At 41.4% G+C, this 288,358-nt stretch overlaps 4 protein-coding genes, 3 non-coding genes and 1 pseudogene across 15 annotated transcripts; 4 read left to right on the top strand and 4 right to left on the bottom strand.

Annotated features, from left to right (window-relative positions):
- The first annotated feature begins 13,642 nt into the window (after window positions 1–13,642).
- Window positions 13,643–13,715, top strand: Trnav-uac (transfer RNA valine (anticodon UAC)). The gene has a single exon. It is a non-coding gene; the product is annotated as a tRNA-Val (tRNA).
- A 44,860-nt stretch (window positions 13,716–58,575) lies between these two features.
- Abhd2 (abhydrolase domain containing 2, acylglycerol lipase) lies at window positions 58,576–155,206 on the top strand. Its single transcript, XM_047540380.1, has 11 exons — window positions 58,576–58,701; window positions 80,807–80,906; window positions 83,109–83,308; window positions 117,594–117,769; window positions 121,510–121,677; window positions 135,245–135,428; window positions 143,965–144,057; window positions 146,685–146,795; window positions 149,116–149,185; window positions 151,786–151,870; window positions 153,823–155,206. Exons 3-11 carry the CDS (start codon window positions 83,115–83,117, stop codon window positions 154,017–154,019), a joined length of 1,278 nt encoding a protein of 425 aa, XP_047396336.1. The 5' UTR covers window positions 58,576–58,701; window positions 80,807–80,906; window positions 83,109–83,114; the 3' UTR covers window positions 154,020–155,206.
- On the bottom strand, window positions 62,148–62,219 carry Trnaa-agc (transfer RNA alanine (anticodon AGC)). Its single transcript has one exon. It is a non-coding gene; the product is annotated as a tRNA-Ala (tRNA).
- Window positions 155,207–167,688: 12,482 nt separating the features above from the next.
- Window positions 167,689–178,462, bottom strand: Rlbp1 (retinaldehyde binding protein 1). Of its 3 annotated transcripts, none has more exons than XM_047541320.1 (9): window positions 178,330–178,462; window positions 176,630–176,647; window positions 175,801–175,891; window positions 175,438–175,566; window positions 173,872–174,076; window positions 171,827–172,005; window positions 170,375–170,533; window positions 168,935–169,045; window positions 167,689–168,638 (listed from the first exon to the last, which is right to left on the bottom strand). In XM_047541320.1, the coding sequence occupies exons 3-9, from the start codon at window positions 175,810–175,812 to the stop codon at window positions 168,480–168,482; spliced, it is 954 nt and encodes a 317-aa protein (XP_047397276.1). In that variant the 5' UTR covers window positions 175,813–175,891; window positions 176,630–176,647; window positions 178,330–178,462; the 3' UTR covers window positions 167,689–168,479. The 3 variants fall into 3 exon arrangements, with proteins under 3 accessions (XP_047397276.1, XP_047397279.1, XP_047397277.1); XM_047541323.1 differs by having other exon boundaries at window positions 168,935–169,000; XM_047541321.1 differs by lacking the exon at window positions 176,630–176,647 and having other exon boundaries at window positions 178,330–178,458.
- An 8,651-nt stretch (window positions 178,463–187,113) lies between these two features.
- Window positions 187,114–261,516, top strand: Fanci (FA complementation group I). Of its 4 annotated transcripts, none has more exons than XM_047538672.1 (38): window positions 187,114–187,159; window positions 188,432–188,534; window positions 200,562–200,634; window positions 203,758–203,888; window positions 204,573–204,729; window positions 204,821–204,878; window positions 206,791–206,832; window positions 207,362–207,485; window positions 208,030–208,115; window positions 209,752–209,878; window positions 213,355–213,444; window positions 214,043–214,179; window positions 214,963–215,143; window positions 216,805–216,892; window positions 232,165–232,295; window positions 232,748–232,818; window positions 234,225–234,339; window positions 235,742–235,864; window positions 240,256–240,324; window positions 242,030–242,131; window positions 243,249–243,419; window positions 243,500–243,621; window positions 244,142–244,306; window positions 244,852–245,031; window positions 249,786–249,952; window positions 250,274–250,359; window positions 251,200–251,316; window positions 252,849–252,900; window positions 253,686–253,813; window positions 253,912–253,980; window positions 254,172–254,265; window positions 254,575–254,762; window positions 255,600–255,653; window positions 255,733–255,792; window positions 258,164–258,235; window positions 259,122–259,217; window positions 259,639–259,746; window positions 260,906–261,516. In XM_047538672.1, the coding sequence occupies exons 2-38, from the start codon at window positions 188,451–188,453 to the stop codon at window positions 260,963–260,965; spliced, it is 3,978 nt and encodes a 1,325-aa protein (XP_047394628.1). In that variant the 5' UTR covers window positions 187,114–187,159; window positions 188,432–188,450; the 3' UTR covers window positions 260,966–261,516. The 4 variants fall into 4 exon arrangements, with proteins under 4 accessions (XP_047394628.1, XP_047394629.1, XP_047394627.1 ...); XM_047538673.1 differs by lacking the exon at window positions 187,114–187,159 and adding an exon at window positions 187,223–187,357 and having other exon boundaries at window positions 254,578–254,762; XM_047538671.1 differs by lacking the exon at window positions 187,114–187,159 and adding an exon at window positions 187,223–187,357.
- Window positions 222,381–222,886, bottom strand: LOC124976057 (ras-related protein Rab-2B-like; annotated as a pseudogene).
- Polg (DNA polymerase gamma, catalytic subunit) lies at window positions 260,828–278,548 on the bottom strand. Of its 4 annotated transcripts, none has more exons than XM_047538676.1 (24): window positions 278,397–278,548; window positions 276,920–277,696; window positions 273,964–274,159; window positions 272,699–272,863; window positions 272,441–272,587; window positions 272,211–272,290; window positions 271,260–271,442; window positions 271,025–271,167; window positions 270,736–270,865; window positions 269,606–269,842; window positions 268,456–268,576; window positions 268,184–268,270; window positions 267,795–267,902; window positions 267,135–267,295; window positions 266,433–266,486; window positions 266,216–266,333; window positions 265,622–265,757; window positions 265,281–265,527; window positions 263,745–263,867; window positions 263,452–263,620; window positions 263,074–263,282; window positions 261,996–262,103; window positions 261,767–261,867; window positions 260,828–261,306 (listed from the first exon to the last, which is right to left on the bottom strand). In XM_047538676.1, the coding sequence occupies exons 2-24, from the start codon at window positions 277,534–277,536 to the stop codon at window positions 261,230–261,232; spliced, it is 3,717 nt and encodes a 1,238-aa protein (XP_047394632.1). In that variant the 5' UTR covers window positions 277,537–277,696; window positions 278,397–278,548; the 3' UTR covers window positions 260,828–261,229. The 4 variants fall into 4 exon arrangements, 3 of the variants coding, with proteins under 3 accessions (XP_047394632.1, XP_047394633.1, XP_047394634.1); XR_007106971.1 differs by having other exon boundaries at window positions 261,168–261,306; window positions 261,996–262,095; XM_047538677.1 differs by lacking the exon at window positions 261,996–262,103 and having other exon boundaries at window positions 261,767–261,927.
- A 234-nt stretch (window positions 278,549–278,782) lies between these two features.
- Window positions 278,783–278,855, top strand: Trnar-ucg (transfer RNA arginine (anticodon UCG)). The gene has a single exon. It is a non-coding gene; the product is annotated as a tRNA-Arg (tRNA).
- The last annotated feature ends 9,503 nt before the right edge of the window (window positions 278,856–288,358 follow it).

Raw genomic sequence — 288,358 nt, 5'->3', positions numbered from 1 at the left:
AGGAAGATACACATTTTCTGATTCTAAACTTATTACAAATATACTACAATCAAAACTATAAGATACCAGGTTAAGTCCAGACGTATAGATCAAGAAACAGAACAGAGTCTAGAGGTGAACAGAGAATCTAGAAGAAAACCCTCATATTTATGGGAAATTAATATTTTTGAAATTTATTTTTGACAAAAGGACAAAACCCAGTCAATGAAGTGAAGAAATATCTTTCTGAAAAATGGTGCCAAATAGTGTTGAGTATCTACCATCATGGTAGCTTACAGAATAAGTTCACCAGCCCAAGGATCCCCTTCTTCAGATATTCACTTTTCCCATTTTCCCTGAATCTCTAGCAATCATTAACGTTTTCATGGTCTGTTGTTTTGCCTTTTTTCATGGAGTCATATAGTTGGAGTCACAGTGATGTGGCATTTTAGATCAGTTGTTTCCCTGAGCAATATATTTATGTGCTTACCTGGTTATTAGCCCATTTTTTTTTATTGCTATCTGATATTTCATGGTATGGATGTAAAACAAGTTTATAGATCATAGTAAGAAAATACTTATCATGGGTTCTCTTGGTTGCTTCCTGTTCTTGGCAATTATTAATAGGAGGCTAGCAACATTTATATGCAGGTTTCTGTGTGGACATAAGTTTTCCATTCTATCAGGGAAACAGCTAGGAATGTGATTTCTGGATCATGTGGAAGACTGGGTTTAGTTTTATAAGCAAGCATCAAACTGTCTCCCAGAGTGGTTATACAAGTTTGTGATCCACCAGGAATGAATGAGGATTCTTCTTTTCCCCAACAGTTGGTATTCTCAGGTGTTAGGATTTAAGCTTTTTGAAGTTGTTTTTAATTGCAGTTCTCTACGACAGGTTGTGTTGATCACCTAGTCCTTTTCCTCTGCTTATTGTCATCTGCATATCTTCTTTGTTGAGGTGTCTGTTTAGGTCTTTCATTTATTTTCAAAGTCATTTTTTTTTTTTTTGAAGTAAAACTGGTGTACAAAAAACCACACACACTAAAGATACAGATTGTGAAATTTTGATGTGCATGTACATCACCACAGTGAAGACGGTGAACGCTGGTACCTACCCAACAGATTCATGGTGCCCCTTGATGATTTCTCCCTCTGTGGTCATCCTCTATCCAGAAAAAAATCACTGGCTAGCTTTTTATCATTATAGATTGAAGAGCAGTTTAGAATTCAGGCAAATTTGTAGGTGCCCCTGGACAAATTGATTTGTCTCCCAACCTCAGTTTACTCCTCTGTAAATCATGATTCCTCAACCAGGCCTTAAGACCATGGAGAAGATTAGGAACAAAGTCTATGAAGGATCTGGAAGAGGGCGTGACAACTAGTAGGCTCCCAATCCCCAGAAGCCCACCCAACCGCACTTTGGGTTGGTTTTCCAGAGCACATGGGAACAACACGTGCTTTTCTGTCACCTAGAGCTGGTATTCCCTGAAACTGAACAGACTCCCCATGTTTTCAGTGTGTTTTTTTTTTTTTTTCTTTAGGTTAAGTTTTCATACTAGTGACCATTTAAAAATGTGTGATTTAGTGACATATACAATGTTGTGGTGTCTTAATCACCTTTATCGTACTTCAATCTTACAACCACCACAAAAGAAAACCACTCTCCTGTCCTCCCAGCCCTGCCGACCACCATTCCACTTTCTATCCATGGTTTTACGTATTCTGGATATCCCACATGAATGAAATATAATATGTAATTTTTGTGCCTTTGGAAAACAAAGAAAGAAAAAAAAAAGAAAAATGGTGCTGAATCAACTAAATATCTACATGCAAAAAAACCAAAATGAAGTTGAACCTTGGATCACATACAAAAATTAACTCAAGGGCTGGGGGTATAGCTCAGTTGGTAGAGTGCTTGCCTCGCAAGCACAAGGCCCTGGGTTCAATCCCCAGCACTGCAAAAACAAAACAAAACAAAACAAAACAAAAATTAACTCAAAAGGGATCAAAACCTAAATGTAAGAGCTAAAATCATAAAACTCTCAGAAGACAACATAGGGATGAATATTTGTGTACATGGCTTCAGCAATGATTTCTTCAATAAGATACTTAAAGCACAAGCAACAAAATAACAAGTAGATAAGTTGGAATTTATTAAAACTAACAACTTTTGGGCTGGGGGTATGGTTCAGTGGTACAGTGCATGCCTAGCATGTGCAAGGACCTGGGTTCCAGCCCAAGAATAAAAGAAACAAACTAACTAACTAACTAAAAGTTTTTGTACTAAATAAATATAAAAATAAAGCAAAGGTATTGTGTATATCTACAACTAAATTTTAAAAAATGAGAGAAAATATTTTCAAATCATATGTCTAATAATGGATTCAGATTATAACAAAAGGACAGATTAACAACAAAAGGACAACTCAATTTAAAAATGGGAAAAAGTCAGGTGTGGTGGCACATGGCTGTAATCCCAATGACTCTGGAGGTTGAGGAAAGAGGATCGTGAGTTCAAAGACAGGCTTAGCAACTTAGAGAGTCCCTAAGCTACTCAGTAAGGGTCTTACTCAGTAAGACCCTGTCACAAAATAAAATACAAAAGGGATTGGGGATGTGGCTCAGTGACTAAGTGCCCCTGGGTTCAATCCCTGGTACCAGTAAATAAATAAATAAATAAATAGGCAAAGGATTTGAACAGTTATGCCTTCAAAAAAGATTACAAATGGCCACTAAGTACACAAAATGATGCTCAACATTGATCACTGGAGAAATCCAAGTCAAAATAACCATTAAGTCTTCGTATCCACCATATGGCTATAAGCAAAAAGAGATAATAAAAAATGTCCATGAGGATAGAGAAGTAGAAATAGAAAATGATGGAAATAGAAAATGGTGCAGCCATGTTGGAAAACAGTGAGGCAGTTTCTCAAAAGATTAAACATAAGATTACCATGAGACCCAGCAATCCCACTCCTATGTGTACTAAGAGAAATAAAGATGTGTATCCACATAAAAATTATACAGAAGTGCAGTGCTGTGGCACATGCCCATAATCCCAGTGACTCAGGAGGCTTAGACAGGAGGATCACCAAGCTTGATCACCTCAGCAACTTAGTGAGACTCTGTGTCAAAATTAAAAATAAAAAGGAGTGGGGATGTGACTCTGTGGTACAGTATTCCTGGATTCAATTCTCAGTACCAGAAGAAGAGAAAAAAAAAAAAAAGAGGGAAAAAAAGAAAAAAAAATCTTATATACAAAAGCAATATTTATAGATTTATAATAGCCAAAAGGGGAAATAATCCAAATATTCATCAGTTGATGAATTAATAAACATTGTGGTAAATACTTACAATAGAATGAAAAGGAATGAAGTGCTAATACATGAATGAGCCTTAAAAACATATTAAAAGAGACAGCAGCAGTCACAAAAGGCCATATATCATATGATTACATTTATATGAATTATGCAGAATAAGAACTCCGTAGAGATAGAAAATAGATAAGTGATTTCCTGGAGATGGGGGTGGGGAAAATAAGAAAGGATTGCTCATAGGTAGAGGGTGTTTTGGGGGTGAAGAAAATGTTCTGGAATTAGGTAGTAGTGATTGTTGTGCAATACTGTAAATATACTAAAAGCTTCTCAGTTGTATGTGTATATGTGTGTGTGTGTGTGTATAATTTTTTTTTTTTTTTTTTTTTTTTTTTTTTTTTTTTTTTTGTACTAGGGATTGAACCCAGGGATGCTCCATCACTGAGCTACATTCCCAGCCCTTTTGATTTTGAGACAGGATCTCACTAAGTTGTCCAGGCTGGCCTTGAACTTGTGATCCGCTAGTCGCTGCGGTTGCAGGCATGCACCACTGTGCCAGGCTGAACTGTACACTTCAAGGGATGAATTTTTTTTAAAAAAGGGATGAATTTTATGGTATGTGAAAAAGGGAAGAAGGAAGGCAAGAAAGGAGAGAAAAATATACACATTGTAAATTTTTGAGGGAGAATGGAAAGAAACTAAAGGAACTAATTTGGTCTTTCACTTCTCAGTGAAGCAATCATTCACTCCACAGACCTGCTCCATCATGAGTGGAACACTTAATAAATACTTCTTGACTAGCTGAGAGTCAATAGCTGCTCATTTAATAAGGAGGCAAAGGGTTCTGCTGATTAAAAGGGGTTGAGGGGTTCAGAATTTAAAGGGGAGAGCCTCTACCACCCCTCCTAAGTGCAGGGAAGCACCCCTGGTGTGTCAACTATCCTGTCCATGGTCTGCTGGCTAAAAGGCTTAAGGGATGGGAATCCTTTTCTTGGCTGCTGCAGTTAGTCCCCTTGCCAGTTACAACATCAGGGCAGCACTGGAAAAAGACATACTTTTTAGTTCTTGGGTAAAATATCTCTATGGTCTTGGCAAATAAGTTCTTTTGCCATTTGCCCAATAAGTGACTCATTGTCCTGGAGGCAACTCTGTGGGCACTCCCTGGACACCCACTCACCTGGAAAATCTGAGGGTGCTCCTGCCCCAAAGGAATGTCCCTCTTCTGCCTGCTGAGAGGACAAGCCAGCTATAGGCAGAAATAGTCACCTTTAGAAATACTGCAGGATCTCACTTAGACGCAGGGTCTCATAGAAGCAGAGAGTAGAACAGTGTGCTTCCAGCAGCTGGCGGGTGGGAACTGATTGCAGAAGTTAATGATCAAAAGTTACAACATGTCAGAATAAAGAATAAGTTCCAGAGAGGTATTGTACAACATGGAGACTACAATTAATCACAATGTATTTTATACCTGAAAATTGCCAAGAGTAGATTTTAAGTGTTCCCATGAGAAATAAACATGTTGATTCATGCATATGGTAATCAGCATGTTTTAACCAAGCCACAGTGTATTTTTTCAAAACATCATGTAATACACCATAAGTACCTACAAACTTTGTCAATTTAAAGGTTGGTGTTTGTTCGTTTGTTTGCTTTTAAGGCAAAAAGAAATGGTTGCATTCTCTACCCTCACTTCACTGCCTAGGGGACCCCTCCTCAGTGCCTGAGTGGGCCAGAAGGTTACAGATTTGTCCCAGAGGCTGGAGACCCAGCCAGGACCTCCAATTTGGCTCGGAAGCTGAGAGTCCTCCCTTGGACTGCGGAAGCTTTACCATAGAGGCGGAACTTCCCTGGTCTTTCCTGGAAGCGGAAGTCATGGAATATCCCAAGCACAAGTCTGGCTCCCAGGCAATCACTGCTGGCCACATGCCTTGGCTCAGTGCATGAAAGGCCCTGACCTCTGGCCTTTGCTGCTTGGGACTGAAGGTTTGTGGCACCCGCCCCTCCTTGCGATCTTCTGCTCCACAGCGCCCTCTCGTGGTTAACTGGACAGAGGCTTTCTCGCCTCCCCTCAACCATCTAAATTGTGGGTCTCCACCAAGGTTGATTTAATTAGTCTGGATGCTGTTTGCGCATCGAGATTTTAAAAAGTCCACAGGTGATTACACCGTGCTGGGGCAGTCGAGGCGTGAAACCACCGATTTACCTCTGCCCCTCTTCTAAGGGTCCTGAGTTTGACTGAAGAATGAATATCTCTTAGCACAGTCCATCTGCTTTTTAATAAGAAGGATCTCTTTCTCTCTCTCTCTCTCTCTCCTCCTCCCGGCCTCGTGGGGAGGGAAGATGCTGGAGATTGAACTCGGGGCCTCTCATATGCTGGGCAAGGGTTCTACCATTCAGCAACATCCCCAGCCCCATTTGTTTTATTTTATTTTGAGACAGGTCTCACAAAGGTGACCAAGCTGGCCTTGAACTTGCAGTTCTCTTACCTCAGCCTCTTGGTAGCTGGGATTACAGTCCTGCACCAATGCACCTGGCAGTAAATGTGCTTTAATACTCATTGCAGTTACATAAATGATAAAGCATATCATTTGTGTGATGTGCTGACAGCATCATGGGTATGTGTGCATGTGTGCATGTGTGTGTTGAGTGTGTGCCTAGCTCCCTTGCTATAATTTCACGGCTTTCTTCCCAGAGCCTCAGATCCAAGATTTGCTCACAAGGCCAGGTCACCTCAGCTCTAATGAAAACAGATCATGGCTCTGGCCACTTCCGGCAGTGTCAAGGCCTTCACTATGCAGGGCTCTGTTCATTGTGCAGGAAGTTTTAGAGTTGCCGTCCTCTTTAACCAGGGTTGACTGAAATTCCTGGAGGTGTCTGTGGGGAGTCACATGTACAGCTTTTTTGCTGGACCCTAAGATTCCTGGGAAGTATTTCCACTGCCATGTGACCTGTCACTTATTTGATTCACAGTCTCTCCGTGATGCCCAGATTCATGGTATGCTTGGTGTTTTTTGTTTGTTTTACTTTGTTTTTATTTTTTATTTAAAGCACTGGGGATTTACCCTGGGGCACCCCACCACTGAGCTACATCCCAGTTCTTTTTATTTTATATTTTGAGACAGGATCTCAATAAGTTGCTGAAACTGGTTTTGAACTTGCAAACCTCCTGCCTCAGCCTCCCATGTCGCTGAGGCCTGGGAGGTGTGCACCATGGTATCTGGTCCATGGCATGTTTAAGAATGCTACAGTGCACCAGGTTGATTGGCTATCATCACAATCACCAGCGATTTTTTTTTTTTTTTTTTTTTTTTTTTGGTACTGGGAATTAAACCCAGGAGTGCTTAGCCACTGAGCCATATCCCCGGCTCCTTTTTAACTATTTTATTTAGAAACCAGGTCTCACTAAGTTGCTTAGGGACTTGCCAAGCTCCTGAGGTTGGCTTTGAACTTGCAATCCTCCTGCCTCAGCTTCCAGAGCGGCTGGGATTACAGGCGTGCGCCACCGCGCCCATCTAACGGGCATTTTCGAGCTCCTCCCATGAGCACAGTACTTTTCAGGAACTTTATTTTATTATTTTCAGGACTGGGGATGAAACCCAGGGCATGACACATGCTCAGCAAGTGCCCTACCACTGAGCTACAACCCTAGCCCCGTTAAGAAACATTTAAACACTACAAAACAGTGTCCTTGTCCTTCAAAACGTATAGTCCCACCAGAGAGGGGGTGGTAACAGGAATATATATTAGATAATAAAATTCTACTCAATTTCATTAAAATCAATTGAGAACATGTATAACGAGACAGTAAGACGTTTTAAAGACATCTTAAAATAACTTAGAATCTTGTGAGAACAATGAGGAATGAGGACAAGGAATGAGACAGTATTAAAATATACATGTCAGTGATACAAAGTGGAGTAAGTTGGTGCCTCTACCACTCAGGCCTCATTCTGCTGCAGATTTCAGTCAGCAGATTAAAATTCACACAAACAACAACAAAAAGGAATTTTTAGTTCATTGAAGCAAATGATAGAAAGGATAGGTTGGAGCTGACTAGCTTCAGGCACGGCTGGATCCAGGACTGCAATACCAGGAGACATTTCCTGACCATTCTCCTTCACCTCCACCTGCACCCCAGTTTTTGGTTTTAATCTTCCTGTGGTCTTCCTTCTCTTCTGCACAAAAGGACATTCTCTGCATAGCAGGAAATAGGGCCTTAGGCAGTTCTGGATTTCAACCTTTGGCTCTCTGCCAAAAGGGGGAAAAAAAAGTCTTCCTGTTCCATTTAAAAGAAGAAAAACAAACAAAACACAAGTGGATTTGAAGTGTTTCCCCCTTCCTGGTAGGATGAGATGAGACATTTGTATTGATAATTCATCCAGAGCCAAATAGTCTGAGTTGGGGAGGAGTGTACCCCAAAAGGACGACCCGGTGATCTAGCCAGTAAAGCCATGTGACCAATCTTATTTTTCTGAAATGAGGATCCATAATTTCTAACCATTGTCAAAGGGATCCTTAACCCAAAAGCTTCATCCTGGAAGAACATCAGTGACCATCTGTTCAACTCCTTCACTTTCCAACAGAGAACACAGAGACACAGAGCTTGGAGTTTTGCCTGAGACGACACAACTAAGATGGGACTCCATATTTTAGTTTGAATGTAGGCTGGGGAAAAGGATGCGTTTTAAGGGAAGAGTCACAACCTGATTTGAAGTTTAGACTCAATGCAAACATTTAAAACATGATAGAGTAGTTAGTGAGACATCGTCTCAAAAAAGGGAAGGGAGGCTAGGGATGTGGCTCAGTGGTACAGCCCCTGGGTTCAAAAAACAAAACAAATAAATGACAGAGTACCATAAGAGCAGGTCATTCTGAGCAGAGAAGGGGGTGAAGTGGTTTAAAAAAAAAAAAAAAGGCAGGTGGGAGAGAAAAAAGTCAACAAAGACTGTGCTTTGGTGAAGTTCCAAGGCCCGTTGGTGTTTGTAATCTTGGAGGAATTCTGAAGAATGGGTGAGGCTGCACCTGACTGGAAATGGGCAAATATTGTTCTGATTTTCTAAAACAGGAACAAACAGATTCCAAGAACTGTAGGCCATGAACTGTGAAGACTCTAGTGCAGATTTATTAAGGAGAGGGTGTGCCGAACAGACGTTGCTTCTGTTTTCGAGAACGTTCTTAGCCTGGCAAATTCCTCTGGGAAATAGACTAGCTACACTCCGAGGCTTCTGGCTGGTTAAATCTGAAAGGAACCTGTAGGGACTAAAAAACCAGGGATGCCAGGGACAGGGATCTAGCTCGTAATAAGGAACATGCTTAGCATTCTCAAGGCTCTGGGTTCAAGCCCTGGAACCAACCCAACCAAAGCAAACCCCAGGGATGGCACACTGGGGGCCCTCAGCTGAATTCAACCCTCAGACATTTCTAAGACATGAGGAAGATTCCCATCAGATCTGCTTTTCTGGGTTCATCATGACCTTTGACTTCATTTCTGGGTAGAGATGGGTGGTTAGTACCCCCTAGAAACCAAACAATGAACATGCACGCCCAGTTCACCTCAGGCCCCATCATTCCCTATTGCTTATCCCTTGGCTGTTCATCATTGTAACCTATCCAGTCTCTGGCATTTGAGTGTGACCCTTGATCTAACCCTCAGCACCCAGTATTTGATACAGACTCAGAAGAAATGGAGGTGAGGAAGCTTCTGATACCTCACAAGATGGCAAGCTACTGTGAACTCAATACCAGTTCCTGTCCACAATATCTAACATTATGTACAAAGGATGAAAACCAATGGATTCAATACCTAAAATTAAAATTAAAAGTAATGAAGCTCACCCCAGTTAGAATGGCGATTATCAAGAATACAAGCAACAACAGGTGTTGGCGAGGATGTGGGGAGAAAGGTACACTCATACATTGCTGGTGGGGCTGCAAATTAGTGCAGCCACTCTGGAAAGCAGTGTGGAGACTCCTTAGAAAACTTGGAATGGAACCACCATTTGACCCAGCTATCCCACTCCTTGGCCTATACCCAAAGGACTTAAAATCAGCATATTACAGAGATACAGCCACATCAATGTTCATAGCTGCTCAGTTCACAATAGCCAGATTGTGGAACCAACCTAGATGTCCTTCAACTGATGAATGGACAAAGAAAATGTGGTATATATATATATATACAATGGAATATTACTCAGCCATAAAGAATGATAAAATTATGGCATTGGCAGGCAAATGGATGAAACTGGAGAATATCATGCTAAGTGAGATAAGCCAATCTCAAAAAACCAAAGGAAGAATGATATCGCTAATAAGTGGATGAGGACACATAATGGGGGGTGGGAGGGGTTAGTGTTAGGGTTAGAGTTAGGTTTAGGGAGGGGGGCAAGAATGGAGGAAGGAAGGACTGTATAGAGGGAAAAGAGGGGTGGGAGGGGTGGGGGGAAGGGAAAAAAATAACAGAATGAATCAAACAACATTACCCTATGTAAATTTATGATTACACAAATGGTATACCTTTACGCCATGTACAAAAAGAGAAACAACATGTATCCCATTTGTTTACAATAAAAAAAAAGAATATATACTATAGCATTATTTATTAAAGTTAAAAACAGACCTCAGTCTAAATGTCTATTAGAGAATGGATAAATATTTTATATGTGAAAGAATACTATGTAGCAATTAAATAAATGGATGAATTTGGATCACTTAATGTGGAGTCAGAAAACAATTTACAACATAATGGGGGGTGGGAGGGGGCAAGAATGGAGGAAGGAGGGACTGTGTAGAGGGAAAAGAGGTGGGAGGGGTGGGGGGAAGGAAAAATAACAGAATGAATCAAACATCATTACCCTATGTAAATGTATGATTATGCAAATGGTATTCTGTTACTCCATGTACAAACAGAAACAACATGTATCCCATTTGTTTACAATAAAATTTAAAAAAAATAATAATAATTTGGCAATGAAAAAAAAAAACAAGTACCCAAGAAGCCCAGGGACTGCTTTGTTAAGGAGCAAGGTCGGCATAGATGTACACTTGCATAGATAAAAGCTGTGTAGGCATTTCTGACTCTGACATAGCATGAACTGAAGTGTAGTGGTTGAATGATCTCTTAGCTTGAGAGGCAACATTGAGTCTGGTAGAAAGGAGCATTTGTTGTTAGGAAACTGAATGCAATGTTGTCAAAGCTCAAGGAGGATCCTGAATTAAAGGATGGAATATGTATATTGTATAAAAGACCTGGTTCATTTTATAGGTGATAATTTTAAAAATATGTAACTGAACAAATATTCAGAAGACATTCTTGAGAGTTTCATATATTCCCAAGAAAGGTCAAAAGAGATTGTTATCTTCCTAAAGCAGGCTTTTTGGGGGGAAAGTTAAATGATGCTTTTTTCTAAAACTTGTGTACTTTGATGTTTCACAGTGATTAAAGTTCAGAATTATATAAAAAAAAAGTAATGAAGCATATCATATAGAAGAACACAAGTATAAATTTCTTTTCAGGTTTTAAACCTTTATTTGTATATTAAAAATTGTGCATTTAACTGGATTTGAGTAGTGCATGCCTATAATCCCAGTGACTCTGGAGGCTGAAGCAGGAGGATCACAAGTTGAAGGCCAGCCTGGGACATTAGTGAGACCCTGTCTCAAAAAAAAAGAAGGTCTGGGGATATGGCTCAGTGGTAGAGCGCCCTTGGGTTAAATCCCCAATACCAAAAGGAAATAAATGGCAAAAGTTATAAATAGGTCATTCATAGAAATTTAAACCCAGAAATCTAGCAAACATTTAAATGCTCAAACTTATTAGTCGTTACATACATCATTTGCACACCTATCAAAAGGGCAAAAATTAGAAAGTTGGATGGTGTTTAGGAATGGGAGAGAGATGGAGGGAGAAGGACCTTCATTCACTGTCAACAAGAGTGCAGACTGGGGCATGAGGACCAGCCTGGTACTCCTTGAATAGTGTCTATACTCTATAACCCAGCAATTCTTTTCCTAGATTCATTTCCCAAAGAATTTATTTTATAAGCTCCATACAGGTACATATAAAAGAATATTCAGGAGAGCATTGCAATAATAAAGAGAAGTAATCTAGGTGTCCATCACTGGGGGAGTAGGTAAATAAAATGCAACTGCTAGAAGTAACAGATCAGATGCACATTTAGCAAAATGGATGGATATTTAAAATCAGTGTTGAGTGAAAAAATAAATATAATAAGGCCTATAGTACAACACATCCACATAAATCAAAAACACTTGCCCATAAAACAACACTATACATTTTGCAAGAAAAATGCAAATAAAAGGATATACATCAAATACATGAGAAAAGCTGTTTATGGGGAGGAAGAAGCAGCCTGGGAGTGATGAAGGGAGATGGGAGCAAATGCCATGGAGACTTCTAAGGTTTACCCTTTGGTTTTTCTTTCCTCCCAAAGGAAGGATCATACCTCTCTGACCTCCTTTACTCCATAGTTGGGTAAGGTCATGGAATTACTTCTGTCCAAAGAATTGTGGGTGGAAATCATTTGTGCTAATTGTAGACCAGAGCATTTAATCTGTGGTGGGAGATCATCCAATGCTGTGGTTCACTACTGCACATGATTATGAAGACAAGAGTTGAGAGAAAACTTCCATCCACCTGGATCTCTAGAATGAATACAAGGAAATTTCCCCCAACCTCCCCGCTGCAAACCTACATTGGACAGGTAATTTGGGGAAGAAATAAACTTGTTATTTTAATCTCGTGGAATTTGGGGGTAAGTGTTACTACAGCATAATCCTAACCTATTCTGATTAATATAGGGAATATCAATTAAATAAAACAAGAGGAGTCTTCAGGGACCAGTGATACTGAGCAGTATGATTAATTTCAACTTAACTGCCTCCTGCCCCACCCCAAATGAGACATGGCCACTGCCTAAGGTTACACAGCCTTCAACTAGGGCATGACAAAGCCCTCAAAAGGAGGAACTAGAATAAACCCTGTGCCTGCCTAGATTTCAGCAAGGTCTGAACAATGTTCCCGGTTGTTTCTGTGGACAGGAGAGAGACTTGTAGGCTGAGGAGAATGGCTACTGGCTTTCTTGTTGACAGAAGTCCATCCTGCTCTATAAGGACTGACATGTCAGCCTGAAGCTTCTTGCAGCAAAGTTGGGTCCTCAGTCTCCTCGATCCAGCCTTCTGTCGATGGTTTAGATGAAGATATAGAAAACAGGCTTGGAGAGACAGCTATCACAGGAGGACGGCATCAGGAGTCAGAAGGATTTCCACAGGCTGGCTGATGGTTCTCAGACGAATGACATTAGCATCACCTGAGAACTTGCTAGAAGTGCTAATTCATAGGCCCCACCTCAGATTTACTCAATCAGAAATTCCCAGAGTAGAATCCAGAAAACTGTTTTAACAATCCCCCAGGTTATCTCTGGTTAGCACTAGAGTTTGAGAACCAAAGTTTTAGATCAATGACTTGACACCAGTAGCAATTCTATCTAACAGGAAAACATGTCAATCTTCTCTGTTCCTCGTACCCATGGAAAGAAAAAAAAAAAAAAAACTTTAAAGATCAGGAGCATAAGTAATTTTAAAGTATTGTGCTTACAAGTTTTAGAGATTTTTGTTTTCTTTTTCTTTTTGCAATGGCCTGTAAATGAACTATTGATGAAGCCTTCCAAAGAGCGAACTCCCTCCCTCTTGTGCTCTCTCTCTCTCTCTCTCTGCTCTCTCTCTCTCTCGCTCTGTGTGTGTGTGTGTGTGTGTGTATGTGTGTGTGTATATATATATATATATATATATATATATTTATATTCCCCCCCATGCTGGGGAATCAAACCCATGATGAGAGCAGGCATGCTAGGCAAGTACTATACCATTGAGCTATTCCCCAGTCCAGCCCCCTAAAAAGTCCTACTCAAGCTATCCTGTTTTGGGGGGCTTTGCTTTTTGTTTTTTGTTTTTTAAAGAAATGGGGATTGAATTCAAGGAAAATTTACCACTGAGCTGATTTACCACAGAATGGCAGTTATGAAGAATACAAGCAATAATAAGTGTTGGTGAGGATGTGGGGGAAAAGGTACACTCATACATTGCTGGCGGGACTGAAGATTGGTGCAACTACTTTGGAAAACTGTATGGAGATTCCTCAGAAAACTTGGAATGGAACCACCATTTGACCCAGCTATCCCACTCCTAGGTTTATACCCAAAGGACTTAAAATCAGTATACTACAGTGACAGCCACATCACTGTTTATAGCAACTCAACTCATAATAACTAAACTATGGAACCAACCTAGATGCCCTTCAACAGATGAACAGTTAAAGAAAATGTGGGGCTGGGGAGATAGCTCAGTTGGTAGAGTGCTTGCCTTACAAGCACAAGGCCCTGGGTTCGATCCCCAGCACCACCAAAAAAAAAAAAAAAAAAAAAAAAAAAAAAAAAAAAGTGGTGTGTATACACAATGAAATACTACTCAGCCTTAAAGAAGAAAGAAATTATGACATTTGCAGGTAGATGGGTGGAACTGAAGACCATCATGCTAAGTGAAATAAGCCAATCCCAAAAAACCAAAGGCCAAATGTTCTCTCTAAGTGGATGCTGATTAGTGGGGGGTGGGTAGGGAAGAATTGAAGGAACTTTGGATTATGCAGAGGGGAGTGAGGGGAGGGGTGGGGCAGTGGGGATGGGAAGGACAGTAGAATGAGACAGACATTATTATCCTATATATATATATGAATAAAATAAAAAGTAAAATGAATGGGGATTGAATTCAAGGCTGATTTACCACTGAGCTACATCCCCTTATTTATTTAATAAAAAAATTTTTTAAAAGAAAGAAAGAAATTGTGGTCCTCCTGCCTCAGCCTCCGAGGTACTGAGTCGAGAGGTGTGCACCACCAGGCCCAACTGTAGTGATCTCTAAGATACACTCTCCCTCCACACCCCCCAGGATTTTAGCATCCCTGAAAGCAGGTTGTGTCTTATAATCCTTGTCAGCCAGGTGGCTCTCTTTTTTTTATTTTTTATTTTTTATTTTTTATTTTTGGGGGGTGTACCAGGGATTGAACTCAGGGGCACTCTGCCACTGAGCCACACCCCCAGCCCTTTTTTGTATTTTATTTAGAGTCAGGGTCTCACGGAGTTGCTTAGTGCCTTGCTTTTGCTGAGGCTGGCTTTGAACTCTTGATCCTCCTGCCTCAGCCTCCTGGTCTGCTGGGGTTACAGGAGTGCACCACTGGGCCCGGCCAGGTGGCTCTCATCACATTGATGTGATTGCCTACACATGTGCAAGCCTGGTTATAGTTTTTGTATTGTCACCGCTTCAAATGATTTATGTGCATCATCCATACACATAATGCACATAATGGCCATGTGCTGATATGGCCATTTAAAATGTCTTCAAAAAGATTCTAGTATGATTCCACATTGAAATGAAAGGATGCTGATGGGCTGGGGCTGTAGCTCAGTGACAGAGCACTTTGTGAGGCACTGGGTTCAATCCTCAGCAGTATCATATAAAAATAAATAAATAAAATAAAAGTATTCTGCCCATCAACAACAACAAAAAATTTTTTAAAGGATACTGAAAGTCACGGAAACAACAATGAGGTGCTAAGTTGATACTAATGACACAAGAAAATGTGTTATTGGAGAAATGACACAAATTCTGGATTTTTGTCAGGGGTGCTCTACCACTGAGCTACATTCCTAGCCCTTTTTATTTTTTATTTTGAGTCAGGGTCTTGCTAAGTTGCCCAGGCTGGCCTCAAACTTACGATCCTCCTGCCTCAGCCTCCTAAGTTGCTGGGACTTCAGGCATGTGCCACCACATCCCGCTCAAGTTTATATTGTATTTTCTTTTTTATTTTTTTAGTTGTAGATGAACACAATACCTTTATTAAGTTATTTATTTTTACGTGGTGCTGAGGATCGAACCCAGTGCCCCACGTGTGCTAGGCAAGTGCTCTGCCACTGAGCTCCGACCCCAGGCCCAAGTTTGTATTTTCTTGCAGGGCAACTGTTAAGCATTTTTCAGCAACAGGGCTTTTCTGGATGTAATGTGGACACAGGCCCCCTGATATCTGAATAAAATTCAGAATCTGACTAAGTCTGACATGGGTCCAGGATTCGGCAGCTCTCACAAGCCTCTGGTATTATTGTCTGTGCCAGGTCTGTGCCTGGCCTGCTTTGAGAACCCAGAGAGTAGAAGATACCCGGAGTAGATGAGATGTTGCACACTGAAATTCATGCCAGAGGCTCGCCTATATCATGCCAGACAAAGCAACTTAAGGCTGGGGAAATGGCCAGCTCTCACGAAATAGGTGAGAGAAGTTTCAAAGCGGCAAAGGGCTGGTGTGACTAATTCTGTGCAGGACTGTCAAATAGTGTCATGTGATATAATTAATTGTCAGGTCAAAAAAAAAATAGACTACTTTTTTTTCAGAGCCACTTTTAGGTTCCAGAAGAATTGAGAGGTATACAGAGTTCCCATATATCACCACTGCCACCACTCAAGCACAGTCGCCCCCACTGTCAACATCCCCCACTGGAGTGGCCCATTTGTTACAACTGGAGAACCTGCCTGGCCACAGCATTATCACCCAAGGTCCTTTTCTTGTTAGCATCGTCTGAATATACCTAGTTTACGCGTCAGTTCACATACTGAAGGATATCTTGGCAAATACACAAATGTATTATTTTTCCCTCAGTTTCTTTTATTTTTGGAAAACAATAATTTGTTGCTTTTCCTTTTAAACCTTTGTGAATTCACACACACACACACACACACACACACACACACACACACAAAACAGTAGCACCTATAGTTTCCTTAGGTCAGACTAAGACTGCAAAAAGTGGGTACCTGTGCCACCGGTGCCAGCGGATATGCACTGATGTTTAAAACAGGCTCCCTCCCATTTGTGTCACAACCTTCAGAGAGTCTGTGGCCTTCACGCTCCATCTCAGATGACGCACACTTGGGTCATCAGTCAAGTCCCTGGAATGTTACAAATGTGTTTTGGCTTTTCTTTTTGTCTCAGGGTATTTTTGTGTTTGTTTATTGTGTGTTTCCTTTTTATCCCCTCTTCCTTTCTTCCTTCCTTTCTTTGCCTGTCTTCTACAAAAAAAACGAAATTTTCAATTAATTTCTGAAATAATTTGGTCAATAAATTCACTTTGTTTTGTGTTCATGGTCAACCCCATATCTTCCCAGCAGCATTTTCTTTTTGTCAATTAATGCGTGAGGCTGCTGCTCTTGGGTTTCTCTCTGCTTTGCTATGGATGCGGGAGCATTCTGAGCACCTGTGGCCTTCATCTTCTCCTTTAAGTCTGTTGCTTCTAAAAGTTGGTCCACAAGCTCCATTGAACACCGCTCTTTTCCACAGCTGGCAGATGTCATCACAAAGTCCTTGCACCTTTCCTTGAGCCCTGTGGTCTGCTAGGTAATCTCTGGGTCCAATACTGCAGCTTCTTCACCTCATCAAAATGCCGCCCTGCTTTAGCTGGACATGGTGACGCATGCCGGTAGTCCCAGCAACTCAGAGGGCTGAGGGAGGAGGATTGCAAGTTCAAGGCCAGCCTGGACAACCTGGCAAGACTCTGTCTCAGAAAAAAATTTAAAAAGGGCTGGGGATATGGCTCAGTGGTTAAGTGCCCCTGGGTTCAATCCCTGGTACCAAAATGAAATGAAATGAAATGAAATAAAATAAAATAAAAAGGACTGGGAAATGTAGCCCAGTGGTGAAGCACTCCTGGGTTCCATACTCAGTATTGCAAAACTACCTACCTAACTAACTAACTAAACAAATAAATAAATAAAAGCATTCCTGCTTCTTCTTCCAGGATGCTCTTGGTCATTGCTATTTCCCTTCCAGATTCTTTAGAGAAGAGCAAAACTCTGAAAGGAGAGGGTCAGGAAAGAATAGTGTCGGGTTGCTGTTCCAGGCATCCTTCATCCTATACCCCTCAAGGCCCGTGCGGCACTGCAAGGCGTTCCCGCATACAGATAAATGAAGCTTGGTGCCTTCCCTATGGAAGCATGAAATTTGACGGCTGGCAACATAGCAGTTGCATGCTGCAGCCCAGGCTGAGGTCCACAGGCAGCACCTGCCTCCACTGCTGCCACCAATACCAGGCCTCCTTAAGTTTATTTAATTAAATCAATCAACTCTATTTATTATTATTGGCATCATCTTATTATTTTGGCACTATTGGGGATTGAACCCAGGTACACTCTACCAACTGAACTGTACCCCCAGCCCTTTTTATTTTGAGACAGGGTTTCACTAAGTAGCTGAGGCTGGTCTTGAAGTTGAAGATCCTCCTGCTTTCAGCCTCCTGAGTTGCTGAGATTACAGGTGTGAACCGGCATCCCAGGCCTATACATTTATTTTAACATCTCTATTGTTGGATAAATTTTAAGATGCTTTAAGAGAAGGTGAGAGTGTAAATGGGAATGCCTGCCCCCTGATGGTGCCCAGAGGAATTTTTCCCTATCAAGAATGGTAACTTTTTTTCTTTCTTTTTTTTTTTTATTGTAAACAAATGGGATACATGTTGTTTCTCTGTTTGTACATGGAGTCAAGGCATACCATTTGTGTAATCATAAATTTACATAGGGTAATGTTTGATTCATTCTGTTATTTTTTCCCTTCCCTCCCACCCCTCCCACCCCTCTTTTCCCTCTATACAGTCCTTCCTTCCTCCATTCTTGCCCCCCTCCCTAAACCTAACTCTAACCCTAACACTAACCCCTCCCACCCCCCATTATGTGTCCTCATCCATTTATTAGCGATATCATTCTTCCTTTGGTTTTTTGAGATTGGCTTATCTCACTTAGCATGATATTCTCCAGTTTCATCCATTTGCCTGCAAATGCCATAATTTTATCATTCTTTATGGCAGAGTAATATTCCATTGTATATATATACCACATTTTCTTTATCCATTCATCAATTGAAGGACATCTAGGTTGGTTCCACAATCTGGCTATTGTGAACTGAGCAGCTATGAACATTGATGTGGCTGTATCTCTGTAATATACTGATTTTAAGTCCTTTGGGTATAGGCCAAGGAGTGGGATAGCTGGGTCAAATGGTGGTTCCATTCCAAGTTTTCTAAGGAGTCTCCATACTGCTTTCCAGAGTGGCTGCACTAATTTGCAGCCCCACCAGCAATGTATGAGTGTACCTTTCTCCCCACATCCTCGCCAACACCTGTTGTTGCTTGTATTCTTGATAATTGCCATTCTAATTGGGGTGAGATGGAATCTTAGGGTGGTTTTGATTTGCATTTCTCTTATTACTAGAGATGTTGAACATTTTTCCATATGTTTGTTGATTGCTTGTAGATCTTCTTCTGTGAAGTGTCTATTCATTTCCTTAGCCCATTTGTCGACTGGATTATTTGCATTCTTGGTGTAGAGTTTTTTGAGTTCTTTATAGATTCTGGAGATTAGTGCTCTATCTGAAGTATGATTGGCAAAGATTTTCTCCCACTCTGTAGGCTCTTTCTTCGCATTGCTGATAGTTTCCTTTGCTGAGAGAAAGCTTTTTAGTTTGAATCTATCCCAGTTATTAATTCTTGCTTTTATTTCTTGTGCTATGGGAGTCCTGTTGAGGAAGTCTGGTCCTAAGCCGACATGTTGAAGCTCTGGACCTACTTTTTCTTCTATAAGATGCAAGGTCTCTGGTCTGATTCCGAGGTCCTTAATCCATTTTGAGTTCAGTTTCGTGCATGGTGAGAGATATGGGTTTAGTTTCATTCTGTTGCATATGGATTTCCAATTCTCCCAGCACCATTTGTTGAAGAGGCTATCTTTTCTCCATTGCATATTGTTGGCACCTTTGTCTAGTATGAGAAAATTGTATTTATTTGGGTTTGTGTCCGTGTCCTCTATTCTGTATCATTGATCCACCTTTCTATTTTGGTACCAATACCATGCCGTTTTTGTTACTATTGCTTTGTAGTGGAGTTGAAGATCTGGTATTGCGATACCCCCTGCTTCACTCTTACTGCCAAGGATTGCTTTAGCTATTCTGGGTTTTTTATTCTTCCAGATGAATTTCATAATTTCTTGCTCTATTTCTGTAAGGTACATCGTTGGGATTTTAATTGGAATTGCATTGAATCTGTATAGCACTTTTGGTAGTATGGCAATTTTGACAATATTAATTCTTCCTATCCAAGAACATGGGAGATCTTTCCATCTTCTAAGGTTTTCTTTAATTTCTTTCTTTAGTGTTCTGTAGTTCTCATTGTAGAGGTCTTTCACCTCTTTTGTGAGATTGATTCCCAAGTATTTTATTTTTTTCAAAGCTATTGTGAATGGGGTAGTTTTCCTAATTTCTCTTTCTGAAGATTCATCGCTTATGTATAAGAATGCCTTAGATTTATGTGCATTGATCTTATATCCCACTACTTTACTGAATTCACCTATGAGATCTAAAAGTTTTCTGGTGGAATTTCCTGGTTCCTCTAAGTATACAATCATATCATCAGCAAATAGGGATAGTTTGAGTTCTTCTTTTCCTATTCGTATCCCTCTAATTTCTTTGGTCTGTCTAATTGCTCTGGCTAGAGTTTCAAGGACGATATTGAATAGAAGTGGTGAAAGAGGGCATCCCTGCCTTGTTCCAGTTTTTAGAGGGAATGTTTTCAGTTTTTCACCATTTAGAATAATATTAGCCATGGGTTTAGCGTAGATGGCCTTTACAATGTTAAGGAATGTTCCCACTATCCCTATTTTTTCTAGTGTTTTGAGCATGAAGGGTGCTGTATTTTATCAAATGCTTTTTCTGCATCTATCGAAATAATCATGTGATTCTTGACTTTAAGTCTATTGATATGGTGAATGACATTTATCGATTTCCTGATGTTGAACCAACCTTGCATCCCTGGGATGAAACCCACTTGATCATGGTGCACTATCTTTTTAATATGTTTTTGTATGCGATTTGCTAAAATTTTGTTGAGAATTTTTGCGTCGATGTTCATTAAGGATATTGGTCTGAAATTTTCTTTCCTCGATGTGTCTCTGTCTGGTTTAGGTATCAGGGTAATATTGGCTTCATAGAATGAGTTTGGGAGGGTTCCCTCCTCTTCTATTTTCTGGAATACTTTGAGAAGTATTGGAATGAGCTCTTCTTTAAAAGTTTTGTAGAACTCGGCTGAGAACCCATCTGGTCCTGGACTTTTCTTTGTTGGTAGGCTTTTGATGACTTCTTCTATTTCATTACTTGAAATTGGTCTATTTAAATTGTGTATGTCCTCCTCGTTGAGTTTAGGCAATTCATATGTCTCTAGAAACCTGTTGATGTCTTCGAAATTTTCTATTTTGTTGGAGTATAGATTTTCAAAATAGCTTCTAATTATGTTTTGTATTTCAGTCGTGTCTGTTGTGATATTTCCTTGTTCATTCCGAATTTTAGTGATTTGGGTTTTCTCTCGTCTTCTCTTTGTTAGTGTGGCTAAAGGTTTATCAATTTTGTTTATTTTTTCGAAGAACCAACTATTTATTTTGTCAATTTTTTGTATTGTTTCTTTCGTTTCAATTTCGTTGATTTCAGTTCTGAGTTTAACTATTTCCTGTCTTCTACTACTTTTGGTATTGGTCTGTTCTTTTTCTAGGGCTTTGAGTTGTAGTGTTAGGTCGTTTATTTTTTGAGTTTTACTTCTTTTATTAAATGCGCTCCATGAAATAAATCTTCCTCTAAGTACTGCTTTCATAGTGTCCCAGAGATTTTGATGTGATGTTTCTTTGTTCTCGTTTACCTCTAAGAATTTTTTAATTTCCTTCCTAATATCTTCTGTTATCCATTCATCATATAATAGCATATTGTTTAATCTCCAGGTGTTGGAGTAGTTTCTGTTTTTTACTCTTTCATTTATTTCTAACTTCAATCCATTATGATCTGATAGAATACAAGGTAGTGTCTCTATCTTCTTGTATTTGCTAATATTAGCTTTGTGGCATAATATATGGTCTATTTTAGAGAAGGATCCATGTGCTGCTGAGAAGAAAGTGTATTCGCTCTTGGTTGGATGGTATATTCTATAAATGTCTGTTAAGTCTAAATTATTGATTGTGTTATTGAGATCTGTGGTTTCTTTGTCCAATTTTTGTTTGGAAGATCTGTCCAGTGGTGAGAGAGGCGTGTTAAAATCACCTAGTATTATTGTGTTATGGTCTATTTGGTTTCTAAAATTGAGAAGGATTTGTTTAACATACATGGATGAGCCACTGTTTGGGGCATTGATAGTTATGATTGTTATATCTTGCTGATTTATGCTTCCCTTAAGCAGTATGAAATGTCCTACCTTATCCCTTCTGACTAACATTGGCTTGAAGTCCACATTATCTGAAATGAGGATGGATACTCCAGCTTTTTTGCTGAGTCCATGTGCATGGTATGTTTTTCCCCATCCTTTCACCTTTACTCTATGGGCATCTCTTTCTATGAGGTGAGTCTCTTGCAGGCAACATATTGTTGGATCTTTCTTTTTAATCCAATCTGCCAGTCTATGTCTTTTGATTGATGAATTCAGGCCATTAACATTCAGGGTTATTATTGAGATATGATTTGTATTCCCAGTCATTTGGTTCATATTTAAAATTTTATTTATTTATTTATTTTTTGACACATCTTGGTTCCTCCTTTATTTGACAGTTCCTTTAGGATAATTCCTCCCTTTGCTGATTTGCTTCTTTGTTTTTTATCTCTTCCTCATGAAATATTTTGCTGAGAATGTTCTGTAATGCTGGCTTTCTTTTTGTAAATTCTTTTAGCTTTTGTTTATCATGGAAAGATTTTATTTCATCGTCAAATTTGAAGGTAAGTTTTGCTGGGTATAAGATTCTTGGTTGGCATCCATTTTCTTTCAGAGCTTGAAAAATGTTGTTCCAGGCCCTTCTAGCTTTTAGGGTCTGGATTGAAAAATCTGCTGATATCCGTATTGGTTTCCCCCTGAATGTAATTTGGTTCTTTTCTCTCACAGCCTTTAAAATTCTGTCTTTATTTTGTATGTTAGGTATTTTCATTATAATGTGCCTTGGTGTGAGTCTGTTGTAATTTTGTGTATTTGGAGTCCTATAAGCCTCTTGGACTTGATTTTCCATTTCATTCTTCAAATTTGGGAAATTTTCTGATATTATTTCATTGAATAGATTGTTCATTCCTTTGGTTTGTTTTTCTAAGCCTTCCTCAATCCCAATAATTCTCAAATTTGGCCTTTTCATGATATCCCATAGTTCTTGCAGATTCTGTTCATGATTTCTTACCATCTTCTCTGTTTGTTCAACTTTGTTTTCGAGGTTAAATATTTTGTCTTCAATATCTGAAGTTCTGTCTTCCAGGTGTTCTATCCTATTGGTTATGCTTTCTATGGAGTTCTTAATTTGGTTTATTGTTTCCTTCATTTCAAGGATTTCTGTTTTTTTTTTTTTCAATATCTCTAACTCTTTATTGAAATGATCTTTTGCTTCCTGAATTTGCTCTGTTAACTGTCGATTGGTGTGATCATTCAATGCCTGCATTTGCTCTTTCATCTCATCGTTTGCTTCCCTAATTATTTTAATTATGTACATTCTGAACTCCCTTTCTGTCATTTCTTCTGCCGTGCTGTCATTGGATTCTATTGATGTAACATCTAGATTTGTTTGGGGCATTTTCTTCCCTTGTTTTCTCATAATGTTCAGGAATCAGTGGGTCATTAAGATATTGCAGATTTCCTCTATCGACTTACAATGTCCCTGAAGATTGCTAGTATATCCCCTCTTATCCTTCAGTAGCCTGAAGTCTTGGAGGAAGTTGATAATGCGGAGCTCCATGAAGAAGCTGCCTCTCTAGGGGTGGTGACCCTCAGGTGGGGTATATTCCCTGCTAGTGGGCAGAGGTGCCTCCACTTGTTGACCAATGGTCATCCAATGGGGAACTAGACTGCGGGCTGAGGCAAGGCCTGTTTGTGCCTGTGTCTCTGGTTTTACCGTCCCTGTGGGAAAACCTCTCCCGGCAGGGAAGACTCACTCGGTGGGGACGTCTCGCTGGTCAGTTCCCCTCCTAGAGGTTCCCCTCAATCTACAACTACCGCCTGGGCTGGGCTGTCTTCCTCTGCAACGTTCCCAGGGGCCCGGACCTACCTCCTGGGTCTGGGAGCCTCACCCTCCGCAGGCGAGTCTCCTTATGCTGCCTCTCCCAGAGAATCTGCCCGCAGTCCTGGAAACTTCGCTCCGCCCCTAGGCATGTCTCTGTGCGGCTCTTCCAGCAAGAAGCCACCTAGCTCCTGGGACCCTGCTCTGCACCTAATCACCTGGCTATGCGGCCCCTCCTCTGAGCCGCCACCTGGAGCCCTGTACAATAGCTCCGAGACCCAGAGACCCGCCACACACCTCCTCCTCTGGACAGCCGCCCGGTTTCCAACGCAGTTACTAGGAGTCCAAGCAACTCACTTCGCGTCTCCTCCTCCCGACAACCGCCCATAGCCCTAGGCAGTCACTCCAAGCCCAAGTGACCCGCCCTGTTCCTCCTCCTCCTCCTCAGGGTAGCCCCCCGGGTGTTCAGGAGCGGTGGCTCCGAGACCAAGCGACCCACAGTGCTCCAGGCAGGCCACCGGTGTTCAGGAGCGGTCGCTTTGAGTGCAATCAACTCACCACTCGCCTCCTCCTCTGGCGACCGCCTGTGGCTCTGATGCAGTCACTCCTAGATCAAGCGACCCGCCGTGCTTCTCCTCTTCCTCCGGGCAACCCCCCGGTGTTCAGAAGCGGTCCCTCTGAGTCTAAACAGCTCACCACGCAGCTCCTCCTCAGGCAGCCGCCCGGAGCCCCAGTGGTTGCTCCGAGTCCAAGCGCTGTGCTGAGCCGCCTCCTCCATAACTTTTTTTCTTTTGTGCACTTTTTTCTTTTGCACACTTGCTATGTTCAAACACCTGAAGACAGAATTCCAGACTCTGTTAAGCTTAAAATTTAGTAGGAGATTCTGTTTGATTTGTACTCTACCAGAAGTTTATACCAACCCCTGCTAGAGCATAAATAAAGAAGTGAGGGGCTGGGGATATAGCTCAGTTGGTAGAGTGCTTGCCTCACATGCACAAGGCTGTGGGTTCAATCCCCAGCACCCAAAAAAAAAAAAAAAAAAAAAAAAAGAAGTGATTAATCCTTCCCAGGGATAGGGGTCAGGGTAGGAGATTCAGGGTGAGTGTTGTTGGCTGAGGTCTTAAAATATAACTGGGGTATACCTAATGGAGAAAGCAGGAAAGGGGATTGCAAGCCAAGGGAGCAGTATGGCCAAAATATTCAAGTGGAAAATGTCAAAGGACCTATCATAGCCAGGCATGGTGGTGCATACTTGTAATCTCAGCGGCTTGGGAGGCTGAGGCAGGAGGATCAAGAGTTCAAAGCCAGTCTCAGCAAAAACGAGGTGCTAAGCAACTCAGTGAGATCCTGTTTCTAAGTAAAATACAGAATAGGGTTGGGGATGTGGCTCAGTTTTCAGGTATTCCTGAGTTCAATCCCTAGTACCAAAAAAAAAAAAAAAATGCCCATCATGAGCTCAAAAAGTGGTAGTGCTGTTAAGAGTTGCAATTTCAATGTTTCTTTGAAATGATCATTTGATACATAATTGTCTTCTCTACCACACTGTAAGACTTTGCTTTGTTTTGGTTTTGTTTTCATTTTTTGTTTTGGTGCTGGGGATTGAAACCAGGACCTCATGCATGCTCGGCACAATCTCTACCACTGAACTACACACCCAGCCTGACTGTAAATTTGATGAGAGCCAGGGCTGAGTCTGTATTTGACCATACATATCCCTAGTGTTGGGCATATGACATTCAATAAATATCAGTTGGGTGGGTGAATGGGTAGAGTTTCTCTATTAAGGTAGGTAAAAATTTTGGCAAATTTATCCAAAACAATTTTGAATATGAATGTTTTCTTCACAAAACAGAAGCAGGGCTGGGAGAAGCTGTTTGGGGGTGCTGTACCAAGTGGGTCTGTTGGCTGGAAGAAGGGATTCAATGAAGATTGAGCAATGGCCAAGGGGAGAAATAGGGAGATGGATGGAACAAGATTTCAGAGGAAGCTGGAAGCAAAGGTGTCAAGAGCACAAAGAGTGACCCTTAGGAAAAAGAAATTGAGACAGCCTAGTACTTTGGTGGCACCCAATAAGCTATGGCTCCCAGCATTTATTTTGTGTGCAGTCCCCGCCCACACTGATTCTGGGCTTGACCAGGTGACAAGCTTTGGCCATTGGGGCATTAATAAGAAGGTCCGGGGTTTGGGGTTGTGGCTCAGTGGTAGAGTGCTTGCCTAGCATGTGTGAGGCACTGGATTCGATCCTCAGCATCACATAAAAAAATAAAGGTATTGTGTCCATCTATAACAACAACAACAACAAAAAGGAAGTTCCCAGCAGAGGCTTGAAAAGTACCTACACTGGGCCTCTCCTCTTGGGCTGCTGCTTCCTGAGCCTCCACCCGCTGGGAACCCAGCTCTTGTGCTACAGAAGTCCACAGAAGGCTAGAGTGGGATGTTCTGGTTGAGCTCCCAGGCAACTGCCAGCATGAACTTGAGCCCCGAGGGTGCACAGGACCCTCCAGCTTCAGTGGAGTGGCCCCAGCAGTGCCATGTGGAATGGAGATGAGTTATCCCTGACAAGCCCTGCTTGTGTTGTAGAATCTTGAGCAAATGTGGATTTTGTAGTTTTAAGCCACTAATTTTTGGGGTGGTTTGTGATGGAACAGAAGGGATTGCTTCCTTCTGATTTTTGGCTTGAATTCAGCTTTATTATAACTTATTATGTTTTCATAACTATGCTGTCTCAGCCATCAGCATTTACCTCCCTAAGAGCACTGAGGTGTCAGGACTCCTGGAGCCCTCCTTGATGTCTGGGTCTGTGGTTGTACCTTTTGTTTATTTATTTATTTATGTATTTATCTATCTATTTATTTATTGGCACTGGGGATCGAGTCCAGGGGTGTTTTGCCACTAAGCTACATCCTCAACTCTTTTTACTTTGAGACAGACAGTAAGTTCATGAGGCTCTTGCTAAATTGCTGAGGCTGGCCTTGAACTTGCGATCCTCCTGCCTCAGCCTCTGGAGTCACTGGGATTATAGGCATGTGCCACTGAGCCCTGCTTGGCCACCTTCTTTATAGCCTAGTCATCTTGATTTTACTCTACTCCTTCAAACATCTTTTTATCAAGTCAACACTTCAGTTTAATAATTGATTAGCCTTGGGAACTGGAAGTGTAGCTCAGTTGTAGAGTGCTTGCCTAGCATGTAAGAGGCCCTGGGTCCATCCCCAGTACCAAATAAGACAAAATTTAAAAAAAAAACCCTCTGCTTTTGAAGCTCATGCCCACCAGTGGGACCCCTCCTGCCTCCGTCTCCTGAAAATACAGTCCTTCTTCTTCTTCTTCTTCTTTTAAAATAGTACTAGGGATTAAATCCAGGGGATGCTCTTCTGCTGAGCTACATTCCCAGTTCATTTTATTTATTTATTATTATTATTTAATTGTTGATGGACCTTTATTTAATTCATTTATTTATATGCAGTGCTAAGAATCAAACCCAGTGCCTCACACATGCTATGCAAGTGCTCTGCCACTGAACCACAACCCCAGCCCTTATTTTTATTTTGAGACAGGATAAGTTGCTGAGGCTGGCTTTGAATTTGCAGTCCTCCTGCCTCAGCCTCCTGAGTTGCTGGGAATACAGATGTGTGCCACCGTGCCTGGCAATGCTTCTTTCTGAATTTGTCCTGTGTATTGGTTAGCACCACTCATTCCAGAGCTTGCTATAGTCTGCCCTTGTGCCTATGCTAGCCATTGGGATGAGCCCCTTGAGCCCTCTGGTGAATGCTCTCTCAGTGCTATTATGGTGACTAAGAAGGGTGAGCAACATGACTCGTGGGGAAGACAGACAGCAGGAAGATGTGGAATTCCTCAGAAACAGGCAGCCCATCCTGCCAGAGCTTTCCTCGCACCCTAAACGAGGCAAGTCTGCTCTGGGCATAAGAGCTGGGGCCAAAAGTACTCTATGAGGCATGCATGGTTGGGAGAAACGCTTTGATATATTCTTTTATGAGTTTTCCCCTCCTCATATTGTTCTCTTTTCTGTCCCCCCAAATGGGCTTGTGCTCATTGTTCTCAGGCAGGCCTGTATCAAGGGCAGAAAATACAAGTTGCCCATAAAATGCTAGCTGTCTTCCTGGACTACATTTCAATGGGTTTGTCTCATGGCTCCAGGGGGAGAGGATTTCCTGAGGAGACAAAATGACTTGGAGTAGGGTGAAGGGACCCTGGCACTCCTTCTCTGGGGCTGAGAGCGGGAAGAAACCATGGGTCCCAGAGCAGATCAGGCATGGCCTGGTGGACCCCGATAGTCACACATGACCCCAGAGAGAGATGGCAGCAGAGTGTGTAGGTGTAGGGGGAGGCTAACATAGATGGAGTTTGCAGTTTCTAGGCTTGAGAGCCATGGAACAGGGATTATAGATGTCTCAGAAGTGACCACGTGGACAATCGTCCCATGATGAAATGACTGGGAACACACCAGGACTCAAGAACTAGAACACAATGCAGAGTTGGGAGCAGGTAAGAGTAGGGGAAGTATCTCCAAAAACTGGAGTTAATTAGCACCCCAGCTTAGTGGACAGGTTGACTTATCAAAAAACAACATTAAACCTCACGTGCACCTGAACTTGGGGACCGAGATTTCAACCCACTGTACATGTGCTCACATGGTGAGTCCTAGGCATCCAATCTGTTCCCACTCTTGTTAGAGCAGGGGAGCCAGCGAATTCACTGGGTCCCATCTGCTGGGAAGAGAGGCAGGGAGGAGGTTCTGGCTGTCTCTCAGACACCAGATGACTGTTCCCTAGGTTGCTAGTCCTGTCAGCTTCCCAGACCCTTCAGCCCTGAGGGAGGTGAGGGCAGCTTAAATGACATCCATGATGCAGGGAACTTGGAAGAGCATGCATGAGTAGCCAGGAGACTCAGAAAGGAAGTGCATGAAGGATGTCAAAGAACGGGATTGGAAATCAACTGAAGAGCAGCTCCTATGTGCCAGGTCCTGGACTAGATGCTGCAGGACTTTATTAATTTTTTTTAAATAAACAAGAAAGCACCGTTTCAGAGTTCAGAAAATAGTATGTGCTTCATAAATGCTAGACACCTCCACTCTTTCTGGAAGGATACAAAGATGTGGAAAACACAATTTTGCCCTCAAGTATTTTAAGACCCTGTAAGAAGGTCAAAACCTTCATGCACAGCTCTCTGCAATCCAGCTAAAGCAGGGTAAGCACTGAAGCCCAGGTCCAAAGATCCAAGGAGCTCAAGGGAGGGGAGAGGACATCTGAGGCTTCATAGTTGAGGCACATGTGGAGATGGAGTGGGTATACAGGAGAGGTGGGAAATGAGAAGGGTGACAAGGGACAGGATTTGTGGAAAGCTACCTAAAGACTGAGCTATAAGTAAACACTGCATCCAGAGTGGACATTTGCAGGCTGTGTGGAATTTGGAATGCATATTCCCATGGAAATAATACCATAAATGGAGATTGGTTTCTTAGACCAGAGGAGGGAAACAGATTTTCCCCACATTATTCAACTAAATTACTCATAGTCATTCCTTAGTTCAGGGCTCAGAGAGACGGGAGCTGCATGGCATGACTCATTCTTGGGGGGCCAGGTCTACCAAAGGCCAAGGTCTTTCTGAGTGAGTGTGGTATGGTTTAGGAGGGAATTAAATTCAAGAAATCTTAAGACTGATTTTAAGTGTATTTAATAACAAAGCTATCAGCTGATATACATTCATAATTACATATTAGAGTATTCCGTTTACAGAAGGTAGTGGTGAAATAAATTCCAAATTACTACCAAATCACCAAACAGGCTAGTCTTAGGATTTTGTAGTAGCCAAAGCAGTACTGTTTGATGTAAAATGTCTCTTAATCCCCTAGCCAATATGCCTGGAGTCTGTATAAAAAGGGGAAATCTGGATACAGAGACAGGCATACATGGGGCCAAGGCCATGTGAAGATCTCTGGATTGGGGTAATGTTTCTATAATCCAAGGATCCCCAGTGATTGCCAGCAGACTACCCATGGGGGAGAGGCATGGAATAGATTTGCTCTTACAGATCTCGGAAGGAGCCAATCCTGCTGACACCTTGATCTCAGACTTGCCACCTCCAGAACTAAAAAACATCATATATTTATTGTTGAAGCCCCCTGGTCTGTGGTACTTTGTTACTTTGCAGCCCTAGCAAACTATGAAGGCATCGCAGTGGTAGCAATAGGTGAGTAACATACAACATAATCCTACCACCCTGGCCCAGGGATCTTGAACAGAACCAGAGGCGGCCATCTGCAGGCTGGTCAGTGCCCTCGGATGTGACCTGGTGCTAGAGCTAGGCCAACAGCTGCTCCCCAGTATGGTTCACACAGTCAGACCATCTTTCTTGGGGGGCATGAAGACAGTGCAAGACCCTCAGAGAAGGGGGACTTAGGAGGGGGGAGTTGAAACAAGAGAACCGGAGAAAGGAGGCAATAAACAGAACCCCTGGAGGAGCCATGCATGCAAAGAGGAGAGAGGAAACTGGCTTTGAGGAGAGTGAAAGGCAAAATGGGCCAAGACATGCTTGGGCCGGACCCTTCCGACCGAGAGTATTCCCACAGTCCTTGAACCATGAGGACTTATTCACCCCACTGCTGGTGAGTGCCAAAACCACCTTTATCAGAATAATGTGCCAGTGTGACACCTGTCATCCTCACTCCCCATGGAGGCCAAAAATAACCCCACCCTGCCAGGTGAGCAACCTGAGCCAATTTCTGAGACTTGAAACCCCAAAGAGCATAATGCATTGCTACATAGCTGTGTATGATCCCCATAGAAAATTTAGAAAATACAGACAAGGCAAAATAAGAAAATGAAAGCTACCTGTAACCCTATTACTCAGAAATAGTCAATGTTAATATCTCAGTGTTTATTCTCTCCCCAAGTTTTTATTCTGTGCATATATTTTTTTACAAAAAAAGGCAGTACTATTTATGCTGTTTTATAACATGCCTTTTATCTGAACTGCTTCCAATAAACATTTTTCTAAATTAATAAAAGTTATTATTTGTAGAGGGTGTTCACTGTGTGGGATGTGCTTAATCACTCTCCTTTTGTTGGAAATTTGTGTCCAATTTTAGTGTGCATATCCTTCAATCTAACAATCCTGCTTTTAGGAATATATCCCTAAAAAAAAGTAAAGCACTGGTTCCCAAGAACAGAGATGTTTATTGCAATACCATTTATCGGTAATAGCAAAAATCACTAGAAATAACCTAGATGTCCACCAATAGGGGAGTGGTTGAAAAATCTGTGGTACATTTGTACCATGACATTTTGGGGGGGCACTAGGGATTGAACCCAGGGGTGCTATACTGCTGACCTATATCCCCAGTCCCTTTTATTTTTGATTTTGAGACAAAGTCTTGCTGAGTTTCCCAGGCTGGCCTTGAACTTTCAATCCTCCTGCCTCAGCCTGGGATTGAGTCACTGGGATTAGATGTGTGTGCCACCATGCCTAGCTATACCAGGACATTTTGAACTGCTATTAGGAGATCAGTATTATTTTTAAACATGATCATGATATATTAAAAGATAAAATAGGGGCACAAACTAATACATACCATGATGTTTGCTTTCAATTAAATTTTTGTAAATGGAGAGGGGGGATCCATCTATGTGTTTTTACAAATTTGTGACATTTGCTATCTCTGTAGGGTAAATAATAAGGAAAAAACTCTCACAAAACTGTTCATATTGTTTACCTCAAGAGAGTATTGGAAAAAATTTGACTAGTTACAATAAATACATAGAAAATACATATTGATTTTGCAACTTGGATAATGTAATAAGAAGACATTTTTAAGAAGTAGCAGAAAAAGAAAAAAAAAAAAAAAAGGATTGTGGCAGGAATTTTGATGCTTATTCCCTTCAGAGACACTTGCAGAAGACAGAATAGTGCACTGAAAATAACTGGATAGACCCTGCAGTGCTCCTTATTACTGAGTGACCTTGAGCAAGTCACTGGACCGCCCTATGCCTTGGTTTCCTTCTCTGTAAAATGGAGAGAATAACAACCTCTACCTGTCAGGGTTGAAATGCAGACAATGCCAGGCATTAAAATGAGTGTACATTAAATTTTTTTCACACCGTTAATCCAATTTAATCTGTAAGTGGTGTCATTTGAAATGTTAAGTGAAAGGGGAAAGAATCCTTTTAACCCAAGAACTGCAAGTGTGCAAGTTCTGCTTGAGAGTCTGCTCCCAGGTCAGCTCTTCCAAGGTGCTTGCACCTAGTTCCTTCCCTTCCTTCTTTTCTAAATAAATTGGGTGCCTGGCATGTTGGTGAGGGTTTCTGAAGATGTAAAGGAGGTGGGGGGGGTAGTTTACAAAGGAGCCACCGGGAACTTATGGACCCGATTCTTCAGGAGCTTGGAGGACTGATTTTCACCGTCTATGAGGAAAATACCATTTTTGGTAAGATTAAAAAGTAGCACCTCTAAAGAAGCGTTGGCGGTGGAATCACGGAGCTGGCCTGACAGGGCCCTTTGGAGTTACTCCCCAGTTCCTGCTGCCATTCCCGCTCTGGCCTCAGGGTGGCGCTGCTCCCTCTCCCATGGCGGCCAATTACCGCCGCCCTGCTGCTTCTGTTGTGAAATAGCTGGAACTTTCCTACTGGACTGTCCTAAAAGCAAGGAATAACAAAAAGAAAATAGATTTAGAGGACTCCCTGAGTTAGAACTCTAGATCACTGAACCTGACCTGTCCTCTGCAGCTCATAGGCCTCAGGGGTCCCAGGACTAGGACACACTAGACCCCAACTTCCAGATTACAGGCCTAGCAACATGAACGCAGCTCTAGGGCAACTTACAAATGGAGGCTCAGTTACTCTTTTTCTAAATATTTTTAAGTTATTAAGTCAAGCGAAGTGACTAAATGAAGTACATTCCATTCTTTCACTTTGACATGCATACTTTATAACCACTAGCAGACCAGGTTAAGATTGAGAATTTTCAGACTCCTTGGAGATCCATGCCCCAGCCCTCCATTTCTGGTCCTTGGCTTATCCCCATCCTCTCAGATTGTAAAGAGCTCCAGAGGTACACATATGGATATTTCAGCTCATGCATCCAAACTTGATTGATACCCGCAGCTGCTACAGCCCTGAAAACAGTCATTCCTTGGCCACTCCAAGGTCCTAGGGTTTGAACACTCGTCGTGAGGTCCACTTTGAGAAGAGAGATCCAGAGAAGATGGCTTGGCAGGCTCTGGAAGAGGGCTTGCTGCCTTTTGGGCTAGAATTCGGGGGTTACCTGAAGCCCAGTCTGTGCTGGGTTTATGTACTCCTTACCTTGTGGGAAGGAACGTGACCCAACCAGGCACAGAGCATGAGGGCAGGGAGCGATGGCATTCTTAACCCCCTCCCCCCACACCCATCACTCAGGATTGACCCTGATATCTGGACTCCTGGAAATTTGGATCATAAGAGACTACATCCCCTCTCAGTTCCTCATTTCTGCTTGTTGCTGTCCCCTCGTGTCCAATGGTTGTCACCAGGAAAGACCTCACCCATCAGATAAGACAACAACTGTCCTGAAAACCCTTTCTCTCTCAGTCCTCAACAAAAATCTCAATAAAAAACAGCAACCCAAAGTTCAACAGAGGCCTACAGTGTATAGTGGCAGAGAAGGAGGTGTCCTTTCAAGAGCACAGAGTGCCATTTCTCTCTCAGGGGACAGATAATTCCGGCCTTAATGCAGCCCTTCATCAGTCCAGTCTCCAGCTGATGGGAAAGCAGATCTCCGAAGCAGCCCCAGTAAGAGATAAGGGCTCTTTGCCTGAAATGAAAAATTCATGAAGAAAGACTAGAGATGGGGCAGTTAGCTGCCAAGTTGCTGTACTCTGGGGGCATGACAAGAAACTCTGAAAGCCAAATGGAAAATTCCCCTCCTCTCCAGCACATCCCACCATGCTCCCTGTCCATGTTTGGGGCTCCCTTCTCTGCTGTACCTTCCCATACCTCTTCAGTTTTACCAATACCCATCTGCCAGTGTGTTCAAGAAGAGTACTCTGCCCACTCAGACCAGGCGCATGGCACCCACCCAACATCCTCAACCAAATGCACATTGTTTCTGATCAAGCTGGCATGATTCTGACCACCTGCCACCCTAGACCTGGAAGAAACCCAAGCTGGCAATTATTTTCCCCCTGCATGGATACCTGTGTATTACTACTTGTTCCAATTTCCTGACCAACAAATCTGATCAAAATTCATGTGGTTGGTCAGGTAGTCATAACGCATAAGTTGGGAAAGAAGCTTTGAATTTCTTGTCACCATACTTGGAAAACGGGCTTCAATGGAGTAAAAGGTACAAGTAAGAACTGGCACGTTTAACTCTCACAAGGGGATGGACTTGAGAAGCACGACCTACTAGCCAGTGTTATACAAAATGTCACGTGGTTGCAGTCACCATTCTAAAGATGGTAAGCACCAGGACAGGGGTGGAGTTTTACTGTCATCATAGAGAACCCTGTCACAAACAAAGTTTGCCAGACTCTACTCTCAGAGGGACAAAGGAAGCTAGAGGCTACTGTTGCATGTGTCACATGGCCCAGCTTAGAGGAAAACCTCACTCCACTGTGCCCCACTGCAGGCCAGCTGGCACCCTCAAGTAAGCACAGCATCTTCCATAAGATTGGGGTCCCCTTAAAGTCCCCAATGCCTTGGTTCTCAGCTTCCAGTTCTTTCAGGCATTTTACAATCTTTTCATCTAGAGAGGGACCTGGGTTCAGAAAGTGGCTACTCAGTGAAGTCTGTCCCTTCATCCAGTCCCTGAGAACAACCCAAGGACCTTTTTTAAACATCGACTTCCTAATACAAAGGATTGTTCCCTGCTTCCTTCATGTTAGAGCCCCACCAGGAAGAGAAGAGCATGGTACCAAACACCTGGCAGTGTACCTGTCCACCCTGTAGGAACAGGAACCTTTCATATTACAGAGACAGAACACAGGGTTCTCAAAGGACCCCCTGTGGACACAGCAGCCTAGTGGTTAAGTAGGGTGCCAAGTTCAAGTATAATCTAAGTGTTCCTTCTTTCATGTATGCAAAGTCTTTTGAAGTTCCTGCCTCTAGATCATAAAAGTGATTTGTACTAACTGTGGAGCACTTGAAATATACAAGTACGAAGGCAAACAGAGGGTGGGAGGGGTATCCACAATCTCACTTCCTGTAGGCAGACTTAATATTTTGACATATTTCTTTCTTATTATTGTTCTATGCCTTTTTATTTTATTTTATTTTACTTTTTGCAGTACTGGGGAGTTTACCCAGGGGTGCTCTATCACTGAGCTATATCCCCAACGCTTTTTTATTTTATTTTGAGATAGGGTCTTACTAAGTGACCCAGGCTGGTCTCAAACTTGCCGTCTTCTTGCCTCAGTCTCCTGAGTTGCTGGGCTTACAGGGGTACGCCACCATGCCTGACTTGTTCTATGCCTTTTAAAATTTCACTTGAAATCATGCTGTATATATTGTTTTGATTAAGAGTAGTTTCTCATGGTATTGACGGTACTTCAGAAACATTTTAGTGGCCACCTAATTATAGCAGAGCCATAATGTGCACGTGTTATGGTTTGCCTGACCAGACCTCTACTCTGAGACACCTAGATGGCTTCTGTTGTTTGGTTAATTTAAATTGTGTCATTAATATTTCTCCATGAATTTCTGTCCATCAGTTTAGAGTATTTCCTAAAGACAGAGCCCTAGAAATGGAATGATAAGGCCAAGACTTCAAAGAGTGTGACCCTTTTCAGAACTTTAACTCACATGGCCCAATGGCATTCCTGCAGGATGGTACACACCAGTAGGGTATAAAAGTGCCATGTCCACAAGACTCAGCTCTAAGCTCCACCCAGTCATGAGACCAAAGTTACCCCAATAAGGTGTGACAGAGCTTGGGTGAGGAAACAGACCCAGTTAGGTCAGGCAGAGGTAGTGAGGGCTAAGCCAAGAACACCAGAAACTGAAGACATTTGTAAGACATAAGTTCTGGAGGCTACTGCATACAAGTAAAAGGAGAGAAGCCCTTTGGACCCCAGGTCTAAAGGAAAGATAGCTGGAGTCCTGAGATCCAAACAAAGACACATGTGTGAAGGAGGGAGTGTGAGGCCCCAGTGCTACCATCCTCCCAGGAATGTGAAGGTTGTTGGGCATTCAGGCAGAGTGTGTAGTCTGGAGGAAGTTTGGGATGGATATTTTTTGGGGGGGCGGGGGTACCAGGGATTGAACTTGGGGGCACTTAGCCACTGAGCCACATCCCCAGCCCTATTTTGCATTTTATGTAGAGACAGGGTCTCACTGAGTTGCTTAGCGCCTCACTTTTGCTGAGGCTGGCTTTGAACTCCTGATCCTCCTGCTTCAGCCTCCTGTGCCACTGGGATTACAGGCATGCACCATTGCACCTGGTGGGATGGATATTTTATTGTTGTATTTCAATATTGGGGATTTAATCCCAGGGTGATATGCTATTGAGCTATATCCACAGTTCCTTTAATTTTTAAAAAACTTTTATTTATTGATTTTTTATGTTAGCTCTTTTTTGATAGTGATAAATATTTAAACAAATTTTTTTCATACATGTATATAGGGTATTAATGTCTGTCTCAATCTACCATCCTTCCCATCCCCACCTACACCACCCCTCCCTTCACTCCCCTCTGTACAATCCAAAGTTCCTTCAATTCCTCTCTACTCACCCCCCCACTATGGATCAGCACCTGCTTATCAGAGAAAACATTTGGCCTTTGGTTATTTGGGGATTGTTTTATTTCACTTAGCATGATCTTTTCCAGTTCCAACCATTTACTTGCAAATGCTATAATTTCATTCTTCTTTAAGACTGAGTAATATTCCATTGTGTATATATACCACATTTTTCTTTATCCATTCATCTGTCCATTCATAGGTTGGTTCCATAGTTTAGCTATTGTGAATTGAGTTGCTATAAACATTGATGTGGCTGTCACTGTAGTATACTGATTTTATGTCCTTTGGGTATAAACTGAGGAATGGGATAGCTGGGTCAAATGGTGGTTCCATTCCAAGTTTTCTTAGGAATCTCCATACTGCTTCCCAAAATGGTTGCACCAATCTACAGTCCCACCAACAATGTATGAGTGTACCTTTTGCCCCACATCCTTGCCAACACTTACTTGTATTTTTGATAATTGCCATTCTGACAGGTGATGAAATCTTAGAGCAGTTTTGATTTGCATTACTCTAATTGCAAGAGATGATGAACTTTTTTTCATATGTTTGTTGATCGATTGTATTTCTTCTTCTGTGAAATATCTGTTCAGTTCCTTAGTCCATTTATTCATTGGTTTGTTTGTTTTTTTGGTGTTAAGTTTTTTGAGTTCTTTATATATCTTGGAGATTAGTGCTCTATCTGAGGTGCATGTGGTAAAGATTTTCTCCCATTCTGTAGGCTCTCTCTTCACATTATTGATTGTTTCCTTTGCTAAGAAGCTTTCTAGTTTGAATCCATCCCATTTATTGATTCTTAATTTTACTTCTGGTGCTTTAGGAGTCTTGTTAAGGAAGTCAGTTCCTAAGCAGACATGATGAAGATTTGGATCTACTCTTTTCTTCTATTAGGTGCAGGGTCTCTGTTTTAGTGCCTAAGTCTTCGATCCACTTTGAATTGATTTTTGTGCAGGGTGAGAGATAGAGGTTTAATTTTATTTTACTGCAGATGGATTTCCAGTTTTCCCAGCACCATTTGTTGAATAGGCTATCTTTTCTCCAACGTATATTTTTGGTACCTTTGTCTAGTATGAGATAACCATATTTATGTGGGTTTGTCTCTGTGTCTTCTATTTTGTACCATTGGTCTATATGTCTATTTTGGTGTCAATACCATGCCGTTCCTTTTATTTTTTATTTTGAGGCACAGTGTCACTCAGTGGCCCACATTGGCTTTGAACTTGCAATCTTCCTGCCTCAGCCTCCTGAATTGCTGAGGTTATAAGTATGCACCACTGAGCTCAGCCTAAAATGGATCATTTTAAAAAATCCCTTTAGGAAGGAATTAGGAATGGTTCCCAGCAGGGAAGAAAACAGGGGTGGTTTCAGAAGACAATTGTGATGTGAGCATGAGTATGTAAAAGAAGAAATGCTAAAGCTGGCCTTTCTTGCCTTATTGATTTCTGGTGCTTATTGAATACATTATTATTATTATTATTATTATTATTATTAGGATTGAACCAAGTGTGTTCTACAACTAAGTTATGTCTTTCTTATTTTATTTTTTTGGGACAGGATCTCATTAAGTGGCCCAGACGGTCCTTGAACTTCTCCTGCTTTAGTGATTCTCCTGCTTTGTGATTCTCCTGCTTTAGTCTTCCAAGCAGCTGAGATTACAGGAATGCATCACCACACCCAGCCACATTATTTTATTTTATTTTTTGGCAGTACTGGGGATTGAACCTAGGGAATATTATTATTATTATTATTTTCTGGGGGGAATATTATTATTTTTTATGGACTATTTAGAATTTTGCTAAACAGATATTCTAAGCTAATCAACCAGATTGTTAATAATGAACCCTTGATTATTTACAAAGTTTTACTTAATAAACTTTTCAGTGATGAACAAGCTTTATAAATTTTTGAGAAACAAATCACATATGAGCAGATACAATGTATATGTAAAGTTTAGAGGATGATAAAAAATGTTCACTTCTATGCCCCAATCCATGATGAAAAAAGAATATAATCAGATCCTTGAGGACCTTGTGGGTTCTGCCGCATTGCATCCTCCAGAGGGACCACTGTCCTGAACTTCGTGCTAATTATTCCCTGCTTTTTCTCTATAATTTTATCATATGGGTAAGATGTATCCTCCTCCCCTCAAAACAAGATCCTAAATATGAATCTACAGGACAATAGGAAACACAACGGTGCAGTAGACATCCCAGTTCCTGGCCTTTCTTTCCAAACAGTGTGTCCTGTTCTTGCCAGCTGAGGCCCTCTGCCACCACTGGTATGACTTTTCACCTTCTCCTCCAGGTTGGTACCATTTTAGAATCCCTCCATCTTTCCCTCCAACCCCATCCAACCATTAGGGCAAACACATTTGGAACAGTAATTGTCCACAGAACCTTTTTCAGAAATGTGAACGAGGGAGGGATCTAGAATGGCACCATGTCGGGAAAATCAGCCAGGGTGGACCCTGCTGTTCTACTCTCCCTACTCTGGAGGCCCCTCCTCTGGATGTTATATCCCAGGTTTTTTTGTTTGTTTGTTTTGTTTTGTTTTCCTGACAACCTTTAGGTAACTCTTGAATGAGTGAAATAAAGGGCAGTAGGTGCAGCTCAGTGGTAAATACTTGCCAAGCACATGAAAGGCCCTGGGTTCAATCTCCAGCATTACAAAAAGAAATAAAAAAATAAAACTGGGTGGAGTGGCACACACTTGTAATCCCAACCTCTCAGGAAGTTGAGGCAGGAGGATTGAAAGCTGGAGGCTAGCCAGGGTGACTTAGAGAGACACGGTCTCAAAAAATTTTTTTTTAATTTTTTAAAGGGTTGGAGATATAACTCAGAAGTAGAGAACTTGCCCAAATTCAATCCCCAGTAACACACACACTTTCTTTATTTTTAATTGTTTTTTTTTTTTTTTTGCAGAATGATATATAGATCTTTTTGTAAAAAACCCAAACTATACATTTTATTTCCTGTAGCTATATGATGAGACTGAAGATAGTTGCCAAAAAAGAAGTCTGATTTAAAAAAAAAAAAAATTTAATTGTAGATGACACAATACCTTTCTTTTCCTTCCTTCCTTCCTTCCTTCCTTCCTTCCTTTAATGTGGTGCTAAGGATGTGCTTGCCTCACATGTGCTAGCAAGTACTCTACCACTAAGCCACAACCCCAACCCTTGTCAGATATATTTAAAAATTTTTTTTGTAGTTGGGAATCATGCCTTTATTTTCTCTATTTTTATGTGGTGCTAGGGATCGAACCGAGTGCCTCATATGTGCTAGACAAGTGCTCTGCCACTGAGCTACAGCCTCAGTCCCCTGTCTGATAATTTTGCAAGTAAAATATAGTCATTTATCATGCACACACACATTTTAAAATAGAATAAATATGTAAACTTTATTAAGGACAATGATCTCAGCCATTATATTGTTTACATGCACATTAAATGAGCATATTTGATTGAGATTTCTTTTAACCCAAATGAATACAGACTTTTTCATGATTTTACAGAGAAATTTGCCTCACTCCCCTATGCAGATTACAGCTTTACTTAATCTCAAGCACCTGGTAGCCCTTCCTTCAAAAGCCTTTCCCCCTAAATAAAATAGAACCTCATCTTGCTACTTCTGTCCTAATGCAGAATCCCATGAAAAAAGAAAGCTGCCTTGGTATTTGTAGAGAATGGAGTCTGAGGCTAGTATACTCATATTAGCTACCCGCTAGTTAATATTAGCATGTTCCTGGTATTTTGTATATATTGTCTAAGAAATAAATGTTACTACTTTTGCATATTAAAAAACTCAAGTTTAATCATACATTCAAAGGCTCAGCTAATGAATGATCAATTCAGTTTGGATCAGCTGTGTGTAGCATTTAATGTGTACATGTGACCATTATACTTTATACTCTTTCTCTGAAAGAATTTAAAACTGCAACATTGGGAATTTTTTTTTTTTTTTTTTTCTGGAAGTATCAGTTTCCCAGGGTTGCCATACGTACCACAAACCTGGTGGGTGAAAGCAATAGAAGTATATTCTCTGGTATATCTAGAGGCTCAGTGTCAAAAATCAAAGTTTTGGCAGGATTGGTCTCCCTGAGGGTTGAGAGGGAAAAATCTCTTCCACACAGCTATAGTTTGGAATTTGAAAGTCCATGTGCTAAAGGATTGGATTCCAAGGTGACACTATGGGGAGATGGTGGAGCCTTTAAAAGGTGGGGTCTTAGTGGGAGGTCTGTAGGTCACTGGGGCATGCACTTGAAAGAGATTGTGGGATCCCAGCCCCTGCTTCACTCTGCACTTTCTGGCTACAAGGTGAGCAGTTTTGCTCCACCATGTGCTCCTACCATGATGTGCTGCCTTGCCACAGCCCAAAGCAACAGGGCCAATTGATCATGGACTGGAGCCATTAAAGCTGTGAGCCAAAATAAACCTTTTCTCTTTGTAAACTGATTATCCCAGGTATTTTATTATAGTGATGACAAGTTGACCTTTTCCTTTTTGTGGTTGCTGGCAGTCCTTAGCATTCCTCAAAGTTGTAGATTCATCCTCCAATCTCTGTTGCCATCATTACATGGTCTTTTTCCCTGTGATTCTGTGTCTCTATATTCAGATATCTCCCTACATTTTGTTATAAAGACACCAGTTACTGGATTTAGGGGCCACCTTGACCCAATATGACCTCATCTTAACTTGATTATAATTGAAAAGATATGATTTCCAAATCAGGTTACATTCACAGATACCAGGAGCTAGGACTTGAACATATATTTTTGTGGGACACAATCCAACTCATTAACCTGGGCATCCCTGTCACCAAGTTATTCTCCTGCCCTAGCTACTTCCTGAAACAGAAAGGAAAACTGCTCTTTGTTCAGACAAGCAAACAGAAGTCAATGGACATGTTAACTTAGTCAAATCCCAGCAGTAGGGCTGGGCATAAATTGTGTGCTGAGCAAAATAGCATTTCAGAGAAAGGAGACTCAAGGTGGCAAGGCCAAGTAAGTCACTGGCCAGGAGAGCAGGCAAGGCAGCCTGTGGAGAGGCAGTGCCCTTTGGTGTCCTCAGTTGAGCCCCTAAGCACAGTGACATGGCCCAACCAGGTTAGTTGACTCTTCTCCAGATGTCACACCATTTGGAAAATGTGGCTGGATTCATATGAAGTCATTGTGCTTTGGGAATGTAGGATCCAAATAAACAAAGAGGCAAAAGGTTTTGAGATTCACTCTAGATTCTGTCGAGTTGAGAATGGAAGTTTGAGTTGTCTGTGAGGTTCACAGCACCTTAAGCCTAACACCTATTCTAATATCACTCAGGGTGAATGCCCTTCACTTCCCCTCTGGGCTCCAAGGGACCAAACCTTGAGGTAGGGACCAAGACATCACATCCTGGCACTTTGTAGGTGATGGGCAATTGTTTGATAAATGAAAGAATTCTTCAATAAACAAATATATGAATGAGTGCATGAAAGAAACATTCAGTGGGATTCTCTACCCACAAATACTGGATAACTTTTCTTTTTTTTCCTCAAAGATCACAGGCCTAGACCTTAGGATCTTTTTTTGTAATAGTGGTTTTAGCAGGGTATTAAATGTATTTTTTATGATATTTGACTGAATGCTAGGTTTATCACAGCATAAGAAGCATCTGTGTGTTTGTATTTATGCAGTTGAAGTTATCTGCTTAACAAAATACCCAAAATTTAAAGTGACATAAAACAATGATTTCATTATGCTGGCTGATAGACTCTTGGTCAGGAACTAGCAGAGGCAGATCGTCTCTGCTTCCTGGTATCTGGAACCTTAGCTGGAAAGACTTGAAAACTGAGGGTGATGCAATAGTGGGGGTTGCAGTCCTCTGGAGGTGTCTTCATCCACATGTCTCATGGTTTGACTGGAACCTTAGCATGACTGTCAGCCCAAACACCTACTCGGGGTCTCTGCATGTGGTCTCTCCATGTGGGCTAGTCTGATTTGGTTTCCCTAATACAACTTACAACATTCCCCAAGGTCACAAATATTTGTTTCCCTCTTTTCTACAAATAAACTCACTTCCTCTCACAGAGTGAGACAATTCAAATTCCCATGTAACTACAGCATCAGACTTCAATCCGGGGTTTTCATGATAGTTCCTACCTCAGGTGTGGGTACAGTTTCTCTGAATCTGGAGATCAGGAACTAAGAAGACATGTTATTAGCCCTCCACACACCCAATGGATGACAGAAGAAAAGGAATGGGTAGGATGGAAAGAGTGGAAGACAGAGTAGTTTCTGGTCAATGGAGATCTTGATCCTCCATTGGGCTGACATGGCAAGAGATACCTTATTCTAGGGCTGAGGAAAGCATTTTTTTTTTTTTTTTTTTTTTTTGGCGGTGCTAAGGATTGAACCCAGGGCCTTGTGCTTGCAAGATAAGCACTCTACCAACTGAGCTATCTCCCCAGCCCTGGGGAAAGCTTCTTGAGCAGGTCTCAGGTCTCTTGAACTTGTGATCCTCCTGCCACAGCTTTCCAAGTAGCTGGATCTATGGGCATGTTCCACAGCGTCCAGCACGTTCAGTCATGCTCCTAGGGGAAAGGGTTCCCGCAAGCTATTGCCCCTCATGGCTCTTGGCTCTGCCATTTAGGAGGTCCTTCCGTGTCTATTTTCTTCCTAAACCCTCCTGGGGCCTGTGAGGTTTTCCCACTTGCCATCTCTAATGATTGTGTTATTACTCAAAATATCCATTGTCCCTTTCTATGGGACAATCCTCACTACTGGAGGATTGATGATAAGCATTCACCCCATTCATCAGTGGCAAATTGGGTCCTGTAACTGTTTGGGCCAATGGAATGTGAATGCAAGTGTTGTGTGCCACACTTGAAGGTAGTGTGAGACACTTTAGTGTGAGACACTTTAATGCACATATGAAGCACCTTGGGATTTTGTCGAATCAGCAGATCTGGGGTGGGGCCTGAGGTTCTGCATTTCCAACATCCTGATGTCAATACTACAGATTTATAGATCACACTGAGTAGCAAGATTACAGGGCAGTGGCTTTCAAACTGGACCACCTGGAGAGACTTGTTAATGCCTGGGCCCGTCCCAGCTTTCTGACTCGGTCAGCACATATTTTTTTCTCTTTCTTTCTTTCTTTCTTTCTTTCTTTCTTTTTTTTTAAGTAGAAGGATTCCAGGTGTTTCTGATGCTGCTCAGGTACCTCACTTTGAGAACCACAGTGCTAAGAGGCTAAGTATAGGCACTGGAATCAGCAAAACTGAGTTAAATTACATCTTAGCAAGAGGACGGCCTGGGACAATTTTTTTACATGGGTTCTCCACTCTGACTGTATATTAGAATCACCTGAAGAACGTGCTGGACGCTGTGGAACATGCCCATAGATCCAGCTACTTGGCAAACTGCGACAGGAGGATCACAAGTTGAAGGCCAGCCTGGGCAATTTAGTGAGACCCTCTTTCAAAGTTAAAAAATAAAAAGGACTGGGGATGTAGTTCAGTGGTAGAGTACTTGCCTAGCAGGTGCAATGCCCTGGGGTCAATCCTCAGTACTGCCCCAAAACAAAAACCCTCAGCAGACCTGGGTCTTTCATCTTACTCCCAGCTTTTCTGATTTGATTTGGTCTAGGCAAGAACACAGGCATCTTAATTTTGTTTGTTTTTATATCCCCAGTCCTTTTTATTTTGAGACAGGATCTCCCTCAGCTGCCCAAGTTGGTTTTGAACTATTGACTCTCACTGCCTCAGCCTCCCTAGTCTCTGGCATTACAGTCGTGCACCACTGAGCCTGGCCAGGTTTGCTGTTTAACAAGTTCCTAGGTAATTCTAAGGTGTAGCCAGGTGGAAAACCACTGAAACACTTTGACCCAATCCTTCCGTGAAAATGGCTGTCTGAACATTAAAATATAAATGTTTTAAAGAATCTTGCATGAGGCAGGCCAAGTAGCTGCTCTTGTTACTCCACTTTTTAAAAACTGACATACTACATTTATACTTATTTATGATGCATGGTATTATCATTTAATACATGTATATAATAGATAACAATCAAATCAGGGTAATAAACACTTCCATATTTTCAAATATTATCATTTCTGTGTACTGGGGACACTTACATTCTTTTTACAGGGAAGTACTAGGGATTGAACCTAGGGATGCTCTACCTCTGAGCTACATCCCCCATCCCTTTTTATTTTTTATTTTGAAATAGGGTCTAAATTGCCGAGATTGGCTCAAATTTGTGATCCTCCTGAGAAGCTGGGAGCACAGGTGTGCATCATTGCGCCTGGCAAACTTCAAACTCTTCTCTAGTTTTTTGAAAAGTACAATTAATAGCTGTGCACTACAGTGACCCTACTCTGCTACAGCTCATTGGAACTGCTCCTCGCCAACTGTATTCCATTACCCACCCTCTTTCTACTTGGTCCCCTCCCCTTACTATCCTCTAGTGACCTCTATACCACTTCCTACTATGATGTGGTCAACTATTTTAGCTTCCACAAATAAGTGAGAACATGCAGTATTTGTCTTTGTTTAATTTATTTCCCTTAACATAAGGTCCTCCAGGCTTATCCATATTGCCACAGATGACAGGATGACATTCTTTCCTATTCCATTGTGTGTCCATTCATCTATCATGGATATCTCAGTCAATTCCACTTGATGACTACTGTGAATGACACTGCAATGAACATGGGCGCATGTATCTCTTTGATATAATGATTTCATTTCCTTTGGGTGTATACCCAGGAGAGGGATTTCCAGGTCATATGGTCAATTCATTTTCTGTTTTCAGAGGAACCTCCATACTGTTTCCCATAATGGCTATACTAACTATACTGTTGGTGACATTTCCACCAACAGTGCATGAATATTCCTTTCTCTCCACATCCTTGCCAGCATTTGTTTTTTGTCTGTTCAATAACAGCTATTCTAACAGGAGTGAGTACTGTAGCTCTGCCTTCTATCCTTCCCTTCCACCTTAGAGGAAGAGTTGTCCCTAAGCCTGTACAAGGCTCACCTACCCCACCCCTGCCTCCCTTCACCGAGTCTTAAGTCTGTTGCCCACTTGTCTGTCTTTTAAAATACCCTGATCACCACCCCTGCACAATCACTCACCTGTTTCCACTTGCTCTCCTGCCTCTGCTCACTGAGAACATTGCTCAAACAAGTGGCCTATAACTGCCAATTCCTAGGTTCTTCTTAACCCTCCAGAGAAAAAGCCTCTTCCCTCCACCCTGACCCTTAACTTTACCAGGTAGAAGTTAAAGATTGTCAAGGGGGTGTTTGAATGGCTAAACCTAAATGTTCTTCTCAGTAATTAGTTTCCTTTAATTCAATTGAACAGAGCTGTTTTAATGTCTACCATCACTGGGGTCCAAAGATGAATCATTCACTACTCTTGGACCCATGAGTAGGGTTCAGAAACATATTATGTAAACAAATCAGTACTGTTGATAAGATAGGAACTATGGTGTAAAGTGTGAATTATGTGGATTTTGCCCTTGGCAATCAGCCTTAGCACAGGGCCTCCCATATGAATAATTTTTGAATGAACAAATGAATGAATGATTGAATGAATGTGTGAATAACAAAGGAAGATAAAGAAAGGCTTTGCAGATGGGGTGACCGCATAGCAGAGTCCTGAAGGATGAGTAGGGTTTCCCAGGAGGAGGAGTGTGTGGGTGGGTAGGTATTCCAGACGGAGTCAAAGGTATGGGAAGAAGAGACAGCATGGCACATTCCAGAAATGTTGATAACGTAACTGGTTGATGTGCAGGCTGTGAAGGGGAAGGGGAGGGAGGGGAGGTAGGAGAAGGAAGGTAGAAAGGAGGCAGAGGTACAGAGATGGCACCTCTTGTGCATCTAATAAGAGTCAGGATGTTATCATTTGGGCAATGGAAAGTTATTCATGGGTCTTAACAAGGGAATCCCCTGCTCAGAATGGTGTTTTATAAAGAGGATAGAACTGCTTGGGGAGAGGGTGTGGGGGAGAAGAACAGAGGGCTGAGAACAGAACCCAGAGCTGAAGAGTCAACCACAGGAAGAGGAGCTCACAAAGTCGGGAGGGGAACCCCAGGGGTGCCTTGCAAGCAGGAGGGCCTGGCCACCAGCATATCAGGCCACCAAGAAGTGAAGTAAGGGGGACTGAAAACCAATATGGGATGTGACAGTGAGGGGGTACAGTGACCTTTGCCAGACCACTCCGGTGGAGCAATGGGGGCAGAATAAAACCACAGCAGTGGGCACACAAACCTCAGCCCTCCTGGTCACATTCCCTCTGTCCTTGAGTCCATGGTTCATGTGTCTGCTCCCTTCTCTGTCTCTCTCAAAGAAAAATCAAATTTAAAACCATGAATTCACAGGAATCAACTCCTTTGGCCACACACTGAAGGCTACTTTTCTCCTCCTCCTATTTTCATTTTTAAAAAGAATATTCTCGATTAATAAAATGTTCAAACATAAACACTAACAGCAGTACAATGAAACCCAGGTAACCATCATACGCTTTAAAAAATAATCTTTCAATTTTTAAAAAAATTTAATTTTTACAGACTGCATTTTGATTTATTATACACAAATGGGGTACAACTTTTAATTTCTATGGTTGTACATGATGTAGATTCACACCATTCATGTAACTGTACATGTACATAAGGTAATAATGTCTTTCTCAGTTCATTATTTTTCCTTCCTTCACCCCTCCTACACCATTAGCCTCTACACAATCCACAGTTCCTCCATTTTTCTCTTGTCCCCATCTGCCCCCCACCACCCCTCACTCCCCATCATTTTTTTTTTTTTTTTTTTTTTTTTTTAATTTTGAGACAGAGCCTCACTAGGTTGCTGAGGCTGGTTGCAATCCTCCTGAGCCACTGGGATCACAGGTGCCTGGCTCCATCATACACTTTTTTTTAAAAAAAAAAAACTATATATTTTTCTAGTTGCTGATGGATACAATACGTTTATTTATTTATTTTTATGTGGTGGTGAGAATCAACCCAGTGCCTCACATGTGCTAGCCAAGTGCTCTACCACTGAGCCACAACCCCAGTCCCTTCATACAATTTTAACAATGGCCAACTCATGGTCATTTTTTTCCCCAATACTTGGATTGAAACCAGGAGTGCTCTATCACTGAGCTATACTCCCAGCACTTTTTTTTTTTTTTAACAGGGTCTCACTAAGTTGGTGAGATTGGTCTAAAACCTGTAATCCTCTTGCCTCAGCCTCCTGAGTTGCTGAGATTATAGGCACTTGCTCCTGTGCCCAACTCCTTTTGCCTCTTTTTGAACTTTATATAAATAGAACCATCATCTCTTTTGTGACTGGTTTCTTTTGCTCAACATTTTGTCCATGTTGTGCCTACAGCAGTGGTTTGTACTCAATGCCATATAATATTCCACTGAATATGAATATACCACAATTTAGTATCCATTCTAGTATTAATGGACGTTTGGGCTGTTTGCAGTCTGAGGCTGTTACAGACAGTACTTCCGTGAATACTGTCATACATGGCTTTCTTTGGGCAAGTACTTGAGAGGGCAAGTTACGCATGCTCGCAGTTGCCTAAGGTTTTATTCTTGACTTTACTGCATACTACTTGTGTAAGCACATTATTTCCCTTACCTGGCCTTAGTTTCTTGATCTGTAAAATGAGGACAATAATACCCACCCCTCTGGAGTTATATTGAGGATTCCATAAAGTTCTTAGAACAGTGCTGGATCTTAGTTAGGGTTTGATAAATACTAGCTATGATTATTCTTATCTTTCTTATGGTCATTTCTCAATCTCCTTCACTGTTTTCTCCCCCTGCCTCCTAAATGTTTTCTTCTTCCAAATTCAAATTATCCTGATCTACTTTCTCTCTTTCTCTCTCTCTCTCTCTCTCTTCCTCCTTCCCTCCCTCCATCTCTTTCCCTCAAACTTATCAACTCCCATAATGCCCACTCTCTTTATGGGAGCAGGTACATGGATGATTTTGCAGAGTGTTACATGAAAAACAATGATTCCGAATCTCTAGATCTATAAAACTCACCAATCCTGCCTTTCTGGTGAGGTTGTACTCTTTGCCCTTTCCTAGAACCTGTGTGTTTCCATAATCTCTCTCACCAGCTCCAAACCAGACTTGTGTGTCTCTTCCTTGGAATTTTTTTGAAACCACCGTGGAATCAACTCTGACCCTTCCTCTCCCTGGTACCATATTGAATCTGCAGGTGAGTTCATTTTAATCTTTCTGCACTTGAATTCTTCTTTTCTTCTATGTTCCTTTTTGCAACATTGTCTAGTTCAGGACTGATCACTTTATACCTAAATTAATCTAATGGCCTATTTGCTCTCCTTCCCGTCCACAGTTTTTCTACTCTATTTACTCTGAACACTGCCTCCAGGTGAACCTCACCACAAAACTGCTTCATGATAAATAATCCTGACAAGGGCATATGACTTCTGGAATGGTGACGTGAGGAACTAACCCTGTGAATTCTCTCCCCAGAGAAACAACAACCATTACTGGTGGAAATTGTTTGAAATTCAAAACCACAGCAATTAAAACCCTTTGGAAATTATCCTAAGGGCATATAGCAAATCAATAAATTTTTATTCAAGAATATCTACGACATTGCAGGAAGAACACTGAGAGTTGATGATTTTTGAACTACAATCCACTTTCTTCTTCCCATTTTATTCCAGGCAGTGGAGGCCAAAAACACAGTCTACCTTTGTCCCCAGCTCTCCTTGAGGAGAGGCAGGTTGCTCTTCAGGTTCATGTTCCAAAAGCTCTACTCCCGACAAGATTGGCGAGATTGGTCTGAGGCTCACTTCTGACACCCAACCCTCACTTGCAGGTAGAAGCTCTATTTCAGGCTGAGAATACTGAAGCCTTAATCACTTTGGTCCCTGCTTGCTTATAGAACAGAGATTTTATTTTGGGAGAGACTAGCTAAGATAACCCCTGTCCTACATCCTGCTCATTAGGCAAGTCTGTCACTCTGAGATAAGAGGGCCACTGTCCCTGTCAGTTTCCCCAAGCTCCAGAGCGGTGTGCAGAAATTTTACCCAGCGGGGAGAAAATAACCATAAGAACAGGGTTCCAAAGCTATCATAAGAACATATGAATATTGTTCCAAAGCTACATAAGAACATTGTTCCAAAGTTATCAAGAAAACACCTTATTTAGAACACAATGTGGGGAAGTTCAAGTGTAAGGGTGCTCTCAGAAGCAATGGAGATTTTGTTGGGAATTCATTAAGAGGAGTCTGGGAGCTCTGTTAGAGCAATGAGCTAAACTGTTGACCAGTATACCAAAGAGAACCAGTTCAGAATAGCCTTCTGGGGATTGGAAAAAGCCTCAAAGACTGATCTGAAAGACTACCTCTGTAAAGGGGATCAAATTTAATTGAACAAGACTGAAGCAATTGATATCCCAGAACATTGTCAAACCCAGTAGAAAAATCAGTTGGCAATTGATAGAGGCTGACAGGATGTGATACCAGAGCAAGATAACAGTTTAATAAAGGTCAGGTAGAAAGGTAAAGAGAGCCTTTTAAGACCAGTGACATTCCAAGGTGACTATGTTCATGCCCATGGCTGCACACTCTGAGGGGTGGCAGGAGAATCCACACACTGTGGAGGAACCAGACTTCACTAGAATAGTCCAGTCAAGTCATCATACAACTAAAAAAGCAAATGCAATGGCAACAAACCCCAGAGGGGAAAGGGATCAAGATCCAAAGTTGCTATAATTTATTACCTAAAGTTTCAACAAAAAATCATGATACATACAAAGAAACAGGAATGTGTGATCTATACACAAGGAAAAAACCAGACATCAGAATCTCTTTGAGAGTTCCCAGATGTCAAACTTAGTAAAGACTCCAAGGCAATTGTTACAAATATTTTCAAAGAACTAAAGAAATTATGCTTAAAGAAGTAAAGGAGAGCAGGGTATGGGGGTGCATACCTACAATCCCAGCAATTCCAGAGGCCGAGGGAGGAGGATTGCAAGTGAGGGAGGAGGATTGCAAGTTTAAGGCCAGACTCAGCAACTTAGTGAGTCCCTGATTCAAAATGAAAACAAATAAGGACTGGGAATATAGGTCAGTGGTAGAGGACCCCTGGGTTCAATCCCTAGTACCACAAAAGGAAGGGAAGAAGGAAAAAAGGAAGAAAGGCAGGCAAGCAATATCTCAATTACTAGAGAATCAGCAAAGGGATAAAAAAAAAAATTGGGGGGAGAAAAAAAACGTAGAAATCCTTGAGTCAAAGAGGTATAATAACTAAAATGAAGAAGTCTTTAGAAGACCTAGAATAGTCAAAACCACCCTGTAAAAGAAGAATGAAGTTGAAGGATTGACACATCCCAATTTTAAAACTTAATACAAAATTACAGTAATCCAACAGTGTGATATGCATAAGGGTAGACATATAGATCAGTGGAACAGAATTGGGAGTCCAGAAAGAGACTCATGCATCTCAGGTTAACTGATATTTGATAAGAGTGCTATTCAATGGGAAGAAGAATAGTATTTTTCAACAAATGGTGCTGGGACAACTGAATACTCAAAGGCAAAAGGATGAAGTGGGATATTTTCCTCACACCATACACAAAAATTAACTAAAAAATGAATTGTAAACCTACATGTAAGAGCTAAAACTATAAAACTCTTAGAAGAAAATACAGGAGTAAATCTCTATGATTTTGGGTTAGGTAGAGAATTCTTATGACACTGAAAGCATAGCAAGAGTAGATACATCAGGCTTCATCCCATTTAAGAGCTTCAAAGGATTTCATCAAGAATATGAAATGACAACTCACAGATGGGATCTAATTTTCATACATCATATATTTGATAGGGGATGTGACTCTAGAATATATAAAGAACTCTTATGACTCAGTAGTAAAAAGAAGTGACAAAACATGCTGCAGTGGAGATGGACCTTGAAAACATGATGTTAAGTGAAAGAAGATAATGACAAAGGTCACAGAGCATATTATTCCATTTAGATGACATGTCCAGAACAGCCGAATTCATAGTGACAGAAAGTAGACTTCGTGATTGGCAGGGTGAGAAGGGGATGTTCCAGGAAAATACGGAGTAACTGCTAAAGAGCAAGAAGATTTTTTTAGGATAATGAAAATGTCCTAACTTTGACTGTGGTTATGGTTGCACACTCTATGAATATGCAATAAATCATTGAATTGTATACTTTAGGTGAACTGCATGGTATATGAATCATATCTCAATGAAGCATTAAAAATAATCATGATAAAAACAGTGACTATCACTTACAGAGCATGTACTATAGAGTGGGCATTGTATTAAATATTTCACAAGGGGCTGGGGAGATAGCTCAGTGGGTAAAGTGCTTGCCTTGCAAGCACAAGGCCATGGGTCCAATTCCCAGCATCACACACACACACAAAAATTTAAATATTTCACAAGCATTATTTCACTTTTCATCGTTATGAGATGGGCATTATTTTCTCTGTGTTATCAATGAAGAAACTAAGACTCATTAAAGCCTTAGATCATTTGCCCATGAAAACACAACTAATAAATACAGCAGTCTAGACAGATCAGATAGAATTCAGATAGATCCTTTGCTTCTAAAGTGCCTGTTATTCACGTGTTTTTCATGTATTAGAAGAAGATAAATCTAATTCCTTTCAGTTTATTCATAGACATTATTAACAATCAGTGACAAGGTAGGCCTTATGTTTCCCACAATGGATGAGGTGTGTCAAAGGTGCTTAAATTCCTCTTGAGAAAAAAATGTACCTCTTTTTTCTTTTTGGTACCGGGGATTGAACCTAGAGGTGCTTTAGCACTGAGTAATATCCCCAGCCCTTTTTACTTTTTATTTTGACTTGGGGGTCTCCATAAGATGCTGAGGGCCTTGCTAAATTGCCGAGGCCGGTCTCGAACTTGTGATCCTCCTGTCTCAGGCTCTTGAACTGCTTGGATTACAGGTGTACGTCACTGCACCCAGCAAAATTTACCCTCTTCACCACTTGTAAATGTGCAGCTCACTGGTATTAAGTACATCACATTGGTGTGCACTGGTGTGCAATCACTATTATGTCATTTTCAGAACTTCATCTTCCAAAACTGAAAATCTGTATGCATTAACCACTAGTTCCCCCATTACCTCCTTCCTCTAGTCCTATTCGTTCTATTTTTGAATTTCACTATTCTGGGTACCCCAAGTGGAATCATACAATATTTGTCCTTTAATGATTGGTTTATTTCACTTAGCATAATGTTCTCAAGGATATAACAGGTGCTAACCTGTTAGATTATCATTCCTTTTCAAGGCAGAATAATATTCTACTACATGTATATACCACATTTTACTTATCCATTACTCCATCAACAGACATTTGGGTTGTCTCCTCCTTTTTGCAATTGTGAATAATCTCGATGAATGTTGGTATACCACTATCTATTTAAATCAAATTTAACTTTTTAGGTGCCATGTGCGCATTGTGGATGGCATAAGAGATGATTTTAGGGTAGCATATGGAAGAACATGTTAAAATTTAATAGTTAGGACATGATTTCAGTGTAATTAGAATAATCAGAAGCAGTACACCAAGCCTGCAATGTCACAGATATGGCTTCAGTCCACAGGATTTCTCAACCTCAGTCCACAGGATTTCTCAATCTCAACACTATTGACATTTGAGGTCAGGTAACTTGGTGTCGTGAGGTGCCGCACCCTTAGGATGGCTAACAGCATCCCAGCCTCTACCCACTGGATGTCAGCAGCACCTCTCCAGTTGTGACAACCAAAAAAATATCTCTAGACATTATTAAATGTTACCTTGGGGGACAAAATTGCCCTCAGTTGAGAACCACTAATTTAGAATGAGACTGAAGAAGATATTCCATTTTAAAAGTGAGACCATTTAAGGAAATAGGTAAATCATAGAGGAAAAAGTACACTACAGAGTCAAAATTATGGAGAGGATATGCATATGCCTGGAGTTTGGGATATAGGCTCTACGCTGTGCTAGGATATCCAAATATCAAGTGGTCGAGATGAGGCCACTAAGACAAAGGCATTAACTGGCCTCGGCCATTGGTCCTATCCACCTGCTCATCATGCCTACTGATTTTTTACTTTGGTTTTGCTCTGGACAAACTATTTTGTATTCTTCAACTAAGAGACCTCTGTTCCTGGAACGCCACCACCCCACTCACATTCAGCCCCATGGACCTTCAAGTACCAGCTAAAGTCTTCATGAATTCAAATCAGAAGAAATTGTTCTCTACTTTGAAAAATGATTTATGACACTGATTGTACTGTATTGCTTATTGCTTGGTCCTTTGAACTCTCTCTTCAAGTATTTCCCCTTTGTCTTATAACTCCCACCTATGCAGGGATGGGACTTTGTTTTATGGTTTTGTCTAGCTTTCTAGTACTATATGTCTCCTCCATTAAAAACATTTATTATCTTGTTAATTTAAATGTAAGGTAAAACAATATAAGAGTCTCTAAAAGGATATAAACAGCTTTAAAATAGTTCAATAACATGAATTTATGCAAGAAAGGGTGTGTGATGCACTTATTTGATGCACAAGTTTTATTGACTCCTTTGGAATTAATAGGATGAAGAAGTCAATTTTTATTGCTGTAATTAAGGGTGACATCAAGAAGAAGAATGCATGGTGACTAAGAAGTCACCTTTAGCCAAGCATTTGTCTGACTCTATCTAATTATAAGATTGGAACACCTTTCTATGTGCATGTGTGTGTGTTTCATGAGCATTTGCAGTGCTGGGTTTTATGTATGTAACAATCACCATAAAAATTTGTCATCCATATTGGGAGGATTCTGAGGATTACTCCAACAGGGGGCACTATTAAAATTCTGCCCGGCTGCTCCTTTTCGTGATTTTATTATAGATAACCTCACATATAATTTTGAGGAAGCAGCCCAAATCATAGACAATGTTGTTTTCATCATTATTTTCACTGACCAGCTGGAAGCTTTTTCCAATAACAAAAGAAGCCAAACCCCTGAATTTCATCATAGTTTGTCCTCGTGGAACTATTGCAAACTGGGATTTGGAACTTCTAAACAAACTTAGTCTTCATTATCAATAGAAATCTGGCCAGGAGGCCTGAACACAGGGCATTCTGAACCCACTGCCTGAGCTACCCACAAGTAGTACTGGGTGTGACAATAGATTCCTCAGTCTGAGTCATGTTGGGCATCAGGGGAATCCAGGGCAGGACACTGGGGCTACAGCTTTTAGCATTCTCTCAGCCTCATCCATTCCCATTTCCTTCACCACAATTTTGTTAATGAGGTCTAAACTCAAAATCTTAACTTGATCCTCTGAAGTTGTTTTTTTTTTGTTTTTTTTTTTTTTTTTGCGGTGCTAGGGATCGAACCCAGGGCCTTGTGCATGCAAGGCAAGCACTCTACCGACTGAGCTATCTCCCCAGCCCCTTTTTAATTTTTTTAATAAAGAAAATACAAAGGAAAAAGTTTCAATCACCAGGTGGTAAATTTTGCTAGTTTAAAAAAATTCTGCATATGTTGGGGTAGGGTGTGTATAGGAGCCTATACTGTGTACTTTGCTCAGTTTCCTTATAAACCTAAAACTGCTTTAAAAAATAAAGCTCCATATTTAAAATCTCATGATCACCACTTCTGAGGGATAAAACTTAGAAAATGGGTTAAAACCTTAAAGGAAGGTTTTGTTTTGCAGTGCTAGGGATGGAACCTAGTGCCTTACACGTGAGGCAAGTGCCCTGCCACTGAGCCACATCCCTAGCCATGTAGAAGTTTCTTAGGTGAGTTCCTATCATAACTACATTTATTAAGAACTAGCTCTGGGCTGGGGTGATAGCTCAGTGGTAGAGCGCTTGCCTGACATGTTTGAGGCGCTAGGTTCAATTCTCAGCACCACATATAAATAAATTATATAAATAAATTAGTTAATTAAATAAAGGTCTACCCATGACTAAAAATAAAAATTTAAAAAGTCTCATTTCCTTAAAAAAAAAAAAAAAAAAACTAACTCTATGGCAGGCACTGTTTGATGCACTTCACATCTATTAACTCATTTGCTTATTCACAGGACCCCATGAAGGAAGCCTATTACTGTCACCTGCATTTTACAGAAGAAAGCAGAGCACAGAGAGAGACTGCACCTACCCAAGGCCTCAAGGATAAGGAGGGTAGAACAAGGATATGAGCCTCAGTGGCAGAGAGGTTCCAAAGCTGGTGTTCTCAACAATTCCCCAAGGATAAAGAATAACTAACAAACAAGTGAATTGCCGGTTTTGCCAGAAGAGAATAAACAGCATATTATCTGTCCTGGCCATGGCTCCCTGCTGTCTCCCAGGGTAATTTGAGGACTTTCTCAGGTTAGGAAATTCTGCTGAGAGTCCCCCTCCCCCACATCCATTGAGTTAGTGCCAATTCTACTTCAATAAAGTCCTGGAGCTTTAGCCAACCCAGAATGTGAGTAGGAGCTCGCCTTCTCTCTTCCCTTTATAACAAGGAACTCTCATGCTTTTGGAAATTTACTTCACAGCCACAACCCAGTACCTGGCTTTCTCAGGCCAAAGTTCACCAAATCCTCAATCATGAAAAACTACTAAACATGAAAGCAAAAATAAGTCCATTTTGTCTCTTAAATAGCTTCCCACTGAAATATTTTGTAGACAGCCAGGTGTGGTGGTGCATGCCTGTGTTCCCAGTGACTAAGGAGGCAGAAGCAGGAGGCTTGCAAGTTCCAGGCCAGTCTTAGCAATTTAGTGAGGCCCTAAGTAACTTATTGAGACCCTGTCTCAAAATAAAAAATAAAAAGGGCTGAGCATGTGGCTCAGTGGTAGAGCACCTCTGGGTTGATCCCCAATTCCAGAAAGAAAGAAAGAAAAAAAATGCTTTGTAGAATGAAATAATGTGATTAAACAGAATATGGCAAGAGTCACAGTCACCAGAAACAAATAATAGTTTTGTGTGTTGGGAAATGATGATAGATCATTCATTAAGCCACCAGAGCTACAGTGAAGATACACATATCATTTCACTCTCCTTCCCCCCTGCCTGGCCTCAGTTTGCACCTCTTTTTGAGCCTCTGGGATGCAACTGTGTTTTTGAATTCCTGAACTGGACAAACATCCTTTCTAGAACTCTTGGCTGAACCTATGTTCCTGAGATGGAAGGAAAAATCCATTTGCACAATGGCAAGCCCATCTGTAATTCACTCCAAACAGCTGCTTTGTGTGGCTCTGAATCAAGCTGGAGAAATCATCCCAAATCTCAAGAACCATTTCTTGCTTTTTAGAGTCTAACAAGACATCTCAGTCTTCCTCAGCAAACACAGGAGGAACAAAACCTGTACTGGGCTTGGCCAGTTACCTAGCAGCTCTATTTAAGGACAAGAACCAGGAAACTGTGGATCAGAACCAAACATGCCCATGCATGCACACCCACAGACATCCCTGACTAGTAATAAAACTATTCTTCAATTATTTTTTAAAATTTTCATTGACAAAAATTGTATATATTAAGGGTGTATAACATGACATTTTGATATATATAAACATTGTGGAATGTCATCAAACTAGATAACACATGCATTGCCTCATGTACTTATCTGGTGACAAACCTAAAGGTCTTTTCTGGAAGTCTAAACAGTTTTAACACCAAGAGTCAGGAGCATGGAGTGAGGTGGTGAGGGGTCTCTCACTAAAATTCCTTGCCTCAAAAGTCTGGGTTTTTCTTTTCCAAGATGAAAGAGAATGTTGAAGAATAAATAAATGTTGAGATGAAATTTTATTTTAGGTCACACGATAATTGGATTAAAGATACAACAATGAGCCAAGCATGGGGATGCATGCCTGTAATCCCAGAGACTAGGGAGACTGAGGCATAAGGATCACAAGTTTGAGGCTACTGTCAGCAACTCAGTGAGACCCTAAGCAACTTAGTGAGACACTGTCTCAAAATAAAAAATAAAAGGGCTGTTGAAGGCTCCTGGGTTCAATTCCCAGTACCAAAAAAATATACAGTAATGGCAAAGGATTCTTTCTCCTCCTTCACTCTAATGTACCATGGGTGTGGGTTCTTTCAAAGGTGAACACAAAATATCTGGGGCTCAATTCAGCCTAAAGAGACTATTTCTGTTCGTACTCTCAGATGTCTACACGTTAAGAATGGGGAATGTGCTTCAGGGAAATGACAGATGTATTTCCAGCAGTGATTTTTGGTCCAGAACCGAGCAGTCATTGAAGGATGTTATTTGGTCACCCTCCATGAAACCTAAGCCAGCCCACTTCCTTGTCACAATCCTGAAATATACTGGAAAAAATTTAGCATTCACTCAAATACTACTTCCATATTCTGGCTATTTGGCTCTTCCCATTTCATCCCGTCTTTCTCTTATAGCCCCACTGTGTCTTGGTAATGTGTCCCTGTCTGCCCCACGGGAGTTACATTTCAAGTCCCTCAAGTGTTCTATTCTTAGTAAACACATGCATTGCAAAAGCAGTTTCAGGCTCATAGAATTTTAGAATTGGGCCTACTTCCATGGACGGATGGGGTAAGTGAGTGAAGAATCAGTCCTGATGAATGCCTAGTGAATGCGAGGCACTGTTAATGTTTACCAGAGTTGGTTAATCCTGTCATCAACTACTAGTGCTACCCCCACTTGCCAAATGAAGAAATCAGGGAGAACGCAGAAAGGTTAAGTGACTTGCCCAAGCCCACACTCTAGTACCACTTCAATTCTCTATCAGACCTTAAAGGCTACATTCTTCCAAGAGGCCTCCTACTGGCAAGGGGTTGGTTAAGGTGTGAAAGGATAACTGAGGTCCAAACCGGTCCCTCAGATTCCTGTCCCCATCCCCTATCCCCAGAGGACTCTGCCTCCACATCCTTTCATCTCCTTCTGGTTGGGCGACTCATTGCCTTCCCTCCTCTCTCCTGGGTTATGATTCCAAATTTCGACCCCTGAATTCTGGGTTACAGGTGATTAGTCGGTCTGCCTGGTCCCACCAGTCCCCGTAGCTGAGCTACCAGCCGACCTTTCTCCTCTCATCCTCAGATGACACTAGACCTTACCTAGACTCCCAAACTAGCTTGCGGTCACAATCGCCCCCTCTCTTCACCCCACCCTAATCAACATCAAACACCACCCATCTTCTAGCCGAGCTCTCTTTTCCAAGCCCCCTCGGGGCGGGCCTTACCCAGCAGCGTCTTGGCCCACGGGCCAAAGACGTCAAAAGTAACCAATAGTCAAAGAGCTCCACTAAGGACCCCCGCCTCCTCTCTGAGAAGCAGCTCCATTGACCAACGGGTTGCCAATCAGGAGCAATGAGCGCGTTGGGCAAGTAGAGTAGCAGCTGAGCTACCCAATGAATAGGCGGACTCCTGCAGCTGGAGGCGTGGCAGAGGCGGTAGTCAGGGGCGTGGCGGCAGTTGCTTGGGCGGGGCCGGTAGCGGCGGGAGCTGCACTGGCCAGGGGTTCCGGCTGCATTTCCATGAGCGCAGCCGGTAGCGGCGGAGCTGCGGGAGCCGGACTCGGGGCGAGCTGGGCCGCCGTAGTCAACCTCGCGCAGGTAAAGCCACAACCTAGCGAGCTTCGCGGAGCCGGGATCGCGCCCTGGTGCCGTCGGGCCAACATCCCCGGCCCCGCGGTTCCCAGTGTGGCTCGGCCCTTCGCGCCGCAGCCTGAGCGCCCCGGATCCTCGGGGATCCTCGCGGTCCTGTCATTTAGCGCCGCAGGGGTCCCGCCATCTGGCACCGCGGCGGTCCCCAGGGCCGGCTTTCCCAGTGGCGGAGACAACCAGGACCACGGAGGGATACGCCTTCCGGAAGGTCCTTTGTCCCCTCCAGCTCGGAGAACCGAGGCTGGGGACAACTCCGACCGCGGCCTCCTGGCTGCCGTCCCATCGATGCGCACTCTTGGGGCCTGAGGGAGATGGAGAAGGGTTTGCTGTCCACACTTGGTGAAGAAGGTCCCGGATCCAAACCTGGAAGGAGAGAACCGGGGGGCCTGTTTACAGCCACTGATATTCGAGGGGGCCTCTGCATTTGGGTATCGCGGGGCGCACCCAGGACCAATGGGTTCAAGTTCTAGAGAGACAGTTTTTGACCCACTTGGAGGTGCACTTATTGAGCGTGACCCCACGCGGGTCTCTGTTCTAGGCTTTTCGTGGTTTTTCCCCACAATGAGAGCTGTCCAGCAGCGATGGAGGCAGCCTGCCAGACCAGGCAACCAGCGCCTCGACCTTGGAAGTGTCCAGGCAGAGGCCGGATGACAGCCACCTGTCAGGGATGTTTAGGAAGGACTCCCGAGGGAGCATTGCATGATCCATCTGTAAGGACTCTCTCCATCCACAGATGCACTATGGCTGACATTTAATGCCTAGATTGAGGATATTTCTGGGTGTCCAGTAGGATCAAAGTGGGTGTTGAATTTACCCATAATGAATTTTGAGGTTTCAGCTCTCAAGTGTTGATATAAGCAAAGAGAATGGATTATATGAAGAGATTTACCCAAAGATAAATAACCAAATGGTTTATTTTTCCACTATGAAACTCCTTAATTTGAACTATTATGAATTTAGTCTCTCTTTTGGTTGCTCCACCTCCAGTTTGTCAGTTTCACCTGCATTCCAGTAACCAAATCCAGAGGCAGCTTCCAAGAACCGGCTTAGGAGAGGGACCTGGAGATTGCAGGTCTGGCAGAGTCAACATGATCTGTTCCCAGAGCTTTTCATGGGCCATTTGGTTATAACCATATTAAGCAGAGTCTAAAAGACAAACCATCTATTTTGTCCCTTTACTACCTTCTGTCAGTTGCCTGAATAGAGAGGATATAATCATCTGAAGGTCAAGAGACAGAGGAAGAATCTTATAAAACTTGCTCCTGTTTGAGAATGAATTTGGTTGAATAGCCAACCAAAAAATACATTAGTCCACATATTGCTGATTATCAGCATGAACTTGATGTTTTAGAGCTGAAGGCTCCTAAGAGCTCATCTAATTCAGTCTCCTCAGTGTGCTGATGAGGAAACTGAGTCCTGAGGCAGGCACCTGGCTGGCTGGTCATCACAGAGCCATGACTAAGGGTTGATCTATTGACCCTGGCTAGTGCATGACTTGCATTTCATTCCTAGCCTAGTTCTCTCATTCTCTGTTTGGGGAGACCAGAGAGATTAGGAGCACAGATCTGGTGGCTGAGTGCCTGGGCTTGAATCTTAGCCTTGCCTCTTAGTAGCTGTGTGACTTTGTTCCTTAACCTCTCTGTGCCTGTTTCCTCACCTGCGAAACAAGAAGATAATGGTGCTTAGGTTAGAAGATTGTTTTTTTTTTCATTGCAGGGTCTTTTTTTTTTTTTTTTTTTTGTGGTGCTGGGGATTTAGAACCCAGGGCCTTGTGCTTGTAAGGCAAGCACTCTACCAACTGAGCTATATCCCCAGCCCAGAAGATTGTTTTTAAAAGTGCATGACTTATATATTGGAAACATTTAGAACAGTGCCTGGCACATAGTAGGTACTATAGATTTGCTAAATAGAATGTTTTGATGTCCCTTTGTACAATTTTTCTGCATATCTACCACCAAATATTTTCTATCAGGAGCTAATTCCAACTCCCCCACCCTTGATTCATTAAATATATTCCAAATTTCATTTTAGCATAGACATCTGCAGGGGTTTCCAAGTCCCATTGCATTTTTATCTTACTTGTTTTTCTTTCATTGAATCAGATAAGTCAGTTTTTCTCATGTAATTACACTCTTCTTAGGTGCCAAATTTTATTATCTTTAAAGGGGGTGGGAGGGAATCTCTCAAAGTGGTAAACAAAGTCCCTGATGATTCCAATCTCCAGGGTGTCCTTCCACATATGTATTCCCTCTGTTCAGCCTTCCTCCCTGGCTGTCGGTGTGATGCAGCTTGATTATAAATGGATGAACATTTTTAGATTAAGATTTCATGAGCCACTGTATTAAGTGCTTTTCAGAAGTTCAGGGATCATGTGTCAATGCATTTAAGCAAGTTCCTTAGTCATTTGAGTAGGGGGAGCAGCAGCAGCACCCGTGTGGCCTGGCAGAGACAGAAGTATGTGACTGAATCTTGCTGGTAATGTAACTTGTTCACTGGTTTATCTGCATTTTTCCTGTTCTTTTCAAGGACTTGAAATTAACCAGAGGGCAAATTCAATCAGTGGTCTTTTCACTCTTATTTCAGTCCCTTTTTACTTTCACTTTCATTTTCTCTGTCTTCATGGTTTTGACAGATGGGGACACTCAGTTTGCCAGCCCATTTACTTTTAAAGGAAAGATATCTGTCATCTTGTTTCTAAATTTTTTTTCCCCAGAAATCCATTCCCCTTTGGTTTTTGTCTTCTCTGTTTTGACAAAACCCATTGATTAGCACTTTCTTTTCCTTTCTTTTCTTGAGCTTTGGTTTTTTGTTTAAGTGAAATAGGTGCCACTATATGGGCACTTTCTATCTTGTTCTTTTCTCAGGACATTGCTGTGGAAGGGCTTCTCATTCACCTTATTCCTTGATTCATTCACTAATACCTTTCTCCTAATGATCTTTGGCAGACTCACACACACTACAGTGGGCTCCCACCGCTCTTGCCCAGAACTCCTTTCTGCCCAGAGTACAGGACAATTTCCTATGGAAGACAGGAAGAATCTCTCTTAGTGTTTGGCCTAAAATCCCACTGTGTGAAAAGCCCTGGCAAGAGAGACACTTCCGATATAATGGAATTCCATGTGGCAAAATTCTCGCTTACAATATTCTTATTTTTATCGGATGGTGGGTTTTGAACCCTCCTTGACCAGTTTAAGAATGTAGATGACATGGACATGAGGTGTTCTAGCCTTCCTGTTTCATGTTGGACTGAGCTGTCCCCAGGAACAGAGCACTAGAAGTGCAAAGTCTCTTGATGTGGTTTGGTGTTGATTTTACAACAGCTTTTCATGGTCCAGCATTTTTGACCAGTGCATGATTAAGGTCATTTTTAACCCCTGTGCTTCCATTTTTTTTTTTGGTGGTGCTGGGGATTGAACCCAGGACCTCATGCATGCTGGGCAAGCACTCTATCACTGAGCCACATCCCCAGGCCCCAATTCTGTATTGATAGCATATAGATGGTGATATTATTTCCCTTAAGGATCATTTTATATCTGCACATGTATACTTTTGTTGTCTTGGTTCCATGGCATTATTTGGGGAATTAAATATTTTCTGTTTATAAAATGGCTGGTGTGGACAGATGAGGAGCCCTGCTGTTACCCAGGACGTGTGGACCCAGGTGGGTGAAGGGCTTATTCCACATGGACCCATTCTCTGTTCTTTTGAGTAGTTAAGTAGCTGACAGGTAAAGAGTTGATTAGAGAATTGGAACATGGATGACCCTGGGTTTGCCAGGTTTCTGATTCTTTTGTTGTCTTTAAGTGGCAGTTCATTAAGTTCAACAAGTTGAGCATCTGGTGTGGGACAAGAAAGTTAACCAGATTAAAGGGAGTATTTGCTTTGTTGCAAAAAGACTATTTCATTCTTAAATTGATTTTATTTAAATTTAAAACAATTTTTAATGTTTTTAATTCAACTTTTGTGTTTTAAAAAATAGGTATATGATGAAAAAAATATTTGAAAGGCACAAAAAGTTGTATAGTAAATATGTCTCAGTCCACCCTGATCCCTGCCATGTGGTTTTATTCTTCAGAGGAAACCAGTAGTACTGATTTCTTCATCCTCCAGAGATAGTCCATGCACATCTAATATATTTTATACATCTAGTGCAAGTTCACTTTGGATATTCCAAACACCCCATTCTTTTTACACAAATGGTAGTGCACTACATGCTTGCTATTTGGAGCCCTGCTTTTGTTCACTTAATATTTCTGGGCAGAATGAAAAGAGCTTCCACGTCGCCTTTTTATGAAGGCTGTTTATTTGAGATGTCTGTTTTCTGCTTCTGAGGATGCTAAGAACCCATCTTATTTTGGTCGCAGCTTCCTCTGGAGATCTTAAAGCATTTCGTGATGAGTTGGGGGCAAATATTTTTCTTCTCTATGTTCTGTAGCCCTAAGCCTAAGAATAGGCAGGGTGAGGTAGAAGACTTCTCCTCAAGGTCACCCCGTGAAGGGGGAACTGGGGTGTTGGAGAAAGAGGAATGCATTAGACCTTGAGGCCTCCACCTTGATCTCTGGGCAGAATGTACTGGAATTGCCAGGGGAAGTTTTGTTTTCTCTCTGGTCTCCAGAGAAGTCCCTTGGCCTCCCTAACGCACATGTCCAGCCTCTCTGCTGTGTCTGATCCTGTATCCTGCACTGCAGCATTCACAGTGTTTGTCTTCACCTTTGGGTGTCAGAAAGGAACCTTGCCCTTCATCACAGGACTTCCCGTTTGGGGAGTGTTATTAAGTGCCCAGGTAAATTACCAGCTCTTGCACCTGCTCCTCTGTGAAGCGTCTTTCCCAAATCCGTATCTGATTTTTGTTGTCCTCCTTGGCAATATTTTCAAAGATCTCCAAATCACTTGACCACTTCCAAGGTCTAACCTGAACCAGCTTTGCTAGCAAAGTCTTTCACTGGTACTGAATCTAAGAAGTGAGTTTTCAGTTCTTCATATTTGAATTTTCTGTAGTTATGTTTGTTTTAAATAACCACACTGATTTAAATATGGCCTTGTAGTCTTCTGTGGTTTCCAGATTTTGCCTTTTGTTTTCTCTTTTCTTTGAAAGTACCTTAACTTTTATCTTGCTTTTATTTACCTCCAAGTCTGATTTAGAATCACCTTGCAATTGAATGTTCAAGATGTTAGTCAGCCAGGCTAATCTAGAGACTTTATTTCCTGGTCTTTGCTCATTGGCGTCCATGTTATCCTTCAGTTGTTCTGCAGATACTGTGTTATGTAGTGTGAGAAGAGGGAGGGAGTGTTATCAGTTAAACATTTTCCAGTCTTGCCTGGATAAAAGAGATAGATAAAGCTTTAAAAAGTTGCTACATCTGTGTACAATCACTGTAGGCATGGATTTAAGTTTACTTCACAGGCAGTGAAGAACAAAAATCAGGAAGTCCAACTAGAGGATTGCCAAAATTTTCATTTTTTTACAAATATGGCAATACAAAGACCCTGACATCTCTGTTCATCACCATTTCACTTAGAAAGAAGTATTTTTGCCTCAAAAATGTCAGAAGAGCTGGGTACCTGGCACATATCTGTAATCCCAGAGACTCAGGAGGCTGAGAGAGGAGGATTGCAAGTTTGAGGCCAGCCTCCGCAATTTAGTAAGGCCCTGTCTCAAAATAAAAAAGGGTTGGGGATGTAGCTCAGTGATAAAGTATCCCTGGGTTAGACCTCCAGTAACCATCCCCCACCACAAAAAAATATCAGGAGGTCACTATCTTAGGATAAAGAGCACCTTCAAAACAGACCACAGTAGCTTAATAAAAAATTTGAGTTGATGGCCATTGAATTGTGGCATTTGGGAAGGCCTGAAGTAGAAGATTTTATTCAAGGAGCAGTTCTGGTTTTTCAGTTTCCTTAATGCCTGCTAGTGTCTTGCTAGGAAGTCAACCCACTCATTTAGTCCAGCCGACCCACCTGGGGCATACATCATGCAGTGGGGGTTTTGTCTAATGTTTTGGGTGGTGCAGACCCTACAATGTTGATATGCAGTTATAGCATCTCATATTGATATGAACTAATATTGGGATTGTTCTGGTCGTTCATGTGTGAAGAGTCATGTTGTAGGACTAAGGAGTGGGAGGAGGCTGAGGAGGGACCTCAGCAACTCACTGGAATTAAGTAAGGCCCTTCAGCCATGTTTACAGGTTGGTTCTTTTGAAGCAAGTAAAAACCAATTAAACTTATGATTTAGCATGTCAGGTGATGGTGCAGATTCTTTCTGAGATTAAGTGTGACTTCTCATCCAGGTCCCTGGCACTGTGTGCTCTTCCTCTAATGCTGTCACCTCCTGTAGCTCACTCATTTTGTGTTAAGAATTCCCCAAACCAGAGCCCAGAATATGGTTTGTGTTTTATTTTTAAAATTTTTTTTGCTTTTTGTGTTTTTTATTACCAGGAATTGAACCCCAAGGGTACTTGACCACTGAGCCACATCCCCAGCTCTTTTATATTTTTATTTTGAGACAAGGTCTCACTAAGTTACTGGGGCTGGTTTCAAACTTGTGATCCTCCTGCCTCAGCCTCCGGATTCACTGGGATTACATGCATGTGCCACCACACCCAGCTCCATGATATGTTCTTGAGGTTCCTTGAGTTCCCATTAGATGAAGACTTTTGGTTTCATGTTAATGATAATTGGACATATTTTCAAGGCCTATCCTAGAAAATTGGAATATCTAATTATATTAGTCCACCCTCACAGCCTCAGTGCCCCGCATTTGTATATGAATTCCTGATGAATTGGAGCCATGTAAACCCTAGTATAGAGAAAGATCCAGAGATGGACTTAGTAAAGAAAAGAGGCAATAGCATTCAGTGAAGCTGATGATAGCTCAGAGCACTGTTGGGATGAAGGCCGCAGCAGCTGTACCAGCTGAGAAAGGTGACATGAGAATGGAGTCGTCACACCTGTGTCAGGTGTAGTGTAGGCTCTCCTAGGACCTGCCCAGGAGCAGGTGGGACCACACTGACACTGGATAATGTTGGCAGGCATTTCAGGCCTGAAAAATGGTGTCAGTTTCATTGCATTAATGTATTTCATCTGAATTTTACTGCTCGAGTCATTTTAGTTATTTGTGAATGTACTCTGGTCTCCATAATCCTAAAAGTACTAAAAGAAGTTTATGTTGTGTTTTAGGCTCATACAGTTTAAGAAATAATGTGATAAATAATAATTGGATGAAAATAATTCAATTTAAATTTAAGAATCAAATACAGGGCTGGGGCTGTGACTCAGTGATCCTTAGAGGGTATGAGGCACTGTTTTTGATTCTCAGCACCGCATATAAATAAATAAATAAAATAAAGGTCCATCAACAACTTGAAAAAATGCCCATTTTAAAAAAAGAATCAAATACAAAGTAATTTAATAAAGAAGTTTTGACAAGGTTAGTTTTTCCCCTTAGCAGGGGCCACTTAGTACCTAAGTTTGGAAGACCCCAGTGCAGGAATCTAAGCTCTGTGAAGAGGACACAAGTCTTATTTGCATCATGCATGGCTCCTTTCCATGTGTTGAACAATGTAGAAATATGCATTGAATTGAAATGAAGAATCGGTTGACATCATTAGGTTTTTGCCTTAGTGAGATCTTGTTCGCTCAGACTTTGAAAGTGGTAAAGTGATTTGGAAAATTTGGGAAACACTCCCAAGGAGAGCAGCACAGATTATGTATAGGTTTGGGGAAGATGCTTTACAAGAGAGCAGGTACAAGTTGTCACACCTCTGTATGTATGCAGCCAGCATTTATTGTTCACACTAATGAAAAGGAACCCTTCCCAAAGTAATTCCTTTGGTTCTTATCATATATTTATTTTTGAAGTGAATGATAAAGTTCTCTTATTGATATTTGCATGACCTAAACGCATATTAGAATGAGAGTTGACAGTTGCCCAAAGCTTATTTGCCACAAGTGACTCATAACTCAGGGACAGTTGTGACTTGACTGCAGTCAAAAGTTAGGGTGAGGGCTGGGGATATAGCTCAGTTGGTATAGTGCTTGCCTTGCAAGCACAAGGCCCTGGGTTCAATCCCCAGCACCACAAAAAAAAAAAAAAAAAAAAAAAGTTAAGGTGAGCTTGGACCTCAGTGGCTACCAGGTCTATTTATCCTGTTGTTAAATAATCATCCACTCACTTATTATGAAGATTTTTTTTTTTTTTTTTTGTACTAGGGATTGAACCCAGGAGCACCTAACCACTGAGCCACATCCATCCCCCTTATTTTGTTTTTTGAAACAGGGTCTTGCTAAATTGCTGAGGCTGGCCTTGAACTTGTAGTCCTCCTGCCTCAGCATCCTGAGCTGCTGGGATTACAGGTGTGTGACACTGCACTTAGCTTATTGTGAGAATTTTAAAATTATACAGAAGACTGAATTAAACAGTGAGCCCCCGTGCCCCTTTTGCCCATCATCAGCTTTAATTCATGACCAGTTGAGTTTCCTCTATTCTCTTAGCCACATCCGTCAACCCACATTTATTTTGCAGTAGATCCTAAACATGGTATAGTTGCATGTATAAATATTTCCATGGCATCTCTTAAAGATTACAGACTCCTTTATGAAACATCTGTTATTACACTTTTAAAATTAACAAATTCCTTTATCATCCAGTATTTAAATCACTTAAAATTTTCAGTTGTCTAAAAATGTTGTAAGTGTTTATCTTAAGTTTAATTTTTTTGAATCAGGATTCAGATAAGAATCACACATTGTGTGTGTAAACTACAGGTCCCCTTCCTTTGCTTTTCTCCACTCTACCATCAGTAATTTTTAAAAAAATTATTTATTTATTTATTTTTTTAGTTGTCGACAGACCTTTATTTTATATATTTATATGCAGGGCTAAGGATCAAACCCAGTGCCTCACACCTGCTAGGCAAGTGCTCTTCCACTGAACCACAACCCCAACCCAGCCATCAGTAATTTATTGGAAGAAACTGAGTATTTTGTCTTGTAGAGAGATTTATTTACTTTTGAACAGGCAATACATTCACATGACATAATAATCAACTGATAACACCTGGTAAGGAGGGTGAAATCTTTTTCCCCAGAAGTAATCAATGTCACTAGTGCTTTGTATATTTTTTTCTGGAAGTATTTTATGCATAGCCCCTCAAATGTGTGTGTTTGCATATATATCCTTTTTCTTTCTGTTTTTTTATATAACTAGTAGCATATTGCACGTTTTTCTGCTCCCTTTTTTATTTCATTAATGTGGAATGACGTATCTTAGCAAATCTCTACATGTGTGATTTGGCATCCTTTTTAAACTTTGGTCATGTATCCAATTATGAAATACTTTCTAAAAGTTGAGGAAACCACAATATTCCTAGTATGATGTGATTGCACTAGAGTCTTCAGAGCTGGACAATGCTGATTATTTTCATTTGTTTTGCAAAGATTTACAGAGCCCTTTCTCTGCTGGATAGTGCACTAGGCCTCAGCTTTCAAGATCTTCACTGGGACCTGGACACCTTATGCCCCACCATCGGCCACACTTGGACCATGGAGGCTTTCTTTGAATGAATGCTAAGCTCCCTGTGTGACCAGCATCACACTGTAGACTTTAGCCTCTCAGATTCCAAATTCCCTAGCTTCAATTCCTTCCTCTATTCTGATCATGTAAATAAAGTGCTCACTCATTCTTGTCAATGACATTGAAAAACATATCCTTCTAAATGGTGAGATGATGGAAAATGCCCAGTAAATTATAGCCAGGGATGTTTTTTCCAATTTAGAAAACAATCCCTTTCCCTCAGTCTATCGTGAATATCATCCATCAGTGATTATTATTGACTCTACATAGCAAACTGGACATTGCATTGAAATTGCAAGAGACATCTTAACTTTGTCACCAGAGAGCTTCTAAGAGGAGTATATATATATATATATTTTTCTCTCTGTTGGGAGAGGGCTTACAGAGCTTCTGATGAGGGGGCTGAAGTGGTGAGATCCATCTGGCTCTCCAAAAGTTCTCTGACATGGATAGGTATCTTCCCCTCTCTGTTTGTAGAGGCTTATTCAGGGACTGGCACAGGGAGTACCTCTGGCCTCAGTTTCCTTGTTTACATTCACAATAATTCACAAGGCTGTTGTGAGTACCAAATGAGGTAATGTCTGAGGAAACACTTTGTAAGTAGTAAATTATGTACTTGGTCTCCACTGTCAACACAAATTCATTTTGTGACATGTCTGAGGAGTAAGTGAGGTAATGCTTTAAAATCACTTGATAAGCTGTAGAATGACATAAATAGGAGATTTTATCACCATCTAGTTCTGTCTCTTTATTTAAAGATATGGCAAGTTAAAAATAATGATGTCAGAGCCAAACAACAATACTAGACCCCAGGATAAGTCTTTGATCCCTGAACTTGGGGTGCTGAGAGTGGCTAATAGTCTGGAATGGGGGAAGGAATATGTACATGCATGGTCCAGATGTTACCTGTAGAAGATGGTTAAGTTGGGGTTGGTAGTGTCTGCTCAGAGGCAGGATGGAGACCAGACTGCCCAGATATCTGGCTCTGGACTGGGATCTTCCATCTTTGGTGAATGGAGTGAGCCCTTTCATCTTCCTTGGCAAGCACACCACTACCAAATTCGCATCGTCTTTGTGTTTTTAATTTTTATGTAATAGCAGGATGCTCTGGTGTAGCGTGCTTGACCTACTCTACCTCATTTGTGCCTCACAGTGACTCTTCAAGGAAGGTCTTATTATCCCCACTGAATGAGTAAGGAAAGAGAGGTACCAGGGTTAAGGAATTTGCCCAGTTACACAACTAGTATGTAGTATAGCTGCAGCGTGGGCCAGATTGTGTGCCCCTGCAAGGAACCTCTGAACCCTGCCATTAGAGGAAGCCTTTCAATAAAGCACGAGTCTTTGTGACACCAGTTGACTTCTTTACATAAGTTTGTTTTCAGAATACCAAAGACATTTGACAAAGGATTTTTCTGTTTCCCTTAGGTGTTAAGAAGGAACCCTACTTTTATAATTCATAGCATCTTGGTCTAGGGTAACCTAGGATTTATGCTGTTCAAATTTATATTTTCTGGACCAAATAAGCTCATGTCAGTTGGGAAATACCCTAGGCAATTTTGTTGCATTACTTGTTTGGACTGAGTAGCCAAAATCATGTGTCTTCTAATGGTATTTATCTGAATGCCAATAACCAAAGGATAGGTTTCTGTCTCTCGTCCCTTTTGGGGCCTTTCCTTCCTTCTGCTATCTAGAACAACCTATTGTTGCTTTCTTTTTTCTTTATTTGTAAGACAGTAGTTTCTGAAGTAGATTTATAATTTTCAGCCTGGTAAGATATTTATTAGACAAACAGAAAAGTATGGAAGCAACATGGTGCTGGACAGTAGCTCCTCTGAGTGATGGAAAGTGGAAAACTTTCATTTTGGATGGAAAATTATCTTCTTGAACTTCAAGATTGTTCTTTAAAATACCAAAGACTTCTGATGGCGTGGGTCACCTTGCCCTGTTCTGTCAGTGCACAGTGGTTTGGCAGTTACTCCTAAAGGCCTGCACCTCTCGGCCTAATGGAATAATCTGGTAAGGAAGTTCTGTTGCAGGAATCATGATGGTGATGCTTTAGGCTTATGCCTTCCCCACAAACTCAGTCAACCTGTAAATATTTACAGATGTCCATCATGTGCTCAACCCCTCCAAATTTCAATTTGTGTAGAATTTAAACATGGAGATTGAATTAGCAGGGTATCAGTGAGAATCCCCAGTAGAGATTAAAGAAATGGGAATCATCACTTTTAGGTAGAGATGAGACTGGCAAATTTTCTAGTTGTGATAGAGTATTTAAAAAATGTGAAGATGATTTTAGTGGCTAGAGGAAATAAGCCCCAATAAAAGTTCCTGTATTGTTTCAGTGGGTTGCAAAAACTAGTTGAATGCCATAAAGGGCTTGTGATGTCGCTCTAGTGGTGAATGACAGTGGTTGTCCTGCATAGTCATGGGTATGTTTACATGTACCCAAGTAAATGCTTCTTACACCCACAAGTTTACATTAGCCCCTCACATGTACAACATTGCACATACAACCCAGCACACACACCACAGTGGCAGATGTGTGGCACCATTTCCAGGCCGACATCTGGAATTCCCCTCCTAAGCAAAGCACCGAAGCTTCAATCCACAATGACTCATTGTTCCTGCTCCCAGACCCATCCCTCTTGCCCTGCCTGCCTGTCTTCTGAATGCCCAGCATTCTGCTTTGGCTCAGCTGTGAGCCCTGCCTGATGTCTACACCCACCCCTCCTCTCACCTTCTCTTCTATTCTATCTTTTCCTGTGGTCCCCCAATTGTGACCTCCCTCTTTCTGCCTCCTTATTTTGAATTTCTCTAGTATTTGTAGTTGGTACTAAAGGACTTAGTTTTTTGGGGGGGGGTTTGTACTAGGAATTTCACCCAGGGGTGCTTAACCACTGAGCCACATCCCCAGTCCTTTTTTGTATTTTATTTAGAGACAAGGTCTCACTGAGTTGCTTAGGGCCTCTCTAAGTTGCTGAGGCTGGCTTTGAAGTCACGATCCTCCTGCCTCAGCCTCCTAAGCCACTGGGATTACAGGTGTGCACCACATTATGTTGTGGAGACCTTGTATTATACTTTTATAGCCCAAACAGAAGTTAGAATGCAGGGAGTGCCTTTGGTACCTGTGGGGAGCAAGGTGGAATGTCAGAAGGGGAAGGGTGTAGTTTGCTAAACATCTTCCCCAGTGGTATTAACACTTTTCCTGGTGGATTTGTCCTTTTCATTTGCAAACCACTGCTTTCTCCATGAAGGTGCTCCCAATTTAGGCAGGTGAGTTAATTTTTGGTTAATGGCACCATTTTCTTTTTGAGTTGTAGAGAAGCATCTGCCCTGCTTCTGATGAAACCATCTTTCTTGATGGCCACTCCCTCACCTCCCAGGAAACTAATGAGGCAGCAATATTTATGCACTGGGAAAGCCCAGAGAGGAAGCTCTTGGGATGGGACAAGAGCAGAGTGGCTGAGCATCTGCTTTCTGTAGTGTGCCTGCTCTATGTTGCGTCTTACTTCATGGAGGCAGACAGGGGTGGGCTTGGAGCACAGCCTGCCTGTTACAGGCAAAGTTTGGAAAAAAAACAAAGGAGGAAGGCTGCTGGTAGGCTAGGGTGGCAGTGGACTTGCCCTCAGGCTTTAAAGAAGGCTGAGGAAATTTGTTTACAGAGTGGGAGGCAGGAGGGAGTGAGGCCCAGAACAACAGTGGAGTGTTTGTATTGGACGATGGGGAGACAGGAACACTTAAGGGTGTGGACTTCTGTCTCTTTACTTGCTTCTTTAAATGGAAAAGCAACCCATTTAGTGCAAACCCTAAATTATATCAACCCGAAGAGCTTCCTCTTGAATTTCTATTTTTCTAGATTGTTCAGTATCCTCAGTGCAGAAAGCTAATGAAGCCAAGCTCAGGACTGCCTGGAGACCAATTCCCATCCTCCTCTGTGTTAAAATGCTCTAGCAGTTGCTTTAAAACTAACAATTTTTTCCCTAATCTTAAAATATTTACTAAGGCAGCTTTCCTCTGAAGTGTTCAAAACATTTTACAAATCAAAACATTTTTTAACCCACATAATTTCATCAACTTTCCATCAGTAACCTGTAATGGAACTTCCCCTCTCCCATTTTTAGAAGAAAACATAAAATTTCTTGAAGTTCGGATGATTCCCAAGATTAGTTGGCAGAACCAGGATTCAAACCTAGGTCCTCTGTTTCTAAAGCTTGTATTCCAATTAAACCACATGGGGTCTTAGGCTAAGCTTCAAAATTCCCAGAGAGGGCAAGTAACCAGAGCTACACACAGCATGCTCAGAGAATAATCCTAGACGTCATTGGAAGCAAGTAGTGCGGAAACACACATGGGATCCCCTCCTTCCTCTGACCTCCAGAATCTAGCACTTCTGGGTCCTTCCACTTGGTTTGTGTCCTGAAATTTGGGTTGAGACTCTTTCAGCTCTCCAAATCAATAGGAGTGATAGCAGAGGTTGGATGGGGACTCCCTGGAAGTCCAGCGTTGGGGCTGGCTTGATCAGCACCAGGTGGGTGGCTCTCCTACCCTTTCCTTCATGTTTAGCCCAAAGACCTGAGCACAAATCAGTCCTCCATATTTATCTGCCTTTGCTGGTAAGCGTTTGTTTTCTAAGACTTGGTCACAGTGGAATCCATGTGACCTCCAAGCCTGCTGCTCCAAACTGGCAGGAGATCCTGTTTCTACTCATAGCATCCGAGGTATTTATAAAACAGGAATAAGTAAAGAATGCCTAAAATGCTGTGCACACTGTATGCTCTTGCCCCCAGAACTTCCTTTCAGTCTTGGAAGGAGGAGGAGGCTAGAACTTTTCCTCTGTCTAGCCTTTTGTTAGAGGACTTGGTGGTTGATCTCTGAGGGGAGCTGTTGCTCTCACAGCCGGCAGAATTCCTCTCCAGAGAGCCCCTGAGCTGGGAGAGGAAGTGAACTCAGGCCTGCCCCACCTGGGGGAGTGGACAGAGTAGGAGGTCTGGGGCAGAGACTATAGTGTAATGCAAGGTCATCTGCATTATAATAGGCGGCACGTGTTCATGCTTCCATTAGAGGCCTAAAAGTATTTACATTAGACAATTTCTGTGGTGATCTGGCACTGGGGGACTGGGAAACCAGAATGCTCCGGAATGGGGACACCTCATTTTTATTTTATCTTTAACTGAAGGTAGCTATAAGATCTGGGTGAAACTTTTTTTGCCTGCCTTCCTGAGGTCCTGGGAGTCTCGTAGTCCTTCAGTCAAGTGCTGTACCAGGCACTGGGGTCCTGCTCTCCCACCCACTCGATGTTTCCTCCTCCTAGAAGCTCCTTTGCAGACACAGAAGAGCCAAGGATCTGGGCTGTTCCTTGGACATACCCTGGAGGTTTCTTTTGTGCATGTAGATGCACTTTTCTTTGGTTGTACCCATCTTTTAAAATTCCAGTAAACTAGATTCTTGAGTTCACTGGGTTCTGGTAAACTGAGAGTTTGCTTTTGATATTCCTGAATTCAATTACAGTATAGGTTTTTGTTTTTTTTTTTTAACAATATTTAGAGCTGTTGGATTTCTCTATTTAGGTATGTGTCCTCTTAGAAAATCCTAGACTTTCAGAGGAAACACCTGCTTATGTTCTTTTTTGTTTATTCTTATGATGGATTGGTTTCTCAGTGGTAGAGAACACAGTTCTGCTTGAGATTTCCTAAGAACCTTCCTTGTTCATTTTTAGTCGTAGGTACTATTCTTTCTCAAGTTTCTTTGGGAGTGGGAGAGGCTGGCTTCTCTGTTGTACTTGATTAAGGGCATGTAAAGTGTTCAATTAAATGTGCATGTTGAACTGGTGACTCAGGCTTCAGATATTTTTAGTGAGTTTCTTTTGTGCAAACTCCTGGATTAGTAGCCATTCCTGACATTTCAATGTGAAGTTCACATTTTCTTGCTTTGGGTAGCTTTTCTTTCACTAGGAACTTGTAGGCTATTTTCTGGAATGTCAGCAGGGTGATTGTGTGTGACCTTATGATTTTGTGGAAGAACATGGTTAAGTAAAGCTGTTATCACCTAAGTGAGTTTGCACCAACAAGGCAATTTCAAGCTCTTAATTTTGAACCAAACGGAGCAACATTAACATAAGTGTATTTAATTGTCAGTTCCTCTGCTTCTCTGTTACCAAATTGTGTGTAACTTTGGACAATCTCTTCACCTCATAGCACCTGATTTGTAAGAGATGTGGAATGAGATGGGAGGGGAGTGCTTCTCTATTCTTGTTGCTTTCAACCTCCATATCCCAACTGCCTCACACCTTCCAGGTGTTCTTGAGAGTTGGCAGTGTTGAAGGAAAGCAGCTAAGTACTCACTGCCTAGTGTTCAAAAATTAATGTCTCAGCTGGGTGCGATGGCAGACACCTGTAATGACTCTGGAGGCTGAGGCAGGAGGATTGCAATTTAGTAAGACCCTGTCTCAAACTAAAAAATAAAAAGGACTGGGGATATAGCTCAGTGGTAGAGCACTTGCCTAACATGCATGAGACCCTGGATTTGATCCCCAGCACTGCAGAAATAAATAAGCAAATGTCTCTTGACATCTCTTGAAAATAGTATTGGCCTTATGTTGTCAGAATTTTCCTACCATTTTGGGTTTGAGGTGGTGGTGGTGGTAGGAGGAGGATTTTTCTTTCCCAGAAAGATCCCTGGAAGGAGGATCTTTCAAAACCCAGAGTACTTGAGCACCCTGAACATTCTTACCCACAGAACTCTGTGGGAGGACACTCAGACGTAGACCAACATGGATGTTTTAAGAGGTGATTTTTGTGAACTGTTGGCCCCAATGCCCACCAATCCAGTGACATTAAACTTCACCAGAAGTGGGAACAGGACCCGAGTCTTCAGCTTGCAGAGCTCTCACTAGAGGAGGCCATATCTCAAAACTGGCAGTCCCTCTGAGACTCTTCTGTTCTATGGCAGTGAGTGACTTCAAGGGCGCATGTTTTGGGAGGGGTGCTGGGCTTTCTCCTAGAATTCTGGTTTTTTGCTTATCTCCTTGCCCCAAGGCTTTTGTTTTTCCATGGCAGCTCTGACTTCTTTAGTTAAATTGCAGACAAATGGGAGAAGCTGGCCCTCTTCCTGTCTGCTTTCTCCTCAGAGGTATCTTATTACCTACCTTAGGGTTAAGCTGTTTTTGGCTGCCAAAAAGACCAAAAAGGATAATGTGGGGTGGAAACAGATCATGTTTTTATGCTGGTGTTGTGGTCCTCTGTTGTCCTCCTCACTCTCAAGGGGCAATTTTAAGGAATGAAGCTGGCCAAAGTCTCTAGTGCTGACCCTAGGGGTTTATGTGGAGTGTGGAGAAGGAGAGCCAGGCCAGGTCAGAGGGGATTTACCTGCAGGAGAAGGTGCAGGTGAGGGGCAGGCTTTTCACGGGCAGGAGAAATACCTCAGCAGGAGAGTTGTGTGTGTGTGTGTGTGTGTGTGTGTGTGTGTGTGTGTGTGTGGAGGAGGGGGAGCCCATTCGTGCACTCTAAGGACCCCTTTTAGCACAGAAAGAGGAACAACATGTCTTGAAACTATTAGGGGACTTAAGGATCACCATCTACTATCCAGTGATTTTTTTTTTTTTTTTTCCTTCCCTGCAGTACTCAGGATAGAACCCAGGGCCTTGGATATGCTAGTCAAGTGCTCTACCACTGAGCTACATGGCCAGTCCTTCTTATTTTTTATTTTGAGATAAGACCTCGCTAAGTTGCCCAGGTGGCCCTCAAACTTGCCATTCTCCTGCCTCAGCCTCCAGAGTAACTGTGCCACAGTGCCTGGCTTTTCCAGTGATTCATTAGATCTGACGTGGCTCTTCTTCAGAAGAATCAAGAAGAGTATGTTTTGAGATTAATTTTAAACTTGGTGGAGGACGTCAAAGAAGTCAGTCAACTAGTTTTTTCCCTGTTGACAAGGTCTTCATTCTGGTCAGAAAAGTGTATCTTTTGTTGTAATTTCTGTCAGATGAGATAATTTACTGAGGCAAAATGGAGGAGAATTTAGTATTGGTGATGGTAATAGCTAATATTTTGAGGCACTTACTGAATTAATATGATGGAATTATTGGCATAAAGGACACAGCTGAAATATATAATTGTTTAATTTATTTGAAGAAAGAGCAGAGGCCCTTAGGGTTGTTCATTCTTATGAATTTTATTTTATGTGATCCAAAAGAAATAGGCTGCAAATCAGGGACTGTGTTCTGTTACAAAGTACAGAGATAATTTTTGCCTGTGCTCTTTAGCTGAGAACTGTAGTTCTGTCCCCAGAATCTCAGACATTTTGAACTGAAAGAGGATCTGGCATCATCTATGTCAAATCTGGTCTTCTCATTTTGAAGATAAGGTCTTTGGGGCCTGAAAGGTTAAGTGATTTGTCAAAGATCACCAGGCATCAGGACAAAGCAGCACTAGGACCCAGGTCTCAGAACCCCCAAACTGGAGCTTCTCCCAGCACAGTGGAAAAACTACCTCTCCTGTCCCTGTGCCTCTATCTTAAAATGGTGCTTTTGGCCTCAGGAGAGCAGTGAGAAATGTGGGAGGCACAGTCCTAGCCTTTACCAGTGTGGAAATACCAGTCAAGTATGTCTTAGAGACAAAGGGCAATACTGAAAGCTCTTTTAATGACCAGTTATTGGACACTTGGCAGTACCTTGAATTCCTTTGTTATTGTATAGACTACAGATGGAATTAATTATCAGCTATAGCACCTAAATCCCACTCATATGGAGGTGGAGGTGGGGCCAGGGAGAAAGGATTGATATAGGTACACAGGAAGCCCAGCCCATCACAGAGATGGAGACAGTGTGAGGTGTGGGTGTGTTTCCTTTCCACATTCACATACGCAGCCCTTCTGTCCTTCTGTGACTTTTTTTCCTCATGTTCATTTCATCTTCTAGGTAGATTTCACCTACCTAGAAAAGAGGGAGCGAAATACAATACAGTGAAATTTTGAGTTTGTTGTAACATCTAGAACAAATTCAGAATATTAATATTTAGTGGCAGGAGTTTTGTTTTATAAAATTACCTGTTAATTCCTGGTTTAATACATAGATAGTAGAAATGCCTTGTACACACACACACACACACACACACACACACAGGTGCATATACATACTTCTACACTTTATACACCAAGGCCCAGTTCTATATCCAGCTTCTGTATAAATCCTTCCCTGCTTAGTTTTTTCCTGGACTAATTATTCTCAACTCCAAATTTCTAAATTACATATATTCTTAACATAAACTTAATTTCTCCCCAGCTAAAATGCAGACTCTACTTAATTGTGGTCCTGTACAATGCTAGGCACACAGTAGGTAGCCAGGTACTTAAGCCCACTGAAATTCAAGGGAGGTGGCCCTAGGGACATGTAAAAGAACAGACCTGCTCCTCAGCTCAAGTCTTGGATCAAGACTGCATATATGGACCACAAAAACCATAAATTGCTCATTGGATTGCCTCCCCCAAATTGAAGTTTTAAACCTTGGCATTATTCAAGGATTGCAAAAATTAATTCTCTGCTGCATTTGCTATTAAAAAAAAAGGTTGTAGGAGGACACCGTCTATCACATCACTCAAGGTCCTTTTATGTAAAGTCCCACAGATTTAAAAAAAATAATAATAATTCTGTGCCAGAAAAGCTCTGTTTCCATTGAATTTGTGTTATGCATTTGCGGGTAAGAGCATCTATGTTAGCTCTCTTTCCATTTTGGGAAACCATTAGCTTGACTGGTTTCTCTCATCCCACTGACAGTCAGAAAGCTCAGAGATCATCTAAGCTGGATCACATACATATTGTTGCATATGTTGACATGTGCGTTTTCCTTGTTTTAATTTTACTTAAATTTTGTTGTCTTTTAAAGCTTTTTTTGGTGCTGAGGATTGATAAGGACATAGCAAGGTCTCATGCATGGTAAATGCCAGCTATATCACCAGCCCTTATAGCTTTTTTTCTACTAACAAAAACATTTTAAGTCATTGTGAATTTTGGAAAATAGGAAAAAAAAGAAATATTTCCAATACTCCTTTAACTAGCAATTCTACCATCATGAAGATTTAGGTATATAGTATTTCCTTATGTGTCATTGGAAGCTGCAGAGTAAAACCATCTAGAACTAACAGTGGTGTAAACTGTTCTCTCATGTAAAAAAATCTACTGAGGCAGGCAGTCTAGGTCTAATAGGGTGGCTCCACTAAAACATCAGGGACCTAGACATCAGTCTTTTTAATCTGCTGTCCTCTTAATGGGGCTCCTGGAGTGACATCAAAGTCACTTCATGGCCCAGTTTGGGTGTTGGAATTACGGCCATACTCTGTATTCCAGGGAGGCAGGAGGGGAAAAGGATAGGTTAACTTCCTGCCTTTTAAGGAGCCTTCCCAGAAATCAGACCAATCCTTCCAGAATGGACCAGAATTTAGTCACATGACTCAACTAGCTGCAGGGGAGTCTGGGGATATGGCATTTTTCTCAGCAAGGTGCAGTACTAGGTTCTGTTACTAAGGATAAAGGAGAGATTTACTCTTGGGAAGCAATCAGAAGCCTGCCACATTTCCAAGTCATTCTCTATGCATATCTGTTCAGTAAAGGTGTTTCATTGAAGCCATCTCTAATAGTTTATGGAAAGAGTTAGATGTAAATAGACTTCAATCAGTCAATAAATATCAATCAATAAAAGGTGCTGTATTTTGTTATCCTATAAGCTTTGACACTGCCTTTCCATACTTTTTCCTATGAATTTGTCACTTGCACATACTGATAAAATGTTTTTTGAATAGTCAGTATAGACTTACCCTGGGCTAGAAGGGATGTCAGTTTTCTCTGTGGTTCACATATGCTGATGTTTATAGGGATCATTCAGGAACCAGAAATGGTTAAAGTGGGCCAGGAGTGATAATAGGAGTAGTGGAGTCAGTGTTGAGGACCAGGAAGAGAGCTTGTCTTGTTCGAAGGGGGCAGTTACCACTCAGCCCCATTCACTGTTGCCTTTTGAAAATGCTGGCTGCATATTACCAAATACTCTGATTTTTTTTTTTTTTTTTTTTTTTTTTAAGTAGCCAGAAGTCTAGCTTTTTATCTGAACTCTTCTGGAGTTTTTAAAAATACCAGGCAAATGCAAGACCAATCCATGGGCTGCCTATAGAGGCTCTTAGGTCTGCTGTCTTGTTCTTCAGTTGGCAGCTGAGCTTGGTGGGATCAGGTGGCTGTGATGTGGCTGCAAACTCTGCAGTACCACCTCACCACAGCTTGTCCTTGGTGGCTAATTTGTCTCAGAATGTGAAGAGATCATAAAGATTTGAAGTTAAGCAAGACCACAGTGAAGGTTAATTGAATCTCACTTTCAACTGGCTTTTATTTTCTTCTTCAGTCATTTTATTGTGATGGAATCAGAAAAAAAAACAATGGGGTTTGAATCCCAACTCAACTCCTACAGCTGTGACTCTGGGCAAGCCTCTGGTATCTCATTTGCGCCCTGTACAATTCATTTTCATGCTTGCTTCTCTTTCTCTGTCTTTACTGCTTTCAAGTAGCACAGGATGGTGAAAGGTCCCTGGGGCCAGAGATGAATCCTGTCTTCTACTGATCTGCTATGTCACCTACCTTGGGGAAGTTACATAAACTTTCTAGGCCTCATTTTCTCATCTGTAAAATGGGATAATAATGGTATCTACCTCAGAGATAGATGGGAAGGATTAAATGAGTTAGTGTACACAAAGCATGAAGAACAGAGCTTGCTGCATAGATTGCACTGCTTAAACATGGGCTGTTTCCCCTATTCTTGTTTTGGTTTCCTCTGCTGCTTTGGAATCCATAGATCTTTTAGCACATTCTCACAGGGGGCATGGGGCTCTGGCCCTCCATCTCATGATGAGCACTTGTAGTACCTGCTGCCACTTTGCAGCCAGCCTCAGGGACCCCTGTCCAGACACAGACCTGGCTGATGCTGTAGCCCCCTCACCAATGCCTTGAGCTCTTTCTGTTTCTAGTACCTTGTTTTTGAGCCCATCTGTACCCTTTTACTTTTCTCAGCTCACGTTTTTCCTTTCACTGTGATATGTCTGAGAAGGAATGAGTCAACCAACTGGCTGTGCTGTCCTGATCACATTATTTCATTGATCACATGGAGTTGACACCTGTTCTATGAGGTATTGCTGAAGGTCATGTTGTGAGATAAAGGGTTGAAACAGTGTGACGGTGCTTTAACCAGAATGCGGAGCACAGCAGATCATTTGTTCCAGCAGCCATAGGGAGCTGGCTAATCTTGGTGGATTTGCACTGGCTTCCCCCAGCAGGTGGGTGAAAATGGCTAAGTGTCTAAGAGTATGGCACATGTGTTAATTAAAGAAATTGTCTTTCTTTTCTCCTAAATACTTTAAATGCAGAGAAAGTTTGACTTGATTTCATGGTTATGTTTCAATTAAATAGTTTCTCATTCTGTAAAACCTCACCATCCAATCTTTTTTCAGTTTTTAGGTTAATTCGAATAAGAGATCTGACCTGATTGGCTCAACTCTACAACTCTTGGAGGAAAGTTAATACTCACAGTGAGAGGAATAAGTGACATAGGTATGTACTTCAAGGACTCTTCTGTTTGTGTGTCATTTCCACCTCCCCATTTGTTAGTGGGCAGTGAATAAAAGTGGAAAGGGAAGGATTTGTTTTATTTATTTATTTTTTATTCAATAAGAATTGCAGGGGTTGGGGAGATAGCTCAGTCGGTAGAGTGCTTGCCTTGCAAGCACAAGGCCCTGGGTTCGATCCCCAGCACCCCCCCAAAAAAAAAAAAAAAAAAAAAGAATTGCTACCTTAGATCAACTGGGAGACTGGTGAAACCATCCGTTGTGTTTGATCTCTCCAACAAAAGCAATAAGGAAGAACTTTCATTTCAGTTCCATATTATCAGCACACAGTCAGGGAAACTGCAATTTCTGATAGGTTTTGTTTTCAGGCCTTCCGCTTACTAGGCTTAAAAGTCTGTATTAACAAACTACCTCATCTTGGATATTAGTAGAGCACTGGTCTGACCAGCATAGGTGGCAGAACTTCAGCAAGGTGAGGGCTGAGAGCTGCAGGTTCAGCTCATTCAGCTCATTCAGCGCAGTGCTGTGTTCTTTTTAAGGTTGCAGACCCTTCTGAGAATCTGAGCTCCAAACTCTTTCCCTAGAAAATCACATGTATGCATAAGCTTTCACATATGATTTCAGGGATTCCTCAACCCTAAAGTTCCCTATGAACCCACAGACCTCAAGTTAAGAATCTTTGTTGTAGGAATCTATGGGAAGTCCCTAGGGGACATGACCCCCCATCCCTAGGAGTAGGAGACAAATCATCAACTATAAATTTTAAGAAAACTGCTCATAATAGGCCAAAGGCGGATGCAGCTGAAAACATCTTGAGGTCTTGCCTTAATGCAAAATTTTGACAGGGTAAGTTTTAAAAAATTCCTTTCTTGCCCTGAAGGCTAGTGAAGGAGCTGTGCCCTTTGATTTCCTTTCGTCACTCAGTTGAGAAACCCCCTACCAGAGGTTGTCTCCACTGTCTTTTGGTCCTGTATTTGCCAAGTCACCTTGATTAGAAAAGCCCTCCTTGGACTTACTTAGGTCTCAGGAGAGCTGAGTTAGTTACACCTCAAACATTTTTTGGAGATTGTTTTGCCTGTCTATTTTGTCTCCATGGTTGGCTACCAGAGTTCTCAAGATGACTGTTTTTAGCAGAGGCTACTTAAAACCCTTCCAGGGGAAGCAGTTGCCATAGCTACCTGGGCTGTGAGAATTACCATTTTCTCTTTTTTGTTAGCTTGTGTTATCCCTAATTCTTAAGGTAACAACTGATATTCTGTTATTCTGCTGAGTAGCAAGGAAAATACTGGATTTTTGTTGGTGTTGCATTTGTTGTGTTGTTGATGTTTGGTTTTATGCATTTTGACATGGGTATGTGTGTGTGTGTGTGTGTGTGTGTGTGTGTGTGTTTTGTACATAAGGCAAAACTACCACAAAAGACAAAATATTAGGCAAGCTTGGGAAAAATCAAATGTGCATATATATTTTCTATACTGCAATTTAAAATTTTGGTCAAGTGGTTGAATCTGGTTCACCTTTCTTCCTAATTTTGAACTAATGGCTACAATCTAGTGCGTTCTGTAGGAAAAAACAATTGGCAAGCTCCATTTCACACTATCTGAAAACCCCAGAAGCCAAGATCCTTGTGGCCCAGTCTGAGTCTGAACTAGACTCCAGTACCAGGGCCTCTGTGAACAGAGGGCTAGCTCAGACTGAGGTTTCTATATCTCTACCTGCTCTGAATAAAGAGAGGTGGGATCAGCAGGCAGTTAAGTACAGCCATACCTGGTGACACGAGCAGTCTTACTCATGTTTCCATCCAAGGCTGTAAACACAACGCTGAAAGCACACCTGGTGCTCCAGGTGTAGATTAAGTCTACAGGGACATTTAAGGTGGTCTGGAAACAAATCAAAGTACTACCACCAGTCCTCTCTTGCCTTTCTGACTAGTCTTAGTTTTCCCACTCTCAAAAAGAACTCTATTCTCAGTATTTTCCAATTTGCTTATCTTGGAAATTGTCATGAGATTAAAGGAAGAACAGAATGCCCTCCTCAGTCCGCCCGTACTCAGGACTGTGTGTTTGCAATTGGGGCTGTGGCCAGTGCATTGGCATTACAAGGCACTGATGGTTCAGCTTGGGTGCACCTTGGGGACGTGCCTCTGTGGTGGGATAGACTCTAGCCTTGACACCTGTGCTCTATCCCCCAGGTCAAAATGAATGCCATGCTGGAGACCCCTGAGCTCCCTGCCGTGTTTGATGGGGTGAAGCTGGCCGCGGTAGCTGCGGTGCTATATGTGATTGTCCGATGTTTGAACTTGAAGAGCCCCACAGCCCCACCTGACCTCTACTTCCAGGATTCGGGGCTCTCACGCTTTCTACTCAAGTCCTGTCCTCTTCTGACCAAAGAGTGAGTAGACTGCATGCCCTCCGTGTGCCCAACCTGCTGATCTCTTTGGTTTTGTGTAATGTTCAAATAAGAACCTCATATTATATCTTTAAGGCATCAGTGGAAAAATGAACCCACTGGTGTTAAAACAGCCACAGTCTTCAAAGCAATCTAGTGTTTAAATCCTGGAAGGTGGAAGAAAGAATCTGATCTTTATTGCCTGGGATCATCCTGTACTCCATTATAGTGTCATCATCCATGACAAGGACTTTGCAGAAAACAGTAGTCAATTGTTAGGTAGATATGGAAAACTTGGACTAGTTCTTTAGCAAATGCCCTGTTGCCAATCGCAGGACAGAGAAATCATCCTTACCCAAAATAACTGATAAGCAAAAAGGCACAGATCTTTTATTTGGGTACTCTCCATCACCATATTGAAAAATATCCCAGGGTTAGCTAAGAGAATGCACTTAAAGAGAGTGGCTTCATTCCTAGTGTGCCAAGTTTCCCTGAATTTTGAAAGCAGCAGAGATGGGCACTACTTCTGATAGAGGAAACCATAATTGTAAAACCCAGGGCATCTGCGTTTTAGCTCACACACTGTTTTCAAGCATAGTAGTGTTAATTTTCCCTTGCAGCTGTCTTCTGATAATTGTGTCTTGCTTTGGGCTGAGCCAAGCCTCATGCCTGGGGCATGCCACGCCCTCCCCATCAATCTGAATTCCTTACTTCTTAGAATTGGTGCTTTCCTCTGTCTTCCAGCTGATCCCATTCTGCTTGCTGGGCCTGGTAGGACTGCAGCTGCTTACAGAGCTGTCTTTCTCAAACCACTTCCCTTTACTACTTGAGTAACAAAATTTGGAACGCTCGATGGATAGTAAATAGAAGCTTTTCTCTCCGTTGTCTTTTGGGGATTGGTAACCCTGGGTGAGTGTTTATCTTCTAAGAGCAGACAAATGGGTAACAGAGACATCTGAGAGTTCATCTTCCTGCTTTGTCCAGTTTAGTCATCTAGTTGATTTTCACAGGCTGTTGGCCAAGAGTGACGGCCTTCCATTGTGGGCTTCCGGTGCTTGGGGTGCTCATAGGCAATTTCCTCATAGTTGTGTCAGTGGTGCCATGACCTCGAGTCAAGAGAGATGTTGCTTAGTACTGGTGGAGGGCTGTGCACAACAGAAATGTCATCATGTGAGGGACTTTACCGTAGTCTCCATAACCAGGCATCAGACTAAGGATGTGGTGTTCTTATGTCATGCTGGGTTTGTAGTAAAAAAAAATCTGCTCTACAGTGGATGTGCACAGTAACTGTGTATTTTGAAGTTTGTCCTGTATTTTCATACTTTTATTTTGAATGTTTCTCCAATACTTAATTTAGATAATTCACTAATTTGGCCTGGCTGGTGACATTTGCACCCACTTTCAGGTTGAGTGGGACTGCTAGACCCAGTTCCTTGGTCATCTAGTTTTAGGAGATCTTTTGAAAACCAATTCATTTAAAAGGCTTCAAGTTTATTTGCAGATGAATATAAATTTGCATCCAGCTTTGATACCTGAGTAATTAGAGGGAGGAAGCCTTGGGAAAACTGCTGTTGCCCAGGCGCCAGAAAACCATCATGTAAATCTTGATTCGGTACTAATCAGTCAAAGTGTAAATAAAAGCTAATTATGTTAGTTTTTTTATGTTTTTCATATTTTTCTTTCTTTATTGCTGTTGTTGTTTTTGTTTTTTAATATATTTTTTATTTTAAAATTTTATTAGTTGTTGTTGTTCCCATATTTTCCTTTTAAAAATAACCCAGAGACACGAAATCCTACAGTCTCCCTTCGCCTTTTTCCTCCCTGGTACTGGTGCCTCTTGAGATTGCCCCACCCACCTCCTGATTTAGAAGAATGTCCCTGCTCCAGGCTGTGGTTAGAAAGTAAGTGTCAACCTGAGCCAGCAGCATTGACTTCTGATTATTGGCCAAGTGCCAGGCTCTCTCCCAGGAAGTCTGGATTAAGAGTGACCAGGTTGAAGGCAGAGCTGATGTTTGTTTAGAAATTAGCTATAATTTGAAGGTGTTTGTGAAAAAACAGGTCCCTAGAAACAGTTTACTTCCAAGACCTGTTTTGATTATGGGACCAGCCCTCCTATACCATGTTGGAACATTAGTTAAGCCCTCTGACTTGAACATGACAAATGGTTAAAGGACAAAAGGATTCTTTTTCCTCTACTTTTCAATAACCTCTTTTTTTCTGATTTGAGTTCTAATTTTAGGAACAGCTATACCCTGTGTTCATGTAGCATATCAGGAAAATGTTTTTAGATTCCTCTTTTGTCTGTGTTACTGCATTTGAAATTTGAGTCCCACCCATGGAGATTCTGCTATTTAATCCTCTTAATGACTTGGGGGTCGGATTCATTTTTCCTGTCATTTAAGTAGGAGACTGGGAGTAGCAGAGAGGGAAACTGAATCCAAACTGTGACTCCAAAGTTAATTCCCTTCTTATCCAGGGGGATGTGGAGAGGGAGTTTTGTTAGGGTGCAGGTGAGGGAACTGAGACATGGAGCAGGAAGAGGTCAGCCTACAAGGGGAGTCAGCAGTAGGACTGTCCCCGTGTGGCCTTTGATCCCTGCATGACCTCTTTTTCTTCCCCCATCACCCTGGTGGAACCCACTATCCTCTGATGTTCTTTCTCTGTGTCATATTTCCAAAACAGCCTCTTGTGTATTTGAAGCTGTAGGCAGGAAATGTCTGTTGGGGGTAAAAGTCCTCCCTCCTCCTGGAACTTTGAAGATTTTTTTTTTTTTTTTTTTTTTTTGTTAAATGAGGAAGCCTGTCTGCAGCTTTCACAAGCACTTGCCTAGGCTGGAAAGTTGGGTTAACTCATTTACAGTGAACTTTTGGTATTACTCAGTAGCCCTGTCTCCAGGCACTCCTTATTATGACTTAATGCAAATCGGAACATATCCTCTTGCTGCTCTGGGGCAGGAAACGCGTTGAGGAAAGGTGGACATTCAAAGCATGCTGTAAGAGTAGGGATTTTTATCTTTCTCTCAGCATTGAAGTCAATTTTAAACTCTATTTTAAGATAATTGTCCCAAAGATACAGCATAAATGAAACTTCTAGGTCTGGAGGAAGACCTTTGCTTTGGTGGAACGATGTGGCCCTTGTTCACTTAGCAACAGATCAATATTTACCTAGTGATTCATTTTTTTGTTCTCAAGAAGTGTTTGCTTTTAGTGAAACAAGCAGACCAAAGCTCAGTTATAACTATGAGGAAAATCTAGGTGGTGATACAAATCTCCATTTTTTTCAAGAATAAAAAATGTAATGCATATTCATTTTTTTAAAAATAGAAAATAAAGCACACAAAAATCAGCTGTAATTCTTTCATCCAGAGATAGCATACCATTGCTATTTTAATAGTCATCTCTGTGGCCTTTTCTTCTGAATATACGTGCCTTCCAGAAAACAGGATGGTATAATTTGTGTTTTGGGGTTGGTTTATTTGTTTCTTTCTCTTTTCCTTTTTGGAGTGTGGTGCTGGGGATTAAACCCAGGACTTTGAGCATGCTTGGTAAGCACTATACCACTGAGCCACATACATCCCCAGCCCCAGGATAATGCATATTACCTGGTAACCTGTTTAAACACTTGGTATGATATGAACATTTGCCCACACTGCTGTGTCTTCAGCATTTGATTTTTAACAGCTTTAGAATTCTATCATTCATTCAAATTTCCTATAGTTTGACAGCAGTGATGGAGAGAAGCTTGGACTAGGATGCAAACCTAGATCTTCCACCTCCAAACTAGCCAGGGAACCTTTGATACAGTGTAATCCCTCTGGTCCTCAGTTTCCTTCTTTGTAAAATGAAGGAGTCTAGTCAGGTATATTGCCCTTTGATACTAGTATCCTCTGATTCTAACACCCTTGGTTTGCCAGTAAGCATCAGAGAAATCCTCCAAGAGGGACTTGATATCAGGCAAGGAAAGAAGCTAAAGAGAAGGATTTTCTTATGTGTCTGTCCTCTCCTGACCATTCCCATCCCCCATATTCTGGGGACAGGCTGGCACTGTTTCCCTTGAGCTTTTTTTTTTTTTTTTTTTTTTTAATATTTTTTTCAACTAACATTTACATATAGCAAAATGCACAGATCTTAAGTATACAGTTCAGGATCTCTTAGCTATGTATTCAGCTATGTAACCACCACTTCCTTGGGCTTTCGTAGGAGCATATCCAGTCTCCTCCCTGCCTCTGACCCAATCATCTGTCATAATGCCACTTGAGTTAGCTTCCTCGAGCAGGCTAGTACTTCAGGCATTCTGCAATATGACCCCCCAACCTACCTGTCCAGCCTCATAACTCACTCATGACATTCTCCTATTGCCAGGAAGGGCCTGTCCCCTGGGCTCTTGTCCTCTGGCTACTCCAGATTCTCTTCTCTCTCCACCCAAATACCTCTTACCCTGCAAGAAAAACTTCAGTAGCATCGATTCTGAGGAACTTTCCCTGACTTGTCCCACTTCTCTTCAGCCTGAAAGAGTTCCTCTTGTGTTTTTGTACCATGTTTCCCCAGCATGGAACTTCTGAGTCTATTTAGCATGTTCCATCTGGTTTTGTGAGAATTTGTGTTTCACTTCCCCATCACTGGAGTACACGTACCAGGATCAAGAGCCGCCCACTTGGTGAGACAGATCAGGATCCTGGCAGTTCCCAATTTTCAATGTCATTCTGTCTCTCATTTTCCATAAACAGGTGTAGGTGAGAGATGTTCCAGTTTTGGTGAATGCCATGTATGCCAGGCAAGAAAAACCTCACTGTCTCCAGCTTATTCGATGGCACCCCAGGGAATCAGATGTACCTTTAGTTCTGATAGAGTTTTGTTTTTCTGGGAAGGCTCTACCCTGTCTCTGGAAGCAGATGGATTTTATTTATTTATTGGTCTTAAATTAGTCAGTGCAGCTGCAAGTCCATGTGTAATGGCAGTCTGAGGCTTCTACTTTTCCCTGTAGGCCTCAATGAAGTTTCTGTCACCAGGTCCAGGTTATAGAAAGTGAAGATAGGGAGCAGGTGTCTGTCTCTGGAACCTGCTATTAAAGTTATATATTTCCCTGTGGGAAGCCAGGCTGCTGCTATTTCACTCATTAGCAGGCTTGTCAGTGCAGGTCGTGGTATAGCTAAAGATGAAGGCATTTAGGAGAAGCAAGATGGAGTGCTCAGCTAATAGACAAACCTAAAACAGAGAGCTGAGGTGTCTTCATGGGATGTAAAAGACATCGAGGAGCCCCTGTGGGGTTCAGCAAGTGAAAGCAGTATGATCAAAACCACAACCACATGTCTGTGGTCCTTTCTTCTCCAGAGATAAAAACATAATAGTTTCTTTTTGCAACCAGCCGCCACCTTTTTTACTCAGAACTGGATGTAATTGTTCTCCACGGGGTTGAAATACCTGAAACTTGACTGTGAGGATCATGCCCATTTCAACCCCAAACCAAAAATAACAGCTCTGCTATGCATGGTGTCCTCTCTGAATGTCTCTTCTTGGAAGCAGCTTACCAGGTCACAAGAGAATGGCAGCAACCCAAGGCCTTTCTGTATGTGGTAATGAAGTAATCTTCTCTGGGATTCCTGGTTTCTCTCTTCACTCAGAGAACAAGTCCCAAACAGGAATTATATTGAAATGTCATTCTCACCCTCTTTAGTCAGTATCTTTAGTTTGTCACCATAGTCATCTGGTCATTTTGGTTCACAAACATTTAAGGATTTACTTCTCTTGAGACTCAGTTTTTTTTTGTTTTTTTTTGTTTTTTTTTTTTTGCGGTGCTGGGGATCGAACTTGGGGCCTTGTGCTTGAGAGGCAAGCACTCTACCAACTGAGCTATCTCCCCAGCCCGAGACTCAGTTTTTGGGAGGGATTTTTAAAAGACCATTTTTAGAGCTGGTGTGTTGGTGCATGCCTATCATCTTAGAGACATGGGAGGCTGAAGCAGAAGAATTGCAAGTTCCAGGCCAGCCTTAGTGGCTTAGTGATGTCCTAAGCAACTTAGTGAAACCCTGTCTCAAAAGAAAAAATAGAAAGGGCTGAGGATGTGACTCAGTGATAGAGCAACCCTGGGTTCAGTCCCCCGTACTGCAAATAAATAATGATTTAAAAGAACTTGTTCATTTTGGAATTTTCTCAAGGCATTTTTTTAATTGGTTTCTTTGCAACTCTGCCTCCTAATTCTTTCTGATCATACAGAGCAAATCTACTTTTGATTTTTATCTCAAACAATACCATCTTTCTATTGTTGTCATCCTCACTTCCTGATAGTAAGTATCCTTTTCTTTTATCTGTCCCAAATAAAACCCTGGTTATATGTAAGCACATACTGTATTTGTCATAGATGTACAAGATAAGCTATTTTTGTCTTCATCTACAAGGAAATATTAAATAGCTAGACATACCCTACAAAACACACTGATTCAAATGTCCGATAGTGCAATACATGGAGTTCTTTTCCAGATCTAAAGAACACAGGACTTCTTGTGTAAACTACTCTCCTGCCATTTTTTTCCTCCCTGCCTCCTTTTTATAAGGCCATTTATTTGTAGTAGCAGTGCCAAAGCAGAGGCTGTAATGAAGGCCTTTGATATGGATGATAGATATTTTCTTGATTTAAATATGACATTAGGCAAATACAGCTTCACACACCCCCTTCAGTCAGATTGCCACCCAAGACTCCTCCTAAGTACAGTTCTGGAGCCAGCACAGCTTATTTCTAGTGAATTAAAGCTGAAAAGAATTTCATTATTTTGGGCTTAAATCCCTCTTAGTTCCTTCTTGCTCACAGACATTCCAGATCAGATTTAGATCCTCTCCTCCTTGGCTGAACGTTAAAGCTTTGTCCTTTTTGCAGGATAAACTCCTAATTGCCTTAATTCCATTGACCTTATTTTACCCATTTTAAGAGCTGTACAAATATTTTCTTGGATGCTTGTGGTAAACTTTGAACAGTTAAGTGGACAATAGTGCAGGCTCTGATGCACAGATAAAACCCTCAGACCTGACTATACTTAACTAACAACTTAACTGACTATACTTAACTATACAGTTAAGTTATATTTACTTAACTGTAATTTAAGTTACCTGGAAACTTATATTAAGTTCAAGATATAAACTTATAGCCTGAAAGAAGAAAGACTCAAAATCATCTTTATTGAATGGGACTGAATATTGATGGATAGCCTCAACTGAGGTTACCTTTTCATGTGACTTCATCTTAAAATTGCATAAGCAATTGTAATTGTAATTACAATTAAACTGTGAAGACAAAAAAGCTAAATGACTGACCCTGGAATGTAGTTCTGTGTACTAGGCTGGCTAAAACTTTCTAGTTTGTCTGGGACTGACAGGTTTCCTGGGACATAGGAATTTCTGTACTAATACTGAGGAAGTTCCAAGTAAACAAGAATGAGTTGATCACACACATACTCACTGTCTTCTGCCATCATTTGGTGAGGTTTTTTGAGTGGGTGTGTACTTGGAGGTGACCAGGTTTAGTTTAACTCTTGGATATTGGGCTACCTGCATGGTCTCTGCCATAGCAGGTCACTTATTCAAGGAGCTAGCCATGATAGGAAGGAAAGTGCTACCATCTTTGAGGCATCTTGTGTTGAGTCATGATGACTGACCTGGGTCTGCTGAAAAATTCACTTTCTCTAATTTAGATCCAGGCTATAGTTTTTTTTTTTTGTTTTGTTTTGTTTTGTTTTTAAGAGATTTTGTGATTTCAGGAATTGCTGAAGCTTGAAATATGTAAAAAGATGTAGAATCCAAAATGTTCAAGACTTTCTCTAATTAGTTTGGATGGAATGTTGCATCTCTCTTACGCCATGTACTCTAAAGCAGTAACTTAAGTTACCATTTTCTCCAAATGCCTGCCCTGTTCCTCAGAGCTCTTCTACTGTATCTTCAAAAATGCAGAAGCCACCTGTGCATAGCAGATTGTACTTGTGCACAATGGATTCCATTGTCACAGGTGACATCATGTGGTGTCAAACCCAACACATACAAATGGGCAAATGGGTCTCTACTCTTGCTGTAGGTCTTGTCGCTAAGTCACCTCTCTATTCCAGTCTTTCCCAGACTACGTACCAAGGTCCAACTTGGTCCACCAATCATCCTTAGCTTCTAACTCTACTTAAACAACTTACTTTAATTTATTTTATAGATCTTCCTGGTTTCTACCTACTTGGTCCTTCTCAATATGTATAGTTGCCTGAAAATTGTTCCAATATCCAGGAGCAGAAAGTGAACCTCATCCTCTGGAAAAGTCTAAAATTTCTAAGTATAGCCAGCATTTATCAACTCCTCATGTTTTATTGATCCCATGAATTCTGTAGTTACCACTTTTGATCTCAAACTGATCTTTTTCTCTGCTTGCCTCTCAGCATGTCTCCTCTCACTATGATAGTACACTTTCTACTACAAAATAATATATACTTTGTTGGTAAAGTATAATTAAGACAATAAACTGACTCTGAAAATAATATTCTAGAGCATAAATAAGTGTGACTCCTAGAATCTCAGTGCCAGTGTGATCATGATCATCCAGTGGCTGGAGATCAAGAACTCACTGTGGTCGTACTTTATCTCTGTCTGAAGCTACAGTGAATAAAGTGACTGACTTTGGACCCTGATTATCTTCAGCAAAATCAAGACTATCCTTCCTGGGCTGGAGGTGTGGCTTAGTGGTACGGTGCTTAGCAGGCATGCGCAAGACCATGGGTTCAATCCCTAGTATAGGGAAGAAAAAAATGTTTCCTGAAAATGGAGTCTGGAGTCTATTGGGCGGACTTGTTTTAGAATCAGAATGGTAGTGTTATCATACTTACTCAAAAAAATATTTTTCCTGGGTTTATAAGGAAATCTATCCCTCCACAGAACTCTAGGTAGCTATTATTCACACAGAAAGCTGTAATCCTGGTTTGTGCATGATCAGATGAGGTGCTGTTGTTGTTGCCGCCCCAGCAACTGATAAAGAAGTGCTTTCAACTTGCCTGAGAAGTGCCCTCAGTCAACCACAGGCTACTCCTCAGTGCTCTTAATCTGCCCAAGGTGGCTTTGTGCAGTGTCATGGTAAGCCATGGAAGTGAGTCAGCCATTGTGACAGCCTGGGAACCACCCAAAATCTCCACCCCAGTGTCAATTTCTAATCATAGAGTGAGAGCTCTCTGTTAGCATGGACACATGACATCTAGCCAGACTACTTAACTTCTGAGGTAGCCATTAAAAAAGTCTATACTCAGAAACATTTGGGAAACCTCACCGGGAGGTGAGTAACTGACCCAAAATTATCTGTGGCCTCCCAGAAAGTGTAGAGGTTCAAGAGAAGCAGCAGGTTATGTATTTTTCTATTTTTCCACTGGGTGCTAGTGCTGTTGCCACAACCAACCTGACTTTCCTGTGACAGGTAGCACCAGGTCCTCCTTTTGGCAAGCCCCTGAAGGGGTGTGTTCAGCCAGATAAAGATCAGCTTGAGTTTTTTCTTATTCTTCTTATTCTTTTGTATGTGTGGTGCTGGGGATTGAACCCTTAGCCTTGTGTATGCAAGGCAAGCACTCTACTAACTGAACTATACCCCTAGCCCTTGAGTTCCATATTAATATGAAGTGAGAGCCTCCATAATGTTCCTTTTTAATTTAGAACTTACAAGCCATAACAGTATGAACTTTTTCTGCCTTGACATTTGAATAAAGGAAGATTCTTCATTGTGAATGAATAAATAAAGAAATATGTATTTTAATAATTAATGATATTTAGTAATCTGCTCTTGCAGTCTGCTCACCCCCTGCACCCTACAATCACCTCTTCCTGTATATAATCACGATACCTTTTCTTATTTCCACCTCTAACTGTCAAAATCTTCTCTCTCCTTCCTCAAGACCATCTTAAGTCCTAACTCCTCCAGCATCCTCTAACTTTTACCCATCTCTGTTACTTTGGCTCTTCCCCAGTGATGAAGATATAAATAGTAACCATCCATGTGTGTATCTTCTCCCCCAACTTAGAGGCTTGAAAACAAAGACTGTCTTACAATTGTCTGTCCCCCATGGCTGCTACTTTGCATAGGATCAGTGCACACCAATGCTTGTAGATTTTCTTGATAGGAACATGTGGTCAAGTATCAGAATGAGTAATTTAGACAAGGGATAAAGGAGTTTAAAGAAAGAGGGAGATGGATGGGATGAAGAGGTCTGAAAGATTCATCAATTTCTAATAGGTCAGATGGTGTGACAGAAGGCACGAGGTCAGTAGGGGCATGAGCCCATGACATTCATCATTAAAGAAAGCTCTCTGGCAGAAAACTGACTTTGCCTTCCAGGCCAACACTTCTCACCTATCCACATTTGTCCTTTTGTCCCTTGGGCCTTCCAACCAGCTATCAGAGTAAGAAGGTGACAGAGACCTCGGCACAATTGGCATGGGTTCTCATTATTGCTGCTTTGCCCTGACCTCACATCCCCTCATGCTCCCATCCCCCACCTCCAAGGATCTTCATATGATTAGACTTTGACCATCTCTCTCATAATTCCCAATGAAGAACTTAGTGTTGTTTGCATGGCATTTGGACCTGCCACCCAGTCTGCCCTTTGCTCATTGTCCTTTTGATTTTGTTTGCTAATGAGTGTCTGGCTCACTGACTGGTCTGGTCTCCACAGTTACTTCCTGGCCAGCTCCTAGACAGATTCCCATGATACGGGTACGAGAGCTATCTGATTATACCTGAGAGTCCCAGGTCTGTAGGGGAAGGAAAGGAGGTCAGGTCACATGGAGTCTAAAATTCCAAGAAGGAAGGATTTGGGACTTGTGCCTAGTGTTAGTGGGGAATGGAAGGAAGGATAGGTTGAACTCCAGAGACCTCCAACGTGGAATCAGTGGTCTTGGGGATAACAGAACAGCCTTGGGAACTGCAGGAAAGGGCTGAGTCACAGTTGATGCCAAGGTTACAGAGCATTGAGAAAGAATAGAATCATGGTCAGAAATAGAGAAGTCACATGAGGAAGCTGCTCTCTCAGGGAAAGTTTGGTTTGGGGCTTGTCTGTGGGAATTACGCATGGGCAGGTATCCATGTGGCTATTGAACAGCTGTGAGTTCAATGTCAGACATGCAGATTACAGGTCAACTGGGGCAAAGAAATTTAAAAGGGAGGGGGAAGAACTGAGACAGACCCTGAGGACTGGTGCCTTAGGTACATCATGGTCGGGGTGGGAGGTAGAATCGGCAAATACCCAGAAGCAGACAACAGGACAGGTGAGTAAAGTGTCACAGGAGCCCGAGAAGGGAAGCCATGAAGAAGGTGTCAGAAATCACATAAAGTCAGGACGAGGTCTGACCGAAGGCCTTGGACCTTGGTCAGAAAGAATCAGGAATGTTGGAGGGTTGTTTTCAATAGTAAGGTGAGAAAAGAAACCATAGAAGCTAGTGAGGACACAAAAGACTGGGAAAGGAAGAAATAAAAATAAAATAAGAAACTCAAAGAAAGCTAAGTTCAATGAAAGCTTTCCCCTAAGATTGAGAGGGTAAGTGCAGAGGCACCGGTTGAGAAGAAGAAGCTCCAGAGGAGAGAATCTAGGGAGCAACAAATCATGGGGGTCCAAAAACCAGGCTTAGACACCAACTTTGTTCCCTGCTGTCCAGTTGGCTTCACCTGGTGAAGTCTCTATTTCCTCGTTTGTGAAAACAGAGTATTGGTCTTAATTCATAGGTTCAGTATGAGGAGGAAAAAGAACATGCAAAATGACTTATAGGATGCCTGGCATGTATAAGAGTTTAGTAAACCTAACTGTTATCATTATAGCTGTTTTTATATTGTTAGCCAGATTGGTTGTACAAATGACAAAGGACATAATGTACACAAAGTTCATGCAAGTATATTTGGATGTCAACAAGCCCTCAGTGGATACATAGATGGAGGATATACCTAGATAATTTCCATAAGAGGAAATATGAGTAATAAGTACCAAATAATGCTTAGCACTGGTAACAATGAAACTTTAAAAAATGAAGTATTGTTTGATATTCAGAAGAAAATCAGGAAGTATTATCAATATAATATTAAATTAGACACTATTCACCAAGGTGGGCTAGTTTATGCTGTGGTAACTAATTACCCCTAAAACTCAGCCTTAAAACCACAAGCGTCCACTTCTCACTTGTGCTACATTTTTATTTCAATCAGAAGGAGGACTCTGCTGATGGAGTGCTTCTGTGGTCACCACTGAGACAGGAAGAGGAATGTGGCACCCCACACTGGCTCTTTAAGGCTACTGACCGGAAGTGGCACTGCATCACTTCCTTTCCCTTTTTTACTGCTTAAAGGAAGGGGCATTGCCATGCCTATCCTGAGAAGCGCATACTTACCTATGTCCAAAAGCAGGGGGGATGATGGCCACAGATACCAGCCCTGTCATTTCCTCAAGTCTGTCCTTCAGTCTCTCTCTCCTCACCAGTCCTTTGCCTCTGCCTCAGCCCATGACACGCCCAGTTTTCACTTGGTGTAACACAGTAACTTCCATTTTCTGTTGCAGACCCCCAAGTTATCTTTCTAAACCATAAATTCCTGCCCATCACAGCCCTGCTTTAAACTGCAGCAGTGCCTGACTGTCTGTATCAAGAGGTCCAGCCCCAGTACTGGCTCCATCTCTCCCACATGTTCTAGATGTGAGATTCCCTCACTTTCCATGACACTACATATTCTCTCCTGCCTGTGTCTTACACTGAGTTCTTTCTACCTGGAATCCCCTCATAACTTCACACAACCTCATTATTTGAGATAACACAGATTCCTTGCTCTTTAAAGAAGTCTTTCCCAATATCTTCCTCCACACTCAGAGTGGTGGTCTTATAGTGCCCAGTACTTTCTTTATGGAATTTATATTCATTTTATTTTTTACTAATCTATATATTGTGGTAGACTGTAAAATAACTTAATAGCAACAGAATAACAAATATTTTAATCTTAAGAGTGTCTACTTCCACTGGCTACCGAGTTCATTGATTCCCCTGTATTTACTTAATCTTCAAAAAAAATCCTTGACCCACCTCTATCTTCAGTATTTAACAAATGAGTAAACACAAGTCAACAAGATGAGTTATCCAAAGTCACACAGCTATCAGAATGAGATTTGATCCTGGTCTTTCTCACCCCATAGTCCTTGTTCTTTTCCTTATGCTATGTATCCTCACTGCCCAATATGGTGTTCAGCGCGTAGAAAGTGCTAAGTGTTTATTGAGTTTATGCACAGGTTGTAAATAAAGCAGTAAAAATATTGATCTTTCTATCATGAATTTAACCCAAATAAATAATTTAAACAAAAATAAGAGCATAAGGGCTTGATTTAAAAATGGCAGATTGAAAATGTTTATCTTCACTCCTCTCTTAATGTTAATAAAAGATTTTTAATAAGGGCCAAATTCTTAAGAACACAAGAGTTAGAGAGGAGATGGGAGCAAATGAATGTAAAGCAGGTGGTCAGGTGGAAACTGACTTAGAAGACCAGAGAAAGCTGAAACCCAAATCTGCAGAGGGGAATCCTGAAAGAAGCGCAACTGAAAGACTCAGGCATTGGAGGCACCAGGTACCTTTCAGCATGGGGTGTGAAATGTCGTATAACCTGAAGATCAATAGAAAATTCTCCAGTCCCCTCTCATACAGAGAGATAACGCCTCTGTCTGCCCTGGCAAGAGACAGATGGCTTTATTTAGGGTGGAGGTGAGGCACCAGGCCATGGAGTCTGCATTCAGGTCCCAAGTCACAGCCAGGTTCCCCAGGAGATGGAAGGATTCTCCTGAGGGGAAACCAACCATCCCCAGAGCAAAGTTCCAGAGACATTGCTTTTTGAGGATCCTCTCAGAATTACTGGAACCCAAGGGTTGACAGTCCTACCTGTGTTGACAGATAGCTAGCTCTGCGTCAGTTTTTTGGCACCTCATCTTGCAATAGGAGCAGATGGACATTTGAAGAAAGCCTTGAAAGATGAAGATAGCAAACAGAAGAAAGGAAGTAGAGGAAGTCCAATGAAATGAGTTGATTAAAAACTGCCATGCATATATGCTCAGATAAGAGAGGATATGTATGCATTTGGCAAGAATAAGAACCTATAAAGTTGGAACATTCAGAGAACTAGACACCTTTTAGAGCAGAAAAAAAATATATTAATGGAAGGATTAGAAGGTAAAATTGAGTATCTCTTCCAGCAAGTAGAATAAAAAGAAAAAAAGACAGAGAATGGAAAGTGCAAGAGAAAATTAGAGAATTGGTCCAGAAGATGCACCACCAAGTAATTTCAGTTCCAAAAAGGGGCCAGGAAAAAAGGGAAGGGAGGAAATTATCAAAGCAATATCCCATAGCAATCCCATAACTGTAGGACTCCACACTCCTTAAGTGGTGACACCAACCACTGCCCTTTGCATGTGTCTTTCATGTGTAAAGAGAGATGAACTTTGATTTAGCAGCACTTTCTAGAGCATGCTTATCTATATGGTTTTGTGGTGCTTGCTCACTGTGTGGACACGAAGGAGGGTCTGGTGCCTAAACTGACTGTCTTTGCACAAGAGTACAGTTGTTGACCAGTTGAGCAACTGTTTTTCTGCATTCACACTCCATATGCGAGGGCTGCCATTTCAACAGGGCTAACCCACAGCCATCAACAGTGACTTCTTTCAGCTTTTTGGAACTATGTTCCTCTTGTTAAAAGGTCAGGGCAGCTGCAGTATTTCCTTCCTTTTGCATTTTTGCTCAGTGCTGCATTTCCCAGTAGCTTTCTCATCAACCAGTGGGATTTATGACCTTTCTCTCTCCCTCAGTGCTGCCCTTGTTGGCAGCAGGCTCTTACCATGTTTGTCTTTTCATCTTCTCTTTGTGGAAGAGTCCTCTAAATGAGTATAGGAAGAACATTCTCCATTTGTGTCTTAGTTGCTAGTTATTCCATAAACAATTTGTATAACCAGTCTTCTGCAGGAAAACTTCATTTATTTGTAATCTTTTACTTTCATAATGCCATAGTGAGTCATTCTGTGTTTGTATCATGATGCACATGGATGAGCATCAGATGCACTTTTAGAAATGGAATTGCTGGGTCAAAAGGAATGTGCATGGAAATTTTGCTAGCTGTGGCCCTCAAGCCTCTCCCTCCAGCCATGAAGGAGAGTGCCTGTTTCCTCAAAGCCTGCCAACATCAGGGACTCCCCTACTTTTTGATATTTGCCAAACTGGTTGGTGAAAAATATTTTCTCACTGTGGTTTTAGTTTGTATTTCTTCTATTAAAGATACTGTGTGTGTGTGTGTGTTTTTTTTTAAATACATTTAAGAGTTATTTTCATTTCCTCTTCTATTGACTGCTTGTTCATAGCCCTTGACCATTTTCCTCATGGTTATTGGCCTTTTTCCTGACTGAGAGTTCTTTATGTACTAGGGAAATTAGTCCTATGTGATATGAATTGAAAACATTTGTTCCTTTTTGTCATTTGTCTTTTGACTTTACCCATGGTAGTATTTGCCATGCAGAGTTTTTAAAAATGTGTACATAGTCAAATTTTTCACTCTTTTCTGTTTTTTTTTTTTTTTTTTTTTGGTGGCTGCTAGGATTTCTTAAGAAGGGTTGTCTTTATGTGAGAATTTTTTTTTTAAATTATGAAATTTCTTCCAGCACATGTGTGATTTCATTTTTATTGTGAAATATTGGATCCTTGTAGAATTGATCCTGGTGTGAGGGGTGTCTCCAACTTAATTCTTTTCTAGATGGCTATCCTTTGCCCAACACTATTTGTTGAACAGGTGTCTACCACATTTATTTAAATTCTACTGTTTTTCTCTGACTAAATTTCCTGGGTATGTTTAGGCTTGTTTCCAGTCTTTTATGTTGATGATCCTGAAACTATACCATTAGTTTTATAGCAGGTTTTGTAGTTGTATGGTATGTCTGTGGTGGGCAGTGGAGGGAGAATTGACATGTTTTTGATGCAGAGTTTTCCAGATCAAGTTCATTTGTTTAAGTCCCTTCAGCCCTAAAGAGCATTATAAAGTTTCCTTCTTTTTCTCTGTCTCATGATTGTGAACTCACTGGGAACAAGAATAGAGTCAGGTTCTGAATGTTGGTTCTTAGTAATGATCTATATAATTACTGACAAAAAGAAACATCATTTTTATTAAAAATTTTAAGAATCATCTTTTTTTCTAACATCACTGCTTGCCATTTTGTGAGTTGTTTCTGCATATCAGAGGAAGACAAGATGTATTACCAAGTGCTTGTGTCAAACATCAACATTTGAGTTCTTTTTTTTTTCTTTTTCTTTTCCAAATTGCCAATGTGAATTAATTAAAAGTTCTGTACTCTAGCATAACTTCTTGCCACTTCACTAGAGGAAAGAGGTTCTCTTTAGAGGTCTCCAAAAAAATCCCCATTGATATCTTTATTGGCAGACCTCCTTAGGAGCAGTGTCATCTGCCTTATACATCTTATGGCCAGACACAGGGACATCTCTCAGGAGCAGCCTAGAACCGATTCTATTAATCTCAAAATATTTAGAGGTTGCCATTATAAAAAAGTGGAGAGACACTCAGCTCAGTTACCAAGTCAAACCTTAGATTTACCAAAAATCTCCACATTTCAGGGAGTACTGCATAACCACAAACAGAAGCTGCTTCTCTGCTACCAGCCCCTCTACCAGTCTACCCCTGGGATCCTTCCCAACTCCACCTACTGCTGTGTGTTTTGGAATCTGACTTTAGATGAATAAAAGATCACTGGACTGTAAATGGCACCACTACACCTTTCACCAGAATGCATCCCATCTGAAGAGCCTTGGAGAAAGCAGTTCCCTACTGATGGGAGATCAGAGGCAGCATTTTTTTGTTTTGTTTTGTTTTGTTTTTAGATATACATGACAGTAGGGTATATTTGACATAAGCCAAACTGTATCCATCTTTATTAAAGATACTTTCCATAAACAATTATAGTATTCTAAGCAGGACATGGGTAGACAATTGTTACTTGTATACAACAACTTTCTAACTCCATTCTTGGATGGACTACCAAAATCACAAAACCACTATAAAACCCAATGAAGCCTTCATCTGATGCTCTGAACGGGGAGAGTTTACAGTGACGGTTGACACTTCACGTTTGGCATGTTGTTTAATAACTTTTCATGAGCTGACCCTGACTTTCAGGAAATGAAATGAAAATGGCAGGATTATCAGTCTGAAGATCCACAATCTGAAAAAGAAACTGCTGCTCTTTAAGGGACACCATCTCAGTAGTGTCACCAGTAAAGTCCAGGTGGCCTGACATATTGGTAACTAACTAGGGAGGAGTGAGGTCCCAACAGGTCTCTGGGCTTAAAGGAGTTAAGTCCTTGTAATGGCAGAGAGGGAACAGAAGACAGAAAACAAGTTTTCCCACACCACATACAAGGCATGTGTACCAAGGTGGCCATATGTGTCAATGTCAGGGAATTCCTCCTTCTGGGAGCCAAGAGGAAGGCTTTCAGAATTAGAAGGGACAGGGGTTTTCCCCCACAGCAATCCTACTTTGGAGACATTCTATCAGTGACATACACCCTTTCCCCAGAACAGAACAACAGAGTATTCCGTGTGCTAACAATATAGGTTAAAAAAGAAGTAAAACGAAATTCTGCATTTTTAAAAAATTGATTAAAAAATAGTATTTCAAACTGTGTAGTCACCAGAAGTACACAGTTACCAAAATGCACATGCTTCCCTTGGCATCTCCAGCACCTTCCACTTTCTGTGCCTGGTCTGTTTTGGCAGCTCCATTTTCAGTAGGGTTGTTCCCACCCTTGCCAGCATCCACTTTGCTCTTTTTCCCTTTGGGTACCTTCTCTCCCTTCTTTGCAGGGACCCTTTTAGGCTTGGGCTCTGGCTTTATAGGAATAGGGTTAGCAGACTGCCTTGTGAATCTTCTGTGGGCTCATCCTTCACCATGGCTTTTCTCCTTTAGCATCCTCTTTAACCTTTCTCTTATGCTCAAGTCTTGATCTTAAAGGAGTATTCCACGTGGATAATGCAGGAGCTTCACATTTAGGTATTTCTTTTCCTCCACTAGGAATAGTGACAGATAAATGATGGAATTTTCCAGTTCTTATCTTTCTTCTCACCCAAACACAGCACAGATTTTGAGGTGACCTTGGGCTGAGAAGGAACCAAATGCAATATTGGGTTGGACAAAGAGCAGACCATTGACATCTATGTGTGTGTCCTCCAGACAGGAGAGAGATGACTGGGATATATGGGGGGACAAAAGAGAGATGTTCTGTGTGTCTTGTGTCAACATGTATCCATTTGATCAGCACAGGCAGCTTTTTCAAATCCATAATTTTACAATAGGAAAGGGGAGACGGGGGAATAGTGTTTGTGCTATAAATTCTGGGCAAACAGAGCGAGTATGTTTGCACTTTGTGCGTAGCACTTCGGCATCCTGGTTTCAGGAGGTGTAGTGCATCCTCCAAAGGTCAGATTTGACTAGCTGTTTACAGGACTAATTCTCTAATGGATGACATTTGTTGGGTAGAACCCTAAAGGCTTCTAGCAAACTCCAACTCAACTTAAAAGCATAGTGTCAAACCAGGTGGAATCATGTGCAAGGCCCTAGGTTCAATCTCCAGCACCACAATAAAACAAGAAAACCAAATAGACGGGGGATACACACAAGGAGAGAGGACTGTGTGTGCGCTTCTGCATATAGAGTGGTGTGGCCAGTCCTAAATACTATTCTTAGAACAGGAAGATGATGGGATCAGATACATTTAACATGTGAAAACAATTTCAAGGCTTTTTAAGTGATTTTCTTTGAACTTTAAAAATCCGTTTTTATTTTTCCTTAGAGCAAAGAAGTGTGGTTTAATTTTAAGTGGTTTTATGGTAACTTATGGGCTTGTTCTCCTTAGTATTCATGTTTAATAGTTTGCACAGTATGCAAGAAGGGTCATAGATGCGCCAGCTTGGCCCAGCAGCCCTGCCATCCTGCCTTTAGAAAGCAGTTATAGGGCCAGAAGATGATCTTTATCTTGTTTCCTCAGGCCACTTTGGTCATTTCAGGGAGAAACAGAATAGTCTCTGCATTAGAATTTTCCTGAGCAGAATCCTGCAAATCAGGAAAAGAATATTTAGCAACAACAGTGAAAATGTAATGTGTGGCAGCTGTGAAGTAGTATTTGCCTCTAGTTGAGGGGGGAAATGCTGTGTTCAAAGCATATTTCTGATGTGCCTATTAATGGGTATTTGGAAAGCTGAATATGAGATAAAAGGCCCGGATGTTTATTCCCAGCTCCTGATGAAGTCTTTCCCAGCCTTAGCCTTGACTCCCTACAGAACTGGTGTGATATGCATGCAGGATCTGCTCCACAACCAGCCTCCTGAAAAGAAGCAACTTCTGGAGGACTGAGTCCTAGTGGAGCAGGGTGAGGCCCAGTGGGTAGGCTCTCTAAAGATGTGCTGTTGACTTCAAGTCAGCCAAACTGGGTGCAGGAGAGAGGCTGGGAAGGGAACTGGAAAGGGAAACCAAACAGGAGCAGCAGGAGAACTGGGTCCCAGACCTGTGTAGGGGAAACTGGCAGTTCAGGATCCAAGATACATACCTACAGAAGGTTCCTTTAAACACCAAAGGGTTCTTCCCTTTCCAGCTTCCTTTCTTCTCCTGTGTGTGTCCATATATGTGTTATGCACATGTGTGTGCTTGCATGCACACACACATGCACACCATCACAGAGGAAGGCCCAGAGCTCAGTGTTTCAACCCCTATAACTGCTACAAAGCATTCCTCTGAGGGTTCCCTATCAATGATGCTGGGCCTGATGAATTTATTCTCATCTATTAAAGCAGGACAAAAATGCTTTCCCAAATCAGACACATGTCACCTTTCTAGAAGCACCTCCCTTCTCTTTTACTTTCACTATCTTTCCCCCACCCAGGTCTCATTATCTTTGGGGAGAGACCCAAGATGATCACATTATTATTCTGGCCTTGTCTCAGAAATAACCAAATGCAAATATTCAAATAATTACCCTCCAGAAGTATCTCTCCTGGAAAAAACTCCACTAACATTCAGAAAGCATTTACAGTTGTGAAAAACATGTGAAACTGAAGAAATGACTGTTGAATGCGTGTAAAGAATGCCATAGAGAAGTTTCGACAAATTCAATTATCAAAAAAAAAGAAAGAAAGAAAGAATTCAGTTATCGATTTGGAGAAACATGATTTCATAGAACATTTTGAAAGTTGATGAGACTGGAAAAAACAGGCATGGGGACATTAAAGTGTCATTTTGGAGAAGCTGGTGGGTTCTGAGTGTGGCTAGGAAGAACAGCTTTGCAGTGAGTTAGAACATGTCCTCTAACCTGGTGGCAAGATACCAGGAAAGTCCAGGTCTTTTTTCTTAGTGTACAATGGGAGTGATATGCAGTCACCCATAGTTGTTGTGACGATTGAGTGAGAGACATTACTAGTCCAGTCCCTGACCAAAAGCTCAGCAGTGTTCCTGCTCCCTGGGAACCCTGGACTCCCCATCTTGAACCAAGTTCAACTGATATTTCTCTGCCATGTGATTGCATTCCGTTCTGCCTCTCTACCCATGACTCTCCCATCCTTTCTGTGACAGTAGCCCTCTGGGTGTTCATCATGAACCCAGCTCCAGATAACAAACCCTGGAAGGGCAGGGACTGTCACTTGCTGTACCTTCTGTATGCCTCACAGCACCCATATCTGTCAAGTTTTATTGAATCAATATTTAAAAGCCAAAAGAATCTAGGGGAGGGAGTCTCGGTCCTGATACTATCCTTTGTTTGTTCCCAGGTACTGACAGTGCACTCCTAGTTAGGGATTTACATTCCCTGTGTCATTCCTAAAACAAATCTCTTGGTCAGAGTAAAGGTTACCTCCTCAGTGAACAAATATTTTTCCTGCAATGGGAAATTTGTTTTTCTTTGCCCAAATGTGTGCTTTGAGCAGAGTGGAGGGCCTGTTGAGATGAGCATTCTCTGGAACCTGAAGAGACATCCTGAGCACATGTCCCCTGACAGTCCAGCCAGCGCCTGACTTGAACCCCAATTGGTATCCTGGCCAATCTCTCAGCAGCACTTGAGAGTGAGGCTGCCAGGAGCAGCCATGTGATGAGGCTCTGTGGACCTGTTGAAGACATGTTTCTTTTAGGGAGGGCTTCCTGGGACAGTGGGGAAGCCCTCCCACTGCTTTTTGCCTCGGTTGCATTTTGGGTTTTGCAGAAGAGGGAACCTGCAAGGCAGAGTGCAAAGGGGCAGAGCTGTTTGTAGAGTTAAGCAGCCTCTGTTATAAACACTCAGGGGCTGTGGAGTGGGGCTTCCAGGGAGGTGCTGTTGTCACAAATGCTTCTCCCCAAGCCCTGCCAAGAGAGCTGCGGTGCTGACATTTTAGAGTCAGACTCAGGAAGATGGTCACCTGTTTTCCTAGGTGACCTTTTAAATCAGCCTCAAGAAAGAGTTCCAGGCTGGACTAGGGCTGTAGCTCACTGGCAGAGCATTTGCCCATCGTGCACAAGACCCTGGGTTCCATCCCCAGTACTGCAAAGAAAAAAAAATCCTATAAGAATGAGTTCCAGGGCTGTGGTTGCCTGATAGGCCTGGGAGTTCCTTCTCCTACCCAATGCCTTTGAACTTTTGGAGGAGATAAATTAAAGATGAATTCTTTACTTCTTGTTAACATTGCAATATTTATCTATTGTCTTGATATGCTTTCTAACATACAGTGGAGTTGCATTTTTAACTTATGCAGATTCAACTCTATCAAGAAAGAGAGATCCCAGTGGCTTGGGAGGCTGAGGCAGAAGGATTGTGAATTCAAAGCCAGCCTCAGCAACTTATAACTCAGTGAGACCATGTTTCTAAATAAAATACAAAAAAAGGGCTGGGGATGTGGCTCAGTGGTTAAGCACCCCTGGGTTCAATTCTCAGTACCTCAAAAAAAAAAAAAAGAAAGAAAGAAAGAGAGAGAGAGAGAGAAAGAGAGAGAAGGACATATACGACTTCACTCATGCTGGGCCTTCTTCTGGTCTCTCCAGTCAGAGAAGCACAAGTCCCCACTGCCAGTGAATAGCATGCCTCTCCTACAGGAGGGATCACCTTGTTACATCCTTGCATTTAAAAATTTTTTTTGTGTTTCCTTTTTTATTTATTTTTTTTATTTCACAATCCTAACCTCAAGCCACCAAAGCCATTTCTGTTTAGCTACCCGCCAGCCATCTGCCTGGGCCATGCTCAAGAGAGACAGTGTGTTTCTTCCTGTGGAATGTTCAGGGTGTTACTTGATTATAGTTGATAGTTTCACCTTTTAAAAAATTTTTGGTTGTAGATGGACACAGTTCGTTTATTTATTTTTGTGGTGCTGAGACTCAAACCCACTGCCTCACAATCAAACTCTGTGTTTCACATATGCTTGGCAAGTGCTCTACCACCGAACCACAACCCCAGCCCGATAGTTTCACTTTTTAACTTCAGAACAAAGCTGCAGGTGAGACATGATCCCACTATAAAAAGAAAATGACTGGAAGATGAGAACAAAAGTTAAAATGGGAGAAATGAATTACTCCTGAGTGATTCTTCCTTGCTATGAATGTCATTGTCATTCATAGCTGAGACCCCAGAACTTGGTCTGAGTGTTTGCTCTTTCTCTGGTTTGTCACCAGCTTCTGGCTCGGATGCCCTTATTCACCAGGTCCTCAATGAGCAGATGTTTATCAGGAATAACTACCAAGGCTCCCTGTGTTGCTGAAATCCCTTTGGAGATAACCTTAAAAATGGCCAACATTGGGCTGGAGTGGTAGCTCAGTGGTAGAGCGCTTGCCTAACACATGTGAGGCACTTGGTTCAATCCTCAGCACCACATAAAAATAGATAAATAAATAAAAAGGTATTGCATCTATCTGTAACTAAAAATATATTTTTTTTAAAAATGGCCAACACTAGCTGGTGTGGTAGCAACTCTGGAGGCTGAGGCAGGAAGATTGCAAGTTTTCAGCAACTTAGCAAGAACCTGTCTCAAACTACAAAAAAAAAAGGGAGGGCTGGGGATGTAACTCAGTGGTAAAGGACCCCTGGGCTCAATCCAGAAAAAGTCAACACCAGAATATGCATATCTAGGGGCTGGCTGTTTGCTACTTAGGACAAGCCCCACTTGCAGTGGTTCTAGATAACTAATATTTTTCAAGGATGACTAGTAGAATCTCTGGAGTGAAAGCATCTGTTTATCCTCTTCCTGTCAGTGTGATCATCCAAATAAGTGCTGGACACAGTGGTCAAGGCCTTAGTTGGAATCTTCAGTCCACTGTTGGTCAGCAGGTCCCCCATGGTAAACAGTATTAACAACATCAGCCCATTTTACAAAATTGACATCAAAGGCAGATGAGACCATGCACAAAAAAGACTTTGAAAAACCATGAAGTGCTGCCGATAAATAAAAAAAGTAGTTTTACTAGTGATAGTAGGAATATACCTCAATACTATAAAAGCTATCTACACTAAGCCCAAGGTCAACATCATTCTAAACAGAGAAAAACTGAAAGCATTTCCTCTACAAACTGGAACACGACAGGGATGACCTCTTTGATCACTTCTATTCAACATAGTCCTGGAAACTCTAACCAGAGCAATTAGACAACAGAAATTAAAGGGATACAAATAGGAAAAGAAGAATTCAGACTATCACTATTTGCCAATGACATGATTCTATATTTAGAAGATTCAAAAAATTCCACCAGAACACTTCTAGAACTAATAAATGAATTCAGCAAAGTAGCAGGATACAAAATCAACACCCATAAATCAAATGCATTTCTATACATCAGGGATGAATTCTCTGAAAGGATTCGCAGTAACCTTAAAAAAAAAAAAAATTGGGAATCAATCTAACAAAAGGTGAGACCTCTACAATCAAAACTACAGAACACTAAAGAAAGAAATTAAAGAAGACCTCAGAAGATGGAAAGATCTCCCTTGTTCTTGGATAGGCAGAATTGATATTGTCAAAATGGCCATACTACCAAAAGCACTATACAGATTTAATGTAATTCTTATTAAAATCCCAATGTCGTTCTTTATAGAAATGGAAAAAGCAATCATGAAATTCGTTTAAAAAAATAAGAGACCCAGAATAGCCAAAACAATCCTTAGCAAGAAGCATGAAACAGGAGGCATCACATTACCAAACCTTAAACAACACTACAGAGCTATAGTAACAAAAACAGCATGGTATTGGCACCAAAGTAGACATGTTGACTAATGGTACAGAGTAGAAGACACAGAGACAAATGCACATAAATACAGTTATCTCATACTAGACAAAGTTGCCAAAAACATACATTGGAGAAAAGATAACGTCCTCAACAAATGGTGCTGAGAATACTGGAAATCCATGTGTAACAAAATGAAATTAAACCCGTATCTCTCACCCTGCACAAAGCTCAACTCAAAGTGGATCAGAGATCTAGGAATTAGACCAGAGACCCTGTGCCTAACAGAAGAAAAAGTAGACCCAAATCTTCATAATGTCAGCTTAGGACCAGACTTCCTTACTGCAACTCCTAAAGCACAAGAAATAAAATCAAGAATCAATAAATGGGATGGACTCAAACTAAAAAGCTTCTTCTCAGCAAAGGAAACAACCAATAATGTGAAGAGAGAGCCTACAGAATGGGAGAAAATCTTTACCACACACACATCAGATAGAATATCTAATCTTCAGGATATATAAAGAACTCAAAAAACATAACACACACACACACACACAAAAAAAAAAAAAATGACCCAATCAATAAATGGACTAAGGAACTGAACAGATACTTCACAGAAGAAATACAATCAGTCAACAAATACATGAAAAAATGTTCAGTGTCTCTAGCAATTATCGAAATGCAAATCAGAACTACTTTAAGATTTCATCTCACTCCAGTCAGAATGGCGCAGTTATCAAGAATACAAGCAACAATAAGTGTTGGCGAGGATGTGGGGGGAAGTACACTCAAACATTGCTGGTGGGACTGCAAATTGGTGCAACCACTCTGGAAAGCAGTATGGAGATTCCTCAGAAAACTTGGAATGGAACTACCATTTGACCCAGCTATCCCACTCGTCAGTTTATACCCAGTGGACTTAAAATCAGCATACTACAGTGACACAGCCACATCATTGTTTATAGCAGCTCAATTCATAGTAGGAACCAATCTAGATACCTTTCAAGAGATGACTGGATAAAGAAACTGGTATATATACTCAATGGAATATTACTCAACCTTGAATAAGAATGAAATTATGGCTTTTGCAGGTAAATGGATGGAACTGGAGAATAACATGCTAAGTGAAATAAGCCAATCCCAAAAAACCAAAGGCCAAATGTTTTCTCTGATAGGCGGGTGCTGATCCCTAATGAGGGCGGGGACTAGGGAAGAATGGAGGAACTTTGGATTGGACAGAGGGGAGGGAGGGGATGGGAGAGGGTGTGGGGCTGGGAAGGATGGTGGAATGAGACGGACATTATTATCCTATGTACACGTAGGATTGCACGAACAGTGTGACTGCATCGTGTACAGCCAGAGAAATGAGTCGTGTTCCTTTTGTGTATGATGAGTTGAAATGCATTCTGCTTTCATGTAATTAAAATAAAAAAGTAGTTTTATTCATCTTGCTTCCTGTTCAAAGAAAAAGGTAAATAAATTCACAGTGATAGACTCCCTTTGCTAAAGGACTCCCTTTGTTGGGGAAACATACTCAATGTGTCTTAAGTCATTAAGGGAGAGGCCTCAGGTTCCAGTCTAGGCTACTCTATTTCTCTGCTACACTGAGATTCCAGTGACTTTTGCCCAGCATTAATCTTGTTCTTGCAGATAATTAGAGCATGGTAACTATTTCCTCCCATTCTTTTTTTCTCTGCAAAATCATGAGCCTTATTCTTTCCTTGTCATGGAGAAGAAGACTCTCAATGGACATCCACAGAGCTCCTCCCCAAGCAGCTTGTTCAGCCTCCCTTTCCACAACCCTGCAGCAGATACTGCATCTGGGATCTTCTCCAGCACCTAGTTTCTTACCTCTGTGCTCATATCACCTCTTGTGTTAGTCTCTGGTCTCAGGTTGGTCAGGTAAGGAGGAACGTGCAGGACGGGAGAATGAGCCACCTGCATTCCGATTGAGAACAGGCTCAGGAGGGTTTAAACCACAGACATTTTGAATACATATATTTTCATCAGAGTTACACTAATATTAAATAGTTTTTTATTTGTATTTATTTATTAGTTTTATTTTGAGAAAGGGTCTCACTAAGTTGCCCAGGCTGGCCTCCAGTTTGTGATCCTCCTACCTCAGCCTCCCAAATAACCAGGATGGTAGACATGTGCCACCACACCAGCTTACTAATTTTCTTTTAATAGACAGTGTCTCATTTTGTTGACTAGGCTGGCCTCAACTCATGGGCTCAAGTGATCCTTCTCCCTCAGCTTCCTGAGTAGCTGGGACTATAGGCACATGCCACTGTACCTCGCTGAGTTTTCTTTGAGAAAGTATTTACTGAGACAAATTTTGCTAAATGAATTTGATTCTGTGATGAAATTTTTTATATGTAATACAACAAAAATTTTTCTTCATTAGGGAGGTTTTCCATTGAAATCGTACTACCAATCTTGGGAGTTGATGATCACTTTTTTATCGGCTACATGTATTGTGACATAGCTTCAGTTATACTAAGTTCTGTGGCTTTTCTTTCACCAAGTCCAGTTCTTTTGGGTAAATTGTACAGGTCTAAATGTTTTTATGAAAACTAGATTCTTCTGCCAACTTCTAGAAGACATGCAGTTTTAACTGTTGCTAGTTTTATTGTGAATTGATTGTTTCTACAAGTAATAGCAATTGTGAGATGAATAGGAGATTGATAGCATATTTATTTATCAACTAATTTTACTTATTAGTTGGGGGTATTTTTGGTATGGGAACTGAATCCAGGGGCACTAACCACTGAGCAACATTCTCAGCTCCTTTTTTTTTGTCTTCCCCTATTTTATTTTGAGACAGGTTCTCGCTAAGTTGCCGAGGCTGACTTTGAACTTGTGATCCTCCTGCTTCAGCTGCTGGGATTATAGATGTGTGCCACTATTAACTTGTTTTTAAAATTGTGTTTGATTTTACAGATAGAGATGAAAATAGGGATAGAATAGAAGGAAATGACCTAGAGTCAAAATGATAGGGATGCTAAACATCATTAGTCATAAAGAAAATGTAAATCAAAACCACAATGAGCTACCACTTCACTCATATTAGGATGGCTACAGTTTCCCCCCCCGCCTCCCCCCCCAGTACTGGGGATTGAACCCAGTGGTGCTCTCCCATTGAACTCTACCCCAACCCTTTTGTTTTTTAAATTTTGAAATGGGTTCTTACTCAGTTGTCCTGGTTGGCCTGGAACTTGTGATTCTCCTGCTTCAACCTCACAGGCATGAGCCACCACACAGGGTTTACAGTATTTTTGTTTTAATACAAAATTACAATTGTCCTTGAGGATGTGGAGAAATTGGGGCCCTTGTATGTTGCTAGTGGAAATACAAAATGGTGCAGCTGCTGTAGAAAATAGTTTTGAGGTTTCTCAGAAAGTTAATCATAGAATTACTGTATAACCCAGATACTTCACTTCTAGGTACATACCCCAGAGAATGAAAATGGTTTTCCAACAAAAGCTTGTACCCAAATAGTCATAACAGTGCCCTTAGCAATAGCCAAATGGTGGAAACCACCTAATGTCTATCAAATGACAAATGGATAAACAAAATGTGGTATATCTGTACAGTAAAATCTTTAGCTATAAAAAGGAATGAATACTGATGACATGTTACAGCACGGGTGAACCTTGAAAACATGCTAAGTGAAAAAGCACAAGATAGAAGGCCACACATTGTATGAATTCATGTAAATGAAATATGTAGATTATGTCAGTCTATTGAGACAGAAAGCAGATTGCCAGAGGCTGGCAGGAAGTGAGAATAGGGTGTGATTGTTACATGCATATGGAGTTTCCTTTTGGAGTGATAAAACATTTTGGAAATAGATAGATATGATTGTTGCCTAATACTGTGACTGTACTAAATGCCACTGAATTGCATACTTTAAAATGGTTAATTCCATGTGACAAGTTTTACCTCAAAAAAGTGGAAGGGACCAAGTAGTGGGTTGAAAATATGGTACTTTAAGACCAGTAAAGATAATCGACCAGGAGTCTTAAAAACTCTACTTTCCTGACCAGCCGTGCACAGTGGTACACCCTTGTCATCCCAACCCTCAGGAAGCTGAGGCAGGAGGGATCCCAAATTTGAGTCGAGCCTCAATGACATAGGAAGACTCTCTGTCGGAATTGAAAAGTTTTTATAAAAGGACTGAGCATATGCCTCAGTGGTGGAATGCCCCTGGGTTCAACTTCTAGTTCTGAAAACAAAAAATAAAAGCCTCTGCTTTCCTGGATGTTTCTTTTAAAGAAAACACACTGACTTGTTTGGGTAGATTTGCTTTCAAGAAAGATGGGTGCATGTAAACAAACAAACAGAAAACACTTGAGCAAGCAGGTTGCCTGTTTCTGATCTTCATTGTCACAGGTGAAGCAGATGTTTATGAGGCAAATAAATACATTTGAGAAGTATGTGAAATGCTGAGAGTTGGGACCAGGATTGGGGACAAGGACAGCAAGGAGACTTTGGAAAAACTAGGTGGAAATAAAGTGGCTTGATGTGGGCTCTGGGGGCATCAGGGGCACTAAAGAAGCCTCTTGATCCAAAGACAAGTCCAACTCAAAAACTTATAGATGATGCTTGTCCCTTACTGGTTGCCTAGCATTTCTTCTGCCTATCTAAGGGCATACAAATTTCTTTGGGGATGTTCTCTCCCTCTGCATACAGCTAGTAAATCAAGGTGCCCTGCCCACCCACTCTGAAATTGAAGACATCCCTTCTTCCAGAGGTCCCACTCCTGGGACACTCACTGGCTCTTGAGTGGAGTAGGGGATGCTGCTTTTAACAGTACAAAGAGCGCATCCCTGGAGCAGCCCCCCTATTTCTTTCCTAATCCTGCCTGCTTTTCATACCTGTCTCTGCAGCTTCTTGATCATTTGATAAGCACCCCAGCATCCCTCTTTATTTTCCTTTTTTACGTTTGTCAGAGTTGGGTTTTGTTGCTTTAATCGGAGCATCTTATCTATCTGATAGAAACTTAAAGTGCCAGTGAGTAGCTGCTGCTGGGCATTTGGTTCAAAGGGGTCACAATTTCAGATAATATATCCTAAACACCCACTGTATGCCAAATCTTGTGCTCACTTTAGAGAGAGATGAGAGAATCAAAGCGAATAACAGTTAAGTTTGGCTATGCCAACTAACTGTAAAGTAGGACCCAGGTACCACAAGGAAGAAGAATTGGTTGCCTACTGATTTAGGGCTAAAATGAGCATTAGTCACCTTCATTTTTTCAACTCTTAAAGAGACCAGCAACCATCTGTTCTTGCTCCATCTGCCCAAAGGCTGTGTGTGGGGGAAGAGGGCGTGGGTGGGAAGGAGGTTCAGATTTTCCCTTGTGGTCTTTCTCATTGGCCAATTTTGTTAATAAAGCCAGATGTTGATTATAAATAGGTTCAGGAGATAAGGACAGACTGGCCTCTATATTTTGTCAGGGTCTAGCCTGTTTCTTGGTAACAGTCCTTTATTAACCACAAGTCACGCACAGCACTAGACAAAATAGCATATGGATTAGTAAAGAGCTAGAAGGCAGAATTTCTGCTTTCAGGAAGTTAGGAGCAAAGCATGTCCAGATGCTTCAACTCAAATGAGTGTAGTCAAACTGAGTATTCTAACACAAAGAAAGCTATAAAGTTTTACTATAGGACCTAAGGGAGAGATATACCCTATTCTTAGATGGGACAAGTCAATGTTTTAAAGATATTAATTATTCCCAAGGTAATATGTTTACATTTCCAATCAAAAATTCCAAAATTTTCATGGAACTAAGCAAGCTAGTCTTGTTAATTCATCTGGAAAATAGTCTGCCAAGAAAATTTTGAAAAATAGTCAAGACAGCTTCACTATCAACTCTCAAAGTATCCCATCTGACTCTATAAAGCAATCATAGTGGCACATTAATAGACAAAAGATGAAACAGAATATATAGTATAGAAACAAATATAAATAATTAATTGGAAACTTGGTACATATTAAAGACAGTTGAAATCAGTTGGGAATGGATGGACCATTTATTGTACAAGGACAATTGGTTCATCCATTAGTAAAAAATTAGTTAGATCTTTCCTTTACATCATTTATAGAAATAAATGGACTTAAGGGTAATACATTTTTTAAAGCTGTAGGAAAAATTGTGGAAACTGTATTTATAATTGGGTATCAGAATAGCACTTTTTAAAACAGTGGCAAAATACAAAGGTTTGAATGAACTACCAAAGTTAACTACAAAATATAAATATAAAAATAAAGTTAAAATATACAATAGACTGAGAATATTTGCAGCTTATAATAGTTAATGGCTTAATGTAGGGGTAATAAAAATAATACTTATAAATTAATAGGAAAAAAGATTAAAATATATTAGAAAAAATGGACTAGGAGTATATACAGACCATTCACAGAAGACAAACACAAATGACTAGTGAATCAATCCAAGAAATGCAAATTCAACCAAGAAACCTTTTATTTAGCCATAGATTGAATCAACCTTAGGAAACAAGTCGAAATGAGATGTCCAGTTTTACTCATTCAAGTGGCCAGAATGCAAAAGATCCGTAATGCCAATTATTGATGAGGACCAGAAAGACATGAATATTATTGTCTTACATTATGTGTGGGAATATACATTGATCCTTCTTTTTTGGAAGACCATTTGACAGTATCTTTAAAATTTAAAATGCACACAGCTCTCAGTTCCATTTCTCATTCCCCCGGGTTGCCTCTGTCTTTTCACTGGATAGGCTTCCAAGAAGGAAAAAGCAAAACCTGCCAGGTCTCTTAAGGGTTGGACCCAGATTTGCTCAGCAGTCCTTCCACCACATTCTGTCAATCTAGCCAGTCATAGGCTGGCCTGGATTCACAGGACACGAATCTAGCTTCTGATGCGAAGAATAGGGAATGGCTTATGGGGACAGGAATAAGTGAAATGACTGGCAGCTATATTTTCAGATAAACTACCATGTAGGTAGTTAGAATAAAACATACTCTTTTATGTAGCAGCATCTCTTTTAGTGTTTGTATGTTTATGTAAATTTCAAAATAATTTATTGTTTGGGCCCATATTTCCTCCTGTCACCTAGACCTTGTGACTATGCATCTATTCTGTTATTTTGGTTTTTTAGACTTTTTTCTTGTGATTTGTAGAGAAGTTATATAAACACAAAAAACACAGTACAACCCCACCATAGTAAATGCATTCCAAAATCTCAGTTTGTAAATCTTGCTGTTGTATTACTATGAAGTTAATTAAAAACAGTGATTCATCAGTAGGTGGTCTTGTCATAAAATTAAAGATTGTGATACTTGGTGGTGCACAATTGACCTTACATTGAACAGAGAAAGTCCCAAGTGATTTTGAGGCAGTTGTTTTCTAAATACACACACACACACACACACACACACACACACACACATACACACATCCTGTGAGAATTTTATCCTTCCCCCATCTAAGAATGGATTGGAAAGAAGACATTAGCCAAATGCAAATCATTTAATAGCCAAGTTCATGTTATCGTGGTATATATTGTTTTTAAATATATTTTTGTATATTTTAAAAACATATTTCTCTTTTTAGATTTACTAAGTGGATCCATATTCTGATGATTTCAGCAAGTTCCCCCAGAGTGCTTAATGTGCATTAGGTGCTCAAGGGATAGACCCAAAGGTGAATGAGTGGTGGGAGGAGAGGTGTGCTTAAAAAGAGCTTCCAAATTAACCAGGCCACCTGGATGCTAGGACAGAGCTGAGCACAGAGAAAGGGCAACTCCCCCAGCAACCCAACTGGGAGTGAGTCCTAAAAGACTTACTGGCCAGCAGGAACTCGGGTGTAAAACAGAGCATCTCAGACAGAGCATGGGCACCTCGGGCCAAGGTGTGCCCATCTGGGGTGGTGTTAGACCTGTGGTTTAAGTTTACTGGAGTTATACAGAAAATAAGATGAGCACCAAGGTGTGACCAGCCTCCAAGGCCAGGCTAGGACCCATGCATCTGAGGGCTGTGATCAGATTTGTGCTTTGAGATTATTCCTCCATTGGCAGGGTGGACAATGGAGCAAGCAGGAGGAAGGGTAGAGACCATGAGGCCTCTGGGGGGTTGTTGGCAAGATTCAGAGGAGGTGACATGATCTTGAACTAGAAGCATGGTATCAGTCAGGGTTCCATACATGTCCTCATTACCTGTGACATCTGTGAACAGCCAAAATGAAATTTTGTTGCATTCCTTTATCATATTTTCTAAGATTATATTGTATTCTAAACAAGATCAGAGAACAGGCACATGAAATTTACCCATTCTTTTGATATTTTTAGTCTCAGCATATTTCTATTTCTAATTAATATTATAAGCAAAAAAAAAAAAAACAACATTCTAATTTTCCTCTAAGAGTAATCAGGAGTTGGATTTCTTGGGTCATTTCTCTCCCTCTGTGCACAGTATATGTCCAACTTGGTAGTCCGAGACCCTTCGTATATCACACAGCTGAATCTTATATAATCCAGTTGTTTAATTGACATAATTTTTATAAGGTTGGCTTTTTATTCCTGTCATAATCCACTCAGCCTTCATTTGCTTTCCAAATGCCATGACTTCTGCACTGATATTTGCACCTGTGGTGTTTTACTGGCAAGTGGCTTCATGTCCTTTGGTTCTTAAAATACTCTTCCCTCTCCTCCTCACCCCCAGAGAGGAAGCTTGTTTGGGAACTGGCTTAAAGTGATAGTTTTACTTCCCTTAACTTAATGTACATTTAATTAATTACACACATACAAGAGTAGTAAATTGAAGAATTGCATCTGGGATCACCTGGTTCTGTAAGAAATGACAGGCATGAATTGGCAAATAGGTTAAGGTAAATTATTAATAAAACACCTCTGTGACATAATACAGAGATGAAAGATTGATGTCATCCTATATTATAGGACTCTAGTTTATGTAGGACACATCCCGTCGAACCATCAGGTTTAGGTGAAAAGCCATGAAAAAGAAACCAATTGTAGTTTAAGTAAATGGGATCACCTTATACTGTGGTTGTGATCATCATTATTTCTTAATTGTACTTGAAACACCTTTTCCCAGTCATTAACTAGTGTGTGATCTTTCCATTTCTTACCAAAGCTCAGAGTCCCTTGGGGTTTTCATAAAGGACAGTGGCAAGGGAGGCATTATACCTTGCCTAGGCCAGCAAGCCTTTAACCTTCATTAATACAACTAATGTTCACATTGCTCTTCCATTCTAGCACATTCTCTGGGTTACATAGTGGTACTCCCCCCCACCCCACCCCACATATCCCAAGGCACTTATGAACTCTTAGAAGAGTTTGCAGCCCTTCCCAGTGTAACTGAGAGCAGCAGTTTTGGTTAACAGAGTAACCACTGCAACTGTGACCTATCTTGTTAGGGGAAGGGAAAGAAGTGAGCATTTTGTGGGCATATGCACCTTGCTACCTGTGTTATATACGTTAGCCCATTCAATAATAAGGAGGCTAATCCTGTCAAGTTAGAATGTGTTCAAAAATGAGCCAGGCGTGGTAGTGCACGTCTGTAATCCCAGCTGGTTGGGAGACTGAGGCAGGAGGATCAAATGTTCAAAGCCAGCCTCAGCAACAGCAAGGTGCTAAGCAACTCAGCGAGACCCTGTCTCTAAATAAAATACAAATGAGTGCTGGGGATGTGGCTCAGGGGTCAGGTACCCCTGAGTTTAATCCCCAGTATTTCCCCACTTGCCCCCCAAAGAAGGAATATGTTCAAAATGTCTTTCTTTTTATTCTATATTATGGAAATAACCCAGGTTGAATTATTTAATACTCTAAATTTGAAATCTTCTCTATGTAAGCATACCCTGGTTGAAATCTGGAGCTAATCTGATGATGCAGGATGTATTAATAGATGGGAGAAGGGGGTAAATCATGGCATGGGTGTAAGGTAATAAAAAATCTCTTGCTTGGTGTACAGAATGCTTCAAGAAAAAAATAGATTGAAAGTTTGTTCAAGGAATGAGTAAAAAATTGACCTCTCTTCTTTCTCTTTCTCAGATACATTCCACCACTGATCTGGGGGAAAAGTGGACACATTCAGACAGCCTTGTATGGGAAAATGGGAAGGGTGAGGTCGCCACACCCTTATGGGCACCGGAAGTTCATCACCATGTCTGACGGAGCCACTTCTACATTTGACCTCTTTGAGCCCTTGGCTGAGCACTGTGTTGGAGGTGAGCGAGTTTAGGACATGGAATTGGGCCATCTCTCAGAGATAGAACCTAGTCAGTGGGGAGCATGGGGTAAATGCTTGTGCCACCAACTGTCCCACTGCTTCTAGGGGCTGCAATTCTGCTGAGATTCATCATTGAGGAGTGTCCTATGAGGATTTGCTGCAGTGTATCCTTGCCAGTCCCTGTAGCTCTCCAGAAAGCATTGTAAAAAAGCAGTTTTATAATCCTCTTGTGAAATACAAAAGTGTAGTCTAAGAGGATTGGGGAGAGCCTGGGGCCCAGCACCCCCACCCAGGACCAGGGCTCTGAGTCAACATCAGCAATGAGGCCTGACTATTCTAAGTGCTTTATATATGCTGTTATCTCATTTAATCCTCCACAACCCTGCTAAGGTAGTGCTTTTTTATTCTCACTTTACTACTGGGGAAACTGAAACTTGGAGAAGCAGTATAGACTGGTTTTGTTTGTTGAATAACAGTATATAAAAGCTCTCAGATACGCTATGCATAGGTTTCCTTGAACAAAAATACACTTTCAAGTCATATTCATTATGCATGAGTCAGGGACATCTATTTCTGAGAAAAAACTCCACTTTGCACTGCTGCTGGAATTGGGCATTATTCTATGCAATAAATACCTGTTATAAAACACTTCATAATGAGGGCTTTTTGAGGAAGTGAAGTTAGATGCCAGCATTCTTTTGAAGGCCATTTCTATCAAAAGAGAATGTGCCTTTTACATATTCAAAGGCACCTACTTTTTTATTAGAGTGTGGTAATTATTTATGGATAAATTCCAGTAAATAGTATGCCTGTAATCCCACCTACTTCCCCAGCTGAGGCAGGAAGATCACAAGTTCAAGGCCAGCTGGACAACTTAGTGAGACCCTGTCTCAAAACAAAATAAAAAGGGGACTAGGGATGTAGCCCACTGGTAGAATGTTTGCCCAACAAGTGTGAGGTCTTAGGTTCAATTCTAATACTATAAACAAAAAAACAAAGACAATAAAAACAAAATACAAAGGGATGGGAGTGCAGGTCTGCAATCGAGTGCTTACCTTGCATACACAAGGCCCTGAATTCAAGCCCCCACAGTGGGGGGTGGAATTCCAGTAAATGAATTTTTTAAAATTTTTTTAGTTGTAGATAGACATAATACCTTTATTATATTTATTTACGTGGTGCTGAGGATCAAACCCAATGCCTCACGCATGTGAGGCAAGCACTCTTACCACTGAGCCACAACCCCAGTCCCCCAGTAAATGGATTTTAACTCTCACTTATTTAAAGTAACTAGAACCTGCTGATTAGCTGATAACAAAGGTTCAGTTTTTGTTCCTTCTCCCTAAAATGCTCATCCCCAGACCCTTTACTTGACTGCCTTGTCATTCAAGTTTTAGCTCAAATGTCACTTCTCAGAGTCCCAACTCCCCTCTCAAGCATTTCCTTCCTAGTAGATCCCTCATGCCTCCATGCTTTAGTGCTCCATGGTACCTGCTGGTCTCTAAAGTTATTGTGTACTTGTTCATTATCTATCTGTTGGAATGCAGGAATCCCCAGAGCCCAATAAACAGTCATGGAAAGAATAATAAATGAATGGGGTAGGAGTTCACATTGTGTTTACAAATCTTGTAGCTGATCTTTCAAATATTTATTTCTCCACTGCACCCATGTCTGTGTTTTCTTTCTCTTGTTTTTAATGCTTTCACTTCTACCATTTTTTAAAGTTAGCTTCACTAGTCTACAAGACTGAGATGGGGAGTTGAAAAGGGCAAAACTCTGATTTTTAGTTGTATTTATCAATGCCTTTCTGTCATCCCATCCCCAGAAAGGATTGATACAGGTTATTCTGGGGAAGGTAGTATCTGTGCCTAAGAAACATTCTAAGAAAAACTTCCTTTCCATTGCATGATTTTGCTGACTATAAAAGAAATACATCCTCATTTTAGAAAATTGAGATAATACAGAAAAGTTTTAAAAGAATCACTCATAATCCCACCATTCAACATACTATTTTTAACATCCTGTTCTATTTCCTTCTAGTTCTGTGCATTATTTTTTTTAAATCTGAATTATTATACATTGTATTAGAAATACTTTCATTTCACATCACTTTTTAGTCTGGAGTCTAACTAGGGTTGTGGCTCAGGGGTAGAGCGCTTGCCTAGCATGTGTGAGGCACTGTTGGGTTTGATCCTCAGCACCACATATAAATAAATAAAATAAAGGTATTGTGTCCATCTACAAATAAAAAATTATTTAAAAAAATGTCTGAAAGTCTTTAAACACATAGTTTTAATGATTTCTTAATAGTCTGTGATGTGTTCATTCCATAGTTTATCCATTTTTCTATTGTTGGACATTTAGCTTATTTACAGTTTCATCACTGAATAATTCTGTGATGAGTATCCTTACTCATAAAATTTTAAACAAGATTCTGAGAATTGGAATTACTAGGTCAATGTTTATAAAAATTTTAAGGTTTTTTTTTCTTCCTTTTTTTTTTTTTTTTTGGTATTGGGAATCAAACCCAGTGTCTAGTACATGCCACTGAGCTACATTCCTAGTCCCCAAATTTTAAGGTTCTTTATGTATATTATAAAATTGCTTATTAATTCACATTTCCCTGCCAGCATTAGATTGTTTTTCTCTTAACTTAAAGGAAAACTAGTCAGATTTAATGAAAAAATATGTATTCATATTTTCAAATAGATAATTCATGCTTATGATAGACAGTCTAAAAAGAACTAAAAATACTCAGTGAAAGTGTAAGTCTCTCTTCCCATCTCTACTGCCCCTCATACCCTTCTCCATGGGACCCACTGTTAGGTTTTTTTGTATGATTTCAGAACTACTGGACACATTTGTAAACATAGACATCCTTTTATCTCCATACAATGGCAGCATATTATAATCTTTTCTACCTCTTGCCATATGGGGTTATATAAAGACATCTTATTTTTTTCAAAGACCACATATATTTCATCACTTGGACATGCAATGATTTATTCAAACAGACACCTATTTCTGGACATTTAGGTTGGTTAAATCTTTTGCCCTTACATATATATATATATATTGTTTTTCATATTTACCTTCTGTGCAAACACTTCTTTTTATTTTCCTATTCACTCATTTGTTCATATGGAACAGGGGTAATGTTCAGTAACTTGTGTACTACACAAGTTGCTACACAAGTTGCTATGCAGTTTGACAGTAATTTTATGTCTATTGAAGCTAATAATAAAAAAATTAAGCTTGGCTCTATGATGCACACTGTAATCCCAGCGACTCAATAGGCTAAGGCAGGAAGATCGCAAGTTTGAGATCATCCTGGGCAACTTAGCAAGACCCTGTCTCAAAGTAAACAATAAAAAGAGCTGGAGATGTAGCTCAATGGTAGAGCACCCCTGGGTTCAATACTTAGTACTAAGAAAAAGAAATTTTTGAGATTTATACATTTTTTCATTTTATATTTCTAATAATTAATTTCTATTATATTTTCAAATGTACCTGTACATGACAGATTAGAAAATTTTTAAATTAGCCCTTCATCATAAATAGTTTGGGAAACACCAAAATAGCTCCAACTGGAAGGAAAAGATACCATTTTTCACAGAATTGAGTGAAAAGATGTATGTTAAATTCCTTCCCCCTGTCTTCAAAGCCAGTGAAGTGTAGTTGTTTATTGATTATGTCATATTCATCAGATACATCCGGATCTTTTTCTCCATTCTATAGATGATATCACCATGGTCATCTGCCCTGGAATTGCCAATCACAGTGAGAAGCAGTACATCCGCACCTTTGTTGACTATGCCCAGAAAAATGGCTATCGGTGTGCAGTGTTGAACCACCTGGGTGCCCTGCCCAACATTGAATTGACCTCACCACGCATGTTCACCTACGGTAAAGGGGGGTAGGCAATTGGGGACCCCCTCTTTTCTGTTCTCTCTGCAAATGTGCTGTTGCTTTTGCTTCTGCCTTATCTAGAATTTATGCCTTTATGCCTATCTGCAAGAGATGGTGGGGCACACATTTATAACAGCAGCCAACTCATGATGGGTGTTTATGAAGCCATGGCTCAGTACAGCTTTGGAGGGGGCACTGCCAACCACTCCCATCTCACAGAGGCAAAAACTGAAGCTTATGGGAAAGGTCTTGCCTGAGGTGCCCTGGCTGATAAGTGTCACAGCAGGGCTGGGAGCCAGGTAGGTCTGGGAGTAGAACTTATGCCTGCCATCACTATGCCATCCTGACACTCAGACAGTGTGTGATGAGACATGTGAATGTCCATAGGAAGGGAATCTGGCATATTGGAAACTTATGGGATTTTCAAGTTCCTTGAGGGCCAAAATTGGTTGTCGTATTTAGGCAAATGCTTCTTGACTTTAATTGAAGTCCTGTGTTTTTTAAGTCTCTGGCTCCTAAGCCATTCATTCTAGATTCATATTCAGTTCTCCCTTCACATATTAAGTATACACGCAAATAACAAACAGAATTATGCATCTGTATGTGCATAAGCATTTGGGATGTTTATGACCAAATAAACTAATATGTTTTAATGGGAAACAACTGCTTCACTCTAATGTTCTATTTCTTCCTCCCATTCCATCTTTATCTATGTGTATGTAGGTTTTATTTAGTTGCAGTCATAGCATGTATATCTACGGTGACTTTTTAAAATAATTTCATAATCACCAGCATAAAAGATATATAGTTATTACATTTAATTATTTTAAAGACCACACTGATATTATTATTCTGTTATAATTTATTTAACCATTCCTTTTAGGACATGTAGATTATTTAAAGTTTTTCAGCATTTTAAATACAAATGCTATGAAACTCTTTATTTCTTCTCTTTAGTGACTTCTTTGGAATAAATTTCCAGTAGAATTAGGGAGTTGACATTTTTTTGTGTATTTGAACATAGTGACATATTGCCCTCTAGCAAAATCATCCTAGTTTATGCTGCCTTTGGTAACAAGGCAGATAGGAAAGGGCAGGGCAGGGAAGTGGGTACATCCATGCCCACTGTGTGCCAGGCCCAGGGCTAGGTACTCTGAGTCTGTTTCCCCCTCTGCATTCACTCTTACACCTGAATACACCCACTCTATAGACTCAGTTCTGTTCAACAGTTTAGTCAATAGCTCAGAGATATAGGCAGATATCCAGATTTGCAGATAACACAGGCATGTAGGGAGTAAAAAAAAAAAAAATTGAATTCAGAAGGCAGAAATGGGCAAAATGGAACACAAATGAAAACAATGGAAAATAATTGTAAGGATCTGTACTTGGGAAATAATTGTAAGGACCTGTACTTGGGAAATAATTGTAAGGACCTGTACTTGGACTTAAAGCTCCATCTATACAAGTAGAGGAAGAGAGGTGCAGCTTGGCTGCAGGGCCCAGGCAGATATTTGGGAGCACAATTGTGCCAAACAGCACAGGAAATGGCAGTGAGGGCACTTTATATGAGCCAGCCATGTGCTTGTCCCATCTAGACAACCCCTCAGCTTCCACGGCAACCCAGGAGTCAGTGAACTTCTGATTGAAAGACACAGAGTTAAGCCCTTTGGGCAAGGGGCTTCAACTGGTAGACAGAAGGTTTAAGAGATAGAAGCCTAATCTGCTGCCTCAGCCTCCAGAACCATCTCAGAGCTGGTAGAATGGCTGGGTCTGTGCAGATCAGGCCCCTCATACCCAGAGTACTCTGGGTAGTGGACAGAGGAGGCCACATTGAGAGCATTACCAAGTCAGGGGTATCTGGTTAGAGAAAGGAGCAGAGAAGAGCAGGCTCTGCGTGAGGTGTTCTCTCAGGGAGGACCCCAGTCAAGAGACAGGCCCTGGATCAGCTACTCCAGCGTTGCCATCAACTGGCCATGTGGCCTTGAGCAATTTGCTTAACCTCAGTTCCAGATTCTTCAACTACAATAACAGGTGGGTCACTGAGGACCTGACAGGTAGTTGAGGGATTATCCTACAGATGTAGTAACCATTTATTAAATGTTGGATTTATTATTTCAATACTTGGAGGCCTATTAATGTTGGTGAGTGATTTGACCCAGAATAATTAAAAAAAAAAAAAAAAAAAACATATTCTGAAGGGGAAATTGAGTCTATCAGTAAATCATTGTAGCACAGTGTGATGTGTGCATTAAGAGAGAGGCTGGTGGGCCTGGGGACACCAGCTGACTCGGGAGGTAAGGAGTCATGCTGTAGTGGGGAGGAGTCTCCCAAGAAAGGCATAGAGCTGGGTCCTCAAAGTTAACTGGTAAACAAGGGCTCTGGACAGGACAATCCCAGCAGAAAAACATCTTGCTAGGCCCACTTGGTGGTGTGTTTGGCCTAATGAGTTATATCTGAGCATGAAAAATCCACAGGGTTGAGGTGGGTTCGTTTAGGGAGTGCATCAACCCCCAATTTTAAAAAGTAACCTCTGTTTCCTTTTATTTGTTACATTTTTGTTTCATCAGAATTTTAATGAATTCCTACAGTTTGTTTTACTTTGGTCATTTTCCATAAGGGTGACTTGGGGTGATTTTTCTAACCTTGCTATTTAACTGAGTGCATATTGGTACATCTTTTAACTGTCAAAGTGCCTCTTATATCCCTTAGGGAATAAGATTAAAAAAAAAAAAAAAGTGACCTTAATGGTTATAAAACCCAGAAGTCAGATACAATACTGAAATCTAAAATATAAACCATCTATGGTAGCTTGCAAGACACTAAGGAAAGGAAATACTAGTGTTTCCTTAGGTGCTATTAATGTATGTTATTTTAGCTTAAAATTATCAGTTTAAATAAATGGTTCTCTGACCTCATACATAAAGAGCACTTCTTTAGTGAAGGTGCCTTGTTGCATGAAGGCAAAGCCCAGGCTAAAATATATATATATTTTTTATTTATTTTTATTTTTATTTTTTGGTACCGGGATTGAATCCAGGGGCATTTAGCCACTTAACCACATCCCCAGTCCTTTTTTATATTTTATTTAGAGATAGGGTCTCACTGAGTTGCTGAAGCTGACTTTGGGCTCAAGATCCTCCTGTCCCAGCACCACCACACCTGACAGACTTGTTACTCTTGATAGATAAACTGAGGCAGCTCAATAGTTAACATGCTGGAACTGAAAAACTTTATCACATGTATTAAATTCATAAGTGTGTTAACTATCCATGAATGGGCTTTTTAAACTTTAGCAAAAATATATCTGTAGAGTTTTGTTTTCACACCCAATGTCATTAACTTTAATTACTATTGTTTTGTGATCCGGCCTAATATCCAACAGTACTCTGACTCATTCTTGCTTCTTCAGGGTATGCTTTTCTCTCCTCGCCTTTCTACCTCTTTCTGTTGGATTTTAGAATTATTTACTCAAGCTCTATGTTAAATTTGTATCAGATATAATAGATTAAATTATGCTGTGGGAACAAAGGACTCCCAAAATCCTTAAAAACAAAGATGTTTTCTGCCTCACATGACATATCCATCATGGCACAGCAGGGGGTTCTGAGTCTCATCATTGTTGTCCTTATGCAAGGGCCCAGGCTAGAGGAGCAGCCACCAGCTAAAGCTGGCCTTACAAAGAGTGGAAAGAACCTGACTCTTGAAGCTTCTGCTGAGAAATTTTAGAGGTCACTCCTGGTCACAATTTATTGACCAAAGTACACATCATAGCCAAGACTAACTCCAGTAAGGTAGAGATGCATCTTCCCAGGAAGAAAAATAGATACTGGCAAACTCTAGCAGTTAATTACAATTTTTAATAGGAATTTTAATTATAAGTTAATTTGAGAATTCATTTTTATAGTACTTTTCTCCTTAAGGAACGTGGCATTTTCCTTCAGGTCTTCATAACAAACTTCTACTTCTCCTTGTGTAGGTCACGGCTGTACACTGGTTCAACAGTAGAATTTCCCCTGGGAACTTTTTAAAGATCCTAGGGCTGGACGCCAGCTCCTGGGGAGCCCATGGTTCAGCCAAGGTTTTCAAACCCACAGACATAAGGCTTGTCCCATTTCCTCTTTAGTTTTGTTTTGCTTTTAATTTTTATAATAGAATTTTTCAAAATATGCAGAAGTAGGGACAATAGTAGAATGAAACCAGAACAAACCCCAATGTGCCTTCACCCCACAGCAGTTACTCAACTTCTAGCCAGTCTTGTTTCTTCCGTAAACCACCCCTTCCCGTCTCCCCTCTCAAAGATCATTTTGAAGCAAATCCTAATTGGCCTATCATTTCATCTGTGACTACTTCAGTGTGTATGGCTATGATACACACTCTTTGTAAACTGTTTAAATTTGTTAGGGCCATACCAAAATGTCACAGTCTGGGTGGTTTTTATATTAGAAATTTGTTTTCTCATGGTTCTGGATCCAGGAGTCTGAGATCAAGATGTGGGCAAGTCTGGTTTCTTCTGAGACCTCTCCATGTGGCTTTCAACTGGCCCCTTAGCTCTGTGTTCACAGTGTCATCATTTTCCTGTGTGTCTATGTATCGTCTCTCTCTCTGTTCTAATCTCTTCTTAAAGGACACTAGTTATATTGGATTAGGGCCCACCATAGCCACCCCATTTAAAATTATTATATCTTTAAAGGCCCTGTCTCCAAATACAGTGACATCCAAGGTACTGGGAGTTAGGACGGGAACATGAATCTTGGGGGAACACAGTTCAGCCCATAAACTAAACACAAAAACAATAATATTATAATTAAACCAATATTCATTAGTAGTTCATTCCACCAGTTGTCTACTTTCCTACTTTTCTTCCCTTTAATTATAGTTTGTTCAATCCAGGATCCAAGTCAGGCTATCATGTGTTCACTTGGCTGGTAGGTTTCTTACGCTTCTTTTAAATCTCCTTCCCTCATTTGTACCTGGCCTCCAACCAAGTCAGCTTCCTCTTCCATGTGGAGTGACTGGACATGACATTGGGAGATGTTCTGGGTCCTCAAGATATGCAGTCCACAAGTCAGGCTGCGTGGTCCCACCCTGAGCATATATGAGTGCCAGGGACTGGCCCCAGCATCAGCAAGCACTCCAGTGACTCCAGAACCTGTTTATGGCCTTCTATTTGGAAGGCCATTCTGTGAACTTCACACAGCTCCTGTCATTTGAATTTCAACCAACATGTCACTTTTTCAGAGTACTTTGTTGACTCCTCTTCCCGTATGATGTGGCTCCAACCCTCCAAGTCTTTCTCTACCTAATGTCACTCTTGACATTCTTGAAGGCACTTAAGAATTGAAGATTTTTTTTTCATCATTTGTGAACTTATGTTTACATGTGTTTGTTTACATGTTTATTACCTGTCTTTCCACCCCAAAAGCCCACTCCATGAGAACAGGCAGTCTTTGTGCTCCCTGTGGTAGCTCCCATTGCCAAGAATCCTGCTGAGCCATAGACTTCACTCCTCTCCTTAGACACCAGTGACTGCTGACTGAATGAGGACCCAGGTGATGGATGTGAAATGGTAATTTGTGAATGTATGGTGTCTAAGCAGGTGTGCCTTACTGTTCTATGAGTCCTCCCTTGTGCAAACCACATCTCTCTAGAGCAGAGGCCAGCCATTCAGGTCACCAAGAATACCCTTTTGGCTTTCTGAAATAGTTGTCTTCCCCAGAAGAAATCAAAAAAGAACTTTGACATGAAATGCTATATTCTTCTTTTCTTGTTATATACCCACTCAGATCTCTCTTAGAAGATTACAAAATATCTTTTCCTATTTATCAAAATAACTCTGTTCCAAACCTTGTAAGCATTAATCCCTTGTTACTAACCATCTTTGCTGATGTGATTAGTAATGGTTGAAAACAGATCTCTCTTGCACAGAAGAATGTCCTAAGTGGATAATTAGGCATTCTCAGAATCCTTGGTGCTGCCTTGGAAGATAAATTCATTAAGGAAAGTCCTTCATGATAGCAGTCACCATCTATCTCATACTAATGAGTGCCAGGCATATGCTGAATTTTGTGTTTGTACTTCACTTGATCCTTAACATCATAGACTTGAGGTTAAATGCCTCGCTTAGGGTCATGTGACTAGTAAGCAGAACCAGTATTCAAATTGTGTGATTTTTTGTTGTTGTTGTGGTTGCGGAGGTGCTAGGGATTGAACCCAGGGCACTTTAGCACTGAGCTACATCCTCAGCCCTTGTTCTTTTTTTTTTTTTTTTTTTGAGACAGAGTCCTCAAACTTACAATCTTCCTGCCTCAGCTTCATCAGTAGCTGGGATTACAGGCGTGTGCCACTATATCTGGCTAAACTGTATGATTCTTAACCCCAATTCAAAAACACCTCTGCTATAGTATTCATTTCCTATTTAGAATATTGTTCATTAGAATAGAGAGGAGCAGGGAGATATTTGAACATTCAAAAGGTTTCTTCCTACTTTGGTAATAGTAGATATTACTGTTTGTATTCATAGTTGTCACTTTCATGATATTTGCTATGTGCCAGGTACTGTCCTGAGTACTTATTAAATCGGTCATTCCCCCTCTACTGGTGAGGTCCAGCAGGATTTAATAACTCTCCAGATCACAAAGCTGATGGGAATGGGTGACACGGTTTCAAACTCAGGCAATATAGCTGTCTGTCTGAGAGTTCATCCTCATGAACAAGGGGCTACTTTCCCTTTTATTTAAGAGCATCCTGCTGATACTTCTAGGAGTTAGGAAATAGCTTCCACTCAGATGCATTTTAGATACAAGGCAAAAGAACATGCGAGAGCAGCTTAAAGCCACAGAAATGGGCCTGGTGGATTTGGGCTCTGATCCAGCATCCTCCAGATTCTTCTGTGGTCACCCCTATAATGAAGACACAGGTATAAGTTCAATTCCGTGCCTTCAGGAAGTTCCCAGTGTATAAGGAGCACCTCACATCTAACTTACTTAGGGGAGGGGCACCCAGCCATAATGAGTCTAAGCTTATTTGCTGTCTTCATCCCCCAAAAATATCTAGGGCTAGGGATATAGTTGGTAGAGTGCTTTCCTCGCAAGCACAAGGCCCTGGGTTCAATCCCCAGCACTGCAAAAAAAAAAAGAGTATCTACCAATGGCAACCTTTCCAGGGACAGGAACCAGATCTTAGTTTTTAACTGTTATATTATTTTCTGTTAATCTCCTGCATCTAGGACCTCTCTTAGATCTGCTCAGGAAAAACCTTCATAGGGCAAGATCCTATACTTTAGAGGCCTATAGATGGGAGCTGAATGCCTAGTAGGGATAGTTGAGGAAGGCTATGGGGAAAATCAGCAGTAACACAAAAGGCATATGACACAGAGTCCAGTAGATACCAGAAAATGACATGATGATTATCTATTAACCCTTCACTCTAACTTAGTGTTTTCTGTGAGCCAACTTAGAGGAGAAGAGGCAAAACTTCACTTGAACAGTTAGCCAATCTTGCCTCTGTAGCAGCTTCATACAGTGACCTCTTAGGAACATTTGAACTCCCACAAGGACCAATTTGAAACACCATTTGCATAATCATACATTTACATAGGGTAATGATGTTTGATTCATTCCGTTATTTTTTTCCTTCCCCCCCACCCCTCCCACCTCTCTTTTCCCTCTACACAGTCTCTCCTTCCTCCATTCTTGCCCCCCTCCCACCCCCCATTATGTGTCATCATCCGCTTATCAGTGAGATCATTTGTCTTTTGGATTTTTGAGATTGGCTTATCTCACTTAACATGATATTCTCCAATTTCATCCATTTGCCTGCAAATGCTATAATTTTATTATTCTTTATAGCTCACCATTCTTGTTGAATGCAAAATTCTTTCTTATTTGAGCTTGGTCTGAGTTATGGCTCTTTCTGTGGTCAGAGGGGTGACTAGGCCCAGTTGTTATTTTGAAGGATGCAGTACTTGCCTTCCCACTGCAGGACCTTCAGGATTGACTTCCTAGTCAAATCTGGTTGGATCATATCTCTCCAGCTCAAAGCTATTAGTTTCAATATTCAGAGAGTCAGAGTCAACTCCTGAGGGGGTGGGTGGTGCTGGGGATCACACCTAGGCACTCACATATGCAGACCAAGTGCTCCATCACTGAACTACACCTCAGCCCTGGTGTAAACTCTTAAAATTAGTACTGTCAAGGTATTTTTATTGCTATCCATGCTCTGGTCACTATATTTTAACCTTTTAAAGATTATCTATTTCTTTTTTTTTCTTTTAAATCTCCTCTACTTATTCAGTATAGTTCATAGGTTTTTTAAGCTAGAAAATATTAAATATTTCTTTCAATAAATTAAATTAAATGACATTAGCTGATCTGACCAAAAATAAAATGTGAATCTAGTAGAATGACTAGTAGCACCCACCATAATGAAAATTTCCAACCTGTCTTAAATTTTACCAAACTGTCTTATTGGTAAATAAGAAATAGGATACTACACTGGATCAGGCCAGGTTTCATCTCTGTCATGTGGATGAGATCAATAGATGGCACTTGGAAAAGAAGGAAGATGGAGAAGTCTTAAAAATATTTTTGAAGTATATTATTTACAAAGAGCCTTATCTGCAGTTGGCATACTTCTGCAGTACATACTTGACTTTTTTTTTTTTTTTTTTTACTTAATTGATTTTTTTAACCCAGACAGTGTTTGGAATGTTTTTGTCAGTGATGTTTGGGGACCAGAAAATTCAGGACCTATTTTGCAAAGAGCCTCATACCTAGTGGTCCTGTATTTACACTCATAGCAAACTATAACTGTATCATGTCTACCGCCAAGGAGTGAACTGAAAGCCAGAATTTTCTAACTGATGATTATTCTGGTTCTTTCTATCACATCTTCATATCTTGAAGTTTTATTCCCAGAAAATTAAGAGATAAGCAACAAAGGGTCTTGAGTTTGATCTTGATTTGAAGAGAGAAAAACTTTAGAATTTTTATAAGTTTCTTCTATTTCAGGTGAAAGGAATAAAATAACCTGGCTTTGGCCCCCATAGGGTGACCAAGTCCCTTAGAACCATAAGTTCTAAGAACTCAGCACCCTTCTTTGACCAGAACACCAAGCATTTTGGTATTTAAAATGGGCTCAAAAGATTTAAATTGATTCTTCCTGTGAGTTTATTATAAATAATAAATGAGCCCTTATTTCTAAGTTCTTGACTTTCTAGCTGAGAAACACCTAAAATCATAGCATTGGGATTCTATTGCTTAGAGAAGAAGCTCTTTAATATCCAGTTGAGTTTGACACTGGAAGTTTTTTGTTGTTGTTGTTTTGTCTTTTTTGTGGTGCGGGGAATTGAACCTAGGGCCTTGGGCTTGTGAGGCAAGCACTCTACCAACTGAGCTATATCCCCAGCCCAGTTCTTGGTTTTTAAAGTACCTTTAGGTAAGTACCTTAAGGTAAGGTCAGAAAACTTTGCCTTGCTTAGAGAGCAGCCTTTCAGTCTTGAAGTAAGAAGAGAGGACCTGGACCTTAGGTATAATTTAGCATCCCACTGGGATATTCTTGAGAGTAAAAGAGGACCTTACTAATAACCACATCAAAACAGCAGACAGACCCCAGGACTCTCTCAGACAAACTAGGATGAACAGTCATACCATTCTATAGAGATTACCCATCACACATGACCCCTTACCATAAGGAGATGCAGATAATAAAGAAACTTCTATTTTGTTTCTACTGATCAATCTATCTTACAATATTTGATTAGATCACGATCCTAGATGTTTCTATAGACTTCTCATATCTACCATTTTAACTGATACAGATTCAATTTGGGATCAAGTTCATGATTCCAGATTGACAGCTATGAATTGTGTCGCCTCTGCAAGTTGATGATGGCAGAAGAACACAATGGGAAAGAAGGAGGGAGAGAAGGGTGAAGGGGGAGAGAATGTGAAAGGGAAAGGAGTGGAATGCAGAAGCTCCAGCATCTGGCGAGAACGCCTGCTGCGAGTCAGGACTGGGAGCTTCAGGAAACGTGAGTGGTCATACCCAGAGCAGAATTGTGGAGAGGCAGTGATAGGTTCTGCGCTTTCAGGAGGAGATCTGAATGCTGAAGACGGCAGCCACAAGAGGGCAGTTTTTAGGCAGTTTATACCTGGAGAAACTAAACTAAAAGTACTCATTTTTTGTTTCAGAGATAAGTCCCAGGCTAACTAATGTGATGGGCAAAGAGGGGCTATTTTCTTCCCAAGTGACTCAGTTTAACCATAGCTTTCCTTTTGGCTTTAAAGAAATGACTCACGTAGTTTTGCTGTGAAAGTGACAGGCTGCCGGGCTTCTCAGCCACCCACCTGTCAGCCAGTCATGTCATTAGTCTGACCATGTCTTTCCCTCAGATGAAACTTAATGGGAAAGACATTTCAAGTCCTGGTTTCCCACCCTCTGCATAGTCACACTGGCCAACACTATGTACTTTCATTCCACGTGAATCAGACTTCCTTCTTATCCACCTAATGTTTTGTGGCACACCCACCAAGCGCCAGGCCCAAGCCTGGCACGGAGAATACAGAGATGACTCACAGTCTCCATGCACAAGGAACACCAAGTCCCTGGGTCCCTGTATTTTAGCCTACTTAGCCGTGTTAGTGTCATTTTGGGAAATGGCTTTTGAAATAATAGTTTTCAAAAAAGTCTTCACCTTGTCTTTCTTCGAGGGTGGGGGCTTGAAGAAAAAGGCACCAGACCTTTTCTATTTTCTGCAGGTGTCTTTTCCAAGATGGCCCTGTCTTATTCTCTCTCTAAGGCCAGGCCAGCATCTTAAATTTCATCTTATCTTTGAAAAGCTGCAACAAGATTAGGTATCTAATCTTGTTACTAGTGCTAATCCCAGAAGGATTAAATACCTAGAACTTTATTAAAATCTCCCTCATATTAAAAAACAGATTACTGTAGCTCTTTGTAACCTAATAAGCCAGGGAGGGCTTCCAGTAACTGAGGGTATTTGGAACTGGCCTCAGGTGGAGATCCCAGGAGGACCCAGTGTTATCCAGAAGGCTGATTCTGGAACTGGAGCTGGGCAGACACACCAAGTCTTTGCCCTTCCCTTGCCTGGGGCAAGTGGCAGCTCTTCATGAAACACCCAGCAGCTTGTCCAGCTTCAGGCAAGGCTGGCGTTTTATCCAGATCAGATATGTTCAGATTTAATTAAAAGGAAACTCCCAAAGTGCCTACACAATTAGCTTTAATTGTTCCTCAGTGGTGTAGCAAATCCAAGTTTTGTAACTGCCCCAGTGACATCTGAACATCTGCACTAGGTCTCAAATAATTAGTCTCAAATCTGAGTAAAGATAGATGGGTCTAAAAGGAATCAGGGAAATAGTAAGACTTAATAATTAAACAGCACAGTAACTATAATAGTACTATTATTTATGTAGAATTGTGATACAAGGCAAATTCTTAAGCCTACCAAATTCTGTAAGTAGGACCCTGCGATCACTGTTTTAAGGAGCCCTCTGTTTAAACTCCATCTCTAGAACTGATTCAGTAGGTTTGGAGCAGAGCACAGAAACATGTATTTTGAACAAGTTCCCAGGTAATGCTAATATTGCTGACCCAGGGACTACACTTTGAGGACCCCTGGGCTAACACATCATTCTTGCAATGATATTTAACCTTCATGTGGCTTTTCTGACTCACTTTTTATAAGAAAGATCACTAGCAAGTAATTGTATATATTTAGGAATTTAAAGTTTGTTTTAGTCTTTAGCATGACTAATAAAAAAAAGAACAGGGCAGCTGTATGTGTATTGATACCTAATGGTTTCCAAGATATTGTAGAGGAATAAAGCAAGGTACTAAACAATGTGTATGTTACCACTGGTATTAAAAAAGGAGAGACAAACATCATCACCCTATGTACATGTATGATTACACAAACGGTGTAACTCTACTTCATATACACCCAGAGAAATGAAAAGTTGTACCCCAGTTGTACAATGAGTCAAAGGAAAAGCAGTAAATAGCAATATTTATTTATTTAAAAAAAAAGAGAAAGACTAGGAAACTTACCTCTTATAGCATCTTTTATGTCATTCAAATTCTGTACCATACACATGAATTGACTACTGAAAAAATTTTTAAATTCAGATTCCTGGGCCTGGTCCCCATTTTATAGAATCAGCTTCTCTGGGAGTGAGACCCAGGAATGCCCATTTCTGACACCCTATCCAGGTGATTCTAGGCATACTGCAGTTTAAGAACTCCTATGTGTGGTTGTTGGTCTGAGCCTAGTTTGCTCAGACTCAGTCTGTAACCCACTACAAAAGGAAGACAGATACTGGGAGCTTGCCTCAGGCATGGCTTGCTGATTAGGGAAGAAGCTGTCCAAGTCTTATTAGGAATGTCAAAACTTCTGAGTCAGTGCCCAGGTCAGCAACTCATATTTCCACCATAAATTCCTTATCTTCTCATACTAGTCTGGGTGATTTAGTTTGGTTTGATTTGGTTTGATACTGGTAATTAAATCCAGGCACTGAACCACTGAACTTCATACCCAGTTCTTTTTTTTTTTTTTTTTTTTTTTTATTCTTTATTTTGAGACAGGGTCTCACTAAACTGCTGAGGCTGGTCTCAAACTTGTGATCCTCCTGCCTCTGCCTCCCTAGTCCCTGGAATAATGGATGCATGCCACCGCACCCATCGCCAATCTTTTTGTATATACTTCCTGCCAACATCCCTAACTTTCCCCATTATGTGTTACTTAGGTTGACTCCCGCAGTCTGAGGTTGGGCCTTAGAAGGATGTAATAAATCACTTTACCTGTGTATGGCTATTTGTCTCCTCCTCTTAGCAAAACTACAGAGATACAACATGGCTCCGATAGCGTCCCAAGGGGACACCAGTTGAGATCATCCCTCCTGAGCAAACTAGGCGAACACTTCCCATCAAGAGGACTCCTCTGAGTATTTCTGAATGGGGCTGCCTCCCTTGGCAACCTGTCCCTATGTCACCAAGAACATCTTACCCTAATCTGACAGAGCATCCTGCCATCCCTCTGGACTTAAGTCTGTTTTTCCTTCCCTCCCCTACACTGACAAGGAGATTATGTAAATAACAGCTACTTGGTACTTTTCTTAACACATGAATCATTGTCCACCTGGTTATAGCATCCCAATTTGAAGTTCATGAAACTGTTCCCAAAGGGGTTTGTTCTTGATTCGTTTACGTCCATGTGTGAAAATATGTTCTCATGCACACCTATCTATTCCAACATCCATGAGCATCTAAACCAGTTTCTCATGACCCATCTTTAAAGGAGCATCCATTTGATACATGGACCTCTACTTGCAGGGACTCCTGCTGCCTGTTTAATACTAAGGAAGGGAGGAGAGACACTAAGTGGCCAAAGAGTAGTATCTGTCTGCCTGTCTCTCTTTCTCTCTCAACTCACACATAAATTTCTTGTCTTTTGGTATATTTGCACCAGTTTAGTAACCCTCCAGCTCGCATTTTTTCCAATATTCATTGCACCTAAAATGATTGAGTGACCTCATCCATTTTTTGCCCAAAGGCTGCACGTGGGAATTTGGAGCCATGGTGAACTACATTAAGAAGACCTATCCTCTGACCCAGTTGGTCGTTGTGGGCTTCAGCCTTGGTGGTAACATCGTGTGCAAATATTTGGGGGAGACCCAGGCAAACCAAGAAAAGGTCCTGTGCTGTGTCAGTGTGTGCCAGGGGTACAGCGCACTAAGGTGAGTCATCTCCACTGCATGCACTTACTTCTTTTTTCCATCAGATCCTTCAGTTACCATTTGTTTATTGAGATGTCCCAGTGCACTAGACATGGTCTAAGAGAACACCATGGTAGACTGAGCAGAAGTTTCTGAGTCTTGGTCTCATCTGGTTTTGATTCCATGTCATACATTGGAGTTGTCATATCAGACCTGATGAGCCTGGGATACGCAGCTGCTTGTTAGGATCAGATCTATAATTGGGTGAGCCAAAGACCCTGTTAATAGCTGCTTCTTCCCTAGGGAGTGTCTGTGAGGTGACTACTCTGTCCATGCTTCAGGAGTATGGCAGAACCATGGGTTTAGGAGAGGACACGGGAGATTGTGAGTTAGGATCTGAGAGCAGGGCCTTATGGTTGCACATCTCTCCTACCTGTATGAGGCCAAGTCTCAGATGGCATCTGGAAGGGCTCTGTGGAAGTCATTTTACCAGTGTCCTCACATCTAAGTATTTGTATTTCTGAGACATCCCAGATCTCTTCACAAAGGCATTGACCCACTGGGTTGTCTCTTGCCCACAGACACCTGCAGGATGAGTTCAGCAGGGCATGTTGCTTCTCTGACTCCCCTCAGGATTGCTGCTGTCACTGAGCATGGTGGTGCACACCTATAATCACAGCAGCTCGGAAGCCTGAAGCAGGAAGATAGCAAGTTCAAGGTCATTTTCAGCAACTTAGCAAGGTCCTGAGCAACTTAGTGAGACCCTGCCCAAATAAAAAGGGCTGAGGACATAGCTCAGTGGTAAAGTACCCCTGGCTTAAATCTCCAGTACCAAAAAAAGAAAAAAAAGAGAGAGAGCGTGAGCAAGAGATTGCTGCTGTCCAGCTCTCTCAAATCTGGACACACACACACTCACACATGTTTCTCTCCAGACTCTTCAGATGCATTTGTATTTTTTTCTTAGTGCAGTGGTGCATGCCTGTAACCCTAGTGACTTGGAAGTCTGAAGCAGGAGGATTGCAAGTTTGAAGTCAGCCTCAACAACTTAGCAAGACTCTGTCTCACAAAACTAAAAGGGCTCGAGATGTGGTTCATTGTTAGGTCACCCCTGGATTCAATCCCTAGTATCACTCCCCCACAAAAAAACTATTTTTTTCTGTAGTTCCTCTTCATTATAATGTCTTTGATATTAAAGATGAGCATGGGAATCACTTGATTCCTTTCCTAAACCATCTTCTGTGAACTTGCTGTGGATACTGTGTATTCAAATTACCTTGAATTTGATAAATAGGAAGATAAACAAGTTTGTTTTCTTTTTTCTTTTGTTCTTCAAAACACAAAATCTTAAAACAGCTTCATTTCATGTTGCTGCAGTAGCGCCATCTGCTGTTGCCAAGAGTATATGATAAGCCCTGTTAGCCAACAAGTGTTCTTAACTAAGGCAGAGCAGGTTCAGGAGTGTAGGAAACTAGAACCTGGAAGTGCTTTGTATTTCACCCCTTCCCTGAGACCTCAAAAGATTTCAAACATATAATTATGTACTGTCACATCAGCCTCTTGCAATAAAGAGGAAAAGAGGCAATTTTATTCTCTGGAGCATAGAGAATGTTTGGGCTAAGATCAATATAGTTCCACAAATGGAAACTTGCAACAGGTCAAAAAGACACCATTGTCCCATGTATGCTGATGCTACCAGAGGCTCAGGTTACCTCAACCTTTTAACCAGATCTTCTGAAGGAATGAAGGATAGTTCTTTCCTTTAAACCAATATAACCTTTTTTTTCCTCCCCTGCCGACACTTGAGGGTGATGAGCCTTTTCAGCACTGGGATGATGGCAGCTGTGCCCGCATGCGTCCTTTTACATGGAGGTGGAGGGAGCAGGAGGGCCCATCTGTGTCTGCAGGGGCCACACGGGAGTTCGTGTTTCTGGTAAATCTTTCCTAACTGATCCTGGAGGACTGCCTACTCAGTTATTCCCCTCCTTCTGGCTTCTCATCCCAGTAGCTTGCCTCCCTCTCCTCTAGTCTAGCCAGAGCCAACAGAAGGCTCAGAGAGAAGCCAGTCACCTGCTTGCTATAGTTACCAAAGTCTAGCTGCTGCTAAACCAATTTACATCCCATGCTGCACATGGGAAATGGGGGGACTGTCCCGATTGATGTTCCATGGTATGTAATGGAATTTAACATGTTCTCTTAGCATAAGCAGCTGCCAACCAGCCTGGTGAAGCTACGTAGTCAGACATAGTCTCTCTTCTTTAGTTAATTAGCTGAAATTTCATTATGAAGATGCTTTATGATAAGTTCATCCATGAGTAGTGACCAGACAGGAGGCTGAAAGAGAGATCCAATGGGACCAGACAATTACTGACAGGTGAATTCATTCATTGATTGTTTCAGCTAGACTTCCTCCTATGTGATGGGAATACAGCCCTGAATAAACACCCTCATGGAGCTTAAGGAAGAGGGAAGGGAAGCTTTTTTGGTTTGGCTCAGATAGAATCAATTCATCTTTCCTGTCAAAGCTCTCAGAAATATGACCTTGCAAGGCAGGCACTCTGGCATACTCCTGTAAACCCAGTGACTTGGGAGGCTGAGGCAGGAGGCCAGCCTTGGTAACTCAGCAAAGCTGTAAGCAACTTAGAGAGACCCTGTCGCAAAATAAAAAAATAAAAATAAAAAGGGTTGGGGATGTAGCTCAGTGGTAGAGTGTCCCTGAGGTTTAATCCCCAGTACAAAAAAAAAAAAAAAAAAACACCTGACATTGCAGAATTGACCAATAATCATATAATTAAAACAGAAGCATTTTGTTGATAGAGTAAATGATGATAGTCAACATCTGAGGACCGTACCACATTTAATGACAATAGGATGATATTTACAAGGCCACAAACCAATAAATACATGTTAGTGATATGTCACACACTAGGTACAAGGTCCTCAGAAAAAGCAAATTTTCCACTACGTGGTTGTGAAACTGACCAAATGGATTTCCCTTAGCTCCTGAAGCTTCTTGTTGATTTTGTTGTTGTGGTTGTTGTTTTTAATCAGAAAAATGAGGGATTGTGTGTATACCCTTGATTCTAATCCATTCTTATAAAAGTATACCTTGAGGGAAAATATTCTAATCAAGGAAGTGGGTTAGTGGGTGACCATTCCTATGCTAACCTGAGTTCCACTTCCTTGCCACATCCTGTCACCCCAATAGAACTAACAAGGCTCAGTCAGGCAGGTATCAAAGACTCTTGGCCCACTCCCCAAGGGCATACAGATGTGGGTTTCTTCTGCTCATACTCTCAAGCTGAACTAGATGGAGGTTATGGCCTCTCTCCAGGTTGGTTCCACCTGTGAAGGACAACCAGCTGCTGGCCCAGAACCTTCTTCCTGAGTGTCTTGGGTCTAGAGACTCCACCTTCCCTCCTCAGAGGCCACAAGCCCTATACTGTGCTGGAAGTGTGCCTAGGACTGTCCACATGTCTGTGCCCTGTCCTTTCCTTGGAGGCTAGTCTTGGTTTGGCTTCCTCTGTTTACTACTCTCTTGTAGCATCAAGTTAGAAATAATCCATATGTCCAGCATGGGGCATAATTAAGTAAATTATGATATACCAACTCAATGGAAATGCAACTTTTATTTTAAGAAATCAAGAAAAATATACAGTGTGACAGAATGTGTACATTAAAATTAGGGGAGAGGACAACTATGTAAAAATATAATTGTAGGGAAGGAGAAATGGGAGTTGTTATTTAATGGGCATATAGATTCAGGTTTACAGGATGAAAAAAGAAAAAAAAAAAAGAGAAAATATGATTGTACCTGGGCAAAGCCTGGAAGGGAAACGCCTCCTTGCCCAAGTAAAAGTAGTTCTTACATTGGCACTGTAGCATTCTAGGAAAATATATAATGTACTCTAATTTTAAGGTTTCTTGAAGCATATTGCCTTCAAGGTAATTTTTAATATCGTCTAGATCCACATCCCACAAATTCATCAACAACTGTAAATCATAATGCCTTGTCTTCTTTTCCCTTTTTGGAATATTAGAGTCATGCTTGCCCATCCCAGCCATGTAAGGTCTTCTCTTTCATCTTCACCCTCCTTATTTTCTGAAAGACTATACTATTTCACAGTCTTGCAGGGCTCTGAGCTATTTATGTGAGTCAGGAGATTTAAATTCATTTGGGCATTAGATGTAGAGTCTCCAGTTCATTCTCTTGTGACACTTTTAATTCATTTTACTCAGTGCTTAGTCTGCTCATTTTGCAAAGTTGAGGAATTGGAAAGTCCAGCCTTTTCTGAACAGGATCCCAGTAGCCTACCATAGTCAACTCAACTCTTCTTTGCCCAATTGTTCTGAACAGAATCAAAAATACCTGTTTGTTTGGACTCTTTTCTTAGTGATTTAAAAATCTGTTGAGTGCAATGACGTATGCCTGTAAACCCAGGTAGACAGGCAGGAAGATCACAGTTCAAAGCTAGCCTCATCAACTTAGTGAGACCCTGAGCAACTTAGCAAGACCCTGTCTCAAAATAAAATATAAAAAAGGGCCTGGGGTTATGGCTAGTGGTTAAGCACCTCTGGGTTTAATCCCTAGTACAAAAAAAAAAAAAAAAAAGTTACTTCTAAAACATGTTTTTAAATTTATTTTAACAGTTCAAAGCCAATAACTACGAAAACAGTATGGGTAACATTTTAATATTACTTAATTTGTATTGATTAGAAGTAATGAAGGCATCTTAAGAGAACTTTATTTTGGTAATGGATAAGTAAATTGATGGATGGATGATAAAGCTCTTTAAAAATGCATATGTATCATTCTTAAATAAGACTGACAGTGTACTTGTTTGCTGGGTGTTCTCCTCCTTTGTGACCTCAGTGATAGCATCACTTTTTTAGAGCTTCACCACTTTTAGGAGGCCTCTTTCCTATTGGAATGGTCCCCATTCTTTCTGATGTTTTTGAAACGTGTCTTTCTATCAACAAGATTCACTCTGGATTATGCAAAGCCTCCCTTCCCTGTAACAGTTGCTTTCCCTCTGGGTTCCACACTTCTCTCCTGGGTCCTCAGCCAGTTTCTGCTGGTAGACCAGTATCTGGATTGGCCTAGATTGTGGTTCCTGCCATCCATTCTCTCTTTTAGAGACCACAGCTGTCTAGAGGCAGGTCAAGGGTTTGGATGTTCTGCCATTTAGGCAAGTAGAAGTTTGGGCAGTGTCTAGTGCCCTTGGCTTCCATGCCAATTTTGTGATTTGCATCTAAACTGTAAAATTTATTTCTTCCCTCTGACCTGGAAACTCTCACCCAACATTCTTTGCATGCTTTTCCCCGAGGTTTTTGGACAACATGGGTCTGTGTTTTCATACCATATAACTCTATTCTGCTTCTCTGCCTGAAAATTGACCTTATTTTGAGTAACATGATATATCCATCTCAGGGTCCTTCCCATCTCATGAAGTCTCACTGACACCACTGAGATCTTAGGTATTCTTGTGAGTTAGGTTTTTCCTGTATGTGCTCCACTTGTTGGCATATAGCTCTCTGACACTGTAATGTCCTCTTTCCTTCCCCTTAGAAGTTTCCCATTTACTCTTATCACTCATGTATTCTCATGTCACTTGGAGTCTGTCCACCATGCTACCTGCATGGTCAGTTTCATTTAGGTGCTCTGCCCCACTGTCTTTCTCTTTAAACCTTCTTTGTTGGGTCATGTAGTTCCTGAGTAAATGTTGTCCCTCCTCCTGAGGTGTGTGGCCCATCTAGGCCAGGAGCTGCCTGCCTTCGGGTTAAAGCCACACCTATTCTCAGTACCATTTTCTGGCCAGCTATCTACTCACCCCATCAACCCTGTCTGCAGAATTCTAACCACTGTTAACAGGAGCAGGAAAACAACCAAGGTCCCCAAGATGGTCTCTGTTCAGTCTCTCACAAAACTATCTAGATACCTCAGCCATGGAAGCAATCTCCATGAATTCTCTAGTTCAGTGAATTCTCTAGTTCAATCCCCTGATTTGACACATGAGACAAATTAGGCTTGAAACATTGAAGTTGCTCATATAGAACCTGGTGAATTTTCCAAGGTGTTCTATGAGTCATGGGTCATGGCTCTACCTTTTGAGCCCAGACATCTTAGACCTTCATCCCTTCACCAGACCCAAAAAATCTTTCTCCTGCTTCCCTTTGCTACAGAAACAAAGTGGATAAATCAGAATTTGCATCTGTGGGAGCTGTATGTGTGAGGCTCTCAATGGGCTGTGCATGTAGTGATTCCCAATAATCCATTTGTCTCTCTTTCTGTCCCTGGAAATGGTCCTTGCATCTCACTGCAGTCTAACCAGTTAAAACTCACTTTGACTCTTCTCTATCTCTTTGATCTTTAACATTCCTCAGCAGGGCAATTAATTTTCAGTAGTTCAGAATACTTTTCTTTTTAGTACATGGAATGTGTGTTTTTATAACACATCAATTTTGATTATGATTCATTAAACTGATATAAAATCAAGTTTCAGTTCCTTAACTATATACCCAAAGGTTGTAAAAGACAGCTCCTAAAACATAGTGGCAAAGCAAAGATCCTAGAAATCAGTGTTAGCCAAAATAAACTGAGTGAGACACAGGTCCCAACATCCTTGTCCTGGTCCTTCCTTAGGCCCCAGGCATCTGTGAACCACCAGAGACCTTCATTGAGCAGCACCCGTGGAATTTATTATTCCAACAAAAATCTTCCTGCAATGCCAGAGCATCTTTTTATATCTTAATGTTATGGCAGCGTCCTCCTCCCTTCCCTACCTCTGCAGCCCCTTAAGGAAGGTACTCACAACAGCAGGAATGTTCCTTCAGTTAGGAGGTGAGCAAAGGGAGAAATGAATGAGGTAAGACAAAGCTGGGACTCTAAGCTTGGGTTCAAGGTCAGAGAGGAGAAGCCCACTGGAGCAGCAGGGCATGGCTCATGGTTGGGTGACCCCCTTCCTTAGACCATAAGGTAGGTGTCCACAGTGCTGCCTCACCCTGGGTCCCACCAATAGTGATCTAACCTGTCCCTTCTGTTCCTGTAGGGTGCGGGAGGTTCCCATACATTTACACAGTGGTCTTCTGACCTTGGAAGGTGGTGTTAGTCTCCACTTTGACCTTTGAACTTTGTGTTTTAGAAGCATACCACAGGCCATTGAATCCACAAACCATTTCACTTTTAATTCTCCCTTATTTTTAAATCACGTTATTATGGAAAATGTTTGTCATGCCAAAATTGAAGTGTGGCTGCTTTAGGGAAATTACTTTTATAAACACTCTGGATTTAAAAAAAACAAAATGAAACACCTGTGAACCATTCAGTCTCCTTTGTTGCCATCTCAAAGATGAAGCCTGTGGATTCTGTGTGGGTTGAGTGACACCCAGAGGAATTTTCAGAGTGATTTCAGGCCTGGAGACTCAGAAATCTGCAAAATGAAACTTTCCCTTTAATTGATGTGGACCAGTGTCAACCTGTTTGGATTCACTCCCAGGGAGGGGAGAGCATTGAGTGGGAGGACTGAGTGCCCATGGTGGAAATGAGCCCAGGGGGTGTGTTGACCTGACATGAGCACAGACACCTGGCTACTAGGGCCAATGAACAAGGCCAGTAGTGCTCCCATGCCTCCTCCACAGGGTGGAGGCAAAGCTTGGGCTCTGGAAACAGGGACACCATCCAGCCTAGTGCCACCACTGGGAGTGGGCTAACTGTGCTGATCATGCATAGCCCTAATGGCAGAAAGACTTCCCAGCCAGCCCACCAGCTGTGCCTGGGAGGTGTTGCTGGCCTCCTTGCCTTCACTTCTGTCTCCTTGCCATTGCAGTGTTCTTAGGCTAATCAAAAAAAAGAAAGGTTTGCTTGGTGAAGGTCAAATTTTATGATTTTCTTTAGCCTCTCAAACAGCAAGAAGAGAAGTTGTTTTTAGGTTTTTCTCTGCACCAAAGTTCTCCACTTCCACCCTAACCTTAGAGACTCCCATCATTAACCCGTTAAGTCTCACATTTTTAATTCTGCAAATATTGCAGTAAAATTGACACAGGTGCATTAAAATAGGTTGGAAACCATAATCCAGAGTTAATATATTATTTTAATTATAATAATTATATTACTACTGTTATACAATTATATATTATATACTATATTAAGTTTTTATGGAAGTTTCACATGGGATGATGGAACAGAATGGGTTGGGTCAGAAAATCCCACCTGCAGGGTAGGAAGTCGAATGGAGAAAGTATTCAAATGACCATCAAAGCAGACTCCGGCAAGTTCTATGACCATCAAAGCTGGCTGGATGAGGGTATCAGGAGCATAGCTCACAAACAACAGTGTCTCTCTGGCCCTGGAAGGTCCTGCTGGTGTCAACTTCAGGGCTATGTGGCGGTTCCTCCACAGGTCTCTGCAGAAGTTTGAGCGCTGCACAGCAAAGCCCAGCATCAGGCCACAATCAGAGCTCCCTACAAGAGCATCTCATGCAGCAGCATGAGCCCCCGCTTGGCCTGCATCCACCACAACCTCCCCACCATATCCCTCTCACTCTCGCTGTGGTTCTTCCAGGGCCCAGGAAACCTTCATGCAGTGGGACCAGTGCCGGCGCTTCTACAACTTCCTCATGGCTGACAACATGAAGAAGATCATCCTCTCACATAGGTATGGCCCCCTCCGTTCTCTCAGGAGACATACGGTTGCTTTCTGAGATCTTTTGGAAGTCACCGAAACCCAGAGCCCAAGCAGCTGAGTGACAGGAGGCTCAGGGTGAAATGTCAGCTCCTGCCTACTCAAGGCTGGAGCTGCTCCACATTCATCATGCTTATCCTGCCTTTGCAGATTAAGTGCTTAGAGCAGTTCCTGGAGAACAGTAGCCATCGACAATTAGTCGCAATAATTTTATCATTATCCTTACTACTTTTGCTACCATCTTTTCTTCCTCCCCAACACATGCCTCTCTCAGCATCTCTGCTTGTAGTCCCAGCCCATCCTTTAAGGTCCATCTCAGGTCTCTTCCACTAGCTTGCTTTTCTGCAGCTTCCCCGATGTGAATCCTGAGTCTTAAACTCCATGGAAAGCTTTGGAGGGTTTAGGTTTGTTTTGTTTTTTCCCAGAGCCTGGGAAATAATGAGCACTCAAAAATTACACTTTGGAGGGATTTTTGTCATCACCCTAGGTAAAGCAATCAAGCCAAGTGATCAATTTCTTAATCTCTGTTTTTTTTGTTTGTTTGTTTTTGGTCTTGGGGATTGAACCCAGGGGTGCTTAATCACTGAGCTACATCCACAGCCCTTTTTATTTTATATTTTGAGGCAGAGTCTTGCTAAGTTGCTGAGGGCCTCACTAAGTTGCTGAGAATGACTTTGAACTGTGTCAGCCTCCCCAGTAGCTGGGATTACAGGCATGCGTCACCACACCTAGCTGTTTGTTTTTTTGAGATGTTGCCTCACTGTGTTGCCCAAGCTGGCCCTGAACTCCTAGGCTCAAGCAGTTCTCCTGCCTCAGCCTTCTGAGCAGTGGGGACTACAGGCATGCACCTATACCTACCTCTTAGTCTCTTTTTTCCAGTGGTTAAAAGGAGATGTTGTTGAGTAAGATCCTAACTTAGTAAGGTAAGGCCCTATCTCAAAAAAAAATTTTTAAAGGGGTTAGGGATGTTGTTCAGTGGTTAAATACCCCTGGGTTCAATCCCTGGTACCTAAATAAATAGATAGAGATGTTCTGCTGCCCATCCCAGCCTGATTCCAGATGGGGCTTCCTGTGAGTGGATCACATGATGCCTGAGCAAGGCTTAGGCTCATAACCCTTCAGGCTGCCAAGCTGCCAGGCATAGCCTTAGGTTCTCATGTTGGGTGAGTACAGAACAGAGGGACATTTATGTCCCTGTGCTGTGACAATCAACTATTTCCATTCAGCTCATGTAGTTTGAGCATCAGCCATGTGCCAAGATGGGTGTGACTCAGCTGAGTGGGTGGGTGCTCTGGAGGGTTGCCAGAGTTATGATTCCAGAAGGGGCAGAGCCAATACACCAAGGCCACATCCAAGTCCTCTGCCCTGTATACCTCTGGAGTCAAGAGAGACTCCATCCAGAGAAGATCTGTTCTGCTCAAGGGCTTATTCTTACTGCTAAATTGTCTCTAAGGTTCAATCATTATGTGATTCTTAACAAATTGCAAAAATGTGCATAAGTATATTTACCTTTTAAACTTTTTCTATAAAAAGCCAGACACCCTGAAATTTTAGAAAAACTTTGTCTTGTGAACCCTGTCCCATAGATATATAAGATAATCCTCCTAATTATCTTTTGAAAAAAAAAATAAGTACTAGAAAAATGTCTCTCTCTTCTTTTGGAAAGATTGCGAACATATCCTGGGACATTGAGTTTCCTACCATAGAACCAAACCTCAAAGCAAACTCCGTCTTCCCTTAGCTGTGTGACTGAGAGTCCTTGCTGGGAAGGGCAGGCTACCATGCACATTTTGACCCCTTTCTTTGTCATGGTCCTCTCAAGATGGATCTGTCTCTCCCTAGAAATGACCACTGTACTGAATACAGTTGGCTCTCTATTTCCATCAGTTCTGCATCCCGTTTCAACCAATAGCAGATAAAAATATAGATGTACAAAGGTTGTATTTTTCCTGAACATGTACAGACTTCTTTTCTTGTCATTGTTTCCTAAATAATACAGCAACTATTTACTTAGCATCTATATTAGTTATTATAAATAATCTCCAGATGATTTAAAGTATTCAGGAGGATGGCATAGGTTATATGCAAATCCTAAAGCAAGGTGTGGTTGTGTGTGCACCCATAATCCCAGTTACTCAGGAGCCTGAGGCAGGAGGAGCACGTGAGCCCAGGAGTTCAAAGTCAGCCTGGGCAACATAGCGAGACCACGTCTCAAAAAAATAAAACATGCAAACACAGACACACACACACACACACACACACACACACACACACACAATAAATAAATCCTACACAATTTTATGTAAGGAACTAGAGCATCCATGGATTTTGTTATGGGGTAAGGGGCAGTGTCCTATAACCAGTCCATGGATACCAAGGGATGACCTTATATAGCTTTTTAGCTAAGTCTTTGGCCATAACTCTCATGGCTTGCCTCTGGACATAGAAGCAGCTTCTGTTGGTTTCTCTCTGCATGTGATTTTTTTTTTAATTAGTATAATTGTACATAATAGTGGGATTTGTTGTTACATATTCATATATGCACACAATAGAATCGTATAATTTGGTCAATTTCTACTTGCTTTTGTGTCTCCCCCAAGGCAAGCTCTTTTTGGAGACCATGTGAAGAAACCCCAGAGCCTGGAGGACACGGACTTGAGCCGGCTCTACACAGCTACATCCCTGATGCAGATTGATGACAATGTGATGAGGTGGGTCCACAAAGCTGGGAGAGGAATGGTCTAGGGCAGGGTGCCAGGTGGGAGTCTGCAGGCCAGCTCTGCCCAGTACAGTGTTTTGCTTGTCCCTCTTTAGTGGTAAGGGATGTTTTTCTTTGACTAAACAGCCAGTGTTTAAAAACAGAAGATTTCACAGAAAAATTCTAATTTCTTGGGAAACAGGTAGAGGATCTGACAACTTGTCTTGCATGGCACAGTTGGCATGAGTCTAGGGGCTGGGTGTGCACGCTCTGGTCACCCGCAGTCACCCCTGGTTGTTCTCTTAGGATCAGGGCAAGATCAGGTGTCACACAAATCTGCCTTCCCAGTGCAGGGAAAGGAAGTAAAGTCACCATCAAATATGGAAAAAGAAAAGATAGGCCAAGAAAGCTGTGTGTTTCAAGCAAAATGAACAGAGCCTCTTTTTTTGGAGGACTGGAGACCTCTTTTCATGTAAGATGCAAACCCTGTCCACTTTACTCGTTTCTTTCCACCTGCCTGGCCCCTCCAAATACCTGTGACACGACTTTCACAGTGTCTTCTTTCCTGCTGCCAGTAGTGTCTGACTGAAGTTGACCTTAGCTGGAGAAGGTATTGATTGATCTCTGACCCAAAAAGAAGATCCTTTTTACTTTTTTTAATATTTTTTTTCTTTTCTTTTTTTGGGATTGAACCCAGGGCCTGTGCTTGCAAGGCAAGCACTCTACCAACTGAGCTATCTCTCCCAATATTTTTTTTAATACTAGATGGACACAATACCTTTATTTTTATGTGGTGCTGAGAATCGAACCCAGTGCCTTACACATGCTAGGCGAGTGCTCTACCACTGAGCCACAACCCCAGTCCAAGATCATCCTATTTAAATAATCATTTGATACCTTAGATGTGACTTAAAGCAAGCAAGTATTTATCTAATAGATAGGCAGAGAATGGCCTGAGGACATGAAGGCTCTACTTCTCTTCTCAAGATTATTTTTCTTTAGTTGTATATGGACACAATACCTTTATTTTACTTATTTTTATGTGGTGCTAAGGCTCAAACCCAGTGTCTCACACATGCTAGGCAAGCACTCTACCACTGATCCACAATCACAGCCCCTCTTCTCAAGATTTTAATAGCCTTCCTACACCAATTATCCTTAAAATGTGCTCGTTAACAGTTTAAGGGAAATAGAAACTAGGAAATTATTGGTATGTTCAAAAGATGAGAAGGAACCATACCCACCTCCACTTAAGATGGGGCATGTGACTTACTGAGCAGTGTCTAATAAGAAAAAAAATTAATTTTAATTTTTCAATTCATCTTCTCAATTTTTTTAAGCCCAAAAGAGAATGTCCTCAACTCTCCATAAAGTTATTCTTTCTTAATCATGTTGAGTAGTAGCAGCATCAGATCAGTTTTGGCAGCCTCCTCACAGATCTCTCACCAATCATACTAGACGAATAGGATGCAAAGGGACCAATTTCACAGGGGCAGAGGTCCTGGAGATGATCTCCACACACAGCCTCCTAGCAAGAGTCCCTGATGGTCTAGCCTGAGCTCTCCTGGCAAATCTGTGTAAGGAGGCTGGAGGTGGCAGAGAAGCACAACTTTGGGGGAGGCAGAACATCTTGAAGACCCAAATCAGAAAGATCCACCATCCAGAAACCAGAGGTCCTACCCTGTGTTAGAGAGCAATGAGGTTTTCAGAAATCCTCTGACTTAGTATTGATTTGGGCATCCTGGCATCAGAGCTCCAGGGTGAACCTTGCCAGGCTTCTCAAAGCACAGGGCATAGCAAAGCTCCAGCAGTTGGTGGGTGTGGTGGCGCACTCCTGTAATCCTAGCATCTGGGACGCTGAGAGAGGAGGAGCACAAAAAAATTATTATAGATAACACTGAGAATTTCCTCTCAGTCAGTTATCATGCTAGTGGCACTTCAGTGTCATAAATATCACAGCACCAGCAAGAAGTTCCTATTTTCACACAAATTTTACGAGGAGTAGCCCAGATGAACCGTTCACCTGGAGTCACATAGCCAGTAAGTGGCAGAGCCAGGATTTGAACTCAGATGCCAAAGCCAGTGTTCTTGACCCTAAATACTGCTGTCTGTTCTGCTGATAGATAAAACAAGTTAATGTAGAAATTGGTGCAGTAATAAAATCAACTGAGGGTTTAGACCAGACTTGGTGACCTGTGTGTATTCTACCAGTGCTGTGAGTTAGTGTAAGAACTGAATAATAATCAGCTCAGTATTTCCATCTTAATGACAAATGTTATTTAGTACTCTCCCCCCGCCTTTTTTTTTCCTTGCCTTTTCTTGGTATGTTCCAGGAAGTTCCATGGCTATAACTCCCTGAAAGAGTATTACGAGGAAGAAAGCTGCATGAGGTACCTGCACCGGGTGAGTGGCCAACACTGGCTCAGAATTCATGTCTTTCCACCCAGCTCCATCCCTGGTACAAAAATATTCTCCCTGGGCTGGGGTTGTGACTCAGTGTAGAGCACTTGCCTAGCATGTGTGAGGCACTGGGTTTAATTCTTAGCACCACATAGAAAAAAATTAATAAAATAAGGTCTATCAGCATCTAAAAAAAATTTTTTTAAATATCCTTCCTAAATTTTCGATTGGAAGTTCAGCCAGAATCTAGCTGAATCTGCTCTAGTTTTAGACATTTTTTTTTTTAATTAAACCAAAGTCTGTCCCTCTGTGACCACCATACACTAATCCCAGAACTGCCCCTTAGACCAGGCTGCTCCCAAGTCTATACGAAAGCCTTTAAAATTACTGCAACACTCCAGTTTCTTCTTAGACTCCCTTTGACAGTATAATCCTACCTGGTTTGGGCCAAGATTCTTCATAGGAGATCCAGCTGGGTTTCTTCTCATCCTGGACCCTTCTTTTTTGACCATCAAGTATTTTATTAGTGTGGTACCTAGAACTCAATTCCAAATTCCTGCCATGATCTGGTGAGTATAGAGTAAAATAGATACATTTCTTTTTGTTTTGTTTTGTTTTACTTTACTTTTGAACTTCTGTTTTTCTTTAAATATTTTTCTAGTTGTCAATGGACCTTTACTTTATTTGTTTATATGTGGTGCTGAGAATCAAAGTCAGTGCCTCACACATGCTAGACCAGCACTCTACTACTGAGCTACAACCCCAGTCCCTAAACTTCTTTTTTATTTGTTCTTTTTATTCATTACAGTAGAATATATTTTAACATTTCATACGTACATGGAGTATACCTTCCCATTCTTGTGGTTGTACATGATATGGAATTACACTGGTCATGTATTCATACATAACCATAGGAAAGTTATATCTGATTCATTCTACTGTCTTTCCCATTCCCATCCTCCCCCTTACCCCCATTTCCCCTTCCCAATCCAGTGAACCTCCACTCCTCCCTCCCCATCCCTACTCCTCACCCCCGACCTATGCCTATTGTGAGGCAGCATCTGCATATCAGAGAGAACATTGGGCATTTGGTTCTTGGGGATTGGCTTATTTCACTTAGCATGATAGCCTCCAGTTCCATCCATTTACTGGCAAATGCCATAATTTCATTCTTCTTTATGACTGAGTAATATTCCATTGTGTATACATAGCTCATTTTCTTTATCCATTCATCTGTTAAAGGGCACCTAGGTTGGTTCCATAGTTCAGTTATTGTGAATTGAGCTGCTATAAACATTGATGTGGCTATATCACTCTAGTATGCTGATTTCAAGTTCTTTGGGTATATGCCAAGAAGTGGGATAACTGGGTCAAATGGTGGTTTCATTCCAAGTTTTCTGAGGAATCTCCATACTTTTTTCCATAGTGGTTGCACCAATTTGCAGTCCCACCAGCAATGTATGAGTGTACTTTTTTCCCCCACATCCTCGCCAACACTTATTGTTGCTTGTATTCTTGATAACTGCCATTCTGACTGGAGTGAGATGAAATCTTGATAAGTGTCATAAAATAGATGTATTTCATTATTAAAATGATGAGGAGCATGTCTGTTGATTAGGTAGACTGGTTTGCATCGATGCATCTTTTAGCAGTTATAGTAAACGTGTGTATTAAATTTGTGGCTAACCAAAATTCCCATGTTTTTTGGCCTGGCCCATCACCAAGGAAGTCTCTCTCATTTTCTCTTGGCACAACTTCCCTTTTCATACAATCACAGAACTTCTCATTTATCTCTGTCAGTGTCCACCTGCTGATTTGGCTCATCATTCCCCCCAGCTAAAGCAGATAATTGTAAGCCGCAGTTCTGCTGTTTTAGCCTTTCCCAGCTAGTTTAGCGTCATCACTCAGGCTTTTGGCATCTTCATTTAAGCCATTATATAAATGTCGAACTGTGTGCTGCCAACATCAGAGAGCTTCAGGAGAGCACCACCATTCACTAGACGTGGCTGTTCAGGAACATCTGAGTGCCTTGTCAGCACCCTCTCCATTCAAATACAAAAGGAGACAACCATTGGCTGTTTTGCTAAAGTGGATATTGAATGCATTCCTGCAAGATATTCACCTAGATATTCACCAGCCTACTCCTGTTTTCAACCTTCAGATTCTTCTAGAAATTCTCTTTTGTCCGGAGTGGAGTGCACTTCATTTTCCTTTCCCACAGTGTAAACCAAATAAGTGGGTACATAACTCTTGGTAAAGTCATTTTTCTGAAAGGTGTGACTAATTTGAAACACTATGAAGACCATCAGAAGTATTTTGACAGGGAATGCCACTCAGCATTCCCCTCCCTTCTCCAGTACCCAAGGACACTGGGAGCTTTGCTCCTTCTGCCAGGTGGTGATCACAGTGGCACTCATAACTCGGCCCACTGCCAGTAAATACCAGGCATCCTTATCCCACCTGTTTAGCAAGCTGAGCTGTAACCCTCTTCCCTTTGCTTCAAAGACATGTCTAATAGTGAATGTGAGCCTTGAATCAGAGGGATCAATGGAATCTAGAAAAAGGAAGTGATCATTTAATTCAACTCTTTATTGCTGTTGCAGATTTATGTGCCTCTCATGCTGGTTAATGCAGCTGATGATCCTTTGGTGCATGAAAGCCTTCTAACCATTCCAAAGTCCCTCTCAGGTAAGTGCTTCTTCTACTGCTTCCCCAGCCATGCAGCAAATTCACTGAGACATCAACTCCTGAAGACCATCCTCTCTGGGGAAGGACAATTCATGCCTATCCTTTAAGTCCTGATGCTCCTAATATAGGAGCCAGAACCATCCTTGATGTCTATCACCAAGACAGTTTAGGGAGAGTCACCTGATGTTCTGTAGAATTATTGTCTCAGGATCATGGATTCATTAAGTAGGAGAGTTTTACACTTAAAATTTGATCTGAAAAGCAAAACAAAAAAGCCAAACCAGGTGCAGTGACACACGCCTGTAATCCTAGCTCTTCAAGTGACTGAGACAGGAGGATCGCAAGTTCAAATCCAGCCTCAGTACCAGTGAGGCACGAAAGAACTCAGTGAGACCCTGTCTCTAAATAAAGTACAAAATAGGGCTGGGGATGTGGCTCAGTGGTGGAGGGCCTCTGAGTTCAATCCCTGGTACCCCCACACACATCAAAAAAAATCTAGTTTTCTTACCTCTTGTGACAGCCTTTCCATCTGCTTCGAGGATAAAAATAGAAGCAACTGAAATGGCAAAGAATGTTGCTCATGGAAATGTTACTGTGCCTCAAGCCAGTACAGTCTCATTTCATGCTGGATAAAGAGCTAAAAGGGAAAGGAGAGTGCTTGCCCAGCATGCCCTAAGCCCTGGGTTCCAGCCTCAGCATCAGCAGGGTAAGAGAAAGAGAAAGTACAGAGAAGGTAGAAGGAGGAATTGATAGGGAGTTGCACAATTACTGTTCAGTGTAATTTCAGATCCCTAGGACATCATCTTCACACTCTGATTCTCCCATGACCCTCAGGAGAATAGATAATAGAGCAGACAAAGGGCCCACTGCCAGGGCCCTGTTATTTACACTGCCCAGGTCAGAGGCTATATGTAGGACATGTGTCACCTTGTTAAGGAGCTATTGCCTATCGACTCCCATCTAACCACAGACTCACTGCACAAGTGCAACCCACTCACCACGTGTATGGCAGTGAGAGAAAGCAACAGCACTTGTCCCCTTCTGGACCTCTAAGTGATGTTTGCAGCACCAGTGCTGTCACATAGAAACTTACAAAACAGCGACTGAAGAGCAAACATTAAGTGGGTGAGGCTAGACAACAGCCCCAGGAAGCCAGCAAGGGGGCCCTTTGCTTCCTGTTGAACCTGGCTGCCCCTGTCTGCCCCATGTACACATGTCTTCAGTAGTGGCCTTTACTAGCCTGTGTGGGACCAACCTAAATATGGAATCAGGAAGTCAAGCTCCCAGTCATTAACCCAGAATGGCCATCTAGCATGTGGCATTGGCAGCTGGGCTTTAACACAACTTGCAGCTTTAAGTCTTAGTCTTGAAGATAAATGAGTGGGATGAAAAATGATTGACACCGTTGAATTCTCCTTGTTCTCTAGGAAATAACACTGTAAGTGCTGTGAACCTCTCCTTAGGGACTGCCCACCCTCAGATTATTAAATCAGAATCTGCATTTTAACAAGATACCCCAGGTGGATCCAGATGCACAAAGTTGGGAAGCATAACCGAGCACCTGGAGAGCTTTAGCAGTATCCATGCCTGGGTTCCCGCTCCCCCACTCATCCTTCTCCTCCCACCCCTGAGTTTCTGAGTTAATTAGTCTGTGTGCAGCCTAGACTTAGGGAGCTTAAAAAGCTCCCCAGGTGATTCTAATATGCAGCCAAGTTTGAGAACCACTTAAGAGTTCCAAGGATTTCTAAAGCCAGTGCCCATTCTTCTCCAAAGGGGAAGGGCATGCCGATCTCAAAACTAGCTAGGTTCCACCACTGTCTTGCCTGGCTCACTTAGGTGATTTTTCCCTGTGAGCAAAACCTAGGCCGCTTTAGCCAGCTCACTCCCCTTCACATCTCCTGCCTGGAGCTAACTAGAGTGCAGTAACTCTGTCTGCTTTCTTTTCCCTACAGAGAAACGAGAGAACGTCATGTTTGTTCTGCCTCTGCACGGGGGCCACCTGGGCTTCTTTGAGGGCTCTGTGCTGTTTCCTGAACCCCTGACGTGGATGGATAAGCTGGTGGTGGAGTATGCAAATGCCATCTGCCAGTGGGAACGGAACAAGTCGCAGTGCTCTGACACAGAGCAGGTGGAGGCTGAACTGGAGTGAGAGCCCTGGACTCTGGCGCACTCCAGCAGCCCTCCTCTGGAACCCGCAACCCTTGCCCGCTGTTTCAGGTCTCCCATCTCCCTCAGCGACCTGGACCTGACCTCAGACCATCAGTGGGGCCCCACCGTACACACCTGTCTCGAGTAGGTGGCTCTCCCTGGGAGCTCCAGGCTATTTTTGTGCTTAGTTACTGGTTTTCTCCATTGCATTGTTAGCCATGGTGACAAATGACAGGGTCCTCACCTTCCTGTCTGGTTTTTTCAGCATCTGATTGCTTTTAAGCCAATTACATCTAGTTTCCCTATTAAAAATGTGTCCAAACAGCCATTTTGCTTTGCCAATCAAAAAGCTTTTCCCTGAGAACAGTGAAGGATATATGTGGTTTTGTGGTGGTTGTATGTGTCCTTACGTAGACCCTGACAAGAGCTCACCATTCTGGGCCAGTGCTGAAGATGTGACTCAACTTGGGAGTCTGAGAGCCTGCAACTCCCAGGCCAGAGTGTGGCCTCTTAAATGGCAAAGAAAATTCCGCGTGAGTCACAAACCAAGTTTCTTCCCTCACCATCCACTAGGACAGTTCCCTCAAACCTTGTTGCCACTGCTGAGAGTTGCTTGAGGCACTTGTTAAAAATTCAGCCTCCCAGGTCCCTCCCCTTGGAGAGGCTGACTCAGTGGGTCTGGGAAGGAGCCTGGGGATTTTAATTTTTGACAAGTGCCCCAAGAAATTCTCATCACCAGGCAAATTTGGAACACATTGTTCTACAGCACCTTTAAATTAGAAGCATATTGGTGACTCATTTTATTGAAATTCATTGTCAAGGTCTGTTGCATCCCTGCCCTTGTGTAATCAGTGTGGTGTCCCCACAAAGGACCCTGGGTGGGAGTGGGCATTTGGGCTGAGCCCTGGCTCTGCTTCTCATCTGCTATATGACCCTGGATAAGTCCCTTTGGACTTGATTCTCTTCGCCTATGAAATGGGGGACTTGGACCAGGTAGATTGCTGAGATGACCACCAGTCCTAAGTTCAATGACAAACTCAGTTTACTGAGCTTTGAGAGAACATCCCTCCAGGCGAGGCTGGGAGCTCTTCTCCCAGGCTAAGCATTTGCCTTTCTTTCCCCCACCCCTCATTTCATATAAAGAGATTTTTGGGGTCTTTTTGAGCACTTAATTATAATTTTAGTTGTTTTTTTTTTTTTTTTTTTTTTTTTTTTTTTTTTTAACCTAGGTCCCTCTAACTCTGGCTTTTGATACCAAACAATTCAAAAGTTGGATCAGAGTTTGAAGAAGAAAAAGATATTTCCAACCAAAGAGGGTGTTGTTTTGAAACTAGATGTTTAAATGAGTAGCCTCTATTTGTTGGTTGGATAGATCTTTCCGAAATGTCTTCTCAAGTGGAAATATCACTATAGGTTTCAAGTACTTCTTTGCTCCCATCCTGTGGTACTTGAAGATCTAAGAACCCTGTACTTTGAAAAATCAGCAGTTGCTCTCTGGAATTAAATAGAACTATGAGTGAAAATGCCTGGATACTTAAAAATATGTATATTTTCTCTGCTGCATCTCCTTTGGCTCCAGGACAGACTGGAATAAGTGGTCTGTGTGGATGTTTAAGGAATAAAGGGAGCCATCTGGGCAACTGAATGCCAGCCCTCATAGCCACAGTTTGGGCATTGACCCAAGTGACTGTGACAATACATCTGTAACCTGACAATCACCAGATCATCCTAATAACATCAGAAATAGCCATTCTCTCAAAAGACTGAGATTTCTCTGGTCTTAACTTTGTCTTGGTATAATTTCTCACACTCACCACATTATTATTAAGACTTTTCCTCCAAGTTGGCATTTCTTTTAATGCATTTCCTCTTTTTGTTTGTGCACAAATTGGCACTTTACCATCTATGCCTCATTTTGAAAGCTAGTCCTTCTCCTCTGTTGCCTCTCTCTCTATCATCCACAGCTGTAATCTAGGTTTAGGACCATATTTTCATTTCTCAGACTTTTTGCAAAAATGGGTCAATCAAGCAATAATTTAATAGGATTGAATCAGCATCCCCTGGAAGTGAGGGACTCCTTTCACTTGTTTGAGGCCACATCCTTGACTTATTGATGAAGTAGTGGCTCAGGAACCCCTCCCTCCAGGAGAAGAGACAGTCCTGAAGTCTCACACAGGAAAGGGGAGGGGTTGTCCTGGGAGCTGGCCTGTACAGCAGGCCTGGAAGCCTCCCACCCTGGGAGAGGCAGGCTGGGGCATATCCTTTGTTGCCATACAGCCGGAATTCCCCACCCCCAGGACTAGGGGCCACGTCCCAGCTGAAATCTCTTTAGTGTGGAACTCTGAATGGCACTTACATTCCATTTTGGTTCACATGAAATCAACTGAAGCCCTTTATTCAAGCTTCAGGCTCTCAGGCATGGAAATGAGAATATGACTGTGGCTGTCTTACAGGAAAATTCTTGTTTGTCCCTGAATGAGAGCACAGAGGCGCTGAATGTAGAGATGCAAACTTGCCTAATGAATGAGGGAGCAGCACTTTATATGTAGGTCATCTTTTTTCCTTTCTCTGGGCTTCCTCGCTTTTCTTCCCAAAGTCATTCATTTCTGATGATAATGTGAATGCTTTTCTTGCTCTGAAGGTCTTAGTTGGGCTAAGGCAAGGCTGGATTTTTAGAAAGTGTTTGAATATTCTATTTTGAAATCAAATTAAGGATATAAATCACATATGTCTAGACAATTCTGTGGCAGGAATAACATATCAAAAACCAAGCAGTATACTTCCTGCTCCCCGCAGATAATTTAAAGAAATTGCTCCCAGTCAAATTAGGATTGCCTGTCTCAAAAAAAATATGTTGAGTCTCTTTGATACATGTATGTTAGAAGGGAGTTTAACAGACTTGAAGAAAACCTTTTCTCTTTCTTGCAGTGAGTTTACACCCATGATTCCAGAGCAGAATGAAGATAGAAAGCTATTTGTTGTTACCATATTCTTTTAACTTCTCTGCAGCATTTTACACATAAGGGAACCTTAGGCCCTACCATGAGAGTGGAAGTACACTGAAAGGAAATGTTTGTTTCTTGATGTGGTATTAGGGAACCTGAGTCCAGGAGACCTAGCTTCTTATCCCCAGTGTCTCTGATTCACATTGGACAAGTGGGCAAGTGACGTCACGCGTCTGAGTCTGTCACCTTGTCTTAGGCTATCTCTAAGACCACTTCATTTACACACCATTTGCCTGATTGTTATTGAACATTTGCCTGAAGTTGGCCTCTTCAAGACCTTGCAGGTAGAAATGGCTGTGTCACCAGCCAAGGTTCATTTTGAGGGGACTTGAGAGAGCAAGTTTGTGCATTCAGCTTTTCCTGGTTAGGCCCCAAAGCCCTATGTTTCTCACTGTCTTCTCTCCCAAAGGGAGTTGTCATTGCAGTGTCCTTGCTATTCTGAGGGCAGTCTCATGACTGTGGCAGATGCTGGCCATCAGGATGAGGATAATACCTCTGCATCCTTCAGTGTGACCAGGCAGAGTGTGGAGAATGCCCAGGGCAGAAGTCCCTCCTGCACCGACTTTCATTCTGTCCAGTCTTCACTGAAGTGAACTTCTGGGCAGCTGAGCTTCTAATGGCTGACATCAAGTGAGAGTTCTCTTTGTAACTAGGTACTTGAGATGGATTTTGCCTGCTCCAAGGAAATGATACATGTGTTCTTGTTTGTGTTTGCCAGGCACACAGGTATCCTAGATGTGAGAGGCTTTTCCTGTGGCCTTGACCCTGACTTAGAACTGAAGTACAGGTCACTGAAACACCACATCAAGTGGAAGGAACTTATAGGTCTTCATCCTTTAGGAAGTCAGGAGAGTCATTAGGAAGCATTTTGCTGCAGCACTCTGTCACAGTATCATCTGGAATTTTTTTTTTTTTTCCCCAAAAAGCCTTACTACACCTCTAGAAAATTCCCTGGTATTACAACAATATTGTGGTATAGGAATTCAGATTCTTCTGCTGTGGAATTTTGAAACAAAACCAGAGTATCCTCAAGTGTCCTGCAGGCTCCTTATTATGTTCTGTCCCCACTTCCCACTCCTCAATGATCGATGTAAACCAGACTGGGCCAAAACACCTCATCTCTGGCATCTCTCCATCTTCTTGGCCAAAGCCACTCTGAATTACTTGGATGCTCAAAAAAACCAAGAAAAGTGGCCTTGCCTGTGGCATGTTGAGGCCAAGCAATTGGGACAAGGTTTCCCTCCACCTGTTATCTAAGCAGAGGGAAGTACCCCATCCTTCATAAACTAGGATTGCTTTTGCCAAATTATACTTAAAGCTGAGAAAAGGGGAAGGGGCCCTGGCTGGCAGAGAAAACTGGAAGGCCATCCATAGCAAAGGCTGCTTCTCACCTGCATCGCTGCTGCTACTGCCTCTGGGTGCTGCAACCAGCATCCTCCATCGTAGCTCTTAGAAGCAGGCCATGGAGTCCAGCTCCTCATTTTCAGGCTCCCAGAAATAGACAGCTACCCTTTTTGGAAAAGTCAGTCTACCATGTTTTCTAAACTTTTTTCCAAGCATATATGCTGGTAGAGCTTTCATGGATCTCTAATAAATATGCTGAAGTTAATTTCTCACCAGTGGAGTAAGTCAAACATTCTGAGTTTCACAAAGTTCTCAGCTTCTAACTAGAACGCCTGTCAATAATGAAATCTGTGACTACCTTCTTCCCCTTTTCGTCCCCATTAGCCAAGAAATCCACTATTGCCATAAGTTGGGGACAGACCTCTTACAGCATCTGCAGAAATACCCTTAGTCTCAATGGGCATTCTCCTCCCAGACCACCCACATCAAGCAGCCAACGGTCACTGAGAATAATTGATCTGCTTGGTCCCAGCGCCAGCCACTTCTCTCCCAGGCTGATGATGTAAATGGACCAAGTCCCTGGATAGGACTTAGATTTTTTTTTTCTTTTTTTTTTTTTTTAATTTTCATTCTGGCCACTTCAGTTTTCCTAAAGCACAAGTCCATGTAGAATCCTCTCCAACCAGTTCCAGATGGTCTGGGTCTCTCCCACTGTCTCAGGAAGACCTTCACTGTACCTGAGCTTCTGACTTCTGCCACTGCAGCTGCCTTAGTAGGGGTGGGGGTGGGGGGTAGGGGGTGCCAGTTTGCATCTCTCTTTTTCCTGGTTAGACTCACTTCAACTGCATTCTTCTGTTGGCAGATCTGCTTCAGATTGATTTTTGAGAACCATCACTTTCACATTCCTAATTCTGGTTCATTTCGTTTTGTTCTCTTTGGGTTTTCTGAAACTTTTAAATGCTGCCCTGAAAATACTGTATTTTTGAGTTTGTGTTCTGGAAGCCTCCATGCTGCTGGGTCTTTGGGGGAAAATAACCAGATCCTTCAGCAACGAGGTGTTTAAGATTCGCAACTAGCAATGCAATTTTTTCTAAATATGAGGATATTTACCTTTATTAAGAAATTATAAATGATGGTATCCTTGATCATTTTGTGTTCTCATATTACTTTTGATTCTATTTGATTCTGTGTGGTGGTGAACAAAGATCATTACAAACAAAAACTGTAATTTTGTTATCTTTGATTCAATGGAATTTCTTTACTTAAAAAAATAAAGACTAAAAAATGCAGCATGGCTGTGTGTGCTTTGTGTAGTGGTAGAACTACGTAGGTTCTTCCTGTGCCTTCACCAAATCATGGGCTTAAGGGAAATGCACAAAACAATTTTTCCTCACAACTGATGTCAACCCAACCTCGCACACAAATACCAAAGATACGGACAGCCCACAAGTGTCCTCACAAGCCCATTCTCTCCAGGCGAGAAAGCCAAGAACTGAAATAAGTGAGATGTCAACATTTTAACAAATTGCTAAAGTGAACCATGTAGACAGAATGCAAAGCAAGATGGAGATAGTGTTTGCCGTGCGTGGTTTGGAGATGGTATTGGTTTGGTTGCTGGTGATGGTGAAGTTTTCTCCTTTGGATCTTTCTGAACCGAAGCAAAGGGTCTCCTAGGGTCAGGTTCTAGTTCAGCCAAGAGAGCTGTACCACCCCCAAGAGCCTTGCACTCAGAGCTCTCCTCCCTCCTCGGCCATGCAAAGCCTCTGATGAGCTGGGCCAGGTGGAGAGTGTTGGCTTTGGAAGATGTGCACTAGCAAGACCTACGAATGCCCAATATCAAATTACAAGATTTGTCCCTCTCTTCTTAGCAAGCTTCTCCCCATCTCCTGTCTCCCAAAAAAGTAACCAGATTACTTTGTTCTTTTGTTTGTTTGTTTTTGTTTTGTTTTGGGTGCTGGGGATTGAAACCCAGGGCCTTGTGCTTGCAAGGCAGGCACTCTACCAACTGAGCTATGCCCCCAGCCCCTGGTAACCAGACTACTTTGATCCCAGAAAACCAACTTGCAAAGAATACTACCTATGAAAAGAACAACATGGGCCAGGTACAGTGACACACGCTTGTAATCTCAGCAACTAGGGAGACTGAGGCAGGAGGATTGCAAGCTTGAGGCAACTTAGCAAGACCCTGTCTCAAAATAAAAAGCACTGGGGATATATGTTTATGGTAGAGCATTCCTGGGTTCAATCCCCAGTACCAAAAAAAAAAGAGAGATTTTAACTCCCCTGTACGGATAGGTAAGTGCTAGCAGCATGCCAGTTTGGTCCTTTGCTAGGCAAACTTCTAACATTTGTGTTCAGTGACACTTAGTTGCTGCCCCAATGCACCTAATATTTTTTTATTATTATTCCTTACATTAACAAGCTCCTCAGCCCTGGTTGTATAGGAAGTTACTTTCCCATGGTAAAGACTGACCAAACTGGATGGCCCTCTATATTGACAGCCTCCCCTCCTGGTTTCTCTCAGTTGTCCTTAGAGGGAATTACAGGAAGGTACCAGCTATTTATCTGAGTGGTTGAAAGACATTCCAAGGCAGTTTGGCCTTGAACTGCTGAATCTCTCCCCAAAGGACACAAATTTAAATCCCTCTCTCTATGGCTATGTGCCACCCAGAACTTCCTTTTAATACTAGTTGGAATTATATCAGCACCTCTACTGAACAGTGATTGCTTTCCTTTTAAAGTTGTTTCTTACTTTATCTGATGATGGTTGGGGACCCTGATCTGGCATAAATGAAGTTCTCACCTCCTTGTTCCTCTTCCCCTCTCTTACCTGCACTTCCCCCACCTCCAGAAATAAATGAGGCAAATATTTGAAACAAAACATGAGTAGTAACAACCAGAGGGACTTGGAACCAGAGTTGTTGGGTTAGAGTCCCATCCTAACCACTTTCTAGCCCTCTAACCCTAAGCAGGACATTCATACACACACATATCTTACAGGTTATATATTTATATGTCCATATAAATATACTTATATTTATTTGCATATAAAATAATTTTGTATATATTTAACCTATAAGATGACTGACTGTAAGAATGCCTGCCTCAGGATATTGAGGGGCTTCAAATAATGTTTTCAAAGTTCCTCTGTTATTTTGGGCAGTGTTTTTTGGCCTTGTCTGTTTGGTTCCCACTCATAAATCATCTCCTGGACAGTATAGAAACTAGAAGACAAGTGTCCTCATCTGATAGTTCCATGCCAGAGTCTCTGATGGGCCCTCAGGGAAAACAGGGAGAGGTTTAGATATATAGTTTCCAAAACACTCCTGGACTTGGAAGTGCAGACAAGCTGTGTGTGTGTATCATCAAACCCTGGTCCTAATTTTTTCCTTGTTAATATGTTCACATTGACTCTTCTGAGACCTACTGCTCTAGAGGAAGGAATAGAAATCCCAATAAGGAGATCCAGGAAATAGCAGGTGGAAACAGGTTCAAGGATAGGGAATGCGCAGGGCTGGGAAAGCAGAGAGAAGAGAAACTTGGAAATGCCCAAAGAGAAAAGAAATCAGGAAGATAAAGAGTTGCTTAAATAAGTTTTTAGGATGCTGCTCTGCTGTATGCTGTATAACCTCCCTCCTCTATCATCAAAGGAACACCTTCATTAGAACTCTTTACTGTTGTGTTAGGGTATAGGTCAGTGGTGGAACACCTGCCTAGCATCTTTAAGGCCCTGGTTTCACTCTTTAGCATCTCCTAAGCAACAGAAAAATTAACATTGCTTATCAGTGTTTTGGACGTCAGCTGTGCCTACTCCTTCCCTGGATGGACAGGTTCCAACTCAAGAGGCCTGGTTACATTCAGGCTATGCAGGAAGAGTTACTATTCCAAAGTCTGGAAAGGATATACTGATTATTTATTTATTTATTTATTATTTACAACAGGGATTGAACCCTGGGTGCTTAACCACTAAGCCACATCCCCAGTCCTTATTATATATTTTGTTAATTTTGAGACAAGGTCTTGCTATATTGTTTAGTGCCTCAATAAGTTGCTGAGGCTGGTTTTGAACTTGAGATCCTCCTGTCTCAGTCTCCTGAGCCTCTGGGATTACAGGCATCTGCCACCATGCCCAGCCCAAATTTTTCAATATACAATTTTAGACCAATTCATATCATCTATCATATGTCATACTTGATTTCTAACTATGCTTTTCCAGTGGGAGAAGAAGGCATGGGGGAACAGCGGGGCAGTTGGCAACTGTCAATCATGCACATGGTGGCCACAAAGATTGTGGACTTGGGACTGGATGTGAGTTCTCCATAACATCCAGGTCTCCCATTAATGTCTCTCACAGCACACTGAGACTTTCCCTCTTGGACACAGAATTTGTTTAAATTCTCCCTCCCCTATCCTACTGCAAGCACAAGATGGGCAGGGGCCATGTCTCTTTTCTTTATCATTCAGCCCCCACCTCCATTTCTGGGCCTGGCACATGGTGAATGCTTAAAACACATCTGTTAAATGAATAAATTGATGACATCCTGGAATACTCCTTACTTCCCTGATCAGCAACCTTCAACTCCCAGGTGAAGGCTTACATTAAAGATCACCTCCTTTGGGAAGCGGAAGCCTTCCTTAATTTCCCCCAGAAGAAACAATTGCACTATGTACCCACCTGGTTCATACTCTTATCATGCATGTGTCACAGCATATACTATTTGACTGTATTCTGCCTCCCCTGCCAATACATAAGCTCTCCAAGGACAACTGTGATGTATCATTTTTTACCCCTACTACTACCAGTGTTCTGTGCATGGTAGATAATCAATAAATGTCTGCTCAGCACAATAAAAAAAAAAGAAAAAAAAAATATGGTCACGTTGAGAAATCAAGGTGTACTCACAAATGTCCTGCCCAGTGACAAGGCTACTTCTGAGCACAGCCCCAGGGAGGAAATTGCTCTTGTTCTAGGACATTTGGCCTGTGACTGTTGCTTTCCCACCTGGGTTCTTGTAGCCCAGGCTAAAAGAGCCAGGTTCCAGCATCCCTGCTTGCCTGTCCTCTCTGCTTGAGTGCAAAGTTTGCCTTTAAAATCTTAACTACTAGCCAGATGCCATGACACACACCTGTAATCCCAGCAACTCAGGAGGTTGAGGCAGGAGGATCACAGGTTTGAGGTCAGCCTCAGCAACTTAGCAAGGTCCTAAGAAACTTAACAAGATCCTGTATCAAAAAATAAGAAGGGCCAGGGGTGGTGGTACATACCTGTAATCCCAGTGGTTTGGGAGGCTGAGAGTTCAAAGCCAGCCTCAGTAAAAGCGAGGTGCAAACAACTCAGTGAGACCCTATCTTTACATAAAATACAAAATATTTTATGTGTCTCAGTGGTCCAGTGCCACTGAGTTCAATCCCTGGTACCTGCCCACCTCCCTGCAAAAAAAAGAAGGGCTGTGGATGTAGGTCAGTGATAAAGCACCCGGGGTTCAATCCCAGTACCAAAAAAAAAAAACCTTAGATATCAAGACTTGCCAGCTTCCACATCCTCACCCTCTCTGTATGTCCACACACAGTGCTTCAGCAGTGCACATTTTAGCCACCTGGAGAGCTTGGAAAGATATTGATGACCAGACTGTATGCCAGACCAAGTAAATCAATCCCTGGGACTGGGGTTCAAGCTGAAGTAATTTTAAAGCTTCCCCAGAGGATTCCAACTGGCAAGAAGGTTGCAAACTGCTTTGAAAGCTTTGACGAGCTCTTTAATGTGCAATCCCCTGGGAGTCTCTCTAAACATACAGATTCAGTAGGTCTGGGGTGGGGCTACAAGTATGCATTGCTAGTGAGCTCTCCACAGGTGACCCATGAATGTCGAGGTTCCCCGGGGAACCTGTGAGCTTCCAGACCTAACATTGCAGAGTTTCACAGAAGTGGGATCAGTTCACCCTTTAGGTGACAATCCACATCTTTTCCTGGCTGGCTTGACTAAGACAGAGGCACATACATCTTCCAGGAGCTTCACCAGGCAGCACTAGCCTCCACCAGTGTCACTTAGTGAACTCGAGGCTCAGAGCGGTGGCCAATCCTGCTCAGACTCTCTGAGGCTGGGGGACATTTCTCTAGTGAGACCTCCACCCACACCTGCGTGAATGGCCACCAGAATCTATGACCTGCATTCCTCCTCCAAGGGACTATATGGGGTTGACAGCAATACATTGCCACAAACTTCCAGCCTCACATTCTGCTCCAATTTTTGTTTGCAGCAGAACCCCTGCCTCACCCCAGATGTCTCCAGAAGGAAGCCACTATAGGCACCAAATGGTTGTCATAAAATTCAAGCTTCCTGTGGCTGGTGGCTTTCAAGAGTATTTTATCTCCTCTCTCTCTCTCTCTGTCTCTCACAAGTTTGGGGTGAGGGAGGGGCCTGTGTAGGACTTGCACACATAGGCAGTTGGAATTTCGTGGGGGCTGAGCATGTCAGATTTTAATATTCATAGTCTTCACCCATATTCTCCCAATGGTGGCACTACCTTCCTAGGCATGGGCTGGGCCAGCCCCCTCTCCTTGCCCTAAGGGGTAGTGCCAAGGCAGGGTCAGCAGGGGGCGGTGCTGGCTCACAGAGCAGGCTCAGTGGATCCCAACCCTGTGGCTTCTTCCTGAGAAAGCCACTGGGTTTTCTTGTCATACAGAGTCTCTGAACTAGGTCCGCTAGCCCTACTAACTTTAGAGGGAACCTCAGATTGTGGGGTGTGAGTAGGATCGAAAGCTGCCCCAAGAGCCTTCTGGCCAGCATCTGCCTGCAGTTTTCTCACCTTCCTGACGTCATTTATAAATTTAGAGCTGCCACAAATCAGGAAGGCCTGGTTGTGTCCAGGAGGGCACCCGGCAATTAGGGGACAGGGGAGAAGTGGGAGTCAGGATCAACGCACTGGTTCCCTTAGCTTTAGAATAAAACTCTTGAAAAAGAATTAGAAGTATATAATGAGAACATTAAAAATACTCATTTTCTTCATGCTAGGAAAGTGCTCTACCACTGAACTACATTCCCAGCCCCAACAACTCAGTTTCCCTTCCTCTTTTTCTCCTCTCTCCCTCCCTCCACTCACCTCTTTATTTATTTATTTTATTTTTCGTTTATTTTATTTTTTTAGATGGGGTCTGACTATGTTCCTCAGTCTGGTCTCCACCTGGGCTCAAAGGCTCCTCTGGTCTCAGAGTACTAAGGCTACAGGCATGCACCAACACACTCAGCTTTCATTTCTTTAGATTCTTTAACTCAGCCCAACCCCACCCCAACTCTGCCAGTGACACCTCTGTAAGGGTCACCTGTGCCCTCCATCTTGGCAGATGCCAGTTCCATTGTCACCACTTGACCCAGTTGCCTCCAGGACACAGTTGCCCAGGCTGTTGTACTTGAAATGCCTTTTTAGCACCCAGAGGTTCCTAGGAGATCCCACAGGGTGAGGGCAGTGAAGCTGCTTCAACCAGGGCAGCTTTGTTCTTTTTAGGTTTGTATGCCAAGATTCCATGTAAAAGTTGATTTAAAATGGAGTGGGGGGGAGGGGGGAGCGGTGCTCAGCTTTTAAAAAGTAGTGAAGTAGGAGCTTAAGGGAAAATCCTCACTGGTCAGCAGCCTCCCATTCTTCTACCCACAATATTAATAATTTGCTGATTCCTCCCCCAGTTTGGGAGTTCTATGTAAATACCATTGATTATTAACTGATTTGTGTGTGTGTTTGAGAGGGATTGAACCCAGGAGTGCTTACCCACTGAGCCACATGCCCAGCCCATTTTTATATTTTATTTAGAAACAGGGTCTCTCTGAGTTGCTGAGGCTGTCATTGAACTTGCAATCCTCCTGCCTCAGCCTCCCAAGCCTATAGGATTATAGGTGTGCTCCATCACACCCAACTCCACCTCATTTTTTAAAAGACAGGATCTTGCCAAGTTGCTTAGGCTCTGTCTCAGTTGCTGAAACTGGCCTCGAACTGGCAATCCTTCTGCCTCAGCCTCCCCAGTTGCTGGAGGATTACAGATGTGTACCCAGCTTGACTGTGAATGTTATAAAGAAGGAAGTTACTCTCATGCATGGTGGTGCACACCTGTAAACCCAGTGACTTGGGAGGCTAAGCCAGGAGGATCTTGAGTCCAAGGCCAGCCTCATCATCTTAGCAAGATCATCCAGTCTCAAAATAAAAACTAGGGGCTTAGGGATGTGGCTCAGTGGCAAAGTGCTTGCATGCTGTTCATCTACAACTAAAAAAAAATTTAAAGAATAAATAAAATATTTTAAAAAAAAGCTAAAAAGAACTGGGGATGTAGCTCAATGATAAAACTTCCCTGAATTCAATCTCCAGTACCAAAAAAAAAAAAAAAAAGGAAGGAAGGAAGTTACATATGTAATAGGCAGAGACTACAAACCCTAGGAACGGAAAAAGGGATCAATGCATACATACATATGTACATTCACACATACATGTACATATATGATCAGAGAAATTCCTGAAGGTGTGAAAGCAGATGGAAGATCCTGCTACAGAAGGTGGGTAGAGCAACAAGTATGCTTCATACATGCAAGGAGTGGGGTGACTCCACAGGCTGGGGCAGACAAATCTTGGTTTGGTGTTGGGACTAATGACACGTTAACTAACTCAGGCTGACTCCTTACTCCCTGGCGAGTGAGCAAGATCAAGGTCTCAAAGGCGGTTTCAATAGTTAATGACGATATATCGGACCACCATCAGGGATTGGTTAAGAACAGTTCCGCAAACGTGATCTGCTCGTGCTTGCCATATAGTCCTATGGGATTCTCACCCGCATGACCCCCCCATGCCTTGCTGACCTTTAAGCTGATTGGTTCCCGCCTAGCCCCCACCCTACATAAAAGCTGTGTGATTTCCTCAATGTGCTGTGCCTCATGTGCTGACTGACCTCCCGGCTCTGGTGTGTTTCCTTTGCCGCCAACAGTCATCATCCTGCTCCGTCCCGTATTCTCCTCAGGCGGGCCCTGAGGAGGTACATTAGACCTTGTTGCCCAACAGGGAGCAACAGTTTGGTTTATTGGGATACCTCAGTGGTTACAACCAGACCAATCAACCCTCCCCTACCACCATTAGCCAGACAACAGTCTGATTCCAGTTGGGAAAGTAAGTGTAGCATCTTGGGGAAAGTTTCTATCAATGGATGGGAGCCCCGTGCCAGAGGAGCCAGAGGGAGCCACAGGCTTAGCAAACAGAGGTTTCGCACAGGGATTCTCATCTACAAAAATGAACATGCACTCAAAAATCACCAAGCACTTGAGGAAAGACAACTTCATAGGAGGAAAGCATCTGTATTTGTCAGAACATGCAGATTTGGAAAGTGTAAGTTCATCACTTCAAAATGCCTGAAACTAAAGACAAAGAAGAGTTTTACTGGGTAACTTGAGGATTGAGAGTGTGCTCAGAGAAGATATCATCTGTAAATTTAAGTAAAACCATTCATCAAGGGAAGGAATCTAGAGGAGACAGTTTTTTATGGAAAGGAGGACAGATGAGGACATGACTGCCACCCTGGGAAGAGGTCCAAGCTCCTAACCATCACTGCACACATCAGACTGCACTTGACCACGGGGAGCAGGTCACCCCAGAATGAAGCTGCTCTAAGGTTGTTTCCTGGATTTCTCTGTGGAAAACCCCTTGCCTGCCAACCAGCTACCAAGGTCACTGTGTTTCATTTGAACTTAAATCCTCCCTCTTAATTGTCTGGGGGAGGGAGAATTCTAACCCAGTCTCTTTACCTGTTTTCACAGATCCTAGCAAAACTTTGTTACAAAAAGAAATTATTGATAAGCCTACTTTGAATCTTTGAAATTCAACCTCACATAAAAGTTACTGTCCCAGAGCTTTAGAGGCACATGGGAATATAACTGCCCCAATTCTTCTGGACAAGGGAATTCCCCCTGCTTTATTGCCCTTCCCATAACTTGGGACAAGGTGATGCCAGAGCTCACCTAAGTCTAGGGAATCACCTCAGGCAGCCCTTTCCCAGCCTTGGTGCAGGGTAGCTAAGGAGAGGCCCAGGGTGACTGAGGAAGGGTCCAGGGATGCTAACTACAGTTTAAATGGCAGGTCATGTCCTCACAAGGCTGTGCTCTCAGCCTGGATCCGGGGACCAAAGAGCTGCTCAGCAACAGCCTTGCCATCATATTTGGGCAGCGTGCCTCCAAAGTCAGCTGGCAGAATGTTCTCATCAATCTCCTGGAAGAAGCCAGAGAGGTCATCTCCATGAACAAAGACCTGCAGGGAAGCAAGGGAGACAGCTAAGCCAGAGGTGACCTGAGGATGAGGGAGGAGGGCAGGAGAGGGACAGAGGGACAAAGCCACATCATGTCATCTTGCCTGGTGACATCCTTCTCTATATTGGGCTATTGGGGGATCCACTCAGCTTGGGAGCAGGGCAGTCTGAGGAGGGCTCAGGAAGGGTCCTCATCCCACTGCCCTCTCACCCTCTTGTTTCATGAGCTCTCTCCTGCTCCAGTCCCGCACTCACTCACCAGCTCACCAGCCCCTGCCCAGGCAGGCCGTGCACTCACCCTCTCCAGCAGCTTGCTCTTCAAGAAGGGCTTGACCACATTGTAGGTAGTAGTGAAGTACCATGGCTGGTGGATGAAATGGATGGCCTTGAACCGTGCTGGGAAGGAATCCTGTGAGTGACAAAGAAAGACCCCACCCACCCACCCCATATCCTCAATGACTTCAGAAGCTCTGCATCACTCCCTACCCCAGTTTGCTACCTCTCCCCATGGCACAAGAACCAACTTGTCCAACATCACATGTTGCCCTGGAGGACAGCCCATGGAAGGCCAGCCACAGGGAGCCCTGGCTTCACTGTGGTTCCAAGTGGCAGGGAGGAAGCCCCAAAAGTCATACTCCCAACCTTCTCCCTCAGATACCAAAAACCCTAGAATTAAGTAAAGAAATGAAATGGTAGCCTTGCTTGGTTTTTTGGTGACAGTGTTTTCAGACCCACTTGCCCATCAAGTGAACTGCGAACTACAGAGGTACTGTGGTCATGACTCATTGTCCTTCAGCCCCTCTGACAACCTCCCCCACCCCCCAGCAACTCAATACACATAGAATACAATACACATAGAATAGCCCTAAAATAACTCTAAGAAAGGATGGCTGACACATCAGTAATGTGGGAGTAGCCATCAGGGGATTAGTGATATCCCTTCTTCAGGGTAAATTCACAGAGAGGTAGTATGATACAATGGCCGAGATAGCTTGGGATTCCTGGTCAGAAAATGTAGGTTTAAGCTGGGCATCATGGTGCACACCTGTAGACTCAACCACTAGGGAGGCTGAAGTAGGAAGACCACTAAAGCCCAGAAGTTTAAGACCAGCCTGTGCAGCATACCAAGATCTTGTCTCAATAAACAAACAGGCCAAGCACAGTGGCACACGCCTGTAATCCCAGTGCCTCAGAAGGCTGAGGCAGGAGAATCATGAGTTCAAAGTCAGCCTCAGCAACTTAGTGAGGCCCTAAGCACTCACTGAGACCCTTTCTCTAAGTAAAATACAAAAAAGAACTGTGATGTGGGAATGTGGCTCCGTGGCTGAGTGCCACTGAGTTCAATCTCTAGTACCAAAAATACATATATATGTATATATTCATATAGATACACACACATATATATATACCATATATGTTCAAGTCCAGTCTCTACCACTTTATTACTGTGTGACCTTGAGAAGTCACTTAAATTTTGAGTCTCAGTTTCCAGGTTTGTAAAATGAAAGCAGGGAGAGGACACTCTAGAGGAGCCAATGACATAATGACTGTGTAGTTAGCAAACTTTCCATCAATATGCAAGTGTTTGTGGTTGGGACTGTGGTTATCACTGCTCTTTATGGCACTAGCCAGTTAATATCTTAGGTTCCAGCCAGCACCATGAAACTGAGAAACCAGGCCCAACCTCCCAGCCCCCTACCTGTGAGAGGTTCCTATATGATAGATCCCAAGGCCTCACCTGAAGCATGTCCACCATCTTCCTGAGATCCGAAGTCCGAAGCCTGGAGGCCTGCTGCATGGTAAAGCCCTGAAAGTTCTCAATGATACAGAAGCCATTAATTTGAGTTTCCTCATTCTCCAGTAGTTTCTCCAGGATGAAGCAATATGCCTGCAAGATCTGGAGCACAGAGTGAACAGGGCTTAAGATCCAATTTGCAAAGATAACTAAGGCTTAAGATCCTGAAGGAAGAGCTAATTGGTACATCTTTACTGGAGGAATTTTCAGGTTTTCATGTAGGACTATTCCCTTCTGTGGGTACATGCCAAAAAAAAAAAAAAAAAAAAAAAAAAAGTCCCATCTATGGATAGATATCAGAGTGTTTAGCTCAACATAAACTCTTATGTTTATAATGGAACCATTGGAAACAACCTAAATGTCCCTCAATAAGGGACTGGTAAAATTATGGTACATTTATACCATGAATAAGTTTAAAATGATGCAGAAGACTAATGATACACTCATGGTCTATCAGTGTACAATATGATCCTATTTTCATAAGAAAAATACTCGTGTGTGGTCGGCACAGTGACGTACATGTATAATCCCAGTGTCTTAGGAGGCTAACGGAAGGATCACAAGTTCAAGGTCAGCCGAGGCAACTTAACAAGACCCTCTCTCAAAATGAAAAATAAAAATGACTTGGATATAGTTAAGTGGTAGAGTGCTCCTGGGTTCAATCCCTAGTACCACAAAAGAAAAAAAAAAAAAATGGAACAAAATAGAAAGTCCAGAAATAGACCCAAGTACATATGAAAAAATAGACTATGGTAAAGATAACACCTCAAGTCTTTGGGAAAAGATGGACTTTTAAATAAGTTGTGTTGAGGCAACTAGATAGCATTTTCTAAAATGAATTTGTACTATTTTTTTCTAATTTAAATAATCATTTTAAGAGTTGGTGGCACATGTCAAAGTTCTCCCAAGACAAACCTTAATTCTTCCACTCAGGGCAGCCCTAAAGGCTCAGACAAGCAAAATCGCATACATATGAGTACAAAGAACTCAAGCTGCTAAATAAGATGGAACTTTCCAGAATCTCTTCCAATCCACAGTCCACTAATCCCTGTTCTCTTTCTCTCAGCTTTAAGCATTTGGCAGGGCTGCCCTCTGCTCGTGGCCCACAGCTGCTGCCCCGATTTGGCACTTGGCAGGGATACTCAGGGATAGCCATGTACTATTGGCCAGTGATCCCTGCTTGCAAAGCTCCTGGGCTTTCCAGCTGCCTTGGCACATCCTAGAAATTCTTCCCCTGCTCAGAAGGGCCAGGTGGCAGGTGGCTGCCTGTCTTCCCTGCTCCATATGCCTTGCCTCCTGAGGAATCAGGAATGAAGGTTCAATAGAGACAAAGGTTGGGGAAGGAAGCCCAGCCCACCCACAGGGTGGGAGGGAGCCAGATGGGTTTCCACTGACCTCATCAAAGGTGATTTCTTCACATTGCCAGTCCTCAATTTTAAAAAGCATGACCACTCGGCCATACTTGTCCCGACTAGAGAGGACACCAGGGTAGCCAGCCTCAATGGTGCAGCGAACAGCCTCCAGGGATAGGCTGTCGAAGAGTTCAGGGTACTGCAGCCGGAAGTTCACGTAGCCTGAAAGAAGGAGAGCCCAGTGCCACCTTAGTGAGTCACCCCACCCTAACACTCCCACCTCCCAGGGTGGCACATAATATGGGAGAAGACCTGAGCTCCTGCCTGGCTCCTCCACATCCTGTGTGTAGCTAAACAGGATACTCAACCTATCTGAGCCCCATTTTCCTCTCCAACAAATGGGATGTTAATATTGTCCTATTTCACCAAATGGCGTGGCAATCGAAAGAGATTCAGGGTGTAAACTATGCAGTCCTAAACACAGGGATGTTTACTACAGGTTACATAGTTTCCCAAGGGGACAAGGCACAGGTTTTTCAGGTGGGCTCAGGGTTAGCCGAGTGGGGGTGTGGACAGGGCTGTAGTGAAGTTCTAACATAAAAACCAAACCCCAAGCAAGATACAGAGGCCCTTCCTGATGCCAGCAGTACCTCCAGTGTCATAAACTCCATCCTTACCTGCCCCGAAGGGTCCCTGCCTCATGGCTATCTGTATCATCGAACTTGAGCTTTGGAGAGGCTGGACCCAGAGAAGGTATTTGGGGAGCATCTGCCAAGGTTGGTGCCTGCCAGACCAACCTCCTCACTGTTCTAGAACACTTCAGTCGCATCCCACCACCTCGCCTTTGCCTTGTTGTTCCCTGCTTTTCTTCCAAACATTTCATGTCCTTTGGGTTTTTCTTCAAAACTCCCTTGGCACTGGGGGCTTCCTGGCCACTTTACCTAAAAGATCAGTCCTTCTACCATTTATATCCACCTCCTTTATTTTTCTCCTCGTCCCTTATCACTAGTAATCTATATGCTTTTATTTATCTGATTTATTATTTCCACAATTAGAATATAAATTCCATGAGGGCAGAGGAATCTTTTTCTTTTGTTGGGGAGGTGGTCATTGAGGATTGAACCTAGGGGTGTACTGAGCTACACCCATAGCCCTTTTTACTTTATTTTCAGACAGGATCTCAGTAAGTTGCCCAGGCTGGCCTCAAACTTGCCATCCTTCTACCTCGGTCTCCCAAGTTGCTGGGATCACAGGCATGCTCCACCATGCCCTGCAATGGCAAGGGATTCTTATCTGTTTTGCATTCCTTGGCCTAAAACAGTGACTGGCACAGCATGGCACTGAATTCACACTTGGGGAAGGAGGAAAGAAGTAAGAAAAGGAAAATCAGCCTGCAGCAAGAGGGCCTGCTCAGACCCTTCCTTCTCTAGGAATCAAAAACTCGATAAACCCCTACCTCCTTCCAGCAGGGCCAGAGTAATTCTGACCCTGGGGTTAGTGCCCTCTTCAGTTCCACTGTGCTTGAAGTTTAGGTTTAGGTAACTGCCACAAGGGAAGCTCATACCCACACCTCTCTAGAACATTCTGGAGCCAAAATGTCCTGGTGTATGTATAGGCAAGGGGGTGGGGTGTGGGGAGATATGGGGGATTCCTGGGGGAAACTCCTCATTCTGTCATCCTTTTTTTTCTTTTTTAGCAGGACCCCAGGGCCCAGAGCATGCTAGGCAAGCACGCTGCCACTGAGCTACATTCCCCAGTCCCTCATCCAAATTTGGTATCCCAGTTCTACTCAATGAATCCCGAAGTCTGGGAGAGAAGATATTCCGCTAAGAAATTGGTCCTGATGTATTCATTCATTCATTCATTCATTCGTTCACTGTCAGAGCTGAAAGGGATCTGGAAGCTGTTTCGTTCACGAACACATTCCCATTTTACTCCGAAGGGTATGTAGGCCGGGAGAGTGACTTTTCCACGGCACGAACCTATGGCATGAAAGGGACGTTCACGGTGCCTGGGTGGAGACTGACACCTTCCTCATGCCTTCCTCCCACCTTCCCACCGCCGCCCCTTTACCAGCACACGACCCACCTTTGAGCAGCTCGTAGGCGCGGCCCACGTTGAACTTCCGTGCCCGGATGAAGCGCAGAAGGAAGGCGCTGTCCCTGTCTCGCACCCTCTCCGCCACGGCCACAGCCAGCTCATCCCCAGTGTCCGCCTGTGCCTGCACAAGCTCCTGCAGTTCTCGCACTGCCTCCTCCCGAGTCTCCTCCCTCTCGTTCAACTCATCCTTGGCCTGCAACAGGGGAGAAGGACATATGTGACAAGGCTTCTCCTGCCCAATGGGAGACCTGCCTCTGGGGTCCACAAGGGTAGCATCTGCCCTGGCCTCCGCTCAGTTTGTAGTGTCTGGAGAAACTGTTCATCCTGCGTCTGTTTGCAGGATATCGCCAACAGTCTAAGTGCTTCTGCAGTTGTACAGTAACTACCCACACTTAATGCAGTTTTTCGGAGCACTCTGTAAAGTCCTTTAAATGAATTATGCCTTTTAATCATTTTCATAACTCACCATGTTTGGGTTTTGTTTTGTCCCTGGGGATTATTGAACCCAGGAGCACTTTATCACCAAGTTACATCCCCAGCCCTTTTTGCTTTTTGAGGAAAGGTCTCACTAAATGGCTGCGCTTCTCTTTAAAGCTGAGCTGGTCTTGAACTTGGGATCCTCTTGCCTCAGCCTCCCCAGTCACTGGAATTACAGGTGTATGCCACTATGCCTGGCTGGGTTGGTATCTTAATCCCATCTTTCAAATGAGTAGACTGAGGGCTGCTGGGGTGAGGTCGCTCATGTAGGAGTACTCACATAGGAGTGGAGCTGGGCCTCCTACTCCTGCAGGCTCACACACACTTTCCCTCCCAAACTCAATTCTGATCTTTCCAAAAACAAAGATCCCCAGCAGAGGGCACCCTACCTCCTCCCCTAGAGCACCACATTCCTTCCCTTTTCTGGGACAGGAAACCTCCCCACTTGTCAGGCAGCTCTCTCCCTGTTCAGCATGGAGAGAAACCTAGTCAAATTGAGGGAACTAATAGCACTTTTCCCTTGAGATGCCTAGAGATGCAGAGATGGGCACCAGGAACCCAGGCTCAGCAGGCCCACTTCTCATCTTTCCCAGTAACCCCAACACAATTCTGCTAACTTCCACAGAGTCTGAGGATCTCTGAGCCAGTTCAACAACCATCTTTCATAGGTGCAGAAGGCAAGACAGAGAGAGAAGTTATTTGCTCAAGATCACACAGCAAGTTGGAAGTAGGTCAGATTCCAGATCTCAGGTCTCTTGCTTGTCCAGTGGGGCAGCAGTTGAATCCTTGTTCACCAGGGCCACATCCAAACCAGTACTCCTCTTTGCTGACTCCAGAGGTTCAAGTCTAGTCTTGCTTTCAAGTGATTTAGATGCAGATCTGGCAGCTGCTGTAACCCTGATCACTAGAATGGCTGCTAGAACAGTTCAATCTATCAGGTCCAGGGTGACCCAGAGAGTGGAGCTAGACCATTTCTATAAGGACTAAGAATGTTGTCATGTTCTTAACCCTCATACACACACACCAACCCCATTTTGCCTCCATAGGCTGTCCCTCACTGTAAACCTGCCTCCTCACCTTCTGTAAGGTGTGGCGGGGCAGCTGGCTGCATGGGCCAAAGACGGGCCCGTGATCCTGGGTTGTGAGCTGCTCCAACTGGGCCCGGAGCTCCTGTTCCTCTTCAGAGACCATACGGAATGTGCCCACCTGGACAGAGAAGAGTTAGGAAGAAGCAAGAGCAGCCTGCATTCCCAGCAGCCTGAGCAAGCCAGGCAAATGGGACTGCTGAAACTCTAAACTAGTGCTTTTGCCCAGGGTTGTTGTTAAGCCCTTTCCCTTTTGGGGGACCAGGGCCCACAGAAAAGTTGTAGGGTATAGATGATAGAGAAGCAGGAAAGGAGGGCAAGGGGGCAAAAAGGAAGGAGAGCCCAGGGTACTTACCACCTCTGTCATATTGTCTCTGAAAGACACTGAGTCCTTGGCACAAAAAGGTCCCTGCTTCCTCTGTCCTAACTGTTCCACACGCTGGTCTCTAGGAATGGAAGTCAGTACTGCAGTGGTAGTAGAGTCTACTCTACAATTGTCTCAGAATAGCGGATCCCAAACATTCAAGTGCATCAGAATTGCCTGGGGCATTTGTTAGAAAGGCAGCTGCAAGGCCCCACCCCCATGATTCTGATTGGAGGTCTGGGCAGGGCCCAGGTTGAGACTCCCACAGGTGGCTCTGAAGGAGATGGCTCTTGGACCACATGCTAGGAAGCACTGTTCTGGGAAGGGGCTTATGTACAAATGCCTCAGACCTCAGCTGTTAAGTTGACCCAGCTAGGAAAAAGTGCATCTTTCAGATCACCGCAGGATAAGACAATCCCTGCTCCCTCTGTGGTTCTTTCCTCCCAGCCCAAAGGGTACCCAGAAATTTTCAGGCCTTGTGGATGACCCTGTCTCCAGCATACTCATTCTCAGGAGTGCTGATGAACAGTTACATGATCATTATTCTGGGTATGTGTTTAGTGCTTTGTGATGCATTAAGTAATTTCAAATCCATTGTCTTAGATCCAGGGGCTGGCATTATTATTTCCATTTTACATAGGAGGAAACAGGACCAGGACAACAAGTGATTTGTCCAAAGTAATACAACCCAAAGTAGCCAGGGATTAGGACTCAAATCTAAGTTGTAACGTCTATTGGCACCAAGAGGCAGCTGGGCAGCACAAAAGTTAGACCTGGGTTCCACTTCTGTCTCTCCCACATGAGGGTTATGGGATCTCACCTCAGTCGTGGGTGTTCCCTGTTGGGATGGAAAGATTAGAAGTATAATTAAATAATGTACAAAAACATACCAACCTGCTTCCCACTAGGGACTTTTTTTGGCAGTTCTTCTGCTCCCAGGTTTTCTCTTCTACTTAAATGTCCCAGTAGCCTTTGAGGATTCTTTACCATCCTCCTTTGACCTGGTTCCATCGGTCAGTTCAGTCACCTACTCACAGTCGCTAAGTGGTAGAGTTGAAACTTGAACTATATCTGGCCCATACCAAGTCTGTCTTGACATCTTGAGGTGTCAAGAGAACCAAGACATCTTCAGACAAAACTTCTTAGAAAAGCTGGAGTCATAGGTCTGGATTTCAAATGGGCTTTGTCCTTTGTCACTCATGCAACCTCAGGCAAGTCATCTAACTAAGCCTCAGTTTCCTTGTTTGCAAATTGAGGATAATAACAGTATCCACCAAAAAGGATCCTCACAGAAACCCTATAATTTCTCTAACATGCCCAGCACAGCATCTCACTCTAGAATTTGTTCCCCTTCCCTTTCTTAGCATCATACCAAGCATTATCCTAAGTTGTGCAGAGAGACTTGGAGGATTGCCAGGACTGTCTGAGGGTCTCCCACCTCTTGCCCCTCCTACTCCACAGCCCCAGCAAGAGCACGGAGTTCTAGGAACTAAAATCTACCCACAGGAACCAAATGTAAATCATCTCTTTGGCTGATAGACATCTACATGTGTAGGCACAGAGACAGAAAGATTGAAATCTTTTCCCTTAGGTCTTCTGAAATAGGAATGGAGAAGCCAATACAACTGCCTTGAGGAACTCAGCTGGGAAAGATTAGTGACTGAACATTCCCAGTTTGTTAAGGGGATCATAAGGACAAAATACTAGATCTTAGGATTGGGGTTGTGGCTCAGTGGAACAGTGCTTGCTTAGCGCATGTGAGGCACTGGGTTCAATCCCCAGCACAACATAAAAATAAATAAATAAATAAAATAAAGGTATTGTGTCCATCTACAACTTAAAAAAATAAAGATACTAGATCTTAGAAATACAGACTTAAAGTCAACGCAGCAACTCTTTCTAAACATGCCCAAGCAATCAACTTTGCTTTTTTTAAGTTTTTTCTTTTTCTTTTTTCTTTTTTGGTACTAGGGATAGAACCCAGGGACACTTTACCACTGAGTTACATCCCCAGTCACAGCCATTTAGTGAGACCCTGTCTCAAAGAATAAAGAGGGCTGGGGATGTAGCTCAGTAGTAAATCCTGCCTCAGCTTCCCAAGTTGCCGGGATAGCAGGTGTGTACCACTATACCCTGCTGCTGAGCTACATCCCCAGCCCTTAACTTTAACTTTTTAAAAAATACTTATTTATTAACTATATATAGTGAAAAATGTCTGTCCCTCATTTCATATTGATATGGTTCCCTGCCACCTATGATCGCCATATAAAATACAAAAATATCAATATCTGGGACATTCTTAGACTAAAAGAGTATGTGTTGTACATCTGAATTCACAGCGAACTAACCATTCTTACTTATATTTACTAAGTCTACCATCAGATTGGTCTGGTTCAACCTGGAGGAGAGCCATCTGGTTTTAGTTTTATAGGCAGGGAAGTACATGGTTCCCCCATTCCCATCCCTGATTCCCCTATCTTGGGTTCCCCGGGCCCCGGAAATCCCCTGGTACTGACTTACCTGCCAGGTCGGCAGCTCCTCCTTGGGGCCACCTGGTACCTGAATGTTCTGGAGCTCTGGAGGTTGCCTCGGCTGGGGGTGTGGCCCAGTCAGCAGGACAGGATTAGTGTGTCACAAGAAACTTCTCATCGCCCACAGTTTCCCATTAAATCGGGCTCACAGGAGGCCCAGAATGGGGCAAGTGAAGCAGTGGGGGGGGGGGGGGGAGGCCTGGGCCTGGTTGCAGATGTATCAAAGCCCTCCTTTGTGTGCTCCTGCTCCGGAGTCCCTGCTTAGCCATGCGGAAGCCAGCGTGGGCTGGGATCTAGGCCAGCCCCATCCGCTCTTCCCTGTCTTCTCCTTGGGCTCTCAGGGGAGTTTGAGAGAGCATCCCCCGAGCCCCCCCCACCCCCCACCGGCAGGACATGCAAAGAGGTGAAGGGAAATTTTAAACATGATTCCCAGATGCAACAACAGCTTGGCAAATACAGGCCTGTGGCCCACCCTCTCCCTTGGCCACAGTGAATGGGGCCAGTGGGAGATGTAGAGAGTGAAGGCTGAGCAGGAAGAGGACAAAACAGGCCCACCTGCCTTCTAGGCAGTATGGTGCAGTGGTAGGGGTACATTCTGGAACCAGATAGCCCTCTTTTTTTTTTTTTTTTTTTTTTGTATTTGTGTGTGTGTATTGCTGGGGATGGAACCCTCAGCTTCATACATGCTAGTGAGGGGAGTGCTCCACCACTGAGCTACACCCCTAGCTCCTGCCCACTGTTTAATCCTAGCTTCAGCACCTTCTCTCTTTGAGAAGTTACTGCACCACTCCTTGACTCAGTTCCTGTCTAAGAGGTGGAAATAACCAGAAGACAAGGATCACGGCTTTAGGGAGCAAAGTGCTTAGCTGCCTGACACTTGGTAAGTGCTCTTTAAATGCTGTAAATGCTGGTTATCTACTCCAGATACAGAATCAGCAGGCACCTCAGGGAAGGGAACTCATTATCCAACCATTCATACAGCAAGAAACCCCTCTGCAGCCTCTTAGCCTCCACTTTGGTATTCCACTAGGGTGTGGGGGAGCTTATTCCTTTGGAACATTTCTGTCAAGAACTCCAAAGGCAGGGAGCTCCCTGTTTCCACTACTGGACAAATCCCCTTATTTAGAATTCATCCTTGGTCTGAGTTTAGGTCGCTTTCTACAATCCTCCTTGGCCCTGATTAAGCATCCTAGAGGTGCCCAGGGCATCATCAAGATTCTGTACACAGTTCTTCTCTGGAATTCAGTCTCAGAAATGATTTTTTAAAAATTTTCGCAGATATATTTTTGTTTGGTTGGTTTTTCTGCGTGTGTGTGTGTGTGTTTGTTTGAAGTACAGGGATTGAACCCAGTGATGCTCTACCACTGAGCTACATACTCAGTTCTTTTTTTATTATTTATTTTGAGACAGGATCTTGCTAAGTTGCCCAGGCTGGGCTCAAACTTGTGATCCTCCTGCCTCAGCCTCCCGAGTAACTGTAATTACAGGTGCCACTCTGCCTGGCTTCTTGTTGTTGTTGTTATTTTTAATTTTGCCTGGCTTGTTTGGATTCTTAATTTCGTTTTGCCTGTTTTGGTTTTGTTTTTTTCTCCAGCAATGGAGATTGAACCCAGGGCTTCACATAAGGTAGGCAAGCTTTGCTCTAATGCTGAAATACATCCCCAGCCCCAATTTCCCCCAACGTAGTTCTTGCTTTTCCACCCATTCCTACTTTGATGAATTTGGGATCTTTTCAACTTGCTGTGCCCTCTTCAGACACCTGGGGGTTGTGGGAGTATCCCTAAAGGAGCATCCTGGGAACACCCATTCCTCACCTGTCTCTCTTGACCGCTTCCTCTAGAGCAGGTTGCATTGCCTGGTGCTTAGATCTTGGGGTGTGCCTGAGGCACCTTGAGCTCTTTACTTCCAATAGCTCATTCCCTGGGTTCCTGTTCTGGCTGTTGTCTGGCTCAAGGACTGTTTTCTTTCCAAGTCCTCTCTACAACTGATGACACCAGCCCTTATTTCTATCCTTCTGTTCCCTGGGGGCCTCATCCCCTGCTTTGTCCTATACAGTAGTCACTAGCTACATGTAGTTTTTCAGTACTTGAAATGGAGTAATATACTGGGCGCCATGGCACGTGCCTATAATCCCAGCAACTGGAGCGGTTGAGGCAGGAAGATTGCAAGTTCAAGGCCAGACTTGGCAACTTAGCAAGGCTCTCAACAACTTAGCAAGTCTCAGTCTCAAAATAAAAAGGGTGTGGTTGTAGCTCAGTGGTAAAGTTCTCCTGGATTCAATCCCAGTACCAAATAACAAAAACAAAACAAAACAACAACAACAACAACAACAAAAAAACGAAAGAAAAGAAAAAGAAAAACAAAGAGACGTGGAGTAATGCAACTCAAAATCTGAAAATTTAAACTGAATTTAAGTTACTTAAATTCAAATTAAGACTCTGACAATGCCAGGTGATGGACTCCATCATGGAGAATGTTCCTGTGTGGTAGGAACACTGTCAAGTTAAAGGCACAGCCCTGGTAGGAGTGGGGTGCACAAGGCATCTCAGGATGCTAGCTGGCCACAAAGTGCTTTTGGGGGCAAAGAGCTTTCTGCAGCACTACTTTCTGCTTACAACCCTTTTCCTGCCTCCACCCCTGCCCTCTCCCCATCCCGAGTCACATTCCCTTCTAGCTTCTTTGGTCAGAACAATAGTGCCACTGTGTAAAAGGAGACGTTGCCCTCATTGGCCCAGACACCTGTGCTGGCCATGCCGGCAAACAACTGTGGGCTCCCTGGCCTCCCTGGCTCTGCAGCAAGGGAGGGGGCTCACATTGGCTGTGCCTTATTCTGTACTGTGGCAGGCACCATACCAGTATTATCTCATCAGATCCTTCCAGGTGTCAGTTTGAGAGCACAAACCCATTTTTCTTAAAATGGAACTGGGGTTTGAACCCAGGAGTGTTTACCACTGAGCTATGTCCCCAGCACTTTTTATTCTGAGACAAGGTTTTGCTAAATTGCCCAGGCTGACCTTGAAATTGTGATCCTCCTGCCTTGGCCTTCTAAGTAACTGGGATGCCAGGTGTGCACCACCACACCTGGCTCTAATCCCTTTTGTATAGAATAGGCAACTGAGAGAGAGAGGCGAGAGACCTGCCCAAAGTCACACATTCTAAAACCCTCTCATCATTCAACACACAAGGTAGGCCGAGGTGTGGCTGCTCAGGGACTTCACAACTGCTCTATTCCCATCTCCACCTTTTCCCGGAGAAGGTGACATCACTTTACTCTCAGCATCCTGAGTAATTTAGACTACAAGCATGCACCACCATGCCAGGTTTCAACTTAATAAAATATTTGTTGAGCACCTACTATGTCAGGCCCTGGCCAGGTGCTGCAGGAATGCTGTTTATAAAAGAGACTGCCCTTACCACTCATAATCTAGCAGAGAAGATACACACCAGGGGAGTGTGGCTCATGGAAGAAAGCAGGTACCCAGAGCTGTAGGTCAATCCACTGGATTTCAAACAAGAAGGTTGCCATCATCTTGGCCATAGCAGTTTTGGTGAATTGATAGAGCTAAGAAATAGAGAGGGGCAGAAGAGTGAATAGGAGACAGAAAAATACAGACAGTATAGATGGCAGCTTCAAGAAATTTGTCCAAAAGCAAATGGGAGAGAGAGAGTGGAATAACAGAAGGGCAATGCGGGTCAGGGGTTTTGTTGAGATGGATTCATGAGACTTTCCATCTCTGTTTTTGTGTTACTGGTGATTGAACCCAGGGACACTACCACTGAACCACGTCCCAAGTCCTTTTTATTTTTTACTTTGAGACAGGGTCTTAATAAGTTGCCCAGGCTGGCCTCAAACTTATTTACTTGTTTCTCCTGCCTCAGCCTCCCTAGTGGTTGGGATTACAGGCATGCTCCCAACTCTTCCTTTATTGCAAGGAGATGATCTTAACTTCTACTACACAGGAAAAAAAATAGGTTATTATTTTCTTTCTTTCTTTTCTTTTCTGGTCAAGTGTAAGTGAAGTCATCTGTTGAGAATAAAGGAAGAGATAGAAAGTTTGAAATAATCCTCACGTAGAAAAGGAGGATAAATTTTTTTTGTTTGTTCTGGGGCTCATACCCAGGACTTTTCTTTTTTTGAAAAAATACTTTTTAAGTTGTAGATAGACACAATACCTTTATTTTATTTATTTTTATATGCTGCTGAGGATCATACCCAGTGCCTCACCCATGCTAGGCAAGTGTTCTACCACTGAGCCACAACCTCAGCCCAGAAAGGATAAACTTACCAGGGAAGATTGTCTGGCAGTGTTGAAGACCCCTTTGAGATTGGCTGCAATAACTTTACAGGGTACTCAATTGATTTCTCCAGCATATCCCAACAGCCAAGGATAGTATCAACGAAGCAATATGGTGGACCTCATACGGGTTAAGGGGTTGGCATGGATGGCATGGGAGGAAAGGCAAAAGAGGGCAAGTTGAGGATATTAGCCCAAATATAGTGTGTTATATCTTGGAGTCAAAGATGAGGAGGAGTGAGGGGCAGTGAAGATTGGGGAATAGGTAAGAGGAAGTTATTGAGTGAGTTGTCTGAAGGGTGAGTTAGATAGAGGCTCAGGATGTAACCAAGAAAGTGAGTGGCTGAGGAAACAAGGAGGAGAAAGTCATGGAGGTGGGAAGTGGAGTTTCTCAGAGGCTTCAGGTAGCATGGGGGTGATCCAGGATGACAACAGAAGAGGGGTGGAAGGAAGACAATGAAAATGTACCCACCTCTCAGAAAAGGGAAGAGAGGGCTCCTCAAAGGTCCAGTTTGCTGGATATTCACAGGCCAGAGCAGTTCACTAGATTTGTAACTGGGGTGTTTTATTTTTTAACTTCTAATTTTGACATCATTTCAGATTTACGGAAAAAGCACAAGAGTAGTACAAAGAACTCCCATATGCCCCTCACCACATTTGCTTTAGATGAAACTGTAGACCTGATGCTCTTCTGCTCCCAAATACTTCAGTGTGGACTTCCTACAAACAGGGACATTCTCTTTGCTATGCTCTGAATATTTGTGTCCCTCCACCATCTAATATATTAAAATCCTAACCCTCGACAGAGATGGTACTAGGAGGTGAGGACTCTGGGAGGAGGTAAGGCCCTTTATAAAAGAGGACCCACAGGACCTTGCCACTGCCACCATGGGAGGACACAGAAGTCACCATGAGAAAGCGGTCTTCCCCAGTCACTGCATCTACCTCTACTTGATCTTGGACTTCTCAGTCTCTGAAACTTTGAGAAATTAAATTTCTATTATTTAGAAGTGACCTAGTCTATGATATTTTATTATAGTAGCTGGAATAGTCTAAGACATTCTAACCATGGTACAATGATCAAAATGAGGAACTGAGCATTGATACAACTGGATAATCTATAGACCTTAATCAAATTTGCTAATTATAAAAGGCCAGTTTTTAGGAATTACTTTCTACCCAGCTTCTTTTTTTAAAAAAATTTTTTTAGTTGTTGATGGACCTTCATTTTATTTATTTATTTTTATATGGTGCTGAGAATCGAACCCAGTGCCTCACGCATGCTACGCAAGTGCTCTACCACTGAGCCACAAACCAAGCACCCTATCCTGCTTCTTCTCTTTCTCTCTTTTATATTCTTCTTGTTCAAGCCTTTGAGAAATAAGAAACAAATTTTTCTGTTGTTTTGATCCTTTATTTTCAAATGATTGCAAATTCAGAGGGAGCTTCAAAAGTGGCAATATACTTTTAAGGCAAACCTTTGGTTTTGAAATTTTAACATTTTGCTGATACAATTTAGAACCATATTTTTCTGACTCATGATTTTGCATCCATTTGACAAATATTTGTGTGAAGCACTGCTCTGTGTTAGGAACTTTTCTAGACACTAAGGCTATAAATACTGGGCAATTAAACCTTTGTTTTAAATCCTTCTAAATTGGAACTTCTTCAGGTAGCATTATTGTTTTTCCTCAACAATCCCGTGAACTACCCAGACAGTATTGTGTTTGATTTTCTTAATCATTTTTAAGTGTACTGTTCTGTAGTGGTAAGTATATTCACATTGCTCTGCCACAGATCTCCAGAATGTTTTCTTTTTTTTTTTTTTTTTTTGGCGGTGCTGGGGATTGAACCCAGGGCCTTGTGCTTGCGAGGCAGGCACTCTACCAACTGAGCTATATCCCCAGCCCTGTTTTCTGTCTTGCAAAACTGAAACTTTGCACAAACTGAATGAGCTCTCTATTTCTTCCTAGTCCCTAAAAGACACCATTTTACTTTGTTTCTCTGAATTTACTACTATATTTTTAAAAATTTATTAATTTTTGATACTGGGGATTGAACATAGGGGTGCTTAACCACTGAACCACATCCCGGGCCCTTTTTATTTTGAGACAGGGTCTTGTTAAATTGCTGAGACTGGCCTCATACTTGCAATCCTCCTGCTTCAGCCTCCTGAGTTGTTGGGATTATAGGCATGTCCAGTTTAACTACTTTAGATACTGCATATAAGTGAAATCACAACCATTTTTTTTGACTGGTTTATTTCATTTATCATAATGTCTGTGAAGTTCATCCATGTTGCAGCATGTGTCAGAATTTTGTTCCATTATATAGCCCACTTTTTTTTTTTTTGGGGGGGGGGTGCTGGGGATCGAACCCAGGGCCTCGTGCTTACAAGGCAAGCACTCTACTGACTGAGCTATCTCCCCAGCCCCTATAGCCCACATTTTATTTATCCATTCATCAGTTGATAGACATTTGGGTTATTTCTACCTTTTGCCTATTGTGATAATGCTGCTGTGAACATGGGTGTGCAATGCTTTCTTCAAGACCTGGATATCAATTCTTAGTAATGTACCGAGTAACAGGATTGCTGGAAAGTACTAACATTTTTAAGTGCTTATAAGAGCAGCTCTTTATACATGTTGCCTTGATTATTTGTTATCTCAAGCAATGCTGCTTTTAAGTCCATGCCTTTGGGCTTGGATGGGTGCCTATGGGTTCTCCTCTGGCCAGGCCCCTCCCAGAATCCAAGGATAAGGAGCCCAAGTAACACAGATGAAGTGTTCAACAGAGCCCACATGCCCTTCTTCAGACCATCCTCTAGGTACTTAGTCAAATATCCCCAAACTTGCTTCCAGGGATTACGCAGGGCTTCGCTGGGGTTCACCCTGCCCAGAGTGGACCTGCAAGTACATACAGGGGTTCCTGGGAAGCTTTGTGGGGGAGGTGTGTATGGATCTTTGGGGTTATAGAGTCCAGCTAGTGTACGAGATAAATAACATTTGCTGCTTATTGAAGGAAGCCTGTACCAGCATGGAAAAATTGGTGTTGTTAGTCTGAACCAGTTCTTTCTCTCTCTCTTTTTTGTACTAGAGATTGAACCCAGGGGTGCTCAACCACCATGCCACATCTCCAGCCTTTAAATTTTTTTTTTTTTTTTTAAATTTTAAGACAGTCTCACTAAATGGCTTAGTGTCTTGCTTAGTTGCTGAGGCTGACTTTGTTTCTGTGATCCTTCTTCCTCAGCCTTCCAAGCCACTGGAATTATAGGTATGCACCACCACATTCAGCAGTTCTTCTCTTTAGTGTGTCTAACACCATTAATGATAGGAGAAAACAGGATGATACATTCACGAGACAAGGAGAGACAAAGATCCCTGAATTATCAATGCCATTTTGTTGACACTCACATTGACAATTCAGTAGGTGCATCTAAGATGCACAAATGGAGGCTCAGAGAGGCTAATGAGCTTAGTTGAGTTACACAGACACAGATTCATTGATGAATGGTCCAGCTCCAGAAGCAGTTTGGAAGGGAGGTCTTGAAAGGAGATGATAAGGTCATCTGTTTCTTCCGTAAGGTAAAGGATTTTTTTTAGGAACCATCTTCCACTTCAGCTGTGTTTTAGCCACAAATCACAGTTCATTGTCTGAACAAATGTGGTAGAAGGAAAAAATGCTGGGCCACTCCCACCTATCTCAAGGAAAAGGATACAGCTTCATAAGGAGTCCTACCTTCAGTTCTGCTCATTCAGCTCATCTCTTTTGTGTGTGTTTCAAGCTCATCTCTTCTGAACAACCTTTATGGCACTCACCTGATTGGGATATCCTTCAATTTTAATACAACCATGTGCGTCCCCTTCAACTATTCCCCAAGGCCTCCAATTTAAAAGCATTTACAAGGCCCTGCTTTCCACTACCACCCCAAGCACCTTCACCTTCTGAACTAAGGGCTTGTTTGCTCCCACGCTGTTCTCAGGCCCGTTACACAATCTGTTCCCTCAGCCTAAAATAGAGAACCTCAAATCTCAGCCTACCCCTTCCGGCTCTTCACTGTACTGTCAGGTATTCTTTTTTACTTTTTGGTACTGGGGATCAAACCCAGAACCCTGTACATGCTAAGCAAATGCTCTACCATTGAGCTACATTCTGAGGTTTCAGGTGTTCATTTAACAAATATTTTTTAAACATTAACTGTTTCTGCCAAGTTGGGCGCTAAACGCTGGGATTATGCAAGAGTGGAAGGGCTACTGCTCCAGGACACAGGTGGAGCATGTAACCCACCTGTTTTTCAGCTGCTTGCAATGCAAAGACCTTCGTGATCATCCCTTGCTGGTTCCCTCTTGTAGTGATTACTTCCACTACACAGCATGCCGCTCCAGACGGCGCGCGGGAAACACACCCAGGTCACAATGCGCATGCTCACTCTGCGGTCCCGAATGCGAGTTCCAAAAGGCTGCTCCTCTTTCCGACTGTGAGTGGGATCATCCGGGAGGATCCCCCCGTCCCTAAGCCTTACTGGTACGTTCCACCCTCGGGCGCCAGAAGGCGGAAATGAGCCGCGGGGGTGGGACCTGTTGTTGAGGGTGCCGGAAGTGTGGTGGCGTTTTTCGGAAGCGGGCTTTTTGGAAGCTTGTGTTGGCGGTGAGGTTGAGGCGACTTGTTGGAGCAGCTTCGCGCGCTGCGGGGCGTTGGGGCTCGTCGTCTGGGAGACAGCAGGTCTGTTAGGACAAGAAGGCTCCCCTTTGTACGTGGCGTTCTTGAAGGCTCTGTGGTTGGGAATTCCAGCGTGACCACGGTGCCGACGATATCCCGCCTTGCGCCTGGGCTTTCGCAATATTTTCCTTCCAGAGTGTGCGGTGCTTGGAGCCCCTCCTAATTCTTCCTCTCTCCAGGTCCAAGATTCAGGCCCCCCAGAAATTTCTCTAGGCGCCATTTTTTGTTTGTAGCTTATGCCCAACTGGGCGGACACAGGCTACTGAGTAGAGCATCTGGGATGCACAGCGGAGGCTCAGGCTAATAAACCTTTTGGCATCGCTGGTCTTACAATTTGGGTTTGTGTTCTCGAGCCTGCAGGGAAGACGGTGGTATTTCACGTCGGCAGAGCTTCACTGCCCTCAGATCTTTGCTTTTTGATGCTCTTTGGGGCCACACTCCCTCTTTTTTTAACCCCGATATTTGGGATTGAACCCAGGGATGCTCTACCACTGAACTGGGCCCCACACTTTTTATTTTTTATCTCGAGATAGGAACTTGATAGGAACTTGCTAAGTTGCCCAGCCTGGCCTCCAACTTGGGAGTCTCGGGTCTCAGCCTCCGGAGTTGCTGGGATTACAGGTGTGTACCACCACACTCTGGCTGACCACTTATTTTTAGCCTTTCCACTTACTTTTTATTTTTTATACCATTTAATTGGAATTTAGCATTTCCAATACTGCTAATTTATTCGTTTATCAAATACTATTTTATTATATGGTTATAGTAATATATATTGTGTGTATATAACATATTACATATTTGGTACATTATTAAATGGTAGTTTGGTTCTAGGCAGTGTGCTGAGTAGACGATGAAAACATGGGCAAAAATTAGATTACAGGTTCCTAATATGGAAAGTCCCAGGAATTCTCAAAATTATTCACCAACTCATACTAGTTAGTAGTTCTTCATCTGTTGACTGCCCACTATGTGTATTGTCTGTAAGGTGTGAAATATTCAGATCATGAGGGGAAATATCAGACTTGTTTACTTCTGGAAGTTTCATTCAGCTCTGACATTCTTTTCCCCTTACAGTTCCCTGACATGAGTAAAAATGGATCAGAAAATTTTATGTCTAGCAACAGAAAAGACAGCAGACAAACTGCAGGAATTTCTTCAAACCCTGAAAGATGATGATGTGAGTACTGGGAAGCATGTTCTGCTAATTACAAATGTCATAAAATGCAGAAGACAGAATCTAATTCTGCTGCTTTATCTTCATACCATTTGCCTCGGGAGATAAGACTTTATTTGCTAACAAATTATAGGTGTAAAGAGTTTGGGAGAGGGAGCTAGATGGACAAGGTAAGGACATTTGTGACCAAATTTAAACTTAAAATAACATATGAATAGAATGCTTTAGCACCTGTGTTTGCATGTGTACAAATTAGTATACTTTTATGGTCCTTAGGTGAATCTTGTTTGAAAAATGTCCAGACTATATTATGGATTTATATTTTTCCTGATAAAAATGAATTCATAAGCAGCAAAATAGATTTAAAGTATTAGTAAAAGAGAAAAACAATGCCTGAGACTACATGATTATAAAATGTGATAATAATTCCCTGTATGTTAGGCTGTTTACTCTTCCTAATCTTCCTTTTCTTTTTCTTCTTAATCTTGCCTAATGTATTGCTCTTTTTTCCATAATAAGTGATCTTAACCTGTGCAGATCTCTGCCTGGAAAAGAATACCTCTTCAAGATGAACCTTAAACGTGCACCCACGCGTGTGAGTGTACATGTACGTACGCATATACAGACACACATAAAGATGTTATGTTTTTAAGGGAATTGTTATGTGTTGGTGTTGTAGTCATAGAAACTAGGTACATCTTATTCTATTATCTGATGTAATAACTGGGAATTTATGTAGAGATGCTTTCTGATTTTTTTTTCCTTTGAAGTTACCCATCGCTTTTGTAGAAGTTTTTTGAGATAGCTCATTGCATGAGTTATATCATGAATCATTTTATAGTCAAGGTTTGATTAAACCAGTATTTAAATTATTTAGAATCTGTATTTTACCTGCCTCCAAAGGAAACTGTAACATGTATCCTTTAAAATAAGATAAGCAAACATAAGAACTAGAACAAAATCCATGATGTGGATAGATACTGTGAATTTATTTTCTTACTTATGATAAATGGATCCCTGTGTGTTTTTGTGAGGATGAAATGACATAACGTATGTAAAGCATATAAAATCTAATAATAGACAATAAACATCTAATAGACACTGAATATATACTCAAAAGTTTGTCCAGCACTTCCTGGTGTTAATTAGTCCCTTCATGGGCAGTTATTGCCCTCTGAACATGTCTCTTTTTCCACCATTTTCCTTTAAAGTTTTATACCTCAAATTAGAACATAGGGTTTCAGATGTATTTTGTCACTAAGGTAGAGTAGTACTGTTTAGTATTTCCCTTCAATTAAGGCAGAACCAACTTTTTTGGCAATAATGTCATGCTGTTGCTTCATTGTTTATGTTATTTTTGTATATATTGGTATTAGCCTAAATTTCTTTCATTTCTGAAATTCTATAGTTAGTTCTTAGAACTCATACAAAAAATGTTTTTATCTTTTGGCTATCATTTTTTTAGATTCATCTCATTTTACTCCACCACTATTTTTTGTATCCTGATTTTGTTGACTGTTTTATCAGTTTTTCTATAAATTTGTAATGCATTTCAGCAATGTATGCATTTAGTTCTCTTAATAAGATGTCACAGAAGATGAACTCAAAATAAAAATTTATAAAACTCAGAGGTTTCATGATAAGACCCTCAGATCTGGCAGTGGGAAAATTTGCATTCAAGAATTGCAAGAGGGCTGGGGTTGTGGCTCAGTGGCAGAGTGCTTGCCTAGCACAAGTGAGGCACTGGATTTGATTCTCAGCACCACATATTAAAAAAAAAAAAAAATGAATAAAATAAAGGTCTATCAACATCTAAAAAAAATTAAAAAAAAAAAAAAGAATCGCAAGAAAATAGAGCAATCTGAAAGTCATTTTAAATATTTAACACATTCAAAGCTGTAAGTGAAGGAATGGAATCCATAAAGCAAGAAGGATGAATTTGGAAAACAACCAGAGAAAATTTCTTGAAGCAGAAACCTCAGTAGATGGTTTAATAGACTAAAGGCAGTTAAAGAAAAAAAATAAATAAATAAAAATTCAGTAAAGTGGAAAAAGATCTAAGCATATCTAAATCACAGATTGTAAAGAGATGGAAAATATGAAGAATATTTACAAAATATGGAGAGTACTTTGATAAAAAGTGTTTCTTCTTAATCACATAGAACATTCATAGAAATTAGTTATGTACTAGAGCCCAAAGAAAACTTGGTAAACCCCATAAGAGACATATTATATACCATGCTCTGATGACAGTGGAGTAAAACTGGAAATGAAAAATGAAAAAAACCGCAAAGGCCTTTCTACCTTGAGTAAAATGCATTCTAAAGAACTCAAGTGAAAAGAGATACAGAAACAAATTATAGGATTTCTGAAAAATAATGATAATGAAAACACTACAAATCAGAATCCTTGAGCTGAGTGAGGTGTTGCATGCCTGTAACCCTAGCAACTCAGGAAACTGAGACAGGAGGATCATGAGTTCAAAGCCAGCCTCAGCAACTTAGGCCCTGAGTAACTTGGCGAGACCCTGTCTCAAAACATAAAAGTGCTCAGTCGGTAGAGTGCTTGCCTTGTAAGCACAAGGCCCTGGGTTTGATCCCCAGCACCCAAAAAATAAAATAAAATAAAATAAAATAAAATAAAAGTGGGGCTGGAGCCCAGTGGCAGAGTGCTTGTCTAGCATGTGTGACGCACTGGGTTCAATCCTTAGCAACTGCATAAAAATAAATAAAGGTATGCTGTCTATTACTAATAAAAAAAATTTTTTTTAAACATTTAAAAGGTTGGGATTATGGCTCAATGGTAAAGCACCCCTGGGTTAAATTGCCATACCAAAAAAAAGAAATCCTTGAAATACTGTTAAATATTATCTATATCAATAACATTAAAATGAAATTCTGAACTCAAAAAACTAGGAAAAAAAAAAAAAGCAGAAAACTCTTTTCATTGTGCTATGACCAAAATACCTGGTAAGAACAACTTGTTGAAAGAAAGGTTATTTTGGACTCGCAGTTTCAGAGGTTGTCTATGGACAGCTCACTCCATTGCCTTGGACCCAAGGTGGGACAGAACATCACTGGACAAGTGAGTGGTGGAGGAAAGCTACTTAGCTGGGGCAGTTAAGGAGCGAGTGAGAAACCAGGGACAAAATGTAATCCCCAAGGGCATCCCCCAGTAACCTACTTCCAGCCATGTCCTACTTGCTTAGTTACCAACCAGTAATCCATTTAAGTTCTTGATTCACCAAATGGGTTAACCACTGATCGTGTTATAGCTCTCAATCTAATTTCTGAAAATTCCTGCATTGTCACATGAAGTTTTGAGGGGGACATCTCATAAACCATAACAACTAAAAATAAAAGTGGAAATTAGTACTTAACAAAAATAGATCAGACTAATAAATCAAGAATCCCGGTTCTTTGAAAAACAAACCATTCACAAATTTAATCAAAACAATGGAGTAAAGAAAACAAAATGAGAAATGATGAGACAAATTGTTTCTATTAATGCAGAAAAAAAAAAACTTAAAAAATGAAACTATTCTGTCTTTATGCACATAAGTTTGAGACCTTAGAGGAAATTGATAATTTCTTAGGCACATTACAGCCTAATAAAATTGACCCAATTTGGGATGGAAAGTATAATCAGGCCAGTTTCCATAGAAAAAAATATCAAGGGATGACTTCACACAAGGCCCAGGTATTTTCCCCTTTGGGGATCAAACCCAGGGCCTTGCGTATGCTAGGCAGGTACTGTATCTCTGAATTATACTCCAGCCCAGGGTCCAAATAGTTCATAGGAGACGTCTTAACAAACCTTTAGAGATCAGAATTTATGTAGTCTTAAAGCTACATAAATTGTTTCAGAGCTTAAATAATTAAGGAAGACTTCCAAAATTTTGGAGTCGGGTGTAACTTTGATATCCTAAAACGTGATAAATATAGTATAGAAAAAGGAAATTATGGGCTAATTTCACAAATAGGACACAAAAATCCTAAATATCAGGACAGATTTCAACTCCACATTAAAATAACAATATACCGTGATCTGGTGTGGGTGTTTGTTTTTGTTTTGGTACTAGGGATTGAACCTTGGGGCACTATACCACTGAGCTACATCTCCAGCCCTTTTTATTTTTTATTTTGAGAAAGGGCCTAGGTTGCTGGGGCTTGCCTTGAACTTGGAATCCTCCTGCCTCAGCCACCTGAGTCATTGGGATTATAGATGTGCACCACTGTGCCCATCTCTGGAGGGTTTTAATAGCAAAAATACAGGTTGTCTCAATATTAGAAAGTATCTTATTATAAAGGCCTTGTGATTATTTTCATAGATCATAGAAAACCTTTGGCAAAACTCAGCAAGCAACCATTCCTAATAAAAATTTGAGAAAGTAGGAATGGGGTGACTTTTCAATAATATGGTAAAACATAACTAAATCCTAAAGTCAACACCTTTATGGGAAACTGTAGAGGCATTTCTGTTAAGATCAGGAACAAAGCTGTGATGCTACTGTCTCAATATGATTTAATGTGGATCTGGTTGTTCTGATCTGTTGGGTAATAAGCCTAGAGAAAGTAATAAGACTACAGAAAACAAAAAAAAAAAGTAAAAGTTTTTGCAGATGACATGGTAGTGTATACCTGGGAACCTCTGGGGAATCTGATAAAAACATCTACAATCAATTCATCAGGGTAGCAGAATATAAAGGGAATATGTAAAAATCAACAGTATTCCTACACAGAGTGGTCAGAAGATACAGTGAAAGAAAAAGTCCCATTTATGATAGTAATACAAAAGATAAAATGGTAATAAACTTAAGAAATGTGAAGAAATATGAAGAAAGCTGTAAAACACACAAAGATGTAAAAATAGACAACTGGAAGACATACTTTGTTCTTGATTAGGGAATCTCAACTTCATCAAGATGTCAGTTTTCCCTTAGTTGATTTATGAATTTGATGCAATGTGGCTTGAAATTCCATTGAGCTATTTTGTGACACTAGATTAACTGATTGTAAAACTCATTTAGAAAAATATACAGGAATAGTTAAGGAAAACAATGAAAAGGAAGAGTTTTGAGGAAAGACAAACTCTATCAGATACCAAACACAATAAAAACTTCTATAATTAAGAGTGTGATACTGATGCATGAATAGATGATCAGATAACGGAATAGAATTGAAAGAACAGAATAAATATAGTGTATAGAATACATAATGCCTCTTTAAAAAGTATTAAAATAGACCCAACTACAAGTAAAATCTATTGTATGAAAAAAGGTATGTCAGAATACTGGGGTAAAGATAGCCTTTGATAAATGTTGAGACAACTATATAGACATTGATGGAAAAACAGGTAAAATTAGATCAACCCTCCCAGTATTTGATAGTGAGCTCCAAATTAGAGGTCTAAAGGTAAAAATCAACTCTAAATACATAGTAGAAGAAATCATAATTAATTCCTCTTTTTCCTCAGTGCAGGGAAAAGCTTTCTATGACTCAAAATCTAGATGCATAAAAAGATTGACAGATTTGTCAAATATAAGTTTGCCTGACCAGAGCAGAGGTTCTACCACGGGGGCACGCGGTGCGTGGGCGGGCCCCAGGCACTGCCTGGCCACAAGCTGACCCCGGGAGGGATCAGCTTGTCTCCGACAGCTGCCCTGGGCTGCTGAATGGCGCTGGGGAGAGTGGGATGAGCCCGCAGCAACCACCCACCTCCAGCCGGGCAAGATCCCCACTGCCTGTTCAGCATGACAGTGAGTGGGACCCAACTCTTTGTGGCCAGGGGGTGGGGTCTCCAGTCGTTAGTTGCCAGATGAATATCAAGCAAATTCGCCTGAAACATAGACACAAGCTGAGGGCAGAGAAGGCCTCCAAGAAGTTCCTGACTGACCAGATCATAGCCTGTGGGACTAAGAGCAAGGAAGCCCAGAACATCCTGAAGAGCCACCCCAGGCTGAGGAAGAGATAATCAGGACTATCCAAGGAGGAAAAGACCTTGAAATAAAGATTGTCCTCTCTTATTTGTACCTAGTGGTTTAGGCATTTATATAGATCAGTCACTCAATAAAACAAGCCTTCATCTGCCATAAAGCTAAGAAAGAATAATTTTGTAATTAGCCAAAAAAAAAAAAAAAAAAGTTTGCCTGACCAGAAATAGCATCAACAAAGTCAAAAGATAAATGACAAACCAGGTGACAATTACAACAAATCACAGACAAAAGGTTAATATTCCTGATTTATAGTAATTATTTATAATAATTGAAGGGGAAAAGACTTAATCCTATAGAAAAGACAGTCATCACAAACAAAAATTGGCCTTTAACATAAGAAAATATGTTCAACTTCACTCAGTAAGAGAAATATAAAACAGATACTGTTTCTCTTCAGACTAGAGAAATTGAACCACTTGACAACATGCTGTTGGAGAGATGATGTTTGTAGAAATGAAAAGTGGTGGTTTGACCTTGATTAGGATTTGGTAATATTTAAAAAGACTATGTAAGTAGTTCCACTCAACCCATTTATCCCATTTCCAGGATTACCCTAAAGATACACCTCTAGCAGTATAGTTATGTTATTCATAATGTATTTTGAATCTGTAAAAGAGTATCAGGAAGTTATCTATTAATTGATAGTGATTTCCAGAAGGTATAATTAAGTGAATAAAGCAAAGTGCAAAATGTATATCAAACTACCTTTTATTTAAAAACAAGATCTGTGTGTCTTTATGGAAAAGAAACTTAGGAATAATACCATAACTTATCTTGGACAGAGTGGTGGAGGAAAATGCAAATAAACCTTGAAACTCTTTTTAGTAGGATTGTTTTAGTATGGGTGAAATGATTTTGGAACCATTTTAGATGTAGCATATAGTTAGCAGATAAATATATATGTTGATATCTGGAGTTAGGGTTTGGTTAGTGGTAGAAGGAACATGCAAATATGGAAAGTAGGAAGGGAGGAAAGAACCCTAAGGGAATGAGTTGGAAATGAAGGTGTTGGTTGAGCGGGTGGCACAGGACTATAATCCTAGCTATTCAGGAGATTGAGGCATAAACATTACAAGTTCATGCTGACTTGGGCCAGTGAGACCCTGTTTCAAAATAAAAGAAGAGAGAGAAATAGAGGTATATAGATGTTGAACATTTTTTCGTATATTTGTTGAGTGTTCGTATTTTTTCGTGAAGTGTCTGTGCAGTTCCTTTGCCCATTTATTGATTGGGTTATTTGTTTTTTGTGTTAAGTTTTTGGATTTTTTAGTATATTCCGGAGATTAATGGTTTATCTGAGGTGCAGGTGGCAATGATTTTCTCCCATTCTGTAGGCTTTGAGGAATATTGGGAATATTGATTGTTTCCTTTGCTATGAAGCTTTTTAGTTTTAATCTATCCCATTTATTGATTCTTGATTTTACTTCTTGTGCCTTAGGAGTCTTATTGAGGAATTTGGTTGAGAAAGTGATGGAGACTTAGGCCTACTTTTTCTTCTAATAGTCCCAGAGTCATTGTTGAACTGCCTAGGTCCTTGATCCACTTTGAGTTTTGTGCAGGGTGAGAGATGGGGGTTTAATTTCATTTTGTTACATGCGGATTTCCAGTTTTCCCAGCACCATTTGTGAAGGGGCTAGCTTTTCTCCAATGTATGTTTATGGTGCCTTTACCTGGTATGAGGTAGCTATTTATGTAGGTTTGTCTGTGTGTCTTCTATTCTGTACCATTGGTTTTCATGTCTGTTTTGGGGTCAGTCCCATGCCATTTTTGTTGTGTAGCTGTGTAGTATAGGTCTGATATTTACGATGCCTTCGGCTTCACTTTTCTCAGTGAAGATTGCTTTGGCTCTTCTGGGCCTCTTATTTTTCCAAATGAGTTTCATGACTGCTTTTTCTATTTCTGTGAAGAACCTCATTGGAATTTTAATAGGAATTGCATTAAATCTGTATAGTGCTTTTGGTAGTGTGGCCATTTGACAGTATTAATTCTGCCTATCCAAGATATTTCCATCTTCTCAGGTCTTCAGTTTTTTAGCATTCTGTAGTTTTCATTCTAGAGGCCTTTTACCTCTTTCGTTAGATTGACTCTCAAATATTTTGTTTTTTTTTTCAAGGCTATTGTGAATGGGATAGTTTTCCTACTTTCTCTTTCAGTTGATTCATCACTGATGTATAGGAACACAATTGATTTATGGGTGTTAATTATATATACTGCTACTTTGCTGAATTCATTTATGTCACTCTTGATCTTGATAGCCATGGAGAGTGTTCATAAGTTATTTTTTTCGACTGTCTCAGAGCCTGTTTGTTGTGGCCTAATTTTTAGATTGAGGTCCTGTATCCCTGATGAAAGGACCACAAAAATGGTGATGCCCTTCTCAGTGTATATCACTGGGCTCATGATTGTCATTCCTGGTGATACTGACTTTAATAACCTGGCAGAGGGTTTGTGCTGGGCTTTTCTGTCATACAGGGGAGAAATTAGACGAGTGGCCAGGTAATCACGTGGTTTTAAAGTGTGTTCTTAAATATTCCTTACTGGTTACAGAGGAAGGGGGGAAGTAATTATAAAGTTGGGAACTTGGGCAACACACTTATTAGAATTGATAATCCCAAATGAGGGACAGATAGATACTGTGTGCGTTCTCATGTGATCCTCTGAGAATACACTATCACCTGTGTCCTAGTTAAGAATATGTAAACTCATGGGCTGGGGATATAGCTAGTTGGTAGAGTGCTTGCCTTACAAGCACAAGGCCCTGGGTTCAATCCCCAGCACTGCAAAAAAAAAAAAAGAATACGTAAACTCAGTCTAACCATGAGAAATTATCAGACTACACAAAATAAGGATTTATTTTTGTCATGCTGGAGATCAAACCCAGAACCTTGTACATGCTAGCAAGTGCTCAATCATGAGCTATATCTCCAGCCCTTTTTTCTTTTTCAACTTATACTTCACTTGGACTGTGCTGTTAACTTGGTAGTTCCAGATTGTCAATTACAAGAAAAATTTTACAGACTTCTAAAGTAACAAGGATACTTAATCTTACTTAATCTACTTGTAATTTTTAAATGCAGTTACAAGTATTACTGAGCCAGGCGCATGGCATACACCTGTGATCCCAGCTACTGGGGAGGCTGAGGCAGGGGGATTACAGTTTGAGGCCATCCTGGGCATCTTAGCAAGAACCTGTCTAAAACTAAAAATGTCTAGGGATGTAGCTCAGTGGTAGAGCATTTGCCTAGGATGTGTGAAGGTCCTATGTTCATTCTCCAGTACCAGACACCATAACTGAATATAATTCAAGAGGAAGACTGAAGATATAGTAAATAGAGGGAGGAGGAAAGGAAATGGGGAACAGAGGGAAAAGAATTTAACATTTTTTGAGCACCTGTTGTACACTGAGCCCTGTACGAGGTCCTCTATCCATCATCTTAGTCCTTTGAGCTAGGGAAATGATCTCATGTAACAGAATAAATAACCTGAGGTTATATGGCTAGTAGGTGGCACAGCTAGGATTCACACTCAGATCTTCTAATTCTGGGTACACAACTTTTTAAATTTTCCTCCTATGCCATACTGCTTTGTGTTAAAACTGAACTTTTCCAAAAAATATCAATTTCTCAACCTTGACAATGTTCACATTTTGGACTAGATAATAATTTTGTGTGGTGGTCTGTTCTGTGGATTATGAGATGTTTAGTAGCATTTCTGGTCTCTGCTTACTAGATTCCAGTAGTACCGTGGAATCTGGGTGTTGTGACAACCAGAAATATCTCCAGACATTGTGTAGTTTCTCCTAGAGGACAACAGTCATGTGTGAGAACCAGTGCTCAGTTTGAGGGTCCAGGCAAAAGCATTCAGATACTTTCTTATTATATTTTTAAGAAAGGAGAGATGAACTCTGGTTAGGAAGACCACATTCATGTAGGTACAGTAGAGATCAAATTCATTGTTTTATTAGTCTTGACTTTTGGGATACTCCTCTCTCTGGGTTGTCCTCCCAGGTTACTGACTTCACTTGCTCAGTGATCTTTGCTGGCAGGTGCTTTTCTTTTTAATGACTGAATTGGTATTTCTCTCATCTTTTTAGTTCTCTTCCTGGATAATCTTATCTGTTTCCATGGAACTCTCCTGTGTGCTCCATTTTGATGTATCTAGTTATTTATTTGGCATCTCCACTTGAATATCTCAGAGTAGTGGTTTGGAGCCCATGAAAGACCTGCTGAATCAGAAACTGTCGGTAGAGCCCAGCAATCTGTTTCGGTAATCCTCAGGGTGATTTAGATCTCAAAATTTCACCATTTTCTTTGACTGTTATCACCATCCATCGGTTTAGTTGCTTTAGCTGTAAATTTAGGAATTCTCTTTGGTTATACCCCTTCCCTACCAAATTGTGAGGAATTTCTATTCCTAGTTTTTGAATATATCTTGAATTTATCTACTTTTCTTCATCTCCTGTACTAGTGCACTAAGGCTGCTGTTAGAAAATACCAGAAACAGGGTGACTTAAATAAATGTGGTTTATTTCAAGGTTCTGAAGACTAGCAGTCCAAGATCAAGGTTTTGGCAGGGTTGATTCCTTCTGAGAGCTGTGAGAATGTCCTCCTTCTCCCAGCCTCTGCTGGTTTGATGGCAATCTTTGATGTTCCTTGACACCTGGTCTCTGTCTTTGTCCTCTCTTGACATTTTCCCTGGGTACATGTCTACATCCAAATTTCCCCTTTTTTAAAGGGTATCAGTCATATTGAATTAGGGCTCACCCTAATGACTTGAACTAATAACTACATCGGCAACAACCTGATTTCCATATATGATGACATTTTTAGGTACTTGGGGTTAGAATGTCAATGTATGAAATTTGAGGGGGGTGCAGTTCAACCTGTAACATCTCTCCTGCTGTCACTTTGGTTTGGGTCCTTATTCTCTCACACTGGAACACAGTAGCAGTCTCCTATTAGGTATCCCTATTTTGCTCATAATATCCCACAAACCATTCTCTAACACAAGGAACAAAATTGACTTAATATCTGTTGTATCACTCCTTTTTTTTTTTTTTTCTTTAGTAACTTCTTGTACTTAAAATCTAAGCTTCCTACCATGGCCTGCAAGAGTTTTCATAATGTAGTCCTTCCCCATTGCTCCAGACTCATCTGCTGGCACTCTTCTGTACTGGAGGCAGCCATCTTGGTCTTTTTTCAGGTCCTTGAAGAGACCAAGGTGTTTGGTCCTTCAAGGCCTTTGCAGTGATGATACCTTTTATCTCCCACCACCTCCCCTTGTACAACTAGCTCTTTCTTATTCTCTTAAGTCTCTGCTTAGATGTCACCTACCTCAGAAAAAATTTGTCCTAACTGAAGTCACCTCCCTTTAAAAATTATTGTGTGTCTCATCCTTTTGTTTCCATTACATTTTTTTCTGTCATCATTTCTTCTATTCTGTAACAAACAAATTACTATGTGTACATCTTTTGTTCATCCTTTTATTGGCTCTAGGAAGAATATACACCAGAAGTATTTGTTGATGAATTTAATCTCCAAGACATAGCACAGTACCTAGTTCTCATTGAATGCTAAATAAATGTTTGTAGATTGAATGAATGAATTTTAGTCTTAACAGCCCTGGATCCTATTAAACTCTACCTTGTTCTAAATAAAGAGACTGGGCCTGGTGGCACACTTCCTGTAATTCCAGCGACTTGGGAGACTGAGATAGGAAGATTGAAGATGGCAAGTTCAAGGCCAGCCTTAGCAATTTAGTGAGACCCTGTCTCAAAACAACAACAACAACAACAAAAATGGGGCTAGGGATGTGATTCAGTGGTTAAGTGCCCTTGGGTTCAATCCCTGGTACCACAGATAGATAGATAGATAGATAGATAGATAGATAGATAGATAGATAGATAGATATTTATGATACTTGAAGTCTCTAAATGATCTGTACAAGACAGATGAGTGCTTTTTCATTTGGAGTGTTTAGGTTGTTGGTAGAGGAGCTGTGACTAGTTTCGTAGCTTTTTTTTTCTTTGATTGCAGTTGACTAATCTCCTTCAGAATCAAGCAGTGAAAGGAAATGCTGCTGGAGCACTCCTGAGAGCCATCTTCAAAGGTAATGAATTAATAATTAATTTTACTTTTATTTCACTGTATTCATTGGTAGATTTGTTTACTTTTGGCAACTATTGCTACTTTTACCATTTGAAGCTCCACTGGAATGTTTTCTTGTGTTTTACAGAATCAACTAAAGTAGCATTCTCCTGTTTAGAATACTAAAATATTCTATTAAAGGAAGTTGGAGTGGCTACCTAAGATTCTATTGTTGATTTTCGGAGTTTATAAAGGATATACACTTCTCATAAAATGTGTTTTGATTTACTTGTGCTTTTGAAATTGTGGAGAAAAAAGCAGCAGTGTCTAGTACTTAATCTAGGTTAGGCAGTGGAACTCTGGTGTTTAATGACATGGAATATCTTAGGTGCCTTATGTAGAGATTCTTAATTCCCAGTGAGTTATAGTTGCTTCTCTGTCTTGGAACAAGGGCTGATGTGATGTTGCAGATTGTGACTCAGTGTTTTTATAAATTGTGATTAGGATAAAATTCTTTTGGGGCAAAAATTAAAAGTGACTTTGGACTCATAACAAATGTGTTAACTTAGTTTATTTTTCTTCCCTCAAAAAATTGAATCTTTTTACTGTAAGGATACAAATGTCTGCCTCTCTTTAGTACTGAGGATTGAACCCAGGGGCACAGCCCTATTTATTTATTTTGGTGCTGGCAATTGAACCAGGGTGCTTAACCACTGAACCACATCCCCAGCCCTTTATATATATATATATATATATATATATATATATATATATATATATATATATTTATATATTTATATTTATATTATTATATATAAATATATATATTTATTTATTTATTTTTATTTTTTTGCAGTGCTGGGGATTTGAACCCAGGGCCTTGTGCTTGTGAGGCAAATGTTCTGCCAACCAAGCTATATCCCCAGCCCTCTCTTTTTATATTTTATTTAGAGACAGGATAAGTTGCTGAGGCTGGCTTTGAACTCACTATCCTCTTGCGTCAGCCTTCCAAGCCCCTAGGATTACCGGTGTGAAACCACCTCACCCAGCCCTTTTTATTTGGAGACAGGGTCTCACTAAATTGTCCAGGTTGGTCTCAAACTTGGGATTCTCCAGCTTCAGTTCCCTGAGTAGCTGTGATTATAGGGGTGCTCCACCATGCCTGGCTATTTTTTCCCCCTTAGTGGTGTTCTTTAAAATTCAAAGTTTTAAGTTTTGATGACGTCCATTTTGTTGTTTGTGCTTTTGGTGTTATATCTCATATATACCATTACCTAAACCAAGAACATGAAGCTTTGTGCCTGTGTTTTCTTCTGAGTTTTATTGCTTTAGCTCTTAACATTTAGATCTTTGATCCATTTCAAGTTTATTTTGTATATGATACGTGGTAGAGGTTCGGTTTCATTTTTTTTTTTTTTTTTTTTTTTTTTTTTCGGTTTCATTTTTTTCACCCCACTTAACACTTATCAGAAATCAGTTGCTTGGGCTGGGGTTGTAGCTCATTGGTAGAGCACTTGCATAGCACGTGAGACCCTGGGTTCGATTCTCAGCACCACTTATAAAAATAAATAAAGCTCCATTAACAACTAAAATAAAAAATAAAAATTTTAAAAAAGTTATTTAAAAAAAAATCAATCGCTTGAGCTGGGAGAGGTGGTGCATGCCTATAATCCCAGCGACTCAGAAGGCCTAGGCAGGAGGATTCAAAGTTCAGGCACAGCCTCAGCAATTAGCAAGGTCCTAAAAGCAACTGAGGAAGACCATGTCTCAGAATAAAAAATAAAAAGGGCAGGGTGTGACTCATTGGTAAAATGCCCCTGGGTTAAATTCCCAGTACCCCCTAAAAAAAAAAATGCCCGAACCAGGTGCATTACTATGCACCTGTAATCTCAGCTATTTGGGAGGCTGAAGAAGGAGAATTGCAAGTTCAAAGCCAGTTTCAGCAACTTAGCAAGACCCTATCTCAAAATAAAAAGGTCCAGAGATGTAGCTAAGGGGTAGGGCACCCCCTGGATTCATTTCCCCCCCCCCAAAAATCAAAGTCAATTGCCTATAAATGTTGAAGGTTTATTTCTGTTATCTCAGTTCTGTTTCTTTGATCTGTATCTCTCTCCTTATGTCAGTGTCTCAGAAACTTGATTACATAGTTTTGTAGTAGGTTGTGCAGTTAGGAACTGTGAATCTTTTGAGTTTGTGCTGCTTTCTCTGGATTGTCTTGGATATTGTCAGTGCTTTATGTTTCCATATACATTTTAAAGTAAGCTAGTTAGTTTTGCAAAAAAGGAAACTGAGGTTGTTATAGATATTGTATTGAATCTTTACATGAATTTGAGAAGCAAAGCTATCTTTTTACCAGAGATAAAGAACCCAGAGGTTCTTTATCAGCGAGCCACATCCTCAGCTTTCTTTCTTTTTTTTTTGAGGCAGAGTCTTACTAAGTTGCTGAGACTGGCCTCAAACTTGCCTCAGTCTCCCAAGTTGTGGGATTACTGGTGTACACCACCAGCAGTGCTGTCTTAATTCCTATCTTCCATTCCTTGAGCATGTGATGTCTTTCCATTATTGAGATGATAAGGATAGGGAATGGGATGAAGTCATGTTAAAGTGCCACAAAGCTTGCTGTTTTTACTGAGATTCAGCTGTTTTTTGAATTGATACTGTCTGAATTGTTGGAAGCCTTTGCTTAGTTTTCAGAGCTCTGGCAAGTTGATTTTAGTTATTTCTGTTAATGTTCTTTTATCTTTTATGGAGGAGAGAAATTTCCAGGGTCCTTGTTACTTTGCCATTCCTGTAGCCATCACTTAGTGATGATTTTTTTGAAATAAAGTGTGTGTGTATTTATTTTATTTTTTTAAAATGAAGTATATTCAAGGCATTAAATTTGGGTTACTACAGTCGCCCAAAATGCTGCAAGGCATATTAGAAGACTTCCTCCTCCTGTACTATGTAATTAATAAGTGGAAGAAGAGATGATGTCGTTTCAGTCCCTTTACTTTGGCTAAATTGGGTATTTTTTTTACATGTTGCTGTTCTAAACATCATAATCAGTAGTTTGATAATTATTTCTATATTAAACTATAAAACTGTTTTTCTTATTTACCCTTTAACCTTGTAAGACTTTTTTTTTCTGTACCATCTATTAAAGGGTCTCCCTGTTCTGAGGAATGTGGAGCACTTAGGAGACGTAAGATATACACTTGTTGTATCCAGTTGGTGGAATCAGGAGATTTACAGAAAGAAGTAGCATCTGAGATCATTGGATTACTAATGCTGGAGGTAAGATGGAAGATAGACTTGTTTGGGAGTAGTTCTTTTGAAACGTTATAATTTGTTGAGGGAAGGAAAATATATATGCCAAATCTAGTATAGTTTCTATTTATGAATAAGAGCTAATTTTTAAAAAATATTTTTTAGATGTTGATACACCTTTATTTTATTCTTTATTTATATATGGTGCTGAGAATCAAACCCAGTGCCTCACACATGCTTGGCAAGCACTCTACCACTGAGCCACAGTTACAGCCATAAGAGCTAATGTTACCAAAATAAACAGGGCTGGAAATGTAACTCAGTTGGTAGAGTGCTTGCCTCACATGCAGGAGACCCTGGGTTCAGTCCCCAGAACCACAAAAAATAAATAAATAAATAAATAAATATAAACAAAAAATGGATGCATGGGTCATGAACCACCTAGATGTATATATTACTTTTCTGTTACCATGGGCATATATCTTCTTGAAGAGCTGGCATATTTGATAAATTAAGGAACTGATGGAGGGGTCTAGCCTTTGAAATCCTTTACATTTGTAAATATATAATATAGCAGCTTGATTCTGTGAATCCTTTTAGGATTCTGTTCTGGGTCTTAACATCAATTCAGTATGCCAGCGAAGACTTATTATTTAGAAAGTGATACCAGACACTGCATTTCTACTTAAGATTTTCTTTGTGAACTTTTAGGCTTACCATTTCCCAGGACTGTTACTGATTGAACTAGCCAATGAGTTTATTGGTGCTATCAAAGAGGGCAGCTTACTGAATGGAAAATCTTTGGAGTTGCTGCCCATCATTCTCACTGCCCTGGCTACCAAAAAGGAAAATCTGTCCTATGGAAAAGGTAATTTTCTTCCAATTGTAGTGACTTTTTCTCTATTCAGATTTGTTTTGACATAATCAGATTTGTTTCACACTGTGTTTTGCATTTCTAGGTGAATTGAGTGGGGAAGAATGTAAGAAGCAGTTGATCAACACCCTCTGTTCTGGCAGGTTAGTATTTGTCATTGATGTGTGTAACTTTATCAGGACTACAGGTGACCCAACTACCATTTATTTCAGGAATTTATATTTGTGAAGTTTTCAGTTCATTTTTTAAACATGTATTATAAAACCATAAAACCATTTAGTGTGTGGTGAATTGTTGAGAGAGCTGATATTCTTTAAAGCTATACATATATTTACTTAAGTGTTCATTTTAACACAGCAAGCAGTTTAGTCCTCTAAGCGTTATTTGGAGTCCCAAGGTCCTTAAGGCTAAGAGAGTTGTCCTGCTGCTACATCTTTCAATTTTTTTTTCTCTGGGAGTCGAATACAAAAGTAATGTTTTGTATCCTTTAACCAGTTATTGTATTTCTGGGATTTTACCTAGTCAGGATTCTTGTATATATAAAAAAAAAATCTTACACATGAATATGTTCACAGAAACTTGCAACTCATGTGAGCAGACCATAACTGACATGTAAGCTATGTAAGTTAAGGTATAGCCACTATGAGATTTATACCCATTAAGAATGAAATGTATAAAGGCATGCATCAAAGATGAAAAATTTTTATTAACATAGTAAGTGAAATAGAGTACTGTTACATAATTCTGTGATTATACTTGGGTATATTAAAAAAGAATATCCAAGAGTTCTTTACGTAAGATCCCTTATAGAAATTATTTTAGGCTTATAATAACATGTGTCTGTCCGTTTTTCTTTTTGTTTTGTTTGTTTTGGTACTAGAGATTGAACCCAGAGGTGCTTAACCTCTGAGCCACATCTCCAACCCTTTTTATTTTTTATTTTGAGTCAGGGTCTCACTTAGTAGCTTAGGGCCACACTAAGTTGCTGCGGCTTGCCTTGAACTTGAAATCCTCCTGTCTCACCTTCCTGGTTGCTAGGCTTATAGGCAACTCAGGAGCACTTGACCTGTAAGCCACATCCCCAGCTCTATTTAGTATTTTATTTAGAGACAGGGTCTTAAGTTGCTTATTAGCGCCTCACTTTTTGCTGAGGCTGGCTTTGAACTCACGATCCTCCTGCTTCAGGCTTCCAAGCCACTGGGATTACAGGCATGTGCCACTGTGCCCAGCTGTTCATTTGGTTTTGATTACACAATTTATTCAAACTGAGCATGTTGACACACTCCTTTAATCCCAGTGACTGGAGAGGCTTGGTTATAGGAGGATTGCAAGATCAAGGTCAACTTGGGCAATTTAGCAAGGTCCTAAGCATTAACATAGTGAGACCCTTTCTCAAAATAAAAAAAGGGATGGGAGTGTAACCCAGTGGTATGGTGCCTATTCAGTATATGTTATGATATATCTTACACTCTTCATCATCATTTAGCACATCTCTTCATGTCAGCATATACAACTCTTGTTATTCATTTTAGTGTTTTCATAGTATTTTAATATATTATTTGACTAATGTCCAATTATTGGATTGTTTATTTCTGTTTTTTGCTATTACAAAAAGTGTTGCAAGGAGCATCTTTATACATCTAGATGACCTTTTATAAGCATGTATGTGGAATACATTGCAAATAGTAAGTTGGGTGGATCTGTGGTTGTGCATTTTTAAAGTTGTTAAGTATTGTTGACTTGTACATTCCCTAAGAAGTGTTTATTTCGCATAATCTCACCAATATTGGTTGTCATCTGACTTTTGTTTTGGTTTTTATTTTTTGATACTGGGAATCAAACCTCATCAAACTTAGGTTTTGTAAGTCTGATAGGTTAAAAACCAATACTACCTTTATTGTTTTAAATGGTATTTTAAAAATCTTGTTTCCCAGTATGCAGAATTAACTTGAAATGTACCTAATTTTGTTTTACCTCTTCACTAGTTTTATAAAATTAAGTATAAATGAATTAAAATGAAATAAATTCATGTTCTTTGTCATTTTCTTTAACCAGATGGGATCAGCAGTATGTAATCCAACTCACCTCCATGTTCAAGTAAGAATCATTATTCTTTTTTCTCTTTATATTCTGCTTTGTGACCTTACCTGCTAGAAATTGAAAAATAGCAAGCTCAAAGGTTACCTTCCCCTGAGTAGCATATTGGTACCTCTTGTTTTCTCTTAGGGAATTCTCTCCCCCATCTCCTTTTTGACTTCAGTTTTTTCATCTTCTTGAAATGGGGTCTTGCTATGTTGCCCAGGCTGTCCTTGAACTTGGATCTTCCTACCTCAACCTCCAGAATAGCTAGAATAACAGGCACATACCCTTGTATCCAACTTAATTATTTAACATATTACTGATTTTTTTTCCCAAGATGACTTTGCTTAGGTAAGGTTATTGGTCCCATTAAAGATTCTTTATAAGAGAAAAATCAAAAGGAGCATTATAATATTCTAAATTTTTCTTTATTCCTTGCTACCAATTTTTGTTTCTTAAAAAAATGTTTAATGGAATTTTAGCACTGAATTGAATTTCTAAAAACGAGGCAGTTGATCTCTGGCTACTTTGAATCTTTGATCTATAGAGATGTCCCTCTGACTGCAGAAGAGTTGGAATTAGTGGTGGGAAAAGTATTGAGGATGTTCTCCAAGTTGAATCTTCAAGAAATACCACCTTTGGTCTATCAGCTTCTTGTTCTCTCCTCAAAGGTATTTAAAAAAAAAAAAAAAAAAAATTCTCTTTTATTCTACTGGTGTGACCAATTATCACCATTCAGCTTTTTCACACTGCTGGTTTATGTACTAGGACATAGGTGCTTTCATTTCATGTGTGGTGATTGGGTCTAGTAAAAAGGTCATGTTTCCCAGGCAAGGAAAACATACAGTTATCTCTAGCCATTAATATATTTTCTTTTTAGTAGTGAAAGAAAAAGATTTCAGGAAGGGTGAACTACAGACCCCTTAAAGTCAGACACTGAGATATTTCAAATCCTGTTTAAACCTATGATTCTGGGTTGTAGCGTGTTTATTTAAATCTGTACTTGATAATCCTTTAGTACTTTTTCTTTTTTTTTTTTTTTTTTTTTTTTTGCCAGCACTGAGGGCCTAGTGCATGCGGAGCAAGTGCTCTACCACTGAGCTATATGCCCTACCACTACATCCCCAGACCCTTGAAAAGTACTTTAAATTCAGCATGGTTATTTTGTCCTTTGATTAGAAGAATTTACATCTCTTCCCCCACCCCCACCCCCAGGGAAGCAGGAAGAGCGTTTTGGATGGAATCATAACCTTCTTCAATGAACTAGATAAGCAGCACAATGAGGAGCAAAGTGGTGATGAGTGAGTAATTGTTGCCTGTTGCCTTCTCTTTCACGCCCTTCATAGTCCTCCTAGATACTTAATAGTAAAGTTAAGAGAACAATGCAGTCTCTTCAGTTCTCTCATTTGCACCCTCCCAGAAAAGTAGCAATAATTGTCCTATAAAATGCAAGTTTAAAATCTATTTATTAAATGTCTGCTCTGTGCCAGAAACTTACGGTCACACTAATGAACCAAACAAGGTACTTGATCTTGTTGAGCTTACATTTTAGCGAAAAGAGAATAGAGTAGAAAATGCTATGAAGGTAATGCAAAGGGATAGTGAAAGCATAGCTACTTTAGTTTGGATCAGGAAAACCCTTTCCTGAGAAGATGTTATTTTAACTGAACCCTGAATGATAAGAACCACAACCTGTAGATCAGAGAGAACATTCTCAGGTGTAGAAATAGCACAAAAGCAGTGACAAACATTAGAGGGTTCCCCCCCCTCCAGCAGACATTCTTATAGTGCTTGTTGTGTGTTAGTGCAGTTATAAGCACTATAAACCTCACAATGCTATTTTGCCTATACTTTGTGGATGTGGAAATCAGGAGACAGAAATTAAGGAATTTCACAGTGTTACACAGCTGTAAAGTAGTGGAGCACCTGCATGTGTCTCCTTCAAACTCATACCTTTCTGTTGACTCTTTTAGACTGCTGAGATTTGAATCTAAGTAATTCAGAGAGTTCTTGCAGTTAACTCTAGTGCAGTCGACTGCTACTGTGTATCATTACTTCTAGTTACTTGGCTTGATCAACTAATTAGAAAGCAGTCTTAGCAAATTAGGAAAAGCTGACAGAGTCATGTTTGGGACAGAATAATGAGCTTAATTTTGAACATTTTAGGTTTGACATGTATATTAGCATTCCATATGGAGATGTTGTTGAGTAGTCGTCCTAAATTGCAGGGAGGAGACTGAACTGGAGATACAGATGGGAAGGGACTAAAACCATGGAATTGGATGGAATGAATTATCTAGGGAAAGTGTGAAGAGAAAAAATCTAAGCCTGAACTCTTAAGCATTCTACATTTAAAGTTAAGCAATGGGAGAGGATGGGCCTGGAAAAAGAATGAAGAGACCAGTGACAGTGCCCTGGAAGCTGAGAAAGTTTTTCAAGGAAGAAGTAGTTAATTGTTAAATCTAGTGAAATGTTAAGTAAGGTGGGACTTAATTTGCTTTGACAACATGGCAGTCATTTGGCCCTTGTAAGAAGAGTCAAATGGCATTTGGGGTTGAGATTAAGAGAGGGCAGAAACCTGATTGAATTGGGTTGAGCCGGGAAGACAATATGAGATAAGTGAAATAATGACTGTAGACAATACTTTCAGTAAGTTTTGTTCTAAAGAGGAGCAGAGAGAATGGGGCAGTAGAATTTTTTTATACTGCTACTTTTTTCTCCATATTTTTTATTCGTGCATTATAATATACATAATGATGAGTTTTGTTGTTACATATTCATACATACACATGATATAACAATATAATTTGGCAATTATTTTGTACTTACTTTCTGTTTCCAGTGATTGTATGAATTCGACTTGAGTTGGTTTACTTGTTCGTTGAAGCACCTACATGTTTCTCATTCAAACTCTTATCTTTCTATTAACTCTTCTAGACTGCTGGATCTTGTTACTGTGCCATCAGGTGAACTTCGTCATGTGGAAGGCACCGTTATTCTACATATTGTGTTTGCCATCAAATTGGACTGTGAACTAGGCAGAGAACTTTTGAAACATGTAAAGGTAGTATCAAACTTTGAACTTAAGCCATTTTGTGTCAGTTAATGGAAGGAAACAAATATTATAGAATGACCCCAGGTCAAGAGGCTCTCTCTCTCTTTTTTTTTTTAAACTTTGAAAGTGCAAAACATGTTACCACAATCTTCAGCAAACCAGAAAGTTTAAAATTTTCCTTCAAACATCCTAGTGCTAGAAAAGAAAAAACTGAGAACTGTTCATCAGGAAAATCAAAATCTAATTTTAATATGTGAACTTCAAACTTCTACCTCATTTCTGAATTAGGGTGTTGCTTATTTCCAGTAGTTTTGTGATGCTAAGTCATTCAACATTAGATCTATGAGTTACAAAAATAAAAATTCAGAAGTGCTTTGAACTCTTAAAAGTAGGATATGTTTGTTTTTTCCTCTTTTTCTTTTTGGTCGGGGGACAGTGGTGGTGGTGCCAGGGATTGAACTCAGGGTCACTCAATCACTGAGCCACATCCCCAGCTCTTTTTTAGTTTGAGACAGGATCTCATTAAGTTGCTGAGGGCCTCACTAAATTGCTGAAACTGACTTTGAATTTGTAATCCTCCTGCCTCAGCCTCCCCAGCCACTGGGATTATAGGCCTCCACCACTGTGCCCAACTCCTCCAATTTTTTATTTTGAAAATTTTAACCCACATCAAAGTTAAAACTCCATAGCACAAAAAGCACCTGTATTGTCTTCACCTAGATTTCAACAGTTATTGAACACTGCCACATCTATATTCTCTATTTCTCTCCCTCATACACTTTTTTCCCTGAGCCATTTAAAAATATGTTGTAGAAACCATAATGCTTCAATATCTGAGTATTTCAGTATGTGTCTCAAGAATAAAGACATGTTACCACAATATCATCACCACATCTGGGAAAATTAATGGTAATTTCTTCATAATCTCTGTTTATTTACTGTTTATAGTAGCTATATTGTTGGTCTTTTCAGTTTTGTGTGTTTTGAACAACTACTATTTTGTTTCATCTTTGATTTTGTATTTAGTCCTTTTTTTCTTTTTTCATTTGGTGTCATTTCTTCTAGGCTTCAAAGACCTATTTTTAAACTTTATTGAGGCACAGTTGACATAAGTTAAAATTTACCCCATTTAAGCATACAATTCAGTGACTTCATAAATATACCTAATTTTGCAACTGTCACTATAATCCAGTTTTAGAATATTTTTAATACCATATAAGATCCCTCAGGTGGTTAGGTGCTGTAAAGAACACTGCACATGGTCTTGACCACAGCCGGCATGCCATGGGTGATGCAATTCCGTCACCCAGGGGACTCTGATATCTGAAGCCAGGAATAATGGCTACAGGCAGCACAGTCCCAGAAGTAACCGTTGTCTCCCTCAGCAAGCGGCAGGGCGTGTGGAGGAGTGCAGCTTGCCGCTCTGCTGTGTATGGATATCAGAGCAGCCGCAGCCCCCGTCCGGAGGGTCCACTTGGGCAGGGGATTATGACCTGTACAGTGCCTATGATTATATAGTACCACCTGTGGAGAAAGTGCTTGTGAAACAGACACTCAGATAGCTTCCTTCTGGGTGCTCTAAAAGAATAGCTCCACGTTCTGGCTTGGTGCAAAACACTTCCTAGATGTAGAAGCTGGTGTCATAGATGAAGATTATAGAGGAGATGTTGGTGTTGTGCTATTTAATTTTAGCAAAGAAAAGTTTGAAGTAAAAAAGGGTGATTAAATAGCACAGCTCATTGGTGAATGGATTTTTTATCCAGATATAGAAGTTGTTCAAGTGTTGAATGACACTGAAAGGGTTTCAGGAGGTTTTGGTTCTACTGGACAGAATTAAAATTTAGATCAAGTAAGAAAATGAAAATGTTATTTTTCTCTTACAAATAAAGACTTTCTGCTTAAAGCATATTAGTATTTTGCATATCTGTAAAGTTAGTTTTAGCTTCTAAAATTTGTTTTCTTACAATAAAGAATTCCTCTGTTAGTATCACATGGAAACTCATATTTTCTGCAGTTTATGGTTGTGTGTAAGTCTGCTTTGTGGTGATCTAATGCAGAATTTTAAAAACAAATGTCATCAATTTCAGATTTAAAAAAAAAAATTCAGTAAATGATATCCCTTCAGTTTAGGGGGGAAAAAAAGATCCCTCATATACATTTAATCTCCATTCCCACACCTAGCCCTAGGCAACCATCAGTGTATTTTCTGTCTCTATAGATCTGCTCTTCCTAGATGTTTCAGGTAAATGGAGTTGCATCATATGTGATCTTTTGAGTGTGACTTTTTCATTGAGTGTAATATTTTCAAGGTTCATCCATATTATATATCTATTTAATTTATTTTCATTTTTGAATAGTATTCCATTGTATGGATATGGCAATTTTGTTCAGCTATTTACCAGTTGATAGAATTAGAGTTTTTCCTACTTTTTGGCTATTATGAATCATGCTATTTTGAAAATTAAATGCGAATCTTTGGCATATGTTTCATTTTCCTGGGGTATAGACCGAGGAGTGGAATTGCTGGTTTGTATGATGCATGTATGTTTAAGGTTTGTTTTGTTTGTTTGTTTTGGTTTTGGTTCTGGGGAATTGATACCAGAGGTGCTTAATCACTGAGGCATATTTCCCAGCCCCTTTTATTTTTTATTTTGAAACAAGGTGTCTCTCAGTTGTTTAGGGGCTCATTAAGTTGCTGAGGCTGGCCTCAAATTTGTGATCCTCCTGCCTCAGGCTCCCAGATCACTGGGATTATAGACGTGAGCCACCACACCAGCTTATGTTTAAGTTTTTAACCAGTTGCGGAAGTTTTTTTCAAAGTAGCTATATATCATTTTTCATTCCCACTGTCTTGTATGAAAGTTTGTTTCTTTACATCCTGGCCAACATTTCTTACTCTTCTTTTTTTTTTTTCCTTGTACCCATTCTAATTGGTGTGAAATAGTATCTCTGAGGTTTTACTTCGAATTTCCTTAATGACTTATGATAATTGAGTATATTGTCTTATGCTCATTGGCTGTCATATTTTGGGTGAGATATCTATTCAAATATTTTGCCCATTTTATTATTGTGATGTTTGTCTTACTGAGTTGTAAGAATTTTTAAATATTCTTTATTAGGTATATATTTATCCTTTATATTGTATATGCCTTTTTCAGGTATATTTAGCAAATATTTTCCCCAGTCTCTGACTTAGGTTATTTTAAATGGTATCTTTTGAAGCACAAAACTTTTTAATTTTGATGAAGTCCAGTTCATCACTTTTCTTGTATAAATTGTGTTTTGGTGTTACATCTAAAAAATCCTTATCTAGTCCAAGTTTTTAAAGATTTTCAGTTTGTTCTAAAAGTTACTTAGTTTTAGCTCTTATATTTAGGTTTGTGATCCATCCAAGGACCCATTTTTAAGTAGGCTATATTATGCTTTTTAAATGTATATATTTCCTTTTAAAATGTAAATACTGACTCATTTTTGGTTTATTTTAGGCAGGACAGCAAGGAGATTCAAATAATTTATGTCCCTTCAGTATTGCTCTTCTTCTTTCTGTAACAAGAATACAAAGGTTTGAGGAACAGGTATTTTTTTTTAATGACATCTTGGTTACTTCTGTATTTGATAAGAAAAAGTACAAGAATCTGTTTTTGTTACTATGCTTTCTTAAACAATTCTACCCCCATTTGTATGGCTTCTAGAAAACTTCAGATAATTGGTTTATACCTCCATTTCATATTGTGTGGTAGGCCAGGTGGTGAGGTGGGGAAAAAGGTGGAAGCATGTCACATAGCCCAAACAGCAAGAATAGGAGGTATAGGTAGATATTCCTCAGCAGTTTTATTGCATTGTAACTTTCCAAGAAATTGGACCCACTTGAGTTGAAACTAATGAGAAATAGAGTAGTCACAGAATGAAAATAATAAAATTTTACCATTTTTTTCTCACATATGTTCTTAGATTTGGGGTAATATTTATAAAATACGATATATTTTTCCTTGCCCAAAGATGGCATTTCTCCAATTCTTAGGTTCCCTGAAAGTCATAACTTTCTGTCTTCTTCTTCTAGGCAGTTTTCATAGGGATACATGTGAGTGGAAATTTATAGCAACAGTTACAGGGTTAAGATTTGTAGCATGAGCAATAATTTTTTTCATTTCCCTATCTCTTCCATCATATTAGGTGTTTGACCTTTTAAAGACTTCCATTATGAAAAGCTTTAAGGATCATCAGCTACTCCAAGGCTCAAAATTTCTTCAGAATCTAGTACCTCATAGATCCTGTGTTTCAACCATGATCTTGGAAGTGGTAAAGAATAGGTGAGTTGTTGAACTATATTCCAAATACTTTTATAAGGTATTTAGTGTGTAGAAAATGCAGTGTGGCACCATACTTATGGCCCATCAAAGAAAACTGATGATTACAACTGTTGACTTCATAATATCAAGGTTTAATCCCTTAAAATTGGTCAAGCAAATTACCGTTAAACATGTAGATACAATGATATAGAGGTTATTTACAAGCTTACCAAGCTTATCAATTTCACTAGAAAGGGTGACAAAGTGTTATAATCACCAAAGATTCTACTGTTTTACAAAAGTATTTTTGTAGTTTCAGCTCATGCTGTTGGAACCAGACTATTTATCCATTCATGTTATAAATATATACTGAGTACTTCTGTATGCCAACCTTGTGGTAGTGTGGCTTCAGTTTAGGGAGGAAGGCAAGTTTGTAAGTTCATATATAAGTATTTTCAGTGTTAGGGGAATTAGAAGAAAATTAATTTTTGGTCATTAAATGAATGGAAATCTTTAATGATTATTACATTGAAGTATTCCAATTTCTTATATATATCTTTGAGTATTCATAGTTTCTAGATTTACTTATTTTTCTGTCTGTCCATGGAAACCACTCTGCAACTCATTCCCATTACCCTACATCCAGGAATTCAGAATTCTGCCAGATAAGGTTGCACAAAAGAAAAGATTGGTGTGTGAAGTGTGTTGGTTTATCCTTAAGTTAGAAAGTGTGTGACAGCAATGAATATAAAAGTAGGTGTCTTGCCAGGTTTTTCTTTTTAACTAAGCTTTCTTTTCTTGCAGTGTTCATAGTTGGGATCATATTACTCAGGGCCTAGTAGAACTTGGCTTCATTTTAATGGATTCATATGGGCCGAAGAAGATTCTTGATGGAAAAACTATTGAAACCAGTTCTAGTCTTTCTAAAACACCAAACCAGCATACTTGTAAGCTGGGAGCTAATATCCTATTGGAAACATTTAAGGTGAGACTCCAGTTTGGCAACCATTTCCTAATTTTGTTTAAGTGATATCAGTAGAGCAGGACATTTGCCTGGAAGTTCGGTGGATAAGAAAATTTGTTATATAGTACTTTGACAGTATTGATGACAGAGCTTAGCTTGGTAAAGGGATGTTATAGATCCAGTTTGATGGAATGCTTACTTTCTCTTTCTTCCTTTACATTTTTCATGTATTCCACTTATCCTGTTGTTTCTGATCATTCCATAGAAGTTTGATCATAACTTCAGCATGTATATTTTCTCTTCACCTTTTTTTTTTAAATCTTATTATCCAGGGTTTGATTTTTTTTTTTTTTTTTTTTTTTTTTGGTGGTGCTGGGAATTGAACCCAGGGTCTTGTGCATGCAGGGCAAGCACTCTACCAGCTGAGCTATATCCCCAGCCCTCAGGGTCTCATTAATATGCTATTCCTTATACATAAAAGAAACTTAATGTTGTTCCTTTATACAAAAAATATTTTTTAGGTCACCAGAGAGCATTAGGCTTGAAGAATTTGCTTATTGGTTTATCGTTTTGAAGAACTCAAATGTGAAATTTACATGTTTTACAGTATTACCAAATTATGACTATAATCTCAATCTTACTTTCTCAAATAGTTTTTAAAAATTCATTTCCTTTGAAATAAAAAAAGCAAGGTCACATCCAATCCTAGACAAACTTTGCTAGTGATTCTTCTAAACTGTCTTTTTTTTTTTTTTTTTTTGTACCAGGGATAGAACCCATAGGTGCTTAACCACTGAGCTACATCCCCAGCCCTTCTTTATATTTTTATATTTTATTTAGAGACCAGGTTCTCTCTGAGTTGCTGAGAGCCTTGCTAAGTTGCTGAGGCTGAATTTGAACTTGTAATCCTCCTGCCTCAGCTTCCCAAGCCACTGGGATTAAAGGCATGCACCACTCTGCCCAGTTCTAAGGTATCTTCTTGACATTCAGTTGCTTAATATAACTATAACCAAAAGTATCAGGAGATAAATCTAATTGTAAATCTCGTGTTTGGGGCTGGGGTTGTAGCTCAGTGGTAGAGTGCTTGACTAGCATGTGTGTGATACTGGGTTTGAGTCTCAGCACCACATATAAATAAATAAAATAAAGATCCATCAATGACTAAAAAGAAAAAAAAAAATCCAGCATTTTGATCCAAAACTTGGAGGTAAATGATACGGTTCTTGAGTTGTAAATGTACTTAATATAAATAAGCCTTTTAGATAATAATATGGTTAAAAGCAGAATAACTTTTTGTTTGAAATTTATGATTTTCAAAACCAGAGAGGATCCATTTGATTTTATTTCACAGATCTTTATCAAAGCATCTTTAAATCATATTTTCTAACAAGTCACCAGTAGTCTGAAGTTCGAAAGAAGTAGTCTGTACGTCAAAGTAATCAGGTTCAAGTGAAAATTTAGAATGGATCGTTTTCAGGTAGCCACTCTGCTTCTTGAAACTGAGAAGGAATAAATTAAGCTTTTTTATGTTTCTTAAAAAATTTATGGACTTTTAAATTTTTTAGAATAAAACAGTTGAGGTTTACTTATATCCAAACTCTTCTCATCTTGCCTAATATGTGCTGATGATCTTATAAGCTGAAAGTCACTCAGGAGTATTATATTGGTTCTGTTCTTTCTAGATCCATGAGATGATCAGACAAGAAATCCTGGAACAAGTCCTCAACAGGGTTATTACCAGAGCATCCTCTCCCATCAGTCATTTCTTAGGTACTGCACTTTGAAAAGATGAATAAAATTTTGGGAAATTTTTCTTTTAAATATCTTAATAATTTGGTCCTAGGAGAAACATTTTATGATGCAGGAGAGTTTAATGAAATATTTTCGATTTTGGTGTCAATAAGACATTTTAAATGTATGTTGTCTGTGGTTGTCAGTAAGGAAGGGAATGTTTTAAGTAATGAGGGATGCTTTCATTTTTCATCAGTGTTTTATTTTTTAAATACTTTTCCAATGATTGCATTCTTTTATTTGTTGACTTCCTAGCTACTTAGCACCAGACATTTTGAAGCCAGTATTTGTCTCATTGGTGACCTAGGAATTTGCTGTTTTTAGTACATATCTTCTGATGTCTAAATACACTGCCCTTTTAGTCACCAATTTATTTAATTTCTCTGTCATTCAGTGCTGTTTACAACTTCCCTGAAACTTTTTAAATAGGTTCTCAGTGTTGTGCAACGTTCAGTATTTAACATGTTTATTCTGCTTTTTTCCCTTTCTTCACAGCTTTATTAAGGCATAGTTGATGTATAACAATCTTCAGATTCAAAGTATAACAATCTGATTACTTTCAATACACGTAAACATCTGTGAAATCATCACCACAGTCAAGATGCATATATCTGTCACCCACAAATGCTTCCTAGTGTCTCCTCTTTTCCCCCTACTGCCCATCTCTAGTCTGTTTTCTGTTGCTTATAAATTAAATGTCTTTTTTGTGTGTGGGCTAGGGATTGAACCCACGGCCTTGTACTTACTAGCACATATTCTGCCACTGAACTATACCACCAGCCCTTACATACCATTTTTTTGAATATACAAATGGAATAATATAGTGTACACACTTTTTTGTGGGGGTGGTGACTTCTTTCATACAGCATAGTTCTTTTGCGATGTATTCATGATTGTTTCGTGTATCAATAGTTGATTCCTTTTTATTGATAGTACACTATGTTGTGAATATAACTATAATTTGTTTATTCATTCACCTGGAGATATTTTAGGTTGTTTCTGGTTTGGAACTAACCCCTACTATGAATATTCCTTTGTAAGTCTTTGTGTAGACGTATGATTTCATTTCTCTTGGGAAAACACCCAATGGATTGAGTGCATTATATAATAAATGAATGTTTAATAGTTAAATAAGCTGTTGAACTTTTTTCCAAGTGGTTGTACCATTCAACATTCCTCCAGCAGTGTTCCCAGTTTTGCACATTGTCACTAACAATTGGTATGGTCATTCTTTTTAATTTTGGACATTCTCATATGTATCTAATTGTGGCTAATGATGCTGAACGTTTTTTTCATGTGTTTGTCATCTGTATATCATGTTTGGTCAAGTGACTGTTCAAATCTTTTGCCCATTTAAAAATGTTGTGTTGTTTGCCTTCTTAGCATTTGAGTTCTTTTTTTTTTTTTTTTTTATTGTAAACATATGGGATACATGTTGTTTCTGTGTACATGGCGTAAAGGCATACCATTTGTGTAATCATAAATTTACATAGGGTAATGTTGTTTGATTCATTCTGTTATTTTTTTCCCTTCCCCCCCACCCCTCCCACCCCTCTTTTCCCTCTATACAGTCCTTCCTTCCTCCATTCTTGCCCCCCTCCCTAACCCTAACACTAACCCCTCCCACCCCCCATTATGTGTCATCATCCACTTATTAGCGATATCATTCGTCCATTGGTTTTTTGAGATTGGCTTATCTCACTTAGCATGATATTCTCCAGTTTCATCCATTTGCCTGCAAAAGCCATAATTTTATCATTCTTTATGGCTGAGTAATATTCCATTGTATATATATATATACCATATTTTCTTTATCCATTCATCAATTGAAGGACATCTAGGTTGGTTCCACAATCTGGCTATTGTGAACTGAGCAGCTATGAACATTGATGTGGCTGTATCTCTGTAATATGCTGTTTTTAAGTCCTTTGGGTATAGGCCAAGGAGTGGGATAGCTGGGTCAAATGGTGGTTCCATTCCAAGTTTTCTAAGGAGTCTCCACACTGCTTTCCAGAGTGGCTGCACTAATTTCCAGCCCCAAGCATTTGAGTTCTTTATATATTCTAAATAAAAGTCTTGTTAGATATAGTCATCTCCCTGGTATCCATGGGGGAGTGGTTCCAGTACCACCTCAGATACAAAAATCCACAGATGCTTCAGATCTTTATATAAAATGGCATAGTATTTACATATAACTTATATTCACATCCTCTCATAAACTTTAAATCATCTCTAAATTATTTATGATACTAATGTGGTATAGTTACTATATAAATAGTATACTGTGTTGTTCAGGAAATAAGAAAGAGTATATATACACGTTCTGTACAAACGTGACCATCAGACACAACTACAGAGTACATTTCAGCAATAGTATCACATTTTTTTCAGATTTTCTATACATGATTGGTTAAATCCATAGATGGGGAACCTATAGGTATGGAACCTGTTCATATGGAGGTCTGACTGCACATGTTTTGCAAATATTCACCCATTCTTGTTTTTTGTTTTAAACAATGTCATTTAAGAAGCAAACATTTTTAATTTAATGAAGTCCTATTTATTGATTTTGTTTTATGATTTCTACTTTTTGTGCCGAATATAAAACTTTGCCAAACCCAAGATCTCCTGTGTTTTCTACTAGAAGTTATTTAGTTGTAACCTTTATCCTTAGATCTGTGATCCATGTTTGTTAAGTATTGTTTATTGTGTGAGGTAAAAGGGATTTTAATCTTTTTGATTTGTTATTTTGCATATAACTATCCGATTGTTTTGGCAAAATTGTTTAAAAATTTTTTAAAATAATTTTAAAAATAATTTTCTTCATTGAGTAGTATTTTTGTTTAAAAATCAACTAGCCATGTATCTGTGAGTCTATTTCAGGAATGTATTCCAATGATCTATGTGTCAGTTGATGTTTTCATTGCTATAGTATTATAGCAAGTCATAAAATCAGATATGGTTAAGTCCTCAAACTTTATTTTTCAAATGTGTTTGACTCTTTTAGGTTCTTTGCATTTCCAAATAAGTTTTAGACTCCAGTTTGTCAATTTTTAGAAAAAAACTGCTCAAGTTTTGATTGAGGTTGTTTTGAGTCTATGAGGTTAGTTTGGAATTTTAACCATATTGAGTCTTTTAACCTGTGAACACAGGATAGTTCCCCATATGTTTAGACCTTGTTAAATTTTTTCAATATGGCTTTGTTTTTGTTGTGTGGATCTTTGCATACCTTTTATCAGATTTATCTTAAGTATTTTATATGTTTTTGAGACTAATGTTAAAGTGGCATATCTTAAAATTTCAATTTCTGATTAATTGTGCAGATAGATATACAGCTGCTCTTTTATGTTGACCTTGTATCCTAAAACCTTGCTAACATCCATTTACTAGTTCTAATACTTTTTGGTAATTCAGAAAACAGTGTAGGATGATGTACATAGAAGTTACATTATCTGTGACTCTAGATTCCCAGTAATTTGTGTCTTTTTCTTTGTCAGCCTGGCTAACTAGAGAGGCTTGTCAGTTTTTTTTTTTTTTTGAGTGGGGGATACATGCATATTTAATAATGAAACAAACCATTAACAACAAAAATCATAAAAATTCATGAGATCTCAGTGCTGTGGTGGAAGTACATGAGATATCAAGGGGAAAAAAAGCTACTGACCCAGAAGGTAATATGATGAGTGAAGCAAAGGCAAATATGGCTAGGATACTATTGAATGATCTGAAAAGGAGGACTGGAGAAGCAACCAGTTATCTTATTGCTTGGTAGCAAGCAGCCTTCCTGTATGCTGCACAGAATGGAGGCTATGAGCCAGAGAAAGGCAGGAGAGGAAAAGAATAATACATAACCCAGGGTAAACAGATGGAAGAGAAAAGGATTACAGAGAGATGACTCCAAAGCCTTTTGTTTCCTCTAATATCTAAAATAAGTCTTTAAGTTTTTAAGTGTGTTAGTCAGATATTCTATAAATCACATCATAAGTAGCACTAGGCACTGTAAAGAAATGGTGGAGGAAGTGGTTTATAAAAATAAAGGGGTGACATGGATCTTGCTGTACAGAGCTTACAACCTATAGGAGGAGACAAATTCTATATATAAAACTACTATAAAATATATTTACAAAGTAACATGAACAAATAAGTATACATATGAAAAGCCAATAAAGGAAAGCTCTAAGGGGTACATGTCAATAATTGCTTAGAAGTCCCTAGGAGAGTTGCTGAAGGCTTCCTGAAGGAAAAAATGTTGGACTTTTAAATACAGTGTTAGTACAGAGTAGGGCATGTATAAAGATACAGAAGTAAGAATAAATATACCATGTTCAGTAAACAAATAAGCTTAATTAGAGAGTCCAAATATATTTAGTTAAGAAGTGAGTATGGGGCTAGGATGCTCAGTGGTAGAGCATTTGCCTAGCACGTTGTGAGGCACTGGGTTAAATCCTCAGTACCACATGAAAATAAATAAAATAAGGACCAACTCTACTTCTCTCAAGTTTGGTAAGAGACAGAAACCAGCAGTGAGATAGTAAAGAAACTTCTGTTTTAGTCAGCTTTCTCACTCCTGTGACTAAATAATCTGACTAGCACAATTATAAAGGAGTAAAGGTTTATTTGAGGGATCACAGTTTCAGAAGTTTTAGTCCATAGAAGGCCGGTTCCATTCCTTGTGGCTTGAGGTGAGGCTGAACGTCATTGTGGTAGAGGGAAGCAGCTTGCATCATCAGGAAGCAGAGTGAGTCTCCATTCCAGATACAAATCATCTACCCCAAAGCCATATCCCAATTCCAAGTCTCCTCCAACTGCACCCTACCATTTCAATTAATTCCATCAGGGATTAATTCACTGATTGGGTTAAGACTCTTAAAATCCAATCATTTCTCCTCTGAACCTTCCTGCATTGTCTCACATGTGAGCTTTTGGGGGACACCTCACATCCATACTGTAATAGCTACCTTGAGCCAAGTAGAAGGAACTACTTTCTGTAAGAACTCTTCCAAAGTGGCAAGTAGACCCCCAAAAGCAAAGAAGTTTAAAAACTCAATGAAATTCCTATGCAGCTCCTACACTGTCCTAAGGCCAGCCAAATCCTAATCATCTCAAGTGTTCAAGCAGAATATACTTGGCCCTTTCTACTAATTATTGGTGGGGGCATATTATATATGCTTATTAAATTGTTTATTTTTGAACTACCATGACAAATCAACTTTGATCCTAACATTTTAGATATTCAAATGAGGATGAAAAGAGCCCCAATCTATAGGGAATCTCCCTGTCCCTGAAGAAGGACAGGTTGATAAGGGCCCAAATTTTCCTGTTCTTTAAGTGGAAAAGCAGAATAGCATACCTTTTTGAAAAGAGGCTGCTTTCAGCCAAAGCAAGTAAAACCTTTTTCTTTAAGCCTTTTTATCTGAAACTGTTCCAGGAAGGAAAAAAGCAAAAAAGAAGAGCTCAGGTCAAATATTCAGCAACAGCCAGAATCTGATCCTGTCTCACAGTGGTTCTGCTGGGAGGTGCTGGGTCCCAGTAATATGTTGAAATCAACTACTGGGGCCCAATATTGAAGCCATTTGCCTCATTGTGAACATGAAATAAACCCTGCTGGATCTTCCTGTATATTTCTTTGGCTGTGTTAATGAAGGCCTCTTCAACATACAGTCTGTTTTGGCTGAAGTTACGTTGAATATAAGTCCATGCTCCCAAGCAAAGGCCTCTCCTTCCTCTCTCTTCACATCCTTATGGAACTTTAGGTCACTTTTATTCCCAAACAGCATGATAACCGTGTTGGAGCTGGACTAGAGTGCTAGCGGACATCCTCTAACTATATGGTTAGGGGGTTGAAGGTTTTACACTTTGTAATGTCATATACCAGCAGTGCTCCAACTGTTCCCATGTAGTAGGAACAGGTGATAGAATAGAAGAATTCTTGCCCAGCTGTATCCCAGATTTGCAGTTTGATTTATTTTCCATCAATGTTGAACAGAAGAGCCCCAAACTCCATACCTATTGGGAAGTCGTGAACACCCTAGAACTGCTTATCTGTAAACTGCAGGAGGAGAAATGACTTTCCCACACTTGAAAGAGGAGGATGTACATTCTAGCAAGCAGGATGCCCAAGAACTTTCCAGATTTTAGACTCTGGGCATTCAGGACTGTCAGTTTTAATAATCTGTTAAAGAATGAGGTTTTGGTTTTACTTTTCTCTATTTTTCATTTTTAATTTCATTGGTTGCTGCTTATTTGGTTTTCCTTCTATATGTTTGCTTTTGTCTTTCCTTTTTTGTACCAGGTGATTGAGCCCAGGAGCAATCAACCACTGAGCTTGCAATTCTGCCTCAGCTTCTCCAGTTGCTGGGATTGTAGGCATGAGCCACCACATCTGACTATACTACTTTTACTGTTTGGAAGAATTTGAAGAATGTTTCATGATATGCAAAATTTAGATTTCAGAATCTGTAAATCAGATATTGCTACACAGCCATGTTCATTCATAAGTGTTAACTGTCTTGCTTCACACTATATGCCAGTGGAGTTGAGGTAGTTGTAACACACATTATAAGGTCCATAAAGCCTAAAATTTTCACCTTCTGACCTTTTATAGGACGAAAAATGCCAACTTCTCAACCATTATTTTTACCTGTATATTTACTCTTTTTTTCTCTCTCTCTATGTTCCAAGCCTCCTTGTGCTATATGGAAAGGATTTTGAACTACAAAATCAATTTCTTTAATAGAAATAGACTATTTCAGTTATCTTAGAAGTTTTTTTTTTTTTTAACAAGTTTATTGCTATAAGCTGTTCAGAATATTCCTTTTTCTTTTGGGGATTGAACCCAGGGCATAGCACACAGGAGGCAAGCACTCTGCCACTGAGTTACATCTTCAGCTTTCATAATTGTTAAAATTTTGAGCCAGGGTCTCCCTCAGTTGCCCAGGCTGACTTTGAACTTATCCTCCAGCCTCAACTTTCCAGGTAGTTGGGATTGTAGGTATACCACACTCTGTCCAGATATTCCCTTTAATGTCCTTTTTCTCATCCTGATAGTCATAATTTGTGTATTATCTCTTTTTCCTTATCAGTTTGGCACATTTATTGATTTTTTTTATTGTAAACAGATGGGATACATGTTGTTTCTCTGTTTGTACATGGCATAAAGGCGTACCATTTGTGTAATCATAAATTTACATAGGGTAATGTTGTTTGATTCATTCTGTTATTTTTTCCCTTCCCCCCACCCCTCCCACCCCTCTTTTCCCTCTATACAGTCCTTCCTTCCTCCATTCTTGCCCCCCCAACCCTAACTCTAACCCTAACACTAACCCCTCCCACCCCCCATTGTGTGTCATCATCCACTTATTAGCGATATCATTCGTCCATTGATTTTTTGAGATTGGCTTATCTCACTTAGCATGATATTCTCCAATTTCATCCATTTGCCTGCAAAAGCCATAATTTTATCATTCTTTATGGCTGAGTAATATTCCATTGTATATATATACCACAGTTTCTTTATCCATTCATCAATTGAAGGACATCTAGGTTGGTTCCACAATCTGGCTATTGTGAACTGAGCAGCTATGAACATTGATGTGGCTGTATCTCTGTAATATGCTGATTTTAAGTCCTTTGAGTATAGGCCAAGGAGTGGGATAGCTGGGTCAAATGGTGGTTCCATTCCAAGTTTTCTAAGGAGTCTCCACACTGCTTTCCAGAGTGGCTGCACTAATTTGCAGCCCCACCAGCAATGTATGAGTGTACCTTTCTCCCCACATCCTCGCCAACACCTGTTGTTGCTTGTATTCTTGATAATCGCCATTCTAATTGGGGTGAGATGGAATCTTAGGGTGGTTTTGATTTGCATTTCTCTTATTACTAGAGATGTTGAACATTTTTCCATATGTTTGTTGATTGCTTGTAGATCTTCTTCTGTGAAGTGTCTGTTCATTTCCTTAGCCCATTTGTCGATTGGATTATTTGCATTCTTGGTGTAGAGTTTTTTGAGTTCTTTATAGATTCCGGAGATTAGTGCTCTATCTGAAGTATGATTGGCAAAGATTTTCTCCCACTCTGTAGGCTCTTTCTTCGCATTGCTGATAGTTTCCTTTGCTGAGAGAAAGCTTTTTAGTTTGAATCTATCCCAGTTATTGATTCTGGATTTTATTTCTTGTGCTATGGGAGTCCTGTTGAGGAAGTCTGGTCCTAAGCCGACATGTTGAAGCTCTGGACCTACTTTTTCTGCTATAAGATGCAAGGTCTCTGGTCTGATTCCGAAGTCCTTAATCCATTTTGAGTTTAGTTTCATGCATGGTGAGAGATATGGGTTTAGTTTCATTCTGTTGCATATGGATTTCCAATTCTCCCAGCACCATTTGTTGAAGAGGCTATCTTTTCTCCATTGCATATTGTTGGCCCCTTTGTCTAGTATGAGAAAATTGTATTTATTTGGGTTTGTGTCCGTGTCCTCTATTCTGTACCTTTGATCCACCTTTCTATTTTGGTACCAATACCATGCCGTTTTTGTTACTATTGCTTTGTAGTGGAGTTGAAGATCTGGTATTGTGATACCCCCTGCTTCACTCTTTCTGCCAAGGATTGCTTTAGCTATTCTAGGTTTTTTATTCTTCCAGGTGAATTTCATAATCGCTTGCTCTATTTCTGTAAGGTACATCATTGGGGTTTTAATTGGAATTGCATTGAATCTGTATAGCACTTTTGGTAGTATGGCCATTTTGACAATATTAATTCTTCCTATCCAAGAACATGGGAGATCTTTCCATCTTCTAAGGTTTTCTTTAATTTCTTTCTTTAGTGTTCTGTAGTTCTCATTGTAGAGGTCTTTCACCTCTTTTGTGAGATTGATTCCCAAGTATTTTATTTTTTTCGAAGGTATTGTGAATGGGGTAGTTTTCCTAATTTCTCTTTCTGAAGATTCATCACTTATATATAAAAATGCCTTAGATTTATGTGCATTGATCTTATATCCCGCTACTTTACTGAATTCACTTATGAGATCGAAAAGTTTTCTGGTGGAATTTCCTGGTTCCTCTAAGTATATAATCATATCATCAGCAAGTAGGGATAGTTTGAGTTCTTCTTTTCCTATTCGTATCCCTTTAATTTCTTTGGTCTGTCTAATTGCTCTGGCTAGAGTTTCAAGGAAGATATTGAAAAGAAGTGGTGAAAGAGGGCATCCCTGCCTTGTTCCAGTTTTTAGGGGGAATGCTTTCAGTTTTTCACCATTTAGAATGATATTAGCCATGGGCTTAGCATAGATGCCCTTTACAATGTTAAGGAATGTTCCCCCTATCCCTATTTTTTCTAGTGTTTTGAGCATGAAGGGATGCTGTATTTTATCAAATGCTTTTTCTGCATCTATTGAAATAATCATGTGATTCTTGACTTTAAGTCTATTGATATGGTGAATTACATTTATTGATTTCCTGATGTACCAACCTTGCATCCCTGGGATGAAACCCACTTGATCATGGTGCACTATCTTTTTAATATGTTTTTGTATGCGATTTGCTAAAATTTTGTTGAGAATTTTTGCGTCGATGTTCATTAAGGATATTGGTCTGAAATTTTCTTTCCTCGATGTGTCTCTGTCTGGTTTAGGTATCAGGGTGTAATACTGGCTTCATAGAATGAGTTTGGGAGGGTTCCCTCCGCTTCTATTTTCTGGAATACTTTGAGAAGTATTGGAATGAGCTCTTCTTTAAAGGTTTTGTAGAACTCGGCTGAGAACCCATCTGGTCCTGGACTTTTCTTTGTTGGTAGGCCTTTGATGACTTCTTCTATTTCATTACTTGGAATTGGTCTATTTAAATTGTGTATGTTCTCCTCGTTCAGTTTAGGCAATTCATATGTCTCTAGAAACCTGTTGATGTCTTCGAAATTTTCTATTTTGTTGGAGTATAGATTTTCAAAATAGCTTCTAATTATGTTTTGTATTTCAGTCGTGTCTGTTGTGATATTTCCTTGTTTATTCCGAATTTTAGTGATTTGGGTTTTCTCTCGTCTTCTCTTTGTTAGTGTGGCTAAAGGTTTATCAATTTTGTTTATTTTTTCGAAGAACCAACTATTTATTTTGTCCATTTTTTGTATTGTTTCTTTTGTTTCAATTTCATTGATTTCAGCTCTGAGTTTAACTATTCCTGTCTTCTACTACTTTTGGTGTTGGTCTGTTCTTCTTTTTCTAGGGCTTTGAGCTGTAGTGTTAGGTCGTTTATTTTTTGAGTTTTACTTCTTTTATTAAATGTGCTCCATGAAATAAATCTTCCTCTAAGTACTGCTTACATAGTGTCCCAGAGATTTTGATATGATGTTTCTTTGTTCTCGTTTACCTCTAAGAATTTTTTAATTTCCTTCCTAATATCTTCTGTTATCTATTCATCATATAATAGCATATTGTTTAATCTCCAGGTGTTGGAGTAGTTTCTGTTTTTTACTCTTTCATTTATTTCTAACTTCATTATGATCTGATAGAATACAAGGTAGTGTCTCTATCTTCTTGTATTTGCTAACATTAGCTTTGTGGCATAATATATGGTCTATTTTAGAGAAGGATCCATGTGCTGCTGAGAAGAAAGTGTATTCACTCTTGGTTGGATGGTATATTCTATAAATGTCTGTTAAGTCTAAATTATTGATTGTGTTATTGAGATCTGTGGTTTCTTTGTCCAATTTTTGTTTGGAAGATCTGTCCAGTGGTGAGAGAGGCGTGTTAAAATCACCTAGTATTATTGTGTTATGGTCTATTTGGTTTCTAAAATTGAGGAGGATTTGTTTGACATACATGGATGAGCCACTGTTTGGGGCATAGATGTTTATGATTGTTATATCTTGCTGATTTATGCTTCCTTTAAGCAGTATGAAATGTCCTTCTTTATCCCTTCTGACTAACTTTGGCTTGAAGTCCACATTGTCTGAAATGAGGATGGATACTCCAGCTTTTTTGCTGAGTCCATGTGTATGGTATGTTTTTCCCCATCCTTTCACCTTTAGTCTATGGGTATCTCTTTCTATGAGGTGAGTCTCTTGCAGGCAACATATTGTTGGATGTTTCTTTTTAATCCAATCTGCCAGTCTATGTCTTTTGATTGATGAATTCAGGCCATTAACATTCAGGGTTATTATTGAGATACGATTTGTATTCCCGGTCATTTGGTTCATTTTTTAAATTTTATTTATTTATTTATTTATTTTTGACACAACTTGGTTCCTCCTTTATTTGACAGTTCCTTTAGGATAATTCCTCCCTTTGCTGATTTGCTTCTTTGTTTTTTATCTCTTCCTCATGGAATATTTTGCTGAGAATGTTCTGTAATGCTGGCTTTCTTTTGTAAATTCTTTTAGCTTTTGTTTATCATGGAATGATTTTATTTCATCGTCAAATTTGAAGGTAAGTTTTGCTGGGTATAAGATTCTTGGTTGGCATCCATTTTCTTTCGGAGCTTGAAAAATGTTGTTCCAGGCCCTTCTAGCTTTTAGGGTCTGGATTGAAAAATCTGCTGATATCCGTATTGGTTTCCCTCTGAATGTAATTTGTTTCTTTTCTCTCACAGCCTTTAAAATTCTGTCTTTATTTTGTATGTTAGGTATTTTCATTATAATGTGCCTTGGTGTGGGTCTGTTGTAATTTTGTGTATTTGGAGTCCTATAAGCCTCTTGAACTTGATTTTCCATTTCATTCTTCATATTTGGGAAATTTTCTGATATTATTTCATTGAATAGATTGTTCATTCCTTTGGTTTGTTTCTCTAAGCCTTCCTCAATCCCAATAATTCTCAAATTTGGCCTTTTCATGATATCCCATAGTTCTTGGAGGTTCTGTTCATGATTTCTTACCATCTTCTCTGTTTGTTCAACTTTGTTTTCAAGGTTAAATATTTTGTCTTCAATATCTGAGGTTCTGTCTTCCAGGTGTTCTATCCTATTGGTTATGCTTTCTATGGAGTTCTTAATTTGGTTTATTGTTTCCTTCATTTCAAGGATTTCTGTTTGGTTTTTTTCAATATCTCTAACTCTTTATTGAAATGATCTTTTGCTTCCTGTATTTGCTCTTTTATCTGTCGATTGGTGGTATCATTCAATGCCTGCATTTGCTCTTTCATCTCATCATTCAATGCCTGCATTTGCTCTTTCATCTCATCGTTTGCTTCCCTGATCATTTTAATTATGTACATTCTGAACTCCCTTTCTGTCATTTCTTCTGCCATGCTGTCGTTGGATTTTATTGATGTAACATCTAGATTTGTTTGGGGCATTTTCTTCCCTTATTTTCTCATATTGTTCAGGAATCAGTGGGTCATTAAGATATTGCAGATTTCCTCTTTTGACTTATAATGTCCCTGAAGATTGCTAGTATATCCCCTCTTATCCTACAGTAGCCTACAGTCTTGGAGGAAGTTGATAATGCGGTGCTCCACAAGGAAGCTGCCTCTCTAGGGTTGGTGACCCTCAGGTGGGGTATATTCCCTGATAGTGGGCAGAGGTGCCTCCACTTGTTGACCAATGGTCATCCAAAGGGGAACTAGGCTGCGGGCTGAGGCAAGGCCTGTTGTGCCTTTGTCTGTGGTTTTACCTTCCTTGTGGGAAAACCTCACCCGGCAGGGAAGACTCACCCGGTGGGGAGGTCTCGCTGGTCAGTTCCCCACCTATAGGTTCCCCTCAATCTACAACTACCACCTGGGCTGGGCTGTCTTCCTCTGCAACGTTCCCAGGGGCCCGGACCTACCTCCTGGGCCTGGGAGCCTCACCCTTCGCAGACGAGTCTCCTTAGGCTGCCTCTCCTCAGAGAAGCTGCCTGCAGTCCTGGAAACTTCGTCCGCCCCTAGGCGTGTCTCTGTGCGGCTCCTCCACCAAGAAGCCGGTCCTGGGACCCTGCTCTGCACCTAATCACCTGGCAATGCGGCCCCTCCTCTGAGCCGCCACCTGGAGCCCCGTACAATAGCTCTGAGACCCAGAGACCCGCCACACACCTCTTCCTCCGGACAGCCGCCCGGTGTTCAGACGCAGCCACTAGGAGTCCAAGCAACTCACTTCGTGTCTCCTCCTCCCGCCAACCGCCCGTAGCCCTAGGCAGTCACTCAGAGTCCAAGTGACCCACCCTGTTCCTCCTCCTCCTCGGTGTAGTCCCCCGGGTGTTCAGGAGTGGTCGCTCGGAGACCAAGCGACCCACTGCGCTCCTCCTCCAGGCAGGCCACCGGTGTTCAGGAGCAGTCGCTTTTGAGTCCAAACAACTCACCACTCTCCTCCTCCTCTGGCAACCGCCTGTGGCTCTGATGCAGTCACTCCTAGACCAAGTGACCTGCCGCGCTTCTCCTCTTCCTCCGGGCAACCCCCCGATGTTCAGAAGCGGTCGCTCTGAGTCTAAACAGCTTGCCACGCTGCTCCTCCTCAGGCAGCCGCCCGGAGCCCCAGTGGTTGCTCCGAGTCCAAGCGCTGTGCTGAGCCGCCTCCTCTAGGATGATCCCAGTTGTCCGTGTTTACCGCTCCAGCGGCGGGGGGTGGGTGTGGGGGGGGAGGGTGGTGTCTCGCCGGGCAACTCTATTTCACAAAGTTCCCTGCGTTCTGGGACTACCGCCCCATCCAGGACGCCTCCCCAACGGGAGTGACTCACCCGGTGACTTTGAGTTGGTCCCAAGTCTCTCACTATCTCCTCTTTTGAATCCTGCGTCCTGGAGCAACATGAAATGCAGCCGCCCTCTAGTCCGCCATCTTGAAACCTCCCCCACATTTATTGATTTTATTGATATTCTCAAAGAACCAGTTTTTGAGTTTTTAAAATTTCTCTATTTCTTTTCTATTTTTCACTTTCATTTCTTCTTTTTTGTTTGTGTTTTCTTTTTTCCTTCTTACTTTGAGCTTAATTTATTCTTCCTTGATTGGAAGCTTTTGCAATTAATTTGAGATCTTAACTCTCTTTTCCATTGTAAGCACTAAGCTATAAATTTTGCTCTAAATATTACTTTAGCTTCATCCCATCAGTTTTTTCATTTTCTTTTAGTTCCAAATATTTCCTAGTTTCCCTTGTGGGTGTTTTTTTGCTTGTTTTTGTTTTTGTTTTGTATTTAAACTTATGAATTATTTAGAAGTGGGTTTAGTTTCCAAATATTTGAGAATTTTTTTTGATATTTGTTACTGATTTCTAATTTGTGTTCAGAGAACATACTTTGATAGTAATTCTCTTAAATTTTTTGACCCACAGCTTCCTAAATGGTTTTCCAGCCTTCTCTTCTCCCTGCAACAATTAAGACTATATATTGCTGCCAGATTAGTATTCCTAAAAAAACTACCCTGTTATGAAATCATCAGTATATTCTTTAACAAATTATCAGCTCTTCATTCTGGTACTTCAGGTCCTTCAGTTTGATCCTAACCTACTTTTCCCACATTAACCTCCATAGTATACTTTTCTGAATCCTTCACTCCAGTGCTACTGGTTTCCCTGTCATCTTCTGAATAGGTGTTCTACCGTTCTACTATTATATTTAGTAGACCTTCCTGATCATTTCAGCATGTATAATGGTACTCATTTTTCAGAACCTAGTTTAAGTTCCTTCTCATTGGTCTTTTTTTATTGGTTCTTTTTAACTGTACATGACAGTAGAGTCCATTTTGATATAACTATACAAACATGGAATATGTCTTATTTTAATTAGGACGCTAGTCTCGGATGTACTTGATGGTGAGATTCACTGGATACTTCCTCACTGCTTTTCTAAAGTACATCAACTCAATGTTTTTTTGTGTTGAATCATATTTAAACTTTATCATTTTTTAGATAAATATTTGGCATTATTAGATATTTGATCTATTCGTTCTTTAATTTTTCTAAAATATTTTTTGACTTCCAACTAAATTATTCAAATTTTTGAAGGAAGAGAGACCCATATTTTAAACTTCAGATATTCTTGATAGTACAATATTATGCTTACACATAAAAAAATTCATAAATGTTTTGCTTTATTTTAGCATGGAAATATGAAGATGTGCTACTTGTCTAGGTACCATGTTGGATTTCTTCCTTTCTTTGAGGCAGTTTAATTTTTGTTATCTTGTACTGCCAACAAAAAAAAGTTAAACTATCCTGACTGATGGAGAAACAGTGTGTTTGATTAGTAGAAATTTGTAGTGCTGTATACTTAATTCATAAAGGAACAAGATTTTTTATCATTTCTTTCCTCATTTATTTTCCTATTTTAAAAATTAAGTTGAGGTAACTGATTATAGATTCTGTTTTTCAGATTTACTTTCAAATATCATCATGTATGCACCCTTAGTTCTTCAGAGCTGTTCTTCTAAAGTCACAGAAGCTTTTGACTTTTTGTCCTTCCTGCCCCTTCAAACTGTACAAGGCCTACTTAAGGCAGTGCAGGTAAGTTTTTGACATCAAAGTTTAACTTGTGTCAAAACTGAGGTTAACTGTGTAATGGAAGTCTGATACATTTCTTTATAAATATTAATGTCCCTTGAGTCTGAGATATAAAACTTCATAGTAAAATGGCAAGAGTATTGAGCTGGCCTGTGTTCCAATTTGACTCCTCTGTAGCATATTCTCTCTCCTTGGATTCATTTTCAAGTTGGTGAAGTAATTGAAATTCTCTTAAATTGTTGCGTACAGTGGGTTTACAAATATATTCAAAACTAGTTTCAATTTACTGTTTCAGAGTATACTATTATCCTTATGAAGTGTAGTCAACATTAAAATATATATACAACAGAACCAAAGTTCCTTATATAAGGCTAATGCTAACAATAATAGTAGAAATGAACTAAAGCTAATAAATAAGCAAACTCTGTTTTTACCACTTTGTTTTCTTCCTTCAGCCACTTCTCAAAGTCAGTGTGTCAATGAGAGACTCCTTGATACTTGTCCTTCGGAAGGCTATGTTTGCCAGGTATGTAGCATTCCTTGAAATCATAGAAAGTTATACTTTGTAACGTTGCAACTAAAAGTTGTCTTTGCCATCTCCCAATACCACCTATTCACATGAAATTCCTAATCCAGCAGAGCACTCATATCAAGTAAAGCATTGTGCTAAGTATATTATGTGCTTCTTTTCATTTAGTTTTCAGAGCAACCCTGTGAAGTGCAAAATACTTCAGTTCCCATTTTATAGATAAAGAAACAGGATTAGAGAAGATTATTGGCTTTCCAAAAGTCAAGTGGTAGTTGATGGTGGAAGTAATCTAACATCAAAGCTTGCGATCTCAAGTACTCTGCTATACTACTCCTAGAATAAACTTTAGGAAGAAGTTCCATTGCCAAATTCTCTGAAACCTCAGCTGGCAGTAGTTCCAAAAGGTTAAGTACCTTAGTTAAGAAGAATATACTCAAGAATTTCGGTTTTAGTGAACATAAGAATTGTGGTCAGGGACCAGGTATGGTAATACTGTATTCTAAAAATAAAGAGACAGTAATATATATAAAGCATTTGGTATTTGTAGAATAAGATGCCCAATTAATATCACATTAATCGTGATATTACAGATGTTCAGAGGAACATATACTACTGCTATTCTCTGTTCTAGAATTGTCAGTTTTGTGTTAATCCTCACCTAATAAAATTGCATGTTGTAGAATGTATAACATGAATAAATGTGTAACATGAATTAATCATTGAGCCTCAGCTGCATTGCATGTGTCATTTTTCTGGATAGAAGGTTTACATGGCACAAAGTATTGCACTCCTCTGTGAGAGTTTGTGAAGAGAAGCACTCCTTTGGACACAGAAGAACTAAGCCATTTCCTTTGCCCTTCAGTACTTAAATTTGAGTTAGCAGCCCATTTTATAACCTGTCATCACTCTAATTCTTATCCCCATAAAGATTTGAGAGCGGGATAGAAGAAAATTCAGATAGATGCATGAGGTTAAGATGATAATGAAAAAAATAATTGAATTTCCATATCACTGATTGCTTTAAACAGTTGATTGCTTAATTTGAAAATATAGATTGTTTATTTTGTGCTACTTTCTTTTTGGGGGTTGAGTGAAAGGGTACCAGAGATTGAACTCAGGGGCACTCAACCACTGAGCCACATCCCGAGGCCTATTTTGTATTTTATTTAGAGATAGGATCTCACTGACTTGCTTATTTAGCACCTCACTGTTGCTGAGGCTGGCTTTGAACTCGGATCCTTCTGTCCCAGCCTATGAGCTGCTGGGATTATAGGTGTGCACCACTGTTCCTGGCTTGTGCTTCATTCTTTATACATATTCTTTTTCTGTATGGAACTGACTGGATATTCATATTCCTATAAAATTAATGCTGTTTGTTATCCTTCTCTGTATTCCTGAGCTAGCCAGCTTGATGCCCGAAAATCTGCAGTTGCTGGGTTTTTGTTGCTCCTGAAGAACTTTAAAGTTTTAGGGAGCCTGTCATCCTCTCAGTGCAGTCAGTCTATTGGTGTCAGTCAGGTAAGGATCATTCACACTAACTTTTAATTTGAGCATTGAAGCAGAAGCCAGTGATATGAATACTCCTTTTTAAAAATTCCTCTTGTAGTTTTAAGAATGATCTTGAAACTGAGTTTTATCATGAAGATGATGATGGTGGTGTTATCAATTAATACTTATCTCAATTTTTATATTCATTTTACATTGAGATAATATTTGTCACCTGTTTAAAAAATATTAAAACTTCATCTGTTACCTTTTACTTTTTTGATGTGGCTAGTAGAAATTTTTAAATTACATAAATGGGTTATATTTGTGGTTCATAATACCTTTCTATTGGATATCACTCTGCTGGACACTGTACTTAAGTGATTTACATTTATTATCTCATTTAAGCTTAACTATCATTGTCTGAGGCTAGGTATTAGACCCAATTTTAAAATAAGTGAGTTTATTTACTTTGTACCATTAAAACATGTAATCTGAGAAAATGAAACTTTATGGTAATTTCATAATCTGAATTTTGAGCAGTAAAATTGTCTTCATGATTTAAATGATGTCTTATAGAGTTTATGAATAGACATAATTAGCTATTTCATTAAGAATCCTTCACTGCTCTAGTATAACTGTATAAAACCTGCCAGTAACATACAGTTAAATTAAATATGAGGAATAGTGGGTGTCATTATTTATTTTTACCCCATTTATTGTTCCCATTTTAAGGATAAGGAAACTAAGACTGATAGAGGTTAAGTACTTGCCCAAGGTTATTTGTTTATTTATTGCTTTAGGGGATGTTTATGAACCCAGGGTCTCACACATGCTAGGCAAGTACTCTTAGCACTGGGCTACACCCCCAGTCCCCAAGGTTATATTTATATAACCGGTAAAGGGTAGAACTAGGATTTGACCTCAGACAGTATGAATTATTTCACTATATCTGAAGTAAGGATTAAGAAATTTTTTGTAATGACCAGTTTTATTTGAAGTCAAAGAATGTCAGGTCTTTGTCATGTCCATTCCTAAACAAAAGTCTTTACCTCTAAACATCTCTGGAATTTGTGGGAGAGATAGATTCTTTTAGCTATTAAAGATATTTAAGAAATTCTTAGGCCTTTTAAATAAAATCATGTATATTCTGATTGCTGTGTTTTAGTAATATAAGATAATTAGTGCTTCCTAAGCAGCTGACATTGTTAAGGAAGGGGGAGAAAATTTGATTTCGTTAAAATGCTTGAAAATTCTTTTATCTCAGTTTAGAGTAAGAGCATCACCGATATATGGTAGCGATTATAGTGTCTGACTCAGTTCTGGGTTTTAGCATAGGGAAAGCTCAGTCCATTTCTTTGACCAAAAATATAGACTTATTTTACTCCTTAATGGAAACACCTAAGATGGATGTGAACTGGCCTCTCCCTTTCAGGTTCACGTGGATATTCACAGCCGTTACAATTCTGTTGCCAATGAAACTTTCTGCCTTGAGATCATGGATAGTTTGAGGAGATGCTTAGGCCAGCAGGCTGATGTTCGACTTATGCTTTATGAGGTAAGTCAGTAGAGTGGAAGGAATGTAGCAAACCTTACCCACCCCCAAATTAATTTATTTCCTGGTTATAAAAATTGTTTTCCTGGTTATAAAATACATTAGATAGGCGCTGTGGCACTGTCTGTAATCCCAGTGGCGCAGTAGGCTGAGACAGGAGGATCACGAGTTCAAAACCAGTCTCAGCAGCAGCAAGGCTCTGACTCTAAATAAAATACAGATAGGGATGGATATGCGACTCAGTGGTTGAGTGCCCCTGAGTTCAATCCCTGGTACCTTTAAAAAAAAAAAAAAAAAAAAATTAGACATGCCCTTATGCAATTAGTATCAGTAGATTGTGACAGTGAGTCAGAAAGTTAAGGTGAGGAATCATAAGTGTTGCTACACTTAACTTTTAATTTATTTAAATGTATTGTTAATTTGCCAGTCTTTTAAGACCAAACTTGCCATTATGTAACTTCTTGTCCCTCATCCAAACAAAACCCTTAATTTATTCCCTGTAACTTCAAATTTTTGTTTACCTAAAGTGGAGTAAAAACCCGAATATACTCTAGACACAGACTTAGTGCAGAAACCTTTTAGATGGGTCGATTTTTCTGTAGCTTTTACAGTTTTCTTTTATCTAATTTATCAGAAATTGGTTTTAAAGTCTTTCTGAAACATTCAGCTTAGTTTTTATCAGAACAAGGTTTTTCTTTTTTACATTTGGTTTTTTAGCTGTTTATAGAATGTCTGATTAAATCACATAATTATAATGGCGGTACAGTTATCAAATATAAAGGATGGTTACAACTGCTGACTTGTATTAGCATATAACTGAGCTAGTGGAAACAGAAATGTATGGTATGGAAGTACATTTCTAGCATCTAGTAAATCAGTCATATATTTCAGCACAAATGTTTCGTGGAAGGAGTAGAGAGTATTAGATACTCTAAACAAGTATAAGTAGAAGTTATTTCAGGGAGCAGTTATTATACCTTCATTTGACATCTTAAAATAACACTTACTGATCTATAGGAGTTGCCAGACACTGAATTTTTTGGCTTATTGTAGAAAGTACAGAGAGAATACAAAAATGCTGTTTTAGTAGTATTGCTAATCCTGCCATTTATATATACATATTTATGCAAAATTGAAATAAGATTTCTCTAGATTTTATTTCAACATTATGTTGTAATCATTTTCCCACTTTATTAAATTTTCTTTGATGACTTTTTTCTTTTGTGGAACTGGGGTGAATCCAGGAACACTCTACCACTGAGCTATATTCCCAGGCCTTTTTTAAAATTTGGTTTTATTTTGAGACAGGGTCTCACTAAATTGGCAAGGCTGACCTTGAATTTGCAATCATCCTGCCTCTCAGCCTCTTGAGTACCTGGGATTACAGTTGTGCTCCACTGTGCCCATCTGGCAACATGATTTTTAATGCCAAATTGTATGTTTGTTTTTTAATAGAGTATTTTAACTATTTATTTTGGAGCATTTCTGATGTTTCTAGTTTTTCTACTATGAGTGAATGTTTGACCACATTCAGGGTCTAAGATTAGTTTCATGGCACACCTTTGCAAGCATTATTATTATTATTTTTAATGGGAAGTGCTGGGGATCAAACCCAGGGCTTTGCCCATGTGAGGCAAGTGATTTACCAGTGAGCCACACCTCTAGCTCCTGATTTTTTTTTTTTTTAATTATTAAAAAAATCTTTGCTCAGCACCCTTTTATGATACAATTTCTCAGAAACTCTCAGCATCCTAGGATTAGAAGGGAACCTCCTCATTCTGATGAAGGGCATCTAACATTAAAAGAATGAATGCTTTCCCTTGTGATCAGAAACAATGGTATTTGCTCTTAACACTGTGGAGATGCTATCTGATGCAGCAGTGCAAGCAAAAGAAAGCCATACAGATTTAAAAGGAAGAAGGAATATGTGGTCTTGATTTGAGTGGTATAGATGGTACTAAAGGATTTACAGAAATGAGTTCAGTAAGGTTCTAGGATATAAGATGAATAACCATGCAAAAAATTAATTTTAGTTCTGCATGGTAGCATTGAATAATTAGAAGTGGAAATACTTAAAATAAATAGCAAAAGAAATACTTAAAACTAAATCTAACAGATGTGCAAGATATGTATAGCAAAAACCTCAAAGACTTGCTGGGAGGAGTTAAAACTAAATAAAAGGGAAGATATGACGAGTTCACAGATTGCTCAATATTGTCAACGTTTTCAGTCTCAAATAAATAACATGGATTCACTGCAGCTTCATCTGAAACCCAGAAGACTTTTCTGTGAGTGTGGAAAGTAAGAAGTTGATTTTAATTCAAATAGAATGAAAAGGATCTAGAATGGTCAAAACAGTTGAAAAAGTAAAAGGTTATGAAAACCCCAATGTCATTTGGTAAAGAATGATCTTTTCAAGAAAAGGGTTTAGAACAATTATGCATTATATTGGGGGTCCTCAAGACTGCTCCCAGTCTAAAAATGTCACTAGAAGGACTCTCAAAGCTCAGCATATGTATATTCTTATGGCTAAGATTTATTACAGCAAAATCTGTAGTGAGAAGAGGTGCAGGGAATGAAGTCAGGAGGAAATCAGGCCCAAGAGTCTAAGAGTTCTCTCCAAGTGGGATTGCACAGGATTCACTCAGTTCCCCAAGCAAATGAACTGTGACATATGCACAAGTGTAATACTTGGCACCCAAGATTTTGGGGGGCTGGTCACATAAGCTCCCTTTGCCTAGCATGTACCAAAATTCCAGACTTTGAGAACTAAAACATATTCAGTATAAATTATATTGTTTGTACAGTTTAAGCACATTGAACCACTCTTACCATTTAGGGAAAGGTTTGTGTCCGTGTAAGGATCTGTTTAGCAGTTAAATTTCCAATTACCAGCCTAGAAGGGCCAATCTTGAAGCATGCCTTACTAAAGATAGGCAGTCTTAGACAATCTTTGTGACTCTTCTGTAGTCATTCATATACCAGAAAAGATAAACTTGAAATGAATCATAGATAACCTAAACCTGTTAGGGTATCAGAGTTCATTTATTCATCATTACTTACTCTAGATTTCTTTGGTTTGTAAAGAACTCTTTATGTATTGATGTAAACATTTCTTTGTCATATTTCTTGTAAGTATATGCCAGATTTTTATTTGCTTTTTAAAATTAATAATCCTTTTAGACCTATAGAAATAAATTGATACTAAATCAGTTTATGCGTGTATAGGGGGTTGCTGGGGATCAAACCCAGAGCCTTGCATTTGGTAAGCAAGCATTCTGCCAAATCTTTTTTTTTTTTTTTCTCCTTTGAGATATCTAGTATTTTTATATAGTCTATTCTTCCTGTGAACATTTACTAACATTTTCTTCTAGTGAGGATTTTTTTTTTTCTTTTGGTTTAGTTTTTGTTTTTTTTATGTTTAGTTACTTAATTCATCTGGAATTTGTTCTTATATTAGAAGGAGCTAACTTTTTCCCTTCAGGTTAACCAATTGTTCACTTGCCTCCTTTGTGCTAGCCTTTATTTTGCCTCTAGATTTTGGTGCCAAGACAAAGCATTTTTTAATTATTATTATGCCCTGTAAAATATATTAATGCCTAGTAGGGGCTAATCTTCTTTCATTTCTTTTCTTGAAACAAGTTTTTGGTCAATTATCATTTGCTTTTTCTCATAGGTAAGTTGTACAACCTCTTTGGCAGGTTCCAAAAATAAAGTTCTCCCCAGGAGTTTAATCTGAGTAGTTTTTAACCAAGACTGGGAAATTTTAGATGGGGGAAAATAAAACTGTCATGATCCTTTGCACTTGGGTATTTAGATCCTTATAGCCCTGTAAACTAAGTGGGAAGAATGTCCTAAAAGGAAAGGCCACTAATATAGGATGAGGAAAAAGAATAGACACCTAGAACATCCTGACTCTGATGGGGCAAAGTACGCCAAAGCCAAAGTGGTCCTTTGCTTAAAAATTGTGTGGATTTGTGGGTGTGGTGGTAAACACTTGTAATCCCAGCAGCTTGGGAGGGTGAGATAGGAGGATTGAGAGTTCAAAGTCAGCCTCAGCAACTTATTCAGGCCCTAAGCAACTCAGTGAGACCCTGTCTCTAAATAAAATGTAAAAAATGCCTGGGGATATGGCTCAGTGGTTAAGTGCCCCTGGGCAGTGGTACCAAAAAAAAAAAGTGAGGATTATGGTGAGATTATTAGCCCTGTTATTGGCAATAAAATATCTCTTAGTGTAAACAGATAATCTAAATTTTCTAAACCGTTTTCCCTCTAGCTAACAGAGTTTTTATCTTTATCAAAGAACTAAGAGTAGGATAAAAATAGTATTTTAAAATTATGATTGTTTAAAACACTAGTATTTCTGTTAAAGAGATTATTCTCTGGTGCTCTAGGGGTTCTATGATGTTCTTCGAAGGAACTCTCAACTGGCTAATTCAATCATGCAGACTCTGCTCTCACAGGTAAAATATATTTGTACATAATACAGAGAAACCAGTGAGACTTTGAAAAGCAAGTGAATTTTTCTAGACTTTTCAAAACAAAGAATAATTCCCAACTAATAAAATGGTATGTTGTGCTGGGTGGCCTGTGGTATATCATGCTATTCTGGGTTTTATGTCAATTACCACTTACTATCTGCCAAATTGTTGCCATCTAACTGTTATCCCTGTGAATTAGCTATCTACATCCTAAGTCTGAGACCTTTTGTAGAACCATTTACAAATGCTGTCATTACCTGTATCTATTATGTTTTATTTCTGAAAGAAAGAAGAAATCTACAGTAAATATAGCACAATGTTGACATCTGTTCAATCCAAGTGACACATACATAGATATCTGTTAGGTTATTTTCTGTACTTTTCAGTTAAAAAAATGTTTTAAAATTATGAAATATTTCAAAGGACCATCAAGATGAGAAGAATTCAGGTGGAAAATACCTGGTGTAAATAAGACCTTTTTGCTCTCAACATTAATTAAGCACTGATTTGAATCTTTAATAGCTTTGTTAAGATATAAGTCGTATGCCAGTAATTTTTTTTTGTGGTGCTGCTGGAGATTAAACCCAGGGCCTTGTGCATTCAAGGCAAGCACTCTACCAGCTGAGCTATATCCCCAGCTCTGCCAGTAATTTTTATTGTTTTTTTACCAGGAGGGTTCTTAGAGACCCTTAGTCCATCATTTTGGTAGAAAGTAACCATGTGTATTTGCTTGCTAGCTCTCTCTCATTGTTTTGTGATAACTCTGAAGAAGCTCCTTTTGAAATTAAGTTCTCAGATGTATAATTGGAAGGTCCTTTGCTATTAAAAAAAGCTTTTCATTGTGCCTTCCTATTGATCCTGTATAAAACATAGGTCCTGATTAATAATGTCTTTCAAATTATAATGATCAATCTGTGTTCACACATTTAACAGAAATATAAAATACGTTTGAAGGCAGTGCTTCACAATTGAGGTTAAAATACAGATTTCAAAAGGAAAAAAATGAATACTGGCCAACATTTTTTTCAGTTCTACTATATGCCAAGTAGTGCTTAAACTCTTTACATCCGTTGTCATGTTTAATCCTTATATAGCATTTGTATTAACAACTATACTCTTTTTCAAATGAGGAACCAAGGTATAGAGAACTTTATCAAAATCAGTAATAAGTACTGGTACTGGTATTTTGGACTTAGCTCATCTGAAAACTCTAGAGCCTATAATCTTAACTACCACACTCTACTGAAAATGCTAATTTCCTATGCAAGTTTAGGAATTGGTGTGAGGGAGTGTGCTGGAAGTGAAATAGGAAAGTTGCCTCTTATTAGTATTGTGCCTGAAGCAAGAGCCAAAGGATCTAGGTGAGCCAAAGCAATATAAATTTTGCTATACTGTTCTTCAGACACTTGAGAAATGTGTCTTAGAAGGCATTAGATATGAAATAACCTTTAGCTTGACCAGTTTAAAAAAAGTGTAAAGTAACTGGGCATGGTGTTACATGCCTGTAAACTCCTGGACAAGTTAAAGTCCAGCCTTAACAATGTAGTGGACCGTTTCTCAAAATAAAAAAGAACTGAGGTTGTAGCTCAGTGGTAAAGTGTCCCTGAATTCAATCCCTAGTACCCCAAAAAAAGTGAAAAAAGTATTCATGAACAGTGATGACCTTTTTTCCCCTTGCTGTACACAGTTAAAACAGTTCTATGAGCCAAAACCTGATGTGCTGCCTCCTCTGAAATTAGAAGCTTGTATTCTGACCCAAGGAGATCAGGTCTCTCTACAAGAACCATTGGTGAGATTTTTATTCCTCCTACAACTATTATTTTTACTGGTAACAATAGGATTGATCTTCAGAAAGAGATTACTTTCCTTGTGGAGCTTTCTTCCTAATTCTTCCAATGAATTTTTACTCTGAAATCTTCCCTGGTTATCACTGCTAAATGCCAGGCATGGTGGTACATGCCTGTAATCCCAGGGACTCCAGAGACTGAGGCAGGAGGATTGCCAAGTTCGAGGCCAGCCTCAGCAACTTACCAAGACCCTGTCTCAGAATAAAATTTTTAAAAAAGTATTGGGATGTGATTCAGTGGTTAAGTGGGTTCAATCCCCAATACCCGAATAAATAAATAATTTCTGACCCATTAGCACCTTGTATCTATTAGTAAAATAACTTCAAGTTAGCACTTTGCTAAATCATGGCATCTACCACTTTAAGTAACATCTTATCTTTGATTATGTACATTAAATAAATGTATTTAAATACTTATATTTTAGAATGGAGATGTCACCTGGGAGTTGATGAATCCAGGGACCTGCTTAGTTGTAGAGAATATATGGTTTAGGTTAACCTAGTTTGGCACTCTGTCAGACTTTCAGAGGAGCTAGGGCAGGTGCATTGTTTTTCTTGTTACCTGGCATCACAAAGACATAAAAGGACAAAAATTAAAATTTCCTGTCCCAAAGACCTAGAAATCTTGGCAGTGGGGAGGTGAGTCTTTCTGTTGTCAAAACCTGTCTTGGTATGCCTTTTGTTCCCAGCCTAGGATGCTTCCTCAACATAAACCTCTTATGTTTAGGACAGCCTATGGGACTCAAAGGAATTAGAAACCATTTAACTTCACAAACTGGCTCCAGGGGTTTTTCTGTCAAACTAAAGACAACATATCTAATGTTGCATTCTGAAATATCAGCTACTTATGAGACCAGTTTAAGAAAGGTTTCTAAAACACTGCCTGTTATTTCAGTTAAGTTTTCCCAGTTTTCTAAATTCAGATATACTTAATTTGTAATGCCAACAAATAACTTACTTAAGCTTTCTAAAGAATTATTTACTGAATATCAGTAGTGTCTCGGGTTATCCCTTAACACTCAAGAATATGATTTGCTTATTTATTTGTGTTCTTCTGCAGGATTATCTGCTGTGTTGTATTCAGCATTGTTTGGCCTGGTATAAGAGTAGAGTGATGCCCCTGCATCAGGGAGACGAGGAGGAAGAAGAGGGATTCTACCAAGAACTAGATGATATATTGGAGTCTATTACTAATAGAATGATTAAGAGTGAGCTAGAAGACTTTGAACTGGTAATGACTAAGTCCTCCGTGTATTGAATAATCTAGTTATTAATAAGTTAGCATATTAATATTTATCTTATGTTTTTTAGGATAAATCAGCAGATTTTTCTCAGAGCACTGGTGTTGGTATCAAAAATAATATCTCCGCATTTCTTGTGATGGGAGTTTGTGAGGTTCTAATAGAATATAATTTCTCCATAAGTAATTTTAGGTAAGGTATTACTATAACTCCATTTGTAGTTTGATGAATATATTATGAATATTAGAACAAATGAATATGATTTTTTTTTTTTTTAACTCTTAGCACTGTTAAGCCCTAAACAGACCACAGACTATAATATCTTTTAAACAGAAGCCTAACCTAGCCTAAGACCAAACTACTTTCTTTCTGTCAGAGAACACTAAAGGATATGCTAGTCAGGAATGTTGTCTTCTAACAGGTTTTCATTTATTCAAAACTCCCCAGACCTTGAACTCAAGTACTCCCCATTTTAATAGAAAAATTTATTTGTGCTAGTATTAGACTTTAATGCTCTGCTTTGACATAGTATTAATAAGGGGGAATGGGACCTAGATAGATGAATGTGAGTGAGAATGCTGTTAATGAAGGTCCAGTCGTTTAGACTGTTATGTCTAAAATATGACAGTTTAAGAAGCATTGTGATTTCCTTATTGTTCTTTGTAGCATCAGGCCATAATAATCCTGATGTTTGTCTGTTCCTTCTACACAGTAAGAATAAGTTCGAGGAGGTTCTGAGCTTATTCATGTGTTACAAGAAACTCTCTGACATCCTTAGCGAAAAAGCTGGTAAAGGCAAAGCTAAAATGACCAACAAAACAAATGATAGTTTTTTGTCCATGAAATTTGTGTCTGATCTTCTTACTGCTCTTTTCAGGTAAGGTTCTACTTGAGTGTGTAAAGATAGCAGCCCAGTAAAGATAATACTGCCTGTGCAGGTTCACTTGTACAATTAGATTCACAAATATTGCTATGTATACAGTAAGAAATGTAAGAAGCTTGAAATGAAAGCTGGACAGTCACAAGTAGGCATTTTAAAGAGGTGCTTCAAATTATTAAAAAGCAGAAACAGTGGACCAATAAGAGGGATGAATTCCAACAGTATTGTAAGAAAATCTACGAACGAAGGCTGAACACAGCATATCAAAGGGAAAAAAGAAAAAAAAACTGAAAAAAATCAAAGGCACAACAAAAATAAATGAAAAACTTAGACATTTAAATTTTATCAAATTAAGGATTCCAGGAGGGAGAGAAAATCGACAACACTAAGAATGATTGTAAAAGAACAGCCATGGCATAACTCTAGCAAAGGCTTCGTAGACTCTGTCATTTAAAGGTCCTGTCCTGAATAGTCCCTAGGAAGCCTAATTGCAGATTCCAGTAGCAAAAGAGGAATCTTTTTCCCCTGCTCTCTTTCTCTAGGGATAGTACCCAAAGTCATGAAGAGAGCCTGTCAGTTCTGAGGTCCAACAATGAGTTTATGCGCTATGCAGTGAATGTTGCTCTGCAGAAGGTGCAGCAACTAAAAGAAATGGGACATGTCAGTGGCCCTGATGGCCAAAACCCAGACAAGATCTTTCAGAACCTCTGTGACATAACTCGGTAAGCCACTCTCACCCTCAGAAACTTGTTGACTTACTTACCTGTGCTAGATTCTTCAAGAGAGGAAATTGGGAATGTGAATGAAGGTGATTTGAGGTGGGGCATACCTTAAGAGTTGGGGTTGGGGTTCCCCCCCCCCAATCCTGCTTTGGTATAGGTTGTTAGTTGCATAAAATAGAGGGAAGGATATTATTAAATGATGAATAGATGATTTCATCAGGGATGGAAATTTAGCTCAGTGGTAAAGTGCTTGGCCTAGCCTGCTTAAGGTGCAAGATTCCTTCCCAAGCACAGCCGAAACAAACAAAAATGATTCATTAAGTAGGCATAATAATTCTAAATGTACATGTTCCTGACAAAGATCCAGAATACATAGAGGGGAAAAAAATAAACTGATAAAACTGAAGACAAATTCTTTTTTTTTTTTTTTTTTTTTTTTTTTCGTGTGGTGCTGGGGATCGAACCCAGGGATCTGTGCTTGCAAGGCAAGCACTTTACCAACTGAGCTATCTCCCCAACCCTGAAGACAAATTCTTTATCAGCTGTTTCTCAGTAATGAGCAAGACTAGTAGATAGAAAATCAGGAGGTAAAAGACCTTAACAACACTGTCTTCCAGTTTGACTTAATTGACCTAGATCACTGAGCAACAGCTTCTAAGCACACAGTCTTTTTATATACACATGAAATAGTCACAAAGATGTACTTTGGACTGTAAAACAAATCAGAAACTTTTAAAAATAGAGATCAGTTTGTTCTCTAACTACACAGAACTAAAAAAAGAAGTAACAGAGATAATGGGATAATCCCCTTATTTGAAAATTAAATGTACTTCTAAATAACCCCTAGTCAAAGGTCAAATGGAAAGTCATAAGGGAAATTAGAAAATATCTTTGAAGGGTAATAATGAATATGTAGCATATAAAATGTGTAATCCAGCTAAAGTACGGTTAGGTAGGTTTTTTTGGTACCAGAAATTGAACCCAGGGAGGTTCAACCATTGAGCCACATCCCCAGCCCTTTTATTTTTTGTATTTTGAGACAGGGTCTCCCCAGGTTGCTTAGGGCCTCCCTGATTGCTGAGGCTGTCTTTGAACTTGGGATCCTCCTGCACTGCTGGAATTATAGGCATGTGCCACTGCGCTCAGTTTAGGTAGAAACTTTTTGCAGTGTTTTAAAAAAAAACTCATCTACATAAAACTCATCATACATCTTATACACTAAGAAAATAGGAAAAAAAGTAAATTAGAATGAAAGTAAGCAGAAGGAAGAAAATAATAATGACAGGCACAATCATTGACAATGAAAATGAAAATGAGAAAAATGAAAGAAAACTATTTTTTGTGAGATGAGTAAATTTAATAAACCTTAGCCAGACTAGTCAGGATGAGAGAAGATGTAAAATACCAAAAAATACCAAAAGTGAGGGTAAGGGGACATCGCTGTTGATCCTACAGCTGTTAAAAATTAAAAACTGCATAACCCATGTGATCCTACATTATGTATAATCAGAAAAATGAGAAGTTGCACTCCATTTATTTATGATCTAGCAAAATGTATAAATGCATTCTGTTGAACAAATTAGAATAAAATTTTTAAAAATTGATAACAGCTGCTTAATGAGTTAAACTTAATGAGTCGAATGGCCAAATATCTTGAAAACTCCCTCAAGAAGCTATAGATAACATGAGTAAATCCAACTTCTACAAAAGAATCTGAACTTGGGGTTCAAAATGTTCTCTCAAGCTGGGTGTGGTTGGACACATCCAGGATCCCAGGAGCTCAGGAGCCTGAGACAGGAGGATCGAGAGTTCAAAGCCAGCCTCAACAAAAGCGAGGCACTAAGCAACTCAGTGAGACCCTGTCGCTAAATAAAATTTAAAACTGGGGATGTGGCTCAGTAATTGTGCTCCTGAGTTCAATCTGCAGTAACCCCACCCCCCACCCCCCCTTTTTTTTCCCCCTCTTAAAACATTAGGCTAGCCGGGTGCAGTGGTGCACACCTGTACCTATAATCCCAGCACCTTGGGAGGATCACAAATTCAAGGTCTGCCTCAGCAATTTAGCGAGGCCCTTAGAGCTTAGTGAGATTCTGTCTCAAAATACAAAATAACAAGGGCTATCACTGGCTCAGTGGTTAAGTGCCTCTGGGTTCATTCCCTAATACCAAAAAAAAGAACAGCCACTAGGCCATATTTAAGGAAAAAATAATACCAATTCTGTACAAACTCTTCCAGAAAATAGAAGAGAGAGGACATGTTCTCATTTGATGAGACTAATAGTATACTGATATACTGATACCAAACCCCCAAAAAATACATTGTGAGGAAAAAAAGATTATGTGCAGATGAAGTTCCCTTATGAATGTAGATGCAAAAATGATTAGCAAATTAAATTTAATAGTGCGAAGAATAATATATCATAATTAGGTGGAAATGCAGTGTTGGTTAAATAAACCACCCAATGTAATTCATATATCAAACTGAAGGATAAAACTATGGATAATCTCAATAGGTATAGAAAATTAGAATTCAATGTAAATTCATGATAAAAATCTCAGAAAACTAGGAATAAAATAATTTTTTCAGTTCAGTAAAGGGAATTTACAAAAACCCTACAGTTAACATCTTATTTAATGATGACAAGACTGAATACTTTTTTCTTCCCTTGTACTTTTATCACTACTATTTAACATAGATCCTAGCCAGTGCAATAAGGCAGAAAAAAGAAATAAAAGCCATCCAAACTGGGAAGAAATGATACTGTCATTCATAGGCAATTAACATCTCTAAAAAATTCAAGAGTTTTTTAAAAGCTGTTAGATCTAACCTAAGTATATTTAACAAGGTTGAGAATATAAGTTTAATATAAAAATGTTTTAATTTACACACCAGCAGTAAATAATTGGAAGTGGAAATTTTAAAAACTTTATACTAGCATCACAATATGGGGACTGCTTAGCAATAAATCTAATAAACATGCAATACTTCTATGATGAAAACTATAATAAACATTAATGAGAAATCTAGAAGACACAAGTAAATGGAAAGATATACATTGTATATGAATAAAAGATTTGATACTGACATATAAATTCAACACTAACCCCGTCAAAATTCTATGGAGGGGAAGGTGGGTGTGTAGCTTAGTAGTACAGTACCTGCTTAGCATACAGAGAACCAAGGTTCAATCCTCAGCAACCCCCTCAGATTAAAAACTCTTAACCAAGGTTTATTGTAAGAATTGACAGTGATTCTAAAATTTATGTGGAAAAGTAAAGGATCTAGAATGAACCTTTCTCCATTTCTCATACTATGTTTAAAAAATGTAACTTGAAATGAAATGGATTAGATACTTAAATATAAACGAAAATTATAAAACCTTTAGAAGAAAACATAAGAGAAAAACCCAGTGACCTTTTGTAGGCAAAGATTTCTTGGCTGTAATACAAAAGCACAATCCATAAAATTAAGAAATACTCTTAATTCTGTTTTCCAAAAACTGTAAGTGAAAAGACAAGCCACAGGTAAAGAGAAAATATTTACAAAATACGTTTGATGAAGGATTGATATCCAGAATTATTTGAAGAATTCTCAAACTCAGTATAATAAGAAACAGCTACATTTAAAAATGGTTAAGAGACTGGGGATATAGCACTGGTTAAGCATTTGCCTAGCATCATAAAATCCTGGGTTCAATCCCCATCATCATCTCTACCACCCCACTTGACCCTGCTGGGGTGGAGGGTAGAAAGTAAAAAGATGGGTAAACATTTGCACAGACACTTTACCCAAAATATTGTAGACATCACAGATAAGCACACAAATAGGCATGGCCTTTAGATAAATGTACATCAAAGTCATAGTGAAATATCACTTAATGAAATGTCTAAAATTAAGAGATTGACCATATCAAAGTGTGTACAGTGTTTTTGGGAGTTTAGAATTGTATAGCCACTTTGGAAAACAGTGTGACAGTTACTTCAAAAGTTAAGTACATACCAGGCACTGTGGCACATGCCTGTAATTCCACTGACTCATGAGGCTGAAGCAGGAGATTGCAAGTTCAAGGCCAGCCTCAGCAATGCCGTGAGTCCCTAAGCAACTTAGTGAGACCCTGTCTCAAAATAAAAAGGAATGGAGATGTGGCTTAGTGGTTAAGCACCTCTGGGTTCAATCCCTGGTAGCAAGAAAAAAGAAAAGTTAGGTACATACCTACCATATGATCTACCTAACCTGCTATGTATTAAAGCAGCTATTTATATAAAGGCTGGCACACAAAGATTCATAGCAGCTTTATTTGTAACAGCAAACTGTGTAAAGAATCCCAGTGTTCCTCAGTTGATGAACTGTGATATATCCACACAATGTAATACTGCTCAGCTGAAAAACAGAACAAGCTACTAATACGTGCAACATAGGTGAATCTCAAAAGCATATGCTGGGTTAACAAAGCCAGAATTGAAAGGTTATATGTTGAATGATGCTACTTTTATATATTTTGTAAAAACTCAAACTGTAGGAACAGAAAATCATATCAGTAGTTGCTTGGTAATGGGCAGAGAATGTTGGCTACCAAAGGGCACAGGGAACTTTTGGAGTGATGGAAATGCTCTGATTGTGAGATTTCACACCTGTATAAGCTTTTAAAAGTCCATAGAACTGTTCACTTCCAGGACATAAAGTTTACTGTGTGTAAATTTACTTTAATGATCCAGTCTTTAAAAGTGATCTATCACACCTTCCACTTTCATCAGAGTCTTGCTGTGGAGATACATTTCAATCCCTACTTCAGTGGAAGAGTCAGCAAAGAAAGAGAAAGGAAAGAGCATCTCACTGCTGTGCTTGGAGGGCTTGCAGAAGATATTCAGTGCCGTGCAACAGTTCTATCAGCCCAAGATCCAGCAGTTCCTCAGGGCACTAGGTGGGCATTTCATTGTCAATAAATTGCTTGTTCTAGGTTTTTTCTCCTTACCTGTGCTCCTTAATTGTATTTGTTCACCTACCAGAGGACGCCTGAGAGCAGTTCTGATGTTGAGAAGTGAAGACTGGTAGATTCAGGATCACACTTAATGGGTTACACTTAAATAGCAACTGGAAAATAGAACGTAAAAAATTTGAAGAATTTTAGAAATACACTTAAGTCTGCCTCCAGACTTTTTTGACTGTCTTAACTTTTAGCTATTTAAGGGCCAACACAGAATGAATCACCTTCAGAGCAGATAGAGTTCTTTTCTGTTTCTAGATGTCACAGATCAGGAAGGAGATGAGGGAGAAGATGCAGATGTCAGTGTCACTCAAAGAGCAGCTTTCCAGATCCGGCAGTTTCAGGTGAGAAGCTGTTGTATTGGGCTGAGGGTTCTTAGAAAGGGCAGAATGTGAACAAATAGAATAGGAGGTTTTTCTGGTCACTGAAGCAATGCAACAGTTCTTAACATGAAAGATAATACATTCAAAAGAATCCTAATGGGGATGTGTATTTTATCCAAACCACTCCTATCTGTTGCCTCCGAGAACCACTGTTTGAGGTGACAAGAAGAGACAACTCAGGTATTATGTTTTTCATTTTTGAGTCTATGGTATGGTCATGCTTTGTCAGATTACATAAAGAATGGACAGTGGAACTTGTTAGTTTCTAATGCATTGTTGTCAAACTATCAAGATGTTCTATCATAAGGATTTCATTTATTTAACACATTTTAAATTTCCTTCTGTGTGTTAGGAACTACTGTTGGGGATACAGCAGGGAACAAAAAAAATGAAAAATTCATGTCCTCATGAAGCTTACATTGTGGTAGAGAAAGGCAAACAAAAAGTATATATAATATTTCAGTTAGAAGGTCTGTAGGGAATGCTGGGTTTAGGACTTGGTCTAAACCTGAGTTTAGTGGATAGGCTTCAGGGAGATGAGAACCGCCAGAAATTATAAGCTGTTTGTTCCTAATGTACATTTGATGGGAAGCTGGAGAGGAAAGAGTCCATAGTTTTCAAGAGGTTTCTCAGGTTTATAGTTGAAAACAGGTTTAGTACAAGTTCATTTTCAGATTTTGTCCTCTTGGAATTTTGGTAGCTTTAGATTCTGTCAAAGTCTTAGGAATGCCTGACAAGATGTCTCTTCTCCCTGATTGGAATGTATCTGCTAATGTTTCTGTGCACATTTTTCTTCCTCAGAGGTCCTTGTTGAATTTACTTAGCAGTGAAGAGGAAGAGTTTAATAGCAAAGAAGCCCTCCTCCTAGTCAGTATTCTTTTCAACTTGTCCAAGCTACTGGAGCCCTCCTCTCCTCAGGTACGAGCACTGCTTGTTCAACCCCATTTACCAGCCTTCAGAAGGCAAGGAGTGTTGCATAGTAAAAGATATCTCCTAATATCCTCTTGAAGTCTAGCTTATTGTAAATATATTTAATTCTCCACTCAAGTTAATAAAACTATAAGATGTATTTTCCTACATAGTATTTCTACCATAACATGCTGCCATGTAAGGATAAGATCGTACTTTCGTTTGGTCAAAGGTAAACTGTAAACACTATAGAAAAAAACTCACAACATCTTTGATGTCTTCAACATTCTTAATCTGCGTTCTTCCCCAGTCTTGGTGTTTCTCTTTTCTAAATTGAAAAGTATTATGAAGAAGGTAGCTGACATTCAGCAACTAGATTTCTCAGCACTTACCTGGTACTGAGTTTGGGGAGAATTCAACAAAGGATGATTAAGTCAGAATAGTGTGGCCATAGACACAAAGCAGAAAGCATTCTGATAGATAGGTTGTGTGTATATATATGTGAATGTGCCCACATATACTTAGAATTGTGCCCCCATATGAGTGTGTGTGCACACATGCTTATATACACACACAGAGTAAGAAAGGCCACATTTTTGGTCTCAATCAGGAGTAATTTCCCTAGGATGGTAAAGAGCATCCCCAGAAGCTAGGGGATCCTGTGTGCTCCTACTACATCTTTTTCCTGATCTGCAAAAAGAGTCCTTTCCTCTCTTTTTTTTCTTCCTTTGTTCTGCTTTATTCTAACCTCCTTTGACCTTTTGACTCCTAAGAACTAATTCTTGTATTCTTATGGTCAGGTCCTCACTGTTCCACACATCTCTATTAGCCTGATGTCCTTAAAGATGTCCGAAGTGTGTAGGCCCAGGAAGGAAAAGGAGAGATCTCAGTGACAGCATGGTGTGGGCAGAGGAAGCTTCAGATACAAGGATTCAGGGCTGGGATGTAGCTCAGCAACAAAGCTTTTGCCTCACATTGACAAAGCCCTAGGTTCAAGCCCCAGTTCTAAAAGAGAAAAGGAGAAAAAAAAACCTACCAAAAAATAAGAAGATTAAAAACAACAACCACCACCCAGATACAAGGACTCAGACCCATTCCTTGGGACCTTTGGCCCTTAATGAGGGCATAAATGTTGAGAATTAAATCATATACCATCTTAGAATCAATATCAATAGTTATAATTTTGCTGTGAGCAGTGGCACATGCCTATAATCCCAGTAATTCAAGAGACTGAGACAGGAGGATCACAAGTTCAAGGCCAGCCTAAGCATCTTAGTAAAACCCTATCTCCAAATAAATAAATAAAAAGGACTGGGTATGTACCTTGGTGGTAAAGTGCCCCTGGGTTCATTCCCCAGTACCAAAAGAAATATTTGTAGTTTTGGACTTTCTTTATGTTGTTCTTAGACTACCACTTTAGATCCATGTACATATTTTGGCAGGGATTTCAAGCTTAGACTTGGAAAGGACTAGGACTCTTCTGTTCTGACAGCACCTATTATTAGGATATTTCTTTAATATCTGATTGACTTCTCATTTAGTTTGTACAGGTGTTATCCTGGACATCTAAGATTTGCAAGGAAAATAGCCGGGGTAAGTTTTCCTGCTACATTACCTAAAGGCTTTATGTAGAATCATCATCACCAAATTAGTATTTAGAAAAGATTCCCCATTACTTGTTGACCAGACTATAGAGCAGATGGACCTCTCATTTAATGCTGGTGGAGGTGTAAATTGGTATGGCCACTCTAGAAAACTGGCAATATCTAATTATATATCTAATTACAAAATTAAACATGTCTATGACCCAGCAATTCCATTCCTTAAGAAATTTGTGGAAGAAATTTCCATGAAGCACTGTTTTAATAGGTGAAAACAAACCTAAGTGTTCATTGACAGAATGAATAAAGGAACTGTGATATAGCCACACAGTGGAATATTGTGCAGCAGTGAGAATGAACTAACTATACCTACTGACAACAGCATGAAGAGGGTTATACAAACATAAAGGGGAACAAAAGAGCCAGATGGTGTATAAGTCAATTTAGATCAAGTTAAGAATTACACAGAAGTAATCTGTGATGTTAAAACCATGATAGTAATTTGCTTGGTGGGGTGCCCAAGAGAGGGGTCTTGATCTGAGTGCTTTTTACCCAGTGATTTAGACTAGTGATAGGAAATGTTTTCCTTTTTGGACATATGAATAAAAGGGCCTAGTTGTGGAGCTATTTGGTTGGAGTGTGTGCAGCACTGGGATTGTTGGTTGCGGCTTGGACATGACAAGCCACATGTTCTGATTAGGCATGTGTGCACACTCACACAAAGGACCTGACTGGGTTATAACTTACCTTTAAATTGTCTTTCCTTCATACTCCTAGAGGATGCCTCGTTTTGCAAGAGCTTGATGAACTTACTCTTTAGCCTGCATGTTTTATATAAGAGTCCTGTCACCCTGCTACGTGACCTGTCCCAAGATATCCATGGGCAACTTGGAGACATAGACCAAGTACTATAGCAAACTTTCAGTATAACAACCTGTGTGGGGATGGAGGTCAAGGGATCATCATTACTGCCATTAGATCTTACTTACTTTTCCCTCTCTAGGATGTAGAAGTGGAAAAAACAAATCACTTTGCAATGGTGAATTTGAGAACAGCTGCCCCTACTATCTGTGTAAGTGTTGATCCCATTCCATGGGAAATAGCTTTTAAATAGCCTTGTCATTCATCAATGACTTCATGTGAAGAGTCATTTGTAGTGGCTTTTGTTAGGAGGCCAGTAACCCACCTGTAGAAGCCATGTTTATTGTATCACCCCAGCAGCTGTGTGCAGTGAACCATGCCAGGCATTTTTTTCTTCCACAGTTACTTGTTCTGAGTCAGGCTGAGAAAGTCCTAGAAGAAGTAGACTGGCTGATCACCAAGCGTAAGGGACAAGTGAGCCAAGAAACACTGTCAGGTAAGATGACTTCAGGTGAGTTCTAGGAATGTGACAAAAGCAAAGCCAGCCAAAATCTAATTTGGACCACTGTGTAAAGTGGAGCCCTTAAGCTAAATCTCCTATTTTTTTCACTTGTTTTTGAGGTAGACTTCTGATACGATGAAGGTGGTAATAGTTTATGACAGACTGAGTCGATTCACTCTGCAGAATGAATGCTCATTTCTGTGCCAGCTTTCTAACTAATGGTATTTAGTTGATTTCTAGTTTGTCTTTACTATTAGCTAGAAAATAAGACTGGTTGAAATATGCCAATTTCGTTACCCACAGCAGAAGCTTCTTCTCAAGCAATTCCACAAAATAATCCTGCTGAGAAAGCCATCATCATACAACTGGGAACTCTGCTAACATTTTTCCATGAGTTGGTACAGACAGCCCTGCCATCAGGCAGCTGTGTGGACACACTGTTAAAGGACCTGTGCAAAATGTACACTATCCTTACAGCTCTTGTCAGATATGTGAGTAGCCAAGATACCATCAGATCACCTCAACCATTCTATCCCAGCTAGCCAGGAAGTAACACTGGGGCAGCTGCCCACTACTGTAGGATGCCCCTAAACAGAGCTCTTGCCCTTACCTTTGCAAGTCATGGTTTCACTTTAGTTTTGTCAGTAGGTCGCAGGTGTCTCCACAGGCCTTGGGAAAACACTTGATAGCATAATTGTAAATTTTATTTTCAAAGGTCCTTATTTCCTTGGTTATGTGAAGTTTTTGGCACCTGATAGAAAGTGAATGCTCTTTCAAAGAAACTTTTCTTGCTCTTGCAGTATTCTGGTCCTCAACAGATTAAGAAGGTTATAAGAATAAGGTAGTTTAGTTTTATCAACAATCTATACTAAGTACTTAGAAAGGCACAGACAACTTTTCTTTTTTTTAAAGGCCTACCATCCCATATTGTACCAGCAGTGTAGTCATGTCTGAAAATATGTAGTTCTAGCTAATGTTGTGGCTACTAAGCTGCTATTAGTAGAAATACTGAGAACCTCTTTTTATTGGCATTTTTTAAAGACTAAATAACCAAGTCCCTGGTTTTCTAGATGCAGGGACTCTCAGCCTGAAGTATTTTTGAAGCAGTAAACTGACCAGGTCAGAAACAAACCCTCCATTGTTTGTTATCTGGGAAGCTTTGGAACTTGGAAGGAGGAGGAATGGAAGCCTTGTGTCTTGGTTTCTTGATGAATTTTATTTTTTTACTTCTCTAGTAAGGGTGATTAGTCACACTCCATAGGCTTACTGTAAGTCACCTGGTAGTTTCATTGTGTAGTGTACTAAATCTAGGAACCTTTTTTTATTAGTATCTCCAGGTGTGTCGGAGCTCTGGAGGAATTCCAAAAAATATGGAAAAGCTGGTAAGTTGAAAATGACTTTCCTATGAATAGGGGAAGCATTTTATTGCTTTGGTTACATTGGTTTCCTTCTGTGCTGCAGGTGAAGCTGTCTGGTTCTCATCTGACTCCCTTGTGTTATTCTTTCATTTCTTACGTACAGGTAAGTGACTCAGAGGCAGTACCAAAATAGGTTTTAAAGAAAAGGCTCCTTATGTTCCCAGGGGGCTGCTTGGTCATCTGAGTTGTTTCTTTTCTACTTACCATAAGGCAGAAGTGCTCATGTGAGACCAATCCAAGAATTGGGGGCTTTGCAGCAAGATATTTATTCAAACCAAGGAAATAAGTTTAGAGAAAGAAAGCTTTTGATATGCTAGCATTTGGAGGAGGGAAGAAACAAGCATGCCTTGGCTCAGTTACTTGGTTCATTTCTGTGTGATTGCCATGCTGTTAGGTATCTTTTTGAAATGTGAGCAAAGTAGCTGCACGCAGGCTGAGATTTGGTGGTGTTTGTGGGAAGGGACTTTTTCTTTGATTTGTCCAGACCCCTTTTGTTCCCCCTCCAAATTAATAAAGTAATAGGCTCCTTCAGGGAGAAGTGGATCATCTGATCCTAGGTACCAGCAGATTCTTGTAGTACTTGAATTTCTTTAACTCTTTCGTTAAACCAGAGTTTTTAACCTTACCACTATCAACATGTTGGACCAGATAATGCTTTGTTGTGGAGCCCGTTCTGTGCATTTGAGGATGATTAGCAGTATCTCTGACTCTACCTGTCAGATGCCAGTAGCAGATTCCCCCTAGTTGTGACAAATAAAAATGTGTCCAGAAATTGCCTAGTGTCCTTAAGGTGCAAAATTACCTATTTGGGAACCATTGATTTATGCAAAAGTAATGGGAGGCTTCCTAAGGCCACTTAGTCTCTGCAGTATAAATATATTGTAGGGCTGTTACTGATCTTTAAAGAATCAGAATGGATTTACCAAGTTTCAATCTCAAGATTCTAGAACCCTTTATTAAAGCAATGGATTTTGACTTTTGGGTGGGGGGCGGTGGCACTGGACATTTAAGGCCTTATGCATGCTAGGCAAGTGCTTTACCACTGAGCCACATCCCCAACCCCAGATTTCACACTTGATAGTGATGTTTCACTTGATTACTGCCCCCACATCACAGGCACAACACCCTTGTATGGATACCTTGCCTCATTATGTATATTATTTTACCTTCTCCTTCCCCTGACCATGGTCTGTCATGTCAGTTTATCTGAAGGAGTTCCCAGAAACGTGCTGATATTGAGACTCTGTAACTTTGCCTTTGTACCAGTTTTTTGATCTGTATCAGGAATACAACATCTGTTTTGCCATACAGTCTATAGCCTCTCATCAAGCCATACAGCTAGTCTTTATCTCACCCATATTCTTGCAGGCATACTTTCTCAAACTTCATGCCTATAAATTTTTATGTGGGTGCCATTCTGTCAAACAAATCTGTTGTCTCAAGAGGATGTATCCCTCTGTTCTTAAAATTGGAGTTTTGAGTTCTCCCATTGCCAGGTCTTAAAGACACCTATAAAGCCACATTTCTGGAAGTACCCTGTAGAGACTGAGGTAGTCATAATTTTTTTTTAAAAAAAAGGATTCTGTGAGAAATATTCCTACCATATTCGTCTTAATGAATTCATAGTGTGCATTAGCATATTAAAGGTGCTGAGAGGTCCAAGGGTATGTTCAGTAGTAGTTTCCAAATCTATTCAAGAACATTTTTTTAAGTAATAAACATTACCATTTAGAAGAATCGTGTTCTAAATGACAGCCAGGGAGACACTGCTATTAGGCCACATTTACCACCCCTTATAATTTAAAAGTCACTTTATCTGTTCATTTTATTACAATAGATTACATTTGCCGTTCCTTGTGCCTTTCATGTTAAGCTCTCTTCATGTTTCACCTCATTCATCCTACTATACTTTGTGATCAGTAGTTATCCCTAAATTAAAGAGGTTATTTGAAATACTCAAGAACAGACAGCTAGTAAGAGGCAGAGCTGAAAATTGACCCCAGCTAGTTTGACTGCAGTACATGTTTGACATCTGGTGATGACCTCTAAGTGGGAATAGTACTTGCCCCTGGAATAGTCTCCTTAACTTCCTTTCCTTTATAAAGAAAGACACCCTTTTAGAATCAGCTGCCCACCATGAAATGCCTATTCCTGCTACCACCTTAACACTTCCCATTTTAATCATCCTTTTGTACCTTCACCAGTTCCTTGGCTGGCCTAGTACAGAAATGGCTGTCCTGCCTTCAGTTTCCATGTGCCAGCTCCAAGAGCAGAACAATGGAAGAGCCATATTAAGATTATATAAAGCATCACAAAAATTTCTGCGTCTTCCAGCATTTGTTACACAGATAATCCTGTTCACCCCAACTCATTCCCCAGAGTCTATTGAAATTACCTTTTAGGAAAATTACCACTAATCTTTAGTTCTACAGAAAAATCTGTAGGAATGAGAGTATGTGTTTCTATTTCTTTAGAATAAGAAGGGTAACAACCTGAAATATACAGGAGAGAAGAAAAAGGAGAAAACTGCTGTTGCCACTGCCATGGTAAGCTGCTGACATGGCTTTAAATTGTTTTTAGGAAAAGTTGGTAAGTGCAAAAGGTGCTCCCTAAGAGATCAATAAGAATTGGGGAGGGTGCAGGAAATTGAGTATCCAGTACCTTGCCAGCCAAGGCAAAAATGAGTACAAACTCTCAAGGGAACAGAGCTACTTAATTTTTGTGATCCACACACTCTGGTGTAACAGTTCCACTTTTAAGATAGAGAAATTGTAAAGACTTAGGTACAGGATGGTTCTCACCACATTTTTTGTAAGAGGGCAGTATTGAACTATAACTAAGAAATCCATTAATGGGGACTAGCTAAATAGGCTATAGTTCATTTATACTGGAGAATACTATGTAGACATAAATACAAATCAATGTTCAGCTATAAAAATTATCTAAGTTAAAAAAGAAAAAATTTGTGTAGTGTATTTGTGGTTTGAAACATTATGTATATACCTTAAGATTAACATTTGAAAACATGCTATAATTCAGATTGAGGGAACAGTGAAAAATTCATTTCCCAGCAGTGAAAATTCATTTGCAGGAAGAAGGAATTGGAGCTGGTGCTAGCATATACTCATTGTTTCAGGAATATGAAGTAGACCGTTTGTGCAAATAGTCCTGCCAATCTTTAGGTAACAAGTATCTAGGGATTATAATTGGAAAGATTCAGTGCAATCTCTTGGCATTTAAATCTTCTGAGACTAAACTGCTACAAATAGTCTATCGGTATTCTAAAATACTGTTCTGTAAGTAAAATAGCAATTTATCGAATGATAGACTAGTTTTCCTTCAAAGCCATGTGCAGTTCTGCAAATGGCAGTTATAGAGGAAAATTTCAAAAACCATCAAACCTGAAATCTTTCTTGTGTTCTTTGCCCTTAGGCCAGAGTTCTTCGGGAAACCAAGCCAATCCCCAATCTCATCTTTGCCATTGAACAGTATGAAAAATTCCTGATTCATCTTTCTAAAAAGTCTAAGGTAAACATACTATTGTTTGTTACCATTTACATTTATTCTGTTGAGGGGATCTGGCAAACAAACTGCATAACTGCAGTGGAGGAAAAATTGGTACTAGGATTCATTCCTGTTCTTTGCTCTGCTCTGATGGCCCAAATGGAGACATTGTATAGGAAACTGATGAGACAGCAAGTCAAAGGATATGTGCTTATTGTTTTTCACTGCATAATCATCAGATTTTATGCCAGTTTTCTTTTTGGTAAAACAGTGGGGTGTGAGCATTACTTGAAACTTTTTTTGGTGGTACTGGGGGTTGAACCCACCAGGAATACGTTACAACTGAACTACAATCCTAACCCCTTTTTTAATACTTAAAAATAGGTCCTGCCAAGATAGCTTAAACCATGAATATAATAGCCTTGTGCTTATAATCCTGTCACAGGTGAACCTTATGCAGCACATGAAGCTCAGCACCTCAAGAGACTTCAAGATCAAAGGAAACATCCTGGACATGGTTCTTGGAGAGGATGTGGAGGATGAAAGTGAAGAGGTCAGTAGCCACCCCTGCCTGGAGCACAGCAAGCCCCACCAACCCTTCCTGACTGGCAGTAGCCTGTCTGGGGACAGCCACATATTATTGGGAGAGCAGCAAGCAGAAGACTGAGAAAAGGCTAAGAAGTGGTCAGGCAAAGGTGAAAGCTCAGGAATCTCAAGAGAGGGGCTAGAAGCAACAAAATCCTGTTAAGTTGACCAGATTGCCTAACTTTTTTTCTTTCAATACTGAGGACTGAACCCAAGGGAGTTTTCCCAATGAGCTACATTTCAGCCATTGTTTTTTTGAGACAGGGTCTTGCTGTACTGCCCAGGCTGGCCTGAAACTTGTGATCCTCCTGCCTTAGTCACCTCAGTCACTGGGATGGATTACAGGAGTGTACCAAACATCCAGTTCACACTTGAATAACCTTTTTGGTAGACATTTCCAGGAAGGGGATGGTGATATCAGTCTCTCATAGGTCCTCTCCCTGCTCCTTTTGAACCAATGGACCACAATCAGCTAACAGCAGTCTGGCTTAGAAACCAGTTTTCTTCCTCTTACACATGCCTTCAGAGTAGGGCTACTATTTAGATTGGGTGATGCTTCCTTCTATTCACACCTGCTTGTTCCTCTCTTTAGTTTTACTGGTTAACAGTACCACCACCCCATCCCTGCAGCATCTTTGAAGCAGGGCCCAACATATCTTTACCAAAACCTTTCATCATCTTAGGTTTAAGGTAGAAGCAGCAAATCAGGGACCCACTTGCATTTCATCGGGATTTCTGGCTTCTCAAAAATTTTGAACCTGCATTTCAGAGTACCACACTGGAGGTCCTAAGGTCCTTGGTCCCACCCATATTCCCTTTAACCTTCTTGGCATTTGAACTCACGAAGGTTGCATAGCATTTTTATGCCTGAGGCTAACATCTTATCCCATAACTCTCAATATTACAGATGTCCTAAGGGAAGGACTTAGCACTCATTAGTCTACTTTGGAATGCCCCCCTCCCTTTTTTCCCATGGGTGGAAAGAGGGTGTTGCCGGGGGGGGGGGGGGGGGGGTAGACATGACTGATATTGTCTTTGATGCAAGAAGATAAAGGGTTTTTGTTTCTTTTATTTCCACTGCCTTAGGGCAGGTTTCTCATGATAGCGCATTCTCTCCCCCCTTCTAGGGCACTCCATTAGAGCACGGGGGACAGAACGAAGAACCAGCCAAGAAAAGAAAAAAATGAAATGCCTGAGTTAATGTGAACTTGGGGGCTTCTGCTTTCTTTTTGCCCAACATATAACAGTGCCCCTTGTCCTACAGCCCACACCCATGTTGGCATCAACTGCACCTTCAGTTAGAAGGAGTCTTCTTGGCAGGTCCTGCTACCGAAAAATGGCTGGCTTTAGGCAAGCCCTTTTTGCTAAAAGCACAGCTGAAAGCCTGAGTTTGGGAGCCCGCACTGCCCCATGAAGCTCCACAGGAGCAAATACAGTGCCTCCAGGCAGAGCTACGGTCCAGGCTGGCTTCGTTTTTCCAAGGAGCCTTTGGTGAGTTCAATTATCTGGTAAATATCCAGTGCTTCACCTGAAAGACAGTGCAAACTGGTTAGGATGCCTCCTTAAGAATTGTCACTGAGAGCTCAGAAATAAGAAAAGGACCTAATTTAAGGTCAAATAGAAAGTAAGCTTTCTGATTTACTTGGTGTTTGTTGCACAGGGTTTTTTTCACCTAAAAAGGCACTTTGGACTTTAAACAATAAATCTACTTTAAACTTTACGGTCTGGTTGAAGGTGAGGGGACAGGTATAAAATAGAAGCTCTGGTGTCTTAATTTACTGTGAATTGCTTTCTAGAAACAGCTCTGATTTGAACATCACATTCATTTGGGACCTAGGGCACCTTATAAACTGAAATAGCCTCGAATATTGCATGAGTAGATTTCTTCTCTGGGGCCTCAAGCTGCCTGTTGACGAACCATCATTTTCTACTTCCTGGACCACCTTACACTGTTGTATGTATATGAGGAACAAATGTGTTGAGCTCACCCTGGGGAATCCCGTATCTCCTTTCCATCCCAGTTGGGTTGGAAGGGGTTTTACAATCCATGGTCACTTCTTTCCTGAGGCACTGGTCAATATCGACTGCACTGAAAAAGGCGACTGACTGGGGCAAATCATTCAGACCCAGCTTGTAGGCAAACATGCACCTGAAAGAAACCCAATCTCCCCTCACAGTCACGCCCCTGCTTTGAAACCAGGAGAAACCACCACATACCCCTTCAAGTAGGGCCTTCCCTGCACCAATTCCCCAGTCCCAACCAAGCCAAGCCAGGGAGCTGGAGGGCAGCACTGCTCCAAACAGCCTACGCCTCCTGCTGAGAGACTGAGATGCAATTATGGACAACACACATTTTCCAGTTTGTTACACTTTATTGATATAAAATTTTCAATTATTGGGCCAGAGTTTGAGCAGTAAATGAGGACTTTGTTAGGAAAAACCCATAGGGGATAATTAAGAGGGCAGTGGTGACAGTGTTATCATTGTGAACATTTGTTATTTACCCAGTAATCAGGACAGATCATGGTTCCCAAACTGCTTCTGGGTGGCAGATCAACATGGAATGGTAATTCCATTTTAGTCACCTGCATGAACTAGGAATTTTACTACAAGAAAATATAATTCAGTATAAAGTTTTTCTTCACTCACGTTTGAGTTTCCCCATTAGCAGTGTTTTGTTAGTAGTCAGAAAAACAAACTTGTGGCACTTAAGAAAAACATTTATGGGCAAAAGTTTTGTTCAGTAATGAGGACTGAACCCAGGTGTGTTCTACCAATGAGCTACACTCCCCAGTCCTTGCTATTTTTGAGACAGGGCCTCACACTAAAGTTGCCTTGGCTGGCCTCAAACTTGGTGATCCTCCAGCCTCAGCCTCTTGAGTTGCTAGGATTATAGGTGTGCACCACCACCCCCAACTTCTGGGTGAAAGAAAAACATTTCACTTCTCTAGAAATTGAGCAAAGTCTTGTGTCATTTGATTTTCAAAACAGAAACATATATTCCTAGGGAAACAGTTTGAGAACTATTCTTCAGAACAATTCCCCTGACCTCAACACCAGCTTAGTGATCTAGCCTTGGTATATGACATTTTGAAATCCAACAAATCTTTTTAAAAAGTTGAGGCCAATATTTTTAGGACTTTCATACATTTTTAAATTAGAGTTAAAAGCTAAGACATTCATTTCTGGTCTGATGAAACTAAGAACTGCTAATTTGGACCCAAGGGGCTCTCACCCAAAGCCCCACACAGCAAGGAACACATGGCTGGGCCAGAGGCCATGGGCCCCCACATACCTGGTCAGGAGGTTTGTGATCTGTAGGGCCAGGGCAGCACGGTAGCGGTCCTCTTCCCGCACCAGGTAGCGAACCTCATCATGGATACTGATGCAAAAGCGTCCATCAATGGCAAACTCTTCAAACAGCCACTTCATGGCCACGAGCATGAGGTGTAAATAATCCACAGCAGAGCTTTGCACCACCCAGTTGACACGGCTGGTCATAAACTAGGGAGGACAGGTGGGCACAGATGAGAGGAGCTCTACCATATACCAGTTAGCTCTGGGGTGGGGACCGAAGAGCACCAGCAGAAGCTCTACTCGCCCTATTTGCCAGATTGGTGCAGCCCACAGGGAGCCCTGTGTCCCCTCCATACTTCAAAGGTTGGCAAGATACCTCCCCCTGGACAGCCGAGGGCTCCAGGGCTCGGCTGATGCGGCAGCCCAGCACTGGGGTACGCGGTGTGTCTGATGTGGCTATGCTCTCCAGCTTGTTGAACATTTCTGACTCTGTACCGCCCATCCATGCTCGCTCAGCAACCACTTCCCACTTCTTCCAGCATGACCTGGGTGAAGGAGAGGCAGAAATAGGACAGGCTTTGTCTTTCAGCACCTCAAAGCTGAAAATCAAAGCACCCAGCTCTTGTGGAGCTAACTCACACCCATCCCTCCATCCCAAACAGTTCTCACTTCCTTGAAGCTGCTCTCTGGATCTTGCGCAGGTCTTGTAGGGAAATCCAGCCATCCTCCATCCTCTCCACAGGGAGGTTCAACTGTCTCACCAGCCACTCACCCTCATCAGAAAGCCGATACCTGGAGGTAGTGTCACAACCATGATTCCTGTAGGAGTACCTCTGCCATACCCACTTCACTCAGTTGCCAGAAGAGCCCTGGGGTTATACCTCTCCTACAGGGTTTTAACTTCAGAGAAGGAAACAAAAGTTCAGAGATGGCTAAGTGACTTGCATGCAGCAAGGAAGAGGTGCTACCCAGACAGGAATTTGGGCATTTGTGGCCCCAAAGCCTGGGCTATGCCATGGTGGCCCAATAAAGGACAGGCTTCAATGCAAGAACTATCACTGTTCTTATTGTCCTAACACCTGAGATGCTGAACTGTCAATGATGGGCAGTGACACTGTGTGTGTCTGGGAGCAGCAAGGGCCATCACTCCAGACTTGGGGACTGGGGTAAAAACAGGTTACTCCTTCAAAAGGAGAAGGCATCTGGAGAAGCAGAGAACAGTGAGGCTCCCTAATCCCCAGACTTCATTTCAACCTACACACCACCAGGCTTGTCCCCTGAATGCTCCAGAGCCATGTCAGCTGCTTTAGTGGAGCACCAGAGCTTCCCCACCATCTGAGCTTGTGGTTCCAACTCCTCTGTGATGTCTTCAAAATCTCTACAACCAAGCCAAACACCCTTTCTCATCTCTGCCCTTTGTGTTTCTCCAGGCCCACACTGAGGTATGAGCCTAAGCCAGCTCTTGCAACTATGAGGCACAACCATTTATGCTAGGATGACATTAGGCTCCCCTTCCCTGCACTGATGAGTCACCACTACACCATCTGCCACTTCCTCAACTTTTGGTCTTTCGTGAACAGGCGAGTTTCCACAATGAGTGAGCTAATTAAATGTGGATGCATATGCATTATATTGAACGAAGCTGTAAATTTACCTCTCCTCCCTCAAGAAACCCTCCAAGGAGCCTACGAGGGCTCTAAGTGCAGTATAAGTATTTAGAACCAGCAAAAGTGGGCTGGGGAGATAGCTCAGTTGGTAAAGTGCTTACCTCATAAGCACAAGGCCCTGGGTTCAATCCCCAGCACCGCAAAAAAAAAAAAAAAAAAAAAAAAGAACCAGCAAAAGAAGAGTTTGACTAATAAACTGGTAGCCTGGTCAAGCTTCTATGTCAGAACCAGTCTACCACTCTTTGCAGTTATCCACAGTGCTCTCCTGGCAATTCCTGTCTCACACTGACTCTTATTCCTCAGGCACTTGAGTTTAAGACCTCTATGCTGTTTATGCTGTGTAACCAGAGCTGTAGAGGTGCTACCACTCAGTGACAACATACCTAAGTACAGCTTTACCTCTCTAAGAAAAAACTAACACAAGCAAACATCACAATACCAATCACAACCACACAAAGCTTTGGAGGGAGACACAAAGATGGCAGCAGTAAAGCAGGCCTGAGATACTGGGCATTAAAGTGAGTAGAAGGACCCTCACCGTCGAAGGCCCTTGGTGACAGCATACATCTGGTGGGCTTTCTCAGCTGCCTCCTGCCTTGTAAGCCGGTGGTTGAACTGCATCAGTAGGCGTTCAGCAAAGGGCTGTCCAGCCCCGTAGATGCGGCCATAGTTGAAGACTTTAGCATGCTCACGGCTGATGCCCACTGTGACAGCTGTCTTACTGTGTAGGTCAGTGCCCCTACTCTTCCTGCCCTGCAGTGTCATCCACCCAAAAGCCGTGCAGCCTAAAGGATAAAGCAGGAGTGAAAAAGGAAGCTCAGAAACAGTTGGCCCAGCTGAGGGCTTGGGCTGCCTTGCCCCTGCTGAAGTCCCACTCACCATGCATGCCAGCAAAGTGGGCATCTCCAAGAACAGCTGCAATCCACAGTTCCTGTGAATCCACATCAGCACCCACAAAGACATAGCCAGGTGGGGCCTGCACCATGGCTTTCAACTCACTGCCTACCCGGTCACACTGCAGAAAGAGTGAGGTCAGGCCCACCTAGATAACTCAAGTGATAACTCCTATTCCTGTTCCTGAAGCCAGTTAACTGGGAATATGCTGAGGCCTTTCGAGAGGGAATAGTTTTAGAGAATGTGACAGTAGTGCTCTAAATTCCAGTTCCAGGGAGGGTCACCCCTCAGCAATGGGGCAAATAAGGAACCCCTACTCCATGCCTGGCCTCTCATCTACACGGCCTCATCTAAACAATTGTGGCTATTATGCCTGGCATTGTCTGGCCATGAGCAGGCACCCAGAACGGGTTGCTGAGGAAATGGACGAGAGTTATAAAGCCAGATGTGAATTATAGCCTGCCTGGCTCAGATCAGATTCCTTTTCATGCTCCTTGCTAAACCCCAAAGGCCCTCTGAGCTCCTCGTTTCTAGAAGCTTAGGAGTGGAAGAACGCCTAAAGATGCAAAGGACACATACCCGGGCATTGCTAGCAGTAAGCCATGTGGGCTCCACAGCCCTGCGGGTGATGGTGCCAGCAGTCACCACCTGGGGGAGGATAGCCCCATAGCAGCCTTCCTCATCATAGTCAGGGTGCCTGGGATGGGAGAGAGGAACAATGAGTATCAACAGCTTGCTTTGGCCCTACATTATGTTCCATGCAGTTCTATTCTCACGCCCACCCAGCAGGCCATACCTGGTCACAGCACGGGGCAGAGCTGACCTAGGAAGCCATACCACCATCTGGGAGCTGTGAAGACAGACAGGCTCAGGCATAGCCCTAGGGAGCTGAATCCACCATCCCACCATGGTCCACACTCAGCTTCTGGGCTGCTGACACTCCTCTTTGCCTGGCCTCAACCCTCTTTCTACTAACTTGACTCATGGCCTACCCTAAGTAGGACAAAAGCCTGCAGTCCTACAAAACACCAACCAGAAGAATTAACCATCTGGGACCTGATCAGGTCTCCAAAGTAGCTTCTGCTCCTCTCCCAGGGTATCCATGAGGCACCCCTGCCACCACTGCCTCACCCTACACCTAGAATAAACTGCACCAACCCATTACAGTTCTGCTCATAAGAGTATGCTTGTAGCCACAACCTTGGAAGGGGCCTTCAAGATGAATTCATATGCCAGTCTCTAACAGCTAACCCTCTGGGGTCCTCAGTCTGCTCCAGCAGTTAAACCAAGTAGTTCAGTTAGAACTGGGATGGGCCATCAAGGTCCATTCTCTTTACATAAACAGGGAAACAATCTGGAAAGGGTAAAAGACCTGTTCAAGGTCCGTGGTACCAGGACATGTAGCCAGGTCTCTGTGGCAGCCCAAGCTGTCAGGACAGGAAGAGGAGGAAATGAGTCCTAGGACTTCAGATGGGTCTCTCTGCCCACAGTGACCCACCTGATACGCTTATGGGCATTTCTCCAGAAAGAAATCATTTTGTTGATTTCCAGGGCACGGGGACCACTGGCACCTCCTGGGCCAGCCTGCAGGGTGCCATCCTCCATTTTGGGCAGGAAGTCCTTGGCAAAGGGGCTGCCCACATTATAGCTATTACCATCCTAGAGAGGAAAAGAAGCAAGGGCTGGAGGATGTGGCAGACCCCAGATGGGCAGCCCCTGGGCTTCTCCCAGCAGAACCTCAAGCCCTCCAGGGCAATTCTGATTGCATTTGTCCACCTTCATTTCTCTTACTGTCTCTGTCTCTGTCTCTCTCTCTCTCTCTCTCTCTCTCACACACACACACACACACACACACAGGCAGATACTAACATACAAAAACAAGCAAACCTGGCTCCTTTCAACAATAGCAATTAGTCAATAAAACCACCAGACACTTGATATGCCCTGTCATTTAACTCCATCAAAACCCCTCACCATCCAATCTTCAGAAGAAAAATGTAAGTTCAGAGAGATGATGACATTTGCCCCAAATCATACACTACCCCATGACTACCATCACTCTCTCAAAAAGGATAGTCTACTGGTCTAAGTCACTCTGGAGGCCTACTGCAGACCAAGAACAGGACACCATGGGATAAACATGAAGCAGGATACACACCTTGTGAGGCAGCTTGAAAAACCAGCATCCAGGGATATCCACATCATTATAAGGTCCATTACCATGATGATAATTGGGCTGGCTGGTCTTGGGGCCACAAGCAGTAGTCTGTGGGAGCCACACACCTAGATCAGGCCCTGTTCCAGAACCTGCATTCAGTGAGGGCCTAAAACTATGAGCAGGTAAGCTGGGAAGTGACAGGAAGGCCATGAGGTCTCAGGTTTCTTCCTTGACCTCCCAACATGTATGGGGCCACAGGGGCACCAGGGAGTCTCTCCAAAACCCCCCAAAACCTAGGGAACACTGGTGGGGAAGACCTATGTGGGCAACAGAAAGCCCTTGCCACCCAATACCCACCCAGAAAACCCCTAAGTGGGAGCCCTGCTCACCAGAGCTTGGGGTTGACCTGGCACTGCAGCAAATAAGTTCTCCATCTTGGCCTCAGCCTCCATGTCTAAGTGGCTCAGTTCTTCTACCTGGATGGCCCAAAGACCAAGGCAGAAAGTCAGGGTGCTTAATGGGCCTGGATCCACCAGCCCCACCCTTCAGGGCACTCAGACAGCCCAGTGCCAGCCCCCCACCCAAAAGGCAGACCGTTCCCTGCAATGATTAGAGACGCCCTTCCCCACCCCCTAGGCTTAGGTGCAGAGCCTTCCCTCACCGTCTGCCACATGGTACTATTATCAGAAAGCAGGAACTCCTCAGCCAGGCCTGCCTCCTGGGGTTCCATCTGCTGCTTCCCCTGTTCAAGACAGTGCTTCCTGTATAGGGACTCGATGGCTCTAGGCAGAGAACAGCAGCAGCCTGATTAATGGATACTGGGGGCCTCCCACAATCCCCTATGCTCAGTCTTAACACAGAAGTAGATAGCACTTCATGGTTTTTAGACTGAGAATGACAAATATGGTACTGGTGGCAGGCTGAGGTTCCAGGCCTGGTGACTCAAATCTATACCAGAGTTGCTTGAAGAGCTGAAAGCAGAGAAGTGGGAAGTCAAGACTCAAAGCCCCACCTCAGGTTGGTCCTGTTGCTCATGCATGGATGGGCTCAAAGGAGCAAGGCTCATCTTAGCCACTCTGATACAAAAACCCCAAGAGTAACTCAGACTGTCCTGGCTAATTAAGTAATTCTGGGCCTCTTCAAGTGCCACGGCTTTCCAACAACCCTGCTTGTCAAAAGTTCAGTGTTTGTGACCTCAGAAAGGTTAACTAGGACTGGGGATATAGCTCAGTTGGTAGAGTGCCTGTCTTGCATGCACAAGGCCCTGGGTTCAATTCCCAGTACTGCAAAAAAAAAAAAAAAGTTAACTAACTTCCTAGGCCTTGATTGATTATAAAATAGGAACACCAGGCTAGGGATATAACGCAGTGGTAAAGCACAAAGCTCTGGGTTTAAGCCCCAAAAACATCGCACAAAAATATAAATTAAATGGGGCCACCATCCTATCTCATGAGGTTACTTGGGACACAAATGAGGTAAGCACTGCAAAAGGTTCATTAACACAGTGCATTCCACATAATTAGCACTCAATTATATAAGAAAAAAAGAAAAAGCAAGCCCCCTTTTCCCTGTACCTTCCAAGAGCCCTCCCACTGCATGTTCCTGTGAAGGCAGCTGCACTGCTGGGACCAGGAACAGAGTTTATTCTCCAACTCTGAAACCTCAATGCCCCCACCAGGGCTCTGGCACCAGAGGGGCATGAAGTCATGAGTCTAGAACTCAGACTCCTGGACCCCAGTTCTTCCTACTGGCCTGAGTACGTTTTGGTTTCTCCAGCCCCTTCCTCCCTGGAGCCCAGGCATGAGCCTCACCTATAGGGGCAGGCCACCCCAGGTGACTCCAGAGTGGTGTCCACTGGCACCTTAGCCAGGTTGTCCCGCCGCCCAGGCACCAGGTAGCCCCAGCCATGACGTTCTGAGTAGTGCAGAGGGAAGCCATCCCAGGTCAGTGCCATGAGTTTAGGTGTGACACGCATCTGTAGACTGAGGAGGCTAGGGCCTGGGGTCCATGCAGGGTCATCTAGTCGGGGGCAGAGCTTCCGGTACCACCTACTCCCCACCAGAAAAAAAGCAGTGTCAGAGTGGTCAGGGAAGATGTGGGGAGGAAAGTAAATCTGCAACCCCACTGCCCCACTTCTCCATCCACCTTCCAAGGCCCTAGAACTTTCTGGTGACCCAGGCCTATAAGTCACTATCCCTTCCTTTCGGATGCTTTGGTCAGGAGTCCTATGGAATCTCTTAGAATAATTCAAATATATCCAAAAGAAAAGATCCTATGTCAATTTCACTGAAATAATTAGGACTCAGGATCAACAAGCATACCCTGACCCAGACCTAGGCTCCCTCCCAAGCCTATTGCATCCTGTAAGCAAAGGGAGCAGATCTGCTCTCCCACCTTGCTGCCCAGAAACACATCAGCAGATCCTTCTGAGCTCCATCTCTTACAGAGGTTCTTCACCAGGGAGAGGCTAACAAGGTGTCCAGAGCACTCTTTCAGGTTGTATAAGAACAAAGTCAGTGCCCTGCTATTCACCTGGCTGCCTTTTTTCATCTCTCCCACCATGAAAGGTCACCTCATCAAAGAAGCCTTCCCCAGTTTCCCCAGTCAGAACTGCCACACCACTGCTTACTGTCTCACTACAGATCTCCATGTCAGTTGTGCTGGTTGGCCTGTGACTTGCTCCTCCTAGGGAGAAGGAGCTACTGGGAGGACTTGTGCCCTAGTAGTTGCTGCAGGCAGCACACAGTAGGTACTCAGCACACTGTACTGTGTGAGTCTAGGAAGCTCCTGGCATCAGAATAAACACATGCAAGCAGGACTGATAGATGGAGTAATTAATGGCAGCAAATATGTATGCCACTTCCATACTGAAGCCCAGAGAAGATGACCTGAGGATGGCACAAGGGCAGCCTCTGGATATATTAGAGGAAACAGAGCTCACCCAGGGTGTCCAGGAAGGTGCTGGAGCCGCTTGGGCAATAGCACCTCTGTGGTGTCCTTCAGCCGCTGCAAGCAGGCATGGGCCATGACATCTCGTTGAACCTCTTCCTCCTCACTTGGTGGCCCCAGGTCTGTGCAGGGTAGGGGAGGACAGTCAGGACCAGAGGGACTCAGGAACACCTATCCACTTCTGTCATCTCCAGAAAGCTGGGGTAACATTTCCAATGGTACCCTGAATCCTAAGACCATCCTGGGGATCACCCTTCCCATCTCCCATTCATGCTCCCCACCTTCCTGATCCATGGGATCCCCAGCCTCCTTGTTGGGCAACTTGCTGGCTGCAGCTGACTCTTTCTTCACCTTCTTTGCCTTCTTCTGCTTGAACTCTTGCAGGTCCCACTCCAAGTCCCAGAGCCAGGGATCTTCTTTGTACCTGCAGAGCCAGTCCATCAGAGCAGGGTTAAGGCTGAGCCAAAGGCCAGGCCTCCAGCCTGCCTGTTCCCTGCCTACCAGAGGCCTAGTTACCTATCTCCTGAGAGCAGCTGGCAGGCATCATTGGCCAGGTCCATCAGTGACTTCTTCATCTCCCGCTGAAGCTCCTCATAGGTGTTCTGCGCTTCTGTGAGATAACGCTCCCAGTTCTGGTTGACAGGCAGGTAGGAGACACCCATCTCCAGCATGCCAGCCAGAGTCACGGGATGGGGACACCTTGGGGACAAATACCAGAGCTGTTGTAAATGACCACAGGAGGCAAGACTTTGGCCCAAAACCCTAAGCCAGTTTGGCAAGTTCAACCCAACCAGCCCCATGGCACAGTTCTAAAGTCACACAGGAGCTTAAACCCTAACTCTACTATGCCTAGCCCTACATCAGTCACGTTATCTCTCTGAGTCTCAGTTCTTTCACCTGCGACACGGGAATATTCCATTCTCAGGGGTAATGTGGGAACAACAGATCAGAAAAGAAAAAATGGCTGCCACTTGAGTGGCGTTAGTCTAATAACCCTCCCTATACCCATGATCACATATGCACCTCACAAATGGAGAGTGAAGTATGTCAGTGTCTTCAGGGTACTGAGGCTCAGAGAAACCAAGTAACTTGCTCAAGGTTAATAAGGAAGATATTGATAGTCAAGCTTTGAAGGAGGTCTGCTGACGCTTATAACTGAACACTTTCTAAGACTAAATGATTAATAAACATAAGCAGGACAGATGTGAAACCCACAGCTTCTTTGGGTACAGAGAAGGTGCCTAATAAATAAGAACCACATGCATGAGATATGAGTATAACCCCTTGGGCCTATGTAAAACATGAGAGTCCAGGGTCCACATGGACACCACTGGACAGAGGGGTTCCATTCTTTCAATCTGGAAAGGCCAAGTACCCAGCCTGAGAAAGAACCAGTGCCACTTGATGACAGTAGGCCTGGGTCCTGGGACCCACCAACCCCATGGATTCCACACAGGCTCCCCTCACCTTTCCAAGAAGAGTGGCAGCTGCTGCTGAAAAACCTCATAGGTAGCCCACACGTCCCGGGCACAGTACTGCATCAGGTCCTGGCACAAGGTGACAGGAAGGCACTGGGTGGGCAGCCACCCACTACCACTGCCAGGTCTCAGGGTCAAGGCCTGGCAGCTGCACCTCCCCAAGTTCAGCTGCAGATCTGCCACAGCCCAACTCCCCTGAGCCCCTCACCAATACCATACCTGGAAGTTCACACGAATGTCCTGCATGCTGCCCTTGACAAACAGTTCTCGAGGCTCCTTCTCTAAGGGAGGTCCCCCCACATAGAGGTGGTGCACATCTGCCAGGTTGTTGATGCTGCTAATGTCCATCCAGTCCCAGGATGAGATCTGGAGGACCAGAGCAAGTGACATGGCAGATCAGCCTGGCCTCAGGTCAAATAAGTGGGCTGATTAGTGAGGGGATCCCAAGCGGCCTGCCCACCCAAAACATGTTCTCACCACCGGGCCATTGGCTTTGCTCTGGGACTTCTGGCCTCGCTGTGTGGGGTGTCGGGCCTTGTGCTTGCCCTGTCTGGCTGCCACCCACAGACTGCGCTGGAAGCTGCTTAGCCCTGAGATGGCCATGTGCATGCTCATGGTATCCAGGAAGCGCATTCGGGAGCCCTGGGGGGGTGGGGATAGGCTGCAGTGCAGGGGCCAGCCAGCCACTGCTTCAGTGGTGTTGACCCCAGTCCCATATCAGTTCTTCAGTCTCCCCTTGCAGAACAGTCTCCATTGTGACACACAAAAACTTTATGCTTGTCCCCAACCTGTGTGGGACCTGCCTCCCAACTCCTAGCCATCCTTGAAGCATCAGGCCTGGCCCAATCCCAACATGCAAGTATTTCCTGGCTTCCAGCAAATGCTCTGAGCAACTTGGATACAGACTGGTCAAAACAAGACCTTCAGAGCTACCAGTGTGACCCTAGTCCTAGCCCCTCACAAGCTTTGTGGCCCTGAGCACAGATGCTCAACAAGGCAGACTGAGCCTCAGCACCCTTAGTTCTAAGATAACAGAACTCTCCTCTGCCCTGCCTTTCTCCTTCTCCTAGGGCTGCTGTGAAGGCACAATGAAACAACAATTTTCATAAAATTAAGAACTGTCATCACCACATGCCATACATAGTTCTGAATGTTTGACATGTATGCATGTTCAAATTCTCCTAATTTGAGAATAGCTTCTTCTATTAGTGCACTCTCATCTTTCTTTGTCTGTGTGCACGCACGCGCACGCTCTAGCACTGAACCACACCCCTAGGCCTTTTGATTTTGAAACAGGGTCTCACTAAGTTGCCCAGACTGGCCCAGAACTTGTGATCCTCCTGCCTCAGGCTCCCAAGTTGCTGGGAGTGCAGATGTGCACCACCACACCTATTAGCTTTCTTTATACAAAAAAGGAAAACTAAGGCTTAGAGATATTAAGGTGCTCATACTGCTCATTAGTGGCTAAGGCAGAATGAGTCCAGGCTGTGGTTCAGAGCTTCCAAAGGCCCATGCTAAGTTATGAAACCCCACAGAGATTAGGGTCATTATTACTCTGCGACACTCAGGTTCTGAACCAGACTTGTTCTGAGGACAGAATACCAGGGTACAGAGACCAAAGAGAGATGGTCAACAGAGTTCCTGCAGCTGCTGCAAAAGGGATGGAGATAGTGATCAGGAGAGCAATCCTTTCCCTAGCCACTGAGATCAGGGCTCCTAGCCATCTAGTATCAGAACCTTACCTGAATCAGGTACTGCTCCCTGATATGGGCTCTGTCAAAGCAAACATTGTGCCCCACCACTAACTGCTCCTGCCAATTCCGCTGAGTGGAGCTGCTGGCACTGGCAGGGACCTCCAGGGGAATGAGGTCAGCCGGCGACAGCTGGTTGGTCCAAGAGTAACGCTCTTCCACCAGCCGCCGGCTGCACCAGGAATACCTGAGGGAGGTGAGAGGTAGGCAGGTTTACCATGGAGACATTAAACTTCCACTCCACATCACCCACTGTATATCCACCACCACATGCCAGGTCCTGCTCTAGCAGCTGGGGATATAAGTGAGACCCAGGGGTACGCCTCACCCTCAGGTCAGGTGGGGCAGGGTGTGTGTGTGCACTGCAGGGAGGAAATACAAAGCTTCTTTACTGCTGAACTTTCACAGATGAAAATGGAGCTAAGTGCTACAACACGGGGTGCCACATGCAGGTGCTAGGCCTGGGCCATTGAGGCGCTTGCAAGGCCCGAGTTCAGAAACTGCATGAGACTCTGAGGTGTTTTATAAATGTAACCAACCCCCAACAGCTAGTGTTCAAAGTGCGAGTAAAGGAGATAGCTGATTACAATAGAACCCAAAGTGAAGATTTTTTTAAAATTGAAAGTGGCAAAAAAAATAAAAAATAAAAAAGACAAATGCTGCACACATGTATAGGATGAATCATCTGACGGCTGTAAAGATTCTGAAGGACAAAGAGCAAATCATGCACCTTACAGAAGCAACCACCCTCCATGAGAGACCAGGGAAAGTGCCAGAATGAGAAAATGTATGTACATGTGCTGGGGTGGGGGTGGAAGAGACAGGGGATGAGTGCTGCCTGTGGGGGCCTGACACTGACTCAGGAAGAGACTGCAGTCTGCTCAAGATTCAAAAGGCTACGTATGGGCAAAGGCTGCCAAGGAAAGGCCTGTTGGAAGCAACAGATGCTCCAAAGGGCGAAGACCCACTTGGCATCAGAGTGATGGGGTCCCATGTGTGGACGTACAACTGCATAACAATTGCTAAGGTGTGCCCTGGGGTTGGGCACCTTTGGTTTGCCTTTGGCAAACCTTTTTGGAAAGGAAGAAGGGTGATTTGCCTCAATAGTTTCAAACAACATAAAACTAGTTCAGTTCAAAAAGAGGTTCCCATTTTTAAATACAACAAAATTTAACTCAGCCTCCAAATTGTGGGAATACACCAAGAGACTGAAGCTACAACCCTCTCCCTTCAAAATTCACCATGTCAAAGTCCTTAAAAAGAAAAGACTAAATACCAAGTATTTGAGGCTGTAGTGATGAAAGGGACTTTAGTTACTATTGGTGTCAAGACACAGGTCTGTAGCTGCATGGAATCATCTTACTTACGATTTAACCAACTTATGATTTAAAAAAAAAAAAAGGAAAGTTGAAATGCAATACCTTAGATAAATTTAAGATGAGCTGGAATCCATGTCATTAATACTATAGTCTTCATGTGACTCTCAAATAAATGCCAAGGATCTGAGTGATGTCCCTGTAGCCTGATGACCAAATCCCTTACCAACAGCCTTTAGGAAGCTGCCCTGAGGAGGCTCAGGGCTGCCCAAGGCTTTCCTCTACCCCCTGGAAACAATGGGCTGGTTAGGTACCTAATGTCACAGCCAAGTGGCAGGGAGCACCAGGTTAAAAGTGGATTGCTATGGGGACACCATCTGGCACCTCCATACACCCATCACAGTCAGACTACTAGGAAGAAGGTCACAGCCTTTATTCAGGCCTCAGCAATGACTTCTGCCATTGGGCAAACTAAGCGATGCCCCCAGTACCACTGGCAAGAATGGAATGAGTATGAGGGCAGAATGGGAAGGACAGGAAGAGAAAGGAGAGGTAAGAAAGAGGAAAGGGAAAAGAAAAAAGGACTTTAACTGGCCAAAAATGACCAACAGATCAAAAAATAAATCTTTCTTGTCACTGGTTTCCTAATTTATTTTTCAGCCACCAAAGCCTACTTTATCTTTTCTAATGATGGCTGGTATTCCCCTTCACTTTGACCATCAAGTTACAAAATAAGCACTGTGACTCTTATTAAAACTGGAACTAAATCAATGTGAAATCATCTAGTTTTGCTCTTTTCAGCCATTAATGCCTACCTTATCTATTTAGCCATGCTTTCACCATTTTCAACTGCATATATAACATTTCGCAGCTTTCTTTACAAAGATGTAGCTTCCAATAGGAATAAAGAAACTGCCAACTTTTTTTGCTGGCCATGCCTGAAAGCATTAAGGTTGTAAATAGTATTTTAATCCTGGAATGAAGAATAAAAAAGGGGAGAAACAGTACGGCCATCATTGTTTGAAAAAGAAACTTGGGTAGCACCTAGAAAGTTATTTAAAAAGAAAAGAGAGAGATTGGATATACCTGTTTGGGATCAAAATGCCTGTTTGGGAGGCTGGGGGAAGGAAGCAATGTTTCTCAGGTGAGGTGGCCAAGGGCATGCCACCTACAGGGGGTACTTGGAAATGTTGGACGAGATTTGTTTGAGGTTTATGGGACAGGCTGGTGATGCTGGCTGTCTTACACTGCCTGGGACAGTCCCACAAAAGGGAAATTTCTCCTGCCCAAAATAACCAACAGCATGCCCAAATAGAAATAACTTTCAATGTCTTTTCAGACTAACTTCTAATGAAGCTAGTAGGGGAAGGGGCACAGGCAACAAATCATGGTGATCTCAAGTGATTTCCCCTAGGTATCAAGTACAGAACTCCATGTGATTCTCTGCATGGCTCTATCACCACCTGACATTTGCCCAGGTATCTTCCCACCAGAAAGTGAGCCCCATGAAGTAAGGGTTAAGCACACCAGCAGTCCTAGCACACTGTGGGGAGCTCAGTAACAATGTCCATGAACCATTAAGCTGGGTCCCCTATGCGGGTTAAAGTTCCCTGGCCCTGGCCCCTACTTACCAGGCCGAGGGGGATATGGCCACCGCCAATGTGGGGCAAGTTCCCTCTGCCAAGCAGACCTCCACGTCGAACACCAGGGCCCGCTCCTCGGGGATGGCCACGGGTACGGCCTCCCCCTCGGGGCCGTACCGGGTCCAGCCCTCCTCCCAGGCCCAGCTCGGGGGCTGGGGGGGCAGCTGGGCCTGCAACAGGGTGTTGGCCGCCTCCAGGTAAGGCAGGCTCTGCTTCTGGGCCAGGAGGCGGAAGTGCTGGTCCAGGCTGCCCCCGTAGAGCGGCGGCAGGCGCAACTCCACGTCTGGCAAGGGCGCGGCTGGCTGCCCCCAAAGCCCGTGCTTCTGCAGGTGCTCTACGCTGCGGCGCACCGCGGCCTCGTCGGGCATCTCCCCTCCGTGCCCGAAGATTTGCTCGTGCAGCCCTCTCGAGAGCATCTGGATGTGCAATGGGTTGTGCCGCAGCTGCCCGCCCTCCGAGGATGACACTTGCTGCTGCTGCGGCCGCAGCTGCCCGTCGCTGAGGACGGGGTCGAGGACGGAGGTGGAGGCCCAGCGGCTCGTTGCTGGAACCAGCCCTGGCCCGACGGTGGCGCCGGCCACCTTCTTCCAGAGCAGGCGGCTCATGGTTGGTGCAGGGAGCCCCCCGCTGGGAATCAGGACACCTGGCCTTCGCCTCCAGTTTGGCTGCTTTTACTGGATGAAAAACTTGGAGAGAGACACGTCCTGTCTCTGTTTTCCTGTCAGTGAAATGGGTCTGACCATGCCTGCCTTCCTCCCACAAATCCTAAAGGAGATAGATGATATAAAGTGTTACTTATTACATATGCATTATACGTTGTATTAATAACCATCGTTCCTTGGATATTCACTGCATCCAAGGCACTATGCCAGGCATTTTAGGTACGTTTTCCGTTAAGTCTCAAACAACCTTGGGAAATGGCAATACCCTCTTGAGTAAACCGAGGTCCACAGAGCTTCATTAGTAAGCTTGGGGAAGCTGCAGCAGAGGTTAAGAGTGCAGATTCTGGAGCAGCACCACGCAGGCTCGAACCCTGGTTCCGGCTCTCATGAGCTGTGACCTTGGGAAAGCTCTTTAGGTCCCAATTTCCTACTCTGTAGAATGGGGTTAGGGTCTACCTGCCACAGAAAACTGCTCTTGGGGTGACAGAGGGCGCACACACCGCGCAGCCCTGCCCTCTGTAAGCAGTCGGCAGATGGTAGCTGCCATTGTCGCGAGCGCCGCGGCCCCGGGCCTCGCGCTGGGATGCTGGCGCCCGGGTTCGAACCCGCTGGGAGGCCGCTGTCCCCCGGCCCCACCCACGCCCCGGCCCAGGGCGCCCTGCAGGGGGCGTCGGGGCAGCCCCGGCGGCGCGCGGTGCGCCCTGGGACTAGCCGCCGCCCTGCCCTGGCCCGCTCCCCTCCGGGAGAGGAGGGCCGCACCACCCCTCGTCGACCTGCCTGACCCCGCCGAACCCGCCGGAAACCTCGGTCTGCCCGGTGCTTCTCGGTCAGTCTGCCTCAAACCAAGGCTGACGGCACGGGGATCCCCTCCGCGCGGCCTGCGCAGCTCCAGGTGGGGTGCGGCCTCCGCTGAACAGTCCGCCTCGCTGGCAGCCGCAACTTCCCGTCTGAGCGCAGCTAGGTCCCGCGGCCGCGGGAGAAGCAGGCGGGAGACTCCCAACGCGACCAATAGGAGGGCCGCCAATGGAGCGGTCCGCCCGTGGGGGGAGAAGGGCACTTCCGGGCGGGCCCTCCCTGCGGAACGCTGGGAACCGAGGTTCAACCCCCCCCAGGAAACAGGTGGGTTGGTCCCAGCTAACCAGTAGGCTTATGACACTTGAAGTTGTGCAGAGCCACCTCGGTTGTTAGCGGCCGCGTGGCCTAATGGATAAGGCGTCTGACTTCGGATCAGAAGATTGCAGGTTCGAGTCCTGCCGCGGTCGCAAGACGGCCTCTTTCAACTTTTAGTTCATCCTCACAGCTGAGGGTGCAAGCATTCTAGCCGATTTCCCTTTACACGCTGAAATCTGGGAACCTCCTAGCGCCCCTACTGTGAAGCGACTGGCCTGCGAGTCCCAGCCTTGTGTCACAAGTTCTCAAATGTACTGGTGGCGGGCACCCCCGTACCCGTGGAAGAAGCGGTGGAGAGGCGCATCCAGCCCATATTTACGATCAGTTGATAGACCGCAGCGGCAGGGGCTTCCGGCTGAAGTGAACTCTAACCAATCCCGACAATCCCAGGCCACCCCTCTCCTTGTCCCGGGCACTTTTGACGAGAAAAATTGCTGCGCTTTGTTGTTTCTGCCCACAGGTCCTGAACTACCTCGCCGACGCACAGTCAAAGCGTGTCCTCTTCAGGTGGTCTCAAGTTTCGGCATCCATCCTCTGTTGCACCAGGGCTTCTGCTCTCAGCACTTCGTGGTTGGTAAACTGTAAAGTGCCACCCAGAATAAGGACCATATGAAATAAGGAGAGCCTCGGGGTCGAAGTCTGGAGATCTAGCTGCATGGATGAAAGGAAGTCTCAGCTATGCTTAGGGTCGACAGTGGATCACACAGCAGATTAGTCCACCTACCAACCTATGCATATGCAAGGACACAGTGACCATATCTGAAAAGTTGATTTTTTCCAGAAGTGGGTACTGATGGCCCTGTGGGCTGATGCCAGACTAGCCAGTTCATGGCACCAGGAGGGGCAATGGGAAGCCCTGGCTTACAGACTTTGAGCCTGGATTCCTCCATACATTGCCCTTTAAAGTATGAAATATATTTCATACACTTTTTTTAGGTGTACTTAATGTACACACAGTGTTTATCCTTTTGGAAAAAAAAAAAAACTGGAACACTGGAAACACACCATTTTATAACGTGAGAGGGGTTTTCTGTTTGTTTTCCCACAACCTTGTACATTAAGTTTTTACAAAATGCCAAAGGCAAAGCTCTTGGCATAAATCATTTTTATTTTGCTAATCTCTACTGAAGTTCAGCATCCCCTTCAGTTATGAGCAGAGGCAAGCAGCCACAGTGGTTTTAACTGTACCTGTGACTTTGTCTGTAGTAGCAAGCCCAGATATTTTCATAACACATCAAAGTTGCTACAGATTTTTCAAAATATTGTTTACATTCATCTTACAATACTTCATAATACCAGTAGTTACCAGGTTACCACTCTAGACCCTGTGATTTAATAAGTTAACAAAAAAGCACATGTTAGTCATCTATTTGTCCTCCTAACATTTCATCGTTTGGTTTCCTACATAATCCTATGGTTTTATTCATTTAAGAATATTTGGCCTAACTGTCTCTTCAGAGGAAATGCTGTTATTGGCCTGTGTGGTGTCCAGGGGAACAATCCTGCCCCTAGAATCACTTTTAGGAGATGTCCATCAAGGTACCTACCCCTCTGGAAGGCCAGTCTGACGCCCTCAACCTGGAATTGGAATCTTCAGCAAGGACAAAAATGATTGGCACTGATTCCTGCTGAGGAAGGGTGCTGGAGGCATAGGCCCTTCCTGCCAAGTTGCATCTTATTTCCAGACCTTTCTGCTCAAAGTTCCTCCACTTTCTCTCCCTCCTTTTCTGGGATCTCCCCTTTGTCCTAGAAAAGTCTGTCCTTACTGGTAATCCCTGAGAAGAAAGACACATCTCCCCTGGACCTTTCCCCACATAACAAAATACAAACTTCATTAAGACCCTGTCCCAATCATAACACTCCCTCAAACCGTCTACCTCATTTGTAACTAAATGATGACCTTTTTAAATCTCCCCTTCTACTACTGTCAGTTCCCACAGGGACTGGCCTTGTGTTTTATTTCGTGTCCTATTCTAGAACTTGGTAGTAATAACTGCTGCCTACTACTAGTATGTCAGGTCCTGTTTCAAGGGCTCACGTTAACTAAATTAAAATTCACATTGAGACTCCATAGAAATATTGTTATTACCCACTTTTATTGATGAGCAAATTGAGGTACAGAGAGGTCAAGAAGCTTGCCCAGAGCCCCATAGCTGATAAGTGGTAGAACTGGGACTTGAACACAGAAAGACCAGCTCTAGGGTCAAGTACATCAATAAGTGTACTGCACAGCACATACTGACACTCTGAACTCCAGGTGGGCAGCATGTCCTGGTGCTAAGGATGCAGGCTGGTGAAGGCCCTGCCTCATGCTACTGACCAGAGAGTCCCTCCCTTGCCAGCAGCTCCTCTAGGAGCCCTCTCTTGCACTTACTTTCTGGTTACTGTATTCTGTCCTGTTTGCCAAGCCCCAGCTTCAGTAGCCTCTGCCACAAAAAGAAAATATCATTGCTCCTTATTTGTCAAGAGTTCCATTTCCAAATGAACCAGACTGAATGCTTTCAAGTTCCATCTCATTTACTCCTCCTCTCCCATGAGGTACATATTGTTATTAGTTGTTTCACAGAGAATTAAAGAAAGGCTTCAGTAAGAAATAGAAGGTTGACTCATCCAAAGAGCACACAATGAATCCTCAGCCTAGATTTGAACCCAAGCACTCTATGATTCCAAAGCTACCAGTGTTTCTGAAAGTCCCCCAGACAGAGAAGGAAGTTTGGGAAGACAAAAATCCCACCCTGGCGACTGACCCACATAGGAATGGTTTGCGTAATGTCCCAGGAGCATGCTAATAATTGCCCTCCAATAGTTTTTGTCAGAAAGTAACCTGGGATGTAGTCACATTTTCCTCCTTTTCCCTGGACCAGTGGGGACCCGCCCCCCGCCCCAAGGCAAGAGAGTTGAGCGGGAGGATCCATATAAGGAGATGGAAGGGGGTGGTCGATTTGTTTGTTTTCGTTTTTTTGGTCCCAGGGATTGAACCCAGGGGTGCTTAACCACTGAGCAACATCCCCACAAACCCCCCTTTTTTCTTTTAATTTTTGGTATAGATGGACACAATACCTTTATTTTATTTATTTATTTTTATGTGGTACTGGGGTTCAAACCCAGTACCTCGTACATACTAGGCAAGTGCTCTACCACTGAGCCACAACCCCAGCCCCTCCCCAGATCTTTTTATTTTGAGACAGGGTCTTGCTATGTTGCTTAGGGCCTTGCTGAATTGCTGAGGTTGGCCTTGAACTTGCAATCGTACTGCCTCAGCCTCCTGAGATGTTGGAATTATAGCTGTGTGCCATCATACCCCACACCAAAGGTCTTTTAACCAAATTTTATTTACTGTTGTAGTTCCTTAGTTTCCTGGTCTGTAAAATGGGGCACATTTTGCAGTAGCAACCTTGAAGAGTTGCTGCAAGGGTCCGGTGAGGTCTGCATATAAAGCATTGAGAACACCACTGGCTAGTCAGGTCCTGCCTTGCTGGGCCTTAGTACAGTCATATGGATAAAATTGGTATCTCATGACCAGTGTGTGATATTCAGAATGAGAGATATGGGCTATTTTCAAAACATGCATCCTATTTTGGAGGGTTAATTGGTTAGATGGAACCTATAAAATTTAAGGGCAGGTAAAAAGAGAATTGATGATGGAAATGTAAATAATTTTTTGGTGATTGGGAAGCTTATTGATGAGAAGAAATGGGACCTTTTCCATTTTTATATCCCTAACTGTAGAACCTGGCACATAGAGGTGATGTTTGCTGTTCTTTTTCATACCAACAATCATCCCTTTGTGGCTGCTGGTCAGGGCTGAGGAATTGATTTCAGTCCTCAGAGTTAGGAACAAGGCATATTAACTAAGCTGAGCCAATTGGGACCTTTCAAAAAAATTAACAGTATTTCCTTCATATCATAAGTATTGAGATTTCTGCTTTAACTAATTTAGACTTGATTTTCTGTCACTTGTGATGGAAAGAGCCCTTATTGATTGGGTGTCCATGAAATATATGCTGAACAAATTAATGAGTTTCTTGTTTTTGTGTGTGGGGTTTTTTGTTTGTTTGTTTGTTTGTTTTTTGATACTGGGGATTGAACCTAGGGGGTGCTTCACCACTGAGCTATATCCCAAGCCCTTTTTATTATTTTGAGACAGGGTCTTGCCACGATGCCTATGCTGGCCTTGATCTTATGATCCTCCTGCCTCAGTCTCCTAAGTAGCTGGGATCACAGTGTGGGCATGAATGAGCTTTTTGGGTTTTAAATGTTTTCAGTTAAATTTCACTTAAGGAAATCTCACTGAGATGAGACTAGGCTATATGTAAAATTCTTACATTTATAAAGTGCCTTGCAATTTGCTGTTTATAAACCCTTATAATTTTACCTTAGCTCCCCAAGGATCTGTGATCCTGGAGCTGTCAATGGTACAAGTAACTATTTTTCAGAGACTTGATAGATTTTTACCATAAATTAAAAACTCCTATCACTCATCTTATGTACAATTTTAATATATGTAATTACATATTACTTTAAAATATATAATTTATATATTAAAATATTTAACACACAACATATATAATTTAGTTTAACATGTAAACTTTAAAATATGACAAATGCTGGTTTAAAAAAAAAAGTCAACCAGTTTACAAAAATTCGTACCTGAAAATAAATCTTTCCATCACGAAAAATAAATACTCTCTCAACAGTGTATAATAAGAATCTATTCAGTTAAGCTCTGTTAGTTTAAGATAAAGATGAGGTCAATAAGACATTTTAATTTAAAAATTTTGAATGATAGAGGACTGGGGTTGTGACTTAGTGGTTGAGCGCTTGCCTGGCAGGTGTGAGACACTGGATTCGATCCTCAGCATCATGTAAATAATTTTTTTTAAAAAAAGGTATCGTGTCCATCTACAACTAAAAAAAAAAAAAAAAAAAAAAAAATCTAGGGCTGGGGAGATAGCTCAGTCGGTAGAGTGCTTGCCTTGCAAGCACAAGGCCCTGGGTTTGATCTCCAGCACCGCAAAAAAAAAAAAAAAAAAAAATCTAAAAAAAAATTTTTTTTTAGATGATAGAGCTGGGGGTGCAGCTCAGTGATGGAGCACTTGTCTAGCATGTTTAAGGCCCTGCGTTCCATCCGCAGCATTTAAGAAAAAAAAAAAAAAAATTAGCTGGGTGTGGTGGCACACAACTGTAATCCCAACGACTCAGGAGGCTGAGGCAGGAGAATTGGGATTGCAAGTGCAAGACAAACCTCAGCAATTTAGGGAGGCTAAAGTACTTAGCGAAACCCTGTCTCAAAATGAAACAAACCAACAAACAAACAAAGGGTTGGGGGATGTGGCTCAGTGGTTAAACAACCTTGGGTTGAACTCCTGGTTTAAAAAAAAAAAAAACCTCCAAGAATCTCAATGTACATGTACTGCCAACTCTGGTGCACTTTTGCACACTTATACATATTTCACATATGAAATAAATATTGACTTTTAGAAGTGACATTTTGGCCAATTGCTGAAAAAAAAATCTCTATAAAGGTGGACACTGGACTATAAGTCTCCATCCTTGAATTCATGTCATCAGGGCACATATCCTTCCATATGGACAAGAAGAACCCTACATTCCTGAGGGATTGAAATGCCCATGGTCTCTGAGACCTGGCCAGACCCTGTGGCCTGTTTTGCCAGTTCCAGAATTGTGTGTTCCATGTCTCGAGGAGCTATCACAGCTATACAGAGCAAGCCCAGCTAGCAGTACCCTCTATAGGATGAGCATAGCGCCACCCACTGAGAACAGCTTTGACTTTCAGCCTTGACCAGGAGCTGGGTCCTGCAGCAGTCCATTTCATGTGCCCAAGGGGGTAAGTCGGTTTCTTGCAATTTGTTTGTCACAGATTTTTAGCTCAAAATATCAACCATGCTGAATGTAAATGGGATAAAGAGAAATGTGTATTTCTCTCTTGCAGAGACATTTCCATTGATGAGTAAATCGGGCTAAACTCTCCAGGTCAAGAATGTCTGTGCAACTGACCTTGCCCTTCTGTTAGAAAGAGACATGCTCACACTCCTTCCCGGGAACAAAAAGCATTCTAGTCATCCATCCATGAAACGGGGGCAAATGAGAACAAGACTCTGTGGGGAGGTATTTACAGGTGGGGAGACTCTTCTCCCATACTCATGTTCAGAAGTATATGACTGTGTTGCTTTTGCATTTAATTGTCAGAATTTAAAGAGAAGATTCTGTCTTTTGCTCTTCAAGAAAAACATTGTAGCCATTGTAGCCAGGAGGAGCTAACCTGTAATCCCAGGGATGAGTGGGCAGGCTGAGGCAGGGGAATAACAAGTTCAAGGCCAGCCTCAGCAACTTAGTGAGACCTTTAGCAACTCAGTGAGACCCTATCTCAAAATAAACAATAAAAAAAAAGCTCAGTAGTAGAGTATCCCTGGGTTCAATACCTGGTACCAAAAAAGTAAATAAATAATGGACTTGTTTGATCATTGTAAAGAATCGTTGCATTTGGGTTGGCTCATATTTATTTGTTTATTCCCAACTTTCTTCCAGAAAGATTTTCTGGTGGCACTGACTAGTGCCACCAAGCATTACTGTCCAAGCATAAGGCACGGAGTCCCCTCAAGTTGGCATCTGCTGAAGTCAGCAGCCACAGGGTCCTACTAGGAGGTTCACAAGGGCCTGCTACCCCATATGCCCCAGTCCCCAGGAAACTGGTGATGCTCTCCTGGCCACAGCTGGCTAGACCCAGGCAGGTGCCTGAGCCGAGATAATTGTGGGCCAGTCAGGCTTGAGAGAGAAACCAATGATCAAGGGAGTGAGATTTGGCCAGTAGGGGTGATCCAAACTGAATGGTGACAAAGCATTGCAATTGTGTCTTCTTTCAGGAAGCACAAGAAGAGACCATAGCTGTTCCCAACTGAGAGGACAAGCTCAGGGTCACCAGAGCTGCTGCTGCATTGCGTGATGATGCAGCTGGCAGAACTTCCCAGCCTTGGACGCTCAGGCAGTTCTCCCCACAATGCTCAGGGCATTACAGAGATGCCAAATCAGCAGTTCCAGGAAGGGCCGTGACCTTGACCAGGGTAGGGTGGTCTCTTTGTTAGAGGACGGGCTCTGTGGCATTCTAGAAGCATTCTGGAGGCCCCACTGAGAAGTCACCCTCCACCCCTTCCAAGGATTTATAAGCACCTAATTTCCTGCACTAAGTCATTTTCTAATTAATATATGGAAAGTTCTCTGTTTCTTGAGGTTGAACACTCACTGATTCCTTGTCTCAGTGCCCACTGTACCTTCTGTATGGATCATATGTGCTTAATTGCTTAATTTTCTCCACCATCAAAGCATGAGCTCCCCAAGAGCAGGGCTGAGTCTGGATTCTCCTGTATCTCCAGTCCCGGGGATATGACTGGCACAAAAGAGGGGCCATATCAGTACTTCTTGAATGAACAAATGAATCTCCCCAGAGAAAATAAAAATTTCACCTCGGGACCCATTGTCTCACTCAGAGTGCAGAGCAGGAACTAGCAAACATTCTGTTTATTTCAAGCAAAAATAAATGTAATGCAGATCTTTATGTGAATAAAGATGGAAGAACTGGAGGAGTAGATGTCAGATGGTGACTTGCTTCAAGTTCACAATGTCACATCTGTAATCTGGATTCAAATTCTGGAGGAAGGAAGACCACTGTCTTGCTTCAGCTACGACTGTTGCTGCCACCATGACATAAAGCCAGTGACAGTGAGTGACACAGGGAGGTGAGCTGCCACAGTCGGGCTTGCTGATCTCTGCCAAGGCCACGTGAGTGTTCCAAGCAGACCCTCACTGCAAGAGCATCTGGCAGCCTTCTACCTCATCGGGGAACAGAGAAGAGGCTGGGAATGGAGCCCAAACGCCAACACAGTATATGGCAGACACAGACATACGATTGTATTTGTATCTCTTCTGCCTGGCCTAGGACAGGGAGCATACATGCTTGCTCCCAGGAAGGAAGTCATTGCTGTGGGCTTTCCTGTGCCTGTCTCAGGGTCTATCAGAGAGCAAGTGCTCCATTAATGTCTTTGGCCAAGTCACTCATGTTTTCCATGGGTTCCCAGGGATAGGGATCCAGACTTGCAGCCTGGCTACTCATAGAACCACCAGCAACCCACCACCAAGCCCCAATCCTGCTCCCAGGCATTTAGAGTTAGCAGAGAAAAAGGGCTGTATGCTAGGGACTGGGACCCGAACTGTACCCATCTCTGGGACCAGCAGCATCGTATAAAGCAGAGGATATGCTGGGCCTGGTGGTTCACACCCGTAATCCTTGCTACTCAGGAGGCTGAGTTCAAGGCCAGGTGGGGCAACTTAGTGAGACCCTGTCTCAAAATAAAAAATAAAAAGGCTAGAGATATAGCTCAGTAGTAAAGCACCCCTGAGTCCAATCCTCAGTACCAAAAAAAGAAAATGGAAAGCAAAGAACATAACTCCCAGGGAAGCCTGATACAGGTAGACAGGGGCATCCTAGGGACCCTGTTGATGAAATCTGGTGACAAGGCATATCACCAGTGGAGGAGGGAGAATTTTGGGGAATGCTGTAACCCCAGGAATCCATAGGAAGAGAAGACAAGGGTTAGCCACCCCTTCACAGGTTTGTAGATAGACTCAATAGATCTGAAATGTCAACAAAACAAAACAAAACAAAATGAAGCATGGCTACTATCTAAGAGGCAGGAACCCAGGGACATGTAACCTGCTGAAGACTGTGCCCCCACAGGAAGGGTCAAAGAGCAAAGGTGACTGTCGTGACCCCCCCAACTTGGAAATCCCCACCCCTCAACTATGGTGGCTGGTGGAATCCAGCTGTTTTGGTTTGTCCTCATTCAGGGCCTCCTGAGTGGGTCTGTGATCCATACCTGGCAGAGAACAGTCTCTGAGGGCCTATTCAAGTTGATCGAGCTTCATGCCAATCTTGGGTTTAATGGGCTGCAAAGAGACCACAGGGGAGGCCACGATCAGGCTGGAGCCTGTAAATCTGAACCGGAGCTCCACCGGGTGGGGGCAGCGAGGGGAAGACATTGTGGAAGAAGTCATCACTCTTCTAGTCCATGGCAGAATGGCACCTCATGTATCCCCCAGGAACCCCCAGGGCCAGATGGGAACAGCAAACACTAGCTCTTGGTCATCTCCAGGGCTTCACCTCCACCCTGAAACTTCTGAGGAGTGCTCAAGGCTCCAGTGCTCCCCAGAATCACCAGTGCTGCCTCTAGGTGGAGGGACACCGTGGGGGGATGGCAGGGTGGAAGGCCTTGTACTTAAATCCTGTTGTAGCTTCCAAATGAACTTGTTGCCTTAGGAACTCAGGGCATGGCTCAGTGGTATAGCACTTGCCTATCATGCATGAGGCCCTGGGTCCATCCCAAATACCCCAAAGAAGAAGGAGAAGAAGAAAGGAGAAGGAATCTGGTATGGTAGGTCAGACCTGAAATCCCAGTTAATTTCATCAATTTGGGAGGCTGAGGCAGGAGGATCACAAATTGGAGGCCAGTCTGAGGAACTCAGTGAGATCCTGTCTCAAAATAAAAAATAAAAAGGACTGAGGAGTGAGGGGAAAGAAAAA

The sequence above is a fragment of the Sciurus carolinensis genome, chromosome 2 (genome assembly GCF_902686445.1).
Source record: "Sciurus carolinensis chromosome 2, mSciCar1.2, whole genome shotgun sequence".
NCBI classification, from domain to species: Eukaryota; Metazoa; Chordata; class Mammalia; order Rodentia; family Sciuridae; genus Sciurus; species Sciurus carolinensis.
Note: the sequence above shows the minus strand (reverse complement) of the source record. Positions and strands in the feature narration are given on the sequence as shown.

Excerpts from the sequence above, each read along its gene's own strand:
- Abhd2 (XM_047540380.1), top strand. The coding sequence starts at position 83,115 with ATGAATGCCATGCTGGAGACCCCTGAGCTCCCTGCCGTGTTTGATGGG. Across the intron at positions 144,058-146,684 it reads AAGATCATCCTCTCACATAG|GCAAGCTCTTTTTGGAGACC; the intron begins GTATGGCCCCCT and ends GTCTCCCCCAAG. Across the intron at positions 151,871-153,822 it reads CATTCCAAAGTCCCTCTCAG|AGAAACGAGAGAACGTCATG; the intron begins GTAAGTGCTTCT and ends TTTTCCCTACAG.
- Rlbp1 (XM_047541320.1), bottom strand. Across the intron at positions 174,077-175,437 it reads CCCGCCACACCTTACAGAAG|GCCAAGGATGAGTTGAACGA; the intron begins GTGAGGAGGCAG and ends CCCCTGTTGCAG. Across the intron at positions 169,046-170,374 it reads AGATGGTGGACATGCTTCAG|GATTCCTTCCCAGCACGGTT; the intron begins GTGAGGCCTTGG and ends TGTCACTCACAG.
- Fanci (XM_047538672.1), top strand. The coding sequence starts at position 188,451 with ATGGATCAGAAAATTTTATGTCTAGCAACAGAAAAGACAGCAGACAAA. Across the intron at positions 235,865-240,255 it reads TTCGACTTATGCTTTATGAG|GGGTTCTATGATGTTCTTCG; the intron begins GTAAGTCAGTAG and ends CTGGTGCTCTAG. Across the intron at positions 243,622-244,141 it reads TTCTCCATAAGTAATTTTAG|TAAGAATAAGTTCGAGGAGG; the intron begins GTAAGGTATTAC and ends CCTTCTACACAG.
- Polg (XM_047538676.1), bottom strand. The coding sequence starts at position 277,536 with ATGAGCCGCCTGCTCTGGAAGAAGGTGGCCGGCGCCACCGTCGGGCCA. Across the intron at positions 271,443-272,210 it reads CTGCCACTCTTCTTGGAAAG|GTGTCCCCATCCCGTGACTC; the intron begins GTGAGGGGAGCC and ends TTTGTCCCCAAG. Across the intron at positions 265,528-265,621 it reads CCACTTTGCTGGCATGCATG|GCTGCACGGCTTTTGGGTGG; the intron begins GTGAGTGGGACT and ends TTTATCCTTTAG.